Source organism: Pseudochaenichthys georgianus, chromosome 4, assembly GCF_902827115.2.
Source record: "Pseudochaenichthys georgianus chromosome 4, fPseGeo1.2, whole genome shotgun sequence".
NCBI lineage: Eukaryota > Metazoa > Chordata > Actinopteri > Perciformes > Channichthyidae > Pseudochaenichthys > Pseudochaenichthys georgianus.
Window position 1 is genome coordinate 13,425,518 of NC_047506.1, and position 288,358 is coordinate 13,713,875.

General features: G+C 41.5%; 1 protein-coding gene across 2 annotated transcripts; it reads left to right on the forward strand.

Annotated features, from left to right (window-relative positions):
* The first annotated feature begins 45,069 nt into the window (after positions 1-45,069).
* negr1 (neuronal growth regulator 1) lies at positions 45,070-224,004 on the forward strand. 2 transcript variants are annotated; one of them, XM_034080995.2, is made up of 8 exons: positions 45,070-45,546; positions 95,889-96,127; positions 133,037-133,162; positions 152,037-152,168; positions 182,324-182,444; positions 184,889-185,037; positions 193,538-193,579; positions 220,887-224,004. In XM_034080995.2, the coding sequence occupies exons 1-8, from the start codon at positions 45,374-45,376 to the stop codon at positions 220,985-220,987; spliced, it is 1,083 nt and encodes a 360-aa protein (XP_033936886.1). In that variant the 5' UTR covers positions 45,070-45,373; the 3' UTR covers positions 220,988-224,004. The 2 variants fall into 2 exon arrangements, with proteins under 2 accessions (XP_033936886.1, XP_033936887.1); XM_034080996.2 differs by lacking the exon at positions 193,538-193,579 and having other exon boundaries at positions 45,072-45,546.
* The last annotated feature ends 64,354 nt before the right edge of the window (positions 224,005-288,358 follow it).

Genomic DNA, 288,358 nt, shown 5'->3' on the forward strand with positions numbered 1-288,358 from the left:
TTTTTTGGGGGTAGAACTAAAAAAAGTATGTCACGAGCAGATATGACATTAATCACGAGTACCATCCACACTGATTTGAAAAGGTGAGAGGACAAACTATTGTCCTGCCTGTATAACAGGATCGCTGTGCAGAATACAAATGGTGCTTTTCATTTCATGTGTCGGGGTCTCGCAGTCAGGAGAGAGAGCGCTGTAATGTAAGAGTTTTTAGGAGCTCTATCATTATGCTCAGCCCTTTTATTGATTTCCTCTGGCCTCACGTTGTCTTGAATGCCTCCAGTACAAATTGCCTTCATATTATTGGGATATAGCCGCAGCACAGGCCACTCGACAATTGTTTATTAGATGCGTACTTGGTTCAGATTGCTTTTTGTAGAGAATGAACAATAAGTAGCTCTGATGAGAGAAAATCCTCTTGGATGTTTTAGCTGCAGCCTTTATGTACCTTGGGGTTTATGTAGAAATAGATACACTTATATCAAATTCTCTAAGATAATGTATAATCCTGTAGGAGCATATTGTGTGTTTTAGCTTCCTCCTGAATTGTCAATAAAAATTAGGATTTATACATTAAAAACATCAAAATCAGGTGCAGATATTTTTGTAGTTGTGTTTAACATTTGGATATGTAATGCCTTTTATATACAATTTTGGTCATACATTAGATTACAAAATGCACGTTGTATAAATGGGCTGCATTAATATAGTGCCTTTTCAACCCCTGAAAGCACCTTGCCTTAGCATTCATACACTCACACATTCACACACATTGACTCACCATTGACTTATGGCCATTGGGAACAACTTCGGGTTAAGTATCTTGCCAATAGACACACCAACATGTGGACTCCAAGGGCTTGGAGTTGAGCGTTAAGATTTTGGCTTGATATCATTAGGTAGCCATCACACTCAAGACTTATTTTCTAATGGCTCAGGACATGCAGCATTGGACCTAAATGCAGACAACAGGAGCAGACAGGAAGATTGAAGGAAAGTGAGCGGCTGTCAGGAAGGCAGGCAAAGGTCAAGGATCAGGTAACAGATGTTTAAAGGAATGGTCCACTCATTAGATAATTAATCAAAACTTCAGTATTTAGTGAAACATTATGTTTAAACCATACCCTGAAGAAATCAGCGATATTCCCCGGTAAATAATGATTTTATAGCTCTTTTTTATCAAAACCTGTATATTCCGTCTGGCCGTCGCCATTTTTGCCATTTTCAGTAGTCACGTGATGGTCGTGACGTCATCCATGCGTTCACATTGTCAACACACTGAAACATGGCGGAGTATTTGAGTTCGGACTCGTCAGCAGAGGAAGAAGTTTTGACCAATGTGAAGAGATTGGATGGGGGAATTCAGCCATACATATCAGTATGACAATACGACACCCTCTGTCCTTAGACCCTCACATCGTACAAGGAAAAACTTCCGAAGAAAACCCACAGTTTAAAGGGAACATGGGAGAAACCTCAGGGAGAGCAACAGAGGAGCGATCCCTCTCCCAGGACGGACGTGCGATAGATGCCGTGTGTAAATTGAAAAGATAATACATTTGCAACATAGGTAGTCCAAATGTTTGAAAATGCATGTGTGTATAATAGGAAGATGATATAAGATACTATATGTATGCATGTAGTACCACCCTTGCTAGCGATTCCCTCTATAGTTTAGCATACTCAGCTTCGTTGTCCCTGGCCATAGAATCACGATTTTATGGGGCTGGAAAAAACTGGGGGAAAATACACACTAGCCGGTACTACGCTATATGGAAAGGCCACCAAAAACTGTCCTGGACGCTAAAGGACGTTAAAACGGGGCTAGCCGCTGCAATGGAAATGCGCTATAACATACCTTATTCTTACTCCGAGCACTACTTCTGCTCCTCCGTCGCTTCACACTTGCAGAGGGCGATTTCTCAACTGGCCGAACTGGTGTCCTGGTCGGTGATGACACCAGAAAGACCGATGGTACTGCATCTCCATTAAGTAATGGTTGTTCCATAAATCCCATGTTATGTTTTATCATACTCTCAGAGTAGTCGTCCGGAAATTTGAAATGTTCGCTGCATACATGAGCCTGTGAATCTTTCGGTTCGGGCCGGCCACATTTCGCTAGCCACTGCCTCCGAATGTACTTCTTACGCTTACCTTTTGGCAACAGATGGAACCGAGCATTCTGTGGATTGTTCCTATCAGAATTGTGGCAATATTTCGCGATACAGTGAGGCATATTTGAAGAGAGAAACTACAGTAAATAACATAGAGATCAACGTGTCTTCGAAAACCAAACGCATGGTTTACGTCACGTCCGGAAAATGGCGGCGCCCAAAGTGTTGATGTTATTTCGGTATATAATTAGTTTAAAATCACTGATAATGTCATCGGATCAAAAAAAAGAAAAGAAAAGACTGGCAAAGACTGGCAAAGACTGGTCTGTTTTATCGGATGATAATTATTTAAAAATGAGTGTCATGAGCATACCATTCCTTTAAAAGCTATTGCACAAGGGGAGAAGGCAAACCACTTTACAAACCAGAGAGTACGGACAGAGAGTAAATACTTCTGTGCACATAAAGTTGTTGATTCATTGATGAAATGCATGAAACTTTTAAAATGACATTCACTAAAATGTGTCCTTCTTTCTCTATATTTTTCCCATTGCCACGACCGGATAGCCAACCTTTCATTATAGTTTGGAGTGAGTCAAGCAGCAGAAATCCACTGCGCTTTCAAGCAAACCTTCTATGCTCTAAGATAATGTATAATCCTAAAATAGCATATTGTGTGTTTTAGCTTCCTCCTGAGTTGTAAATTAAAATTAGGACTTCAGGTGCAGATATTTTTGTTGTTGTGTTTAACATTTGGATATTTAATGCCTTTTATATATAATTTTGGTCATACATTAGATAAAAAAAGGCATGCAGTGTAAATGGACTGCATTAATATAGTGCCCTTTCAACCCCTGAAAGCACCTTGCCTTAGCATTCATACACCCACACATTCACACACATTGACTCACCATTGGCCATTGGGAGCAAGGGTTAAGTATCTTGCCAATAGACCAACCCAGTCTCACGGCATTTCGTGTTATAGTCACAACATTTAATCTATTGATTCGTGTTCACCAACACCATTTTCGCCTTTTTTTCGTGTCACACAGAACGATTTTAAAAGCAATGTATTTCTATTTCTATTGGTAGTGTGTTTCGTGCCTGCAACACATTTTTTTGTCCGGTCAGGTCTTGGAAGACCGGAAGCTGTGTAGAGGAAAATAAATGGGGCTCAGAGGCTCAGAATTACGGTGGCCAGCAGGTGCAAACGCGGAACAACGGCCCAAAGCACATACATTTCCCAAAACACATACAAAAAAGAACATTCCGGAAGTGCTCCAGGCCTCTAGGGGGCGCGCTACGTGGAACAGATTGATGTATGACCAGACATAGAGAGAACCAGCGCTGGAGAGAACGAACAAGAGTGATGGCAATCGGAGGAAAGAAAGTTCAGAGAGAGTGGAGAAATATATAAGAAGGTACGTGTTGTTTTTATACATATAGCGTCATAGTTACGTCGTTTGATAAAAGAGCTTGCAAGAGACAGCATTGTGCACCTAAATGTAACTCCTGACATAATCTATAGTATAGAACAGGACCACCCCTCCCTACACGCAGATCACGCAGACTGGGTGGGGTCTCACGCCCTCACCTCGTGGAGGGGGCCTCACCTCACGGAGGAAGCTTCAACTGAGCCGCAAATGCGGCGCACCTATGCGAGAGGACCTCATCATATAACTGTGTGGGTTATGCGTTATTGCGTGTCAATATAGTGCTCATTGACACTTTACAGTGTTGATAAAAAGGAAATAAATTAAAATATAAAAAGTTGAATTAATTCAATTTTTTTTTCAGGAGCCAGTTGAGGTGGTTCGGCACCTAGTTAGGATGCCACCTGGGCGACTCCGGGAGGTGTTCCAGGCACGTCCAGCTGGGAAGAGACCAAGGGGTAGACCTAGGACCAGGTGGAGGGATTATATCTCTTCGCTGGCCTGGGAGCGCCTTGGGATCCCCCAGTCAGAGCTGGTTGATGTGGCCAGGGAAAAGAAAGTTTGGGGCTCTCTGCTGGAACTACTACCCCCGCGACCCGACCACGGATAAGCGGGAGAAGATGGATGGATGGAAGTTGAATTAAAATATTAAAACAGCAACACAACATTATTCACACATTAAAAGCCAGTCTGAAGAGGTGTGTTTTGAAGGTGGGGGGGTCAGTGCAGTCTCTGATGTTTAATGGGAGTGAGTTCCAGAGGGAGGGGGCAGCGATGGAGAAGGCTCTGTCCCCCCAGGTTCGGTGCTTGGTTTGTGTGGGGATAGACAGGAGGTTGGCTTCTGATGAGTTCATTAAAATACCCTTCTTTAATACTATTATAATATTTAGGTAGCCGAAAAATATCCACTCTTTTTGACTTAACCTAGCTGTCCTACATTTTATTTCTCCACGGATGTACTGTCCATTCTGTGGGTCCAGCGTAACAGCTTCCCATGGCTTTTGTGGTGTCTGTGGCAGAGACATCACGTTTCTAAAAGATGTGGCTAACAAAGTCCCTGAGGAAATGCCCACCACTAGTGCACATCTAAGTGCACAGCCTAGCACTAGTGCAGGTACATAGGTTGTTAGTTTTATTACTGAAAAATAAGTATTTAAAGAAAACTTGGTTTAAAAGTTCGAATTCTGTTATTATACAAATACATCTCCTTTAGAAACTTTATGTTTGCCCTTTGATTGTTTGTTTTGTTTGTCCACCATGTACAGCGACCTTGGGTCCCTTGAAAGGCACTATATAAATATAATTTATTATCATTATTATTATTAGGGCCTGAGCACGTAGTGCAAAGACCTATTGAAATCGTCAGTATTATTATTCTTCTGTTACCGGTTCTGCAATTTCGACCTGTTTTTGAGGGGGTTACGACACTATTCATGTAGCGACATTTGGCAACGCCGCCAGGACCGGTGAAAATGTTAACATTCTGGATTCGATGGGAGAAAATGTTTCAACTTGCTCTCTAGCGCCACCTGTGTAACTTCAGTGTTTAGAAAAATTTACAAAGTCGCAGCGTAAGTTTGACGGACCTGAAATTTTGCACACTTATCCGGGTGGAGCAGCTCTACATATTATCCTCTCATATCCCGAAGCTCCGCCTACTTTGATTTTTTTTAAATTAGCATAATGTGAAAAACATTGAAATATTAACTTAAATTCCAATTTCTTGATTTTCCAAACCAAACTTAGTGCACAGCATCAATGGAGGGGCAGACACATTACCGTACAAAATGAGCACGAGGTGTGGAAAAATGTGGCCGACATCAATCAAAACGTATTAGCAAAAGGGTGTGGCCTACACATAAATGCTCACAATTCATCCAAAATGTATCCAAATATCACAGATTTCGGTGGATAGGTTCAGTGTGTCTTGGGGAATAGGCACAACAAACAATGTTCATTTCGGACAATAGGGGGCGCCAAAAACACAACTAATTTATATCTCAAGAACCGATGGACTAAAAAAATATATATTGTCATAGACATACTGGCAGGGTGAGTATAAACTGAGTTTTAAAGGGTCGCAACCAATGAAAAATGTGGGCGTGTCCTATTCAGTTTTTTCTCGAAATCAAAGGGTTAAAAAATGTACCGAGCCATAAGTAGGGGAGAAAATGAGTTATGGCCTTTAAATTCGGAACGCATGTCACAGCCCACAACCTTTTACAGACTGTAGAAAAAAATCGGACGTTTTAGCAAATATGTCTCAGTAGCGCCCCCTATTGTGCGGTAGTCAAATATAGTTTCTTCGAACTACCCGAAACTTGGCACAGAGATTCCTCATGGAAATGCGGACATATTTCAAAATGGCTTCCATTATCTCCGCCCCCCATGAAGTCGGCCATTTTGAAATATGTCCATTTTAAGCGCATTTTCGCATACTTGTCCTAGGAAAATGATCGGGAAAATTTCAAACCAGGACAAGATCAGCCCATATCCAATGTGATGCTAAATTGCGAATGAATAGTCGACTGCTCAAACGGGGAGCTCGTAAGCTAACGGAACATGTACCAATTTTGACGATTTAAATGCCACAAAATCGTTAAAATGACTTTCGGACGCAAAACTTGGAACACACGTCACAACCCACGTCTTTTTCCAGACTGTACAAAAGAAATGTACATTTTTGTACACCAGCTCAGTAGCGCCCCCTATTGTGCGATAGTCACATATAGTTTCTCCAAACTACCCCAATCTTGCCACAGACATTACTGATGGAATTGCGGACATATTTCAAAATAGCTTCCATTAGCCCCGCCCCCCAGAAAGTCGGCCATTTTGAAAAATCTGTGTTATTCATGCATTTTAAGCGCTTTTTCGCAAACACCTCCTCGGGAAAAGATCGGGAAAATTCCAGTCCAGGACAAGTTAAGCCCATATCCAATATCATGTTAAATTGCGAATAAAATAGTTGCTAGCTCAATCGGGGTGAACGTAGGCTAACAGAGAATGTACCATTTCTGTACCAGTCTCAAATGACTTTTTTTTTTGATATTTTTCCAGATATTCACGAAACGCTGTATACACATTACTATTATGATGGCACACACATTTACCAGCAACAGCTCTGCGTATTAATTTCCCACATTAACCATAAACACCCAATACATATAAAACTCCTAAACAATGTATGGTGAAATGTTTTCCATCTTTGTTTTTCTATCTACGACTACAAACAGTATTTCCACTACAAGCAGAACAGTAACACATCTTTCTATGCAATACAATAGAACAGTATGTGTTCACAGCCAATCCATGATTTAATGAGTATTTCCTTTGTGCCAAGAGCTGATTTAGTATATTGCATCAACGACCTTTTCAATTAAATTGAATTCTTTTGTGTAATTAATAGTGTGTGAAACCAGGCAGAGTGAGTGACATGGTGTTCATTTCCACTATGCCAAAGCAGTTTACAGTTGCTGACGGTGTAAGGTAATATATATTGTCCTAAGTAATTGTAGCTGTGTTCAAAGGAGTACACGTTACAAGGCCGTGCGGGGGGAGCTGCCAGACCCAGATGTACTCAAAGTCAGCGAGGTATACAAGGACCTCTCAGCAGACATCTCACCATGAAAAAAAACGAATGGCTCACTACTCAACTCAATCTTGTGCACAGAGCCTATAGAACACATAATTTAAACCAGCAGGATGTAAACAGAGGAGAACAGCCGGTCTGATTTAGTGCCATGTAATTATCCTGTAATGAGTAACATACACAGTGTTGATCGACTATATAAACAGTTCATTTATTGTCTCGATACATGTGTTGTGTAAGACATTTTAATCAATTTGATACGTCAATATTAAATGTACCTTTATTTTGAAAAACTTTATTGTGAAGGACAAACCGGATGTCACATTTCCGGTATTGCCGGTTTAGGGAGAGACTTAATTCAGGTAGCTTGCCTTGGCTGTCTGTGTGCGCGGAGGTTTTGTCGTCAACAGACTCATTAAACTACCCACTTCTCGGTACATAGAAACCCTGCTCCACGGTGTCAAACGTGAGTAATATCGCAATTGGTGTGTTATACTGAAATGTGTTGACCTATACTTTATACTTTATTTATATATATGTATGCTTTTCATTGGAACACGCCGTGGGTGTGTGCAGTGCTAATGCTAATACCTAGCGCCACTTGTTTTGATGTACGTTTTTGTTGGTAACCTCGCTAGTTTGTATCTTTTAGTGTTGAGGTGGGCACCGTTAGATTCTGTGTCTCCTTGCGGTCATAAACAATGTGTTGGATGTTGAGCTAGGATAAGTAATAAGGGAGCTAGGAGTGATTTTCGGTGCAGTAATAGGTTAGCATTTTTCGCTCGGGGCTAATTCAGAGGCTCACTGTTAGCATTGTGTGTTTTTTGTGAAAAAATAAATGAAAAAGATCAGTTAAATTAGTTTTTTTCCCGTTCTATGGATATAAAATATTCATAGTTTATTAAATATTAAGCTTCCTTAGACGTTGTTTCCTGAAAATGACGCGATGTCGGGTCCGTGGGGCCTAAGAGGATAACAGAGTAGCCTCTGTTTTATTTTTATTTTATTTATTTTTTCACAACAGTTGTATTTGGATGGAATGAATACCTATAGTGATAATTCAAAGCAATAAAATGATTTTTACAGTGAAAACGTTCAAATGGAACTGATGGTTCCCAAATTACCCAGAGGTGAGGTGGACTTTATTTTTCTAAACCTCTCTAAAAAGGTCAAATTTCACTTGTTTTGCATCAATCTTGATACAGGGTACTTATTATATGTTATAGTTTGGATTCCTAAAGCTTTTAGTCTACTAAACTCATCATTCAAGGGTGGTTTTCACTATAAGTAATGTTTTTTTGTTTAGGCGGACATTAGAATTTACATGTTTTTACTATGTTCCATCTGAATTTACTTTAAAATAAAAACATCTCTATAGTACGGTGGCCCTGAAGTGCAAGAAACCACAGCATTTCACAAAACACAACAGCATTTCACAAAACACAACAGCATTTCACAAAACGCCACAGCATTTCACAAAACGGCGCAGCATTTCACAAAACACAACAGCATTTCACAAAACGCCACAGCATTTCAGAAAACACAACAGCATTTCACAAAACGGCGCAGCATTTCACAAAACGCCACAGCATTTCACAAAACACCGCAGCATTTCACAAAACACTGCAGCATTTCACATTGGACGGAAAGGGTATTCCTTAGGGAGAACACTTATTGTTTGTGATATTGTTTGTGGACAGAGCCAGCCAGAGAAGCACTGCTGTGATTGGTTGTTTTTGCTGCCAATCAAGAAATGACTTCGTGATTGGACCAACACATCAGCCGTTAGCTGTTAGCACACACTCAGAGCTCACAGCTCCTCATATCTGTTCAGAAACTGGACAAAAGTTAAAGATATGCAAAACACAGACTGTCTATGTCATGGCGAATACAGTCGCTGCTTTATTTATGTCTGTATGATGTTGTTGTGAGTGTGGATGGAGCAGCTACAGGTTAGTTTAGCCTGATCGATTCGATTCCGATAGGATTTACATGGAGATCCAGCCCGCCCCCTCTCCAGCGTCTTTTTTGAATCACAGGAGTAAACACAGAATTAATGCTTTATTAATTCATGGTTTTTAAGGGGCTTATCTCCATGTAAATACTATGGTAGACTACCCAGTTACTAAATCAGCCTACTATCACCTAAAGAACATATCTAGGATTAAAAGACTAATGTCACAGCAGGATTTGGAAAAACTTGTCCATGCCTTTATCTTCAGTAGACTCGACTACTGCAATGGTGTCTTCACAGGTCTCACTAAAAAATCTATTAGAAAGCTGCAGCTGATTCAGAACGCCGCTGCTCGAGTCCTCACTAACACTAAGAAAGTGGATCACATCACTCCTGTTCTGAAGTCTTTACACTGGCTTCCTGTGTGTCAAAGAATAGATTTCAAAATACTGCTGCTGGTTTATAAAGCACTGAATGGTTTAGGCCCAAAATACATTACTGACCTCCTGCTAAACTATGAACCATCCAGGTCTTCAGGGACTGGTTAGCTTTCTGTCCCCAGAGTCAGAACTAAACATGGTAAAGCAGCGTTCAGTTATTATTAGGGTTGGGTATCGTTTGAATTTCCACGATTCCGATTCCGATTCTACTTTTCGATTCCGGTTCTTAACGGTTCTCGATTCCGGTTCTTTGAGGGGCAGGGTAAAACAAATGTTACATGCTTCTTCCACCAAAAAAATTACATTTATTCGAGAAACTTTTACACAGGTTAGTTTACAGTACTATTCACATTAATCAGTCTGTTTATATTCACTGCTATGTAACTGTAACCTGAGAACCACTGAAGCTACAACAGTGCAACAGTCCAACTTTTAAAGAACAGTTCTTGTTGAGAAAAACCAGCATATCTGCCTTCTCAGGCATACCGGGAAGAAATGTTTGAACATTTTGAAGTAAAATGCTTCAATCTGGTACACTTTAAGCAGAATTACTAGAGACTAGATCTAGGGGGTACAACTCTAAACACCCATATGAAAAAGATCGGTTCACATTTGAATAATTAAATAAGTATGTGAGCATAACCAGTAACCTACCATAGCCAATAACAAATACATGTAACGTATTTTATTTTTGTTGTTCATTCATATCTTATTTTACTATTTTATTTATGCATATTTTTTGTATCTCTCCAGTTTAAAACGATATGTCTGGTTTACTGTCCTATAGTATACATTGGAATGATTTCAAACCTGTTTTATCCCAATAATTATAAAGGAGAGCCTTGGAAATATGTGTTTACGTAAATTGTGATCAAAACGTTTGAGACCCACTGAGATAACTTAGACTAAAGTGAACTATCTCAACCCTCAGAGTCCTTTACCTCCTTTAGTCTGACTGGAGAGGACTCTCTTCCACATCATTGTAGAAACATCTTCTTCTTCCGTTAGAGCAGCTAGCACAAGATGCTAATAACAACAGCGCCCTCCCTTTCTCCCTCGCCCACTCGCACTTTGGCTGTGAGCTGCGGTTGCCAGATAAGCCAACATCCCCCATTTTCATCACTTACAGCGCCCATCGTACAGGGGAAATGAAAATTGTAACCGGGATGAAAAGGGTATTACATTTACTTAATTATGAATGTTGTTACATCAAAGCCAACAATTAGGATGAGCACCAACGGTCAAAACAAATTGTTTTCCTCCCAGAGCTGCCAGCGCAGCGCCTCCACAGATCTGGCGCCCTAGGCGAACATCTATAACGCCAGTGCGATGGGCCGGCCCTGGTCTCAGGTTACACTGTAGAAAGTGTAGGTACAATGCTACATCTCCCGCCCCGCTGCAGGCATATAGTAGGCTACGGAGAGCGGCGAGAAACATTTCCTCAGGCATCGAAAAGCGGAACCGAAATTCACATTTCTAAATGATGCCGTTGGAATCGAAATGTTGGAACCGGTTCTCGGTACCCAACCCTAGTTATTATGCTCCAAATATCTGGAACAAACTCCCAGAAACCTGCAGGTCCGCTGCAACTCTGACTACTTTTAAATCCAGGCTGAAGACTTTTCTTTTTGTCGCTGCTTTTAATTGAACTATTCATATCTTAAACTGCACTGTAACTTTTATCCATGTACTTTTTCTTGTAATGTTTAATTGAACTATTTATATTTTAGACTGCACTGTAACTTTTATCCATGTATTTTTCCTTAATGTTTATTTGATTAGCTTTTCTTTTTTAATGCTTAATGTCTTTCATTTTTCTTTTTTGTAAAGCACTTTGAATTGCCTTGAGTTGAAAAGTGCTCTATAAATAAACTTGCCTTGCCTTGCCTTACCCAATATTCGCATCGCTCTAATCGCTTGAGTTTCACCGCGGCTGTCAGCTGTGTTTGCTCCTGTCATTCAAACAAGACGCGCTGGAGAGGGGGCGGGAAGTATCTCCATGTAAATCCTATAGGAGATACCAACTACAACAAAATGAACATATTTGACAGTGATTTAATTGTAATACACGTTTCAAAGTGATGCCGAAGTAACTAATACTGATAACGGTTAGTAAAAACCATGAATTAATGCTTTGACAAGTCTGCAGACAAGACAGCAGGCGAAAAGCTTTTAAAATGCGTGTTTTCAGAATGGAATCGGATCCATCAGGCTAAGCTAACCTGTAGCTGTTCCGTCCACACTCACAACAACGTCATACAGACATAAATAAAGCAGCGACTGTATTCGCCATGACATAGACCAGTGGTTCCCAAACTTTTTGTGCCCAAGGCACATCAAAGGACAAGTAAAAATCTCAAGGCACACCTATTGTGCAAAATAGCCCTTATAACACGTGTTATCACTCATATCATGTAAAATATCTGTAAATGTGCATAATTATTTACTAATGCCAAATAAAATGTGACAAAGACAACTATATTACTCATGAAATATTTATTAACGAAATATTTCAGAAATTAATTTGAAACGTTATCAAATTAGGCTTCATCAAAGCAGCAACACACTCATTTAAACCAGACAGGTCACAACATTAAAAATGAGGCAAAGGAAACTCAGCACAGAGAACTGTCAATGCAAGGAAGCTGCACTGCATGGTCCTGAACTACACATTATAAATGTAACATTTCAGCAATCAGCATTGAAACATGTGCTATTGTAAATATTTTGCCGATTTACAAATTAGTGAGATACATGTGCCTGTCGGGGCGCGCAGATTTTTTGAATCCTTGGTGGCCAATCGCAAGTCCTGTTCAACAGAGAGCCGTGACCTCCTGTTGTTCTTCATGTAAATCAGAGTAGAGAACGCCAACTCCAGAGATGGGGTCGTTACTAATTGTTTTAATATATTACATATTACTTTAAAAAAAAGTAATATATTACACTACTTTGTTACTATCTACATAAAGTAACTCGATACTTTACTTGCCGAGCACGTACGAACTGCGCATGCGTGAGTGGCAATAACTCTCCTTACCAGCAGGCGGCGGTAGTGTGTATTTGTCATTCAAAACAGGCAACAACCGGAAGACAGAGAAGAAGAACAGACCACTACGTGATATAAACAAACAACAAATAGCGTGTGCGGTAGCTTCACCTTAGCATGTGTTCTTTGCAGGTGTGTGTTGAGGTTTGACGTGGTGTTCACAGCAGTGGATAACAGCTTCTGGCCTGGACACAGTTTGCACCTCACCGTCACATTCCTGTCTATTCTTCAGACGAACTCAAAAATAATGGGCATACCTCCACCCCTCGAAAGTTATCGCTGACTCAGCCATGAGATGTGGACGCGCAAATCGCGCAGATTACGTACATATAAACCTACAAAGTACTGATATAGTAAATTAAATAATTATTTCTGTGTAGTTGTATATTGCAATAATAACGTATAGTTGTCACAAAATCCCACGGCACACCCGGACTTGACTCACGGCACACCAGTGTGCCGCGACACACCGTTTGGGAACCACTGACATAGACAGTCTGTGGTTTGTACATATTTATCTTTTGTCCAGTTTCTGATAGGGATGGGAACGATTAATCGAATATTCGAATATTCGAAATGATTCAGGTATTCGAATAATTATTCATGTATTCGAATATGAGTTATGAATATTTTATGAATTTTTATTTTTTTTTATGAATTTTTTTTTTGGGAGTGATGCCTAAGTTGATTACATATTATCAAATTGAATAATTCAATGTATATATATACGACTATGCCATAGCTAAATGTGTTAGGTGACGTCTAAAGGTGTGTTTTGCTCCGCTCACCGGTCCCTCACAGCGGGCAGAGCTGCAGGTGCTGATCTCTCTCTCGTGTCCGGTTATACTTCACTCGCGTTTATGTCCAAATTCATCAGATCTAGCTAGTTCTAGCCAATGATATGGCTGCTGCCCCTCCCTACACGCAGATCACGCAGACTCAAACCTCATCTTAGGCCCAAATGTGGCGCAAATGAGCTCCGCAGCCGTTGCGAGGTTCCGGCGCTAACAGTTAATGAGCGTGCTCCCCCGCCCCCTGTCAACACTCGCGACACATGAGTGGCCAGCCTAAACAACAATAAGCGCTGCTTGGCAACCGTGTGTGGTGGCAAAGTACATAGACATTTTGACTGGAGAGATTTAGTTTTGCCGGTATTCAACATTTTACCAGTCATAGTCCGGTAATTATTTACACTCTAAGAAGAGTCCTACACAACAGACATGGCGTCAAAAAGGAGTAATGTGTGGAAATATTTCGACCAGGTAAGTGAGTGCGGTGTAGAGGTCAACCTATGCCAAATTAAACTTTTATACATGCTATACCTTGCTATACCCGCAACCTCTGTTCCAGCTGAGAGGGTCTTCTCTACAGCTGGCCTGATTGTGAATCGCCTCCACACATGAAAGCTGTAGGCCTATAGCTGTCAAACTGTGATCACCAGTTCAATACATTAGACAAATTCGACTTGGTTTCTACACTTATTTGAACATGTATGTATTTGTAAAAAATTATTGGAAAAAAAATGGGTAAAAAAAAAAATGTAAAAAAATAATGTTACCCAATTTTTTTTTTATAGGATATGTACATTTCGGTTAACCGGTTAACCGTTTTTTGGGGGGTCGAATATTAGAATATACATTTGCTTTCAAATTCCCACCCCTAGTTTCTGAACAGATATGAGGAGCTGTGAGCTCTGAGTGTGTGCTAACGGCTGATGTGTTGGGAGGGACCGGTTGGGACATATTGCGCTGTCGGACGTTGACCAATCACGAAGCGTCATTTCTTCACTGGCAGCAAAAACAACCAATCACAGCAGTGCTGTCTGGCTGGCTCTGTCCAATCATAAACAAGAAGTGTTCTCCCTAAGGAATACCCTTTCCGTCCAATGTGAAATGCTGTGGTGTTTTCTGAAATGCTGCGGCGTTTTGTGAAATGCTGTAGCGTTTTGTGAAATGCTGTTGTGTTTTCATTTTAAGTCATACGCTAATATTAACCAATACACAGCTTCAATTATTACTTTACTTACCTTGACCACATAACAGCTGTATTGAAGGTTTGCTTTTTGATCAATAAACACAACAACAAAAAGCAAACTCCACTGGTATGGAACATACATGGCCTAATATCAAGAGGAGATGCGTTTATTGAGTAAACAAACAGTCAAGGGCAGAACGTCTGCACAACCCACTGCACCGCACGCCACGGTTAACCTGTTAAGCCGGCGGGGACCATGTTTTTTTTTTCCACGACACTGTGTCTCAGAGCATCTTAATATTTAAAAACCTATTAATGTGTTATACCAGATTAACGAGAAGAATCTCAGCTAACTGACAATAAGAACTATTTTTACCGAAACAAAACAAAAGTCTCACAAGAAGCGTTAGCATTAGCCCTTAGCTAAAACGGGCAGATGCTACTTCCGGTGCTAACTAGCAAAAACGACCTTTAAAACTTAATGTTTTCTGCACACACTACATATCATCTGAAAGCTGATACTCCACAGATTATTTTTGTTATAAATATCATCACTGTAGGACACAAACTCACTGAGCTATCAGCCAGAACAGAGAAGAAAAAAAACAACAGTTTTCAAAACCATAACAATAAGTATGTCTTACCGTTGCTGTTTTGTGATCAAAGCTCTTGTTCAAGGGAATAAAAACGCTGCTTAAGGTTAATCCAATGTCTCTTAGTCACTTTAGAATTGTTCCTGATAATCTATCATTACATTCATGGCAGCAGAGTAGGTATAACGTTTTGCAGTCCCGAGCTAATGCTGTCTCACGTGCTGTTTACGCAAACCTCTCTCTACTTGACGTAAGTGTTTAGCGGGACTTACTAACTGTCACTCGATTCTATTGGCTCTAACGGTTCAGAAAAGGTGTCAATCACCCAAATCGACCAATGGGTTCCAAAGATATGATCCTGCGTAGTATAAACTACGCCCGCTCCGGCTCCATTACGCATTACGCTGCCAGAAGGGAGAGCTTCACCACCGAGGCGAGCAGGTGCTAGAGATGCTAGCTGACAATAGCGGGGCTATGATCATACCAGATGACTCTTCGTCGGATGATGAAGATCTCCTCCAGCCAGACCTGGATCCGGCCAGTAGTGACTCGGATGTTGAACTTCCACCACGGGAAAGGTATGTAATCTCTCTGTTTTTATATATTACTTATGTGTTTGGTGGAACTGCGTCACAGTGCTAGCTTAGCCAAGAAGCTACAGGAATGATTAGGCAAAATGCTAAATAGTTTTACTTGTCTTTTTGGAGTTACATTTTCTAAATGAATGGCCAGTGAATGAATATATACATGTGTTTACTTATTTATTTGGTGTAATATTATTTATTTATAGTCCAATATTATCCTCTTTATATATTACTTTTGTGTTTGGTGGAACTGCATCACAGTGTTAGCTTAGCCAACAGGAATGATTAGCCAAAATGCTAAATAGTTTTACTTGTCTTTTTGGAGTTACATTTTCTAAATGAATGGCCAGTGAATGGATATACATGTGTTTACTTATTTATTTGGTGTAATATTATTCATTTATAGTCCAATATTATCCTATAAGTATAAGCCAGTGAATTAATCTAATCTCTTTGTTTTTCCACATTTGTTAGATGCAGCAGGACAAAGCCACACACCCAGAAGACTGTCAGGGAGCAGCTTGCTGCAGAATTGTTGGAGTTTGCTGAAGGCCCTGCTGAAGGCCCTGCATCTCCACCACCCCCTCCTCCACCACTCACATGCATGCCCGAGTATTATGGGGAAGATGCAGTCCGGGACACGAACGTTTGAGAAATTACGAACGGCTCATTTCGGAGGACACGCGCGCATCTGCTTGACGCTGGGACGACCAGCGACCCTCCCCTACAGGCGCTCGGACGCGAAGGCCCGCCCACAACTGCGTGCACGTCTGTGACCGCAGTTTTAATTATTATTATTATTATAACGGCTTATTACAGCTGATATAAAAGGACTTTTAAAGATATTACTGATTTTCTTTGAATATAAGAATGCAAATACTGAGTTGAAAGAATAGTCAGGGGTTTTGGGTGATAGGAGACACATCTATGGATTCAGAATTTCAATAGCTTACCATTAAATGACGGATATACCTTTCTGTCTGTGATGTTTTACAAATGTGATATCAATGTGTAGAAGTAAAACATGTGAAATAATATAGCAATATCCTGTAAAAATAAAACTACACATCTTCAGATGTTATACATACATAAGTGTCCTAGACTAATAATAAACAGTTATTATGACATTGTATGCTGTGTGTACCTTGTGTGCACCGCCTAGTGGTTAAAGCACGTTATTGATTTTTTTAAATTATGTTATATTTGAGTACATATAAAGGGAAAGTAGAAGGTCAATATAATGATAGAAATATAAGGTCAATGATAGAAATATAGAATATAAAAAATCAAGAAGATACTGTTAGTGATCTCTACAATAAAACAGTTTAGTTCCCGGATGTACAAAGATATTAATAGGAGGATGTGCAAAACAGAAAAACGAATCAACCTTTATTTAAACATTAAAGAATACTTTGGGTTAAGGTCTTCTTTTGAATAAGAAAAAAGCTTTGGGGGTATCTATCTACAGATAAATATTAAGCCTGACAAAGTACTTAATGTCTAATATATTGCTTTCATGCAATGTTAACTATGTTGAAGCATTTATTTTAACTGATATTATACATATCAATTATACTCTTATAAGATGTATGTAGATAGAATAAGAAATGTGCAGAATATGACGTTTAATGGTAGAGGTACACACATATTGATAGATGTCTTGTAATGCACTGTTGAGGAACCTGCAACCCAAGCTTTTTATTAATTGCATAACTTCAACGTAGTTTTGTATATGATATGTCAATAAACCTTTGAAAATCTTGAAAGAGATGTGCAAAATAGCAATTATATACAGTTTTTAATTAACTATTAGTAGAGAATAACGAGTAATGAATATACTATACTTTATTGGGATCTGCAGATAAGTGTTTAGTCTTCTCAAGCACCAACTATCAAATATCTCTCCTGATTGTTGGCACTTGACAATCACCTTCCCTGCATTTTACTCAGGTGTAACTAAAGTCTGATTTAAGGGTTGTTTATATTTCACATCATTAATCAGAATCTGCAAAATAACTAAAATAAATGTAGTTCCTGACGGACGCCAAAAAAGCCAGAGATTATATAATTAAACAAATAAAAACAAGGATAATGGTGTGGTATTGTTGAGTAAATAACAGTGTGTTATTTAGAAAAGAATAACAAATTAGAGGGAAAAAAAGATTTAAAAAATACAGATTTTAGTATTCTGAGGCTCTGAGCCCCATTTATTTTCCTCGCGGACGGCAAAAAAAGTCCGACATTATACGATTTAAAATAAAAACAATAATCGTGGCTTGATATTTTTATGAACCACACAGCTTCCGGTCTTCCAAGACCCGGCGACCGGACAAAAAGACGTGTTGCAGGCACGAAACATACTACCAATACATACCATACATTGTTTTAAAAATCGTTCTGTGTGACACGAAAAAAAGGGCAAAATCGTGTTGGTGAACACGAATCAATAGATTAAATGTCGTGACTATAACACGAAATACCGTGAGACTGGGTTGAATCAACATGTGGACTCCAAGGGCTTGGAGTTGAACGTCTAACCTTACAATTGATAGACGACCGCTCTACCCAGTGGCCATAATGTGTGGTTAATGGTTCTTATGGGTATGGTGGTGTAAGTCTAAATGCTCAACAGGAAGTAATGCAACCTAATGGCTCCTTTAAGTATCACATGAAATAACCTTTGACTTCTTCGAACCAGGAAGTAGGAGCACACGGCATGGAAAGTTGCTTTTTTCAGGTCATCTGTGTAATAAAGCATCTCAACACATCTTACACCTTGTTGTTCATCCTAGGTATGTACTGTCGTTTTGTATATTTTGTTGTACTCAACATGTAGCTCACTGTTTCACTCAAGGTGTCCCATTTGTAGATATAACCATATTTAAAAGGTAGTTTGTAATAAGGCTTTTTGGTTTGTCTCATTTGAACCATAGAAATGTATTTTGCTGTTTTTGGTACAGATGCAATTGTATATACAGTATTAGTAGAAGGTTGGAACAATCAATGTAAGGCAACACCCTCTATCTACCTATCTGCAATAGAGATGTAGACATTTTATGACGGGCTACTTTGAATTCATAAACTGTCAATGCCCAAGCCTGGCTCACTGAAAGCTTTTCCTTTAGAAGATATCTTTGCATTATTCATCATGTACAACTATGTTTGGCTTGTATTGAGAGGATAATTATCTTGTTTTTATATGGAGTTTATAAATGTTCAATTTGGAACATATACAGAGGTTGACCAGAAGGACATACTGACATGTAGACATACTGGAAGATATATGCAGTGTTCAATCTCTGCTGGTGTTGGAAGTCTATTTTTCATTAATTATGTATTTTTCTCTCTATTGAATCTCTGTAATTTAATGTTGTTTGGTCATTAATATTTACAGACAATCAAATTAACTCTTTTGTTGTTGCTTTAAAGAAAGCTGCCACTGCTTTGCTTTTTTGTTTTGATCATTAAAGTTAATGAACTAAACTCCAATGTGGGTAGCAGCATCAATGTAATGAAAATATAACTATCTACTTCCGTGCGCCCACAGTTACAGTACTAGCCAATCATTTGCTCTTTTCACTTATTGATACAATAGTCAGCAGAAAAAGCAAGCTTAAATTCAGACATGAAACTGTGGAGAGTTTTATTTTTCTTCAAAAAAAGAAAAATTATGTTATTTATGTCAGGATTTAGCAGAGAAAAGATAGTGGGTACTTGACAAAGGCCAAATTGGGATATTAGCTCACAATTTCAGTAGTAAATGGCACATACTTCGAGGTTGAATACAGTGAGTGTTGTGTCTCGTCAGATCTGTTAGTATTATTTCTCTGTGAGTCTATATTGTCAAGTCTGTGTCTGCCATTTCCTGTTTTACTTTGTCATTTCTCATTTCAGGTAGTTCGATTCCTACCTTGCCTGTTTGTCCACGGACCTGATTACCTGCCCCGCCCTTATTGTTTGCACCTGTGGAGTCCCGTGCTTCTGTATATATTCTGTGTGTTCCCTGTGCCAAGTGCCAGATCGTTTTGAACCTTGTGAATGGATTACCTTGTTTTATCATCACAGTAAAACCTTTTTTTGAATCATCTTTTGTCTAGAGTCGTGCATTTGGGTCCTATCAGTTTTTGTGTGCTCCAGTCGTAACATTACGATCTGGCCAACAAATGGACTCAGCCGACTCTCAAACCCTGAGGGCAGCGCTCTGCTCTCAGGCTCAACGTCTGCGGCAGCAGGAGGAAGAAATGAAGGACATAAACCAGGGAGTAATGACCCTGACTAGCAGCCAGAGTGAGTTTCGAGGCGTAGTTACAACACAAATTAATCACCTGGCTGAACAGCTCCATAATGTACTCACACGGTTGGATAGTGTGCCTGCCGCTCCTTCCAACGTGGCTGCCCCAGCCCCGGAGCCTACAGCTGTTTTTTCCATGCCAGCTTCCATGATTCGTCTTGCTCCTCCAGCGAAGTTTTCGGGCGAGTCCGGTAACTGCAGTCCATTCCTAACGCAGTGTGACCTACATTTTACCTGCCAGCCTGCTGCTTTCCCCAGTGATCTAGCCAAGGTGGCGTTTGTTGTGTCCCACCTCACGGGAAGAGCGGAAGCCTGGGCTACGGCGGAGTGGGCACTGGAGTCTCCGGTGTGTAAATCTCTCCAACTATTCACTGAGACTATAAAAAAAAATCTTTGACCGAACCACACCGGGGAGAGAAGCTGCCAGAGCCCTGACACAGATCTCCCAGCAGAATCAGAGTGTTTCTGACTACGCCATTGATTTTCGTACTTTGGCCACGGACAGTGGTTGGAATGAAGACGCACTATACGATATGTTTTTGAGCAGACTCAGTGACTCTGTGCGGGATCTTCTTGTTCCTCTTGATCTTCCGCAGGATTTGGACAGTATGATCGCCTTGGCTATACGCACAGACACTCGGCTGCAAGAGCGACGGAGGGAGAAAGCCAGGAAAGCGCCACCTCCTGCACGATCTCCACTACGACCCGGATTTCGGACCCACAATTCCTCTACTACCGTGAAACCTGCTTCGGGGAACACAGAAGAGGAACCCATGCAGCTCGGAAGGGCCAGGCTGTCTCCAGAGGAAAAGCAGCGGCGCCTCCGGGAGCGTTTATGTTTCTACTGTGGGAAGCAGGGACATTTCCTGGGAGCCTGCCCGTTAAAAGACGGGGCTTACCAGTAAGACGGAGGGTGCTGGTGAGCCGATTGACAACCGCAGATTTCCCTTCACGATCCATGACCCAGGTTGAGGTTAGTAATAATGAGCACAGCATAGCTTTGAAAGTACTTGTAGATTCAGGGGCTGACGCTAATCTTATGGACTGGGGGTTAGCTAAACGTTTGAAAATTGCCTCCGTGCCATTGACTCAGACACTTGAAGCTAGCGCTCTGGACGGTACTCTCATGTGCAAAGTGACTCATAGAACCATGCCTCTTAAACTAACTATTGAACATGAACACTCAGAGTATATGACTTTTCATCTGTTTAATTCTGCACAGCATGCAGTAATTCTGGGCTATCCCTGGTTGTGCAAACATAACCCTCACATTGATTGGCGGACTGGTAAGGTTTTGGGGTGGGGAAGCGAATGCTCTCATTCGTGTTTCAGGGGCAAGACTGCTGAAATTGTCAGAGATCCCATAATAGACAATGACAGGGAACATGAAAATAATCAAGACTCAGACTTCCCTGACCTTTCGAACGTACCCAGCTGCTACCGAGATCTCAAGGAGGTGTTCAATAAAACTAAAGCGACATCCCTTCCTCCTCATCGCACCTATGACTGCGCCATCGATCTCCTGCCTGGGTCCCCCTTGCCCAAGGGAAGACTGTACTCTCTCTCAGCTCCAGAGAGAGAGAGTCTATGAGAGAGTACATAGACGGCTCTCTCAAAACGGGTCTTATCCGTCCCTTGTCATCTCCCGCCGGAGCTGGTTTTTTCTTCGTTGAGAAGAAAGATGGATCCCTAAGACCTTGCATCGACTACAGCCCCCTAAACGACATAACCATCAAGAACAGGTACCCCCTCCCGCTTATGACCTCAGCGTTTGAACTGTTGAAAGGAGCTAGAGTTTTTTCAAAACTTGACCTGCGTAACGCTTACCACTTGGTGAGGATACGGGAGGGGCACGAGTGGAAGACTGGTTTCAACACTCCAAGCGGACATTATGAGTATCTGGTAATGCCTTTTGGTCTAACAAATGCACCTTCCGTTTTTCAGGCTCTCATAAATGATGTGTTGAGGGAATTTTTGAATCATTTTGTTTTTGTCTATCTTGATGATATCCTGATTTTTTTTTTTTCCCGTGATGAAGGTTCACACGTTTTGCATGTTCGTCAGGTATTAAGAAAGTTGTTGGACAATCAACTTTATGTTAAGGCTGAAAAATGTGAGTTCCACGTCAGTTCCACTTCATTTCTGGGTTTCATCCTGGGTCCTGACCAGATAATGATGGATCCTGCTAAAGTGAGCGCTGTGGCTGAATGGCCCACACCCTCTTCCAGGAAAAAAGTTCAACAATTCCTTGGATTTGCAAACTTCTACAGGAAGTTTGTTAGGAATTTTAGTTCTATTGCCGCTCCTATGCATGTACTCACCTCTCCTTCTGTTCAGTTTGTGTGGACCCCACAGGCAGACCAGGCCTTCCAGAAGTTGAAAAAAGTTTTCACTACAGCTCCAATACTTACCATCCCGGATTCCCAACGGCAGTTCACGGTGGAGGTGGATGCCTCCAACGAGGGCATCGGGGCGGTCCTCTCACAGAGGGCAGAGAAAGACAGTAAGCTCCATCCATGTGCCTACCTTTCCCGTAAGTTGACTGCGGCTGAACGGAACTATGATGTAGGCAATAGAGTTATTAGCCGTGAAGGTAGCACTGGATGAGTGGAGGCACTGGCTAGAAGGGGCAAAACAGCCATTTATTGTGTGGACAGACCACAAAAATTTGGAGTACATACGCAAGGCTAAGAGGTTAAACTCCAGACAGGCACGATGGACCTTATTTTTCAATAGGTTTAACTTCACTCTCTCCTACCGTCCTGGCTCACAGAACGCCAAACCAGACGCGTTATCCAGGCTTTTTGACCCAGAGGCTCTTTCCAAGGAGACAGAGTCCATTTTACCGCCCACTCAGGTGATAGGAGGGGTGACATGGCCAATTGAGGCTAAGGTAAATCAAGCTTTAGAGGGAAAAACCGTACCCAGTGGTGGCCCCCCTAACCGTCTCTTTGTTCCCCCATCTGTCCGCTCTGATGTGATTCACTGGGCTCACACATCTGTATTAACATGTCATCCAGGTATCAGACGAACTATGTACATGATAAAGCAAAGGTTTTGGTGGCCTAAAATGGAGAAGGAGGTTACTGAGTATGTGGCAGCCTGCACTACCTGTGCTCGGAATAAGACCTCTACCTAGTCTCCTATGGGTCTACTGCAACCTTTGTCCATTCCAAGCCGCCCATGGTCTGACATCTCGCTGGATTTTGTCACTGGACTGCCGCCCTCTGCAGGTAACACCACGATTTGCACTGTTGTTGACAGATTCACCAAAATGACTCACTTTATCCCCATGCCCAAATCTCCCTCTGCTAAAGAGACAGCAGAAGCGCTCTTATCTCATGTTTTCAGGCTGCATGGATTTCCTCGAGATGTGGTGTCAGACCGTGGGCCGCAGTTCGTTTCCCAGTTTTGGAAGGAGTTCTGCAGCCTGATAGGAGCCACTCCCAGCCTCACATCTGGTTACCACCCACAGGCTAATGGTCAATCAGAGAGGATCAACCAGGAACTGGAGATGTGTTTACGGTGTCTGGTGTCCCAGAATCCCACAACTTGGAGCAAGCAGCTGATATGGGTGGAGTATGCCCACAACACCCAACCTACATCTGCCACGGGTCTCTCCCCTTTTCACTGCGCCTATGGTTACCAACCTCCTCTGTTTCCAGAAGTAGAGAAGGAAGTGACTGTACCGTCAGCACATGCCCTGGTGAGGCGGTGTCACAGAGTCTGGGCAGGAGCTCGCCAGGTTCTCCTGAAGAGTGCTGCTCGCATGAAAAAGACAGCAGATCGACATCGTCGTCCGGCACCTGCCTACAAGGTTTGGCTATCTACAAGAGATCTGCCCCTGTGTGTGGCCTCCAGGAAGCTGGCTCCGAGGTTTGTGGGTCCGTTTCCCATAACGAAAGTTGTTAACCCGGTGGCTGGTCGCCTGCGCCTGCCCAGGTTCTTGAGAGTCCATCCGACCTTTCATGTTGCCAAAGTCAAACCGGTTCGGGAGAGTCGTTTGGTTCCTCCATCCAAGCCTCCTCCTCCCCCCCGGATGTTAGACGGCGGTCTGATATATGACGTCAAGAAACTGCTAGCAGTCAGAAAGAGAGGACGCGGCCGACAGTTCCTTGTAGACTGGAAAGGATACGGTCCAGAACATCGGTCGTGGGTACCAGCAAGTTTTGTTGTGGATCAGAAACTGATAAAGGACTTTTTCAGACTTAATCCACAGGACTCTGGGCCGTCCGGAGTCGGCCGTAGAGGAGGGGATACTGTTGTGTCTCGTCAGATCTGTTAGTATTATTTCTCTGTGAGTCTATATTGTCAAGTCTGTGTCTGCCATTTCCTGTTTTACTTTGTCATTTCAGGTAGTTCGATTCCTACCTTGCCTGTTTGTCCACGGACCTGATTACCTGCCCCGCCCTTATTGTTTGCACCTGTGGAGTCCCGTGCTTCTGTATATATTCTGTGTGTTCCCTGTGCCAAGTGCCAGATCGTTTTGAACCTTGTGAATGGATTACCTTGTTTTATCATCACAGTAAAACCTTTTTTTGAATCATCTTTTGTCTAGAGTCGTGCATTTGGGTCCTATCAGTTTTTGTGTGCTCCAGTCGTAACAGTGAGGTGAGAAGAGCTCAAAGGAGCTACATCCTTAGCACCTCCATATTGTGTGGCAAAGCTGATCTATGACCTTCCAGAGAAAAGAACATTATAGTATAGAGAAATCCATAATATTTATTCTATTAATAGTTATTTACCAGATTGTACCAGATTATTGCTGCACAGTCAATGATTCTGAATCCACTTAAAATACTTTATTTAAGTGCTTTTCTGTCTTTTTTTAAAGAGAAAGAACTGGCTCCAATTGATGGACATTGAATGTCACAACCTTAGAATTTGTCCTCATTAAAACTGGCAACACCAGATACTTCCATAAAAAAAAAAAAACCTTATTTCAATCCCAGCAGAACAGTTTGATTATGCTCCTGCCACATTTCCAGGCAGGTGGTCGAGTCATTTTAAGGGTGTCTTTATGTGCCTGAAAGAGTTCAAAAATATTTATTAAATTGCGAATAATGTTATATGATGAGGAAAAGGTGTCCAATTAAACACTGAACAGGTTCAATTAAAGATATAATTGCCTACGGCTACAAAAAAGGCTGACGGTAAAGAGAGAGAGAGAGACTTGGATAACTGGAAGCAGCATAAGTGTTCAGATAAGAAAGCTCCTAATTTCTGCAGTAATGTGTGTAGGCAGACTGCAAAACTCTATCGGTTCAGTAAAGAATAAGAATTGGGCCTTTGTTTTTCAGAATACAACACAACTTCAATGTTAACCTATCAAATGTTTAACACAATTGTTACTGTACGTTATAAAATGTGATATCAGAAAAAGTAGCATCTATTACTTACTGATAGCTCAAATTAAAAGCATGAATTAATTAAAGGTAAGCAGTAAGTATTGGTACTGATGGAATTGTTGCATTTCAGATTTATCTGCCAATTGATTTTTTTTGTTTTACTCACAGATGCTCTCTTTAAAAGATGTGTGAAAGTGCAAATGTATGCCTCATCTGTGATGGATGCGCATTTGAATACTGATGGCCTAAGATGAATGTGATTGTATAATTATTGTGGCATTTTCACAATATCATAATCAACAGGTCTTTATATCATTACGATTTAGGGAATGAGTCAGACTTTAGTCATTTAATGGATGCTTTCATCCCAAATAAGACAAAGCACAGTCTATTTGAACATGGCAGGGGGCTGGTAGAGAATATACTGTTCGATAAATGTCTCTCTCTCAGGGATTTCCGACAAATACGTAGCTCTCGTAACTAAAAACAATGACGTTTCTGTATTTTTGTGCCTTTCATATGGATCATAGCCTGGGAAGTGGAGCGTTAAGCCTTTGGCTTGATATCATTAGGTAGCCATCACACTCGAGACTTGTTTTCTAACGGCTCAGGAAATGCTGAATCGGACCTAAATGCAGACAACAGGAGCAGACAGGAAGATTGAATGAAAGTGATCGGCTGTCAGGTAGGCAGGCAAATGTCAAGGATCAGGTAACAGAAGTTAAAAAGCAATGGCACAAGGGGATAAGGCAACACACTTTACAAACCAGAGAGCAAGGGCATAGAGTAAAATGTGTCCTTCTTTCTCTGTATTTTTCCCATTGCCACAACCGGATAGCCAACCTTCCATTTTAGTTTGGAGTGAGTCAAGCGACAGAAATCCATTGCGCTTTCAAGCAAACCTTCTATGGAAACTGTTAAAGAAAATCCTATTAGGACCTCCTGGCTGATATCAAGTATTCAACATGACCTATTGCATATATGATATGTAATACGGTGCTTTTTGGAAGCCTATATAACAGCATGACAAATACTTGTTGTAATGCAAGTCTTTATTTCGCCTTTTCAGTTTCTCCAAGAACCGCTACTGTAACAGCATTCAAATTCAAGCTCCAGTTGGCCTGTCCACAGTATGTTATGCTGCTCTTGTTGCAATGTGCCTCTCTTGTCTCTCAAAGCGCTGTCAGTGTTCTCTCTTTGGGATGCCGCTGGGATGTTATCAGTTACCATTTTCTTCACTGTGCTGGAAAATGCATGTGGATGTGTGACTTGAGAGCGTTTGAAAAGTGTCCATTTCATGACGTCCAAATTTGTGAGAGATGGCAGCCGATGCATGTAGAGCTGAGAATTATGTCCACATCTCAAAAGTTGAGTTCCATGTATATGCACAAGGTATTTTGAGCCCTTCAGACTTTGACATATTTTGGGTAGGCCTACTTGGTTTTTAAATCAAGTCAAACATGGGGAACTTTCAAAAGTCAGCTGGAGATGATGATTTCAACCAATTTATGGACCTAACACTGGCTTAATTGGCCGGTAAAATTGATTGTTTTTGGCTAGAAATAGTAACTTGCTTTCATGTGCCTCTGTGTGAAATCAAGGATCCATTGTTTGTTTAAGTGATTATGCATTTTGAGTGGCATTTGACACCGTAATCATTTCAATCTGCAAAAGTGGTGTGCCAGAATGCAACATTTGAAGGACAGAGTAAGTATCATGGAAGTAAAGCTTTGGTATATAAGGTGAAAAATAAAATCTATCATAGTTTGTTTTACCAGGAGCGATGATTTATATAAATCGACAACCCGGTGATTCCATCCGTCTTTTCTCATGTAGCCTGCGGAGCATTTTATGCAGCAAATATAATCACATGGGATGCCTCAATTCCATTCTTCATGGATTAGGCCTACTATCAGTGTTCAGGGATTAGCAATCTAATCTAGCTTTCAATCACACACAAAAACAGATGGAATGATTAGTTAACTACACTGGAAAAGCTGTATTTCATTCCTCAGTGCACTGACACGATTACGCTTCACAGTCAAACGTCCATGTTTTCTCACAGGTTGCCTCACAAACCTGTGTACAGCGAAATGTTATTTCTCCTTGAGTGGCGGGCCACATAGAGCATGGACCTCCCTCAGGAGATAGAGAGCATTTCATTTCACACTGACACGTTCAACTCTATCCTCCCCATAGCGCTGTGGGTTGCCGGGGTTGTCAACCGTGGGGAAATGAAAAAGGAACTCAAGCTTTTGCCAGAATCAAAACAACGTGAAAACTACATTTGTGACCACAGAGCAAAGATGTTAACAAAATCTCTTGGATCTCTCCAATTGGGAAACTTTTTCATGTTGGTTAATAGCAATGTCCCTGTTCAATCTCTCTCTCGCTCTCTCTGTTTTTCTGCAAAATAGCCTGAGGAATTATATCACCCTCAAAAGGGTAAACACAGGGGGTATAAAAGACCCATTTTGATATATAGATGGAATAAAACTGTAATGCTTTGTTCCATTCCCTTTTGTATTTACATGCAAGAGGTGAACGATACGCTGTAGCTTTGTTTGTCGTTGGTCAAGTCAGGGTCAGCCTTCCAATAAAGCACACATGGGGGTTGGTAGCGGTCCAATAAATTGGATTTTATATGCTTGCCATGAAAATAAGGCTCATCCAATCTACAGACTACTCTGCACTTTTTAGAGCATTCATGATACCCTCAGGCTTTTCATCTCGGGGAAAGCTTTGACATATCACTTCTCATTATTTCTTGCTGAATCTTTCAATCTAGCCAATTTGAGGTACAAAAATAAGACACACCCGTTGTTCTTCTGAGGTTGAATTTGCGAGGTACACTGAGGCTGCGGCCCCACGAGGACGAATTCGGTCGTTTGCGTTACTGTTTAGTGTCATATAGACCGTTCGGCAGTGTTGGGAAAGTTCACTTTCTACATGAACTAGTTCAGTTCACAGTTCACACATTTTAAAATGAACTAGTTCAGTTCATAGTTCATAATTCAAAATGTTGAACTAAAGTTCATGGTTTCAAAAATGAACTAATTTATAGTTTATAGTTCTTTTTTCAATACGTTGCTGCGAGCTATTATTTGTCTCCTGTACGATGTTAATGGGCCATTTCAATTTTTACAATATCCTCAGAGGGCCGTACAAGTTATTGACCTCTGCTTAAAAAAACTAAAATCACAGCCCATTCATTTCATTCTGTGCAAAGAAAAAGCAACCTCCTAATCCAGATATCTCACCATGACTCGCGTATGCATGCACGTGCAGGGTGTGGCGTGACCACCAACACAGAAAGATATGGACACAAGATGTGTGCAAATGTATTTAGTTTCCTATCCATGTGAACATGGTTTAAGTGGGGGGGACCTAACCTCCTCTAGATGGGTCCGGGGGGCATGCTCCCCTGGGAAGATTTGTTGCACTTTGAGAGCAACATTAGGAGATCTATGGACACATCTCTCAACACCCAAACACAACTGTAAACAGATTTTCTTTTAATTTATGGATATTTGACAAATCACTCCCCTTTCAAACTGTATTCTTCTTTATTAATAACTGTCATATAGTATTTTATACCTGTTTACTTTATTCTCTTATTTTTTTTATAACTATAATGATCATATAAAGATGTGCCTTTACCTCACTGGTTGTAGACAAAGCTTCTTATATTCGTTAGCATAGCTAGCTAACCAGATGCTAATGATAACAACACAGTTATTGACTGTCTGATCAGTATGACAGATGAGCAGATCGCCACTGGGCTTTCAACTAAAGACACAGACACGCAGAAACTGCGGCATGTGTATGGATTTATCGGTACTGCAATTTCTGAAGTGCTGGAGTGGCGTTCTGGTGCTCTCCGTCAGAACTGCACCCCTGTCAATCGAGACATATACCACGTGATGACACGTTAGGCTCGTGTTGTGTTCAAGGACCCTGACCTTGGCCAGGAAAAACAGGCACTCGCTTGTTTAATTTTTTTGCGGTCTAGATTTCTTTAATTTTTTAATTTTTTGCGTGTGTTTATAAATTACCTCGAGGGCCGTACCAAATTGTCTCGCGGGCCGTATACGGACGGAGGCCGGAGGTTCCCCACCCCTGCCGTAGAGTCTCACTCTGAGCGAGTGCTGCTGCAGCTGCTCTCGGCTTCGTCCATACTAATTCATTCATGCATTCAATGCTCGCCGGTTCCGCGGTTCCACATTGTTTGTTGTGAGGAGTCTGATATATTTAGTATATTTATATTTTAGTGCGACAGCCAGGGGTGACAGGCGCGTACGCGTCACAGGCAGCTTGCTGTTGCCAGATTGGGTGGTTTTCCGCATTATTTTGAAGCCTGCTTACGGTGTGTTTTAACTGGGTTTTCGGCTGAAAGGCATGAAATCTGGCACACTTTTGAACGCCGTTATAATACAGTGCTGAGAATGAACGCACTTTTGAACGCCGTTATACAGCGCTGAGAATGAACGCGTTCTCAATTACGTTCATCTAGCGGAAATACAGTACGTTCAGTTCACGTTCGCCCAAAATATGAACGCGTTCATGAACGATCGTTCATTGAACGCGTTCAGGTACATCACTGCCGTTCGGCCCCACGAGGACGACCGAATACGGCACTAAACGACTGAGGAAACGACAACGGGTCCCAAGGTGGATAGAAATGCATACGCCACTCTCTGGGGGGTCAAACAGCTCCGTGTGTGCGCCCTATACATTTCAGATCACTGATAGTGATTGCGCAATAGCCCCGCCTCTCCCCACCTCTTCTGCTCACCTCCGCTTACCCCGCGCCAGTGCTGAAGTGTTTCGCCACCAACAACAACAACAATGGGGGATCGCAGAGTTGCTATCGTGCTCCGGACGCTATTGACCATGCTACAGTTGTTTGTGCAACATCTACAGCAATAATGATGAGGCAATAGCCCCGCCTCTCCCCACCTCTGCTGCTCACCCCCACGTCAAAGTAAACTGCACCCTGAATTCAGATTATTTATCTTTCTGTCGCGAGTGAACTCTAATCTGACAGGACGGAGACACGCAGCTCTGCTCACCTGCAGCTCCTCCCGCTGCAGAAAAACACACACTTCAAGTCAGATCATCACCCTTAGCTATTTTAATTACCTCTCAAACTCCCTAAACTAGTTATACATATGTTTATTTTTACAGTCGGCCGGGTCACTGATTACTGGATGAGCTGCTGCATGAGACGGACACTGGCGCTGTCCGAAGAGAGGGAGGAAAAAGAGAGGCTCCGTGTATTTTATCATTATATTATATAGAGTCGTTATTCATTTGTTTTAAAGCTCAATAAATAACAAAGAAGACCTTTGACCGGCACTTTTATAATTTTGTCCCGAAGATTTCAACTTTAATACACGCTGACTGGCGAAAAACTCTGCCCGGTCCCCTCGGCCCCCACCGCGGAGAATAAACAGAAGGGCAACCATGACAACCATGCTTCTTCGCTGCTTTTGTGGAGGAAGTTACAGCGCCACGTAGAGGCTCCTGCATGTACTGCAGCTTCTCCAGCGGTTGGAGCTAAACGGAGCGGTCTCGTGTGGGCAGACACTATCCGGATAATTATTGCAATCCTATGCGTTTAGCCGTTTTCGTCCTCGTGGGGCCTTTCCTGAGCTACTCATCCACATCATTTGTTCTTTCTCTACTCTCCTAAATGTTCATTCATCTGTTAATGAGCAGAAGGCTGAGAGTCCATTCTCATTCAGGGTACACAAGGTGATACATTGATTTAATTATAGGCTTGTTTTTTTATTGCATTAAATGACATATTTGTTGTTTTTCCACATCAATTTTTAGAAGCTGTCGGTTATAATCCGTTAAATAATTTGTGATGTGTGATACATTATTCATACATTTACATTATTGAGAGGAAAAGTCTATTGTTCTGTTAATAAAATAATAATAAAAGAAGATAAACCAACAAAATAAACAACTATTCACTTTGTGTACTCATACCCCTTTTCCATAAGAACAATTTGGGGAGTTCCTCTGCTTATTGTGATATGATTAGCAATTGTTCAGGCGCACAAAAGCTCATCCAATAATCAAATGGACTTGTTTTGGAGAACACAGATGGACCTTTTTGTTTTTTCATATTGATAAAATACAAAATGCCTCTAATAATGCATGCAAAGCTAATGAGCAGCCAGTCTGATGTCCTTTTAGTATGTGTAATGCAATGCAGGTAGTTAGAGCAGAGGCTCTGAGGTGTGGTAGGTAATCTATTTCCCCGTGCCAGAAGGTCAGGCAGATTAAATCCTGCTATGAAAATCCCAGTTTTCCATGACAGCTGTCTGCAGGGGAGCCGCGCAGCTCTAAAACTGAACTCGCAATGAGAAGTAAAATGAACTTCCTATTTTTGGTGTGAAGGTCATTCTTTTGTACCAAAAAGATTGCTCACTGCGCAGTGTCAACAATGTATTTCCAAGGTCTAGAATAAAAGGAGTGAGACTGACACAAAGAGTCTGAATTAGTTGTCACTGTTCATTTCAATGTGAAGATCATCAAAGTTTAGTTCAAAATTAAGAAATGTGGTAAACATTCAAACCGACATAATATTATGATCTCTTTAAAAGTATACATTTCAATCCTATTCATGCAACAAAACCAAATTCATCCTCTGCTCTTCAATGCAAGAGATACATCTTGCATTGAATGAGAAAAGTCCCTTTGGTGATAATATTTTCTCTGCTTCATTTCACTCTCTGTACTCTTATCATTGTCTGTTTTCATGTCAGTTCCATGGAAATTATTATCACTAAAGTTATTTTGTTCTGATGGTTTTAAAAGAAATACTCGGCCCTTTTCATCGCGATAACATTATCCGCCAAATACAAAGGCATTCAACAGCTTAAGACAACTGCTTTGACCTTAGCTGGCCAGTGATTCCAAATTAAGTGATTATCTTTACTGAGCTGATAGTTGTTTGGAATACCTTTTTAAAGGTCACACATCTATCCGGTCGTTATGATTAATTCCCAACAAATTAAACGTGCTGGTGACATTTAAGGTCTTTTATTGCACAAGATGTTATTTACAACCATCACACTCATACATGTTTTGAAATGTTTAAATTTAATAGAAAAACAGCATTGTTTTTAATTCATGGTATTTACAAGTTAAGGTGCATGACAAAGATTACGGCATCTCAAGCCAGTGTTACGCAGACAACCCACAAATGTATCTGCCTCTGAAACGGAATGATGCAAACTCGTCCAAACCATTGTTAGACTAACTTAAGGACATCAAAGCTTGGATGGCCTTTATTTTTTTCTTCAAGTCTTGATATTACCAACCCTAACCCATCATATGGAACAGTTTTACCTTAACTCAAAATGCAAATCTAAGGTTAAGATGTCCCTTTTCAAAGTGATTTTAAAAGTGCTGTACATGCTTTTATCTAGACTGGTTTTATCATTTTGCCCTTTTTTTGTTTTTGTTATTGGCGTCCCTCTCCTCGTCTCTACACAGGAACACGCAGGCAAGTGCACATTTCCCCCATGCTGCCTTCCCTTCACTGGCTGGTATACTGTAAGGATCGATTTTAAGATTTCATTTTATAACACCGACAAATCATTGAATGGGCTAGCTCCAACCTCTCACCAACCTTTTACAACCGTACATTCAATCAAGGTCACTCAGGTCAGCTGACGGTTGCTCCTTGTTGTCCCAAGGTCGCGGTCCTGGTTTTTTACTCACTGTGATAGTAGCCTTTCTACATTTGTTCCTTTTTATTTTGAACTGGTCATCAATGATTTGTAATATGTAAATGCTTTATTTGGATTTGGATTACAATAGTTATTGTGATGGTACTCACATCTATTTTAAAGTAACCTTCAAAAATAATTTCTTATTATATTGACGGATACTAAAGATTGATATGTTCTCTCTTGATACTAGGAGAGCAAGTCTGTCTCTATTTAGCGATGTATGGGGATATTCTCATGTTGTTCACCATTGAGCAGTCAACACATAGGAACTACCCATATAGCCTTCCTTTTAAAATCTTGTAACATGTACACATATATATTAATCTGTACACATGTACCGCCTACATACCTAAGTGTACTTCTACTACATTCTGTCAGCAGTTTTTGATGTTTTAACTATCTAACATACTTGTGCAGTTCAGGGTGTGCTTGTGCAGCCAATTTTAAGGTTTTTAAAGTGAGTCCATGACACCAAACATAAGGTAGTTCAGGCGTTGGCCAGATAATCAACACAGAATAAGTAAACTTTTCCATTTTAAATATTTCCCAAATTATCCCACATCAGTTTCCAAACGTAGGTGCTACTAGATTTAGCCACTCTCTAGTGATTGATTTTCCCCCCAACATGCTGCCAAAAGGGAAGTCAAAAGATTAAAGTAGAACCATCGAGGTAGCAATAAAGAGAGGAAAACTGTTCTCATAAAGACTTCCATAAAAGAATCAACTACTGCTCCGTTTGCTACGTGCAATATTAACACTGCCTCAAGGCTCAACAGGCTCGAGCCAAAGAAAGCTTAGCTGGAGCCGAAAGCATCCAAGAAGCTGATTGTGATGGTGCTTATATGCTAAATGACAAGTGCAGAAATATAGAGGATCATGAAGATTAACGTTTCGTGAGTGACAATCAAATCAGCTCTGGTGCAAACCCCCAGACCAACATCACCCTTTTTTTTGGGACTATTTCTAAGCTGCAATTTAAGACATTTCTTTAACAAATACGCATACAGTATAAAGCTTTGCAATAAATGTGGCTCATGCTCACTTTTGTTCACCCCTGATTTTCACGATTAAACAGACAGAATTTGGCCTCATAATGTTACTTTTTATAAACATTGAACTTCTCGCAACAACACATTGGTGCCATTGTCACCCACCAACAACACACTCAAAAGTTATATTTGAAAGTGACTACAGAACAAGTGATACAGTCAGGGATTATATAACCCTCTCCCTGTTTATGCATAAGATGCATCATGCTTCCAGCCTTGATGCTTAATAGGGATAGTACCTGAAAGGACCCTCAGTCCTGAGATTATGATTACGATGGTAGTACAAAAGGCACAATACAGCGTTGAGTAGCTCAGCAGCATATTAACAGTAAATTATGAAACATTTTATGTAAAAGTCCTCACAATATCTCTTTAAAGTAATATCATAGAAAGTTTAAGGACATCCTTACAGAGAAACCGCAGAGCAGCAACTAATAAAACACAACTGAGGAGTACTTTCGGGAAGGTTGATAAGAAAAAACGTCCTTCTGTCTGAGAGTATTTTCTCTCATATTAATTTGCTAAAAGCCAGTTTACACATGACAAGTCTTTTAAAAATAAATAAAAAAGAATCAAACAGCAAAACATTATCTAAATTGTATCACCTTACGAAATGCTTTAAGAAATGTATCATTTTAAATCATCCTTGAATCAACTTTTGTCAATACCTTTTGTTCAATATTGCAAACATATTGTATTATGACTTGCACAAGGTGGTTTCTTTGCAAAAACAGCAGTTCAAAGCATTACATCTTGGGAAATACTAGGCATTTACCCCGATGTAACAAAAAACATTTAGCTACAAACAGAAGGGGGCTTTGCCATGCTAGCTCACACAATCAAAGAAAAACAAACAGGAACTGCTGCTCTGCCTGTGGCTGGTGTTTGAGCTCAGCACAAAAAAAGAAACCTTGCAAGCAGGAAGGCAGCATTACCTTCATTGGCACACTGTGAGGTTCTTAGATTGTTTGCACTGCTATGCAAACAAATAACTTTGTTCATTACAATAAATTCAGTAACGCTGCATGAATAAAATATAAAGATGTTTGTCTCCTGAGTATTAAAGGTGATACTCTTATGAATTTATAAAAAACAACTAAAATAGTTTTTTCATAAGAACTCCGCTTGTCAGTCAACATGTTAAGCTCTAAGTTTAAGCTTCACTAATCAATATTTAAAATAGCAACATTGGATCAAATTACTGCTGAATTATTAATGTACTGTAAAAGCCCAATTGTTCAGAGCACATCAGCTCTCAGGAGGGTTTCTGTCTTTTTTGGATCAAAGTCTACTGTCGACAGGCATGTTTCCAGCTGTAGCAGGCAGCTGTTTGCAGCAAAGAAATCTGATTAACTCACTGTACACTACATGCTCAGCAGCACCAACGGGCAGATGGTCAAAGTTCAGGACTGGCTTTTGGACAGGAAAGAGAATAACAACATAAGTTTAGATTTAGTTGGATGAGACCACAAAGAGAGAGAATATTGGACTTTGGAGATGTCAGACATTCACAAAGTGGCTTAAAATGTTTCCCTATGTTCGCTAGATGAATAGCAAGTTAAGTTTGACCTACTTTGTAAAGACATTACAAAATGTTGCTCCCAATATACCAGCGGGATGTGTACCATTAATCTCATGGCTGTGAAAAGGCAGTAAGCAGCGAAATCGGCAAAGAGATATGCATTGCATTGAGACCACAGGATCAGAACCTTCACTACTCGCTGTGAGAGCAAACAACTTGTTCACTCTATAGGTGTGCTGAAGACGGAGGAAAGGCATTTTTCCAATCCGGGCTACATGCCAATAATTCAGAAATAATGATTAAGTAAAATTCCCTCCGAGTTCTCTTACCAGTCTGTAATGCATTTTACAACACTACATGTGTCTTTTTTTCATCTCCCCTCAAAATACAATTGAATACTAGTATTTCAATATAATGATTAATCAAATATATTATTGTGATTAACATGATCAAATCTTTTAATCGTGATCTGTTAAACGTACAATAAGGGTGATAATAGGTCAGTATTATATTTTCAACTTGTTTTATTGCCCTCCATAATTGGCTAAAAATGACATTATTACATTTCAGGGTTTTGTCTCAACCAGGAAAAAGGGGCACTGCCCCCCTCACTTTCGGCGTGCGCCCTAAAACCAAAATGCCGATTTCCCCTGTAAAATGTTAAAGTGATGCCAGAAAACAATATTTCTGTTTGTCAAAAACGGAATAATGTCTCCAAAAATATGAAAATCGTGTCAAATAGACCACCAGACAGCATAGAGAGTAGGGCTGCTCGATTATGGCAAAAATCATAATCTCGATTATTTGGGTCAATAATTGATATCACGACGTCGATTATTAAAATTATCCATTTACTTTGAAAACATAATTTTACTGAAAAAAATTATTTGAACAGTATGTTTTTAACAGTTGATTACCCTGAACTTTAAACATAATTCAACTGAAAAACCAATTAAAAAAATAACTAAAAAAATAATAATAAAAGAAAATAAAGAAAACAATCGTTTTATTTCGATTATGTTGTTTTCATAATCGTAATTGCGATTAAAATATGATTAATTGAGCTGGCCTAATAGAGAGATTTGTTTTTACGGAGCTCCGAAGTCGCGTTGTTGTTTACGTCCGCGGCGCCATCTTACATACGGGCGAGAATTTATATATCTTATATTTAAGATCAGCGCCACAGTATTGCTCTCATACTATATTTTTCTAGAAAAACCCCTGCATTTATAATAAAAATGTATCTAACTACACAACAGGCAATGATTTAACATTCAGTCTTTGTTCTGACTTGATGGCTTTAGTCTGTAGAACAATCAATCAACATGGTGTACCTGACCCTTAAAGAGCCTGTGACAGCATCCCAACAACTGTTGTGCAATGAAATATTGGGCTACTAGTAATCTCGAACCGTCAGTTTAAAAAAGAAAAAGCGATACCGTTCCGTTAAATATCAATAATTTCGAACATCGCGGGGAAATTCCATCGACTCATTAGGAAGTTTTGGGGGAAGCCGGAAGTGACCTCAATGCGGGAACGCTTCGAGAGCCAAACACGGACAAAGTGTGTTGTCATGCGTAGAAATGGTGAATTACTCAGATTAGGCACGTTAATAACGTTTTAATTAAGTTGACTACAGTATATTCATATTTGTCAGTGCTTTCATGTCAATTCGGCGACATAAACATAAATGATCGTGGTGAAGATGATGATTACATTAGGATTAAAAATCGGGAGTGAGAGCTGCTGAATTTCCTCCCGTCAGATGTGATATAAAAACAAATCGATTATTTTTGTAGTTGTAAACTCAAGTGGATGAAACTACATTTATTAGTGCTTTCATGTCAATTCGGCGAACATATGAACACATTAAATGATCGTGAGGATGATGATTAAAAATCGTTTGTTTGAGCTGGTCTGCATTTCCTGATGAGAAAACAAACCGATGCTTTTTGTAGTTGTAGTACACCAACAACATGGATTAAACGTGTGTTTTTTTTTACCACAATGTTGGGGAAATGAATGGATAAAATGCACGGATTATTATTATTATTCCCACTCCGATCGGGACACTAGGTCCACCGTTTCCCCGCAGCGAGGCTCCCCCCGTTGACAGTTTACGTGGGCTGGGTGCAGTGGCGGACTGGCCATCGGATGGGCCGGTACCGAAGTGGGCCGGTCGGATAAGTAACTAGCACATCCCCCATAGGCGGCGCGTGAGGCTCAGGTTTGAGAAGGCTAAATAACTTATTTTACCTGACGCTGCCCGCCTCCGGCGTCTATAGAAAAGAGATCAACTCAGTGTGCGGAGTTTAAATCTCTCAAGTCATATTACAGGATAAAGGAAATACAGTTTAAACTGCCGTATGTAGAGAAGTCGTGTCGCACTTATCATTCATATTACATCATCAATCAGATCATCGATCATAATATCATAATATATCATATATTTCCTTATCTGAGTCAGCTTCTCCAGCCGTATCTGGCCGTGCAACACTCACAGTGTCACAGACTGTATGCAGAAGTATTATTTTAAGCAACACATTATGTTGACGAAACACTCGAGACAAATGTAATTAAAGTCAGATCCACTCGTGTCTTAGACGTGAACGCGCTCTCAGCTGGAGAGAGAAACCCTGGCTTGATTTACCGAGTTGATAACCAGCGTCGTAGGACCGCTTAGCGAGATCTCGTTTGTTAGTTTGTTGTTGTTAGTTTGTTTGTTACTCAAACATATCCAGGGTCTGTTGAACTGGCTTCGTAAACTGTCATCGCTGTCTGAGCTTGCTGCTGTGTGCACCATCGTGCGTTTACATGCAGAAGCTGGGATCTTGAACGGTGCAGCTGGAGCGCTGTGCCCGCAATGACGTCACCGATCATTTGGCGGGACTTGAAGAATCCGCGAGAAGATCCAGAAAATTGTCAACATTGAAGGGCAGATTAATGGTTATCAAAGTACAAATATCCAAAATCAGTTCAGTAACGGTTTTCAAGGGGACAATATTTACTCAAATTGATGGGTTTGGATGATGGGGGAAAACAGTGTCACAGGCTCTTTAAGGATGCTTGTATGTGCCATTTTGAAATGAATTATGAAATAGCTCTTTGGTAATGTTTCACACAGGGCACTTTTTACACTTTTTATTGTACTGCCTATCAATCAATACAAGTTATTTAGTCGGATCAATCACATGGGGTCTTTGTTTTTTGTCTTCCTCACAGTTATAGGGGAATTTTGTTAATTAAAGGTGGGGTAGGTAAGTTTCAGAAACCGGCTCGAGATACACTTTTTGTTATATTCCATGGAATGCTCTTAACATCCCGATAGCAATGAATATCTTAAGTGCTTTGACAAAAAATCCCAAAAATCCATAAAGAAATGTTTTTGGCCTACCTGCCTGTCAGCCTTCCATCGGGGCACAAACTTCTCTCGTGCCCTCATTGGTCATGTGCGCGTTCGTGTGTGTTGGAGGAGGGGCTCTATAAGGAAGCGGCAGACTTTCTCCGGTTGTGTATTTTCAAATTCAAGCGATCTCGAGCCGGTTTCTCAAACTTACCTACCCCACCTTTAAAGGATCCATGACATGGCCATTTCTACTGAAAAGTCACAAACCCTCAAAGTACACCCGAGTGTACTTGTTGAGGTCTACTAGAATAGATTTACATTGTTCAATGTTCCAAAATCACATTGTTTTCTCATACAGCATCTCTTAGTATGTGTATCCACTCTCTGTCCTACACGCCTTGTAGGAGCTCCTGCCCCCCCTCCCTCACTATGAGCCCACTGTGCTCTGATTGGTCAGCTCGCCCACTCTGTTCTGATGAGTCCACCACCGTTACAGCTGGACATCAGGGTTTATATGTTACAATGGCGTTTGTTAGCAACCAGAAAATGACACCAGTAATGACAAACAGATGAGAATGCTGCGTAGGGTCTGGGTGCCGTGTTGGCGGTGTGACGTTTAGATACTACTGGGACCCCAAAGCAGAGACTGACAAAAATAAAGTTTCAAAAAGTTTAATAGACAAGGTAATCCAAGGCAGGTACTGACGACAGGGAGCTTGGCTGGCCGTAGTAAACCAAAAACAAAGCTGCGGGAAAACGTTTCCGACCAAAACTCAAAAAGAACTCCTTAAACAACTACAACAGACTCCAGGCTGCAGAAAGGCACTCCGGACCGCGGGACAGCATGAAAAATACTCTGGCAGAGAAGTGAGGTGAGGGCCAGGCTCTTAAAGAGCAGGTAATCAAGTGAGTGGGGACAGGTGTGCCTCATCTGCAGCCAGGAGTAACCAGCCACGCCCCCCTGTCACACACCAGCCCTGCAGAGACAGAAAGACAGAGTAGTGAGGGGTAAAAGGAGCACACAACAAGTTAAACACAAAAACAACAAAAGCCCCATGCAAAACATAACAGGCGGGACGTTGCGGGGCTCGCTGCTCCGCCCTTTGAGGCTCGAGGAGCGGACAGTGCGAGCTGTATTACTGCTGTCGTTTCCTGGTTGCTGCGTGGGGTCTGCGAGACAGCGAGACACCGCGGAACTCAGCCTGAGCACACACACACACACTCACATCCTGAGTGTGTATGGAGCTCCGTGCAGCACCGCGGCTGAGAAAAGATAAGGCTGAGTGAGTGTCTACGGAGCTCCGCAGTGTTACGTCACTATGACCAGGAAGAAAAAAATGGAAAAAGAGACATCTCCAACGAGGCGTTCTGGGGCAGCATAGACAGGTCTTTTCTGTGTTAGAGTTTTACTCGCTACAGGGTGTACTTTGAGGGTTTGTGACTTTGCAGATCGTTTACATTACATTGCATTTAGCTGACGCTTTTATCCAAAGCGACTTACAATAAGTGCATTCGACCAAGAAGATACAAACTTGAAGAAAACAGAATCATATAAGTACATTAAGTTTCATAGAGCCAAACCATTTTAAGTGCTACACAACTGGCTTTAGATAGCCAGTGCTTTGTTGGTATAAAAGTGCTTTGTTAGTAATTTTATTGCTCGAAGTGGAGTCGAAAGAGATGAGTTTTTAGTCTGCGCCGGAAGATGTGTAAGCTATCTGCTGTCCTGATGTCAATGGGGAGCTCATTCCATCATTTTGGAGCCAGGATAGCAAACCAACGTGTTTTTGCTGATGGGAACTTGGGTCCCCCTCGCAGTGCGGGTGCAGCGAGCCGTTTGGCTGATGCAGAGTGCCCGACACGTGCTGGGGTGTATGGTTTAACCATGTCCTGGATGTAGGAAGGGCCAGGACCATTCACAGCATGGTACACTAGTACCAGTGTCTTGAAGTGGATTCTAGCAGTTACTGGTTTACATGCATCAAAAGCTACATAACACACAAGGGGACGGTTAATAACCGGAAAAGCATGTAATGGGACCTTTAAAACAATTAGAATGCAAGTGTAAGTACAAATTGGTGTAACATTTTATTATAACATACTTTTCTTGTCAGTAAATTATCTGTTTAGTGTTTTGATGTTTCAAATGTGGCTTAATCTACTTTTGGTTCCCAGAGTCTCATTATTATGTAGCCTTGAGCATTCTTTATACACAACGGACCACCCTGCATCCAGCCAACTGGGCACTCAACTGTTCCCAACAGCTGTTCCACATTTAAGGGCTGAGAGTTAACAAGAAACGACACTATGTTCTGAAAGAAGTCAGTTATTTCTCAGTGCTATATTTCATGACAAGATGAACTTTTCACTACCTCTATCTTTTAATTTCACTAGTCTGACTGATTCACATCCTGGAGAAGCTTCAAAGTAAACTCCAATCGCAGGGTTAACAGATCCTGATATATTTGATGACTGAAGAACTTTTTGAACAGTCCACCATGCATGAAATGTGTAGGTGCTGCTGTCTTAGAGTACAAATGTAGTTGTGACTCATGAGTGTCGTAGGCTTTCTTCTCCTGTACCACCCCACATGGGCAGCAAAGAAAGTGGAGGCTCAAAATAAATCACTGCTGGAGGGCTACATATATCAAACTCTACAGTTCATTCAAAATGAGTTTTTGTCCACTATATCTATGTAGTGCATTTGGACTTTGACAGTAAGGTACAGTTTGAGAAATGTAACACATTACTTTTTACTCAGACAAGAAGAAGTTGTTGAACTATATAACATAATGGAATTTTGTGTGTGAAAAACTCAGGGCAAAACAAAGTCATTGAGGTTGCCTTGTTTTTTTTTATTTCCCGGAAAGTCAGGTAAGTCTCTTTTGAAACCTGAATGTCACAGCAGAGTTGGTGTGTTTTCAGGTCACTTTAGTTTGTTAATATTGTGTCATTAGTTAAAGATTAACAATAGGGATAACAGCTGTCAACTCCTATACTTTGGAATATTGGATTCTCCTTTATTGAAATGAGAGCAACATACAATATTTAATCATCCTTCTGTGAATGACAATGTCAAGTGGGTGTTATTTATTATTTTAAGCTAATTTAGCCCCACTGGAGTCATTTTACTATAATTTTCAGAGGCATCACTGCAGGAAGGGATTCACTGCGCTGCAACCTCATGAAAAGGGGATTTCAATTCACTGGATTTTTCTTCTGTACATTTTTTTTTATATCAATCGATACAAATATTTGGTTGAAGAGCAAAAAAAAATCACGAGTTGTCCTATTAATAATGCTGATTTTAATCAGATTGTCATAGCAACCAGTAATGCCCTTTTGTTATAATAACATTTAAATAATTCAGAACTGTAGATGGAAGGCTGTTCAACATCCAGGGTTATACTTTTACATTAATTAAAATACAGTCTTGGATATTAGCAACTACACATTGATCCTTTTAATAGGGGATCAGTTATTCTTACTTTTTGTCCCCATGGATCTTTCGTTGTGTCCTGTAAACCTCAGGCTACAGGGTGCATTTAATAGAACTGCTCAGCATTAATATTTTGGCGTTTGGTCTGATCGATTGGCACACTTCCCTGCAGGATGTCAGCCATTATCATAATAGCCAACCAAATCGCTATTACAGAAAAATGACCATGCATTTACGTTCTTCAGGAAACAATAGCTTTCATTATGCTGCATTACTCAGGTTTATAAATTAGTCCCATAAACTAAGGTTGGTATTTTGTGTGAAGCATATAAGACAGCTATAAAAGCCATAAAGGATATTTGCTGAGGCATTATGCTCAGTAGAGTCAAAATAAGGCAGCATATGCTTCTGTGGTTTTTGTGACATCATTAGCATAAATAATTAAGAAAATAACTGTGCTATTAATGCTGCCTATCGTCTTAAAGACCAATATATCCAAAACACAAAACGCTAATTTTCTTAGGTTTATGCTTCACCTGATACAAATTACACTGTGTAGTAGTTTATATTTAAATCTACCAGTTGTCAAGGGATAACTGGTGTATGTGTTATTTCATTCAATCACTTTTAATGCAAATTGCATGCATTGATTTCACTGTTGTTTGAAAAGACCGCTGGTTGTGAAAACAGTGAAGAAATGTCTGAGGTATCCATTACTCAGAACAGCTCAGGCATTGTGATAGTCGAGCACCTGATCTCTTTCATCTTGTTCATAATTCCTTAGGTTATTATGAGTCGAATATTATAGGCTGCCAGTCTTCTCTCCCATCTGCACAGTGCACTAACACAAAATAGAGTTATTGTAGCTTTCATGCATGGGAAGGTTCATTTTAGGAGGTAACTTGAAGGGCTCAGAAAAAAAATAAATCAATGTTGTGACTGACAAGTGAAGGATGGAAAATATCTCACTGTCTAAGCCCAAAACTCCTCTGTCACAAAACCAGAGTGTAAGGGTCGGTATTGACGGTATTATCACAGCTATTAACAGTAGAGGGAGCTTCAGTTATGCAATTACGACAAGATGAACTTTTCAGGACCCCTGTATAATGCATGCTTGTCATGGAACATTGGATGTTGACTTGTTTTTAACAGTGAATTGTCCCCTCTGTATCCCAACACTTACTCTCTCATTCCACTGCAATACACGATTTCCTCAGATAAATAAAAACTGAAGAAGGAAAGCTCTCCCAGCACCCAGAAGGAATTTATGGGAGATCAAGACTCCTTTTCCGGTGTGAAACCAAAGGCAAGGCAATAGCCTAAAGCTTGTTTCAGTGTAAACAGTTCACAGGCGCTCACCCTGTTAAATTTCCATGGAGCAGGTCCAGAGAGTGCATCTTGATAACATCACTGACGGCAATATTCTCTGTGGTCTGTGATATAGGATTTTAAGATAATATACCGTAAAACTATATTGATCCTTTTGGGGAAATTATTAACAACAAAATATGAGAATAAAGTGGGACGGAGTGTTTTATAGAATCTGGAGGAAAATAATAGGATACTAGCATATAAACCAAAAACTGATCAATAAAATCAGGAATAAAACAACAAAAATAACGATAAAACAACTCCATGGAATTGTTGCAGGAGATAATATGTTACTTACTGGTTGTAGCACCAATATACAATATCCCTACATTTCAATTTGTATGATAACTTGTTGTGTACAATCTTTAACTGCGTACATTTTAAGCACATGCTCTCTGAAGTAGTGACAAAAGCTAACTGCTTTTATCTAGTCTTTTCTGTTACTATTCTGTGAAAGATCCACAGGGAAGTTGTGTAATGTGCATAACCAGTCATGTGTCATGTGCAATAATTAAGAAGAGCAATGCCAACATGTCACCTCTGACAAATGTATGTCATTTCCATGGCTACGGCTGTACAGTCTGTTAAGTATTATGTAGGCTAAGTCAAAAGGCTTAGAGCAGCATGATACACAGGGCTACTGCTCTAAAACACATTTTGTATGTCCCCTGTGTCTCTCTCTGTGTGTGAATACAGTCACAGTTGCAGTTTTCCCAGCTAAATGAAATATCACTCTAATATTCTCAACATCTCCCAAAAGGGGCTTGTAATATTGTTTTAATTGTATTGCAGGATATTTTATTTAATTAAATTGTATTTAAAATTGCTCTTAGCCTACTCTTGTGGGCCACAAATGATGACATAACATGATGCACATTTCACTATATATTTTCTGTGATATAATGTATTTTCCTGTTGTATTCTTATTGTATGCACCACATTTAAATTTAAATTGCACTTTTACACTCGTGGGTTATATATGATGACATCAAATGATGCACATTTGAGTATACTTTCTGTGATATAATGTATTTCCCATAGTATTCCTATGGGATGCACAGCGTCACCATCAGTTAGCTCCATTTCCAGCAAATGCTCAGATTGTTAATTTTCTTATGGGGAATACATAGGGGGTGTTTCTCCAGTCGATATCTTTAATTGCTCCTGGGTTGTATCAATACCTACTCGTTTTAACTGCTCCATCACCAAGCCACTGGGAACGGGTTGCCCGGGAAACGGCCGCATGGCAACAGGATCAGAGCCTGGGGGTTGTCTGCTTCTAGGTCTGCTCCCATTTTACATCGCGTTTCCTCACTAGATGGTGTGCAAGCCACTGGAGAGTACACTTCCCCGCACAGTGGGCTCCACATCCAGCAAAACAAACCTGGGAAACTGTACTGCGGACCATTTCTTTACGGGGCTCCGAGGAGGAAAAGTGTGGAAATAAAAACGACGTTTCTTTTTTTGAACTCCTTGCTTAATCGAGACAAGAAGACTTGGGGGAAAAGCGGCAACACAACACAGCTGTCATGGACATAATGTTTGCGGTGCAGGATGCTTGTGTCTCTGGTCAGTGGCTAACTGCGATAATACTCAGCTTGTGCTGCTTTCTGCCGTCCTGTTTGCCCGCTGGACAAACTGTGGACTATCCCTACTCGGTGGAAAGTGTGGTCAGCAGACAAGGCGACACGGCTCTTCTGAGGTAAAACAAGCGATCACAACTTCACTTTCTCCCGCTCACATTCACTCTGTCGGGGGCTCTCTAAAGCTCTCACCCGCACACGCTCCTTAACACCAGTTAATCGTTTTAAACATGTCTCTTAACTACTTTTAAACGGGGTGTTCGCACAGCGCCTGCGATAAACACACAATAGGCAATTTCCCTCCATTCCGTCCTTGTTTTCGCTTGACTGGGGGTCGGTCAGTGCTACGCAGGACACCGCTCCTGTGCAGAGGCAGGTGCAACAGCAAAGTTTTCTAACATACTTTCCCTCTGTGCACATGAGCTACCAGCGTTGTTGTGTTATTAGGTGTGCGTTTGATTCTATAACCAAACGCAGGTGGGAACATGTCGCCTGAATTAACCAAACAGCCCAACATAGCATATCGCTTCTTACATGATAGTCGTTCCCACATTTTCAGGAGCTGAAGATCGAAAACAGAACTATGTATTTAGTGCCGTCCTGACAGTTTTGCAGAATGTAGTGTAGAGTGTGATGTCGCAGTTTAAAAAGAGGCAGCAGAGTGTGTTTGTGGTGGCTGTTTATCAGAATCGAGTTATGGCAATGACGCGCTCTCTCCCCCATCCTCCCCCATCTTCCCTCCATCACGTATGCTACGTTGCCAGATTGAGCTGCCTCTTAATACACACACTGACTGGGCATGGGCGTGGACTAGTGCACTTTGGGAGTTTTTGCACATTTTATTCTTAGCACATCACCAACAATGTCAAAATAGTTTACAGTACTTTCAATGCGAATCAGTCATACCATTAATACTAGGAAAACACATCAGTGTAGTATATTTCAGTTATTCAGAGAAATCATAACTCTATACTAAACACAGGAAGAAAAAAAAGGAAATCTTGGAAAAGCTATGTGATAATATCTTGTTCTACCAATATCAAATATCCGCTGTGATGGCTCTCAGAAAAGGCTGAGGGGGCAGGCCTGCCCCATTTCAATATGAATTGTGTGGATGTTGACTGAGAGATGCTCAGTGTGGCCCTGAATACAGAGCAGCTAACCGTCTAAAGTTCCACTCAGCTTGGCTTTTAGTCATTGTTGTCTCATACTTGATTACTCTGAAGAGCTGAATTGGTTCTGTGGCATAAGGTCATCATAAGTGGCTGTATAGAGATAAGTGTCTTACTATGAGGGTGGTTTAAATGTGTTGCTACTTATCATCACAGAATTACCTTGGCAACAGCTAAGGGGCGCTCACTATTTTTAACATGTTTCTAACCATGCCTAAAGGGCTGTCGCATCAAAGAGACTTACACCTCTGCTCTGACTGTCTCTTAAGAGAGGGCGTCTAATTCCCTGGTGTCAATCTGTGTCGGCTGTGATCAGTGGCAGAAGCTTTGCCTGAATCCCTATGGTTTATTGGACCAGAGATTATCCCTGGGCTATGAATCAGCTCAATAAACAAGTTGCCTTCCACCCCTTGAATAAGGCAACACTCCACAAGCGGGTCATCGCCTCAGTTCATGCCTTCTTGGAAATGGATAGGGAAAACATGTTCAAGATGCATCCATTACCAGGTTCTTACGGTTAATTAATGGTTATTCAGCAACACTCGCTATAACCAGTCATTTTCTCATTCACATGAACGTGTCCACTGTGAAGTTATCACTTTGCTGAGCACGCACCTGTTGACTTTATAGAGATTGCAAATCTCTTAAACTGTTCTCCTTGCCTATTGAGATTGCATCCAGTTGCAAAACACTGTCATCACCAAAGTGATAATAAAGGCCTACTGTGTCTTGTTTCAGTCATGTTCTTATACCACGAGGAATCATGGCTTAGTCTTTTCTTCCTTCTTTCTCCCCCCCCCCCTGGTCTTTAGAGACGGGCATCAAAGCATGAATCATTTCTTTTAACAATGTTGTGCAGAAAACAGTGCTTGTTTTTTGCGTTTTGAGACCTCGGACTATTAGAAGGCAATTTTACTGTGGCCCTTTGCTGATTTCTGGCTAAAAAATGTGAGCACTTTCAAATACTGACAAACCCAGAAGCATGCAATTAGTCACTGCCTCTGGATTATGGAGTAGCTCCCGTGAGGTGCGTCCGCTGTCATATGTTCATTTCCCCCACCTCTTTAATTCTTAGCGCCGCATTACTGCTGCCCTGATTCACGTTGGACAGTGGGTCCACATCAATTAAATTATTTGAACTTCTTGAAAATGAGTAATGGTACGCATGTACATCCTAACCCTTTTTTTTTTTAATCTTTTTTGATTAGTTTAAAGCTAAGTCATTCAGCCTCTAACGATGGACCTTGTATTTGAAATGAATCCGGCTGCTGCTTCTACAATGTTTTACATCAGTGCATTCATGTTATGCACGCATGCTGCATTCTTTTACATGTATGCAAGCTATGAGCTTCCATAGAGACCCCATTGTTTAAGATGAGCCACACATTCCTTTCTCCCCACATCCTTCTGCTGTTTTCATGTCATTTGGATTCAGTTGAACAAACCTCGACTCTTCCCAGTAAATGTCTCATCTGGCTATGAATTTTAGGGGGACAGCCAGATAAAAGACAGTTCCCCATGCTGTCAGGAAACACACGGTATCAGTGGCAGCCTCTTCCACATGAATAAACAGCTGTAATCAACAGCAAAGAGCCAGTGTCTAGAAATGTAGTCCGGGCAGATTGAAATCTTAAGCATTTGCTGCTATCATACAGATGCCATTTGCAGTATTATTTTGAAAGTATGCTTGTCTTTTTATCCTGGTATTCTATGTTTTCCAAATGAATTATGTGTGGTGCGAGAGCTAGACAAAAGGTAAACTGATTCTTCTTTAAAAGTGACATTTTATATTTTTCAAAGGCAGAAAATAGGAACCAGGGAAATAAATAGGAGCAAAGCTGTACACGGCAAGAATAAAACAATGATCCAAGCTTATTTTCGTCATTTAGTTTGACAGTTGGCCCACAGCCACAGAATAAGGCCTGCACCACGGGCCCTAGTCTCTGTAATGGTGCAAAATTGACCTGTCACTAGTTTGAAAGTCTGGTATTCGTATAAATCTAAAATTATTGCTCATGTCAACAGACCAGTTGATGAAAATCGTTTCTGGCTGTCCATGATTGTACTCGAGCTGCGTTTTTTTGCCTTATCCAGCACATAAAAAACACTGCCATTTATCATTTTGCTCAACTGTTTCACTATTATGGCTTTGAAAGGTCTTGACATTTTCTATAAGCACTTGAGCCAGAGACAACATCCAGTTTAAATGGCTTGGTGTGTGTGTGTGTGTCCCCAGAAATATATCAAGTGTTAAAACTCCACAGGACACAATATGAAGAAATAATTGTTGACTATATCCTTAACACAGACCATAACCATGGCTGCCAGGCTCCCTCTGCATTTTTTGCATTTCATCATTTTTTTTTAATTAGGCCACAGCCAGCCAGTTCTAAAAAGAATAGGCTTCTTCATCTCCAACTGCCTGGTTAGCTGCTAGATATGCATGCATTCATTTGGGGAAAGCTACCTCTTCTGACATATTTGTAGGCACACCTGAGTCTGTCAATGTTAATTAAGGCGAGAGACGGCAGGCAAAAACATCGTTTTTCAAGTACTGGTCAATTTTGAGATTTTGTGCTATTTTGATTCTATAACATGTTTTCTTTCAGGCTTTTGGAAGGAAAACGTACAAAATACACATTTAAGTGTTTATTTTACTATAGTTTGTCTATTTGCGTCTGTACATTTCTCCTAAATTCACCAAAAGTTAGCATTCTAACGTAACATAAAGTACCGCGACCGCTGTGTGCACCATGTCATCAGAGGTATCGCTGGAAAGCTCCGTCTCTCCTGCACAATCTCATCGGATCCAAATATGGTCATTTCCTTTGTATCAGCAACCAATCGTGAAAGCACAAAGGGGTCTTAAACCAAGAAACGAAATCTCATTGGCTGGTGTCAATTTCTGACAACGTGATTCGTTCAGATGCGTCACGTGGTGTGCTAAAACACTTCCTGGTTAGCTTTCGGCTAGAAATTGAAATCTCAAAATGGCAAAAGAACAGCGAAAAAAAACGTTCACAGAGAAGACGACAACAATTGTCACTTGCACGAAGCAAGGTTATACAAAAAACAAATGACCCAGAACATGAAATACCTTCACTAAGTGCGTTGATGCGCAAGCTGTCATCCAAAGAACAGGAGGGTTTAGCTATAGTGCCTCACTGCAATCTTTAAAGGTCGTTTTCTCAAAATGAGTTTTTTCTCCTACTCTGAGTTCGAAATTTCAACTTCAGTAGCATGTAGATACACCAAACCTTCCAGTTATATTCCTATCAATATTATGAAGGCTTTTACTGAAGGGTTTGTTCATATATCATTCATAGCCTGAATTATACAACATTGTATACCTAAAAACTTGGCGACAGGGCTGTTGACAGTATTGGCGACAGGGCTGTTGATAGTATTTTCTGATTTATGGAGTGATAAAGAGATATCCAATATCCCTTCTGTAAAAGCCTTAGATACTAATATGACTACAAAATTAAACACGAATTTTGAACCTAGCTTTATCCAAAGTTCAGATTTCGATTCCTGAAATGTGTTAAAATATGTGCATATTTAATGAGATAATGGATAATTTGCATATTTAAACATGCTATTTCAGAAAACTTGTAATACAAAAAACAATTGCCTTATTGTAAATAATTAACTGGAGAAATTTCTAGTTGATACTTTTAAGTTAAGAAAATTACCCTATTCACCCGGGGTGTCTTGCCTTAAATGCCAAAATTCCCTCGCCTGTTTGCTGTTAAATGTTAAATGCGATCAATGGTGCTGTCAGCACTAGTGTTAATTTCGTCAGCTATTTTTTAATTTAGTTTTAGTCGTAGTCCTGTGTTAAATTTCCTTTTTAGTTTTAGTCATATTTAGTCACCTTCAGCCTGTTTTTATTTAGTCAAGTTTTAGTCGACTAAAAGTCTGAGCATTTTAGTTTTATTTTAGGCGACTAAAACAGTCAACATTTTAGTCAAGATTTAGTCGACTAAAAGTCTGAGCATTTTAGTCTTATTTTAGTCAAAGAAAATTAATTATTTTAGTCTACTTTTTGTCAATGAAAACTGTTGAGTCTTTTTTAGTCATCAGATTATATAGAACATTTCAGTCAAACTAGTCTAGCCAAAACCAATAATTTGTCATTTTAGTATATAAATAAATAAGATTATCTTGTCCTTATTTGATGAAAAACACAGGTTGAATGATTAAGAAGCTTGGTCTGGTCAGGTGTGTGGTGTTTTTACCTGTGTTATGGCCACATTGCTTCCCTTCTGATAAAACAATGCATTCGCTTTTTTTCTCCGCCTCATTGTAGCGAAAATGGGCCCAAATATCGCATTGTTTCTTTCTGCCAAGCAGTGGTGGCTTTAGACTTTTTCGTTGTCAGTCATTTTGACGGACAGGATCGTAACATTTCCGTCATAATCCATTATTATCCGTCGAGTGCACAATGTATCACTCACTCGCGCTGACGGGGGGGTATTCGGTTAACGCGACCACTAAGCCCTGTTGTTGCCATTTTATTTTCTGTTAAATAAGGTTAGTTAGACCATGAGTTAGACCCGAGTCTTCCTGACAGTTCATATTGTGCCGCTGCCCGGTGTAATTCAAATGTACCGCCGCACGCAGCACAGACACACAGCTGCTGCTCTGCCGCAGCACCGGAAATGGAACTGCTGGGAGAACAACTGACTATCAGAAATGTAACGTTATCTTTGATAATATTTCGTCTCCTCATTTTTCGTCAACGAAAGTAAAGAGAGATTTTGTCATAGTTTTTATTTAGTAAACTACATTTTCGTCTCGTCACTTTTCGTCAACGATATTGCATGATGATTTCGTTACAGTTATTGTTTACTGCCGTCGGTGCCGTCTTGTCATCGTCTAGTTTTCGTCATGGAAAAAAAGGTCGTTGACGAACATATTTCGTCATAGTTTTAGTCAACGAAATTAACACTAGTCAGCACCATGTTGCTTTGTTTCTTTGCTTTGTTGCACAGTCTTATGCTCATCGGGGTCCGGACATCTCAACGATCAAGTGCCGGGCAAATATGACCTCATTTCTGGAGAGTGAATAGATGGTATCATGATGCAAAACAATGGGCATGGGGGAGGGGCTCCCAGGTGAAGTCACTCAGGCACAGATACAATAAACATTGAGAAACTCATGCTTTTTTATGTAAAATAAATCTGACCTTTTCTTTGAAACACAAGAAAGCAGGCGTATTGCTACCGCTGTGGGTCTGTGCCCTGTTGCCCAAGGGAAGCTGGATATACTAAAGTATTAATCAGATTCATTACTAGATCCCATCCATCTTCAATTGATGTTCTTCAGTACAGCTGGAAATAAGCCAGTAAGGTGACGAGCCAGATCAGCGGCTGAGAAGTCTTTCATAGCGGCTGCCTCCTCCTTAAGACCTCCAGTTAACCTCCGCAGCAGCATCCACTTGAAAGTCAGAGCCTGCTGAATTGTTTGTTTCTGAAATGAGCCTTATCCCTCAAATAAGACCAGAATTAATCTCAAATATGTGTGGCATTTTTTCTTTTTTTGTCAAGAAACAGAAGGACACTTTCATGACGTAAATCAAATGCTCTTTGGATGAAAATGAGCCATATGGTGGGGTTCACTCATCTCATTTAAACCTATACACTGTATACATAAAATCCAAACCAATTCTCTTTGTTCTTGCTTCCTAATTAACACATTTTAGGAAGATGATAGAGTTTTTTAAGATAACCCCCATTATATACCGCCACGTGTTGTAACTATGTTTGGGTGCCAACTAGGGGTGTAACGGTACACGTACCCGTACCGAAATTATTCGGTACGGGCCCTTCGGTTCGGTACACGTGTGTACCGAAGTGTACCGAACGCATATAACTTTAAACGTAAAAAATTGAGAACGTGAACAACTTCTTGGAAGTAATCTCAGGTGCTGCGTCGCAGCATTCAGAGTAATTTCCTCACATTGTGATCAACGCGTCATAGAGCGAGCAAGTCATTTCATTGGATGAGAGGGCATGCTATGAGAGCTGGTCAGAGGGATGCGTTCAAATTTAGTCAGTAATTTGAGGAACTGTCGAAATGGCGAACGCAGATAAAGTTGAGCTTGAAAATCCTCCAGCATCATTGAAGTCTCCGGTTTGGGAACATTTTGGTTTCGCAGTTACGAACAAGGATGACGGACAAAGACAGGTGGACCGAACCAAAGCTGTTTGTCGGCATTGTTCAACTAACATTGGTTACGCGGCTGGCAATACATCAAACTTGCACACTCATTTGAAAAGGCATCACCCGAACGTGAATATCACGGGTACCAAAAGACTGAAGTGCAAACCCAACTCCCGCTAGCATTTAAGCCTCCACCACTCACAGAGAGTTCAGACCGAGCCAAAGCTATTACAAACGGCAAATATCCTTATGTTGCCATGTTAGCAAAGCGCTACCTGGCTGTATCCGCTACCTCTGTCCCTAGCGAGAGGGTGTGTTCTCCACAGCAGGAGACATTGCTAGTGCCACTGCCAGCAGATCTGCCCTTTCGGCAAGCAATGTGGACAAGTACATCTTTCTTTAAAACATGAAAATACAATGACAAGCAAGTCCTAATGTCAAACTGGCTGCTTAGGTGCTAGTACAGTACAGTTCAAATACAGATTATTTCAGTTCATCGAAAAGCTGCACCTTAATGTTTATTTTATTATATTTTATATTTATTTGAGTGAATATTCATAGTTTAATAATAATTAAAAACCCTAAACTAATAGTTTATGTTTTGTGAGTACTAGTACAGTAAAGTTCAAATACAGATTATTTCAGTTTATCGAAATGCTGCACCTTAATGTTTATTTTATTATATTTTGTATTTATTTGAATGAATACATTATTCACAGTTTAATAATAATTAAAAAAAAATATGTTATGTTTTGTGATAATTTTTTCTGCTGTACCGAAAACGTACCGAACCGAACCGTGACCTAAAAACCGAGGTACGTACCGAACCGAAATGTTTGTGAACCGTTACACCCCTAGTGCCAACATATGATGAAAGCCAAATTCTAAACTCTAAAACCCTCTGTAAACCATCTCAATGAGTTTGATTTATATTCAAGTCAATCTATTGTACTTTTCAAAAATATAGCATTTCTATTTCTAGTATATTTCAATTAGGACTAACGTGATTGAGTGCCCCGGTGAATTATAGCCTAAAAGGAAATGCTTTCCTAAGGAAAATATTTCAAGTGCAATAGATGCTATGCTAGGTTTTAAAGCGTCTTTCTAATATTCTTATAATCACTACAATTACAGGGGACAGGGAAAATTGAGCTTTTACCCGTATCCAGCTGTGAGCTTCTACGTAATTACAATAATTCTGTGTTTTTGTGTGTTGTGAGAAAGCTATAAGCCTCACAATTAAACTTGACAGAGAATGACTTGAGAGGCAATAACAGGTTATCTTTTGGCCAATTTTAAAGTGAGGTTGAAACAGAATTTTTTCTATCAAACATGTCTGTTGGTGAGATGTGTACTTATTATACATCAAAATCATTTTGTCTTGGAAACAAGTTGCTATTTAAATGCTGCATTTGGCTGTGATTTGGTCGCGTATTAATTGTGCATCAGTGTGAAAGTCAAGCGCTTTAAGTGTTTGGAGTTTTTAACAGACTACTTAGGCAGATTGTCGACTGCATTGATTTTCAATATGGTAAATTAGAAATAAACCTGTTTCTGTGTTGAACAGTGTACAGCCTTTTCTGTTCTAAATCATATGCCAACACTTCCTGTCTCTCATCACAGAGATCTGCAACGATTCCTCAGAGCCCCTTCAATTACAATCCTTAATCAATCAGTTAGCATCTCCTTGTGTTTCATGATAATTAGTTGTGCTACTCTGACAACATTGCATAATCTCATATGGGCCTCCTAAATTGAGCCTGCTTATATACCAGCAAGTCTTATTATGCCTCTCGTGTCAGCAGGTTATAATCAAAACCTGCTGACATCACTGTATGAAGCCTGTGTGATGTTGAAACTTTGAAACAAAGAGTGGAGGCGTACTTGGTATGCTGAGCATGAGAAACACCTTAACCTTTAGTAAGCAACTGGGAAACGTGAAACCACTGCAGGAGGCATCATCATATCTTCAGCTCTGTTTAGTCCAATGTAGAAAGTGAATATGTCATGCAGTCTTGATTGACCAAGAACGCCATACTGTACATATCTCACCAAGACGATGTGTTTCTGAATGTTATACGCCTATTTCCAATGAGTGTTGGTTTTGGAAGTGAGACTGAATCATCATCATGGGAGTTTTCCCCCTAGGATGGAGTGATTGATGTCATTATCTTCAATGTAAGATCTTTATGTGTGAGCATGGTCTGAAGCTGGAGGGACAAAAGGTAAACATTAGTTTGATCCCACAGGAGTAATAAATCAGAAGTGTTGACACGCGGTTGTTTTAGCGATGCCCTTCATTGAGTTAAAACAGTCCAGAGGGATTTCAGCTCTTGTAGAGGGTATTCTCTCGTCCTTTAATGGAATTCAACATTAGCGTTGTATCTTAGGTTAACAGTAGAAACAAGCATCTCCCTCTGGAACCACCATTTCAGAGTTGGAACAGTAAAGGCGGAACGCATGCTATTATACTGAAATACATTCTTAAAGACTAGAAGAATTTCCATAACTTCTGGTTTCTGTAGTTCCTCTGATTAAAATGTATCAGTTTCTCCAATGAGTGTCACATGTTTCAATACAAATAATTAATCTTTATAATTACATTTCAACAGTCACTTAAGGAAATTATCCAAAATTAAGAAAGAAGTATTGACAGTATTTTTCGTAACACTTCAGTTCATTGTCACCTTCCACGATGGCTGGAAACTCCAGCAGCCAAAGTAGATACATAGTGTCATAATTCATTGGCTCGATGTTGGCATGGCTAAAGAATTTTAATTGGAGTCGCCCTGAGCAGGCTTTGGGTTTTGTTTTCTCTCTCTCTCTCTCTCTCTCTCTCTCTCTCTCTCTCTCTCTCTCTCTCTCTCTCTCTCTCTCTCTCTCTCTCTCTCTCATCTGCATAATGGGTGTGTGGATTTCAGACTGCTGTAAATGTTTGTTGGAGCCGAGTCATTGGACAGTGTGCATCTGTAATTATTAGTAAATGGAGAAAGAAGCATTGGAGCAAATTAGGGATGTCCCGATCACCTTTTTTTGCTCCCGTTTCGATTCCGATCATTTGATTTTGACAATCTGCCGATACCGATTTTTGCCGATTCGATCTTTATGCAATGCATTAAGACAAAAAAAAGGTAACAGATAACGGCTGGTCATCCAACGCGATGAATTCAGCTATCTTGGCTGTTATTGTGTTGGCCTTTTCACTGTTCTGGGGCAGTTTCTCTTTCCTTTTAAAAGTCTCTGAAAGTGTTGGTTGTTTCAGTGCCGTTACCTGAGTGGCCGCTGTGTACTCGCCGTGTTGTTGTTGGTGTTTGTTTCTCAGGTAGCGTATTAGATTGGTCGTGTTGAACGTAGCTCTGTTCTTTCCACCACGCGGAACCTCTGCCTTGCAAACATTGCATCTGGCTGTTACACTGCCTTCGCTTTCAATTTTATAATACTTCCAAACTCCTGACATTTTCTCTGTCCCGACTCCCGAGTCACCAGCTGAACGTAGCCTCTCGTTAGCTTACTGCTACTATTAGACACTGCGCCCTGCCCACTCCAGGTCTATGAAAACAAGCCCAAAGAAAGCAACACATACATGATGTTGTGTAATTTTAAACCAAAACTAAGTCCTCAGGATGACTTTAAGACGTGAACATGGTCATTTTTGTTTTGTAACATTAAATAAAAAAAAAAAATCCCGATCCCCGATTTTTTTCTCCCGATCCCCGATCACGTGATCGGATCGGGACATCTCTAGAGCAAATCAATATCCATGAGAATACGGCTACCATTGTTCCCAGTGGGGTCAGGAGGTAAGGTAGCCGACGTGTCTTGCTCATTTCTGAAATACATCATTAATACTGTAAGGAATGTATGCCCAGTAAGTATTGGCCTAATTTGTTTACATGATGTTGCAGTACTGCTGGATTACTAAATGTTTTCATTTCAAACCTTTATTTAACCAGATTGGTCCCATTGAGATCATAGATCTCTTTTTCAAACTGAAAAGTTTTTTATTTAATGTTGTTGTTGAGAAGGGGGGGCCATGACAAATGGAACTATTGAATGCCTCCTGTTACAAATGCCATGATTGATCATCAGCCAATTGGACCTGGCTAAATTCAGTATAAACATTGAATTGAGAGATTGTGGGCCATTTTCCTTGTGGCGCTTTTACAAAGTGTATGACACAGATGTAACCTACGCCATCTTAAATAATAATAATAATATAATAATACATTATATTTCTATAGCGCTTTTCTTGAACCCAAAGACGCTTAAATGTTAACAGGATAAAAATACCCGGCCAGAGAATCAAGTTACAAACTCAATAAGACACTAGAAGAAGCATCATAGCAACGCAGGGTAAGTTTGATAAGCTGGCAGAAAAGAAAAAGACGGTAAACCACTAAAGCAACCAGTCGATCACGATCGGTCGATCGCGGGGAGATTCCCAGTCGATCGCGAGATGTGTCTAAAAATAGAACAACAATATTCTGTTTTATCGTTAATGTCCTATAACATAATCTTCCTGTGCCAGAATAATGTACTTGAATGCATCAAAGCTTTGTGATTGGCCGTCGTGACCCCATGTGTCGGGGCGTGGCTGGTGGGCAGTGGGCACTATTTCGCTGACGTTGTCCGCGTCAACAGGAGTGACAGTCCGCACACACACAAGACCGCAATTATGGCAGAAGCAAAAAAGCCCAAAATATATAATTTTCACTCCGAGTGGGAGGATGATTATTTTTGTATCTATTCCTATTCCAAGTCCATCTGTCTCATCTGCAATGCGAGCGTGGCTTTATCGAAGAAGGGTAATTTAGGAGCGGCATTTCAAAACAGTGCACAAACGCTACGAGTCGGAATTCCCTCCTGATTCTGCCCTACGCTCCAAAAGGGGAGGGGCCTGAAAGGACAGCTAAATGCACAGCAGTCCATTTTCACCAGGCCCAACAACAAGAGCAAGGCTGCTACCAGAGCATCTTATCGTGTCAGTCACGTTCTTGCGAAACACATGAAGTCTTTCAAAGACGGCAAAGTTGTGAAAGAAGCATTCCTGGAGGCTGCCGACGCGCTTTTGGGGGACAGTAAAAATAACAGTAGCATTTCAACAGGTTTTTGATATAATAGAAACTCAAGTTAGATACCGTTATTAATCAGCTGTAAGTTTTAGTTTGTTTGAATTTATTCATTATAATTATTGTACAAAATGGTATAAGAATGCAAACTTAAATTGATTATAGTCTATTATCAATTCAGGTTAAGAAACTAGTGTTGCTTGCATCCTATTTTAAAGCCATTTATTTTTATACTCTACTAAAATGCAACAAAACAAGGGTTAGATTCTATTAATTTTGTCTTTTTTATTGCACTTTGGCAGCAGATCCCTGTCTAGCTTCAGATCTGAGTTGTCTTATTAGTAAGCTTAATTTATACTTTTGTAGCAACACTATTTTTATAATGGCAAAGAAAGGGTTCGGAGTCTTTTCTTTTTTTCCTGTGTCATATGTGGCAGCACTGTTCAATGTTTCTTGAAAACATTACCCACTGTAGTATGTGACGTGTGAATAAACTCCAACTCTGTATCAACAACACTGTTGTGTAACTTCAGTTAAATACTATGTGTGTAGATTAGAAAGAGGTAAGATAAACGATCTGCAGTATTTTATGAAGTATTCATTGTACAAAGGTCTGTTTTATACAAGTAGACGTGTGTATTTACTTGGTAGGCTGTCAGTAATGGCTACGCCTCTCTATTTGGACCTTTGGACTGGTAGATCTCGGCAGACTGGCAACTTTAAAAGTAGCTCTCGGTTCAAAAAAGGTTGGGCACCCCTGCACTAGAGTATGACCATGATTTTATGAAGGCTAACAATATTTGTCTTTTTCAATGCTTCTAAGCTTCTCTATTCAGATTATAAAATGAAGCCTTGAATGTAGCGTGTGTCCCTTTGAATATGACAGATAGCATCAGAGGTCGCGTTAACCGAATATTTTCCGTCTATGACGGATTTTTTTAACAATGACGGACAAATCTGAAAGCAGTCCGTCATTTTGACAGATTAGAACAAACTCGGAACAGCGCCTAAGTTTCCCCGCAGCGAGGCTCCGGTGTTATGCCGTGTTATGCATGCCCTCCAAAAAGGAAATCATACAGTTTCCAAACCTAACTGTGCCGTACAAATCATTGAAATGAGTTTTGGCTTTACGCTGTGCACGCTCCCGCGAGGTGCAGCAGCTATGCATAACACGGCGCATGTGAACTGTCTCCACCCCCGTTGACAGTTCACGAGCATGCTTCCCCCCCCCCAGAGTTGTGTAAAGGCCGACGGGTAATTCTGGATTTTGACAGAAGTTTTAGGATCCTGTCCGTCAAAATGACGGGCAGTGAAAAAGTCTAGCGCAACCTCTGGATAGCATGAAAGTATTTTTTAAATTCAGTACATGTATGAGTTGATTAAACTAAATGGACTTTTGACCAAAGACAGAGTGAGATGAGTGGGTGAGCCATGCCGCCCTAGCTCTGTGTGTATCTGGTGTATCTGAGAGAGATAGGGTGGAAGATTGCACGCTATGTGTCTGTAAGTTATTAATAATAATAATTTGAATCTTAACATTATGAATGAAGCCTTGGCTATTAGGTAAAGCACTGGCAAAACACGTGATGTGGGCTTCTCCGGTAGATTCATGCAAAGGTTTTTCCCCTATGGCATGGAAAAGGTCCCAAACATTCATTTTTTAATAGCATGTTTGGTTATAAGTACTTAAAATGGGGTTAAACAGACCCCTCTGAAAGTTTTCCGTTATTTTTGAGTGAAACATATTTTATTTTCTGGCTACAATAGACTGTAAAGCTCTTGAAAAAAGATTGACGAAATACATTTGCATTAATAGGCTGTCAGGCTTTGTCCCAACCACACCATGGCAGGAGGATTGACTACATCTGTGCTAATGTTAAACAGTGAATTCATCGAATGATCTGTGAGACTGCCACTCATTAAGATTCTAATTTTAGATGCGGGGGGGGGGGTTCGCTCTTCATAATGGGACTTTGATCTCTCAACTTCCCTCGCTGCGTCTCTTCCTTTCCCTCCTTCTGTTTCACCTTCTTTTTACCTTGCTAACTCTTTCTCTCTGTTATTGTATTACATATACAGGAAAGTACTGCAGCCAAGCAAATGTAGGTGTGATCAGTTACTACCTTTTAATTTAATGAGCTTTCCGATATCCTCTGTAAATACCTAGAGACTTGGTCGTGGCTTTGGTCTGTATAAAGCATGTTAGCTTAGCCATGTTCTGTTCTGTTATATCAAGCAGTCAACGGTGCTTCAACAAAGGGGTCCCAATAAATCAGAGATATGAAAATCAAGTGAAGTCAAATATTAGTCCATAAAGGGGACCTATTATGCAAAATCCACTTTTTCATGTCTTTTATACATAACATGTGTCCCCTCTGTGTAAAGAGATTCAAGTTTCAGGAAAAAATATTCCCTCACTTTTCTCAACAGACAGAGAATCAGCACTGTTGAAACAGGGCTGAAAGAGAGGGGATTATGGGATGCTACAAATACAATGCAGGATGTGTTTGGTATTTCGAGCCAAACACTTCAGAGACATGTTTTGTATATATCTGAGACTTATAATATATTGATGAAAAACAGTATAATAGGGGACCTTTAACTGATCAACTATCTAATTGGTACTTTAGGTCTTTCTCATTATTTCATACAGTCCACATTCAGTGCCTGTTTAAAAGAGTATCTGTTTACCCTGGTCTATTTCGTTTAAGTATGAACAAGGACTGCAGTAAACCTTACTATGATCAAATTCCATGATATTGGCACAGCAAACTGCCCAGTAAAAGGTACTACCATCATGCTCGAGGTTGGATGTTTGTCCACAGTGAAGTATTCTTGTATTGCTCGCACCTTTCGATGATATGAGCTCACTGTGTCAGCCTCAAAGGCTGGAGGTATTTGTAGCTGCTTCACAATAAAACCCTCACATTGTTGACCTGTAAAAAGCTTTCATTGTGAAGCACTTGCAGAAAAGGTCAAGTTTGCATTACCAGAAATGTGCAAAAGGCTTTGGCTAGTACTGTAGTGTTTCCCCCATTGATAAGGGTAAGTGGGGGCTTAGTTTAGACAAATAAATAATACTTTTTGAGGAAATAAAGTATGATACAAAAAATCCTACAGCTTTTCATATACTTGATGTCCAATTATCTATATTTAAATATGACAGGAACCTAATTAATTAAATAATGATTTTTCTGCTACAATGACTTTGGGTATCACTATTTGTATCTCTCCACTGAACCATCCAACCCTGGGGTAATGCAATATTTATACTCCAAAACAAGTACGTGCCTACATCATAATGTATTGTCTGATGAGATAAAACAGTTATAGTCAATTATAAGTATTGATTGGTGGATTAACAGAAATGTATATATTTGATTTAATGACTAATCTGTAATGATTTATTCTCCAAGAAACCATGACAAACATTAATTTGTCCCCATTTTTTTTTTTTTCCAGTTTTACCTTAGTGGACATTTAATATCTCTGGGTTGTGAACTGTTTGTCAGACAGATTGGACATATTTGTTCTTTAATTTGTATTTATTGTTAATAACAAACACTTTTCAAAACATTTTCTGGACATTTTGTACATTAAACATTACATTGATTATTCAGGAAAATAATCCTCTGAAAATCAATAATGATTATGATCTTGCATGTGCATAGAGACCCAGCCAGCTACTCAGGGCTGTAGACAAGTTTCTTAGCAGCAGAATGCTCCTCTACTGGAGTTTCATACCTTGGTATGAGCTTGGCAGCATTAAAATCTATGCTAATAATTCAAAAGCTTTTGGACCAAGAAGAAAGATAGCAATTCTCTCAAGAGATATTTTACATTTTCTTTTTTACTCCATTAAACTTACTTGCAAGCTTTACAGAACAACATGTAATTACCTTAACTAGGTTCTCTGTATTGATGTTGAGCTGTGTTTTTCTTCCTAAATTATACCTAGTCAGCATATTGAAAAGAGAGATTACAGCTCCGATTTAATTAGCATCCAGGCAAAGGAAATGCATTTGTTGATAATACAGTCAGTGTATGCGGCTACGTTACCTCTGTCATGTTAAAATATGCATGCCAATTGTTGGATTTTCCACACACTGTTTCATCTCCCTGTTTTTGCAGAGACACAGTAAGGTGGCACAATAAAACTCCCCTCAGGCATTCAATCAGTTTCCAGCTCCAACAGTACATTTTTCAACCTTTAAAACAGCCAGTTGTCTTCAGTGAAGTGTGTGGGTCATGTCTTTCTTCCACAAACCTCAATTCAGGCACTTTCTTTGATTCCAACACAAAACCCCTGCTGCCTTCCTCTCAGCACATTGTGAGTGTCACTTCGATTTCAGAATATTCACCCTCGTTTTTGCCGGTGCAGTCACTAATGGGTACTGTTTTCAAAGCCCACGGAGGATAATCCTGTCATCTTTGTTTTCATGATATAACTTTCATATCATTTGACAAGGTTCAATTTTGACCTAACCCTGACTTGGGGTTGACAGTAGGGATGCTCCGATCACCAATTTTGGGGCCGATCGCCAGAATTAGTATCGGCCGATACCAATCGCCGATCCGATCGAGTGGGCGGGGCCTATGGGGATCTTCCATTTAAAGTGATGTTTAAAACTCAGTTAATGGGGCTCATTCACTACCAACATAAATATTACATTCAAATTAAGTACATTATTCAAGTTTACATTAACTTTGGATAATAACACGAGAAAAATTAGCCGAAGCGCTCTCTTTTCCTCTCTCCCCCTCTCTCTCCCTCTCCCCCTCTCCTGACAGCCCGTCAGTATCTCATGCAGCTCACTGATCCAGCAATGAGTGACCCTACAGTGAAGAATACATATATTTATAACTAGTTTAGCTTGTTCCAGATGTAGATAAAATAGCTAAGTGTGTTAAGTCTAACTCTTGTGTGTTTTGCTCCGCTCACCGGGCCGTCATAGCGGGCGGAGCTGCAGGATTTCTGCTTCACACACGTTGCATACCGATATTTTATTGTCATTTTCGGACACTGCTTAAAATACTGCCAGTCTGGTGAAGCCATTTTAGCAAGCTTGTTTTGGCGCGCACAGAGAAAAGTGATATCGGCAGCCGATCGATATCGGCCGATACTCACTCTCTGCCGATCGATCGGTGCTCTCTAAAAATGCCGATCGCGAGAGCCGATCGCATGATGTAAAATGATGACGTAAAATACATGACACTTTTCTCTGTGCACGCCAAAACAAGCTCGCTAAAATGGCTTCACCAGTCTGGGAGTATTTTAAGCACTCTCACCTAAATTGGTGTCACTCTCTGATGCAGTGTCAATTGGTATTTACAGCTGCCATGGCAATGAACAAAAACATGGAAAATGTTTACAAAAATATCCAAAGTATTGCCCGACTGTATGAAACAGTCTGGACTGACTGACAAACATGTTGTTTTCAAGGTGAATGTGTTTGTGTGCAAAAGACGAATACTGTTGCTGGTGGTATGCACTGGTGTGTTTTTGTTATACAGTATAGTTGTAGTACTTTTACGCATTATAGAGATATAGTAAGTTGCTGCTGAGCACAGCTGAAGCAGACATTTCACCGTACTCCATCCGACAGCAAGGAGACATTCACTGTGAGGGAATGTTCAGAGCACTTCAGACGGACACTTGCCAGTTCCTCCAAATAGATTTTTACTTTCTGCGATCAGCTCAAATATGCACTTCCATGTTTTTCAACTCCGCTGCTGCCTTTCTGACTAAATTATTACACAGATAGATATATTTTTTATCTCACAGTTAATAAATAAGGTGGATACTGTTTACAGCAGGGGTGGGGAACCTTTTTCCTCTCAAGGGCCATTTCAATTTTTACAATATCCTCAGAGGGCCGTACAAATTATTGACCTCTGCTTAAAAAAACTAAAATCACAGCCCATTCATTTCATTCTGTGCAAAGAAAAAGCAACCTCTTAATCCAGATATCTCACCATGACTTGCGTATGCAGGCACGTGCACTGTGGCGTGACCACCAACACAGAAAGATATGGACACAAGATGTGAACACAATGTATTTAGTTTCCTATCCATGTGAACATGATTTAAGGGGGGGAGGGAAGCATCAATCTGGTGCACTTTGAGAGCAAAATTAGGAGATCTATGGATACATCTCTCAACACCCATATGAAACAGAACTGGAAGCAGATTTATTTTTCTTTATGAATATTTGACAAATCACTCCCCTTTCAAACTGTATTCTTCTTTATTAATAACAACTTTTTTTACTGTCATATAGTATTTTATACCTGTTTACTTTATTCTCTTATTTTTTTATAACTATAATGATCATATAAAGATGTGCCTTTACCTCACTGGTTGTAGAAAAAAAATCTTCTTATATTCGTTAGCATAGCTAGCTAACCAGATGCTAATAACAACAACGTTATTGACTGTATGATCAGTATGACAGATGAACAGATCGCCACTGGGCTTTCAGCTAAAGACACAGCCACGCAGAAACTGTGGCATGTGTACAGCTCCTTATGGGTACTGTCTGCAATTTCTGAAGTGCTTGAGTGGCGTTCTGGTGCTCTCCGTCAGAACTGCACCCCTGTCAGTCGAGACATATACCACGTGATGACACGTTAGGCTCGTGTTGTGTTCAAGGACCCTGACCTTCGCCAGGAAAAACAGGTACTCGCTTGTTTAATTTGTTTGCCGTCTAGATTTCTTACATTTTTTTCTTTTTTGCGTGTGTTTATAAATTACCTCGAGGGCCGTACCAAATTGTCTTGCGGGCCGTATACGGCCCGGAGGCCGGAGGTTCCCCACCCCTGGTTTACAGCCTCATTAATAATTCATGCAGACATTCCTTTGTAGAGATTAAAAGCACAATACGATTTTTTCACGCTGTAAGCTTACATAAATGGTTTTAGAAACAGCTAATCAACTAGCAAGTCTGTCTAACGGCCCCTACACACGGCGGCGTGCGTTTCCGCTTGGCGGTGGGCGTGTCTTGAGCTTGGGGAGTCAACGCGAGCAACCTGACCAACAACCAATCACATGAATGTCCCGCCCCGGAAATACAAAGCAAAGCATTCATGCTACATCCATGCTGGCTAAATATACTGTCTATGCTTGCTTGCTGTCCATTCAAACGAAGTACACTGGATATAAACTCCCCAAACAAGCGAAAACCTACCAGTTTCACCCACTGTCTCTGCCACCTCCCCCCATGCCTGGCTCCTCCGGTTTGTATTCCTGTATGTAAAGAGGGACTGGTCATAGAGTACCGGGTGATTCCCTACCGCCACGATCATTTTCTCCTCCTTTTGTTGACATATGGGAAATAACTGCGGTCTGGCTCTCCCAACATACACCCGGTTTGGTTGGCTAGTGCTTGTACTGTCAGATTTACATACGAGGGATTTGATTGGCTGACGCCTCGGTCGAGGCGGCAAAAGTAGAACATTGCTCTACTTTTGCAGCGAGCACTGCGAGAGAAGCTACGCTTTGCTCCCACAATGCAGTTCGGCGAATCGTGACGTCACCCCATTCAAAGTGAATGGGCAGAAGCGTTGAAGCGGCAACGCACGCCGCCGTGTGTAGGGGCCGTAAGGCGAGGCAGCTACCTTAAGTTGTGAGTTTGTCCTCAGTAGTGCCTCTTTAAGCTCAGCCGAAAGCCAGCCGCAGAATACATTCAAAAGCTTCAGTCCATATCATCTCCACCTCCTCCTCAATAGAGAGTCTTCTGATATTCTCTTGGACGCGATAGGCGGAAGCCTTTTTTCTTCGTTTAGCTTACTCCACCACTGAGGGAGTGACAGGTTCTTATTATACAGTCTGGGGGCTGAGAGACACTTAAACATTAACAATTACGTAGGGATAAAAGCAGCAGATAAAAGGAAGAGAATTATGGGAAGAAAGAAAAGGGCAAGAGAGAAAATGAGACGGAAAATGGATTTAAAAACTGAAAACAACAACATTTTGCTGATAAAGCAGGCAAGAGATTGAGTTTGTTGAGAGCAGCATGACAGTAATGGCTCTCCCCACTTGTTTCGATATTGTAATCAGATTTAGAGGCACATCATGTATATTTATTCAGGAAGGTTTTTTACATAATACCCTTTGTGCTCTCCAATTGCACAGATAAGTCATGCCTCAGTGCGCACCGACAATTTCTCCAAACATAAGCTGAACCTTTGTCCTTCATTGAAAACCCGTGAACATACAGCGCACTGTCATTAGATGTCTTCCCTGCCATATGGTTTGCAAGCTTAATAATTGCCTGGGCCGGCATTACAGAACATTCTGGATGAATTCATGATCTGAGCATGCCGTGCTGTTTAGCAAACACTCTGAAAGGACACTGGCCGTCTGTTTACTCTGCTGAAACCCTCCAAGCTCTAAATGGATTAATGATACTGAGGTTGTCAGTTTAAACGCAGGCGCCGAGGATACTGCTGATGTGTCCTTGAGCGGGGCCACTTAATCTAAGTTGTGTCAGTTAATATCCATCTTCATAAATGCATTATACACATCCCATAGGTTATGTAAGTCACCCTCGATGAAGTGAGGAGAAACAAACAATGTGAGCCCCAGAAAGAACCTTGGCCCCAAAACACAGTCATGGGGGAAATCAAGTGGCTATTGTCTGGATAGCAATGCTTTGTCATTGTTTGGAGTCCCTATCATAATGTATTCTGTTAGTGCAAAAGGGCCTCTTTTCCTGCAGGTAGATATACATAGGTAGAAAAAGGATACTCATAGGTTCTTATCTTCTGTCAGATTTTATGGCTCGTGTATGGCAAATGTGCACTACACTGTAAACAGGGCCACGGTGTGTTGCTGTCACTGGAGGCTTGTGGGCAGTGCTTTATCAGAGCGGCATAGGCCAGACACTTCTCTGAGTGGGTGGTTTGCTCAGACCCGGGCCCTATACTCTGGGAGGAGAGTTTGCAGGGTTGCCCAATTAGTGCTGAAAAGTGTAGCAGTGCGTCAGCAGGGAAGTGTGCACCAGAGGAGGCGTGTCATCAATCATCACTCCAGCTTCAGGCTCGATCCAACCCTTTTCCCTATCTGGCAGAAGGAGAAAGCGGGAGAGAGTGACAGTGGCCAGCCAAATCCAGGAATGACAACAGACAGCACTGAAACTGACTGCTTTGAAGACTAGCTCCAGGCATCACTAAAGGGCAATTATTTCTTTTGATCATTGTTTTATATTTTCAGAAGTAGATACAGAGAGGAGATTCATCACATTTGCATCTAAAGGATACATCAGGTTTTGTTCTATAATTCATCCTTATGCATAGAGCAAAGCCAACTGTATGACTGAGCTCACTAGCTAATACAGCCTGTATAGTCAAAGCCTAATATTACTTATTCATGTGTATTGTTCTACTTTACAATTATGTTTATTATCAATTTATCTGCTGATTATTTTCGAGATTAAAGTCAATACATCGTGAGAAATTAATTTGAAAAAAACCAAAAACAATCAAGTTTCTTAAACGTCCAAAGAGATGTCTTTCAATGTCTAGTTTTGTCATTCCAAACTCGATTTTAACACTTTGAATAAAAGTTATTTTAAAAGTGAACCAATCATCCAGTTGCAGATTACTTTTCTGACAGCAGACACATTATTTGTCAGCTCATCGTTGCAGCTCTACTTATCCAATTATCTCCATTCAGAAACACATCAGTGAGTCGCAGCATTATAATATGTGATACTCTATCCCGAATCCATTGTTTTAAATACTCACTAGCTAACTAAATCCTTGGCTAGAATAAGACCACAACAAATGCGGTATTTCTTCTGTTTAAGTATAGTTTACCTAAAACTGCCCCCACCTATATTATATGAAATGATTAAGTCGTGGGATTGTTCTGTTCAGCAGGTAGTCAGGTGACCCCCGAAACCTATGGTTGGCGGATTGATTCTCTGCTGCTGTTGTCTGTTTGCTTTATCAGTACACAAAACGCCAAATTGTTCCCATGGTTGGTGTCATCAGTGTTTATGTGAATAGGTTTTAAAGATTTATGTTTAATAGGAATTAAAAGGCTTGGGTGTTAGGAACAAGCTGGGGAAGTTCATAAACATGAATAAGAAATAAGCTGGTTTAAAAAAAATAAACCTATTTATCAATATCAATTGTGCAACACATTAGTTACAGTATTGATGATTTATATAACCACCAAAGCTGTTAAACTGGATCTGTTAAGGAGTTACATTATGGAAGATCGTGGAACACGCAATCATTGGCCCCTAAAGCACATAAGTGTGCTTTAGGGGCCAATGATTGCCATTCATCAAACGCTGCAATTATGCCAGATAATGCATCATGACCTCTGACAAATACTGTGCTTTGATCCTGTCCAATGTTTACACCACCTCCCCTTCCTCTTGTGTAAGCCAATGCGCAAACCAACTGTTCCTCCTTGGCTTTTACACGGAACCATAGTGTGACACTGGCTTTGAGATTTGAAACGTTTCCAAAAAAGGGTACTTAGCTCTGAACGGAGGGTATAATGATAATGCTAGTTCATCATCATATTAAATGCCTCTCATTTAGTGAGTCTTCGCACTGCTTTGTCGAAGTCTTGACAGTGTCAGGACTAATGAGAGTTTAAAACATATTCTCTGAATATTATCTTTGAGGTATTTTATGATGTATGAAACTTCTAAAACTTCACATTTAAATGATGGTCAGATTTCCTGGCATGATTGCTTTCTTTCTTTTTATGCCTTCTGTTCTATTTCAGAAAAAGTCCATGTTGAAAATGCTATGAGATAATCTGTCCTTTGGGAGGTGTACAGTAATATAATACACAGTATAACAGGAGCTGCCCTCCCATGGAGCAGGGAGACAAGGTGATAAAGACACGTTGGCCAAATGATAATGTATTTGCAGTTATGGCTTTATTCAACCTTTCACAATATCTGCATGACTAAATTGGTCATTCTGGACTGTAATAACACAACCAAGTTAGCATACATGATATGGCCTAAGCTGTACCATCCAACTGTCTGACATCCACCCTTCATAAAAGTCATCAACATTAGCTAAATTGGGTAATTAAGTTTTCGTCCCACCATTAAAGCAGTCATCACTTGCAAATCATCCTAAAAAACATTATCTTGATGTTAATGTCCATATGGCATCTGTGATGACTGTACCACAGTCATGAGCAGGGGTATAACATGTTATTATGCCAATGGAGATTTCTCCTGATTAGGGAAAAGCAAATTATATGACTCCACAAAATCCCTGAGGCTAGCCAGGTTTTTTATGCGTTTCAGGGTCAGAGTTCAATGACTTTGGCTGTGTTTCAGAGCATGGCTTCACAGAATGGCAGCATGTGCTCTTCATAAAACATCACACTGAGGTGGGAGAAGCATGTTGTTTTAGACCAAAAGTGTCCGTGGGAGGGTAGGATCTACTAATAACCTCTTCTTTAAACCCACAGTCATGAAAGGCAGGGCTGACCTACATGCTGTAAGGAGGATTCTCGCTCTCTTGTTAGTGTGTACTGGTGGGGAATTGAGGTCTTTTCTGTCAGGAGGTGATACGTTGAAGCTGCACACTATCTCAGCTAAGCCCAGGGAAAATAAATAGGAGCGGGAGAGAAATGGATAGATCAAGCTCTGTGAGAAGGAGCCAAACACTATCCAGCTCATGTGTGTGTAGTTGTGCACATGTATGGGCGTGTACCAGCTTTGTAGGCAAGTGTGTACATGGATGTACATTTTGCCTGTGTGTGTGGGTAGAGAGAGCGACATTAGGAGGAGGGTTTGACTGACATCCCTATCTCCCACAACACTATGGCGCTCCATACATCATTAATCGCTGACAAAAATGAACATTCTGCTGTATGCTTTGAGGGCTAAAAGACTATACTGCCAGCTTTTCCTATTGTTAGAGTGTGTGTGTGTGTGTGTCCACGATACATGATGTGTAGGTGAGAATTCACTACTATCCTGAGGTTCCTGACCTGTGTGATGGTTCAGTGCCAGTATGATGGATGACATTGTTATCAGAATCTCGCCTTCAGAATGGGGGCCGTCCTATCTTGCTGTCAAGGTCAGTGGTTACTAGGTTTATAACAGAGTGGCAACCTAGTGAGCTTTCTGAAATGCACCCTGTTTTCCAGTGAACATATATCGTATCAAATGTCAGATTCAGTCAGGCCACTGTCTTACAACAGAGCTTCTAGAAAGCCGCCGATTGGAAATATGACCTTTAGCAGGGGGGAGAAATTATCATAAGATGAAGAATTTTTAGGATTACAAGTATGGGATCATTAATGATGACCAATTATATGAATGTCTTGATGATGATTAGTTTTGTTTATTTATTCAGAAATAATGCAGCCCTGTGTGTGTGGATGCAGTCCAAAAGAAAAGGCGTGTGTGTGTGTGTGTGTGCCAATCAAATGGTAGCTTGGTTACAGTTTGATTGGGACTAGTGTTGAGCCAGGGAATTAGCCTCACCCATTAGTCCGCAGGGAGTTGATAACAGATTGCAGGCTTTCATACTAAAATAGCCCCACCAGAAATGAGTATATACCATAGCTCTGATTGCAAATCCACTTACTGAGCACTCAGTTTTCAGATCAAAAGCAGAATCACAGCATTGCCCTGCATTTAGTTAAGAACTAAAACAAAATATAAAACATTGTTTCCTTTGAACTTGCTTAGGGTTTAACAAGACAAAATATGTCTGTGATATATTTACGGCTACACAAAAACAACCATTAGCAGTTAGCAAAATGGTTTGGACTTGTGAAAAGGCCATACAAGTATTATTGCCTTAGTTTTCTTTTGTAATACCTCTGTGGGCCTGTCCTCACAGACCAAGCTCAGGCTTCTTTTCGTTTTTTAAAACTATTCTGCAAAGTTAGAATTTTCTCAGCTAACCTGCTGATCACATTTTTGGTTGATTGCCTTCCGATTCAGCTGCTACAGCTACTTTGAATGTCATGGGCCAGTGAGATCGCTGTCCATAATTCAGCAGTTTCTATTGTTTTCACTTCAGGCTCTCCTACGAGGGAAAGCCCTGCATGCTGTGCCCGGAGCAATCTCACTCAGGTGCATTGTTTTGTTTCAGGCGTTGTTTTGCATTGCCAGAAAATTCTAAGATTATATGAAATAGAAATAGGTAGCTCACTTTTCCTATCTGTTTGTCAGCCCTCCATTGCAACACTTTCACCGTCACCCTTTGTGTTTCTCTCCCTGGCTACACCTGCTTCACTCTTACTCACTGGACTCTTCTTAGCTCTAAGAAAGTTTCTACAATGTAAAACCTAATTGTTAAAACTTGTATTCTACAAAGATTCGTGATTTACCTTATTTGCAATTTGAGATGTTCTGACTTCCATCCACAAGGGATTTTATTCTTCTTCTTGTTCTCCACAACCTTGAACAACTTATGTGACAAAACAAAAAAAACAAATAAGTTAGTGGACAGCTTGAATTAATTAGGCAGAGGCAGGGAATGTAATGTTTGCATTGCAACAACTTACTCTAATTGCAGCTCCAACTGGAGAAGATAAACCGTTTTTCACACATTAAACACATTTTCTACCATTAATGTGGCCTTATTTTTCAAGAAAATTGTATTTGCTTGCTTGAGATCAGAGTAAAAAGCAGTAATGATTTCAACCACACAGTAGGTGTGTATAATATGCATTGCAGCAATGGGATAACCTTCCCCACATGTATTTATTGTATTTTTTTAATGGGGAATTCGTGCCTAAAAGCAGGGGCTCATTCAGAGCTACAATAGAATGTCATCAATACGTTTATCTTTGAAGATGAGCAAGCTATTCTTGGAATTCCTCTACAGGGTGAGATGCATTTGCTTTTGTAAACTCAGAAGTGGAGGATAAAAAAAAACCTAATAAGACTGGACATCTTTCAGAATTCATATAATACATCTTTTGCGTTGTTTGAACTGTGTCAACCTGTTAACACAGTCACTTGAAAGACATCTGTGCTGTGATGGACTTCACCAAACCAAACCCCCGGATGTTGGAAGCAAAAAGCACGCAGAGCTCTGTTCAGCCATGCTATGCTAGGCTGTGTGTAAAAATAGATTCTATTAAGCCCTGATTTTCTCAGTGTTGATATGATTTGCTTCCAAATGTATAGGGCCAGTGTTTGTAATAACTCTGGCTAAATATTTACTTCAATCACCCTAAAAAGCAGACTAGCCAGATTGCTTCCAGGCTCTCAAGACACACTTCCTGCAAGATGTTTAGAGTTAAAGGAATAACACACAGTAGTTGGATTGGGTTTTAGCATTTATGTTGTGAGTATTATAATTCATAAATGATGGAAGACATACCTTCCATCCTTCTCAAGGTGTCCAAGGCTTGAATTTAGAGCAAGGGAAGCATTCTCTTCCGTCTAATAGAAAGCGTGTCAATGGAAAAACCCATTACATTTGCCTTTAGGCGCTTTCCTATTTAACACTGTTCTCTTTAATGGGGTTATTCGGTAAACCTTGCGGCCATCTTCAACTAATTGCGTTGTTTCATAAACTGATAAGGAAAACTCACACAGGTTACAGGCTGCAGCCCATACCTTTTATTTAGATTCCTTCACTCCTGTAATCATCCAATTTAGGAGCTTAGCCGCCTCTACTTCTTATCAGCCATTTTACCTTCAGCCGAAATTACATACTCTATAAACCGGGTTTGGGAATAGGTGTATACGAGACTGCTGTGATATCTCAGTCATATGCACGATGAACGGGAATTAGTTTGACAAGAAACACACTACAGAACCGATTTTGTGATTCGGTGCTTGATGAGAGGAGCTTGTATCTTGTGCAAAATCATCAGCCCCCATCTAAAAACCCTGAGATCAGAATTGTGTATATGCTCATTTGCCATAGGCTCATTTGAATAGGTACAATGTCGGTAATGAGCAGCCAGAGCTGGTGAGACATTTTATGCCCAAGGAAGAGATGGATTCTCTGCTGGGTGTTTCTCTTTTACCATTATTATCCTTGTTGCCAATATGCTAAAGTCCCAAATGCTGCATGGATTTAATGAACCTGTTAGCTTACAGACATTCATTCTCCTACTATTCCCCTTCACTACTCTGGCATCAGTAGAGAAGAATCAGGCACAAATCACAAGATTTATACTACAACATCATGACAGTTAATATGTTTTTGAGCCAATTTGTTGCTGCTTTTGGTGCTGTGCTGTTCTCCCTGCCCGTTGCAATGACTTTATGCAATTGGTTGGATGTGCTAGGCAAGAGAAGGAATTTTCTCCAGGATTTCTGATTGGTTTTGTCATTATGGAGATTTAAGGGGAAGAATAGCAACTGATCAGGACTCTGGTACGTTATTGAATTAAACCGAAATGTGATGTGTTTGCTGCTGCTCTTTGATGTTTTTTGTGTTTTTAATAAGTTGGAAGAATATTGCAAAAGTTATCATATCATTCTCACTGGCAATTATTTTTTTCTTAATCCAGAAACTGTAAGCTTGTCTGGAGAACATTTCTAGACAATGAGAGCAATTTCTTGTCCCACACAACAGTACGCTCATTAAGCCCAAACTAATTATGCTTAAAGGAATGCTCCACTCATTAGATAATTAATCAAAACTTCAGTATTTAGTGAAACATTATGTTTAAACCATACCCTGAAGAAATCAGCGATATTCCCCGGTAAATAATGATTTTATAGCTCTTTTTTATTAAAACCTGTATATTCCGTCAGGCAGCTGCCATTTTGGCCATTTTAAATAGTCACGTGATGGTCGTGACGTCATCCATGCGTTCACTTTGTAAACACACGAAAACATGGCGGAGTATTTGAGTTCGGACTCGTCTAAATGATGGCAATACTGACATTCCTGTCTGCTAATGTATTGTCAGGGCCCCAGCAAACATTTTAGAACATTTACTGATTTAAGCTAGAGAATTAAAGCAGTCTGGACAGTCTGAGAAACGTCGCCGGACAATTACAAAGACTAGATCATTCCAAAAGATCCCTATCTACAAAACTTCAAATTCAAATATTTTATTAATTAAAAGGCCAACTACAGGCAAACAATACAATTGTGTATATCATGTACTGCCCAAATAATATAAAATAAAGTTTTCTAAAAAGGCAAACAATACAACCCCAATGTAGGCCTACTTAGTAGATACAATGATTTTGATTACTAGATAAGTATGCATGTAGTACCACCCTTGCTAGCGATTCCCTCTCTAGTTTAGCATACTCAGCCTCGTTGTCCCTGGCCCTAGAACCACGATTTTATGGGGCCGGAAAAACTGGGGAAAAGTACCCGCTAGCCGGTACTACGCTATATGGAAAGGCCACCAAAAACTGGCCTGGCCTGGACGCTAAAGGACGTTTACATGGGGCTACCCGCGGCAATGGAAATGCGCCATAACATACCTTATTCTTACTCCTAGCACTACTTCTGGTCCTCCGTCGCTTCACACTTGCAGAGGGCGATTTCTCAACTGGCTGAACTGGTGTCCTGGTCGGTGATGACACCAGAAAGACCGATGGCACTGCATCTCGTTTAATAAATCCCATTTTATGTTTCATCATACTCTCAGAGTAGTCGTCCGGAAACTTGAAATGTTCGCTGCATACATGCGCCTGTGGATCTTTCGGTTCGGGCCGAGCACATTTCGCTAGCCACTGCCTCCGAACGTACTTCCTACGCTTACCCGTTGGCAATAGATGGAACCGAGCATTCCGTGGATTGTTCCTATCCGAATTGTGGCAATGTTTCGCGATACAATGAGGCATATTTCTATAGAATTGAGAGAGTAACTAGAGTAAATAACATGAACATCAATTTGTCCTCGACACCAAACGCATAGTTTACGTCACTTCCGGTAAAATGGCGCCGCCCACAGGGTTGATGTTATTTTGGTAATTAATCAGTTTAAAATCGCTGATAACGTCATCGGATAAAAACACATCATTTATCGGATGATAATTATTTAAAAATGCGTGTCATGAGCATTCCCTCCCTTTAACAAGGTTATTTTGTAACAGGCAACTGTCACAAAAAACGACAATGGAGGTTTTGGGTAAGCCTCTGCCCTCCTGCAAAACACAATTATGTAATTTAGTCTCCATAATTTTGTTTTCCTCCAATATTCTTTCAACTATCCATCAATCATTTGTAAACGTTACCTTCACGTCTCAAATTTAAGAGAATGCTGCTTCAATCCAGTAAGTTTATGCAGAAACCAAACACTGAACTAAAGACTTGTAGCTGTTAATGCCCTATATGTTAGAAATTATGGTGTATCTGTATAATCACAATCCTTCTACTCCGAGGAAGAGCCAGTGTAAAAGCAACACATACAGTAAGCTGTTAATGTTATCATGTGATTGTCTGGTTATTATGCTGCAGGAGGGAGTTTTCAAAGTGAAATGGTTTCAATCGTTTCCCCCGACATGCATCCATTCAGCTGATTTTGGTAATGTAACATAGACGATTGTGAACAGCCTTTCTAAAGCAGTTAAGGAACTCCTATTGTAGTATTTGGATGACCAACTTCATAATTTTGCACTCACAAAAATGAACTACTCCTTATAAAACGAGGTATTCCTTAACCAGAATTGAATGGTTAAAACGCAACTGTATTTTTGAAATTCGTCAGCTACCAAACAAGAAGGAAACCTCCAGAAGGGCACAGTGAATTTAAAAGCGTTTCTCTGTTTATCAATAAACTCAAATAGTTTGGTCCAGCTTAACGTGCACGCTCAGGCCAGAACTTTGAATTGTTTGACTGCCTCTTCAAAATGTATACCAGTGTTAACAATCCTGGAAGAATTGGATTGTTTTTCACCCTGCTGACCACCACTTCAGTGAGTTAGAGTGAATGCAACAGACTCTGAGTGTAGGTGATTTGAGGTAAACAAGTGCCTCTCTAACACATGTTGTGCCCCCAGTTGGCTGCCATCAGGAAGTGAGGACTCTTGCTGGCTCCTTTTCAGCGTTTCCACCAGGGGGGGGCGTTTTGCCGTAATTTGAGGCCCTTATTCAGCTCAGAACGCCCTGAACTCGAGCCGAGGGCGTCCAAAAAAATAAATAATTCGAGAGAAGATTGAGTTTTTATCGCTTGAAATGACAAAAAGGAAAAAGGACTAGGACATCCCTCTGTTGGAGGGGCAAAGGAGTCTGGTGGGATTATTTTCGCCACCAGCAAAGCGTGTTCCTGTGACGGAAAGTGTACTGCCGGCGAGCCTTGACGGGGGGTGCTAGTGGAGCACGCGCGCCGGAGCCTCGCAGCGGCAAAACTGAGGCTCTGTGGTAAACTGTGGCAAAATGAAGAGCCGTTAAGGAGCCGTTTAGGAGCGGAAAGAGCCGGCTCTTCTTAGTGAGCCGAGACAAATTATTCATTATAATTCCCATCACTAATACGTAAAGAGATGCGTTTCACTTCTGTTATTTTTCATTTCCTCGGTCTCGGTCTCACCGGAAGTTGATTTGTCTGCGCCATCTTGAGTAGCGTCCCAATAGAGTGGCGAAGTCCCTCCCCTTCCGGGGGAGCTCCATGGGACCTTATTTCTGAAAAGTTATGCATTGAAGTCAATGGAGAGAGAAAGATTATCTTTCGATCTCGTTTGAATTGTGCCACGAATTACACATGATGTTTGTCAATTTAAAAGAATGTTGCAAGTCAAAAAAAATAATGTGTCGTAAAACTGTGAAGTAACACATTTGTTTGTGTGAAACGCTGAATGAACTACATCTCCGGTCTAGCAGAATAACACACGTCACCAAGATGGCCGTCACGGTCTTGTCAACAAAAGGATTGACTACCCTCACTATCACCACAATGAAACACGTCCAGAAGAATGTCATGCAAAGCTGCCTGCCTGCCTTCCTTTGATTCTCTCTGAACTGCCTGGTCTTTTTAATGTTTAATGTCAACCATTTGTGCAGATACATTAGATCGCAGATGCTAATGTAGCGTTAGCATTTCTCCCCCGGGCTTAAGTTGTGTATTATAGAATGATCACACCGGTGTGACAGTACTCTTCAAAGGGTTCACGAAATATGACTACTACTCTTACTGTTTAACATGTTGGGTTACTTGATGTTACTTCATATTAAGGCTAATAAAAATAACAAGGCTGTAATGCTAACTAACTTGCTAGCTACTAGCTAGGTAGCTAACTTGATCCAGCCACTCCTGGTCCTTTCATCAGACGGGAAGCGAAAGAACGAGCAAGACCCATTGCTGGTATGATAACAACCTGGTACTAAGCACACAGGCATCTTGTTAAAGTTATCTTATCTTAGACAGCGCCATATAGATAGATTATATCAATATGGAGGAAAACAGTTATGACATCACTTACGCGACTCTGGGATTTGTAGTCTTTCTAGTTGCGTCTTATATTTCAACAGTTTTACGACAAACTGTGACTTTATGGACATGATTTTTTAAGATTGAAAAACATCATATGTGTAATTCATGGCACAATTCAAACGGGATCGAAAGATACGTTTTCTCTCTTCATTGACTTCAATGCATATTTTTTCCGAAATAAGGTCCCATGGACCGGAAGTAGGCGTGACTTCGCCACTCTATGGCCTTATTTTTGCCGGAGACCATCCTTCGATGAAATCCTCAGACACTCGCCCCGCCCCCTTACTGTGTATCGCTCACTGAATGGACGATGTAGTGCATGCACTGATCTGATGCTTCTTGATATGAGAGCAGTTTCCCAGCGGAGTGAAGAAAATACATGAACCTCACGGGAGTCACTCCTCAGTTTATACTGTGTTTTGTTTCAATTCATGTATCATTTAGTTACAAATATGTGATATATCTGAACAACAAAGTGGTCAAAAATCATTTTATTCATTTTTTGGAAACATTTTCAAGATCGCTTTTTTCGTTTTACATTTTCATTTATTGTCATTTCAGTCAGTCATTAAGTGCTATTTAAAATGTTAATTTTTACATATCCAAACAAACAAACAAAGTGGGGAATCAAATGAATGTTAATCTAACTGGGTTTTGATAGATAACATATCTCTTTTTCTTCTCTCAATTATTTTATTTATATTGTGCACTCTAATCAATATTAATCAAACTAATGTTCGTTTATACATTTTAAGAATGGCGTTTATCTTTTTTGAGAATGAGTTCTTATTTGATTTTATTTATTTGGGTCTACAACAGATGATACAAATGTTTGTGTCAGTAAATGTGTAGGCGGGGGTGTTTGTGAAAATAACGGGGACAGAGCTGCTGTCAGACGATCAGCTGTGCGGCGTCATCACAAACGAACGTCGCTTCACGTGACGCTCCGGAGGAAAGGACGTCCCATTGCTCTTAAAACTCAATAATAATCGATTATTCGACCGACCCCCCAACCCCCCCCCCCCCCCCCCCCCGCGGGAGAAAAAGAAAAACTCAGACAAAAAGAATTCCGTTGTTTTCTTTACTGGAACATGTTTAACAGTACAAACAACAAACATGCACGCATGTCATCACAACGACGTGGCCTTGAAGTGAAGTTGGTAATGGCCGGCTGTGCTGCGTCTTTCTCTGTAACCTCTTTGGTGTGCTTCGCACTCAAATGCGAACGCATTGTTGAGGTTGAGCTGTGATAGACCAACGTCTTTTCGCAGAGCTTGCATTTAACTTCCTTTGGACTTGTAAGTTCGAAGTAGTTCCACGAGGAGGAACTCTTTTTACCTGCCGCTTTGTTCAACTTTAGTCGCACGTGTGAGGGAGAGGGGGGGTGAGGGCGGGGTCGGTGTGTAGCGTGCTGCAGCAGCAGTCTGCTCTGCACGCAGGCTTCCTCCAAGTTTACAGTAAAACAAACTGGTGGTGTGACCAATGGCCATTTACAATTATTAATATATTAATATTATTAGCATTAGTCTATATTTTCGTTGAAACTAAGCCAGAAAAAAAAAAAAAAACATAAATAATAATAAAAAAATATATAAATAAAATCGATTTTTAAAAATAATATTCGATTATGGAGACTAACGAATATTCGAATAATCGAATAATCACTGGCATCCCTAGACGTGACACGACGTGACATCATCCCCCCCCCCCCTTCTCTCGGGGTGGACACCCTCTCAGCCCTGGCGGAAACACTGCTCCTTTTTGATTCATGCCTTTCATGTTGTCCTTATGTCAACCCAGCTAGATGTCACACACTCTAGAGGCATATTGATATCTGTAATTACAGTAATAGTGTTTTACTCCTACTCTTACTGTATTCTTATAAAGCCCTTAAAGTGATTAAGGCAATCTTGGAGTGGACTATTTGCTCTATCAATACAATTACTTACTCAAATTACTGTTATGAATCAGAGACCTTGTTCGTGGGACGAACCCTAAGCTGAGTATAATCCTTGCCAAATGGACTAACGATTAGCTTAACTAAGGACTTTTTGGTCCCTGCCAACTCACAAGCTCTGCATTTTAAGCAGAGGAGCATTCATTGAATTTCTGTATTCATCTAACATGCTGCCGCCCCTGCACATACAAACAGGCTAACGTGGAAGCATATACATACTGAAAGAAGAATATGAATGCTGACAAATGCTTAACATATTTCAATATTCACAACATTTCTTATGAACAATATATAGGGAGGTTCAGCACAATGCATTCTTGGCTGCCATTAAAAAATCTGCCTAACTCAGTCATGACAATTGAAAAAGTACAAATTGATGTGCAGATATTTCGTCAAACACCTGTTATGCCTATGCTCCATAGCTCTGATATAAGTTGTTGTTTGGGATGAAGTGTTCACTACTGTTAAAGCAGGATGCCGAAATGTTGTGCCGTACAAACCAGTTCTTTCACTCTAACCTAAGAAAGGGAACTGCGCGTGTACTGCATCAATGTGTGAAACACCACGAGACTGAGAGAAAAAGGACTGTCCCTAAATCAAGCAAGCACAAATAGGGCATGTAAAATATGACTGTGCCCAGGGGGACCTCTTCTCTGTGCAATGTATTTATTCCAATATTTGCAGATGACTGAAAGCAGTTAAGTGCTGTGGCAATTGCTTATTTCCCTTTGTCAGGATGATGAATGTGGTCGTACCTATCTGACTGTGCAGGGGTTCCAATGTCCTCTGACAATGAAGGATTGTCCATTTGTGCCATGGACAGAGCACATCAAAAAGGGTGGATAAAGCCCTGCAGGAAAGCAATAACAAACAGTCCTTTGTTACTGTTATTGTTGATGACAGAGACTTTTAAAGCATCGAATTGTCCATGTTGTCGGCAAACATTGAAGAGCTTACATCACCTGCAATTTTCCCTGATAGAATTAAGCAATAGCTCACGACAGGCCGTGGTATATGGTCATTATATCACAGTTAAGGGGCGTGGTTCGGCCCGACGCTAAGCCGTGATATCATGACCATATATCACGGCCTGACGTGAGCTATTGCTTAATTCTATCAGGGATTGCTTTTATAAAACGGTTACCAAGTGTGGCAATATGAAAGATAAATACACACTCTAATTTAAATAGTTTTTATTTGTAAATAATGACGTTCAATATAAAATAGTCCCTCCGTTGCCTTCTGCACAAAACATAGTGCGAGGTGGTTGCTATGCAACAACACTAACAGCTAGCAAACATATTAGACAGAGAGCGTTGATCCATTATTTGGCTATTTATTTACATTCATTTGTACGTTGCCGTTTATTGTGCACCCACTGAAAAACTGTCCAACATCAGTAGCATGGCTTACGTGGTTACTTGTTGAGGTTGTTCTAGGCTGTTGCTTGGCGTGGCGAGAATATTGCTCCACTTTCTCCGGTCCCCGAGATTCGGCTTCCAGTAGCTCTGGAGAGAGCTTTCGCACCTGTGGCCACTAACGGTCATCATTTCTCTGCTTTGTTTCAAGACCCGCATCAGAAAGCTATTGAATGGTGGTACTTTTCCAGTTGGTGGTCTGCTTTTCACGCAGCTCTGCATGTCGTCGTTTATGTGCTTTTCTCTCTGGAGATAGGCACTGCTCAATCCACTTCTCCATAGTAAGACCACCCCGGAGGTCGAAGTTAAATATTTCCATCTTAAAGGGATAGTGGAAATCCGAGAATTTTGGGTTTAACTTATGTATTTATATTAAAAATAAGCATAATAAACACTTTTATTTATTTTATTTCATGCGCCTCGTTTCATTTTATTTTCAATTGTACTGCTCCCGACCACGCCCTCTCAATGAAACGAAATACTTCGGGAACAAACATTGGACGAGGCACGAGTATTTTATTATGTTTTCTGGCTGATGTAATGCATCATTAGCCTGTACCATTGTGTACAACGCCATTTATTGCCTGTCGATTAGGCGACCGGAGGCCTCGTCATCCGATAATCCGGTACACAGTGTCGAATGTGTACACTACAGTCATCATATAGACATGATAGACTAACAGTACTGTGAGTACAGCCTACACTTGACAGGCAGCCTGGCTAGCCTAGGATTAGGACCATACTACGTCAAAAGACCGATTGGCTCTAGCTGTATATCATGCTAGTATACAATTAATTTAAATGTATTCATGTAATTAATGCCCATAAGGCTGTTACATATACAATAATAAATGTGACAAGATAATGTATGTGAACCTGACCCTGGTATGTTATGAAATGTACCCTACATGCAGTCATCCTCGGGCATAGCCATAGGCCTACAGTGCATGCATGCCAACTTTTGCAATATATAATATAGCGCCTAGCGTGAGCTGTGCTTAGGGACCTACCAGTCAAGATTATTTGTGCGTAGGGGTGCATCATCTGGCGCCTGGTCCTGGTCATCCTCGCCATTGCCCATGCCATGAACTCACTCCATCACCTCGGGCTCGAACAAATAAGGACGTAATGGTCCATCGTCTGGCTCAATATTCTCACCATCGTCGCTTACTGAACCGGATTCAGATTCAGTTCCTAAAACTACATTTTCGCAGGAAAGCCGAGAGGATGTTTCTGACTCGCTATCATCACTGGATACCTCGTACAATCCTTCTTCTTTGTCTGGTATATGTGCCCTTCCACGTTCATTCTGCATAGACGCCATGGTTTGTTATCGTTTCGTCTTCCTGAGTTTTCCTCACTTCCGGTTTGGCTGAATCGATCATTTCGTTTCTAAAAAAGTTCGGGGAAGCTGCAATAAAGTGCTTCTAACATGCGTAAGGCAATTATTATATTTTTTTAATCAGGTGTGATTGTTTTTGTACGTAATTATGCTTGTATATAAGTTAAAACGAAACTATTTGTGGTTCAATTTGCACTATCCCTTTAAGCTTTGTTAGTTAGTTAGTTAGTTTCGTAACAGATGTAATGTAAGAGTTGTAACGGTTGTAGCTTTTCTCAGACGCAGAGGGATACATGACTTGTGAAAAGTAACTACAATTCTACCCGTGAAATACGCTCATTATATCACGGCTAAGAACCAATCAGATTGATTTGACGTGTCCGTTTTATAAATCCAAATCGACAACGAATGTAAGCCAATACTTGATGACAATGTAAATACAAACTTTTCGTGACCAAATGCATCTCTGAAACGTTGGCATATAAAGTATGTTTATTTTTGTTGTTACAGAGTCGGTTTCTAATAAGACTAAATTACACTGTTTGTATGGTCAAGAAATAGTTAGCAGAGATGAAACCTGGAATTGTTGGCAGTTCTGGAATGAGAATGAACATGATACAATTCAACATAGAAATATAGCATCCAAAGATGTATTTACCAATAATATATGATTTGAATGGAGACATCAGAATTTCCACTGGTGCACAACTTTATATTTTACCCCATAATGGAGCGTTTTCACTAGTATCTAAATATGTTATATATGCCACTAACTTAATAACCTCATATGGCTCTACATTCAAGACAATCTGTAATCGTTACAACATGGCACCAACATTAGTTAAGCTTTCTGTCAGTTGTAGGCTGTTTGGCATCCATTCTATGGCAAATGTTGTCTGTGTGTTAAAAAGGCTTAGACACTGTTACACCTCAGCTGTTATTGTTTGTAGAGATGCCAATGTTGGCTTGGTGACTGCACCAGTGACTGTATGCAGTGCCATCAATCTGCTTTCTTGAAAACTGCTATTTCTCTTCCAAACAGTGCCAGATTGACCAAACAATGTTCCCTATGCAACTAACCGTACAATGTAGACACAGAATGGGAACACTTTTCACAGGATATCATGTTGTCTTTAATAGTGAGAAGGCGGGTCTTACTGAGGAAAGAAGTTGGTACAATACATCTTTAAACACTGAACAGACGATACAAATTATTTCAAACAGGTAACATTCAGATGAAATGATCAAACATGAGGAGTGCAATTGTAGTGAAAGTCCGATGGAAATATAGACTTAGAGTATGCCATGACTTGACTTTTGCCATAGTAGGTAATACCATGGAAGCATTATGGTCCTGTATGGAAACCACAATGCTTCAGTTTTTAGCAGGAAGAGATTGTAATTTTAGATCTATGGCCGCTTTTAGAAAAAATAGACATTTGTTTTTTCGGATAGCACGTTTTAGGACAAATGGGCTTAGTCCGATTTCGCTTTTTTGGACATTGGGCTTTCGAAAAATGGCCTTTCAGACTAATGTTCAGTCCCCATTCAATTGCCATGCGCTTACATTATTGATTAGAAATACTTGAATGTACATACAGGATGAACTGTACAGCTGTATTATCTCGTAAAATAGAAGTATTGGACCAGGTCAGTGTCTGATTTATATTGCAGTTTAAGATCTGTTGGAGAGCACTGTAACATCATCTGTAAACCCCAGGCACACAGGAGGAAAAGTGACTCCACCCCACACCCAGCATTGACCTATCCCTCCGACTTCACTTCCCTCGCTCTCCCTGGCGCACTGCAAAGCCTGACCTGCCACAGTGAGTGGTGAAGGTAAACTGTTCGGCAGCAGAATACCCAACTAGGCACATACTGATGAAAGGAATCACCTCACACACACATTTCAAAGCACAAACACATGAGGTAGAGGAGTGGACCTGAATAACAATCAGTCAATTTAGAAGAAAAAAAAAAACCTTTATAGTGAGACATTAATCAATCACAAAATCATTTTGGCTCTTTTTGTTTCTTGTCTCTGGTAACTTTTTCTACACTCACCATAGATCACATCTTCTTCTCACCTCAATAAAACATCGTGCTCTTGAGAAGCCACGGAATGTCGACCCACTTTTTGTGCTATGAAATACAGCTGTCATTTATAAGTGATGGGAAACTCTTCAGCTGTCTTCATAGACATGGATCTTTCCGCTGTGTGATACATGCTTGAAGTTAGAGAGCAAGAGTGAGAAAGCAGAGAGAAGAAGGTTGACAGAGAGAGAGGGATTAGGAGGACCTGGGCGCAGATGGTGGTGGGAGGCAGATGTCCCTGCTGGGCTGTTCAGGGGAGTCCCTGCCAGCTCAGAAACGGTCACAGAAGTACGCAGAGCAAATAGTCTACCTCAGAACGGGTGGCAAGATTTGGGAAAGCAGATGCTAAAAAATGCGTTCCGTGTTCAGATGAAATGTCACTAGAACCACTACATCACACGAAAACAGCAATCCTCCGAAGGATTGTGTGAACATTTTAAATCCTCTAAAACATGTCCTAAAAAGCTAAACAAATATATTTTGGAGGGAATTCTTTGACCGAATTATTGCGTTTGTCTTTCAAACTATTTATCATATCAGTTAAAAACATAGCAATCATGTTTTTTTTTAAAAACAGGCCATATTATTCTTTTTGGGGTTTTCCCTTGTAGTCTGGAATAAAGTTTGTTTTGCATAGGCTAAAATCCCAAAGATCATGCCAGAGAGAGTTTCTCCACTGGACTCCTTTGTTTACTTCCGTAACATATTGACATCACTCTGTATACTTTATCGGTGGCCTGTGGATACAGATGCTTCCGCCAGAGATTGATAACATATTTCCTGGAGACTGGAGAGATATCCTGAATGTGTTTCCCCTTTATGAATGTTAGGATGTGGGTTACCATGGTGCCGCTAAAGGGTTTTACTCTGCTTTCTTGCTCATTGATTAATTTAGAACTGACATTATTAGTTAATTATTTGATTACTGTAAATTACAGTAATCAAATAATTAACTAATAATTACAGTCTGTAATTGATGGATAAAATATTATTTGGCAATTATCATAACTGACTTTTTCTCTGGTTCTAGCTTAATTGTTGACAACATTGTTTTGGACAGTTGGCCAGGCCAAAGGTTAAAGATAACAGCTACATCATTAGAAACATTTTTTAAAAACTTTTTTCTAGCCTTTTATGGCTCTTATTCGAATATTCTTTTGCCCACACATTATACCATATTTTAAATGAAATGCAGCATAATTAAAAGCCTCCCATGGCCCAGGCAATATTTTAGAACTCCAAACTCCATGTGTGCTCGTCTCAAGATGTCAACCACCCACTGCTTGTCTCAGTTCGCTCTCTTGAGTCTTTAATACACAGCAGAAATGCAGTAATATGTCATATTCTCCTCTCCATCCCAGTTATTGCGTATAATATCCCGTCACTGCTTTACATATGGAAACAGTTACACAGACTCTCATTCATTCATGGTCAATGTCAAATGCCAGTAAGTCATTACAAGCATTGATAGGAAAAATACAAAAGCGTGTTGCTGTGAATGCCTCTCACTGTTTTATTGGCGGACAGCAGTTGAGTGTCATGGATGTGCCTCTTTGGGAACTTATAGGAAAGTTATAAATCATGTCCCCCAAGTGTTTGCTAAGTTTTCAGTCCCTCTTTCTGCTACAACAATACATCAACTGAACGATCAGTTTTGATGGACAAAATAATTTAAATGGAAGATACATTGTCCTTACCTGACAGACACATTAGGGTACACATCAGTGTAGTTTTTAGTTAGCAGATGAATAAGCCCCATTCAAGTTAGTGATGCATACAGGCTTAACCCACAGAGCTTTTTAACAAGAGTCCTTAATGCTGTGGTAACAACTTAACACAAGGTTAAAGTCCCTTAATTGCACGAGTAAGTGCATGTTACCTGTAGTTTCAATAGCAGCTCTTTTTTCACACTTCAGGGACGCGTTAGCCTCAGTTAATGATTCAAGTCGATTACTACTGAAAGAAGAATGATCTTAAAGCTCAATGTTAACACACCCTCCTAACTTTACCTGGACGATGAGTGGTTTGTTGACTACATTGTTTAGCCAGCTGTCACTCGGGTGCCGAAAGACTCTTCAGATAACTTTTGAAGCATTTCTAAATGCCTTTCTGAAATGTGAAAAGCTTGGTACACAAGAGTATAATATGCAAGAAGTCATACTGTGCCTGCTTTGCACTGCGGAATGCCAGGAGGTAACTAAAATGAATTTAAAATATGTCTTAAGCCTGCAGCATATTTCTATTTCATGAAAGAAATACAGTCATTCATCTCCTCAGTGTTTATCAATGTGAGTCATTGCTACAGCAAGTTCAAATGAGAACTGTTCACCAGTAAATCTGTTCAGGCTGTGTTCTCCTTACCTTTGTTTGGATCCTTTTAAGACGTGTGCATTTATAAAAAATAAACGTTTGGCATAGCTGTTTGAGTACACTTTGTGAAATAATATTCATATTTATCTTTATTTAATATATTGTGATTCAATTGTACTTATTCTGTGGTTCAATAGCCCATTGTGCCTCAGCAACGTCTTCTCTTTATCCTCTCAGAATTCCAGTTCTCAACTATTTATTCAACAATAATTTTTGAGACAAAATTATTCTTCTTCACTGAAATTTGAATTAATTTAGTAAATGTCGATCCATGGACAAAATTCAATAATGTGAATTAATCCAAAGATTACTCGTCTGCAGCAACATTAATTAGTTCTGCTGTAAAACTGGTTTTGATTTTTGCTTACATTTGAAATAAACATCTTGTGCGAACTTGCAGATGTGAGGGGTGGAACAAAAGAATATCTATTTGTAATTGTTCACACAGGAGATATCATTTTTAACAAGTTACATTGCTTTGACTAAGCTGCTTTTAGACAACAGGCCATTTAATATGTGTGCGCTAGAAGGGAAGAGGGCAAGTGCACCTTGAGGGGAGCCAAAGGGGGGACAAGGTGAGGCTGTACAGAGTTTGTTATAGTATCCAGTCCATTGGTTTGAGATGTAGTCTGGTTATCTGACAATATCTCGCTGCTCCCTCAGTCAAAGGCGCCATCTCAGTTGAATGAAAAAAAAGAAAAACTTTAGAGTCTCCACACTTCAAGTTGTATTTTGTAGTTTTGTATCAGCTACAGTATGAGGCAGTTGTTATACTGTTTGCTGTGCCTGTGATGTTAGGTGTTAGTTTCAACATTGGGTCAGCGTGGATTATAGGCTTCAGATGTGTCCCTCCGGCCACAGTCGACAGGATTATATTAGGGATTAAGAGCCTGGTGCTCTGTACCTTTGTTGCAAAGCACTACAGTATGTCCTCATTCTCTGCAACAATTCAACACCCCACCCCTAAACACACCGCTTCCAGCAACTAGACACAAACCTGCATGTATGCTTAAGGCAAGAAGGGAGACACAAAAGCTACACCTAATAAATAATAAAATTACCAATGTATTGGACATTCTTGGAACAAAGACAAAAAGATAGTTTTCGATTTTTACTTTCCCTAAAAAAATGAATTTATTTGAATCCTGCAAGTGCAATGACAGAGTGGTAGGTCTAGGTCTGCTCACCTGCTCTTTGGTTCATGTATGTGCATCAACGTGCAGAGTGCAAAAGGGCATGGTGAATACAAATCACATCACTCTTCTCATTGCTGATAGGAAAACTGAGCCAATGGCAGGGACAGATGATCACAGCTCAATAAATTAAGAATCGGCTTCTCTGGGAACTCATGTCGTCTGTGTAGTGGACGTCATGCGTAATGGCAGAGTGCTCTAGTAGGGCACATCTCAAACCTGCAGATTTTCAACATTTCAGTTCTGCTGCCTTCAGATAGCTGCACGGATGACATGAACTGGATTAGAAGTTTCCCATACAGTATGAAGGAGCTGAATGTGCCATTTTCTGCAACCAGAATAACAAGCTTAATGTGTTGCAAAAAGTATTATTTTCTGACTGTCTGGTCATTTATTTGTATTCATTATCAGTTGATTAATCGATTGAATAAAATAAAATGAATGTGCAACAATTCTTCTAAAAACAGTATTGCTCCAGTCAATGTTATAACATATCAGTGCCTCTCGTGGAGAAGCCCCATGCCGTGTTTTGATTCAACAGATGTTGTCTAGTCTAGACTTAACGTTTAAAAGCTTTACATATCCACGATAAAAAGGCATGTAATAAAGATTGGTCTTGGGATTTCATGAATCATTCAAATAATAATCGATTTATTTATTGAGAATATAATTAAAGAAGAAAATGTGTTAGTTGCAGCCCTGTATACTGCCTTTTGATCAGTCTTAGTTCCATAATTCTTGATATTCTTTATTGTAACTATACAGCATAATACCGTAGCAATCTAAAAAAAGACACGATTTATCTGACTTCACAGCTGAAGAGACTTTTTTTTTCACACACGGATCACACCTAGCCTCCTTTCACTAGTGCTTCAACATCCAGTCAGTCAGTGTGAAATGCATTTTCTCATTTGAGGATTCATTGAACAGTTGAGCTCTGCTGAGGGCACTGAGTCGTTGTAAAGGTTTCCGAGCTTACATTGCAGGTACAGTCATCACCTCCTCTCTCTCTTATGTGTGAAACTGCTAAAATGGATTCAAACATCCCTCCCCGACTTGACTATTAAAAAGCCTTTGCTCTGAGATTTTAATGGCAGTGTATCTCTCTCATTATACCCTTCAAAACACTTTTCTTTATTCAAGCCGGTAGGGTAGTTTCTGCTATTAACAGAAACACAAAAGCATTGTCTTTAAGCAGATGTTCCACCACAATGAAACTGTGCACCACTTATTTTCTGACGCACTTGAGTTCAACACTGACTGAAATATTCCAGGTGGTCTTCTCGCTGGCTAAAGCTTCATTTATACTGCAGTGATTAAGTGTCATTGAAAATGCGGTAGGACAGATACGATACAGGGCTGACTGTTTTGATAGATTTGAGTGTCGAGTGTGGCTCTTTTTGATTCAGACAAGATGTGATTGGAAGTGGGATTTTTTCAGTTTTGTTCCTCCTGTATCTCGCTTGTAATGAGCCATCAACACTGTTGTTCTCCTTAGGGATGCACAATATTTTTTTTTTTAAACCGATACCGATAACTTCCTGCTTCTCAAGACCGATACCGATAAAAAAAAATAAAAATTATGCCACTAATTATTTTAACGCGATTAACGCATGTGTATTTTTTAGAGATGTCCCGATCCGATCACGTGATCGGGGATCGGAGCCGATCACGTGATTTAAAAAAAATCGGGGATCGGGAGAAAAAAATCAGGGATCGGGATTTTTTTTTTTTTTTTTTTTTATAATTTTTTTTTTATTTATTTAATGTTACAAAACAAAAATGACCATGTTCACGTCCTAAAGTCATCCTGAGGACTTAGTTTTGGTTTAAAATTACACAACATCATGTATGTGTTGCTTTCTTTGGGCTTGTTTTCATAGACCTGGTTGCTTATTTCTCTGAAATCTGGCAACAGAGTGGGTGCAGTGTCTAATAGTAGCAGTAAGCTAACGAGAGGCTACGTTCAGCTGGTGACTCGGGAGTCGGGACAGAGAAAATGTCAGGAGTTTGGAAGTATTATAAAATTGAAAGCGAAGGCAGTGTAACAGCCAGATGCAATGTTTGCAAGGCGGAGGTTCCGCGTGGTGGAAATAACAGAGCTACGTTCAACACGACCAATATAATACACTACCTGAGAAACAAACACCAACAACAACACGGCGAGTACACAGCGGCCACTCAGGTAACGGCACTGAAACAACCAACACTTTCAGAGGCTTTTAAAAGGAAAGAGAAACTGCCCCAGAACAGTGAAAAGGCCAACACAATAACTGCCAAGATAGCTGAATTCATCACGTTGGATGACCAGCCGTTATCTGTTACCTTTTTTTTCTCTTAATGCATTGCATAAAGATCGGATCGGGAAAAATCGGTATCGGCAGATTGTCAAAATCAAATGATCGGAATCGGATCGGGAGCAAAAAAAGGTGATCGCGACATCCCTAGTATTTTTTTACCTTGGCCGCCCCGTAGTTTCAGAGCGCATCGAGTTTAAAATACCATCTACAAGCTGATGCTGACAGCCCCGCTCCTGCCGCCCGCTTGTGGCAGACCACACTTCCACACTCACCGGCAGGCACCGACTGGCCATCTGGAGGACCGGGAGGGTGTGTGTATGTGTGGTCCGAGCGAGCGAGACAGAGACCTTACGTGCATTGTTGTTGTTAGCATCTGGTGCTAGCTAGCTGCGCTAACGGATATAAGGAGCTGTTTAAATGAAAACAGAGGAGCGACATTTCGCCACAACTGCGCCGAGCACTTGACTTTATGCAGGAAGCCAGACAGTGGGACATTGTACGAAAAGTCAGCACACTCAGCAACATGATTGCAGCGTCCAGGCAGCTCCGGTTCGAGCATATGCCTTGAGTTGCACATAGCTCCAATGCCCGCGCGCAGACACACACACACACACACACACACACACACACACACACACACACACACACACACACACACACACACACACACACACACACACACACACACACACACACACACTTTGTATTGTATTATTGTCTTCGTACGCTTTTAACACACCATCGTAGCGATGGCGATGTTTCAGGTGACTGATCAGGTTCGAAGTATTAGGGAGCGCTGGATTTGTGAAGAACTCCCCTCTTCCTAAACCACTAATACCACAGTACTGGCAAAACGGGAGGAGCCGAGTGAAAAACAAGCGCCCCTCATCCAAATCCACCCACACCGCAGTATTTTTTTTACCCAAAAAATATATTGTATATTATCGGGGCTATTAATACTGTTATCGGGTTTATCGGGATGACGTCATAATTCCTAATATCGGACCGATAATTATCAGGCATTCCTAGTTCTCCTGTTTAATTAACTTTTCCCTTTATTCAAATCATCCAACGTTTCGGATTATTGTAACTTCTTTGCCAGATAGATGTAGCTTTAGGTGGGGCTCCCACAAGAAAAAAAGAACAAAGAATATACATATATACATTTTGTAGAGTTTCGATAGTACATCATTTAAACACACGTGTAAATACAAATATTTTTTAAGTTCTATTTATTCACAAAGAAAATGTGTCCCAAAGAACAGTTGACCAATTATTTGATATCAAGGATCTGCTAATGATAATAATAATGATGTATTGATAATAATAGCCTTTAGCTTAGACATCCCGCACACCCATCATGTTTGGGCGCCCATCATTTCCCAACCTACCACCACCAGCCCAATGCCCGGTTAATGTGTGTGTGTGTGTGTGTGTGTGTGTGTGTGTGTGTGTGTGTGTGTGTGAGACGTGGTGGTACCTGCCACAACCAACCGCCTACGTAGTTTTATATGGGAAAAGTGCTTTAGTGGCAGAGCATCCTAAATATCACAGCAAGATATATTGAAAATATTTTAAAACAAAATCAAAATAACAAATGATCATTCCACCTAATGTTATGAATATATGCTAACCACATTGTTTTTAAGTTCATACTGCCTAGGTGGGGCCTAAAGAAGCGGAAACTATCAATACTTATCAAGTGTATTTTTTGTAACAAAGGTACAGCTTGGAGGCCAACATGCTGTTTCCCTTTTGACTTGAGTCAGGAAAAACAGTGATAATAGGGAGCTTACATTAAGGTCTGCATGGCTTGCAGTATAAACGTCTTGTTTGTTTATTATATAACTCTTACATAATAACACATCTCAGAATACAGAGGGACTCATCCAGAACTGTAGTCGTTGCTTCTGCCAAATGTAGAGGAAAAAATCTGCTGAATGCGAACTACTAGACTGTGAAACATTGGAATATGTTTGCAAGGCGGAATCTATGGAGCTGGTGCCAGGAAGGATGTTTACAATTGAGGAATCTAGTAAACAATTCTATAGAGCAAATAAGAATCTGGGTCAGAATGATGCCCCAGTGTTAATTATGGCATGTGATCAAAAAGCTTGAATGAGTTTGGCTAAACGGATTACAATCTGCTTCTCTTACCAGCTGCCATACTGTAATTAATGATTTGTCACCATGTTCCATTCATGTGAGGTGCTCAAACAGCGGCTTATCAGTTTCCTTTTTCTGCACGTTGTGCGTAATCACTGGGGTTTGAATTGAACTCTGTTATTTGTGAGCCAAAATCCCCATAAAAAATTGCATGTAATGAGCCTGTTTGCAGTCGCTCGTCAGAAGCAGGGATAAGAAAAGTATCAATTAGTGCATGTTTTAGATGTCAAAGCTGCTTCAGACTAGATGCTCAGAGTCAGAGGTCTGGAATAATTACCTCAGCTTTGTTTTAAACCATGGGAAGTCTGTATCCTGGTGGCTCTGAAAGAAAAGGGGCTTGATGAAAGCAAAGCCCATATTATGTGTTTGCAGTTTTTTGCTGCTATGCCTATCTGAGGGGATGAACAAGGGAAATTATGCAGAATTGAGACCTGGCTGATAACATGAATTTCCTTTTTATTCCCAAGCTTTTACTACAGGATTAATCATGTTTGTTACGCTTAAGTTAATTAGTTGTTAAGATTTTTTCCTCTTAAAGATATTGAAGACAGAAGCCCACTATTTGAAAAGTCTTAAAAAACAAACATTTGAATCACTAGAATCCTTGCCGGCAGCCACAGCGCGCCTGGCTAAAATGCTGGTCACATCCTTATGTAAACAAACACGCATGTAAACTGCAATTTATCGAGTTCATTTGTATTTGTCGTACGATAAGTCAATTAATTGATTATCGCGACAGGCCTAAGTCCAGTGACAATAACAACTGCAATTCAATTACAAAACTGCTGAATATAAATGTCTTCTGTAGCCATCGTTTTTTGCCTTTATCCACCAATAAGGGTTGTCAAATTCATTCTGATGGGTTCCAATGTAGTCCCTAAGATATCTAGAAATAAAGATCTGCTTTAGTAAACAACACATCTTAAAGAATATGCTCTTATTAAAATGGTCTGTTTTGTCACAACACTTTGTATGGGGGTGTATAGATACAGGCATATGTAAGACATGGTGTGAGATTACAAGGACCACGAGATAACAATAATAATTTTCGGAGGGAGAGTGCAAAGACACTCAGCAGTGATAAGCAAACTGCAAAACAGGGAAAGAAAATAAAGGACAGAATCATCAAGAGTCCGAGAGAAGATGCTGGCAGGCTGAAATGTCCTCTTGCCATACGGCTTTGTTAATCTCACATCTATCCTTGGAAGGTGGCTGCTAAAGGAGTGTCCTTCTTCACAGACCGCAGCTGTTGTCGGCTTCTATTATAACAATATATGCTGCAGGACAATGGCTTGAGACATTTTGATACTTTTATCAGCCGTAAATACCCTTTTAAAAGGAGTTCACATTTGTAACAGCGGCCTTTCAAGCCTATATGTAGTGACAGTTGATTATGAAATGGAATTTTAAGGTGACAAAACAGAGGAATCAACACCAAATAAAAAGCGTTTTATAAAGTTACCCTGTTTTACAAGGATCTAATGATGAGAGCCCAAGTTGTTCCCATCAGTGGTTGAGGGCTGAGCAGGTGCATTGTGCATTAGTGTTCAGGCCTTTAGTAATTCTCAGCGGTCCCACTGGAGTGTGTTTAATTATAAACCACTGGAGGGCTTTGATTGTTGAGGTAGATAGGTTGCAAGCCTCGCTACAATTCAAAGCTGTGTCTCTAATAGGTAGAAAATGCATCTTAAATTATTTGGATTTTTGGTATTTTAATACATTTTAACATAGGTCAAGTTTCAAATAGTATTAGAGCTACATTTGCACTTTGCTGCTTAAGGGCTAGGTAAAACTTGGCTCAGGGGGTCAATCGACAAAGCGAGGCCCAATTAGACTTTCCAGATGACCTGGACTTCCCTCTTGTGTGGTTTTTATTACCATCCATTCTCCATAGTGTGCCACTTGGTTTTCACAATTCCTCTCGGGCAGTGCTTTTTCTTAGAGAGCCTGGACTAAACCATTGTCCTCCACTCGCTTTCCTGACAGACATTTTCTTGGCATGGCGGGCAAAAAGCTTTGTGGTTGGTGCCAAACTGATTTCCTCGGTGGCTTTATTTCTGGAGCTGGCGTACTGCATGGCATGTTGACTACAGCTAAAGAGACAAACTTCATTGCGTCTTTTCCTATTCATTATTACAGTTTGTCACAGACTACGATGTGATTTTCTAAGGCCAAACAGGTTTTTGGAATGATGAGTAAAACTACTATCTTCATAAAAACATGACCAAAGCAAAAACATGTTGTACAATTGACTGAACTTTTGTCTGTGCAATAAGCTTTCGAAATTAAACTGCATAAGGCATGGTAATGGTCACAGCGGAATCGCAGTCTGGTGCTAAAATACAGCCTATTGAGAGATGTTTGATTATCTGTGGCTAAACTGAAGGTTTGTACTTTCTATTGAGCAACATTGAAAAGCTTATGTGGAAAACTGCTCTACAATAAGTTGAATGAAGTAATTACTCAATGAAACCCAGTTGTCCATACTTGAGTATAAAACAGTCTGATACCAGAGAAGTTCATAAGCATGGACAAAGTCATAACATAAACTTTAACTAACTTTACATTGCAGACACATCAGCTTTATAAATAGTATATCCCACCTCAAACAGCATCAGTTATAACCAATAATAATAATAATAATAATACATTATATTTCTATAGCGCTTTTCTTGAACCCAAAGACGCTTTACCAAGCCACCTTGGAGGGGGCACACAGTGTTGTGTCTTTACCATGGGAGGTAAAAAACCTCCAAGCAGAGACCCAGAGCAAATATTCCCAACATGAAGCATGCAAAGGGTAAGGGACTTTACAATGCCTTTGTGGTTAATAACCATAAATCAATTGTATATAGCGAGGAATTGAAATTGTGTAGAAAAACCCATAGTTGTACCATGTAACCAATCGGTATTTTCATTACTTTGCACCTAGCAGTAGGTCCACCACTGTGTCCTCTTTTTTCTTCACCTTCTATACTGCATATTATTTTTGAGTGATCACTCTATTCCTGATGCATTGATGCCCTTTTAACAGTTACAGGTCAAAGATCATACTCACTTACTTCACTTAAGAACCAAGCTTTTCAAAGCTCGGAAAGGTGAACATCCCCATTACAGTGCTAGTGAGAGTGGAGTTAAACAGTTCCTTTCTAAGTGGTTTCTTACATTATATTTCACAGGGTTGGATGCAGGAAACGTTATTAATGGTTGAGATGAAAACATTTATAAAAAATATATATAAATCTCAAACATTTTGAAGCCATGAAGCACTAAATCAAGTTCTTGCATACAGATATCTATGTCTGCTGAACGAGACCTTTCAATGACCTGGACATAAAAGGAATTAAGGAAAAATAAGCCGACTATCACCACATTTATTTGCCCGTTTCAAAGGTCCACCAGCAACAAGAACCCATATTTATGCACAGCTATTAGTCATAGCTCTGGCTATTTTAGTCTGGAGTCAAAACGAATCTTAACGCAGCTTGGTTGAGTCACATTGAGGTGCTGAAATGTCTGTCTTTTATGACGCTCTGACTGGTCCATTACACATTTCTGCCTTTCACTAAAATGTGATACTTCCCTTGGTCCATATCCTGTTTTTGCATTACAAAATCAATATAAGGAATTGGAAAGCATCTTCAGGATTTGTTTGTAGTTCAAATCTCAGAACATACACAATTCTGTTTAACTGCGAAAATAGTCTGCTGAGGCCTGAGAGAATATTTACTATCGAGAGACATAACGTCTATAATGGATAAAAGTCTTTAGTTAGCAAGAAACACATCTTCTTTCCTCAGTGGTGTTTCAGAGCCTTTCTCCAGATCTAACTGAAGTGTCTCTTGTCCCTCTAGGTGCTACCTATTGGATGGGATCTCTAAAGGAGCCTGGCTGAACCGCTCAAGCATCATATTCGCAGGAAACGACAAGTGGTCTGTGGACCCACGTGTGTCCATCGTGTCCAGCGTTGGAGACAAACATGAGTACAGCCTTCAGATACAGAAAGTGGATGTTTCTGACGACGGCCAGTACACATGCTCCATTCAGAGTGAGCGCAACCCACGACCAAAGCTCCTCAACCTCATTGTAAAAGGTATGTATTTGTTGCTGAACAGGTGCTTGTCCAAGCATGAGTGTTGTTCTTGTTACGTGTGTATTAGGGGTGTAACGGTTCACAAACATTTCGGTTCGGTACGTACCTCGGTTTTTAGGTCACGGTTCGGTTCGGTACGTTTTCGGTACAGCAGAAAAAATTATCACAAAACATAAACTATTAGTTTTGGGTTTTTAATTATTATTAAACTGTGAATATTCACTCAAATAAATACAAAATATAATAAAATAAACATATAAGGTGCAGCATTTCGATGAACTGAAATAATCTGTATTTGAACTGTACTGTACTAGTACCTAAGCAGCCAGTTTGACATTATGACTGGCTTGTCATTGTATTTTCATGTTTTTTTTAAGAAACATTTACTTGTCCACATTGCTTGCCGAAAGGGCAGATCTGCTGGCACTAACAATGTCTCCTGCTGTGGAGAACACCCTCTCCCTAGGGACACAGGTAGCAGATACAGCCAGGTAGCGCTTTGCTAACATGGCAACATAAGGATATTTGGCGTTTGTAATAGCGTTGGCTCGGTCTGAACTTTTTGCGAGTGGTGGAGGCTTACATGCTAGTGGGAGTTGGGTTTGCACTTCAGTCTTTTTTCTTTTGGTACCGGTGATATTCACGTTCGGGTGATGCCTTTTCAAATGAGTGTGCAAGTTTGATGTATTGCCAGCCGCGTAACCAATGTTAGTTGAACAATGCCGACAAACAGCTTTGGTTCGGTCCACCTGTCTTTGTCCGTCATCCTTGTACGTAACTGCGAAACCAAAATGTTCCCAAACCGGAGACTTCAATGATGCTGGATTTTCGAGCTCAACTTTATCTGCGTTCGCCATTTCGACAGTTCCTCAAATTACTGACCACATTTGAACGTGACCAGCTCTCATAGCATGCCTCTCGTCCAATGAAATGACTTGCTCGCACTATGACGCGTTGAACCCAATGTGAGCAAATTATGACGCAGCACCTGAAATTACTTCCAAAAAGTTGTTCACGTTCTCAATATTTTACGTTTAACGTTATATTCGTCCGGTACACTTCGGTACACTTCTGTACACTTCGGTACACACGTGTACCGTTACACCCCTAGTGTATATTAATTGGTAATAAAAGATAATTTCAATTATTTTCAATCCTATTTTCCATTATCAATTAATGTTGGATTTCAGTTTTCTCCACCTACTGTACAGTATAAGTGCCATAGATAGATAGATAGAACTTTATTTGTCATTGTACAAGTACAACGAAATTACAACAGACTCAAGGTGCCAACACGCAACAACAAGACAATATAAAAACAACAAGACAATATAAAAACAACAAGACACTATAAAAACAATAAATGGGACTTAAAAAAAGGGAATATGTACATAAATAAATAATAGATTTCATTTCAAACCTTTATTTATACAGATAAATCCGATTGAGATCATTGATCTCTTTTTCAAGGGAGACCTGCTCAAGTAGTTCCACATGAAACATAAAAACATAAACAGAACAACAGAAGGACATCATACAGCATCATTTACATAATTATCCACATAAGCAGGTACCAATAGCTTCCGATTGACTAGCATCCAACCGAGCTTTAAAAACATTTAGTGGCACCAGATTGTTCAGTTTCAATTTAATTTGCAGACTATTCCAAGACAGAGGAGCTGCGCATCTAAAAGCTGTCTTCCCTAAGACAGTCCTAGCAGTTGGCACATTTAATAAAACCACTGCATTCGATCTCAGGCAGTAGCTACTTACAATTCTCCGAGAGATCAGGGAGCAGATATAAGATGGAAGTTTCCCTAACATGGCTTTGTATATACAAATGTACCAGTGACTGAGCCTCCGTACAGTTAGTGAAAGCAAACCAGCCCTTGCATACAGGGTACAGTGATGGGTTAATGCTTTACAGTTTGTCACAAAACTGTAAAGCAAAGCAGATAAATTAAATTGCACGATTCCCCTCGTATTGCACGGAAGGTTTATATAACTTAAATATTAGCAGCGTTTAGTGCACATATGGCCCTGGGAAAGAAACTGAATTTGAGTCTGTTTGTCCGGGAAGACATGGTACGGAAGCGCCTGCCTGAGCGCAGTCGTACGAAGTGCTCGTTACCCGGGTGGTGTGGGTCCTTGAGGATCTTGACTGCCTTCTTAAGGCAACGAGAGCTGTACAGTACCTCCAGGGAGGGGAGGGGGCAACCGATGATCTTCTGGGCCGAGTTGATGACCCTTTGGAGCGCACCCCTCTCTGCGGCTGTGCAGCTGAGGAACCACACGCAGATGCAGTAGGTGAGGATGCTTTCCACGGCGCAGCGGTAGAAGGACACAAGCAGATCCTGTCTGAGGTGGTAATTCCTGAGTATTCTCAGGAAGTAGAGTCTCTGCTGTGCCCTCTTGACGGTTGCCGTGGTGTTGGTCTTCCAGGACAGGTCCTCCGCCAGGTGAACGCCCAGGAATTTGATCACTGAGACTCTCTCCACACAGCCTCCATCAATGTACAGGGGCTGCATGACGGTCTTCTTCCTCCTAAAGTCAATGATCATTTCCTGGGTTTTCAGCTTGTTCAGCTGCAGGTTGTTTACTTTGTACACCGCTAGCAGTTGCTCCACCTCTTCCATGTACGCGGTCTCGTCACCCCCTGAGATACAGCCCACCACAGTGGTATCATCAGCGAACTTTATGATGGAGTTGCTGGTGTGGGCGGGGACGAGATCATAGGTGTAGAGGGCGTATAGTAGGGGGCTCAGCACGCAGCCCTGTGGTGATCCGGTGCTGAGACTGAGGGACGTGGAGGTGTGGGTGCCACTCCCTCACTCTCTGGGGGCGATCAGACAGGAAGTCGTTAATCCATAGACACAAGGAATGGGATACTCCCAGGACTGATAGCTTGGTCACCAGTCTGTCGGGGAGGATGGTATTAAATGCAGAGTTGAAGTCCACGAAGAGCATCCGTGCGTAGCTCCCCCTACTCTCCAGGTGAGACAGGGTAGAGTGGAGAGCTGTGGCGGTGGCGTCCTCCGTGGACCTGTTGGCCCTGTAGGCGAACTGGTGGGGGTCCAGACCGGGAAGGAGGGATGAGACGATGTGGGGACGGACCACCTTCTCAAAAACTTTAGCGGGGGTGGAGGTGAGTGCCACTGGACGGTAGTCATTTAGGCAGCCGATGTTGTTCTTTTTCGGCACCGGGATGATTGTGGATGTTTTCAGGCAGGATGGGACGATGGCCTGGGACAGGGACTGGTTGAAGATCTTGGTAAAGATCCCCGACCAGTCTCTTTGATGGGTGGGTGCAATATTTAAAGGTCACCTATTATACTGTTTTTTATCAATATATGATAGGTCTCAGATATATGCAAAACATGTCTCTGAAGTGTTACTTTAGATGAAAATAAGGAGCCCCTCCCCACGCCCCTCTGAGAGATACTTGGTTCAAAAGAACACAATGGTGCTCTAGGAGGAGATTCAGGTGATAAGGTGGGGGGGTTACCTTGGTGGTTGGTTATTGGCTAATGGTTACACAGAAAATCGTTATGACATCACAAAGTGGCCAAAATCTGATCAGCTCATTTTCAGACAGGTTTTTATATAAATGGATCAGGACAAAAAGTGAGCGAGTCTTTTTTCCTGAAACTTTCAGAATCCCTTTACACAGAGGGGACACATGTTGATGTATACAAAGTGGATTTTGCACAATAGGTGACCTTTAAAACTAAAATTGCTTTTATTTCAGATTTCTATCTGACTTTACCATATTACAGTATTATCCAATAACTTGTTGTGTCACTTATTTCCCTGATCATTAAGCCATCCATATAGCAAATCCGACAATGTCTTTTGTTGTGCATTTGTTGTACCTATTGGTCACAGGTGTATCCCATACCATCTGTGCAGCACACATATCTGTCACTCTCTTATACTCTTAGTAAGAACAAGAGCCCAAGCTATTCTTTTTATGAAAAAATAAGAACATTTTTCAAGGAGACATTTCTTCTTTAGAGGCAATCTGACATCTTAGGGTACATTTTGTGCCCGTGGGCTATGACACACACAGTAAAAGTGTTTGTTTAATGACTGGAGGCAGACTATGTAACTTTAATCAAGCCTCCCTGGGTTTTGTCCCAGCAGGTTACAAATAGGATCTAAATCTTTCGACTCTTGAATGCATTTTATATAGTTATTGATAGGGATGCTCCAATCGATGCTCTCTATAAAGGCCGATCAGGAGAGCCGATCACATGACGTAAAATACATGACACTTTTCTCTGTGCGCGGCAAAACAAGCTCACCAAAATGGCTTCACCTGTCTGGCAGTATTTTAAGGTGTCCGAATAAGACAATGAAATAGCGGTATGTAACGTGTGTGTGAAGCAGAAATCCTGCAGCTCCACCCGCCGTGACGGACCGGTGAGCGGAGCAAACACACACTAAGAGGTAGACCTAACACACTTAGTTTATCTACCTCTGGAACAAGCTAAACTAGTTATAAATATATTTATTCTTCACTGGGTCACTCATTACTGGGTCAGTGAGCTGCATGAGATACTGACGGGCTGTCAGGGGAGGGAAAGAGGGAGAGAGAGGGAGAGAGAGAGAGAGGGAGAGAGGAAAAGAGAAAAAGAGAGCGCTTCTGCTAATTTCTCCCGTGTTATTATCCAAAGTTAATGTAAACTTGAATAATGTACTTCATTTGATGTAATAATTATGTTGGTTGTTGTTTGTGGAAGCGCATCATGTATTGAAAAATTAATCTGAACTTTTTGATCCGTTACGATTATAAACTGAAGCGATATAAAAATGAGCCCCATCAACTGAGTTTTAAACATCACTTTAAATGGAAGATCCCCATAGCCCCCGCCACCCTATGATCGGATCAGCGATCGGTATCGGTCGATACTGATTCCGGGATCGGCCCCAAAAACCATGATCGGAGCATCCCTAGTTATTGATATGCTCTGTGTCATTGGATTGGTAAGCAGGTGTTAAAGCTTTGCATTTCAGCCTTTAACATAATAAAAGTCCCATTAAGCTCTTTAGAGGCTGTCCAAATTGGGCTTCATCTTCTGGATGTCTGCTTCTAACAAGGTCAATAGGTGTGTTTGTGTTTTATGGGACATTAAGAAGGCTGTTGTGGGCACAAGGAGCTAATTGACGACAACATCCTAATTGTTACTTGGCGGAGTAATAGGGTGGTGGCTTAGTTTGTGTGCTGATACCTCAGACTGTGGATTATCTGCGAGAAAACAGCCTCACTTCAAATCCATCTTCCCAGGGCCATGTTGTGTTCCTTTGGTAAGCTGAATCAAAGATGTACAGTGTGCACCGTCCACTTGGCTCTGCCTCGGTTAAATAGAAATGTTGTCATCAGAAAACATGTCAAAAGGAGGTTTCTTTTTTTAACTTAAACATTTCTTCCACAAAATAATGTGCATTGATTCATTGTACACAGTTAACACCTTAGTTGTATCCCTAAGTACATATCAGATGTATAACAAGTGCATAGCAAATATGTCTTACTCTACTTAAGCCATGGTTAGAATTTCAAGGGAACATAATGTTAAAATATGCATACTCTCACACCGGCAGCATCGTATTAATAGAAGAGTTAAGGGTCATACACACTGTTTGTAGTGTGAGCTCTGATATGTGAAATGTGTAAGAGGAAGCGCTCTCCAGCTGGTATTGCTGTAACGGCATATGGAGTAAGATTAGTAAAGTGCCCGAGTACAAACACTCTATGTTGTGAAAAAGAAGAAGAAAAGTCACATACGTTCACAAACAACATGCTTGGCAATGTTTTGGTAAACTGTCATCCTGTGAGAATTCAGATTTCACCGGGGATGAACAGAAGAGTCAACGAATGTATCATTTACCTTGTCAAGTGTTCATTAGGAAAACATCAACAAATAGCACATATGAGCAATAACCCAGAAAGCAGTGTACCCTCTGCTCATTTTATTATTCCATATTTTATAACTTGATAGCTTTCATATGTCAACATCCATCTTCTTGCACTATAACCGTGAGTGGGTTAGGGTAGTGCTGTGGTTTAGTGGATGGTTTAAATGCCCTATGTGTCTCTGGGATCACTGTGTTTGTTTATGTGGTTGGCTATTAAACTGGCAGCAATGTGCCTGATAATAAGATTGCAACAAACCTCACTCGCCTTACTTACAGTACTTTTGTTGATAGACACACATTAACTGGTTGCCTAAAACATATATGCATGCTCTTTCAGCCCCTTGTCAACTTGTCAGAGCACCAAGGCCTTTGCAGTAACAGTGAATGTCTTATAGCTGAAAGGTCACAGGGGCAATGGCTTCCACTGCCAATGTGTCCATCAACAGTCTTATGTCTTGTTAGGGTTTCCTCAAGCAAGCTAACCTCCTTGCATACAAAGGCCCTCCATCCAACTTTAACTGATCCATCAAGCTCATTTAGATGTGTTAGTAACCGCTGTCACATCCCTCTCTATCTCTACATGTGCTTTGCAATACATGCATTTGAATGTGAAGGCAATGGCACAGTTTTACTTTGAATTAGTGTCATTTGAGGTTAGCCAAGGTAAACTGTAGTTTTTCTTGTTGTTGTTGTTGTTGTTGTTGGGAAGCTTTTATCACATAAGAACAAGGACAAAAGAAAACATCTACCAAGGAGAATGTCTTTTGAATAACAGATCACTGGTATCATATCTGCACTTGGCAACACAAGATACTATTAGTATAGTGTCTAAGGATCAGGAGAAATACAGTCATATCAGTGCAGGGCCAGATGTTAGTTGCTGGTGGAGTGTTTATTATGAATTGCCCTAAGATGATAAAACCAAGTTGAGTTGTTATGATGAGAAACTACAATGATTGGTTAGTCTATAAGCTTTTTTATTCTCCATCATTTCAAGTTGCTTGTTTCCTGTACCCTATTGTGTCAATTGTAACTGATTGTTCATCCCTCTAAACAGTGGATTGTTCATCCCTCCAAACAGTGGAATTATTTCCCCATGTATAGTCCAGAGTTAATGGACCTGGAGTGGCGGAGTAACAATTAATGCCATTCACACCGAAGGTTAGCAGAGCTGCCTTGGCTAACACAAACAGTCACTTTACCTCTTCTTCAGACCACACTGTGCTTCTAAATATACATGTGATGAACCATAGTCAGCTGCTTGGCATGCAGTAATGGTCACTACAGGACCATCATGTTTTGTAGATGTTTCCTTTCTGAAGTACATTCTGTAATGGGAATCTTACCAGGGGTGTTTTGGGTCATGGCAGCTCCTCACCACTGGCCATATGGCCACAATCAAACCGATGCTAATGTGCCAGCTGTCGGCTTTATAATACGTTTTGCAGTGCCCAGAATTCCTGATGGATGTGACCTAGTGGCTAAGATTTGGCAACGGCTTGACCTCAAAATACCAATTGGTGCCCTACAGTTCACAATTTTAAAATGTTGCTAATTTCAGTCATTTATATTAATTCTTCCACAAAAAACAAATGTTGTTAATTAAAGCTTAGAAATGGCAGTTTGTTTTCTAAAACCTGACCAACAGCTTTTTGTATAGCTTCATAACACATTTGCAACATAGAGTCTTGAAACAAATCAACAATAACACAAACATGTTTAAACAGTTGACAACACAAAAATAGATGTTTTCACTGAGATGCTGATTGGACAACACACAGAAAAAATACTTTAAACATAGAGTTCCACAAATATGCTTTGTACTTGTTACTTTTACTGTTAGCAGCTTTTAACAAAGCTTGATGGTGTTATGATTGTGTTATCCAAAGCTGTTACTGTGAAGTTATCAAGCTAATCAGTGGCCCGCCATTACAGAGCTGTGTATCAGACTGAGAGCTGCAGGCAGGAAGTATGTGGAAAAACAGATGACTCACTCCAGCTGATCAAGGCCTATGGTCACGTCTCCAACAGGCTCTCAAGGTAGTACAAACTGGTTAATTACATTGCCAGGCACTCTGCAATTTCTCTATTCATGCAAGCGGCATACAAACGTACAATGGTACTTTTGTTTATTTGCTTTGTCAAACTCCATGTGTTGTGAATCATTACCTGTCACTGTGCAACACTTGTGTACACTTTCCAAAGCCCACTCATGGAGGACAGAGAGATTTCTTTACAGATGAGATGTAACAGGGGAGCAGCTCTGTCATGTTGCAGATGCTTCTGAGTGCATGCTGTTTTTTATCTGCCGAAGGGGAAGCGAAGAGAACAAGCCATACACTTTAATCTGGGCTTCTCAGTCCAAGCATACAGCATGTATTAATGCTGCAACACGAATGTTACAGTTGAAGTGAAAGGATTTTATGGCTCTGGATTTTTTGTCACTTTTTGCTTTGCTTGGCAGTGCACCATGCAGAGTAACCCGGAAACGGGAGCATGCGGGGATTACAGTATATTCAGGGAAATATGCAATGGTCTCAACCCATTTCCGTTGCATGGTAGGGTCCTTGACCAGCTCATCCCCCGAACAATTATGCTTATCTGGAATGTATATCTATGTCAGCACAGTGCTGGTTAGCTTTCTTGAGTTTGGTCATGTTATTGCAGCTCTGCTAACGCTTTTATTTTCCAGTTTTTGGGGCAAGGTCGAAATCGAAGAATGCTAAAGTACAAGTGTGGAAGCTGGAGAAATATAATGTTTCGCTTCATGAATCCTTTAAATCATACATTACATTGATGATCAGTGATTATGATGAGTTAGTGATGTTGGGAACCCACTAAACGTTATAATTGTTAAAGTCACAATTGTTGAAGTGTCTTTCCAACATTTTTTTCATTCACTGTCAGCAACATCTCTTGTCAATATAAATTACCCATTCAATTTTCCATTGGAGCCAGAAAAATATTTCTTTACAATAACATCCCATGGGGTTTCCCCCTACTTGAACATTACAACAGTTTAACAGCAACAGGGATTTCTCGTTATTGTCACACTTCTTAACACATGAATCACATGCTGCTGCATTCTAGTAGGAGGTTAGATATGGCAGTGCCTGCTCACTCATCTAGAAGAAACATTTGATCTCTGCATTACATGTATGCCCTCAGAGACCTTGTGTCACCTCCACAAATGTAACGTTTGCCTCATGCTTCCCACTCACATTGCTTCATTGCCATTAAACAGCACCCATGAGAAGTGAGGAAATGTTGGAGTTCCGACAAATCAGAAGCTCTACTGTATATGGTGGTGGTGAAAAATAAATCAATATAGTACAGGTGAGAGTAATGACACACCAGTGGATACAGTGAAACATATGAGAATAGTAATGTTCTGTACAGTGATGAAAAAACAGGGTTGGAAAGTGTGGCTGCAGCATCACACCAATCATCCGGGGAGTGAAAATATTACACACCTTGAGATCCTCCAGTGCCTAAATGGGTCTCTCACATAATCTCAGCCAAAAGCAATAACCATCATGTAATCATCAGGGCCATCGGTGTCCGCTGTATTACTAAAAGGGTCCATGTTTTCCGCCAGGTACATTTGGCAAAGGTAACTGCTGAGCAGTTAAATCCTTCCTTTAAATACTTGACTTAACAAGATTAAACTAAGTGGGCTCTGCCTTGTGGCCGTGCACTGATTACGGAGTAAAACTGCGATATCAGTGACATCACCGACAGCCCTCTGAACTATGATCATCGTCAACCCTTGGTCCTAACCAGCTATTTCCTTCTTGTTTTACTGCTCTACTCTACTGCCGGTCTTCATCTGCATATCCTCATCTCCACCATAGATGCGCTGACCTATTTACAGTCTACCCTGACCACTATCTGATGTAGGATACAGAGGAATGAGAGATTGCTATCAGGCCCAACCCGCCCTTCTACACATCACATGACTTTCTCCATCTCAGCCGGTATTCTTCTTCCCCCCTCTCTGTTAATTAAGATTGTAGATGTGATAATGTGTTAAATATGCACAGCACCTCTCATCTAAGAATATCTTGTCACAGTGAGGGGGGAGCACACTTCCCTTCAGCAGTTACTGCTTACATGGGCAGAGGTAATGCGTATCAAGCTTCCATCTCGGAAAGCTTAAAACTATAGGCAGAGGTTTGAACTTAAAATGTAACTCTCTGTGAAACTGTAGTCTGAATCGTCTTTTTATAATAACAAAGTGCCTGTGCCCCGCATGCATCTGCTACCAAACTACTACAGGATCATGCTCTATTGAAATGAAGTGCTGTTTATCTTAAAATGATTTTATGTAAGGCTTTACAGATGCCACTGTGTGATGAAGTACTTTGTACGGTTAATATTTTCAAAAATGTCAGGAATAATCCTGTATGTGATGAAAATGCTTTAGACATTAATATGGATCACGGATCCACTGTAAAAACTCATCGCCCACGCCCATTGAGTGAGTCGGTGCGGGAGTGTTTCTCAGCAAGTAGTACGACATGGAGGGTTAAACCTCCAGGTCGTCGCTCCTCTCTTTGATGTCAGGATGGAGATAGAGTATAATTACACAGCACGGTATAATAAGGCCCAGCAAATTGCAGTTTATTCTTAATATGTCATGATTCTGCCACTCTCATTAATTGCTGGGTGCATTTTTTAATATTCATTTTCTCATGACCTCAGTCCAAAAATACAGTCCTGTCAACTACACTTAACACATCCCTCTGAATTAATCCAGAGAATGAACACATTCTCCATGACATTTCTACCTAATTTAATACCGCTTTGCTGCGGATTCCTCCTGAGTATTAGCTATATCAATACTATAAAGTTAAGCATAATTGCAACCTAGCTCTACCTTCCTCTTTATTCAATTAAAAATAGAGTGCACCTTGTGAACATATCGGTTAAACTATTTCCCATTTAAACCCAATGTCAAGCAGTTTCAACAGTTTAATGTTAAACTCATATTTTATGAAAACTACATTTTGTCAATACTCTGCTATTCATCCAAATATGAAATTGAATGCTATTAGACTTGCAATTTTCTATAATAGCCTATAAGTGTTCTAAAAAATGAACACCTGAAGAATTCATTCTCATGCAGCCATTTCAGGAAACGAGGGCCACCCACAGGTCTTAACAAAGACGTTAATGTAGCTCACTGAGTAATAGCTTTTTCCAAAAGGCTTACATGTACATTAAAATGTCTCTCATAGAATAATGAGCAGTTGGGAGAGGATTACATATGTGTCAAAGTCCTTTGATAAAACTTTCATTTTCCAGGGTGTCAAAACGTAGTCTTTTGTCCATCAACCAAAAACTAAATGTTCGACCTTTATTAGACACTCAATAGATGTGTGGCTACGTACAGTTAATTATTGGCTTGTTTTCATTTATGAAACCCTAGCAGCACGTGAATGCAGCAGGTCTGATCAGTTTCATCAAATTATCGATTAAAAAAAATGGTTTTCTAATGTTATCATAGGAACTACCCAATGGGAGATTTTACTCCCTCAGTTTTTGGGTGCAGTTTTGTGGAAATGTGTTAATTTTGTGACGCAGGACCATCCAGAGGGCTTTCTGTTTGCTGAGCTGTCGTTGTCACGTTTGACTGTGATTGGCACAGCTGTTTCACTGCTATTTAATAATCTGCACACCTGCTGATCTTTATTCTCCGTCACCATATTGGCTCTCTCGCATGACATATGCTTTAGTGATGATTGGATCTTCAAGGCTTACATTTTTTTAATGAATTTCAACCGGATTACGCAAACGAAATATTCTATTTCTCATTTGGAAAATAAAAAAAGCTTGAGCATCCCGCCAGTTCACTCCAGCAGCAACACCTTTGCTCATTAGATAAAACCTGTCACAAACGAGCTGAGGACCAAAATGCAGAACACGGGAAACCAGGGATAGTCGGTAACCAGCTTTATTGAAGGCAATAGGCTGGTAGGAGACAAAACGGCAGATAGTAGGCAAAGGGCTGGTCGGGGACAGGCGAGGGTTCCAGGAGAAAGCAGGACGGGAGTCGCAGGTAGAGAACGGGTCAGGGAGCAGGCGAGGCAGGCTGGTCAGGGACAGGCAGGGTCGAAACCGGGAGAGCAATCTGAAGGGTAATGCGGGAAAGACTGGCATGCTGCAAAGTACGATCTGGCACTGAGGTGAAAGTGAAGTGGGCCTAAATACTAATGGAGCTGATGGGTGTAACAGAGTGGGAGAGAGACAGGGTGTGACTAAGGAATGTTAATGCAGAAAATAGGTGAGTGAGAAAGCAGACTGTGACAGAACCCCCCCCTTAATGGACGGCTCCTGACGTCTAAGAAAATTCTAGGAGAGAGAGAGAGAAAAAAAAAAGAATTAAAGAAGAATCAACAAAAAACCCTACAGACACAGGGTGGAAGGTGGAGGTATGGGGAAAGGTTAGTACTCATCTGAGAATGCTCTCTCGGCTTCTCCCTCCTGGAAAAACTCCCGGGTGTCAGCCTCCAGCGTGGCCCACCAGAACCGTTGTAGGACCATCCCTCTGATACGTTGAATTCCAGGGTGGCAGGAAAGTCTGGAGCTGTGAGCTCACTGAAGCCCCTCAGCCCTCAAAACCTGAGGCACAAACAAACGGTTGAGAGGACAAGAACTAGGACCGGGTTGGTCCACCAAAGCGGTCTTAACCCTCTCCTCAATCTCCCAAGCGAGGACGCCGATCACTCGAGGAGCAGGAAGAATAGTGTCCGGAATACCCCAGGTGTCTCCTTCCCTCCCGAACTGCCGGGACAAAGCGTCGGCCTTCACGTTGCGGGAGCCCGGGTGGTAGGAGAGGAAACAATTAAACCGGGTAAAAAATAACGACCACCTGGCTTGCCGGGAATTCAGTCTTTGTGCCGACCTGATGTATTCCAGGTTCTTATGGTCGGTCCAAACCTGAAATGGTTGTTCTGTCCCCTCAAGCCAGTGTTGCCACTCCTCCAACGCCAACTTGACTGCTAGAAGCTCCCGATTCCCCACGTCATAGTTTCTCTCCGCCGGACTCAATCTCCTCAAAAAGAAAGCACAGGGGTGGAGCTTCTGGTTCTCACCAGAACGTTGCGACAGGATGGCCCCCACCCCTACGTCAGAAGCATCCACCTCCACCACCAACTGACCAGCGGGATCTGGTACTTGCAGGTAGGGCTGCAACAAACGACTAATTTGATAATCGATTAATCTATCGATTAATGAAACGATTAATCGATTATTCGGATCACTAAGGTTTTAACTGTACTACTACTTATATCAATACTGCTTATCGATCCGGTCCTTTTAACGATAGTATTAACGGTTCTTTTGACAAGAAATAAGGTAAACTAACTAAACAAATTGTGAACAAAACTAACTGAACAAAACTAACTTTTTATTTTAATTAAATGCATAATATTTCACATCAAAAGAAAGAACAATGTTTTAACAAATCATATTAAATAATGTGATGACAGAACTGTAAACAGAATAGCTGAAACGTTAACAAAATAAATAACTCAGTTACCTCTAATCATTAACCTATGTTTTTATAACTGTGTTGCTGCTAGCATACATAACACCTGACGTGGAAACGTTACTCGTGGACGGGGCTACAGAGCTGCTAGAAAGACAGTGGAACCCGGTGCATTTCTCCGTCTGGATCTGGAGCACTTTTGCTAAATGTTTAGACAAACTGCTCGTGTTACCGCCCTTACATGATAAACTGTTATTGCACTTTTGGTAACGAGCATTGTCCACATCGAGACGGCTAAAGTTTAACCACACCTCGGAGCGCGTTCTCTCCGCCATCTCCTCCGTGTGTGTGTGTTTCATGCATGTAGCAGCTGCGTGTGTGTGTAAATTGACCCGCCCCCTCGCAAGCAGGCGGGGGAGAGATCTCTCGTCTGAATTGGGAAGATCGAAAATACATTATAGACGCATTTTGTAGTAATATTGCATATTAGAAACAGAGTTGGCGACACTAAGACTGCGATATAATGTTTATGTAGCAATAATACATATGACATATGTTTTAAATGTCTCCTGTACCGATAAAAAAGAGCGATAACGTTGGAGCTTAACGGGGTGTAGAACACATGTGATGATGTCACCAACGAATCGACGACTGAATTAGTTGCCAACTAATTTGGTAATCGATTAAGTCGATTAGTTGTTGCACCCCTACTTGCAGGATAGGAGCCGATGTAAACCGGCCCTTGAGGTCCTGAAAAGCCTCCTCGGCTGCAGGGGACCATCGCCACGGTGCTGTAGCCACAGATGAACCGTCTGTAAAAGTTGGCGAATCCCAGGAAACGCTGCAGCTCCTTCTGGGAATCAGGGACCCGCCACGAGGTAACTGCTGAAACCTTAGAAGGATCCATCTCCACACTTCCTTGACCCACGATGTAGCCAAGAAAGGCGACCGAAGAAGTGTGAAACTCGCACTTCTCCGTATTGACGAACAGCGAGTTCTCCAGAAGTCTCTGGAGGACTGTCTGGACATGATGGACGTGTTCTTTGAGGTTCTTTGAAAAAAATCTAAATGTCGTCCAGATAAACAAAACCATAACGATCCAACATGTCCCGGAGTACGTCGTTCACCAACGCTTGGAAAACTGCAGGGGCGTCGGTAAGTCCAAATGGCATCACCAGGTACGCGTAATGTCCCGAAGAGGTGTTGAAGGCGGTCTTCCATTCGTCCCCCTCACGGATTCGTACCAGGTGATAAGCGTTTCGTAGATCCAGCTTAGTGAATATTGTAGCCCCCTGTAGTAACTCGAATGCTGACGAGATCAGTGGCAAGGGATAACGATTCTTCACCGTGACGTCGTTCAGGCCCCGATAGTCAATGCAGTGTCTCAGGGTCTTGTCCTTCATCGCCACAAAAAAAAACCCTGCTCCTGCGGGTGATGTGGAAGGACGAATAATTCCTGCAGCCAGAGACTCATTGACGTAAGTCTCCATGGACTTCCTCTCCGGTGCCGAAAGCGAGTACAACCGGGCCTTGGGTGGGACTGCGCCTGGATGTAGCTCAATGGCGCAGTCATAGGGCCCATGAGGTGGGAGAGATGTCGCCTTAGCCTTGCTAAATACCTCCTTAAAGGAATGGTATGCTCATGACACTCATTTTTTAAAAATTATCATCCGATAAAACAGACCAGTCTCTCTCTTTTTTTTTTTTTAATCCGATGACATTATCAGTGATTTTAAACTGATTATATACCGAAATAACATCAACACTGTGGGCGCCGCCATTTCCCGGACGTGACGTAATCCATGCGTTTGGTTTTCGAAGACACGTTGATCTCCATGTTATTTACTGTAGTTTCTCTATTCAAATATGCCTCACTGTATCGCGAAATATTGCCATAATTCGGATAGGAACAATCCACGGAATGCTCGGTTCCATCTGTTGCCAAAAGGTAAGCATAAGAAGTACATTCGGAGGCAGTGGCTAGCGAAATGTGGCCGGCCCGAACCGAGAGATTTACAGGCTCATGTATGCAGCGAACATTTCACATTTCCGGACGACTACTCTGAGAGTATGATCAAACATAACATGGGATTTAAAGAACAACCATTACTCAATGGAGATGCAGTACCATCGGTCTTTCTGGTGTCATCACCGACCAGGACACCAGTTCGGCCAGTTGAGAAATCGCCCTCTGCAAGTGTGAAGCGACGGAGGAGCAGAAGTAGTGCTCGGAGTAAGAATAAGGTATGTTATAGCGCATTTCCATTGCAGCGGCTAGCCCCGTTTTAACGTCCAGGCCAGGACAGTTTTTGGTGGCCTTTCCATATAGTGTAGTACCGGCTAATGTGTATTTCCCCCCAGTTTTTCCGGCCCCATAAAATCGTGATTCTATGGCCAGGGACAACGAAGCTGAGTATGCTAAACTAGAGAGGGAATCGCTAGCAAGGGTGGTACTACATGCATACATATAGTATCTTATATCATCTTCCCATTATACACACATGCATTTCCAAACATTTGGACTACCTATGTTGCAAATGTATTATCTTTTCAATTTACACACGGCATCTACGTCTGTCCGTCCGGGGAGAGGGATCCCTCCTCTGTTGCTCTCCCTGAGGTTTCTCCCATGTTCCCTTTAAGCTGTGGGTTTTCTTCGGAAGTGTTTCCTTGTACAATGTGAGGGTCTAAGGACAGTGGGTGTCGTATTGTCATACTGATATGTATGGATGAATTCCCCCATCCAATCTCTTCACATTGGTCAAAACTTGTTCCTCTGCTGACGAGTCCGAACTGAAATACTCCACCATATTTCCGTGTGTTGACAAAGTGAACGCATGGATGACGTCACGACCATCACGTGACTACTGAAAATGGCAAACATGGCGGCGGCCAGACGGAATATACAGGTCTTGATAAAAAAGAGCTATAAAATCATTATTTACCGGGGAATATCGCTGATTTCTTCAGGGTATGGTTTAAACATAACGTTTCACTAAATACTGAAGTTTTGATTAATTATCTAATGAGTGGACCATTCCTTTAAAGTCCAAATATTCTGCCGGAACCCCTGTCACATCCGGAACCAGGTTCATATCCACAGATAGTTGAGGTGCGGAAGCCTGCTTGAGGCAAACCTGATGACAGGAGGAACTCCAACCTAGGATGGACCCAGTTGCCCAGTCAATGTTCGGGTTGTGGTGGCGGAGCCACGGATAACCCAACATCAGAGGGATTTGGGGGGACCGTAGCACATGAAACTGGAATGTCTCATGGTGGTTCCCCGACATGAGCATATGGACCGGTGTCGTCTGGTGTGTCACCGTTCCCAGCAGGTGACCATCCAAAGCATTAGCCGGTACCGGCTGGAGCAGCCGAACCTGTTGGATGCCCAGCTGTGGTGCGAGCTCCTCGTCAATGATGATAACATCTGATCCGGAGTCGATAAAAACAGCCAGAGCCTGAGATTTGCCTGTCAGGAGGAGTCGAGCATGGCACAAGGGTCTTAGATTGGGATCAGCTCAGAGGTTTGGCCCACCAGTATACTCCCCATTACTGATGAGCTCTGCCTTTTACCGGACAACGGGAAACCATATGTCCAGCCTGACCACAGTAAAGGCAAAGATTACCTCTTCGACGTAATTCCCTCTCCTCAGAGGTAAGAGTGGTACGACCCACTTGCATGGGCTCGACCTCCCCGTACCGTGAGTCAGAGTAGGAATGGGAATTCTCCACCGAAACCGGAAGTCGAAATCTCCCGGAAACCCGGAAGTTGTTGTTGTCTGTTGCTCTCCTCTCCGGGTCTGGATTCTTCTGTCAATCTGAGAGGTAAGCTCAATCAACCCATCCAAGGAAGCAGGGAGATCATAGGAAACCAGCTCATCTCTCATATAATCCGCTAATCCTCTCAGATATGCGTCACACTGCGCCGGCTCGTTCCAGCTGCTGCGGCGGCTGCTGGTGCGGAAGTCAATAGCGTAATCCACCACCGTGCCGGAACCCTGGCTCAAACTCAGCAGACCTCCGGCAGCGTCGGGACCCAGACGAACGGAACCGAACACCTTCCGCATCTCCGCGGAAAATGCAGCAAAAGAGGCGCAGGCTGGAGTCTGCTGCTCCCACTCTGCAGTTCCCCATAAACGGGCTCTCCCCATCAGATGATTAACGGTGAAAGCTACACGAGCCGCCTCGGAGGCGAAGGTGTGTGGCTGCAGTGAAAACAATATGGAACAGTTTGTGAGAAAAGGACTGCATCCCTCCGGCTCACCAGCTTAGCGTTCCGACGTTCCCACACGAGGCTCCAGAGCGTATCCCGTCGGGCCAGGGGCTGGAGCGAGCATCGGAGCTGCGGGCGGAGGGACGGTAGCAGCCATGGTAGCAGCTAGCTGTTGTACGGTGACGGCCATCTGTTGCATCTGGGAGGTAAGGTAAGCCAGCGTTTGTCCCTGGATTGAGGTTGCCTGGTGGGTCTTGGTAGCTAAGGTAGCTATCGTGACCTCCTGTCTTTGGATGGCATCCTCAACCCTCTCAAAGCGGTCTCTAGGAGACCCGGTGTTTGCTTGATCCATTTCTGGCCAGATCGTTCTGTCACAAACGAGCTGAGGACCAAAATGCAGAACACGGGAAACCAGGGATAGTCGGTAACCAGCTTAATTGAAGGCAATAGGCTGGTAGGAGACAAAACGGCAAAGGGCTGGTCGGGGACAGGCGAGGGTTCCAGGAGAAAGCAGGACGGGAGTCGCAGGTACATAACGGGTCAGGGAGCAGGCGAGGCAGGCTGGTCAGGGACAGGCAGGGTCGAAACCGGGAGAGCAATCTGAAGGGTAATGCGGGAAAGACTGGCATGCTGCAAAGTACGATCTGGCACTGAGGTGAAAGTGAAGTGGGCCTAAATACTAATGGAGCTGATGGGTGTAACAGAGTGAGAGAGAGAGACAGGGTGTGACTACCAGGTGACTAAGGAATAGGGGTGTAACGGTTCACAAACATTTCGGTTCGGTACGTACCTCGGTTTTTAGGTCACGGTTCGGTTCGGTACGTTTTCGGTACAGCAGAAAAAATTATCACAAAACATAACATATTTTTTTTAAATTATTATTAAACTGTGAATAATGTATTCACTCAAATAAATACAAAATATAATAAAATAAACATTAAGGTGCAGCATTTCGATAAACTGAAATAATCTGTATTTAAACTTTACTGTACTAGTACTCACAAAACATAAACTATTAGTTTAGGGTTTTTAATTATTATTAAACTATGAATATTCACTCAAATAAATATAAAATATAATAAAATAAACATTAAGGTGCAGCTTTTCGATGAACTGAAATAATCTGTATTTGAACTGTACTGTACTAGTACCTAAGCAGCCAGTTTGACATTATGACTTGCTTGTCATTGTATTTTCATGTTTTTTTAAAGAAAGATGAACTTGTCCACATTGCTTGCCGAAAGGGCAGATCTGCTGGCTCTAGCAATGTCTCCTGCTGTGGAGAACACCCTCTCGCTAGGGACAGAGGTAGCAGATACAGCCAGGTAGCGCTTTGCTAACATGGCAACCATAGACTGTATATATAAATGGACGTAGGGTCCGTGACGTCACCCATAGGATTCTGCAGAGTTGCCGTGAAGCCCTTAGTAGGCGGAGTCGGCCACTAACGGCTCAACAGTGACGTCAGAGTTCAACTCCCGCCTTCTCCAGCCTGCTCCAAATAAGGGCAAAGAGGCGGAGCCGAGGCGGGACCTGCTGCCACCGAGCTGGAAGTTTCAGAGCTAGCTGAAGCTACCAAGCTAAGCTAACATGCTCCCCATCTGCACACTGCCGTCGCATTTTACGTTTCTAAGGTAAGCGGCCATGAAACTATTCAGCAAAACTATAAATAATAATCTAAGTTATTGAGTTTTTAGCATAATACTTCAGAATCTTAAAACCCCTTAACGTTTGTATGCAATTGTGCTAAATTCAACTCTGGAATCAAGCAAATATTAATATGTTTGCATGACATTAGTTATTTATATTTTGATATCACTTAACCATACGTTTAATACATTTAAGTCAAGCTAAGATACATGTGATGGTAGCTAGTTAGTGCTCTTACCTGTGAGGCCAACAGCATAATAACCAGACTATCATTAAAACTAAGTACCAGTTCTAGATCCTTGACTTTAGACAAACAATTCAAAAGACAAAATGTATTTAAAGACCAATCTTTATTTCAATGTGCCTCTTAACCTGAGATATTAGTTATACAGTAATAGTATTGACAATCTAAAAAAACTGAGCAACTCAACAGTCAACTTTATGTTTCTTATTGTCTAAAGCATTTATTATTTTCATTTCCCCCCTCTCATATTCAGAGTGGACGGGTTGAGACAGCGTGGTGTCCAGAGGGCTGCAGAGACTTCAGGGAGAAACCTCCGTGTGATGGACGTCCAGTCTGTTGGTTTGGAGAGGACTGAGGGTCTTTCCTCTGCGAGAAAGACCAGGGCTGATGAAGGAGCCCATGCTGGGCACAGCTGATACCAACTGCACAGGCCTAGTCTGTCACTTTATTTGACTAAATGTGTTTACTTATACATTTAATAGGTTTACACCTTCTGTCCATATGTGCTTTTTATTTAAAACATTTGATTAACTTTTGGTTCACATTTCAATAAATTGTATTTGTATTTGTATCCTTTTGTCCATTATTCTTACTGAAAATGTTAGATTACACATTCACATCTGACTGAAGATTGGCCCCATTTATTTGTGACGTTGCAAACTCTGCGGTACAAGGCACAAGTGATGTGAAGCTCATAAAGTGAGGCAAATAGAAATAATAAGCTGATGGAGTGTAGATGTGGAAATAGCTGCATTCGATCAGCTGACTGTTTTTACAATAAAAGTTGTTTATAGTGAATGTCCTGTACTGGTCTTAACATCTCATAGCATCAGCTTTTAATGATCCTCTTGGATGTTCTTCTTGACCCTCAGAGAAGGAGAACATGTCGTGTCTTTCAGGCATGTCCTTTCCTAACAAAAATGACAGGAAACATAAAACATATTATTGCAGAACAAGTGTGTTATTTATGAAAGTGGTATGTTTGTGTGTTTAGGGGCTGTAGATATCATTATTTTGTAATTGTAATGTTTTTTTTTTATTTAAACAATGAGCTACAAAGACAATCAGATTATGAATGAACAGTATGAAGTTCATCAACATTGAAATATATGTTATTATCAAAATAATATTTAACTGTTATCAAAACGTAGTGCAACTGTAGAAGCTTGCTCTGTTGTCTCACTGAAAGAATAACTTTTACCACGTTTTTTACAGACAATATTGAGAGATAAATAGTAGCAGTTCTCACTATGTGTTAAATATCTTTGCCTTCAATACATTACATTAGAAAGCTGACAAAGTCATATTGCTAAATATCTAAATGTAACTTTTTGCATGGAAAAACCCCTCAACTTAACTGATGTGTAGGTGAACTAGTATTTAGTATTGTTTATTGGAATGTATATCAGTGTATTCAAGTCAATACTTCATTCATTTAAACCAATATCTTTCTTGATTCTTTGTACAGTATGAAAAAAGAGTCTTTGTACCTGAGCTGAAGTTCACTGCTGTGAGGAGTCCAGTTCTGTCTCTCACTCTCTGGTCCAGCCTGTCTGCATCACCTGGACACCTTAAACAAACAGATATACATATATATATGTAAAGTACCATGTGTACAAACAATATAACTGATTCTCTTCTGTTGAACATGTTGGATTGTGTATTGTCCGAGTCAGGGTCCTTTTTAAGTTTACTGTAACTTTGGAAGTTGTGTTACAAATGCTTACTGTTTATTTGATACCCATTTGGTAATGCAATTAATAAAAACAACAAGGTTTGGGTTCGTTCTTCAGATGACTGTGACGTTAACGTGTAAGCTCGATAATGAACTCCAGCTCAACCAACCATATTACTTAATATCTAAGTAATCATCTTGAAATATGACATTAATAATTGTAATATACACATATCTTATTGTGAGGTTGATTTCACATAACTACTTCGACATTAACTTGTCTACATACTTGAGCATAGCCAATTTAAATTAACCTTAGCGATGCATACAGTTCCTCCTACATAATAAAATATCTCTAAGTTACAAGGATGTAACCTTATTTTATCAACCTCAAACAGAAGCCGTTTGTTCAACAGTATTATCCCACTTAACACTTGTCTATTTCGTTTTAACCTTTATATATACAGTCTATGATTTTAACTTGGAGGGTACGATTACAATCGTTAGCACCGATGTAGCTACCACTAGCTTACATGCTAACCCAAGCCTTACCATTCATTACGTAGCTGATTAAAATCATTAACACATAAATAAAGCACTCGAATTGTACTTACCGCATTCATGCACCGTCTGTTTTAACCGCAGAGCGAGTCACAATAGTCCGATATATAAGCATGAAGAACAAACAACCACGGCCGGCTACAAGTTGTGTTTCCTGGATGAACTGAGCAGGCAGAGTCCCTGTAGCTAGCTTCACGGAGCAGCTAGCAGAGAGACAAGAAGCTAACAGCGGCAGGCACTTGACAGAGCCGTCACTCAATGTGACCACGCCCTAATTAATGCAAAAACTTTAAGACCTAATATAAATAAAAGGGTCGCGTTAGAAAACAATTCACTCTCAGATCCATAATCATGAAGGTGGAATCTAACTATATCGATAATAAAATGTATGGAGCCAGGGAGAGAAACATGTTTTTTTTCTGCTGTAAAGTTGGGCATTTTAACATGGGGGTCTATGGAAATTGCTCCTTTCTGCAGCCATCGCCTATCGGCCAATATATGAACTGCAGTGTGTGGCACTTCCGTATTGGCTTCACGGCTCTACCCCACAGTTTGCCGCTTGATGGCAACATAAGGATATTTGCCGTTTGTAATAGCTTTGGCTCGGTCTGAAGTTTTTGCGAGTGGTGGAGGCTTAAATGCTAGTGGGAGTTGGGTTTGCACTTCAGTCTTTTGGTACCGGTGATATTCACGTTCGGGTGATGCCTTTTCAAATGAGTGTGCAAGTTTGATGTATTGCCAGCCGCGTAACCAATGTTAGTTGAACAATGCCGACAAACAGCTTTGGTTCGGTCCACCTGTCTTTGTCCGTCATCCTTGTACGTAACTGCGAAACCAAAATGTTCCCAAACCGGAGACTTCAATGATGCTGGAGGATTTTCGAGCTCAACTTTATCTGCGTTCGCCATTTCGACAGTTTCTCAAATTACTGATTACATGTGAACGCATCCCTCTGACCAGCTCGTCCAATGAAATGACTTGCTCGCTCTATGACGCGTTGATCACAATGGGTGCAAATTACTCTGAATGCTGCGACGCAGCACCTGAGATTACTTCCAAAAAGTTGTTCACGTTCTCAATTTTTTACGTTTAAAGTTATATGCGTTCGGTACACTTCGGTACACACGTGTACCGAACCGAAGGGCCCGTACCGAATAATTTCGGTACGGGTACGTGTACCGTTACACCCCTACTAAGGAATGTTAATGCAGAAAATAGGTGAGTGAGAAAGCAGACTGTGACAAAACCAGGGATATGTTAAAATGGTTGTACGTGACAATTACATGCAGTTGAATGTTTGCCCAAATGTTATTGTATGGTCTTGTCTTATTTAATGAGATATGTATAATAACCCCTTGATTTATAAAGATGTACTGTTTTATTTGTAAACATTTGATTTTTGTTATCGAAATAGAAACACCCTCACTGTGACATCCCTGTATTTATCTTATGCACTATGAGTTATAAGTGCTATGAGGAGAGGATAGTGAATTGGTGTTGCTATTCCCAGCTTGAATAATTGTGTATCAAGAGTCTTGGGGGAATAATACTGCATTAAAACAATGCAGCCTGCCATTAATATTGCAGGGAAGGTGTAGAGAGAATATGACTGTGTCTAAAGGAACAGATTTGCCATTATGGCCCCTGACATTTAGTTAGCCACTAATCATTGTCATTTGGGTGTGTGTGTCTGTGATTGTGTGTGTGTGTCTGGTTGTGAATCCCTATCTTAGCCCCTGTAAATCTCTTTCCACTATAATGTGTTTGCATATGCATGTGTGCTTCTTCATGCACGTGTGGGTCGGTGAATGTGTGTTTGTGCACTCGCACTAATGTGAGTCCTCATCACGGAAATGGCTGATATTAGCCACGGTTAATTAAAATGAGTAAGGACAAAGGTCAGCCACTCAGCTCTCACGTCTCTCTTCTCTAGAGAGGGAATAGATACAACACGAGTGGAGAGTAACTAAGGCATTTTTGGGGCACTTGGAATGGTCTATATGGGTAACACAGCTTAACACAAAGGTAGAAAGTTGCAGTGTCACCGCTGCACATTTAAAACTACCTTTCCTTGAACCAGCATCGCTAAAAAGGACCGTTTCTCTTCCTTTTTCAATTCAGAGTTTCCCATTATGAAAACCTTGATTGCTCTCTGTGTGATGGTTTTGGACCTACTTTACTCACAGTGAATAGCAGGCTGATTTCTTTTTTGTTGTGCTTTTCACTTTGAAATGCAGGTTTACAATTATACAAAAACATGAGCTTCAGATTATTTTAAATGGGGTTGTACCAAAGCAAAAACATATAATAGTTCCCTGAGTATTGTTCTTGCACTCAGTAAAGTATATCAAGGCTAAATGTACCTCTTTTGTCACTCACTGTTTCTAATAGTTCATTGGAAACTAGATTGGACTTTTTGACTATTTTTTGTCCTTTATTTTTATTTAAACAATTAAAGGTGGGGTAGGTAAGTTTGAGAAACCGGCTCGAGATTCCATTATATTCCATGGAATGCTCTTAACATCCCGATAGCAATGAATATCTTAAGTGCTTTGACAAAAAATCCATAAAGAAATGTCATCTGTGGAAGCCGTAGCACTGTAAAAAGCACGACCAATAATTTTAGCCGGCCCGGCTAAAATAACTGGATGGCCTACCTGCCTGTCAGCCTTCCATCTGTGCACATACTTATCTCGTGCCCTCATTGGTCATGTGCGCGTTTGTGTGTGTTGGAGGAGGGGCTCTGTGAGGAAGTGGCAGATTTTTCCCGGCTGTGTATTTTCAAATTCTAATGCACTCGAGCTGGTTTCTCCAAAAGTACCCACCCCACCTTTAAGCAGTCAGTCAATCAAAGATTAACATTAAACCAATGCTTAGTTGGACATGGACAAAAGCTCTCCCTTGCCCTTCTTCTTTTGTAAATGGCAATGTGTTATGTTAAGAAATTGTAATAAACTGTATTTACTTTCTGAGACTATTTTTTATTAAATTCTGTGAGATGTGAGCCTCTCTGGAAATGCCAGAAAACCCCAACAGGTGTGAGAGCAATCTTAAACTTTCTTGTGCTTAACAGTTGGTTCTCAGTAAATCACAACAGAAACATGAGTTCTCTAACTTCGATGTGGATCCGTTCTCAGTCCTCTGGTGCTTATCAACCTTCATCAATATTGGGGTAGCTGTGGAAGGGATTTGCTGGAGATGATACATTGGCAGGCATCTCAGGGATACACTGGCCTTAATTGGCCAGATAAATATCACAGGCTGTGCTCCCTGGCCCTTCAGCACTGTTGCATACATCACCCTGAATGTGGACTGGCCACCAGCAGTGGGGTGCCGTCTGCCTGTCTCATCCCTGAAATTCATCTGGTGTCCAAAGTGCAATTACAGAGCAGCGAGAGGTCTCTTCCATTAGTCTGCTTCCTTTACTCGGAGCCGTATTAGGGTCCAGTTGCAGAAGAGCTCCCACTTTACTCCAGAATCCAGTGGTCAGCTTTAATTATAGGCCGATGTATTATCAAACACAGGCTAATCAGAGACACTTTCCTATTTACAGTGATCACTGATGTGCTCTATAAACATTATCATTATTCGAACAATCAGTGCTCTAGAGTTACACAGTAAAAGAACAGCAATAACTGACATCTGTATTCCACATTGTACAAGCTCAGGGTTTTTCATAATGAGCAATTTATTGAATAGTCATGACTTTGGCCTTCCCAACGCCCTCAGTGGGTACACATCACCTACAGTACGTGTTGTTTAGTCCAAATATTCTGCTAGCAGCCCCACGGGGCGGATTGTAAAGAAAATCAGTCGATACCGGGTACCATCTGAGAATGTGGCAGCTGACACACACACACACATACACAACAAAGCACACACTATATGCACACACCTTCAGTGTTTGTGGATGTGCACAAACCACACACATGCACCTAGACTCACACACACACTGAGAATAATCACTAATCCTTTCCAGCACTTGAACCTTAAATTGTTTGGCAGCCACTGCTATTTATCATGGACTTATATGACTCACCAATGAGGGAAATATATCAGGACAGAGAGAGGAAGAAAGTTAGAAAAACAAATGAGTGAATCTGTTTATATCCTTTTACCATTAAACTTTGCCCACCGACTATTCACTGAAAGATTCAGGCTTCCTATCACTTCCTATCACCTATGACAAAACCATAAATAGTCATTAATATTTCAAGGTAATAACATCATGTTATTGAAAATTGGATTAAAAAAAAAAGGACAGGGTAGAGAGTTTAATCCAGATCCAGATCCAGGACATTGCAGATTGCTCCGATGATAATAAGTCCTCGAGAAAAGCCCAAACGTGCATATTTTAAAAGACCATTACGTAACTATCATAGGCACTTTGAGATATATGACAGTTGTTGTTTTTTTGCGCACATTTTTTTTCCACATCTCTAAGAATACATTTCCCAAAAGCACCAAGAGAGTTTCAATGAAACGGCATTCAAAAATATGCTTGATCTGATGGGTTTGGATCGACAGTGTTTTTTCAATCTTGAATCCGGACCCTGAATATTGATGAAAATTGTGACTGCAGAGTGGCACTAAAAGCCTTTTGTCTGTCATAACTTTTCACATAGTCGAAGTATGACAAACTGATGAGCGGAGAGCCAGTAAAGAACGGATCCAACCGCCCGCTGAGCCACACTCCGTCCCTTTAAGCCCCTGTCACACTGTCCCGAAATTGACACCCGATGGACACACGAATATGGAATTATGAATTTCGCACGAAGATGGCCGCGAACCACACACGAAGGCAACACAAACAATTATGTTAAAGTACTGTGATACAGTACTGATATTTTCAGACTTTGTTCTTTACTTTATCCGTCTTTATATGTAGAAGATATTAAAGGAATGGTATGCTCATGACACTCATTTTTTAAAAATTATCATCCGATAAAACAGACCAGTCTCTGCCAGTCTCTCTTTTTTTTTTTTAATCCGATGACATTATCAGTGATTTTAAACTGATTATATACCGAAATAACATCAACACTGTGGGCGCCGCCATTTCCCGGACGTGACGTAATCCATGCGTTTGGTTTTCGAAGACACGTTGATCTCCATGTTATTTACTGTAGTTTCTCTCTTCAAATATGCCTCACTGTATCGCGAAATATTGCCATAATTCGGATAGGAACAATCCACGGAATGCTCGGTTCCATCTGTTGCCAAAAGGTAAGCATAAGAAGTACATTCGGAGGCAGTGGCTAGCGAAATGTGGCCGGCCCGAACCGAGAGATTTACAGGCTCATGTATGCAGCGAACATTTCACATTTCCGGACGACTACTCTGAGAGTATGATCAAACATAACATGGGATTTAAAGAACAACCATTACTCAATGGAGATGCAGTACCATCGGTCTTTCTGGTGTCATCACCGACCAGGACACCAGTTCGGCCAGTTGAGAAATCGCCCTCTGCAAGTGTGAAGCGACGGAGGAGCAGAAGTAGTGCTCGGAGTAAGAATAAGGTATGTTATAGCGCATTTCCATTGCAGCGGCTAGCCCCGTTTTAACGTCCAGGCCAGGACAGTTTTTGGTGGCCTTTCCATATAGCGTAGTACCGGCTAGTGTGTATTTTACCCCAGTTTTTTCCGGCCCCATAAAATCGTGATTCTATGGCCAGGGACAACGAAGCTGAGTATGCTAAACTAGAGAGGGAATCGCTAGCAAGGGTGGTACTACATGCATACATATAGTATCTTATATCATCTTCCCATTATACACACATGCATTTCCAAACATTTGGACTACCTATGTTGCAAATGTATTATCTTTTCAATTTACACACGGCATCTATTGCACGTCTGTCCGTCCTGGGAGAGGGATCCCTCCTCTGTTGCTCTCCCTGAGGTTTCTCCCATGTTCCCTTTAAACTGTGGGTTTTCTTCGGAAGTTTTTCCTTGTACGATGTGAGGGTCTTAGGACAGAGGGTGTCGTATTGTCATACTGATATGTATGGATGAATTCCCCCATCCAATCTCTTCACATTGGTCAAAACTTGTTCCTCTGCTGACGAGTCCGAACTGAAATACTCCACCATATTTCCGTGTGTTGACAAAGTGAACGCATGGATGACGTCACGACCATCACGTGACTACTGAAAATGGCAAACATGGCGGCGGCCAGACGGAATATACAGGTCTTGATAAAAAAGAGCTATAAAATCATTATTTACCGGGGAATATCGCTGATTTCTTCAGGGTATGGTTTAAACCGTTTCACTAAATACTGAAGTTTTGATTAATTATCTAATGAGTGGACCATTCCTTTAAGTTTTCTCCGTCATGTTGTTTCCATAGCAACAACAACTTTCTGTCAACTCGCCTTCAAAATAATATATTATATCCTTTTTAGTTTCACAGAACACAAATTGGGTTGTTTACATGATTTTGTTGTGTAATAAAACAACCCGATGGACACACGATAAAGGAAATGTTCAAATTCGGCTCTGATCGTAGCAACATCTGGCCATTCGTGAGGGCATCTTAAGCCATCGTATGACCGCTGGTGGAGTTTCTCAGGCTCCGGCAGCAACTTCGTGAGTGGTGGCAAAATCTTTGGCATGCCAACAAATTGCCTTAGGACCTTGCGAAGGTTCATTTTCGTGTTGAAGTTGTGTGTCCATTTTGCCCTTCGTAAGGCCATCGTGAGGGCATCTTGTTATCATCTGTGCCATCGGGCATTCGCCCCGATCAGAGTGAGGGTGAATGCACCGATGATAACACGAAGATGACACGATTTGACAAGATGCCCTCACAAGTGCCTTACGAAGTTGCCGCTCACGAAGTTGCTGCCGGAGCCTGAGAAACTCCACCGGCGGTCATACGATGGCTTAGATGCCCTCACGAATGGCCCGATGTTGCTACGATCACAGCCGAATTTGAACATTTCCTTTATCGTGTGTCCATCGGGTGTCAATTTCGGGACAGTGTGACAGGGGCTTTAACGGGATGAAGTGTGCGTCTGTTCGCTGCCAACTGCTCTCCCCATTAATCATGACCCAGGTTCTAAAGTTTGAACTTTGACCTTTAGCGCTGCATCAAGGCTCGACAGATGGAGACAGAGCTTTGTGCCCTCACATCAGATCATCCATTTCAAACACACACTCACACACTCACACAAAAACATGGGCTGAGAGTTGAGATGCACAGAGCATCACCCATAGCAACGGTCGCTTGGTCACTAACTGATATTTCGTTGTTGGAAAGCAGCTTGCCCTCTGACAGGCTCAGTGTTTCATTTCGACAATAAAGCATTTCAAATGATGCGTGTGCGGGGCTGCGCCTATAAAAACACTTTGTAGCAACGCAGCTAATTGAGAAACCAGTGATCATCCTTGAAAGTGAAAACAAAGTGGCCCATGCTGCGGAATTTTGTTTATCATAAGCAAGATGCTGAGGCTGAAAGACACTGATTAGCATGAATAAATTAGAAACTATTTCAATAAGCGGGTGATATCTTATCTTTGAATTACATGCCCAGTGCAGCTCTCCCATTGAAGATTAATTGCCTCTCACAAGGTATTTCCAAAAGTTCATTTTCACCAATTGATTTCCCCCTAATTCATGAATTCCCCAGAAGTGCATGAAATTGGTAACAAGCTCTCCGCTTTCTGCATCGTTAACTGCATTGGCAATTACTCATCATATGTATCGGATGTGACATTTGCGGAAGCATGTTATTTTTGCACCATTAGGTCATGACAGGAATATTATCATAAACTAATGGTTAATTACAAGTTGAACAAAAATGGTCTTCATAGTTTTCTCAGATTGTTCTCGTAAAGAGAAAAAGCATGTTTCTAGCATGTTTAACTGTGAACATAATCTGATTGGTCCAGAAACATTCCATTAGAATATTGTACTATCAGTTCAACGGCATCACAACTTTTAAATAGGTGTCCATTTGCTCAACAGGTGTACTTATCACTGTTGTCATTTTTCTTAGATTCTAACAAAGTTTACAATGCACATATTAACACAGAAAACGTTTGAATTAAACATGATTTGATATCAGAAAATGAAGTGGGGAAGAAAGGAATAATTTAGTACAAACTTCCAGGCCGATTTAAAGAGACAGTTTTAAATAAAACTTGAAGAACCCTGTAATACTATAGACTATAATTCTAACCAATATATACACAAAAACAATGAAGACAACTGAAAACAATGACTGTTCAAACAAATAACCATGGACTTGAACATAGCAAAAACGTTCTCTGTCTCTGTCAATTTGAAGACTTGAGGTGGAATTGTCTAAAGTTTTTTTAGTTTTTTTTGTTTTAAACCTATCATCGGGGTCATTTATTTCATTTTCATCTTAGAAATGCTGTCTTGAAGCAAAAGAATAGGGCCACTATAATAAACCAAGAGCAGAATATAACTTCAGGGTTACTAAAGTAATGGGCCAAGATTATACCGTAAGAATGTGTGCCAGGTACATTAATAGTGATAGTGATATATGGGCTTAGGAAGGGCAGCAATAAAAATAACAAATAGGTCACACCTACAAATGTAAAGCTACTCGGAGGAATCCCATGTTAAAAAAATTGTTTTGCACTTGCTATATACAAGACACAATTGTATATCAAATACACACATCTCTGGAAGTACAAGCTAATACACAGTATATCATCGTACTGTACTGCACTATAAAACACTATCAACAGAGCCTCAGGCTGATTCCTGCAGTACATTAATAAGGTAAATCACTTGATTCATCATACATAATGATACTATTATGGAATAATGTTCATCAGCTAATGTGCACTTGCTGCAAATCTATTTGTGTCTTTAGACGTATGCTGTCTGCTACAACTTTCCACATCTCCATTTTTAACCTACCCAACATCTTAGCCACAAGCAGATCTTAGAATATGAACAGATGCCAAAACTAGACAAGCAATAAGGGCTAATGAGGTTTTATGTCTTGGCCCAGCTATTCCAGCACTTAGTCCTCCTCCTCTATTGCTTCTGGGCTCAAATAAATGGAAAGAAAAATAAAAACATCCTTTTTCTGAGAACATTTTTATTGCTTTTTATTATTGGCGTACGGTTGTGTGTGTTGTTCTGTGGAAATGATAGAGATTGATATGTTTAATAACAACACGAGAGAGCAGCAGGCGATATTGGAGGTAAAGAGAGAATGACTTTCAAAGTTTACAGGCTGGAAGTCAAGTATTGTATGTTTTTTATTTTAATGCAGACACAGCAGGCACATAGGAATGAGTCCATGCATTTACTTACACAAAACACACACCAAGTCAACCTTTTTCTTCAGGATCACATATTTATACATACATTGTAAATCAACTAGCTGAGGGTTATGGCTATAACATTATGACGCCTGCCATCTTTATTATGAAAAATACGAATTGATAAATTGGAGGGAGAAGATTTTCCCAGTCACTGAGGTTATGTGTGTTGTCATGTGCAGTGATAAAACTTGCCAAAAGTAAGAGATTTCTCTTTGTACTCGGATAAACTTTTTCCAAAGTTAAGTACTACAAATGATCAGTGCCTGATGTATGACACTGTAAATGGAGGTAATCCCTTTGAGTAATATAATCTGTCACTGTTTATGTTTAGTTTCCGTGTCTGACACCTAATTACCGGGCTGGAAGTCTGTTCTCTCTTGCTGCCTGCAGTGAGGAAAGGGAATTGAAAACCTTTAGGAATAGCTGTGTGCAAACTGTCTCATTACTGAGGTGTATATTACGCCCTGCAAACACACATATATTTTACAGGTATATTATTATGCATCTGTATCAATGTCATCTCAAACAACCGGCGGTTTGTGGAAGCCTTGGTGTTAGTAGGCTTAGAATTGCAAGGAGCTTTTCAAAGATCCCCTCAGGATTTGTTCAGTGTATCAAGCAAAGCGGTAAAGAAAAACTCAAATCTGCCCCTAATCCAATTTTAAAGTGCCGCATGTCGTTGATTAAGGATGATCAGGCCTCAGATCAGTAAGCATCTGCATTTTAATGAGACCATTCCATCGTATTGTGTTTGGACAAGAAATATGCCCAGGGCAGTTACAGCACCTTTTCCATATCCACCACTTCTGCGGTGTGTGTGTGGGATGATGGTGGACAAATGAAGCATTTGAATTACAGAAAATGAAGCAGGAATTTCTCTTCTCCTTTTATCTCTCCCTCCCTATCAGCTCTCCCTGACTCTACCTCCCCAAAGCCAATACTACCATCCATTACCACAAGTGGCCTGGCTTCCCCTCTGTGCTCTAATTGGAAAGCTGGATGGCAGTAGGTTTACCCAGTAATGGGGTCCTGCAATTTGGTAGCAGAAGTCATCCTGGAGAGACCTGTCTCAATTCATAGAAGAACACAGTTGTGTGCATCCCACTTTGCAGCTCAAGAAGAAAAACCCCTGCATTTCAATACTGCAGCTCTAAGCCTTTCCGTAATTCAAGGTGGCGTCATTAGAGGCTTATTTATTCACCGGAGGCGTCTGCCAGGAGGGAGATGATGCCGCCCAGATCAGCTGTGGCAGTTCACTCTCAGCACCTCCCGCAGAGCTGGAGAAGGGGAAATTACAGAGGAATACGAAAACATGACAATCAATAGCATAGTTACTGAATTAGCACCAAAAGAAAACAACCAGCCGTGTGTAGGTATTGAGGGATGAGTTATAATGCGTTGTTCAGAGGGCAGCACAGTCACGACAGTCTGTGATGTTCCAAGATGAGGAGGAGGTGTACAAGGGATAATATAGGGCACTCAGTGAGATGCACACTAGGTAAAAAATGATGGTAATGGACTTTGTAGGCTTTCAGGGTAATGTGGTAACCAAGAAATGTTCTAAAAGGCTTTTTACTGCAAGGATGAACATCCATGTAAATAATTTGCACCTCAGACATACCCGCAATCTTTCTCTAGCCTACTCTAACCAGAGGTTGTCTTTAGTCACAAACGGCAACTAAAGACGGAACTGTTTGGCAAAACACTCAACCTGATTATTAGAAAAAAATCTGGATTTGGGACATTTTTGAAAATGTGCTTATTTGCTTTCTGGCAAAGATAAATACCAATACCATATATTTCCTATGAATAATTTATTTGGTGCAAAAAAATCTAAAACTGACGTAATACGAACAGGATATGTACCCAACATTTTTCTTTTTTTGCTGGAGGCAATCATTTTCTGGAGTCTTCGATGGTTGCATAGCAACTGTTCAGAAAAAATACATAGCCCAGCTTATAACTCCTCGTAAAGCAGTTAATTAACATTTTAGTTTGTTTTTTAATGGTGAGATACGACGCGTTTTTTGATGAGTTTAAGCGGCGCTGGTAGGCAAATGTTGTATGTGATAAAAAGAGCTAAATAAGTAAATAGCTGTCTTTCCCTGGTATTTTTAATATTAATTTGTAGCTTTGCTTCCTTAGCTTTAGTCGGTGTCATTGTAACATCATTGCAGTGCTTTTACGGCAATGATACTTGTACTTTGAGGTCCATGACTTAAATTACGTTTTTTTGTACTTGCTCCACTTAAACTGTATTATATTATAGTATGTCAAGGTAAGGTAGGTTTCACTATGCTGCTTTCTAAGGAACTACACTGGCCTTCACTAAATTATTCCACGGTATAATTTCAGCTCAAAGAGGAACATTGTAATTATTGACACTACCTGTAGACTCGGTTCAATTCATGAAATGCAGGTGGATTTGTTTCTCTTTTTCTGTGTGAAATGCAAAGAAAGGGCAGGAAATGATCTGAGTCAGTGTGACCAAAGGTTGAATTATGTAATGTTGTATGCACATGTTATGCATACTTGCTCTGAGTTTCTGCATCACACTCTTGTTAAACAGCTATAGTGCTGTCAAGTGAGGTAAAGGTGAAGCTACCTCAAGTCCCATTCACTGTCATAGTCCTACAATGTTAAGACTGATTCCTGATAGACTTTTAACATGGCAATTGATGATATTATGTAAACTGTTCTGATCACCACTCACACAAACGTATGCACATTCATATGAATAAGCCAAGTGTGTCATCAACAATCGTAAATCAATCTTAAAATTGCCAAATAATAAGTTTCACCATTAAGAACCAACACTTAAAAGTTGACAAACCATTTTATTTCTGCAGTCACTCGGTAACCAAATGTTGTCCTTAGTCAGTGTGGTTTTTTAAATACATTTAGGTTGCTAATGTGCAATGTGTATATATATATATATATATATATATATCTATATATATTCTGTGAATAACTGTGCAATAGGGCTACTACATCTTCAGAACTGTTACAGGCTGTGTATTTTTGTATTTTGTAAATTGTGTAATTATTTTTTTTAATTTCAAAACATTTTTTTATCTTTAATATTTATTTCTGTTTTTTATGCATACTTCTTGTTAAACTTTAAGCTGTCTTTGGCTCTTTTTCTGCTGGAACAAATGTACATTTCCCCTCTGTGGGACGAATAAAGGTATTCTGATTCTGATTCTAACTGGAAACCCACTTTTAGCCCTCAATATCAATTGTCCATCCTTTGGCCCCTCAGCAATAGTGCTTGCATTGTCTCAGCACTGTTACCTAGCAACGAGACTCACTATACGATCGTGTTTAGGATGGGGTTTATTTAATGAGGGACAACAGATGGCAGAATCATATTTTGTTTATGCATTAACTGTGTCCGAAGTCCCTCTATCACTCATTCACTGTTCTCTAGATAATACAACATGTTTAATTGAGATTAAGGACACTGGCAAAAAGAAAATAACCTGTAATTGATTTTGTTTCCATTTTTGTATTTTCTAAAAGTTCACGCAAACATAAACATACAGTATGTTTGCGGTTACTAAAATAAAAATGCAAATAGTCAATCTTTTTAAAACTGTTGTCTTGCTTCATACTTAAAGATACTCAAGTACAATAGTTTTTGGAAGACATAAAACAAAATCTTGGATTAGTGTCTGGGGAAGTATATGCTGTTCTTCACAGATATTCCCATTTGTCTATAGTTTGACTGATTTCTATTGATCTTGTATTCTCTTTATTACTTTGTGTTATGTTCTGCTGCAGCAAACATTATTATGCAGTAAAGCACTTCTACAGTAGCTTTGAGATGAAAGACTGAGGGCTCCTCATCCTAACCTTAGAAAACCTCTCGGTCCCCTGCCAGGGAGAGATAGGATCAGTAGACAACCCCAACATTTTCAATTTTGTGCTATCAGACACTGAGGAGATGTGTCAACAGTGGGGTCCTACAGCAAGTAAACACAGGAGTCTGACAAGCAATAACCTAGATTCAACATCACCTCCGGTCCTCCCATTGAAGGTCCGCTTTCATCTCATTTAGATCGAGATCTGTGGATCAGAGATGACGCCTATCCCCGAAACACAAAAAACTCCAGTGATGAGAATGTTCTCATGGGCAGTCCCTCATAACTTTGAGCATTTTGCCGGTTTGCGGCTCGGTCAACACTCGCTGGGGTGGTACCATCTGTAAATCAGAGATGTCTTTTTCCTTGCACCATATAACTTCCAGTTATATGAGTAATGATTGTTTTAATGAGGCACCATCTTGTGTTTGACAGTTATCTTACTATTATCTCTTAATATATCATTAGTGCTGCTCATACAGTCAATGTATTCAGAGTCTTTATGGGCTTTATGTTGAGTAGCAGTGGTAAGGTAGGGGCCACAAATCAGTATTTTTCGTACAGTTAAAATGTTAATTTATTCACTCAGCCACATCCTCTGTATTGTTGCCCATACTAGAGTGAAGAGGAGGGTTGCTGCAGCTAAACTGGACAGAGCTCAATGACAAAAGAATACTGTGACATCAAAAAGTGTTGGCAGGTCGAAAGAAGAACTCGTGAATTTGTTGAATCAACTTTTCTTTTGTTAGTTTTTTTTAGCATCAGGGGGGATCAGAGGGTTGAATAGTTTGAAGCCCCAGGCGACTGAGAAGCCATTACTGTATGGCACAGTCCACTGCAGAAAAGCTCCCTCTGAGATTCAAATCTTGCAGATTAAAATAGAGTCTCATAAGCCTGTGTATATGTGTGTGTGCAACTCTGCATGCGTGTTTGTGTGTGTGTGTGTGTGTGTGCATGCGTGTGTGTGTGTGTGTGTGTGTGTGTGTGTGTCAGGATTTGTTCTCAGTTGGTTGTGTTGAAATGCCTTTGTGGGTGGCTGCATGTGTTTTCAGCGGCCTAAATACCGAAGCTTTTAACATCAAAGCACCGTTAAGATTTAAGTGCAAAGAACTTTGCCAATTATGACTTTAAGTGATGTCGAAAGACTGTTGATGAGCTGCACTCACTCAAAAAAGACAAAGCTTCCAAACCACCTTAACTGTATTCTAGTTCCAGACCAATGAATCACTGCCCTCGTCTCATTTTCTTTCACTCAATTAAAAAGGTCTGCTTTTTGTTCTTGTGAATAGCTGTTTGGAAAATGACAGAGCCAAACGAAGGATTTGTGGGCGGACCAACTGTCTGCCAAGCTCCGTCAGGAAATATTATACATAGTTACAGTCGACGGCTTAATCTCTGCTTACGGTTTACTGTGAAATATTACAAATAATAATGCCCACGATGATATCACTGTTTTAAATGAAGGTTAAGTTTATCATGCTCTGTTAGCAGACACAGCTGAAAGCAGCCCTTCATTACTGCCTAACAAATACATCTCAAGTTTGGTAGTATGAGAACAAATGTACTCAGTGTGGAATAAAGACAGTGACGTTAGTTGATAAGTTTGCTAATTTAGTTCTAGTTCACCAGGCATGTTACTATCTTTCTTTTGAAAATGCAAAAAGTATTGTAATTATAATCTTTTTTATTATCCTTGTCATTACAGTATGACTTCTAGCTCCTAAAAAATATAATGTTTTGGTTTGACAAGGGAAAATCCAATCCTCCTCCCCTTTAGAGACGGTTAACATAATGGCAATGTCCAACTGAACCATAGAGACTGAGTATAAGGTACCTGGTATGATTTTACCAAAAGTGAGAGATAAATCCAATTTCAACCTTTACTCTCTAATGTAATATACAATATGTATAAATGATGTTGGTGAGCATGTTGGTGGTTGCATTTTTGAAAATGCTAATCTTGTTTTTTTCTTTTTGTCTAGTTCCACCCAAGATATACGACATTTCCTCTGACATCACGGTAAACGAGGGCATCAATGTGTCGCTCATCTGCACAGCCAGTGGGAAACCTGAGCCAAGCATTTCCTGGAGACACATAACCCCATCAGGTGAGTTCACTTCATTTCTCACACACCTATGCTAATGAATGGGCAAGCGGATGAATGGATGGACAGACGTATGGGAGGATGAATTGCTAGAGGAAATGAGGAGGTGTGGACAGGATCAATAGGTGATAGACAGAGGACGAGAGAGGACTGGTAGTTATGATGAAGGGGGGAAGGGATGAAGAAAGACATTGGTGTGGTGGATCCATGACAGAACAGGGGAGGTGTAATGGATAGATGTAATACATATTTAAATAAACATACAATATCTGTGAGACCTGACTATTGAGCTTCTTCAATACCAATGCCATCTAGTGCAGTGTAACTAATGCTAGAGGCAAAAGTCAATTAGTGGTTTTCTGTAAATCAGTTCAATCAAATGGTTCCTCCTACTGGCCAACGTTTAAGAGATACAACGATTAGATAAGGGACTAACTTATTCAAATGTCTTAAAATTGCATGTATGCCCTCTCAACCTCAGCCTAACTTTGGGGATGGCTAGATAAAGATTTACAATACAATTACACTAACAAGGAGGGCACTCGGAGAGCATAAACCTAGGCCAATGGTGCATTCACATGCTTCTAGGATGCTCCCATTGCTTGAGTTGGGAAGTCGTTCTTCCATCTTCTATGTTTTCAGGAGCTCTAAGTCATAATGTTGAAACAACATGGATTCCGCTAAGATGTGTTGTATTCGTTTTTAAGTTGTTGTTCAGACCTGAGGGGATTATTTTTTCCAAATATTCTGACTCAAGATGAATAAAGCACAAAAAGTGCCTGGCATAATAAAACATTTTCTTTTAGATGACCATATCACATGAAACTAGCCACTTCAGCAGTATATGTGCGTATTGATTTATTAAAATCATATTAACATATCCTTCGAGCTAGCTGATGACCTCTATAGGGTTTTACTTTAAGTAATGCAATCAGTTGAAGACATACCATGTTCTTTTTAAAATATAATTAATCTATGCTGAATTTGTTCATATGCTGTAGAGCAGTTAGAGCATTAACATGAATGTTCCTACTTCTAACTTCTATGTTCATTCCAATATGATATGCCACTCTTTAAACCGCTAAGAAACAACAACACCAGATAAACCAAGCCATGAATTGTGTTGCTCGTTTAAGCCAGTGTGTAACCATAGTACATCCTGCTCATGTGTATTAAGGATTTAAAGTATAAAAAACGCAGCTCTCTTCACTGCAGGGGACCAGTGATTTGCTTTGGCAATTTGCACATCATCATTTAAGGTGAATTAACAAAGATTTTATTTTAATTATCATAATAATGTATTTAGTTGGCTGCTAGTCAGAGCACACATACACCATTAAGTGCTTTGTATACCGAATCCTGCCTTTGATAAACTCATTCCAAAGCGTTTAACTGTTGCTGCAAAGCCCCCACCAGCCAATGCTAGTCCTCCCTCATTTTCATATTAATGGATTAGAGCGTGTGCTTATCTGATAGCTGTGAGGATGACTGCATTTATCTTATGGCTGTCAAATCCTCCTCTCTGGTGTGCTTGCCCTGATTGCGTTAGGGTAGTTTTCAGAAGATGATCAAAAGAGCCATCCTTAGAGTCCGAGTGGCAGTCACTCATTCTACTTTGAAGTCTCCACACTTTGAAGTATGCCGGAAAATAAATGATATGCTGGTCAAATAAAAGGGCCCGGGACTAAATTTAATCACAGACTGTCTCACTTCACATCAGAAAGGAAGCCATTCGCCATGGGATCTTTGAGTCGGGTTTTGTAGTGAGGGCCATTTGTCTAAAGGACGTTGTACAACTGAAAGGTTGTAATAGGCTAATTACCTATCGATGGAAATCCATTCAATCTCTTGCATATGAAGAACAGTCTGCTCCAGCCACTGCACAGGCAACCTGAATGTGCAGCCACATTTATATAAATATTTGTCTTAGTTATGAATTACCCGTCAGAAAGCAGCAGATCTGCAGCCAAACTACTTGAATACTATTTATATACACATACTTAAAAACTAAATAAATAATTGTCCCCCATTACTGAAGTTATATAATCCAGCAATTTATTTTTGTTTTTAATTGGGACAATATTTCTTTATTACGATTTAACTCCTACAATGATATTTTAAAGATTAAATAGTATTGTCATTCTCACCAAATTAGAAATGTGGATGGTGTTTTTGACAACAATAAAGCTTGGATACTGTTCCAATTATTATTTTTTATAAAATACAGGTTTATGGGGACAAACTTAGTTTATTAACTCAAACTCTTTTAATATGTGCAAGTGTATTGGATTAAGTTAATCTATAGAAGTATCTAATTGTTAAAAAAAAAATGGGAAGGAAGGGGATAACACATTTCAACTTCAACATGTGATGTATTAATGTGACGAACCATACGTTTTGAATCATGAATTGCTTTAACATCTGAGCATATTGTTACACCCCATCATAAAACCTTTGCTGTTTGTATCTGGTGGAAGAAATAGCTTTCAGTGACGTGAGGCCAAGCAGGTGAAATGGCTATAAAGTGACAAACGTGTCTACATGGCAGGTTTTATTTGTGGACCTTACTCTCTTCATCACTCCCCATTTTGGGGTGAGGTTCGTGATTTCTTTTGCACTGTGGAAGGTTCTGCTGCAGCAGTCAGTGAAGTTTGACAGGATGATAAATTGCCCTGACTGACTGTCAAGTTCCTATTCCCACTCCGACTGTTTTGTGTTTGCATTTTTCACTTCCTGCCAACCAGCAAACTGCCAGCTAATAATACACTTTCTGCATCCAGTGAAGTGTGGCCACAAACTGTTTATTGATACGATAATTTGGCTCAGTAAGTGTGCATATAAAGTCTTTCTTTATATTCTTTATTCAGAGAAAATCTAACTTTAGGAAGTACTTGTGACATACAGATCATCTTAGTTGACATGCTGCTGGGAGAAAAAACTGTGGCAGCATATGTGTGGAGCTTAATGTGCTTAAATCATCATTGGTGTTTTGTGTAACAGTTTAATTACCCGTGTACAAAATGTGCTTGGCAGTCAAGACCTCGGGAGTTTAGGATGATTGCTACATGATAAGTGCGCTCATGACTGGAAAGCCCGCCCGAGTCCCTTTATCAGCTGGTGAAATCTGGATGTGCAAAGTGACTGTTTCATGCTCGCCCTAACCTTATTAACAGCTGTTGATGTGCCCTTGAGCAAGGATTGTACCCCCGACTGTTACAGTGCTGCATTCAATCACCAGCTGAAAATAATGAATGGGAAGCTGCCAAGTTTATGAGTATCAATGAGCTAATTTTAGACCCTTCAGCTCCTCCTCTAGGATTCTGATCTTCTCCAACAATGTTTATGGTAAACTGAAAGCTTAATTTAAAGAAGAAATACTCTTAGTCATAGAGTGGTAATACTGCTAGAAGCCACTCCGTTATATTTTATTTAGCTCTCGACATCTCTACTTACATTACTCCTATAGTTCACAATATCTGGGTGACATGTCAGCCTTCCAGGGTATTGCTTACGCATGGAGTCCTGTGCTGTGGTTCCTTGACACTCTTCCATAGGTCATAGGGAGGGGGGTGAAGTAGCCTTTAACAGAGTCTGTTTCTGTCGGGTTTGGTTGGGTGGATAACACAGCACGGCAAAATTGCTTTGATAAGCTCTTTCAATTGAGATTTGAATCCATGGGATAGAAGTGTGACCTGACTAGAAGGCTGACTAGAATACTAGAATACATATTTGATAGTTTCCTATGATAGGACTCAGCTGGGACACATTTTTCTCTTGTTTGTCATTAAGTAGCTGCTGTAGTGTACATATATCATATACACACCATTTTTGTTTGCCTTTGCATTTTAGATTGCAAGGCACATCTTCCCCAAACGTCCCTCCAAGAAACAGACAGTATCATCCTTTACATCAGGGGTGTCCAAACTACGGCCCGGGGGCCAAATGCCCATTTTGAAACGGCCCTCAGCTAATTCAAATAGTATAATGAAATATGGCACACAAATTAAACTTGTGCGTGTTACATATATATGTACAAATATATATCACAGTATTCATGTGTGCCCACTCTTCAAATAAATGCAATCAATTCAAGTTGGAAACATTTTCAATCTGATCTTAGTTGATATAAAAAGCCTTATTTGCATAACAAATCTTTTTATAAGCAATCTGAAGCTTCTGTTTTAAGGCATGAGCTGCAAACTAAATAACTGAAACCCTATGGAGAGCTGTGACGTAGGCTGTTGTGTTTCTTACAGCATTTTCATTGCATTTGATTGATTGTGCTAACTTATAACTTAGCATATGAGGCAATATACCTCACCTCTAGTGATGGGCCCAGACCTTCATATATTATTCTGTATGTGGCCCTCTGAAAAAAAAGGTGGGTGGGGGGGACAACTTCTCACTTCAAAAAAGAAGAAGAAATCTAGTTCGCAAAAATAATTAAACAAGCGAGTGCCTGTTTTTCCTGGCCAAGGACAGGTTCCTTGAACACAACACGAGCGTGAAAAAAAAGAAGAGATATTACGTCACAGTTTATACTTCAGCGGAATATCAAAACCGCGGACCGGGGTGCAAAACGCATCAATGACAGCGACCCTCCTCTACCACACAAAACAACACCATTTATATAAACACCTATCATGACAGGGCAGCCAAGTAACAATTACAAATGAATTAAGTCGGCAAGGCGGCCCACATTGAAAATGACTTAGGCCTACCTTTGATGATAGATCACTGAAACACAAAGTTCATCCTCCTGTCCTTTTGGATGAAGCACTTGCGGGTCATTCAACTGATCCTTTGCCACTCCAGTTTATCATTGTAACTCAATCTTGAAAATGACTCGGTTAATAATTTCGCAACGATGTCATCACTATCACTGAAGTGAGCCATCATGAACGAACTTATGCTAATTATAAATCTATCGATCATAAATCTATCATTTAGATTTATGATTCGAAAATAATAAAAGTAGGGTAGACATAGACATGTGGATATAATCCGGCTGAACAAAACATGCATTTATCTAACAGGTTCGTTTTCTACAGACCTTATTAGAAATTAGAAATCCCGTTGCTTTCTGTCGAGGGAATCCGAGCGAAGCTTACTTCCGGGTTTTACGACGCGTCACTGCACCACTTGCATAGACCTCACAGCGGGCGGAACTTGTCATAAAGTCCGCGAAAAATAATGCCCGCCCATTTAGAGGGAAGATATGATTGGTCAATTGTACTGTCATTTGACATTACTCTCTCATTGAGTTACTATAGCTGGCCCTCTGTGAATGTAGAGAGGGACCAACAAGCTCTCCCGTCTTCACATAACTCGCAGAGACGGCATTTAACCCTTCACATTCCAACACAAACTGAACAGGCAGATTCGAAGGATTTATTTCTTTGGAAATATTATTTTAAATACAATTAAATCAAGTTATTTTGGTAAAACTAATGAAAAATGTAACAACAACAAAATATTAAAATAAATATTTTTTAAAAAAACATTTTTTTTCAATGTTTTCAAATATTATTTTGTTGAATATCTTAGGCCCTCACAGAGGGCCTAGAGGGCCCTGACGGCTTGCCACTGTATATGACAGTAACAAAAAAGTTGTTAAAAATAACAAGAATAGAGTTTGAAAGGGGAGTGATTTGTAAAATATCCAAAAAGAAGAATCTGCTTACAGTTCTGTTTCAAATGGGTGTTGAGAGATTTATCCATAGATCTCCTCATCTTGCTCTCAAAGTGCACCAGATTGATGCTTTTAATCTTCCCGGGGGAACATGTCCCCGGACCCCCCTAGAGGAGGTTAGGTCCCCCCCACTTAAATCATGTTCACATGGATACTAAATACATTTGCACACATCTTGTGTCCATATATTTCTGTTTTGGTGGTCATGCCACAACTGTGCACATGCATGCATGCGCGAGTCATGGATTAAGAGGTTGCTTTTTTTTGGAACAACATGAACGAAAGGCCAAATGAATGGGCTGTGATTTTAATTTTTTTAAGCAGAGGTTGAGTTCAATCATTTCTACGGCCCTCGGAGGATGTTGTAAACATTTAAAGGAAAAAGGTTCCCCACCCCTGCTGTAAATAATAATAAAAACCCTTGATTTATAACTTAACATCTCCTGTCTCCTATTGATCTGAGTATATTATAAAGAATAACCAGTTAATTTAAGCATTATAGCACAGGCCTTTGTCAGATGGTATATTACGCTGTTTTTTTTCTGCTTCGAATAGTTCTCTCTTGTTTCACCATACCTGTGTTTGCATCACTGTACATTGAAGAGTCACTACAGTATAGCTGCTGCAGCTTACTTAAAGCTGGATCCGACAGAACTTGGGTGGTCCTGAACTTAGTCGCAACAGCAAGTGAAGAGTACAGTACCTCAGTCGCTTTCAAGTTGAACGACGCAATGAATTATTCAAACTTGGCTTTATATCCCTGCTACTTACCTTGAATTGTGCCTGGCATGTCATATTGAAATTGGCATCTCTTTAAGAGATGCTAAACAAGTTTCTGGTGGTCTGTTCACCAGGGATCTCTCATTCAGCATTGGGTTCCTTTCCTCATAGTTTGCAATGAACACTTGAGCACGCTTTACACATCATGGGAGGTGAAAGATAAAGAGTTAGACGCTGCATTTTACATTTCCGATATCAACAGCGGGAGCCATGTCTAACACTTCCCCATTCAGCTGTTGAGCTAAGTATTGCAAACTAAAGAGGTGCTCAATGGGCACATGCTTTATTGAAGTATAGTGACATGATGAATAGTAGACCCTTCTTTTAAAACTAAAATGTGATATTGAGTTACTGCCACTCTACACATATTTAATAGGTGCTGGCAGCCATAGTTGAGTTCATGAGTACAGGCAGTAACCTTTTTTTTTTGTAACTCTTTAATGCCCACCCCCAAAATCCTCTAAATTAGAGTGAATTAAGTGTTTTTGATGTAGAGAGACCCATCGAAAACAGAGGGCTTCAGAACTACGACTGATTATTTACACGTGAAAATAATTATTCTTGGTGGCTATGTCTAAAATAGATCTCAAAACATTACATTGTTCGGCTGCCGGAACCCTAGTTAGTGTTTTAGTTGTATTATTTTTTCTCTGCATTGTTCCTGTAATATTTTATAAATGTAGGGACAAGATGAGAGTCTTAGTACTAGCAGTCTGCCAAAGTTATACTTCCTTGCAACAGACTGAAAGGTGTGTGGCACAAGGTTAGTGGTAGTGTTTGGTTTACAATATGATTGATTTGACTCTTCTGAATGATTCCTGTAGCACATACTAACCTTGTAGATAAACAAACACTTGTTCAGGTGTTTCTGTTACATTCTTGTTAAAGCCACAAACTCTGAATACATACAAAGGGATATGGCTAAATATTGCACTGTGTTAAGTATTCAATCGTTGGCTAATCTGGACAGATTGATTCAATTCCACACATTGTTGCAGCCGAGACAGTTAATTCAATGAAAATAAGCACAGTTGAGCTGGATGTGGAGTAACATTTCAGCTAATTTGTTACACACTACAGTATACTCCACAGAACAAGGTTTTTCTTACTTTGAACTTAAATCCTTTGCGATCCCACAGTCACATAGATCTTTCAAATCACCAAGTCCGGCGCCTAGAATTTTCTTTCCCTGCCTGCAGTTTATCTGGCTAAATATGTAAGCACAGAAAGTTAAGTGATGTCGTTGTGGTGGCAGCACATGCGATCAGACAAGACTTAAGACCCATTTTCACTCTGGATGTTTACCTCAGATTGACTTCCAGGGAGCAGTGTAGGGGTTATGTATCAAGTCAGACTAACAGCCTGTTTTTCAGGCAGGCCCCACACATAGTGTGATTCTACCCCTAATTCTGGCCCACACCTTGAGTTAGGGCCAGAAGGCAGAAGCACACAATGTAGCAGTGTGGGTTGTTCTTCGTTTTCAAGAGTTAAAAGGATAAATTGATGTAGAAAATGCTGCTCTATGCTATAATGGATTCTTCAGCGATGCCTGCCCTATCTGCGTATTGCAGCCCTGAAGGAAGTGTACTCAAAGCTTTCCTACACAATGTGGGAAATTGCTTACTGCAACGGGACTTACCAAGCATTGGCGCTGAATGTCAAATTAACCTCTCTATGATTTCTTTAATTTGCTTGGAGTGACATGTCCCTCAGGTGAGAAGGGCCTCTGCAAGTCTCTCAAATATATCTCAGTATGCACTCACACAAAACTCCTTTTTGGACTCTTTGTGGTTTTGCATTACTTACATCAACAGCAGAGTCTTTTCCTTACATCTTTTATTGTTCCTATTATTTCAGGATACATAATGATACGTCTGTTTTGGTTTCCTTCTATGTCTAGGTTGAGCATTCAACATATACTGAAATGTTCTTCAAAGTATATATCAAGGAGTCCATTCTTGTTTAATGGCTTCTTTGACCTTTGCAAAGCCGGCTGCCTGCTATAATCAATGGGAGTACCATTTGCAGCCAGGGCAGGATGATGTATCTAAATATACTGGATTCCATTTATCAAGAGAGACTGCCACCTAATTAGATTTTTTTTCAAATATAAATGTGTCTATTTGATTCGGAACTATCTATATTAGTTTAAACAGGAGACCAATGGCCATATATACTTAGGAAACAAGTCAATCATCAGATATGTTACAGTATAATAAACACAATTTGTTGTGCATTATATCTTAAACTTTGAACCGCTCTTGGTACATCATTTTATTTATTGATGATATTGGCAAACAAACTTCAGATCATCATTAATTCAATAAAAAATAAATAAACCCAAAAAGATTCAAATTGCAAATGCAGGACAGTATTACATATATTGTTGTCCTTGTCATAAACGTTTATGGCAGCATACCATTGCTTTTATTTATTACATTTATTTTAAATACATGAATCCTTTCAAAAAACACATTTATTAAGCACCACATTGGTCAAAATGTAAACTCATAGTTAGTACAAATCTTTCATGAACCAGCAAACCTGACCCCCCCCCCCCCCCCCCCCCCCCCCCCCCCCCCCCCTTTGAGTTCCCCAAGCATGCACACTGTTGTATGATTCATTGTTTTTTGCGGTTTTGTGAAAACTTAATTTTACCAATCACAAAATGCATTTGATCATCATTTTGTGCAATGGGACCATCTTTCTGACCTTTTTATCAAGGCTTAGCAACAGAATTTGTCTGTGATGTGAAAATGAATTTGGCAGCAAAGACACAGAAACATGGAGTAAGCCTTCCGATCATATTCAAATGAGCTTAGTGGAAAGACTACTGATGGTAATGGTTAATCATTTACTTCTTCAACCTTACTGCACATGACTGTGACTATAGGTTGGATACACGTCATGAGTGTAGAAATAAGCAGCACCATTTCTGCTGTATAGTTATTATTTTTTAGCTATATCAACCCTATTTTGCATTTTACAGGCCTTAATCTGTTTCACAGAAAAAACTGCAGAACTGCAGTTACCAACAGACTTCTTAGATTTAATTAAAGTGTTTTTTTCAAGCAGCCAGAAACATTTGAAAAGACAAACATACTTCTGCACAGCGTAGGGAAAGGGAGTGCATCAAGAACAACTATAAAGAAACAGTTATAACAGGGATGTGAGATTCAAGAGCACAATAACAAATGCTGTCATTTGCGATTGTGGCATTTTGTGGGCTTTGCAAAATTGATACAATCATTGTAATGATGTTATATCCTCCACCATACTTCATTTGTTTTAACTCATCTTGGAAGCTTGACAAATGTTTTATAACATCAAAGATGTACTGTAATAAAAAATACTGTAGCTCCATCAGTTTAATTGGGAGCCTACATACCACCTGTTGATATGACTAAAGGGTGCTGTTGAATGTGGGAGTCATTATTACTCACACCTGCTCCTTACGTTGTGCCAATTACATTGAGATTTACATTTATGTATTCCTAGAAGAACCACAGGAAGGACTTTTAATATTAAAATGACTGCAATTTATTGATTAATGCAAATTCTATAGCACTGGTATTGTGTAACCTGGATTACTGACATGGCTTATTTTGACGCCTCAAAAGAATGGAGCCATCAATTATTTCATCAATAACACCTGAGCTTGACCTGCTATGTTAGGTGACCTTGTTTGGCATTCAAACTGTATTTTCTGTATTTAAAAAAGTTTATCTTAATATTTATATGGTTTGAGTCCTTGTTATAAATTACCATAATTAAGGCACAGATGGCAATACTGTCCCGCTGATTCAGCTTGATGTAGAGTGACATTAAGCATCATTCCTGCTGTGAATGATCTCATTCATTTTCATCGCCCTACTCTACAGTGTGTATTTGACCTGTTCTGCATCCTCAATCTTAAGTGATACAGAACGGACTTTGTCAATTGTATTTGTATTGAATCAAAGTATAGGCTCTGATTTTCAAAGCACTTAGCTGGAGGCCTCAAAGAGTCAACGAGAGATGCTGTTTTGTATCATAATGTATGGTCAACCAAGCACAGGCGGCCCATTTCTTACCCACTCTCTTATCATGAAATCTACACTTGTAAGTGGCATCTGAGGACTTACTTTAATTGTCTTCTATTGATCTTTCTTGAGCCTTTTTTTGGCATGTGTTGTTACTTTGCAAAATCATTAGAATACATATTTTTTGTAATAAATAATAATTTAGGTCGTAGACTTCTAAGAGATTTCATTTATCTAAAAGTCTTAAAGCTACAGGAAAAAGATATCGTCTGGTGGGTCAGCATCAGAGTCATTGAAGTTTTTGAAGAAAAACACACAAATGTAATCAGGCAGCAGTATGAGATGAAAATGATATGTCCAGTAGAGTGAAGTTCTATTCTGCTGAATAGAACAACATTGACAGTTTGGGTTTTTTCAACAAAAAAGAAAACATCAGGAGATTAAAAAGGAAATAACTTGCAAAACATTTACATCTGCTGTAATCCACAAAATGCACCATACAAATCCTTCAAACTGGAGTGGTTTTTAACACAGTGCTGAGTCTTAACTGCATTACAAATGTTAGTCTGTTCATTTAGATGTGTACTTTATAAACATTTACGTCAAAGTGAAGTGCTCAAAATCAGATATACCACTCTCAACATGAGAGGAGTTTGAGATTTTGCACAGGTCTGTCTTGCGTGCACTTCTGTAAACTAAAGCCAAGCAAATCGCATTTCTCCTGAGCAAGTGCAACCCTCTCCCTGATTTTAGATGCACTGAGTGCAAAAATAGAGGCTTAGAAATAATATTGATGTTTATCATAATGGTTTGTCAATGGCATCCAAGTTCCTGTTGCATAATTATACAAATATTTATAGCTGGAGGGGCTGTGCACAGAATGGAAAAAGTCTGTCTCTGTTCTCATCCTGCTGGTAGTGACTTGGCTCAACACATGAGTATTGTTTCTATAAACGTTCATTCTTTTCGGACATTGATTGCTCTTACTTGCCCTATGCATCAACCAATCGAATGCATCACCCAGTGGCAAATAAGTCATTAATTGTGTTTCCCAGGATGAGACAAAAAGTCTGCTTCCTGTGGAACAATAGATTTGATTCGGCCATTTAGTAAATTGCATTGGAAGCATCAGGCATACTTTCCCTCATGGGTCACTGTTTCTAATTTCATTGCCCTAGTAAAAGACCCTAAGTGCGCACAGTGGATTACCACATCCTGCGTATCATAATTCCCCATTACAGTGGAATACACTGGAACTGTGCATTTAGGGCAGTGTATAGGTCAACCATGGTATCTACTTGGTGTAAGAGAGTGAGGGGGCTGAGGGGCTGGTATAGGGCACTGAGACACAAGCCTGTTAAAGTCTGTAGTTCTTTTTATAATCCATAATATAGTGCATTTATATAGCAGCTGTCTAAGCGGAAGTCACAAAGTGCTTCACAATAGTAGACAAAAGCAGCAACGGTTGGGAGGCTTCTGTGATTTAGATAAAACATTTGGTTATTTTTCATAGTAAAGAAGCTTGACACAGTGGAACCAATAATGTTTCACAAAAATGCATTAAAGGCTGTATTTGCAATATGGAGACTATGACAATGTACTTTGTTTTTTTATGTTTTACCCTTTGACACACTATATATACACATCCTGACCCCTTTTTAGGAATCAGTGGTGCATAATTAAACAAACAGTATGTGTCACATTTTACCAATACAAACAGTATGAGTCCATGGCATCAGTCATGAGTAATTGTCGCTTGATTTTCCCAGAAATAATTTGCCCCTTCCTGATGTAAACTTAACTAAACACCCATCAGCTTTCATAATAATGTTCAGTATTGTGTTGATACTGATAATGTTGTGTGTCTCAGAGTTCCCGTTAGCCGGTAATTACCGGACTATGACCGGTAAAATATGCTGAAGACCGGCAAATCTAAATCTCTCCGGTCAAAATGTCCGGTCAAAATAATTTCCCCTTAACGCAATAACGCATCAGTTGCGCCACTTATGTGACAGACAAGAATAGTATGTGACAGACAAGAATAGTCAATTCTAATGTCTAACACTTAATGTGGAGAAAGAGATGTCCTGTACAGTATGGGTTGATTGTGCGTTGATCTGTTGGTAATGCCTCGGGGTTCCGGTGGGCATGTAAACAAATGCATAATGCTGCGCTATACTTTGTGGCCTCGCCCGGTTGCATAGCAACTCTTATTGTTTAGGTGTCTTTTAATAAGCAGGTACTCATATCATTAGCTAGAACCAGCTGGATCTGATCGATATGGACATAAACGCGAGTAAAGTATAATCTGACGGGAGAGAGAGATCAGCTGCTGCTGACGAGTCGACGCGCAGCTCTGCATGATCACATGCAGCGGTGAGCGGACAAAACACACACTTCAGGTTAGAATATCACACGTAGCTATTTTAATTACCTCTCAAACTACCTAAACTAGTTATAGATATGTTTAGTTCTACTGTCAGGTCACTCATTACTGGATCCGGGAGCTGCATGATACTGACGGGCTGTCAGGAGAGAGAGAGCGCTCCGTTTATTATTACCGTGTAAGTTACTGTTCACTTTTGAATAATGTAGTTAATCTACTATAATTAGTTTGTTTAATATCGAATCATATACATTTGTTTTAAAGCTCAATAAATAATAACAATACCTTTGACCTGCACTTTTCTAATTTGTCCGGAAGATTTAAACTGTAACGGACATTTTGACCGGCAAAATAATATTCTAATGGGAACTCTGAAGAGATGTACATATATGAACAATTTAAAGCTCTATGAAAACTACATCAGTAATCAATACCATGTGGAGAGCAAACAAATGCCACTTCTCAAGGCTTTTTAACACAGTTGGTCATAATGTGGACTGTGCTGTGTGCTGAAATCAGGTCTATTAAGTGTGGTCCAGTGTGTAGAATGCAACCAACGGATCACTCCTGCTCTCAACCTTGCCTTTCCAAAAGTGTCGGAGAACCTTGGGCAGGGATTGCCACATCAGTCGACAGAGCTTTACATCCAGACTGCAGAACTGTAATGCATTCAGTAAATGTAACCCGCAGCTATCCTCAGCTCTCTGGATATTCTATTAATGTCTACTACTCAAATGAACTCACTTACATTTTAAGCTCATGAAAAACTTCAACTTTGATTTAGCATTAAAGGTCCACTATTATACTGTTTCTCATCAATATATTATAGGTCTCAGATATATACAAAACATGTCTCTGAAGTGTTTGGCTCGAAACACCAAACAGATCATTGCAGCATCCCATAATACCCTCTGTTTCAGCCCTGTTTCAAAAGTGCTGATTCTCTGTCTGTTACTTTAGATGAAAATAAGGAGCCATCCCCCACACCCCTCTGAGAGATATTTGGTTAAAAAGAACACAAAGGTGCTCTAGGAGGAGATTCAGGTGATAAGGTGGGGGGGGGGGGGGTTACCTTGGTTGGTTATTGGCTAATGGTTACACAAGCCAAAAAAACGTTATGACATCATAAAGTGGCCAAAATCTGATCTGCTCATTTTCAGACAGGTTTTTATATAAATGGATCAGGACGAAAAGAGAGAGAATCTTTTTTCCTGAAACTTTCAGAATCTCTTAATACAGAGGGGACACATGTTTATGTATAACAGACATTAAAAAGTGGATTTTGCATAGGTGACCTTTAACTCTATGCATATTATTGAGGACATGGGTCTGCGCAGGGCTACCGCACAGGCAATGACCTCCACTGAAACTACAGGAAATACAATTCACACATCAACCAAACTGTTTCATTTTAATCAAATTGTAATGTGTAGTGTTAATCAAATGTAAATCTGATTTAGTTCTGAAAAACACTTGATGACCGATCTCTGTTTGTCTGTAGAGATCCTAGATGTTGCTAGACACATTTTGACAAAAACATTCAGAATCTTTCAATCCAGTCCTCTCTTACTTATTGCCTGCTTGAAAAAAACATTATTTTCACTGGTGCAATGAGCTCTCAGCCATACTCGTTCACAACAATATAGCTCTTTTAGTTGTTTCTCCCTCCCTGTGCTCTCTTGGCATATTAACACAGTTCTGTTTTTCAGACACATCCGGTGCTTGTTTATGGATCAACATTTTTCTTTTGGTTACCAATATCTTTGCCAAGACTCTGGGACTCCATCGTTGTGTGAGAAGAGACAGGAAAGCTCATTATCCACAATGCCTTCGGTTTCAAGTTTTTGACATAGGATCTAGTAGATAAAAGCCACCATGGTTGCAGAATAACGAAGTGGCAATACATAAGAATTCAGCTCACTTGCAGAGGAGATTGGCAGCACAAAATGACAGTATATCCACTCCTGAAGAATGGAGTGTCTTCATTCTTGATCCTCTTGTGTGAGCTATTGCTGAGTCAGTGTCGGGTCTCTGCTGCTTTGTGAGCGGTATTTTGGGCTCAGTTTTCTAGATTGTGCACTCTGTTTGTACCCCATGCCTTCCAAACACATCCACACACCTTCAATCCCCAACCACCATTACCACCCTGCGTAGTTGTATATAAATAGATTTCACACTGAGAACCACTGGCTTGGAAATTAATTCTGGTCATGCGAGAATCTGCCACAGTCTATCTCAGGGGTCTGCAACCTTTTTGACCAAAAGAGCCATTTTGCTCCTTTTTCCAAAAACATATTTCATAGTTTTTTTATTGTTATATCAGACAAAAACTACAGTTTTTTTGCATTTATTAGGCTATTTATTACATGATATAAAACTGTTAACCTCTAATAAGAAACAAAGAACTCTTATAAGGAGAATTAAAAATAATACACAGGCCTACTTTAAAATAAATTAAACACAGCACTTGGGGAGTCCTCTGCACATTTGAAGGAAAACAAATATTATTAAAATGGGCCCACTTTGAAATAAATAAAACATATAGCTGCACCCTAAATAGAGTTCAAGGTAGGGTAGGTAAGAATGGAGAAACCAGCTTGAGTGTGCTAGAATTTGAAAGTGCACAACCGGAAAAAATATGACTCTTCCTTCAGACTTTCTTACAGAGCCCCTCCTCCAACACACACGAACGCGCACATGACCAATGAGGGCACGAGATAAGTTTGTGCACAGATGGAAAGGCTGACAGGCAGGTAGTCCATCCAGTTACTCTAGCCGGGCCGGCTCAGATGATTGGTCGTGCTTTTTACAGCGCTACGGCTTCCAGAGATACATTTTTGTATGTATTTATTGTCAAAGCATTTAATATATTCATTGCTATCGGGACGTTAAGAGCATTCCATGGAATATAACAACAAGTGTTTTCTGAAATAAATTACATACCCCATTGAATTATGACTGAAGATCGTCAGCTGTCTTCCTCTCCCTTGTTGTTCCTCGATACGTAAAGGCTGCACCACCGTTGACAACTTCTCTCTACATATCAAACATACCGGTAAACCAGCATCGTTTGCTGTGAAAGCATATAACTGTCCACGCAGAATTAAATCCTGTGTTCCTCCGGTACTTTTCCTTGATTTATCCATAGTTCGCTCATCGAGCCGGGGGTCAGTTTATTCGCCTCCAAGAAAAGGCACTCGCGCGGGACCGTAGCAGGATGTGACGCATATTTTAGTTGACCTAATTAAAACAGTTTTGTTTTTTATTTATGTGTCACAGTATCACCTCAAAATACAAGATACGAAACATTTTCAACCATGCAACACAATATAAATAGTCCTACAAATACTTTTATTTTATTTCCTTCTTATTTTTGTCTAAGCTCAAGGGGGCCAGAGCAGAGGGCTTAAAGGGCCGCGGGTTGCCGACCCCTGGTCTATCTAATAAACATACACAGTGCTGCATGCTGAGATTCTATATCCATTTATTATACAAGCACACCCCGTCAAATTGGTTTCATTATGAGTATTCCATTTCCATAGCCATCCATCTATCTATCCATCCATTCATCTATCTATATGTCTATCCATCTATCCATCCATCCATCCATCTATCTGTCTATCCATCTATCTATCTGCCTATCCATCTATCCATCTGCCTATCCATCTAGCCATCTATCTATCTGCCTATCCATCTATCCATCTATCCATCTGCCTATCCATCTATCCATCTATATATATGTCTATCCATCTATCCATCAGGGGTGTAACGGTTCACAAACATTTCGGTTCGGTACGTACCTCGGTTTTTAGGTCACGGTTCGGTTCGGTACGTTTTCGGTACAGCAGAAAAAATTATCACAAAACATAACATATTTTTTTTTAATTATTATTAAACTGTGAATAATGTATTCACTCAAATAAATACAAAATATAATAAAATAAACATTAAGGTGCAGCATTTCGATAAACTGAAATAATCTGTATTTGAACTTTACTGTACTAGTACTCACAAAACATAAACTGTTAGTTTAGGGTTTTTAATTATTATTAAACTATGAATATTCACTCAAATAAATATAAAATATAATAAAATAAACATTAAGGTGCAGCTTTTCGATGAACTGAAATAATCTGTATTTAAAGTGTACTGTACTAGTACCTAAGCAGCCAGTTTGACATTATGACTTGCTTGTCATTGTATTTTCATGTTTTTTTAAAGAAAGATGAACTTGTCCACATTGCTTGCTGAAAGGGCAGATCTGCTGGCACTAGCAATGTCTCCTGCCGTGGAGAACACCCTCTCGCTAGGGACAGAGGTAGCAGATACAGCCAGGTAGCGCTTTGCTAACATGGCAACATAAGGATATTTGCCGTTTGTAATAGCTTTGGCTCGGTCTGAAGTGTTTGCGAGTGGTGGAGGCTTAAATGCTAGTGGGAGTTGGGTTTGCACTTCAGTCTTTTGGTACCGGTGATATTCACGTTCGGGTGATGCCTTTTCAAATGAGTGTGCAAGTTTGATGTATTGCCAGCCGCGTAACCAATGTTAGTTGAACAATGCCGACAAACAGCTTTGGTTCGGTCCACCTGTCTTTGTCCGTCATCCTTGTACGTAACTGCGAAACCAAAATGTTCCCAAACCGGAGACTTCAATGATGCTGGAGGATTTTCGAGCTCAACTTTATCTGCGTTCGCCATTTCGACAGTTCCTCAAATTACTGATTACATTTGAACGCATCCCTCTGACCAGCTCGTCCAATGAAATGACTTACTTGCTCTATGACGCGTTGATCACAATGGGTGCAAATTACTCTGAATGCTGCGACGCAGCAACTGAGATTACTTCCAAAAAGTTGTTCACGTTCTCAATTTTTTACGTTTAAAGTTATATGCGTTCGGTACACTTCGGTACACACGTGTACCGAACCGAAGGGCCCGTACCGAATCATTTCGGTATGGGTACGTGTACCGTTACACCCCTACTATCCATCCATCCATCTATCTGTCTATCCATCTATCTATATGTCTATCCATCTATCCATCCATCAATCTATCCATCTATATATATGTCTATCCATATATCCATCCATCCATCTATCTGTCTATCCATCTATCTATCTGTCTATCCATCTATCTATATGTCTATCCATCCATCGATCTATCCGTCTATCCATCTATCTGTCTGTCTATCCATCTATCTATCTGTCTATCCATCTATCTATCTATCTATCTGTCTATCCCTCTATCCATCTATCCATCTATCCATCTATCCATCCATACAACTATCTTACCTTTATGCAATTATCCATGGCTTGTTGGCTCATTACCAATCTTTAGTTTAAACAACTTTACTTAATGTCCGACAGAATACCGTATCTCATTATAACTTATTTGCAATTACAATTTGTTCACGTCTTACCAAGAATACATTTCCAACAATGTATTTATTTACTACAATATTAGAGTACAGCATACAGGTATTTCAATGTTTCTTTGTTGATCGGAGTGGACATGTTTGTCGGATTCACTCCCTCCAGCTAATATGCCAGTCATGGTGTTTTGCTGCTTCTGCCTTTGGCACTGTTGGCTAACTACAAAGCACTGACATGTGCATTGAGCCAACAAATCTGTCTGTCTTCCAGGAAGTAGCTCTAACTGCGTTGGTGTGGTGCAAATGATGAATGGATGACTGGGAATAGACCAATATTTAATTTCCTGCTACCATGTCAGTATAAATGGATCAATGAGCTGTGCATTCTTCTATTTTAGAATGCAGGGAAGGTAACCAGGAGTTCAGTAGAAAAGCTAATGGCATTACATCTTCTACTCAGGGTTAAACTTGAAAGATATTATTCTAAATAAACCACTATCTTATCTTACCATAGGCTGCAAAAAGCCTTCAGCTATATACAGTGTATTAATATGTACAGTGTGTGTGCTCTGTTTGTATTCTTTGTGGACACAGTGTAAGTACTTCCCTCCATTTGTCTATTTCCAGCCAGGAAGTATGACAGCGGTGAATATCTTAACATCACCGGCATCACACGGGACCAGGCTGGAGACTACGAATGCAGCGCTTTAAATGACATCGCCTCTCCTGACACCAAAACAATGAAAGTCACAGTCAACTGTAAGTGTATCTCTTTCTTCTTCCTTACTCTGTTTTGTCCACGCTGGCCTTGCAGACACATGAAAGACAGCAGGGTACCAGTTTTTTTACCAATGATACCAGTGTCATGTACCTGGCGGTGCACTTCAAGAGAGTACACCTTCTAGAAGTTTGAAAAAGTAGAAAGCTAGGGCTTGAGGTTTCTCAATATTTAATGTGAGAATTCCCTTTTTGTCCGCGCATGTCGGTGATTAATTCACACTGAAGAAAGGTCTGACTGTTCTAAGCACTATTCTATTATGCAGGTAATGAGTCTTTCAAAAGAGTGAGGAGACAGTAATGAGGAGCCGGGGCATTAATGAATGATACTGGACTTTAGCTGTGGTGGTCATATGGAAAACACTGCTCGTAAGTATTGAGCAGGAATGGGTGCTTGACAATTATTGCCAGTTCTTCTCCTTTTAAAAGTGCTCATATACTTAACTCATATAACTGTTATTCATGGAGGTTTCTGCATAGATGCCCAGTGCTAAATCTCACTTTTGGCTGAGCTTAACAGGCAGTCGGCTACAGGGACAGGGTGGAGATGAAGAGTGAGTGAAAAAAAGCACTCTCCCTGGCCCAGTTACTGAGTCATATCCTGAAAGCTAATCATGCAAGTTTAAGGAAATAAAGATGGTTTATTTCATACACAGTATTTACATGAATGAACTCTTCTTTTAAAAAAAAAATACAATAATGGCTTAACTTTATTTCCACCTCTGTGAGTTAAGAAGTTATTCTGGCTTCGTTATAAAAACCAAGCCATTGTGGCCATTATTTCTCTGTAATGTCTGGCTCTAATGAGCTGGGTCTGAGAGTGGTGGATTTTTCGATGCCAGTTATTTATAGACCTTCTGAGACATGGGTTCAAGGATGAAAAGTGCTTTGACAACTGGGAGTGTCTTTATGCTGCAGAACAAAGGAGATATTCACAGTGATTGATAAGGCTTGTCATAGCTGGACGCCGTATTTTAAAGCGAGACAGCAGGGTTATGTGGGTTTAGCTTCCAAACTGAGGGAATTGATTAGGAAGACTTTCCTTGCTGTCAGACAAAGTCACCACAGAGTGAGCACCGGAGCGATACTCTGGATGGGAGTGGGCTGTAGTCAAGTGTTAAGCGCTCTGCCGGAGTTATCTGAGGCTGACAGAGCTACAGAGCTGTTCCTGTCGCTGACCTGCTCCTCGTCCTTTATGATTGAGCAGAATTGTCCAGATATATTTTTACTCCTTCAATAAGTCCAAAAGGTACTATGTTATATATTGGCTTCAAAAGAGGTTATAATGTCTGTTTAATATGATTTGTATATAACCCTGTTGCTATAGCAGTGATTTGGTAGTTGAAAAATGTCTAAAGGTGTCACGATCTGTCCGTGTTGTGTCTTGTCTTTTTCTGTCTTTGGTTTCCTGTTTTATTTTGTAAAGTGTTCACCCCCCGTTCCTGCCTGTTGCTTTCTGTCTGTTTTCCCTCCCTGATTACCCGATTGTGTTCACCTGGTGCCCCTGTGTTTTCTCCTCCCTCCTCACCTGTCTCTTGTTTGTTTGATTAGTCCTGTGTGTATTTAGGTTCTGTGTTTTCTGTTAGTCTTTGTGAGTTCCTTGTTGTAGTTTGACGTTGTTCACGGGGAAGAGTTCTGTTTTGCTCTGTCTGTAGCCTTGAAATAAAAGTAGTTTCAGTTCATCTGCATTTGGGTCCTGCTTGCCTCTCTCAACCCTGACAAAAGGAGGTCACTGTATGGGGTAACTCTAACATGACTACTGCCTTCTGGACTGAAGAATGGTTCCGTATCTCACCCAGTCTTTTGAAACACTTCACGTGCCTTTCTTTGAAATGCTATGTGGTATAATAAATACAATTTGGACAGTTGAATTGGATAAAAAAAAGGAGCAGCGGGATTTCAAGGACATTATATAAATAATGGGTTTTAAAAGGCAGAAGATGTAATCTTAAACCATAATGTAGCATTGTACTTATCATAAAAGATGGAAAACCTTTACACGTTTAAGTACATATACAATGTCTTTATGACACCTTTTTATTCTAATTAGATCTATAGTCATTAGATTATCAGCCTAAGTGTAAAAGCCAGAGCTCCCTCCTACTAAATTGATAAATGTTTCATAATTCTAGACGTCCTGTTTGAGCTATAGCCAACATGTAACTCGATAGTCAGACTTTTCTGTCCTCACAAGCACCTCACACATGAAAGGTCCCGTGTTTTATTGCTGCTGTTTAGCATTCCAAGTGCTGCGCACCTATGAGACCTGCATAAACAAAACACATCGCTGACATTAAGCTGCACAAAGCACCTTTAGTTGTTAAGACCTTCAAATGGCTCCGAGAGGTAGCTGTTTAAAAAATCTTAACTTTAATATGTCATAGCTTTAAATAGTGTTTAATATTTCTTTTTAATGGCTTTGCTTGTATTGTTATGAAAGTTTACTCACATCTCCCACTTGGAGACGTGCGACAATTGCTCATTTACAAAGAAAAGGGGCAGAATAGATAAATTAAAGTTGTCCACTGGAGCGGCTGATATGGCCACAGCAGGCGGAGCTGGATCCAGCTGGTGGCCACTCTTCACTGCCTCCTCTCCACCGGTGCAGTCCTCCCTCTGTGAAGAAAAGGGAGAAGCATTTGGACCATATCCCAATCCACTGTATCATTCATGCTTTACTGTCACACATTAAGCTATATTCACCCAGTGCCCAGGAGCGGGGGGTATTGATGAGGGCTCAATATGCCAAAAACGGAATTAAGATAAAGATGTGAGCTGACACAGAAACTCAAACAAGAGAGGATAATTACATAGCAAGAAGCAAGTAATGAACGTTATTAAAAGCAAACTACACTGTATGAGCACATGTTCATACAGATGTTTTACTCAGCTGACAACATCAGCCACTGAACTTCATAAAGGTTCTCCTGGGAGAATCTGCAGGTGTCAGTTTTAATGTCTTGTCAATCAACTACTGGAATTGTGCCAGTTGGAATATTTTTAAATACTCTTTGTTGGAAATAACCAAACAGAATGATGACTGAAAAAATGACTTTAGGTCTCTTCTTGTCATACAGTTCTTCCAGTTTCATTGGAGGTTGCCTAATTATGTAAGAGGCTTTAGTAGTGTACTGTCACTGTATCAGTATCAGCTTTGGTCCTCTCAGAGTATCATTCTTGCTAATTAAATCAAGTCATAAACATCAATCAGCCATGCCTGCACTATTTCTCTTTTATCGTTCTAATGAGCAAGCATGTGACACCAACATTTCATGGGTTAACAGTCTAATTAAATACATGTCCACACAATTTCTCTCTGCTTTCAAAACAAATTGTTTTTTTTAAGCTAAGAGTATAGTTGACCTCTGCAGGCTAATTACAGATTAAGGCCACTAATTAAAATAAGCAAACCAAAGTAATGAAAACAAAATTAAGCTCTAGCATTTTAAGAGTTGTACTGTAATAACACCAGGCAGTCCATAACACTAAGCCTGCCATTTGGCTTTCTATGATACGATGATTTGGAGGCAGAAGGTTTCAGGCATTGTCATTGTGCAGCCTTTTCTACAGTACGTGCTAAGTCCAGCACATGTAACCTTTGCTGGAATTATACAAAGGCTTAAAAGACTGGCATGCCTTTGTCTCTTGTCTTTATACTTCTGGTGATGAATGGATGACGCCTGCATACTAAAACAGCGGTCATCCAGAGAGTGATATTAGAATCAGATTGGCTCAAAAGCCCTGCTTGACTAAAGGATATTTCAGGAGTGATTTTACCTGAATAAATCTGATCTCTGACCTACTTTTTCAAATGTACATATTCATCTTCGCTGCAGGTGGGTGCCATTATTGGCTGGAACTCTCACTGCACAGTGTGACACAAAGGCATACATATCACATCTAGGTGTCTAAGTCAGAGGGATAAATGAGAAGGAAATAACCGTGGAAAACCTCCACCTGAGATAAAAAGCCACTGTTTGATGAATTAATGAAGCCACCTTGTTGTAGAATGAAGGTGTCCATTACCAACTACATACACATAGAACAGTAATGAAAACCTGTTTCTTTTTCAAGCTGGGAAATCAAAGATGTCTGACCTTGCTTTGTAGTTGAGGCGGAGAGAGCTGTCGGCTCTCACTTCTTGTTAGATGAGTGACACTACAGAGGTTGAGCATCATGTTGCAAGATGGGTTTTGGCAGTTAGCACAAACTTTAGTTACACATGGAAGGTACGTAGACAACCAACTGTCTTGTTTTGCTACATTTCATTTGCTCGTCACTGTTTTAGGTGCTTCATCTAAAGCCGTCTGGAACCATGGCAGATGTTCAGATCGTCTCTCCATCTCTCCAAGTAATAATCACAAAGCTGCCGCAAGTCAATTTGCAGGAAATAAATGTGTAAAGAAGACGGTCGATGCCATGTTAGCACCACAGATGTTTGAATTATTGATGCAGAGCAGGAAGATCCTGGCTTTTACTAGATATTTGTCTCTCTTCTAATTTATGTTTATGCAAATTGTTATTATTATTATGTAACCGCCACATTTCTGAGAAAGTTAGAGCAGAATATTTACGGCATTGTCTTTGCACCCATTTTGAAATGGGTACCTCTTGACACACTATTTTTTACTTTTTTTCTGTGTGCTTTCATGCTGTTTGCTGAGAGAATCTGTATGATCTCATCCATTCCTTTCTCGGTGTAAAGCTCAGGTCTAGTACTGCGCTGGCGTCTCTCCCTCTTCAACATCACTTGTTTCTCTTCACGGCAAGGTTGTACTTGCTTTTCCGAGTGAAGCGATGCCCTGTATGCTTTTAAGTTTGCCAGCCATTTATACGCCTCCTTCCTCTTCCAGCAGCCTGCAGCTGTGAATCCAGCTCACATATTGACCATAGCGTGTTTATAAAAAGAAGAGCACCTCACCTTCTCTTCCGCTAGCAGTAATTGGCCAAACAAAACTGTGATCATTTTTTATTAATTATGAGCATGCACATTAGACATACTTTAAGCAATTACAGCCAGTGCTGATGGAGTTCTGGACATAATTGAAATGCAGAGTCATACTGTGAATACTTCAAATTCTTTACATCACCTTGTCTTTTGTTTGCTCCAACCGTGCCTTTCCCGGGAAAGCACCCGGGCCTGTTTTGAATTCAATCCCTGCCCGGTTAGATACTCCCCCTACATGCCCCTCGCACGCCCCTGACAGAGTTGTTCAGGGGAGTCACGGCCATCTCTGATAAATAAGAGGTGTACTCGTGGCCAGGAGATACATCTTCATGACCCCCTGTATTAGAATTATTACAGTATGTCAAGTCATGATAAGAAAGTAAACAACTATTAGTGGGGTGTGAGAATGTGTGTACAACATTAGCATTTCTTATTGAGAATCATTGTGCAATATAACATTTGCATAGCTGTACACAGCATTTACATTTATGTCCTTCATATTGTGTGTGTTTGCGTGAGTGTGTGTGCGTCTTCTTCAGTGCTGGGTGGATTGCACTGGTGGATCAAAGGTACGATAAATGTTCATTGTAGTTACATAAAAACTAGTATTGGAGTATTTAAACATTAGAGAGTCTCGGTTGAACATTTGTCGACAGTTTGCGGTATCCATTGAAATACTGTGGCTTACAATTCAAAAGAGAAGGCTTCCTAGAATTAGATTCTGATCCAACCTAAGTAGAGTTAAAGCCAGTACCCTCGAGCTGTTTGGATGTAAATCCATCCCTCTTCATCTCTCCAAAGCTCTCGTCTTGATTGCTATTTGGATTCCTTGCTGTGTGCAGGGCATGAATAAGTGAGCATAATCTTGATCTTCTGCAGAATAAATGTTCTTGCTAGTACTGTTTAAAACAGATTGACACACAGAAACTTCATATTTTAGCTTGGTCTGCAATTTTTTTGTTACTAGTCTGAATAACTTCATAACAAACAACCAACCTGATCTCACCAGAATGCGTGACTCCACCACGACTCCTTAACACCGCATTGCGTGGTGGAGTCACGAACTTCGCTACATTTACGTGTATGCACCACGCAAATAACCCCAATGTAAAGTGAACGAGGCTCCTTTGTCGTGGGGCACACATGCATTTCTACAACGTCCAGCAGTGAGCTTTTATTCTATAAAACGTTTTTAAAATCTACTTTATAGCTTGTAGTAACTCACGGGAGGCTTCTTTTATTTTTATTTTTATTCATAATAATTTGTATTTTTCATCAGAATGTATTATGCCAACCCTGTCTCGTAAAAATTACGTTCCCACAGAACTAAACTGCATTCTCAATTACCTTTAGCGAGAAACATATTTTCTCCCACGTTACGTTCGTTATGAACGTATCTCAAATACGTTTATTTTCTGTATATCTTCTAGAAACATATTTTCTCCCACGTTACGTTTCTTATGAACGTATCTTAAATAAGTTTATTTTCTACATATCTTTGCCATTTATTGTCTTGCTTATAATAATGATAATAGTCATTTATAAATATCATTTTAGAGCACACATTTGAAAGGCTGTAATTTTGCCAGCTGTTACTCTCATGAGCGAGGCAGAAAATAATAGTTTTAACATGCCAAAAAGCTGCTGTATCGTTTATTGCACCTCAAATATTAAAACAAATCCAGAGTTACGTGTTTCTGTACTTCCTATAAGAAGAAAGGACAGTAACAGAAGATCTCTGTGACGCCAGATGTGGTGTTGTTAATGTGATATGATATCCGAAAAACATTTCAGTTTAGGATGGCCGAAGACACTACACTACCCATAATCCCCAGCTATCGTTTGGGACTACAGTCCCGTTGACAAACCCCGTGATTAATCGTCAAGCTCTGGGATTGGATGTTGGAGTGGCAGTGCGCCAAGGTTACGCCGAAACCACGGCAGACTATTCAAAACTGGACTTGAACGCCCCCCCAGAACTACACATGCTGGTTTGTGTTTTGCAAAATGTTCTCTATGGCACGTCTCTACTGAGAATTGTAGTTTTAAAAGACGTTTTCGTTTTTCCCAAAATTAGAAGTTGACAGTATTAAACTGTGTACAGCCCTGGAGGTTAGACGATAGGAAACACATTGGTGTGTACACATTTAAAACATGTAATTACTAAATGGTTGAAAATCGCTTGTATCCATAATGGGCAGCATTAATATATACCCACATGACAGCTCATTGTTATTTTGTAATTCTACTCCACTACAATTCAGAGGTTAACCTGGTATTTTTACTCCACTACATTTATTTTAGTTACTTTGCAGATTCTGATAAATGATGTGAAACATAAACAACCCTTAAAACTGAGTAAAATTCAGGAAAGGTGATTGTCAAGTGCCAACAATCAGGAGAGATATTTGATAGTTGGTGCTTGAGAAGACTAAACATTTATCTGCAGATCTCTATAAAGTATATTAATTACTCGTTATTCTCTACTAATAGTTAATTAAAAACTGTATATAATTGCTATTTTGCACATCCCTTTCAAGATTTCAAGATTTTCTAAGGTTTATTGACATATAATATACACAACTACAGTGTAGTTATGCAATGAATGAAACACTTGGGTCACAGGTTCCTCAACAGTGCATTACAAGACATCTATCAATATGTGTGAATACCTCCACCATTAAACTGTCAAATTCTGCACATTTCTTATACTATCTACATACATAAGAGTATAATTCATATGTATAATATCAGTTAAAATAAGTGCTTCAACATAGTTAACATTGCAGGAAAGCAATATATTAGACGTTAAGTACTTTGTCAGGCTTAATATTTATCTGTAGATAGATACCCCCAAAGCTTTTTTCTTATTTGAAAGAAGACCTTGACCTAAAGTATTATTTAATGTTTAAATAAAGGTTAATTTGTTTGTCTGTTTTGCACATCCTCATATTAATATCTTTGTACATCCAGCACAACTGTTTTATTGTAGAGATCACTTACAGTATCTTCTTGATTTTTTATATTCTATATTTCTATCATTGACCTTCTACTTTCCCCCAATGAAAGTATGTACTCTTAATATTTTTTTCATCAAATAACATTATTCAACAAAAATAATTCAATAACGTGCTTTAACCACTAGGTGGTGCACACAAGGTACACACAGCATACTAATAATAACTTTGTATTATTAGTGTAGGACACTTATGTATGTATAACATCTGAAGATGTGCAGTTTTCTTCATGTTTTTACATAATTGTACAGGATATTGCTATACTATTTCTCATGTTTTACTTCTACACATTAATATCTGATTTGTAAAACATCACAGACAGAAAGGCATATCCGTCATTTAATGGTCAGTTATTGAAATGGTGATTCCCTAGATGTCACCCAAATCCCCTGACTATTCTCTCAACTCAGTATTTACATTCTTATATTCAAAGAAAAGCATTCCTTTTCTATCAGCTGTGCACCGTTATGGTGTAAATATAACCTATTTACCAATTGGATCAAATATAAAAGTCAGCCAAATACTATTGATACTGCAAGGAGATGTATTTTGTGAAAAGAAATGCAAGATGTTGTTTAATTGTTGATATATTTATGATCCACGTCACATATTCAGTTTTGGCGGCAGTTCTTCAAGTTTGTCCAGAAGTCTTCTCATCAGGGCTCTATAAATAAAGAACTACGGCAGATGTGTAATAAGTAATGCAGCCGAACCGTGTATTACAATGCCGTTATGTGATGACTTCCAAAGAGAAAAGCAAGAACACTCGGAATAAAGTATTTTTTTTTTTTTTTTTAAATGTTTTCGGATATTATATCGCATTAACATCATATCCCAACATGCATCGCGGCTAAAACATCCAATCAATGAGCTTCAAGCTGAGGATCGTGGGTAATATGTTCAGTGGGTTTGTGGTGTGTATCGCTCGAAATGTCCCGTATAGGCCTACATCTGTTTCCGGTGACTTTATTTATGGCTAAAAAGCATGCTACAAAGCATGCTAAAAAGCCCAATATTATAGAATTAAACGAATAAATAAAAACAAGGATAATTGTGTGTTATTAATGAGTAAATAACAGTGTGTTATTTAGAAAAGAATAACAAATTAGAAGGAAAAAAAAGATTTTCTTTTCCTCACAGACGGGAAAAAAAGTCCGACATTATACGATTTAAAATAAAACAAATAAATAAAAAGATAAAACACTGGCCTGTAATTACGTTAGAATACATAGAATGGTTTTGAATAATAGATGAGAGTAAAATCTACGTCACTTTACAGCCCTGCCCACTTTTGGGGAAACCAACACTGTCATTTCAACCGCGATCAAGCCTGAAGCCACAGAGATCTTCTGTTCTCATTAATAACACTCCGTTCGATGTCTCACTATGGGATGCGCCTCAACGCGTATGCAAACAGAAGCATCAATCTCATTACGCCAATCCTGATTGGCTGGGGATCTTGACGTCTACGTCAGGGAATCCACCCACCCTTTAAGTAGCTTGCGCTACGTCGCAGCGTCATTCAAACACCTCTTCTCGCTTCAGAGCACATCTCGAATATCAGTAGCCGGGCTAGCTTAACGGTCCACAGACTGAACCCAAGCTAACATTCGGTCGACGGGCGCTTGCCGGTTACTTTTTTGCTTTGCAGAAGAATTTAACAAATATTAACACACCAGTTAATATTGTAATCTGCCCTGCCATTTTTTCTTTCGAAATAACGGTAAGGTTTGATTTTTTTCTTCAAACAGTAACATACCTGTTGCTAGTTTATCCCTCCGCGCCGACACCACGGCAAACGGAGACGGACTCTTCTCTCCCTCACACCAGAGGAGACGGAGATAAGAAAGATATTAACACACCAGTTAATATTTTTTAAAGAAAAATCTACCCCGTCGTTTTTTCCTTTCGGAATAACGATAAGGTTGGATTTTTTCCGGTAACATACCTGTTACTAGCTTGTCCCTCCGCGCCGACACCCCGGCAAATGAGGATGGACCCTTCTCTCCCTCACACCAGAGGAGTTGGAGGCTCGGCTCTGCGGCTGCGGGTTTAGGATCTCGGGCACGGACTCACACCAGGTCTGCTCGTCCTGCCTTGGGCTGGAACACGCCCAGGAAGCTATCGATACCCCCGGTTCGTGCGGGCATTGTGCCCGCTTCACCATCAAGAGCCTCCGCTGACTGCTAGCGCGCCAAGCTAGCCGACTCGGATGAGCACGGAGATGACATCTTCGTTTCATCTGCCCAGGCTGCCAAGCCGGAGGCGATGTCCGCTCCCCTGGGCGAAAGCACACCAGCTTCGCCCTGCCTCTGTATGGACTTGCAGACCGTGTGCCAACGTGCTGCCGTCCAGGCTGGACATCCCCTGGCCTGAAGTGGCCAAGGAGACCTCCAGATCTCGCTATGAGGGGAAGAACTTGCCCCAAGCAGCGAGGATGAGGAAGCAGCTTCTCCCAGTCTTTCCAGAGATGCTGGACGAGGTGTCGGTCTCGTGGAGAGACCACCCTTTCAGCAACAAGGCCCCAATCCAGGGTGCCTCCTCTTTGGACTGTGTCGGCATGGAGAAGCTCGGCCTGCTCCGCATGCCGCCCATGGAACCGCTGGTGGCAGCCCACCTCCAACCGCGGCTGGCTTCGGCACCGAGCAGGAACCCCACGCTACCGGCAAAGGCAGACCGCTTCCAGTCAGCAATGACCGAACGAGCCTATAAAGCCGCAGCTTTGTCCGCCAGGGCGCTCAACGTCTCTTCGCTGCTGACCAGGCGGAGCTCTGCGAGGACATGACGATCAAACCTGAGCCTGCCGTGTGGGACGAAATCGCAGCGATCACGGACATTTGCCTCTGTGTGCAGCGCTGTGCAGTCCAAGCCACGGGCAAAGCACTGGGGATAATGGTGGTACAGGAGAGAGCCAGGTGGCTTACCCTGACGAACCTTCCAGACCGGGAAAAAGAGGACGTCTTGGACATGCCTATTGTTCCCGAGGGCATATTTGGCTCCGCTCTAGCTTCGATGCAGCAGCGGTGTGAATCCAAAAAGAAGGAGGATGAGGCTATCCAGCTTTGTCTTCCCCGAAGGGTCCAGCCGCCGCCTTCAACGGCCCTGCGGCAGTCCTTCGCTCAGGCTGCCTAACGTCCTGCCCGTTTCAAGATCCAGAAACAGCAGAGGCCACAGCCCGCCCCGGGTCTCCAGCCCAGTCACGAGTCGAGGACGAGCTGGCCAAGAAAGTCTCCCGTTCCGGCAGCAGCCGCTCAGGCACAGCCGGCCCAGACTTTCAGCCACCAGACGAGGAAGAAGAAGAGGGCGGCCTGACAGCCTCCTCTCCTCTCCTCGATAAAGGAGCTGGAAGTTCCCTGTTCTCCAGCTCCAGAACACGTTTCAGTGTTAGATGCTCATGTGTTTCTGGGGTGCAACCATGCCCCCATCTTCCCGCCGCCTCGAGTGATGTCAGAACGTCATCCTCAAGTTCGCGCCATGAGGGAAATGTACTTAACATCAACGACAGCAAGCTCCATTGCTCGTTTAAGTCACACAAACACATGTCATCACTATTGTCTTATAATAAATCATTTTCCACTGTCGTTTCAAGGCTTAAAGCCAAGGGCGCAGTCAATACAAATGAAAAGAAAGACAATACAAACAATAAACAGTCTGACGTCTACCCCCCTTCTAAGAGTGGCTGCTACCCCTCTCAGAAGGCGGACGATGGACAGGGCTGTGAAGGCATCACCGCCACGCGCATGTGCAGTGTCGACCGGGGTTGTCAACCTGGGGTAGCACCGTGTTCAGACACTAGAGGGCCCCATAACACAACAAATAGAGACACTGAGGGCAGACGACGGCTTTGAGAAGCGAAAAGTGGAGGATGCTCACAGATTCTGCTTGGGTTTTCAAGACAATAACACAGGGTTACATACTCCAATTCGCTGTCACCCCCCCTCACTTTTCGGGCATTCTGCATTCGCAAGCCCGGGGAGAGTCGGGCCATATTCTAGAGCAAGAGATCCTCTCGCTACTAGACAAGAAGGCTATATCTAATACCCTCCGAACAGAGTCAGAGCGGCTTTTATTCCAAGTATTTCCTCGTTCCCAAACGGGGAGGGAATGGGATTTGGCCTATACTAGATTTGAGGGCTCTGAACAAATATCTCAAAAGATACAAATTCAGAATGCTCACTCACACATCTCTGTTGCGTCTCGTGCGCCAAAATGATTGGTTCACATCAGTCGACCTGAAAGACGCGTATTTCCACATCCCAGTATATTTTCCACATGAGCGGATATATTTTCTGTTACGAGTACAGAGTACTTCCCTTCGGTCTGTCTCTCAGGCCACGAGTGTTTGTACGGTGTACGGAAGCCCCGTTAAGACAACAGGGTATTCGCCTGGCAACTTATCTGGACGATTGGCTCCTTCTCGCACAGTCGGAGCAAGAGGCTATTACGCAGACGAATGTCCTCGTAAAACACCTGCTCGACCTGGGTTTCGTAATAAACACAGAAAAAAGCATGTTGTTCCCAGCCCAGACTGTACTACGCCTGAATTCGGTGCCCTTTACAGCCCGCCTGTCAACAGAGAGAGTGAAAGCCTTCAGGGCTTGCCTCGCTCATTTCCAGCCACACAAATATGTTCTCTTCAGATCATGTCTGCGGTTACTGGGGCTCATGGCATCAGCCATCCTGGTGGTACAACTGGGACGCTTACACATGAGGGAGTTTCAGCGCTGGGTAGCTGCCCTCAGACTGGACCCCGTGCGTCATGGCGCACGGGGTCAGAGTGATGGTCACTATGAAAGGCATAATGGCACTGCGCCACTGGCTGCACCCGACTTTTCTAGTACGGGGTGTGCCTATGGGTGCTGTCCTATCGCGGAAGGTGGTCACCACAGACGCATGTCTGACGGGCTGGGGGGGTATATACGAAGGTCGACCTGTGAGGGGTCTCTGGAGCAGGGACCTCCAACGGTCACACATACATTATCTGGAGCTTTTAGCGGTGTTCCTCACCCTGAAACGCTTTCTGCCTTTTCTCAGAGGACATCATGTCCTTGTGAGGACAGACAACACGACCACAATATCGTATATATAAACCGCCAAGGGGGTTTGCGTTCTCTCCAGTTACACACGCTGGCACGCAAACTGATCTTATGGAGCTGTGGACGTCTCCTCTCTCTGAGAGCGACGCACGTACCAGGAGTGATGAACCTCGGGGCAGATCTGCTGTCCAGAGGTGCACCACTATATGCAGACTGGACTCTACATCCAATAATTGTGAGTCAGTTGTGGGTGCGTTACGGCCGGGCCGCGGTGGATCTGTTCTCATCAAAAGAAAACGCTCAATGTCAGCTGATCTTTTCAATGCGCGATTTAAACGCACCGTTAGGCGTGGACGCGCTCGCGCACGTTTGGCCTCCGGTCCTTCTGTACGCGTTCCCACCCCTGGCTCTGATACCCCCAACTCTGGCCAGAGTGAGAGAACAACGCCACACACTGATCCTAATAGCTCCACACTGGCCTGCAATGTACTGGCTGGCGGAGATATATCAGCTGCTGTGCAGGCAGCCGTGGCAGCTCCCGCTATGCAGGGACATACTGTCTCAGGCGGGGGGGACGATTTTTCACCCACACCCAGAGCGCTTGGCACTATGGGCCTGGCCCGTGAGTGGTATAACCTGAATACAGTGGGACTCCCTCAGAAGGTGATAAACACTATTCAGAGTGCAAGAGCTTCCTCCACCAGGTCCCTCTATGACTGTAAGTGGAGGGTGTTTGAGGAGTGGTGCCTTAAAAAAGGACACATCTCTTTTCAATGTCCTGTCGGGGTGATTCTATCATTTCTACAGGACCTGATTGATAAACACAGAGCTTTCTCTACGATCAAAGTGTACCTGGCTGCTATTGCTGCATGCCATGTGGGCTTTGAGGGAAAGACGGCTAGCCAACATTCCTTGTTCTGCCGTTTTATGAAAGGGGCTCGCTGTCTCCTCCCTGTTTCCAGGTCACTGGTGCCCTTATGGGACTTGGCAGTGGTTTTAGATGGGCTCACTCGACCTCCATTTGAACCCCTGGAAGAAGCTGACATGAAACACCTGTCACTGAAGACAGTGTTGTTACTGGCTCTGGCATCTGCCAAGCGAGTCAGTGACATTCATGCGCTCTCTGTACATCCTTCATGCACTCAGTTTGCCCCGGGGCAAACAAGATTGTTGCTGAAGCCCAACCCTGCCTTTGTACCTAAGGTGGTTGGCTCATGTACCCCCATTGACATTGAGGCATTTCATCCACCACTGTGTTCCTCTGAGGAACAGCGGCCGAATTTGCTGTGCCCAGTCTGTGCTTTACGCATCTATATGGACAGGTCAAAAGAGTTTCGATGCAATGACCAACTCTTTGTATCCTGGGCTAACCCTCATAAGGACAAGCCCGTTACCAGGCAACGGCTCTCCCACTGGATTGTGGAAGTGATTGCTCTGGCTTATACGAGTCAGGGTTTGCAGGCACCAACGGGCCTGCGTGCTCATTCTACTCGTGGACTGGCTACATCCTGGGCTTTGTTCAAGGGTGTTTCCATCCAAGACATTTGTGCATTAGCGAGCTGGTCCTCACCGCTCACTTTTGTCCGCTTTTACAGGCTAGATGTCTCTGCTCCAAGTGTGGCCCGCGCAGTGCTGGGCCCGTGTTGAGACAGGGTTCTACCTGTTCTGGTTGTTTTGGTGATTTTCGAGATAAGCATGTCTAGCAATACGGGAGTTTCAATATCCCATAGTGAGACATCAAACGGAGTGTTATGAATGAGAACTATAGGTTACTTACGTAACCCCAGCCCTCAGAATAACATGAAGTGAGATGTCTCACCAGACGGCCCTTCTTGCTAAGGCGAAGCGAGAAGAGGTGCTTATTTTGAATGACGCTGCGATGTAGCGCAAGCTACTTAAAGGGTGGGTGGATTCCCTGACATAGACGTCAAGATCACCAGCCAATCAGGATTGGCGTAATGAGATTGATGCTTCTGTTTGCATACGCGTTGAGGCGCATCCCATAGTGAGACATCTCACTTCATGTTACTCTGAGTACTGGGGTTACGTAAGTAACCTATAGTTACTGTCCTTTCTTCTTAGAGGAAGTACAGAAACACGTAACTCTGGATTTGTTTTAATGTTTGAGGTGCAATAAACGACACAGCAGCTTTTTGGCATGTTAAAACTATTATTTTCTGCCTCGCTCATGAGAGTAACAGCTGGCGAAATTACAGCCTTTCAAATGTGTGCTCTAAAATTATATTTATAAATGACTATTATCATTATTATAAGCAAGACAATAAATGACAAAGATATGTAGAAAATAAACGTATTTAAGATACGTTCATAAGAAACGTAACGTGGGAGAAAATATGTTTCAACAAGATATGTAGAAAATAAACGTATTTGAGATACGAACGTAACGTTGGAGAAAATACGTTTCTTGCTAAACGTAATTGAGAATTCAGTTTAGTTCTGTGGGAACATAATTTTTAGGAGACAGGGTTGCCATAATACATTCTGACGAAAAATACAAATTAGTATGAATACAAATAAAATAAAAGAAGCCTCCCGTGAGTTACTACAAGCTATAAAGTAGATTTTAAAAACGTTTTATAGAATAAATGCTCACTGCTGGACGTTGTAGAAATGCGTGTGTGCACCATGACAAAGGAGCCTCATTCACTTTACATTAGGGTTGTTTGCGTGGTGCATACACGTAAATGTATACAACGTTTTTGTGACTCCACCACGCAATGCGGTGTTAAGGAGTCGTGGTGGAGTCACGCATTCTGGTGAGATCAGGTTGCAAACAACATACTTTTCGCATCACAGTCACAAATGTTATGTGTTTTTACTCAGGTTGGGGTGACTGACTAAAAGTTCCTGTAGTGGGAATAATAATTCCATTTGCCCTGGTTGGGTGGGGTCCTCCACCAGCAACCCCATCATTTGATATGTTAATGAAGTAAAATAGGTGGGGATTTGGGCAGACCCGGCGGCAGACATACGTCTCTGGGCGGGCATTTGATTTACCAGGGCGGGCCCACCCCGAAACTTACATTTCTCTGGAAATCTGAATTGCTCGAGGGGATTGTCCCACAGGAGATTTTTTGAAATACTAACATAAAATACACATTCTGGTACTCTCTTGAGAAGAAAAATAAATAAATCTATTACTACACGACATATTCAAAAAAATGAATGCCATTTTAGTTTTCTGTTACTTTGTTCTGAAAGCTGAACCTGCTGCTCCTCACTGAAGAGGGAAGAGGCTGTGTGAATTACTTTACTTTGTGGATAAGGGTGGATAGCCCCCATTGTTCTGTGTGTCAAAATGAAAGACAGCCCACACACCTATCAATCATCAAACCGTGGGGTCTTATTTCATTACGTGTTTTCTATCAACACGTAATGTTGTATCGATGTATATAGAGATGTACTACAGCAAAAGTATTCTCCGTCGGGACTTCCTGCAACAACACCACGCCGTTATTCTGATTGGCCAGAAGACATTATCAAAGATGTTCTATTGAGAAGACGATCACTACGTAACAAAAGTTTTCAAAACCGTTTCTAGTCTTCGGTATTTCCAGACAAGTGACTACTGAAATCAATCTTACTAACTGCTGTCTGTGCAATTTACTCCGCGAGTTGGCGGGCTTTATTTTGCTTACTTTAACATCATTTTTAATGGTGGGCTAAGCCATTTCTTGGTATGGCTGTACCCAGTATACCCTGGCGCCGCCACTGAACATAATAATAAAACATTTTAAATGTTGTATTCAGCCCTGATTTAAACAGCGGGCCCAAATCCTGGATGGGCGGGCCCAAATCTTGGATGGGCGGGCCATGACACCGGGTCTGGATTTGGGTACCTTGAACCATTTAGAGTTTGAGACAGACAATATATTGAATCCCTGGTGCTGTCAAACCTCACAGTCCTGCACACTAAGCCGGTTATTTATATGCCTTGCATTGTTTAAAAAGAAGGAACACAATGTTCCCTAGCTTTCCTGAATAGAAATCTTAATTAATTAATAAATCTTGGCAGCAAAACCATTCCTTACTGACAAAAAACAGGACAATGAAGCCCACAGATGGCAGTGTGGAACAGTGTCTCTGTGTGTAAGCTGATAAGTCATGCACTGATGAGTCCATTTCTTAATTGCAATGAAAACTCATTTTCAAATCTGGCTGAAGAGGTAGGGTTATTAATTGATCTTTTAATTAAAAAGCCTGCGTTCTCTGGGTTCTCTTGGCAAACAATAGTTTCTAGCTAAATAAATCATGTTCAGTCTTGAATCGCAGCAATTAATCATTAATAGTCACAGGAGGATTACTTAATGCAGGCGACCTGGTGAGGCCCTGTACATTAAGGTGCGATGCTCTCTGAACAAACCCTGTCCATTAATATTAGATGGAGAAAAGGTTAACCCTTGTATTCAACATTAACATGCTTGTGTTCATGCTCGTCATAGAGATGTACAACTGGAGACATCGTCTTTGTTTTTGATGTCAAGCCCATCATTATACAAATGTAATAGAAGTCTGTTTGTGATCGACTCACAACCGGCCATTTGTCACCCGGGAGGCCCTTACAGCACCCATTTTTCCAACATGCCTGTGCTATTTCTAGAGCAAACCCTTTACCCATCTGGTGGAGTTGCCATGACTCCAGGCATGATTTACAGCACCACCACAGCATGCTGTAGACACTAAATTACCGGGATTATTGGGCCCTCATGATTTTTAGTGCACTACTTTGCATTACCCCCTCCAAATTCTGATAGTATATTGTACGGTATATGATGATATAGGACATGCCAGCATTTTGAAATTGGAATGATTGGATTGGACCGGATTTTATGGCTGTGATCTGTCTTAACAGACCCCGGCCAGGATTTAAATTGGAAAGACTTGATATTATTGATATGTATATAAAAGCACAGCTTTTTGGACCACCTACAACATTATGGGTAGGTACTTTTCTCAATTTCATTGTCTTGCAAAAGTTATAGACTTAAGTTATGAGACGAACAATTACTAAACAATTGTAGTCATTTGAAGCATAGAAGCTATCTTCCTGTCAACTTGTATAAGATGTGCCGAGACGATTATACATGAACCGTAAACTAGTACCGACATTGGTCTATTTTGGTCAAGAAACCAGGGTTTATATTCAAAGTTACTTCTCCTTATTCACACCACTAGGAAATATGGCATATACTGTTTATACTGTTTGTGCTATTTTAAGATATTTATAACAAATTATTTCTTAATTACTCTGTTGTTTAAATGTGTGATGCTTGCCAGGATTTTAGCCAACTTTTAATGAAGGACGGTAATCCATATTTTTTTTGGCAAATAGCTGATCCAGTTGGTAATAAATAAAGGGAAAACATAAAAATGCACCAAGTTCGAAAAAAGAAATACAACTATTCAAATATATCAAAGGAACACATTTGGACAGTTTCCCAGTGTTGTATTCAGTCCTCAATTTTAATATAAAATACACTGGCTCCCTGAGTGAGGTTTCAAGTATTGACACACCTGCCTGGCCAACATGTCCGCTGTCCTAGCTACTGTTCGGCCGACAGCCAGGTCACCCTGGTGCTTTCAGAGATTCAACATAATTAATGGCCCCGCACAATGACACCAATGGAGGATTACAGGGATTCGTTAAGCCTGTCTGTCGGCATACTGCATTGATTTTGTCATACTTTTTATTGGCTTATATTTCTGTGCTGTAGAGTTCTGTTACAATTGTCTACCCTTGTTCCTTTCCTTTAAATATTGTACATCTCTTCTTAGTGCTCTTTTAATGCAAACATTGTGAGTTTGTCACATGCATTAGACACCATTTTGCTCTAGCTTGTTGTTGCTCTTCTGCAAAGATGCTGATGGGACTAGTCATTTTTAAGTTGGTTGTCTTTATGGTGTGCGTAACATTAATACTGATTGTGATAAACAAAATAGCTGCAGTTTTATAGCAATCTGTAACATGTGCGAGATAGTTGATGCTTTGAGATCAAGCCCCCAGGAAGTGCGCCGGAGTCTGATGAGAATATTCGTGCTGGTCAAACGGCGGTACTACACTTCCTTTAGGTTGCTGGGCCCGGAAACACTTTTTCCCATTGACTTACATAGGGAAAGAGTGGTCTGTAACTCGTTGGATAATTTTTTTTAAACTAAATAAACTACCTAGTATGAACGTTTGTATAGCCCTTATTAAAAACATTCATTCCTCAAGTTATAACAAATGTGCTAATAACGTTATTCTGGGAGTTATTTCCCTCGGCATTATGAACGCGCATCTAACCCACGGGACCGCGCCCCCCTGCACGTTCATGTTACGTGTTCAGTAGGGGAGACCAGGGACAGTTGTAACACGGGTCGGTTGTAACCCTAGACTGTATATATAAATGGACGTAGTGTCCGTGACGTCACCCATAGGATTCTGCAGAGTTGCCGTGAAGCCCTTAGTAGGCGGAGTCGGCCACTAACGGCTCGACTGTGACGTCAGAGTCTAATCCCGCCTGCTCCAAATAAGGGCAAAGAGGCGGAGCCGAGGCGGGACCTGCTGCCTCCGAACTGGAAGTAAACAGAGCTAGCTCAGGCTAAGAAGCTAAGCTAACATGAAATACATGCATACCAAGTTACTGCTAACAGTGTCGTTCCCCTATATAAACGTTACATTCATAATCAAATGAGACAATCTGCAAGAGAATTAGCTATATTTTGTTATTCTTAATGCTTGTCATTCACACGTTGAGAAAAGACGGACTCCACCGCCCGGACCTAACGGGCTAGCTCCGGGACGCGGGCTGGAGCTAGCCCCCTGCGGCTCCGTTAGCTCCGGCGGCCACCACTGGGATAATTGGGTCCCCTATTAACATTTGCTCCCGTTTAGCATTATGGGCGTCATAGCCATAGACTATAAAAGTCTTACCCAAGGCTGAATCATAAACTAAAATGTATATGTATGCATAAAGGGTACGTCCTTAGCTGGCTAATAAGTAACTGTGGTGGTTGTATTCTCCAGCCACCTCCCTTGTGTGTGTTTTCCCTTCCCCTGTCTGTGTGGGCGTGGTGGCTATCACTCCTGGCTCCCGGCTCAACCTCCACCTGCTGCAATCAGTTGGGCACCCTCCTCTGCTACACACCTGATTTCCATCAGCCATTACTAATGGCATATCAGCGGAGGCTCCACAACCTGTCAGCGCCAGATCGTTGTTTAAACCCCAGTGGTAAAACTCTCTGCCTTCTCAGCCTTCTTAGAATTAGTTAGCTATTTCCGCTACACTTGAATGTTCTTCTTACCTGTTCTTCTTATGCTCCAGGATTACTCTCCAGCCGGATTACTCTCCACGCTCCTCCACCTCAACAGCCGCTAGCAACCGGATTACTCTCCACGCTCCTCCACCTCAACAGCCGCCAGCAACTGGATTACTCTCCACGCTCCTTCTTCTCAAAATAAAATCTTTGTAACACTCTGCCGTGTCCTGCGTTTGGGTCCTCTCAGATAACCGTAACAGAACGATCTGGCCAGTATGGACCCAGCGGACACCGGCTACCAGCCCAAGACTACGGACGAACTCTGCCAAGCCCTGGCCAATCAAGGCGCTCTCGTGGGGCATCACGATACAGTTCTCCGTGAGGCAGTGGAGACTCTCCGGAACCTCTCCGCTAATGTGCAAAGGATCGGCACGCAGGTAGAACTGCTCACCTCACAGGCTTTTCCCCCGCAGCCCGCTGCACAGCCGACAGCCCCTCCCCCTCCTCCTGCCGCACCCCTCCATCAGCTACGAGAGGCTGTCATTCCCACACCGGAGTGATACGCTGGAGATTTGGTATTTGTAGAGCCTTTTTGTTCCAGTCTACTCCTCAATTGATCCCCAAATTGGCACTGCCACTACCCCAATCCCCAGATATTTCCAGATTCCTTACTCAGTCTCATCCCCTGGAGATGAGCCCATGCAAGTGGGAAGGGCCCGCCTCTCACCATCTGAGCGTGCTAGAAGGATCCAGGCTGGGGAATGTGTTTATTGCAGCCAAACCAGTCATCTCGTTTCCTCCTGTCCTAATCTGCCAAAAGGTCAGGCTCATCAGTAGCTGTGGGGATTCTGGCGAGCCCTTCCTCCTCTCTCAACCCCCGACCCAGAACGCAGCTAGAAGCCATGCTTTGCTGCGACCAACAGTCCCTACCCCTGCTCGCCTTAGTGGACTCGGGGGCGGATGAGAACTTTTTGGACATTTACATTGCAGCTCAGGCAGGAATCTCCTGCGAAGTGTTAGATTCACCTCTTAGTGCTAATGCTCTAAATGGAAAATTCCTGGCCCAAATCACTCACCGCACCAAGCCAACCATCGTGAGTTTATTCAGTTTCACCTAATTTCCTCACCTCATACCCCCATAGTGTTGGGCCATCCCTGGTTAAGAACACACAACCCCCAGATTGATTGGGTAACTGGCAAAATCATTAGTTGGAGTTATTTGTGCTTATCCTCATGCCTGCAGTCTGCCCTACCGCCAGCAGAGGCCGCCTCTCCACCACCCAAGATCGAGCCGCTTGACCTGTCATCTGTTCCCACTGAATATCATAACCTAGGAGAGGTGTTCAGTAAACAGCGAGCTCTTTCTCTTCCTCCTCATCGACCCTACGACTGTCCCATTGACCTCCTTCCCGGGGCCCCTCTGCCTTCCTCACGTCTGTTCAACCTGTCTCGACCTGAGAAAAAATCCATGGAGAATTACATCCATGACTCCCTGGCTGCCGGTGTCATTCGGCCATCCTCCTCCCCGGTCGGTGCTGGTTTTTTCTTCGTCTCCAAGAAGGACCGCTCACTGCGGCCCTGCATTGATTACAGGGGTCTCAATGCCATTACTGTAAAGAACAAATACCCACTACCCCTCATTAACTCCGCCTTTGAACCCCTCCAGGAAGCCACAATTGTTTCCAAACTGGACCTCCGCAATGCCTACCACCTCGTCAGAATCCGAGAAGGGGACGAGTGGAAGACGGCCTTTAACACACCACTCGGTCACTTCGAGTATCTGGTGATGCCTTTTGGACTGACGAATTCCCCAGCAGTCTTTCAGTCGATGGTGAACGATGTGCTCCGTGACCTCCTCAACCGGACAGTCTTTGTCTACCTGGATAGGTAGACAAATATTCTACCTACCATATTCTCTCGTAACAAGGAAGAGCACATTATCTATGTCAGGTAGGTGCTGCAGAGACTCCTGGAAAACAGACTCTTTGTGAAGGCGGAGAAATGCGAATTCCATGTCAACATAATCTCATTCCTGGACTACATCATTGAGGAGGGAAAGCTTAGGACCGACCCTGAGAAGATCCAAGCGGTGGCGGGGTGGCCCAAACCAACCTCAGTTAAACAGCTTCAACGGTTTCTTGGTTTCGCCAATTTCTATCGGCGCTTCATCAGGGACTACAGCAGAGTGGTGGGTCCTTTAACCAGACTCACTTCCCCTACAACTGTTTTTTCCTGGACCCCAGAGTGCGATGCAGCCTTCTCAGAGCTAAAGAGACTCTTCACTACTGCCCCTGTGCTCATCCACACTGATTCCTCTCGCCAGTTCGTTGTGGAGGTCGATGCCTTCAACACCGGGGTAGGGGCAGTTCTTTCCCAGCGCTCGGAACGAGACCAAAAATTGCATCCGTGTGCATTTTTCTCTCGCCGCCTCACCTCAGCTGAGAAGAACTATGACGTGGGTAACAGAGAGCTGCTGGCTGTCAAACTTGCCCTAGAGGAGTGGAGGCACTGGCTGGAGGGAGCTGAACTCCCTTTTATTGTATGGACGGACCACAAGAACCTGGCGTACATCCAATCTGCCAAGCGCCTTAACTCCCATCAGGCTCGATGGGCCCTGTATTTCGGCCGCTTCTCATTCACCCTCACCTACCGTCCAGGGTCACGGAACCTCAAGCCTGACGCTCTCTCTCGCCAGTTCGCTTCCGAAGGACCAGCTGCCAGTCCAGACACTATCCTGCCTGCCTCCTGCGTGATGGGGGCTGTTACCTGGGAGATTGAGTCATTGGTCAGGGAGGCTCAGCGAACGCAGCCTAACCCAGGTAACTGCCCAGCTAATAGTCTTTTTGTGCCTACCCCTGTTCGCTCCAAGGCCCTGCAGTGGGCACACGCCTCTCGTCTCATGTCATCCTGGTGTCCATCGCACACTGTTTATTCTCAGACAATGGTTCTGGTGGCCTTCCATGGCTCAAGACACCAGGGCCTTTGTTGCTGCCTGTACAGTATGTGCCCGCGCCAAGTCCTCCCACCAGTCTCCCTCTGGCCTGCTTCGCCCGCTGCCGGTACCTAGTCGCCCTTGGTCGCATGTGGCATTGGATTTTGTTACTGGACTTCCACTTTCACAAGGAAATACCATCATCCTAACTATTGTGGACAGATTTTCAAAGATGGTACACTTTGTGGCTCTTTCCAAGCTTCCCACTGCCCGAGAGACTGCAGATCTTCTGGTCAACCATGTAGTTCGACTTCATGGGATCCCCACCGACATCGTCTCTGACCGGGGTCCCCAGTTCATTTCCCACGTTTGGAAGGCCTTCTGTCAGGCTCTGGGAGCATCGGTGAGCCTGTCATCTGGCTGTCATCCTCAGACGAACGGGCAAACGGAACGGGCCAACCAGGATCTGGGGGCGGCCCTTCGTTGTGTGGCTTTCAGGAACCCTTCGTCATGGGTCCCACATCTGCCATGGATCGAATATGCCCACAACTCCCTGTCAAGTGCAGCCACAGGTATTTCACCCTTTCATTGTGCCATGGGTTTCCAACCACCTCTGTTTCCAGCCCAGGAAGAGGAAGTTGCTGGTCCCTCCGTTCAGGCCCACCTTCGTCGCTGTCGTAAGGTGTGGAGGGACACCCGAGCAGCCCTGCTCCGCTCCGCTCCGCGGCCCGCAACCGCCTCATCGCAGATCGCCACAGGACCCCGGCCCCCAACTACTTACCAGGTCAGAGTGTTTGGCTTTCTTCCAAAGATCTCTCACTCAAGACAGAGTCGAAGAAACTTACTCCACGGTATGTCGGTCCCTTCATCATCGACTCTATTATCAATCCATCTGCAGTCAAGCTCAAGCTTCCCTCACACATGAAGGTTCATCCGACATTTCATGTCTCTCTGTTGAAACCTGTTGCCAGCAGTCCTTTGTCTCCTCCAGTGAGTGTTCCCCCACCCCCCCGCATCATCAATAATCACCCAACCTACACCGTCAGGCGATTGTTGGACGTTCGTCGCCGTGGAAGAGGATTCCAATATCTTGTGGATTGGGAGGGCTATGGTCCAGAGGAGAGGTGTTGGGTTCCCCGGCGAGACATCGTGGGCGCATCTCTGGTACGGGACTTGCACCGGGATAACCCTGGAAGACCTGGTAGACCGCCTGGAGGCGTCCCTTAAGGGGGGGGTACTGTGGTGGTTGTATTCTCCAGCCACCTCCCTTGTGTGTGTTTTCCCTTCCCCTGTCTGTGTGGGCGTGGTGGCTGTCACTCCTGGCTCCCGGCTCAACCTCCACCTGCTGCAATCAGTTGGGCACCCTCCTCTGCTACACACCTGATTTCCATCAGCCATTACTAATGGCATATCAGCGGAGGCTCCACAACCTGTCAGCGCCAGATCGTTGTTTAAACCCCAGTGGTAAAACTCTCAGCCTTCTTAGAATTAGTTAGCTATTTCCGCTACACTTGAATGTTCTTCTTACCTGTTCTTCTTGTGCTCCAGGATTACTCTCCAGCCGGATTACTCTCCACGCTCCTCCACCTCAACAACCGCTAGCAACCGGATTACTCTCCACGCTTCTCCACCTCAACAGCCGCCAGCAACCGATTACTCTCCACGCTCCTTCTTCTCAAAATAAAACCTTTGTAACACTCTGCCGTGTCCTGCGTTTGGGTCCTCTCAGATAACCGTAACAGTAACAAGCTAAGCTACCAAGCACACAAACACCTGCGAACGGGTTAACATGTATAATATTATCATTTTAGACTTCTTGGAAGTTCTGTTAGTACATTCAAGCGCACAGCACGACATTTTAATTGTCTGGTATTTGTAACAATATTCCCTAAAAGGCACAATCACCATGAACACGGCTAAAGCTAAAGGGTCAAGTACAGTACTATGACTAACTAACGTTGTAGCCTCTATGGTTGTAGCCTAGCAGAGTGGACAAGTTGCTGTTAGCTGACAGTGAGGCATATATACATGTCCATCAAAGTGACCACGCCCTAATTTATGCAAACACTTTAAGACCTAATATAAATTAAAGGGTCGTGTTAGAAAACAATTCACTCACAGATTCATAATCATGAAGGTGGAATCTAACTATATCAATAATAATATTTATTGCATCCATGACCATGGGTAGAAACATGTTTTTTTCTGCTGTAAGGCATTTTAACATGGGGGTCTATGGAAATTGCTCCTTTCTGAAGCCAGTCCCTAGCGGCCCATGTATGAACTGCTGTGTGTGGCACTTCCGTATTGGCTTCCCGGCTGTTCTCCAGAGTTTGCCGCTTGGTTGTAACACCTTCAATATCTCCAATCACAAACAAGCTAGAGTGATGAATCTCACTCTGCACATGCGCAGTTAGATGGTAAGATCATTGAGAAAAAAAGGAGCCATGTTTGAATTTCTCGCGTAAGATATCAGTAAAAGTGTGTTTCTGAGGTAAAATATTAACTAAAATGATATGATGTATTTTTTGGATACTGTCTTGAGTTCAAATGTCTAGGAATCCAAACTAGTATTATTAGAATCACTGTTTTGTAAGCTACAAATATTACTAGCTAAATATGGGTCAAGCTAGCAACCAGGCAGGGTCACAGGGGGTGGAAGCAAGACTGGTGGTCCTGGGACGGTTGTAACATGGCACATTTACAATGATGGCTCATTTGCTTGAATGATCAATTGTTCATTCAAGCATACAGTTGTATTGTTGATTGGTGTGCATTGTCCCTGTAAAAATAAACAGAATATAATACTGTACAGTAGGCCTAAAGTGTGTGTGTGTGTGTGTGTGTGTGTGTGTGTGTGTGTGTGTGTGTGTGTGTGTGTGTGTGTGTGTGTGTGTGTGTGTGTGTGTGTGTGTGTGTGTGTGTGTGTGTGTGTGTGTGTGTGTGTGTGTGTGTGTGTGTGTGTGTGTGTGTGTGTGTGTGTGTGTGTGTGTGTGTTTCCAGTATGCCAAATGTCAGAAAGAGGAAGACAGACAGGGGAGTGCCACTTGCTCTGCTGCAGAGGGCCTCAAATGACATTGAGAAGGGCAAATCATTCAGGGAAGTGGCAAAGTCCCTGGATATTCGCCATGTTGTCACCCTGTACTGGTTCCATACAAAGAGGCTGAGGTTGGAGAGTCAGGGATCACAAACACCCCCAAGAGTAGGCTACTGGACAACAAAGAAGGTGTTCTCAACAGAGCAGGAGATGCTTTTGAGACTACCTGATGGAGGTAGCTGATTTATATTATGGTCTCAGCTCAAAGGAGGTAGGTCTACATAATTAAGGTCAAAGCACCTCTCAGAGAACAGTTTAATCCTTCACAGAGGATGATGCTGTGTGTGTTATCTGTTATCCTGTTCATTGTTTGTTGGAGGATGTGTGAAACCCCATTCAAATCTTGTTGCCTTAGAATTTGACAGCTTTCCCTATTTGTTGTCATGTAGTGTTAAAAAGGTAACCGTTATTAACATGTTACAACCGTGCCAGTTGAGTTTTTTTTAAAAATACATTTTCCAACCTGTACTGTACTGTGTATCTTAAACACATTGTTTCAGTAGCTGACATATTGATAATGTATAATATAGCAAAATGGCTATCCTATTGTAAATGGTTTTTTACTTATTGGGGAAAAACCCAAAAAGTGTTGCAACTGTCCCTGTTCTCCCCTACTACATGAGTTTCTCTTTACCCATGGATGCACAATAACAACGGACCATATCGCCTTACTGCCAGCCCACGGAGCTGTAATAATGGATATATTGCACATGTTTGCTGTAATTCATCATTTGTAAAATATTATACTACATGGGCTGTATGATGTAAATCTTGTACCGTAAATGTTGTATTAAATAAAGTTAATATTACCGACGTAGATTAACGTTCCTGTAGCTTCTTATTGCACTTGCAATTGTTTTAGTTACTTGTGGGCTACTTAACATGAATAATCACAGTTACTATCCTTTTACTCCATCACATTTCAAAAAGAAATAGGCTATTGTTATTTTAACTCCACCACAGTAATCCATCATCAGCTTTACTTTTTAGATAAAGTTTTAACTCACAATTGATCATAACAGGCTTCAACATATACATTTTTATATATTACCAAGTGGTTTCATGTACAACCCACACAAGTATCATGCTAAATGAAGCTCTGTTGCTTGGATATCACTAGATCCTGATGTCAGCGTAATATAAAAGTACATAACGATTGATGGGACGGGTGGCGCAGTGGTCTGTGCATCTGATCATCAGATCTGGGGAACTCCGGTTCGAAACCCGCTCCTGCCGCCACTGCGTCAGGCCGTTGTGTCCTTGGGCAAGACACTTCACCCGGATTTGCTCCTGTGGGTACATGTACCTGTACATGTATGATACTAATGTGTACTTGTAAAAGCGCCTCGATGACTTCGAGGCGTGAAGATGGACGGTGTGGCGCAGTGCGCTGTGAAACCCGCCGATGCTGCGTCTGTAAAGCCGTTGTGTCCTTGGGCAAGACACTTCACCTGAACTTGCTCCTGTGGGTATTGTCCACAGTGACCATTGCATGTATATAAAAAGAAATATGTGTAATGTGTATCTGTAAAGCGCTTTGAGCACTGGAAAAGCGCTATAATAAATGCAAGGAATTATTATTTTGATGTGTAATTTACTAGCTAGCCGCTAGCTGCTAACTGCCGCCTCGTTAATATAAATCCAGTACCATGCTGTCATGAACGCACGGTGCTGTTACGTGTACGCAAATTCACGTGCTTAATGTGAACGAGACTTTTGGGTGGCGTGGTTAAAGTTGCGCATGCTCTATGAGTGCACATACGGGTACTTCTCAGGCATGCCGGGTAATCTGTGACGTTTCGCTCTCTCAAAAGTTGGGCCATTTTGTCATCATGCGCCATTGAGCAACTCTCATAGGAATGAATGAGGCCCCGCCTCCCACGCTGTATCCAGTTCTTATTATACATCCATGTTTGAGATGGGTAGTTTGAAATAACAGGGGCACACACACACACACACACACACACACACACACACACACACACACACACACACACACACACAGACATCCCGTCAAGGTCTACTAATGCCCCCCAGCATGGCGCCATCCAACATTTCCTACAATGATATGAACAGGAAAAGCTCTAGCATAGCTCAGTGCCTGAATCACTGTCTAAATGCCTTCTGATTATTAAGCCCAGTCGCAGAAGAAAGGAAATAACTGTATACTTACTACACATAAGCAAGGACAGAAAATCAACATACACTAGTCATACGAATGTGCTCATTAGGATACAGGAGAAGGTTGGCAGTAAGTCATCCATCATCACAGAGTGCAATGTCGCCTCAGTGCGCCTCTCAGACATGATCATACGCCACATGTACAAATGCTCACATGTATCTGTTTCACCTCGCACAGATCTGTTGGATCCCACCTCATCTATCAATGCAGATTTTCTCCGGTTGGCACTATGTCTATCTCACAGCAATAAACATAGGCCATATATAAGCATGTGGCTACTGAAAACGGAATTGCACAATACTTTTTGTATTAAGTAGGAATAGACATTTATTATATTAATTTTTCACTGTATGCCGTTTTGGGAGTGTGTTGCCAGTTAGTACTTAAAGGTGTGTCCCAATGTGCTGCCCATATTGAGGTTGTCCAGAATATTTGCATATGCAATTGGAATGTTTGCAGGCAGGGGCCATGCTCCCACACGGGCAAAGCCACAGATCTCAGACTGACAGGTTACTCTTAGAAAGGCTCATTGTCAGGAATTTAAATAGTCCACATCTCACTCTCAGACATGGCTGGGCAATTTACTGCTAGCTGCAGAACTGACCCTGGAAGTTCCAGTTTTTTCCTGTATAATTGGCTTTTAATCAGAGTCTGTCTGAATGACACAAAGTCATTTAGCCTGTATTGTATGTCAAATGACTGTTCATCTGATTGTTTAGAGCAGTTTTATTATTTTTCAGGCTGGTGAGAGTCAAGCCAAGTTTACACAATAAACAATGTCAGATTGAAGCATGTGCATCATTATGATTGGTTCTCCTTTTGATTAATGGAGAAGCAGGAAGCCTTGTCATAACGTCTCCAGCGGGTATGGACCCCTGTATGCATTCAGTCAGTTCAGTGAGGAACAGTGCTACTGACTGCAAGCACAGCTTTCCTCCATCTTTCAAAGAGGGTCATTTTGTGTTTGTTTGGCCAGTTTATGAATCAAGAATCATACCAACAATGGCTAATTGTTATAATTATAACAAGTTTAACATTTGTATTCCTATTATGTGACGGGAAGGGAATGGAAAAAGTGCTTCTTTGTTGTTTTTTGTTCAAGCTCATGCAGCAGAATGCCATTGTTGTAAGTCTATATAACCTCAATTAATTAATATGATTTTTTTAAAGGTGTAACTATAAGCAGTAAATATTTGAAGTACAAAAGGACGGGTATGCGGTAGAAAAACGTCTATAAGCAAAGCTGCCTTCATGACACTGGCAAAGAGATTTACAACACATTTCAGCACATGAAAGGAGACTCGTTTTGTATTCACAGAACCTGCCTGTGCCATTGAGTCTTTGAACTTCCATTAAGCCATTTATCACCATGCAATGCAATTCATTTCTTTTTCTAACATTTTGGGATGGATGCCCTCTTCCCTCCCCAACTCCGCCTCTGTAGACTCTGAGTGTTGAATTTACACTTTATAATGTGTGTGCAGCAATCAAGAATTTGAAGGTTGTCTTTCTCAAGTTCAACAACCCTCCATCATCAGGGCTTCCTGTTTTATTAGGACCAATACCTTTCCCTTTAGATTGCATTCATGCTGGTGATACCACACATAGTTGTTTTGACTGGAACTGTATGTTTGACCCCGAAACTTCTCTGTTGGTCTCCTCCAGTTGCTCCTACTATCCATGAGATGAAAAGCCATGGAGTTGGTCTGGGACGCACAGCTCTGCTGAGGTGCGAGGCAGCTGCTGTCCCCCCTCCAACATTCGAGTGGTACAAGGGTGAAAAAAGGTGAGCCCAGTTTGATTGTATTAACTGTCTAAATAAAGTGTGTTGTTGACATCCCCAAATGTCCACTAGATGTGGCTGTGTCATTTTACTGTTGCATGACATCATACTGTAGCTCATCATGGCTGAAGAGTTTCTGAAGTGAGCGGGCGTATCAATTATTTTCTGAAAAAAGTACAGAAAACATTAATAACAGATGGTTATAACTATTGTGAAATATAAATCATAAAGTCAGCATTTATTTGCATTTAAAAGTGAACTACATTGGCAAGAGGTTGTCACTAGAAATGTGGGGCTATTACCCCTGTAGGACTATGGATACTATACAATTGGTTAATTATGTGATATGAAGTGTTTAAGGTCATTTTAGCTCAAGTATGAAATGGGTTTAGTAAGTGTGCCACACATGATCTAATATTTACAGTTAATCAATCCTTGAAAAGCCTAAAATGTAAATTGTACTTCTTGTGAACTTTTCCTACAGTAATTCAATAAAAACCACAAAGCCTCTTTCGGAAGTAAATGTAAAATAAACAAATACAAAATTAAAATGTATATTTACTGTTATTACTGAGGTTCTCAAGGTGTGTTATGATAAACCGTTTGAATACAAATCTGCTGATTTTAGACAGTATTAGGTCATACTTCTTTGTGGAAAAGTAAGCGTCGTAGTGCGATTAGAAAGTTTGGGTTTTCATTTGTTTGTTTTTTCCCAGAGACAATGCATTTGTTTGTTGTGCCATTTGTCCATCCTCCAGGGAGAGCCAAGAAAAATGTCCCTGCAAGAGTCATTTGTGCTTTGTCCTCACCTTGCATCTTAATAAAATGTTTGCTGGCAAGCGGCTTAAATCATTTGCAGCATATACATCAATCAGCCTAGAATCAATGTCAGTTCTTGAATTTGAAAACCAAATTACCCCCATTACCCATCATTTACCCACTCCTGGTGAGCACAATTTCAATCATCAGCTCACACTGTGCTAATTGTAATTATGGGTTGGATTCAATTTATTCAAATTGCTAAGGAGGCAAGTTGGCATGATTCTAGTCTTTACTTAATTCAAGGACTCGTTCTTTTTGTGACTTCTTATATGGCTAAATGGTGATTTCTTCATTCACTCCACAGCACAGAAAGGACTTTACTAGAAGGACTTCAGCGCAGAACATTTGTGGCATCTTTACGACATTACCACTGACTTTCAACACTTTGTTTCCCATTTACTGTGCATGGGAAAGGCCGTTTTATGCCATACTATCAGTATATTGCTGCTGCTAGCCTATCTCTGTCGGAAATAGAGTGACAGTTTTGACAACCAAGTCTTTTTCTTGATGTGTGACGGAAATCACTCTTGAATAGAAGTGGTTGAGTGTGTTATTGTGCGCGGGTAGGGGGTGTTTCGTTCACTTTGACAAAGGGGAGCATTGAGTAGTTTGATGTTAAAATAGTGGAAAGGCGAGACCCCCGCTAAGATTATCAGTGAACGTTCAGCTTACATTGGAGGAGATCACCGTGGGAGGGGAAACAACAGGTTCACAGATATTTACTGGACATAAGGTCACACACAGTGTTTCCAATCACAGTCCTCTCAGAGCAACTCCAGCCAAGCTAAAGATCCCAGGGGGCCACGGCAAGGCCAACAGAGAAAATATTTGACTCTGCAGGTTTTTATGATTTATCATTTCAAAGGTGATACTGTAGCTGTAAAACCAACCACACCAATGAAATCAAACCCGATCATCTTTGTTAATCTCACTATCAGGAACGACACCAAACAAAAAAATTGAACATTTGTCAATTTGAAGGCGCAGATGAATAGAAGACAATGAGATGGAGAGTGGAGAAAAAAATATTTGGGCGATAACTCTTATGTATGAGATACATTTTAGCCTTTGAGACCTGCGGGAATGCCGGCCAACATTACTGTCTTTGAGAAGCTGTCATTCATTTTTTTAATCTAAAGTTAAGATCATTATATCATTTGAGGCTAAAAACAACCTCAGTATCACATTGAGTCTCAGATGGTTAATTTAGTTTAAGCTTAAGTAATTCAATATCAAACCGATTAGACATCAAGCATTGCCCCTACATTTGTTTTCCCATCCTGCCTCTCAGGGCTTCCATCCTAATGCCAAGCACAACTGGAATAGGATTTATTGCACTCCTTCTGCACCTGCAACACAACAATGAACAACATGTCAAGTGGCACCCAGCTGGTTCAACTCTGGGTAATTTCTCTCCCCTCTCAGTCCTTCAAAGCGTCTCTCTAAGGCAGACGTGACAGTCCAAGGGATACATAGATCTGTTGAAGAGGATGATGAAGTACTGTACAATCTGAAGATCCACTAAAGGGCGACAAACATTTGTACCGTCCTTGACACAAGGCGCACCTCCAACTGACTCATTGTGTGTGACTTAATTTCTTGCGATTGTGTGATTTTGTTTTCAGGATTAACAAGGGTCAAGGCATCGACATCAAGAGCCTCAGCTCCAGATCAGTCCTCACAGTGACCAACATGACAGAGGATCGTTACGGGAACTACACATGTGTCGCCACCAACAAGCTAGGGACGGCTAATGCCAGTGTGCCTCTCATTCGTAAGTTGTCATTCTATCTGCTTGTAGCTAACTGGTGTGGTGGAGAGTGAGAGGGCTGACAGGTTGTGTGGATGTCAGCGGGGGTTTGTGTGCTCAGGAGTGTTTTCATTTTGCCACAGCATTCTTTATATAGGAAGAAAAGCTAACATTAAACCCAGTGCTGCAACTGGGGGCTCACATGTCACCAGTGGAAATGGTTTATTTGTCATCAGCTTTGTGAATGTTGATTGCCTATTATCGCTGCAAAGTCTGTGTGTGTGTGTGTGTGTGTGTGTGTGTGTGTGTGTGTGTGTGTGTGTGTGTGTGTGTGTGTGTGTGTGTGTGTGTGTGTGTGTGTGTGTGTGTGTGTGTGTGTGTGTGTGTGTGTGTGTGTGTGTGTGTGTGTGTGTGGTGTGTGTGTGTGTGTGTGTGTGTGGTGTGTGTGTGTGTGTGTGTGTGTGTGTGTGTGTGGGGGTGTGTGTGTGTGTGGGGGTGTGTGTGTGTGTGGGGGTGTTGTTGTGTGTCTGCTTTAAAGTCTACACCTGCATGTGTACTGGACAAAAACACCCCCTAAAAAAAGCAAATGTAGCTTTGAGGTAACAGCATCACAGCAATTACAAAGGAAGATACACGGGTCAGCCGTGATAAGTTGAATGCTATGTCGCGGTATGACTCAGACTTTTAAGAGGTCTGAGAGTCAGGCCTTTCACAGTTTTCAAGACGCCATGAGGCTCTAACTAATATCCGAAGAGGCCAAATAATCAGAGGCTAAACTGGTGGTGCATCAGCAATAGACTGTAGTTATTTAACACGATTTAGAGAAGGATTCTTTATAAATGCAGGTACTGAAAAATAGATGATTTGCTAAGCGACCTGAAGCATAGACAAAAGCTTTCCCAAAACAGGTGCAGACAAAAAACAGCTGCTTATCATGGCATGAACCCAGGTTCATTCTTCAGGCAGCAGCAACTACAACAACATTTTACCCTTCGGTTGAGGGCTTGTGGGCTTGATATGTATTGAGTCATGTGGCTGTCAACTCTCCACCCAGGCCAACATTAGAGGAGGCATTACAACTACAGTGCAATGGGTATTTGGGTCATTGTGGAAAAAAAAGGGGAGATAAACAAATAAATTGTATCAAATCATCTGTGACAAAGCTCTAGCAAAGAGTAGCAAAGGATATTAACAAAGTAGTAATTATAGGATCAATTATTCAGATAACCCTTATAGGAAAGCCAACACATACAGTAAAGGCAGATGCCATTGTATGACGATATCCTGATTGAGCACTGGGACAGGTGATGTGGTGTATTGAAACCTCCTTTCAATCGTTTTAGATAGCTTTGAGTTTGAAAAGCCTCTGAAAAGTAATACACTCTAGATTTGAATGAAAACAAGGCTATTAGTCTATTAAAAGACTAACTGGTTATTTTAATGTCTGAATGAAGTTCTTGGTTTCCCTAATAGGCCCGTTCTGAAATACAGATACAAAAAATCTAAAAAGATAAAAGGACCTTTGAAATTCCCCAAGCCTTATTCCCAATGTAGTGCTTAAAAGCTAGGGTCTGTCAACAGGTCAATCAACAGAGAAGACTACAAAGCTGTTTGGATTCCTGGTGCACAAACAGGGTTACATTTTCCTCTATTTCAAAAGAGGGAAATCCTCTTCACTCATTTTGAACACATTCTAAGGTCTGTAGTCCACAGCAACTCCCCTGTGCTCATCTTTGAATCTCTATGGGAAGTGGCTTTTAACTTAGTTCTCGAAGAATGTTACAAAATCCATCTTCACACATTCGCAAACTTGTACTTGCACTCAAGTATTTCTAGGACTACACTGTTTGGCATTTCAGCTATTTTGTCCACCTGCTTTATCTGCCAACCTGCAAAAGTGGAGGGTGAACATATTTTCTTCCTTAACGTTTGAGGGTTAGTATGGTTGAACAATTCCATTAAATGTAGTCAGTGATGAAATATGAACTGGTGAATTAAATTATTCACCAGTTTGCGCTGCACCCTCTGATGATAACATTGTCCCTAGCAGGCCAGCGATTCAGAATATGAAAAATATATTTCTCTAGAGTTGGCAATTGTCAAAGGAGCACTCCACTCTCCTGTTTGTGTATGCACAAAGAACATCAAAGGCTTGTCTGAGATCCTCAAATGGATGATCTTAATGTGACACTAGCAGGGCCTCAAAGGCAGAAGCGGCAAAGCAGCCCTCAGAATAGTCAGGAGCAGCTTCCTTTGCTGCCACCCCCAACTTCTCTCTCCTTCATTCCCTCTCTTTATCTCTTTGTCTGTCTCTCTATTGTGGCATCATCTCTCTGATTCTCTTATCTCACTCTCTTACTCTTTGTCCTCCCCCCCTTGTCTCTCATTCTTTCTCTCTATCATCCTCTTTCTTGCACACACACAGCATCTCTTCTGTTCTCTCTCATGATCTCCACTTATAGAAGACAAGCCAATTCTGCTGCCGCTCTTAATGAGAAATGGCATGCAATCGCCACAGCGCTCTCACCGGTACATTGACGCAAATAACAAAACCCAGAGGTTAGATTTCACCACCGGTGACTTTGGATTGCTATTTTAGAACCAGTCGATAGCTATTGATGAGCGAGATGGGAAAGGGGAAAAGGGAAAAGGGCATGCATATTTGATAGAGCATCATACATCGAGGTGAATGTTAAGTGCGAACACAATGTGGGTGGTTTGTGGTGAAGTAATTGAGTAGTTATGTATGCGCAATAGTTTATTTGGATGTTTTTATTATATAAAAAGGTTTGATTACTGTGCATGAATTGATAGGGTCTAGTGAGGTCAACCCAATTCAAATAGCCTTCTTAAAATACATCCACTAAGTACAAATATTAAATATAAACCGAAATACAAAGCACTAGGGTTATTTTCAAGATTCTGAAGTTTAAATGTGCTTATCCTTCAGCAGTGTAAATCATATTTTTTTCTAACCTGACATAGCCACTTTAAATGAGTCTGGGAAAAGGCTTGCCATTATCTCTGATGAGATTAACTGTTACCCTGGAAAGGCCTCTCTCAGGGAGAGAAAACTCCACTGCCTTCCGTCCAAAGCAGCCACTGGAAGACATCATGTTTGGTTTCTGTTTCATGGGAAACACAATTTGCATCCTGGCTTTGTGCATAGGTTGACATGGTAGGTTCTGGCTTATTTCTGCATTCTTGACGGCTATATCGTCACTGTGTGCGGATGTGCTGGTTTGGATTCTGCCAGTTGTGTTGAAACCAAGTGGGTTTCTGTGCTGCTTATCCATTAGTCAGGGATTGTGATCTCTTTCAGCTAAGTACCACTTTAAGCTGTGTATTTAAAGTGGTGGTAAAACACAAACTGAATTCTTCGGAGCAGAACGAAAGCATACATCCTCTTTGTCACTACTTGTTGAAGTACTCTGTGTTTGTGTTTGCAAAAAGGTTTTCATTTCTGATTGCTTTTTAAATAACACAATACACAATATAATCATTGAATGAACAAATAATAAAGCAGAAAAGAAAAGAGCACTTCTGAACAGCTGTTTAGTAACAAAGATGCAATTATCAGGAAAATAAGCTTGAATGATTGCATACCCATAATCAGAAATAACTTGGGAAGATGTTCTGCCTCTATATATTTTTGCAGATTATATATTGTATTTAATTCATCACAACTGAACCAGAGATTTCACAGGTCTGATTCCTGCTGTGATTTATTTTCAGTCAGTTAGATTCAATCACAAGACGCAGGTTTTCTTCTCTCAATAGCCTAACTGTAACAACAGAAAAGTAATTAATGAGGTTTCAGATTTCGGAGAAAATCATAGCTTAATAGTGTCGGTCTGTATTAGCAGTTGTACAAAACCAAAGCAGTAAAGTTAAACAAAACCTGCAGAGAGTGGTACTGGATCGTCAGTTTCTTACAAAATGAGGATAACCAGCTGCAGTATGATATGCTGATGTGTTTGTTAATTTACTTATTGAGTTGTTCGACACATTAAAGTTATTGCCATGAAGAAGCCACAGCTTGCCCAGATGAGTTAGTTTTGTGGGCAGATGTTATAGTCAGCATGTATTTGATTATGAACCATATCGTTTTGCTGAAATGTCCAGAAGTTTATGCTTTTAGCAGAGCAAACTGGCAATCCTTATTTCAACTTCCCATTTGATGTGCTACTGTAGATGGAAGTGAACTTCGATGAAAAGACTGAGGCCGTTCACTCCAATTTTCTGAGGAGTTCTCCAGCTTAATTGGTCAAGCTCTTATCCCCCAGCCCACCTCGGCTTAGTCCTGGAGGAGATTTTCTCCGCCTATACCTCTGCCTTCATTTCCTCCTTTCTCCTCTCCCCTCCTCCCCTCCCCAACCAGTAATCGGAAGAGACTGATAGGGGAGACAAATAGTTACTCTCTCTCTCTCTTTCTCTCTCCGACACTGCACAGCCTCCCTCAGGCAAGAGAGACAATGCTGGCTAGTTGGTTAATGAAGTTCATGTTGTTTGTCACGCTTATCAATCACCCCATGTGTACGTGTCATTTCAACATGTTTCCTCATCTGCCATTGTTGTTGATGATGTTGTTTGTTCTCGAACCGTGTGATTGTATCTGAGTCATGGAGCAGAGATGCAGGAAAATGGGAGCTAAAGGTGATACCTGAAATGTTGGTGTATGATTGCAGCCTATAATGCAGGGAAATAATACTGGAGCCATGTGGGGATTGGAAGGCATGTTTTTGCAAGTTGTTTTTATCTTTTGTAAAATACCTACCTCCTCTTCTCATTTGCCTAAATATCTCATAAAACCAGCTGGATCCTGGCAGTATTCATCTTTTTTTCTGATTGCATTTCAGTGTTTTATAATGAACACAATGGATTCTTTTGACATAGTTTTTAGGTGGTTTGATTTTCAAATAGTCACATATCAAAATGTGCTAAAAAAAATTAAGACGCTGGTGTTGCAGTGTCCTTTATTTCCCTCAAGAGCACCCTTACAGTGTTGTGCCATTCACCTATCATTTGAATGCCTGAATTTCCATATTTAGGCAATCAGAAAACCCATTAACATTTTCCCGTTTCACTGCGATGAGGAAATGTTTGGTGCTGAAACAGAGTGTTCATCCTGCAGCCCAGCGGGCAATGGACTTTATACCCAGCCGACCTCGCAGACTCATGTTGGAGGCCAGATGCACTGCTAAGAACGCTCATCCTTGGATGACTGAGCCCAGTTGATGCTCACAGGATGATACACTCTCTGCACAGCATTAAAAAGGACATAGGATGAATAAGTAATTTTCTGGCTCACTAATTAACACAGTCTTTAACACGGACCGTTCCATCATCACGAGGGCTCTGTGAGGAAAATGTGAAATAGTATAGCTAAAGAGTTTACACAAGGAATGTGTCCCTGCATGAAGAATAACTCGATAATGCACTCAAATGGAGCAGTGAAGATGAATTGGAATTTCTTTGGATCATCCTCTTCCTTCTTATTTAGCGAATAACTAAGACTTCTACTTCACTTTAGCACAAAATGTAGCCATTGGTCGGAGGAGGTTTGATAGTATTAGGATCAATATTATTGACTCAGCATGTAATTACTCAGGTGTTTGTTTTTGGCATAAATACTAAAAAATTAGCAACACATTCAGCCACTTTGCTGAATACTTCTTTTGGGTTTTTGTCTTGATCTGGTCTTATTAAATTGCTATCTTGTCTTTCTACTGAAAACTATACTTGAACCCATCTCATGTTAAGGACGAACCGCTTATATACTGTACTGTAGCTGTTTGAGTCGTCACATTGCAGCTTTAGCATTAACTCCTCATTATGCTTTTGATAAGATAACCGAGCGAGGCCCCACGTGAGCATTGATTCCTACAAATCATGTTCTTTAAATCTCTTGCATTATCCCATCTAAAGAGAACAAAGAGAATAGCAATCCATGAAATGAAATAGCTGTGAAAACTAATGTGTTTTATCTTGCAAGTGAGCAGGCAGTGCAAGGTCGACTGCCATATACACTGCGTGAAATGATGCGTTGCTCTGCTGAATTAGAGAAAGAGCCCTAGTCAGTGTGGTGCAGCTATGAGGGAGAGATTGCATGTCAAAAGATGTTCCACAGTAACGGACGAGTCTCTGAGAGCTCATGAAATGATTCACTGGTGAGTCCATGCTCAAGTATTAATCAGATAGCACCCGCCTGCCTGTATGAAAACAAACTCAAACGAAACTAGCTTCACATATGGGCTCCCACAGGAGTACTTAAAGTGGAAACATTTGTGGAAGAGAAGATACATTTGACCATTTCCCCACCGATATACTGGGGGAAAAGGCATATCATTTCAAGTGTGAATACTGATTCCTACACAGTTTCCCCATCAAAAAGAATGATGAAATCAAATGAAGGTAAATGTTTTTATTATTGTTGGCATATCAGTAGCATTTTAAAAGTCAACATAGTTATTATTCAGTTGTTAGATTGCTTCTAAAAAAAACTTACAACAGATTGAGAGCACGGTGAGGACGACAGCGCATCCCTTTGCCCCACAATTGAAATGGCCAATTCCCCTTTCCATGTAAATGGATTAAAAATGGAGGTTCTAAGTAGGCTTCTGATATATTGCATGGCCTATATACAGCAGCTAACTGCAACAGTATGGAGTATTATTCTTCTCTTTGTGAGGTGTTATCATGGGTGCTATGGTTTCCCTTGTGATGGATAAGCTCCTCCTCCACCATGAAGCCTTCTTGAAAAGGTGGTTTTCACATTTTTGAAGAGTAGAAAATAGTTTTTCAGCTGCAAGTGTAAGTCGCACTGTTGGTCTGCCACATACTCAAAGCTAAGAAAATCCCTATGAGTCCAACCACTGAATCACTTTGAGTTGAGCTCTGATGGTAAAGTACAGCTTTGCTTTGCCAGACATCCTAGAATCTGCTCCCGAATGAGTCACTGCACAAAGCTCGTCACAGCTTATCTTGAATTAAGAGCTTGTTTACCAAACAGAAAGCTATGCTATTTACTTATTTGTTTCAAGCTTCAGATCAAATAGGCTGCAATGTTTATATTACTGTGATCTCTTTATACCAAAATAGCAGTGAATAATTGATGCTGCACATCAGGGAATAGGTTGAGCTTTAAACTTTGGAAAGTCAGAAATCAAAGGAATTGGCCAAGTCATTTTTAAGTACCTCGTATCAGTAACCCCAGTTCTTTTTTGGCTATGTGTTAAAACAGTCATACATACCTCGTTTTTTTTATTCACAACCTTGCATCTATTATCATGTTTACCATACATATGAATAAGCATAGGATCTACTTGGTGTGACATTTTACTCTTGCACTTCTAAAGTAAGGAAGGTGTTCTCCTGCCATCCTTCCGTGGACACACTAAGCTATTATAGTTTGACACACTATAGTAAACATTTCAGGAAGTTATATTATTCCATTTCCTAAATGCCACCAGTAGCTCAGCCTATAAGAGTTCATAAGGTAATCAGATTGGGACTCTTGTAGTTACGTCCACAAAGCACTTCAACTGAAGGCTCAACTCTGCTTGGAACCCTTCTTCTTTGGGTTGCATTTACAGTAGCAAAATATGTTGATAATATCTGGTACTTTATTTGGTACCACCACTGTTGATGTTCAAAGCTCATACCAAAAAGTGGAGCTTCAACACTGCAGTCCACTGATAGGACAGAGAGAATCGTCACAAGCACAGCAGGGGACATCATTCAAGAAACCCTGCCATTTGTAGATAGCCAAGCTACAATCAAAAGCCACTGCATTTTTTTGCATTCATTTGATTAGTGTTGTCATGCAATTTAATATTAAAACCTCTAAACAATGCATATGGATGTAATAATAATAGACTACATCAAACTTTCAATTTGACAAAAATGTTATATTACAAAAGAAACCATCTACGTATTTAGAAAATGTCAATTCACAACAGTGAAGAATGTAAAAAGAAGCCGTTGAGCAATACGAGTGAATGATGATACATTTCACTATCCAAGCAGGATTAGAGATCTTGTAGAGATAAGTGTTAACTAGCAATGTTAACTATTTTGTTGAATTACCTCCCTTTCAAAATACAGGAAAAGACCCTTTCTTATTCCTTTAGTTCTCGGCCGGTCATACAACCAAAAAGAAGGACATGGAGAATGAGCCAGTTGTTTAGCATACCATTAGTGTGACAAAAGTTTTTCACCCAATCATAAAACCCTTCAGAGCCCAGAAGCTGCCCGAGCTCCCCAGGTGTCCCTCCTTTCCTTTTTCCTGGGCAGTGACCCGTACACATCCGAGGCGATTGGTGTGATAAAAGATGTTGTTTATGAGCATGTGGAGTGCATCTTGCCATATAGACACAGGTCCTTAATGCATGGAGAGGATTTGTCTCCATTCCCTGTCCCTTGTCCTTGCATGCATCTTTATTTTTACGTCTCCATTCTGTTAATAATACATGAATGTCCTCTTTCCCTCCCCCTCCCCCTTCCCCCCTCTCCTCCCCTGTAGCAATTATTGAACCCACGACCACTAGTGCTGTCTCAAGCCCAGGTCAGTATATGTCACCATGCTGTACACCGAATCAGCAAAGAGGTCCGCTGCCTCATACTAACCCCAGCTGAGATCCTCTCCTCCATCTTGAGTTATAACAATTGGCTGGCTGGAATGCCTGCTGGGTGTACTTTGTATGTCCTTTATTTGTTTTTTATTTGCTTTCCTTGTCTTTTCTGTTATTTTTTGGTTTGGCTTTTACAGCGTGGCTATATATACTTCCCGCAGCCTGTGTCATCAAAACACCCTTCTTTTCATTACCACGCCGGCACCCCCACCCCCACGCGGAGCAAACAGTAGCGTCATTAAAGTGGCTGTTCCGCAGACCTCTGGGTCTGATGCTTTTCATAATGCTAATGGCTTCTTCTGCTTCTTCTTCTTCTCTGTATGGCTTTTTCACCTCAAACACCACCAATCTCCCACTCCTCTAGTTCTAAATGCAGTGTATATTAAAGGAAGCTGTTGGTGGCTAAGGCCTTTAGTTTTTGTTGTTTTTTGTAAGATGGAATCTGGACTGTCTGTTCAGTGTTTAGTTGTATCACTCCCATTCTGTCTTAATATTCCTATATCCCTCTCTCTGCCTTCTGTCCTGTGCTTTCCTCTTTCAGTTGGCTTTCTGCCAGACTCTTTAACCTGATCTGCTGCCAGTGCTGTTGTCAGTGCTACACTGTCAATGTCGCCCTTGTGCCGTCCCCCCCTCCCTCACTATGTTCTGCCGCTTCCACATTCAAGCTCGGAGTAATCCCCTCTGCCTGGTCGTCTTTTCTCTCTCTCTAATGGTTTTAAGCAAGTCACAGAATGTAATCTTTCACTATGGTTACATTATTTCTTCTTAATACTGTTCATGCGCACAGGAACATGCTGGAATGCACTCTCACTGAAAAGCTTTCACTGGTAGGGACACCAAAGCCACTGAATTGAAAACATAATGAAATATGAAATATTCACACATGCTCATATGCACCTGCACTTACAGTACATGTGAGGATTCATACTGCATGGTGAATCCGCTCTGTGTTGTTGTAATGTTTCCAACCAGCTCTGTGGATGGATACCATTGTTTCATGTTGTGTTTCATGAACACACAGGCCTGGATTAGCACGTCTTGGCCTACCTGTCTATCTGAGCAAAATATAATTATCCATGGAGATTACCTCAGATAACATATTAAAATAAGCTTAGCAGCAACGAACAGTCCTGGCATGACCCTGAACTCTCATTTGATGTAACACTTGCAGAACAAATGACAATTTCATGGTCCAAAGGAACACCACTGGTTTCAATCGTGGAGATAAACTCACTCAGCATCCCACTGTTCTTGTTTTGTTCCAAGTTGTATTTGAAGTTCATTTTTTGATGGCGCCCTCACTAAGTGGCTTGGCAAAGGGAATTATTTTAGATCCCTTCAAATGGCCTTTTTTTCAATCAAGTTTAATAATGAATTTTACAGTATGTTATCTCCTTTTTTCCCCTGTGAATGAGTTTGGGAAGATGCGCTTCCAAAAACAAGTGTTAGGTAAGCAAATCTGTGAAGTGGGAAAAATTGTTCCGGTTTCAGGTGCATCCCTCACTGCACCTTGTTGTGCCAGTACAACATAAGCAAAACATAGATCTGGCAGGCCATTATGTAATTGTGAAAGTAATTAGGTCCTATTTACAGTACATGCTGCATATTTAATAGTTTTGACTCTGATATTTCAAAGTCATAACTGTTTGTCACAAAATTGCTGCTGCTGGAGCTACATTACAAACTGGACTGTATCCACATGATACAATCAACACAGTTTCATCACCGACTTCTCTGCAATGCTAATTACACTTTAATAGTAGTAGTTTATCTTGAGTTGTTGGAAACATTAAGCTTTTATCAACAAAACTCAAAAGGTTAATGGCTGAAAAAAAAAAGAAGCATGGCAAATATCACAACCCTGAAATCCTTCAGTATGCGCGGCAGGCTGCAGAAAGTCAGCCGTGGTCAGAGCACTGTTCTTGGATTTGTGTGTGGCATGAAGGCTAGTGATGCCAATTATAAGGAAGTCCAACTCTGTGGTCGGGCTGGAACTGCACAGTCTGCAGGCTGAGAGGAGGATGATGGACACGACCGTCCTGAACAACTCCTCCCACCCCTCCATGATGAAGTGTGGCAGATGGCCGGCACAGCTCTGCCCACCTAACAACAAGAAGCCAAGCTTCAGGCGTTCACTTGTGCCCACTGCCGTCACAGCAACTGTGACCACCGCCTCAGCCAGCTGTGACCCCCTCACACCAAGACTTAACCCACTCCCACTCAGCCGGACCTGACTCACTCGCTGCTCACGTCTCTCTGCTCCACACTCAGAGGTCACCATCGAACATTTCCTTTTTTCTAATTCTGATCAATAATAAACGTTATAATGGGAACTCTACATTCATATGTCAAAATAACAAGGTATTAAATTGGTGGTTCGTATACCATGTACATCTGCTTTTCCACGGTACTGAATACAATGTGTGATTGTTTGAGAGTTAAAGATACAAACATGAGCAGCATTATCTCAATAGATCAAAACTGATGTTTTTGTAACCCTTCTCTTGCTTAGGTCATACCCCCTTCCCATAGGTGTTTTGCACAGTGATAACCCCTTATCCAATTGTGATGGTTGACATCTCGTTTGAACAGTCAAAGCAAGTAGAATCAAGGGTTGACAGACAGAATGACACCAGGGGTGAATTTCATGTTATAATTTTGCAGTAAGTTCAAAGATAGTGCTTACTGTACATTATAAAAATGCTTGCCATGTAGGCTGTGTTTACTGGAGATGGAAATGCTTTAGTTGGTGTTGTAGCTGAGATTATTCCCGTTCCAATGATGTTTGGGATGTATTGATTTGATACAAGCAAGTCAGTGTTTCATTGTGTACTTTCAACTATATGTACTATATATGGTCCGGACCCACCGGTGGGCCCATCAAGTTCAGCATTCACTGTGATGAATATAAAATAAGACACTGATACTGTTTTCTTCAATGAACATTTAGAGAAAAATAAATCTATCTATCCTCTATCTCTGGTTCAAAACATTTGTCCAGAGCCTCTCTGACAGAAAATCGCTTAATCGGTCGCCTACTCATTGTGTCAATGAGTCAAATATGAGCAAGGCACAAATATAACTGCATGAGAGACAGTAAGGGAGGGGCATTTACTGCGAGAAAGTGAGAGGTTTTTCTTCTCGAGGGGCCCAGAGCTCGCACCTGTGAGCGCGAGAAAGTGAGAGGTTCCCGTAACTTGTTTTGTCTGGAAGGTGTGGGGGGACATAAGCACTCTGTGTGTGTGTGTGTGTGTGTGTGTGTGTGTGTGTGTGTGTGTGTGTGTGTGTGTGTGTGTGTGTGTGTGTGTGTGTGTGTGTGTGTGTGTGTGTGTGTGTGTGTGTGTGTGTGTGTGTGTGTGTGTGTGTGTGTGTGTGTGTGTGTGTGTGTGTGTGTGTGTGTGTGTGTGTGTGTGTGTGTGTGTGTGTGTGTGTGTGTGTGTGTGTGTGTGTGTGGATGTTTTCCATCTGCAGGATGAACATAATACACTCATATCCATTCAGTTCCTATGGCGGTCAAAACATCCGAAAACATCATAGGTGTTTCCTTGAATACATCACAAAAAAAAATCAATGCAAGCGGTGATCATCAATTGTATATGTTCAGAGGCCTAGTGTGGATGAAAAACACAATATCTATGATCAAAAACAAAGTCACTCGGTCACTTTTGACCCGAAACGCAAGAGAAGGGTTAAAGCACTAACATGCTTTAGTTAACAACATCTTAAAGTTGCATTCTCTTTATCACATTTATAACTCTGTTTATTATTAAGATGTCCTTCTCATTTCTTTAAGGTTATTGTAAAATCTAATAATAATAATCATATTAAAAATAGTGTGCCCTGACATTTCAGATATTATAGTATTACTTTTACAACCTGGCTTTTTAATAAATATAGCGCTGCCTACCTCTTTTTCATTATAACTGTTATACTATTATTATGAAAATGTATTTGAGGAATAGTTTGACATTTAAGGGTGCAGGTTTTCTTATGTTATTTTCAAAAGTTAGACTAAAGGACGAGAAGATTGATGCCAACTCATGTTTGTATATTATATATACATCTACAGCCATTAGTTAGCTTAGCAAAACGTTTTGAATCATTTGGAAAGAGCTAACCTGGCTCTCTATAAATAAAACAAATCAATATAACAACTTCTTTAAAGCTATTTTTTTGTATCGTTTGCTTTAATCACAGTCTGTATTTTGGATCTCTTGGGCGTCAGAAAAATCTTGTCTTATCTCATGTTATAAATGGCATACAATACTTTCACACTCGTCAGGGGGCCGTAGACATCAATAGAAAGCATCTGTCATTGCTCCTCTTTATTTCACCGCACACTGCCTATGTTTAAAATGGTAATATACAACATATTGTTCACAATAAAAGACTTAAGCTTGTTTAATCTTTAGCATATGGATTTGTTTTTGCTCCTAAACGTAAAGCACTGATCCTATAGTCAAAAGCATCTGGCTCGGTGCCACCCTGTCATCCCAATGAAAAGTAGATCTGTGATAATAGCATATGCTCCCTGAGGCTTTCACTCCGCAAATCACTTGACAGTTGGAAAACAATGTTCTTAACACTGTACTGAGCCCAATTGCTTGTGTTTGCGCCGCACAGTGCTACTGGTTCAAGGAATATTACATGCATTATACATAATGTGTGTGACTCTCTCATGCCCATGTGTCATGTTTACTCCCAAATAAACACAATTCAGGCAGCCTGAGTGTAGCTAAGTGAAACTGATCCACACTGTTTCGCTCCCCTATTAATCCTGTTCTTAGCCCTCATTCCTCACAGGGCATTATTTATTTATTTATTTCAAATATCTGGTATAATCTGAACTAATTACAGAGGAGGAGATGACTCTGATGCTGCCTGGCATGTGAAGCATTTGTTTAACCCTCCCCCAAGCCAGCATGAAGCTCTAGGAGATAGAAAGAAAAAGATTGATGAGTCCGTGAAGGTTTATGTGTCTTAGTAATATCGTGGAGTAGGTCATAAAACAGAACTTACTTTGAGAGGATCAGTGATGGAGCAACCTTTTAGGAATTGTTCACTTGTATCCAGAGTGGAGCCCTGCATGTTTGTGAAATCAATGTCTGTACATAGCTGTTTTAAAATTAAGTCTCAGAAGCTTAATGTGGACTATTTTCCGATTGATTTAAAATGTGAGTAGGTCATAGATCTTTCTTTATGTAAGGTCTGGAGGATAACTTGAAAGAGATAATCTAACTTATTTTATATTCTTCCAAAGTCCTCCAAAAGTCACTCACTCAGCTCCCCAAGGCTCAGTGAGCTGGGTTAATCAAATTATTTTAGGCAGTATGTAAAGCTTCCTATAATCAAAGGATAGCTGGCTAATTTATGTCTGAAATTCGGGTGATGTCTTCTTTGGATGACTTTAAACAAGATTACGTTTCCTTTTCCAATTCTTTATTCAGTTATCTGATGTTAGTACAAGTCGGAGCCCAAGGCACATTTTTTGATGTTACACTTTCCTGAATAAATAAACAACTTGGCCTGTTTCTCTTAAGTTCCTAATTCATATTCTCTCTTGGCCATCACTTTGTAAATATTAGACCAACTACTACTGGAAAAACTTCATACGCACATTCAACCTGTCTTTGAATCCATGTAATGCGTTACTTTCGCAATTAAATCTTCAGCTAACTGTTTTTCTAAATACTTTTGCAGCATTTTCTAACTTTGGAATACAACATAATGCATCTTTAGCTTCCTGAATTCAAAGTTAATAAAGTTGAGACATTTTATCATATTTTTTTTTCAGCCTTAGTGGGAATGGATAGTGATAAAAGGGCAACAGTTGGAAGTAATATTTTAAATGTTACGAAGTTCTCCCAGTTCAACTGAGGCACTGCATTGTGGATGAGGAACAGCGTCTCTGTCTGAATATTGGTGCTTATTGCCTGGTTGTGAGGGAAAAGTGACTTTAAGATTCCCTGTATTTATTTTTGTTTGAAACAGCACTTTGTCTGTGGGGCTATTGTCAATATGATGTCACATCAAACAGTCGTTCGCTTTCTACTCACGTTTCAACATGAAAGCTTTAACATCAGAGCCAGGGAAAAGAAGAAACTGCTTCTCTTATTCACTGAAAAATATTTAACATATTTAACTCAGAGTGCATTACTGTAAAAACCAAAAATAATGTTTATATTTTTGGTGAAAATACTACAAAGTTAGAGAGTGTTCCTGCTCTTGGGCCCTGCAGCAGTTACTAATTTATTGCAATATAATCAAACAAAACATATGCGCAAACATATGCTACATGTCCACATGGATACTTGGAGCTGGTAATCCTGAATTAACTAGTGATGACAAAAAAGTAAAATATTCATAACAGTCATAGATGAAGATACTAAAGTATTGTTAATGGTATCTTTGATTTAAGACACAGTGATATGCTTTTTCTGTCACAGCATGTCCTTAATTTCCATCCGGATTATTTCTGACATTGAGCAAGAGAACACTGATACTAAGAGATTGATATTGAATTCCCTGGATCCCATTGGATAAGCTGAATGGATCTGGCTGTCTTTTGTTTCACCGTCATCAGTACAAAACACTAGTTACATAACACTATCGTCTGTGTGTTCCTAAATTCTTTTCAAACCAAACTTGGTTCCCATTTGTTGTCTTTTCAGACTTTTTTAAGGCTAGCATGTAAGCACTCTGAAACTTGGAGAGTCAAAATTGAAACAGGCACCAGATTTTTAAGAGGCTTTATTCCAATATAAATTGTTTTGTAACTCTTCTGTATCCACAAGCACGAGCCAGAAGTGCTAAAGTTAAGTCGAGACAAGTGGCAATTACAATACAATAGTCATCAATGTGACGACTGAATACTCAGCTTTGTGAGTCACCCCCAGCTAATGAAATTATAAATATGCTGCATTTATGAAATATTCAATGGAATGAATCATCTCCCACTGATTAGTTGACGTCAGGGTCGTGTCTGAATAGACTGGTACTGTATATCCTAGAGTCTAGAGCAGTGGTTCTCAAACTTTTTTCAATAATGTACCCCTTTGAAAAAAAAAATTCAGCCCCAACCAGCCCTGATCAGCGCAAAAACAATGGTTAGGGAAAAAATGCCTATACAGTATAAAGAGGTACAGTACAGCGCTGCACCATCAGTGTCTGATTTATTAAAACAACAACCTTGTAACTGAGAAACACTTAAATGCTAAATTTCAAATGTTTACAATCCATCACTAAATTCATGGCAAACCAATTTTAACATCATGCAATAACACTAAGACGACATTAGCTGCATTGAACTGATCTTTTTAATAAGTTGTACTTACAATGTAGTGAGAAACATGGGCTTGTGCTTCACTGAGGATCTTTGTCATTCTGACAGGGAGGCAATTGCGGTTATTACAGTTCGAGTTTTGAAATATGTGTAACTCTGTTAATATAAAACCCACACTGCTCAAACTTCGTTACTTTTCCTAAAATTTGTATATTTATTTATTTTGGGGCGTGGGGAATGAAGAGAAAAAGATATATGAGCATTTTATGAGCATGGGATTTTGACCCCTCATATAAACATATGCTATACTTTGCGGCCACACGCCGTTGCCAAGCAACGCTTATTGTTTAGGTCCTTTGATAAGCAGGCAGTCATATCATTAGCTAGAACTAGCTAGATCTGATAGATTTGGACATAAACGCGAGTGAAGTATAACCGGACGCGCGCGAGAGAGAGAGATCAGTAATCAGATCAGCTTCTGCTGACGGAGAACACACAGCTCTGCATGATCACAGCTCAGTCCGCTGTGACGGACCGTTGAGCCGAGGAAAATACACTAAGAGTTAGATCTAACACACTTAGCTAGTTTATCTACTCTGGAACTAGCTAAACTAGTTATACATATATTTATTCTTTACTGTCGGGTCACTTATTACAGGTTCAGCGAGCTGCACGAGACTGACGGGCTGTCAGGAGAGGGAGAGGAAAAGAGAGCACCCCATTTATTTTTCCCATTTTATTATCCAGAATTACTGTACACTTTTGAAGAAAGTAGTTAATCTACTATTAGTAGTTTGTTTAAATGCATTAATTACGTTGTTTTTTTCATTAACATAAAATAAATTTCACGTACCCCCTGCAGTATTCCAACATACCCCTAGGGGTCTGCGTACCCCCATTTGAGAACCACTGAGGACTGGACTACAGTATTTAACTCCTCGACAAGACTCTAAAGTAAACAGCCTCTCTTTACCCAGCATGGTGTCAGACACGCTGAGCTACCCTCAGATAATCCTTCTTGGCTGTGCATTTTTTACCAGCCTTATCAGTTGTACGGTGATGAGATCAAGAGCCGTGCAAACCCCCCCCCCCTCTTTACCCGTCTCTGGCCACCGCACCGACACCCTGACTCCTGTCCCTTACAGTTTGTTTTGAGGTGATAGGCTGACCTTCATTTTTACCCGAGTGCTAACTCCCACAATCATCTCTGGAAGGGCATGATAAGCAGATGGCATGTCATCTATCATATTTGACCCCGAAAACCTTGGACAATGTGAAAAGACGATGGGTTTTAGTTCTGTGTAACTGGAGGCCTGTAGCTTCCTAAGTCAAAAATCTGTAGTGACGGTACACTGAAAATAAAACTGGTATTTCTTCCAATCCTCATATATATTTTATATATAATGAAAAGGAAATAGGAAGGCAAAATTATCCAGTGACCACATGTATAAACCTTCTCATAATGCACTAAATATTACAGGAAACATCCAGCACTAAGTAATACCACTAATTATCACTCTTTATAGCACTCCTGAGCTTTACGGCACTATCCTCGGAAATATCAAAGTATGGCAGTGTGTCCAGAGTTCATTGAGTTGATCATCAGTACCCATGCCTGGAAAATGAAAGCCTATTTTATATAATAACAGCGGACGCTATGATTGCCGTATGATCTTCTGTTTTCTCTCAGTAATTCATGTTAATGAGAATGAATCAAAGGAAGTGTTATTTTTGCTTTTTGGCTGATTGGTGCACAGTTGTTTGTGTGATTTGAGTCATTATGACTTAGGTTCTCTTAAGCTGTGACTGCCTGGGCTTTTTATTACAGTGCCCTAAAACACTTTCTAAAGTGCTAATACTGATTAGTTAAGTGTAGGAGAAACCAACGATGAAATTGATTTGGGATTTACTGTGCTGGGAGCATTACTTTAAAGACAACGTGATGTCTCTTTCTCTTTATTTGCTTTGGTTAATTAATTGTGAAACACTTAAGATATGCTTCAAAAATCAACATTCAGTGCCAGTGCAGGCAGCAGTAGTTAGTATGCACAGTGAACTGTCCACCTCCACTCAGAAAGACGCTGTAGTCAGGCAGCGTACAAGCTCCATGTTTTCCCCAATACAAATATTGGCCAGTATTAATTAGGGGTCGGCCGATTATCGAGGCCGATATTCCGCATTTTACAGATTATCTGTATCGGCATTTTCTTTATCCAATTGCCGATAAAACTTTGGCTCTGATGCGGCTTTGTTTTAAAACACATCTTAAAACACTTCTTGTTTTAGATGTTGAAAAGTTAATTAAACATATGCTTAAAGGCATTTCAACAAAGTTGTTATATTCTACATTTTGACACCAAGATTTTATGATTTTATTGCAAATGTATATCGGTTCCAAATATCGGTTATCGGTCTCCTTGATTACTAATAATCTGTATCGGTATCGGCCTTGAAAAAGCCATATCGGTTGATCCCTAGTATTAATAACAAGAATATGCTTACAATCCTCTGGGTGGATATTATATTTATTATCATACTGCTGAATCATTTAGAAAGAATAGCACTACTTAACAACTCATACAGTTAATAAATGATAGTAACATAAGGCAAATCATACAAAACATAGACCATCAAATGTACCCACAGGCAACGCTACCCTCATGGAGCATTAAGCACACATTTTGAACTCTAACAGAGTCCCACTTACCTATCTTTCCTCAAATCTTTTCTATCTAAACAGGTTTTTGTCTTGTTTTCAGGGTTGCTTTTCACCTGTTTGTCAGTCTCAGATATAAATTGCTGTGTCGCCCGTCTCTCCTCTCAGCAAATTATTCTGCTTACCCCACATCTCTCTGTGAGTCTCTGTTTCCATTTCTCTCATTCTCCTGCTCCCACATGTACCTCTCTCCTCTCTGCCTCTGATTATCTCTCCCACTTCGCATCTCCTCAGGAGTGTCGGCCATTAACTGCAAACCTGGTCATGCTTTGAGTCCCACGCACACACAGAAGAAACGCAGCGGCGCACACAGGAACCGTAATAACTGTCTTCAGAAGAACAAGTTAACTATTTCACACACTTCACTTTTTCTCTTCCGCATCTTCTATGGAATTTTCTCTGTATTTTTGTGGATAATATTTTTAGTGGGTATTAAAACTAAGACCTGTCAGAGCCATCCAAATTTAAAATTGTTCCAAAGAATCTCTTTTCTTTTATGTGTTTATTCCCACCTCTCATTTGAGCTCTTGTTGCAGGCGGTGCTTTTATCCCTGTCCCTGTCACTTATATTCCTTTTCTCTAGCATAACTTTTCAGAGTTTGCAGATCACCAAATCTCACACATCTGTACCCCGAAGATCAAAGCACATTATGCATTGTAGCGCTTTCAGGCCTGTGACACCCTTCCCCGGTTTTGATGTAGATGTTGTTGTTGCACACTGTTTTCCCTTCTCACTCTTCAATTGAAAGTTTGGCAAATAAGAAGAAAAGACCACACAAGGGAAGTCACCGTTAAAGGGACAAGAAGATTGTTTTTTTTGTCAATTCAAATCTTTTTCCCACTTTAATTGGCTTTTTTTGCCACAGCAGTCAGAGCGATTAATAAGACGGTTCAGTTGGAAAGATGAGTTTTGGTCCCAACAACAGACCTGACTCTGCAGATGCTGTGTGAGAGCTGGAGCAGAAAATGGATAGTAATTTCCTTTTATGACCAAGAAAGGCTTCTGTAGAGATTCAGTCTTGGTCTATAATTGAGACACAAGGGTATATTCTCTTTCTGGACAGACTCTAATAGTTAGTGCATTAAGAAGGATGATTGAAGAAAGCAACACACTAACAGTAGAGGATGCTGTAAATCACAAAGGATAGCTTTTTGGCCAGCTTGTGGGTTGCAGAGGGTTCACACTGTGCAGTGCTTCAGGTCTTTCCTCTCTCTTCTCTCTGGTGAGAGCACTTTTCTGCAATATTAAATGGATGTAATTTGAAACAAAAGAGAGAACACTTTTAGCGGTAATGGAGAGAAGGCCTTGGACGTGTTGTCAATGCCCTTCGAAATACAGTAAATGCACTTTTCAAGCCTCGCTCAGTTGTTAGCAGGCTCTTCTCTTTTATATTCAGCTCATGAGGAGCTGAGGCAGGAGCTTTCATTAAGACGTCAGCTAGACTACATATTCACACATCTGGAGCTTCAAGGTGCCAATCCTGCATTATCTTACAAAACGGGATGTTGTTATTTCAATCTTTTGTATTTCTTTCAACTACAATTCACATTCTTGTTATTTGTTTGTTGTTAATGTTAGTCATTTTAATTTAATAAATTGTTTAGCCTCATATTGATTGTGCATTTTTGCTGTTTTTGTCACCGCTGAGGCTAAGCCTGCTGTGTTTTATGTGTACAGTAACCATGGTTACATGTGTTATGTTATTACTACTTAAGCAGAAAGACACCAATTACTTGTTTTTAACAGAATGTAATGCACACGGTGCCTCTTTGCAATAGAACAGAGTCAGTGTCCTTGGTTGTTACTCCCAAACTCATGCTATTTTTTCCCTTTATTTGACCTTCCATCGTCACCTCATTTCTGTAAAAGTCAAACATCTCGCTGTCAGTCCTGTTCCCTTACAGCAGTGCTGCTACCTGAATTCTCCACTGCACGTATTTCACTGAACTCGCTCACAAACCTTGATTTAGTTTTAGAGTTGCAGCGGATGCATTGATTAGGAATAATGCCTTGATATTGATGTTGGACGCTAAAATAAATGCAATCATTCCTACAGATAGCTTGTAAAAAATAAAAATAGCCCATTGACAATTACACCCACATTGAAAAACCTTATAACGATTACTTACTTACTAAGTGATGACATTAGCTCTCTAGCTTAGATAAGTCAGCGCACTGGCCAGCATGGTTTTGTGGTTTGTCCCAGCTATTTAAATACTATTATCTTTCATTTTCAGTGCTAATACATCAAGACGATTGTATATGAATTTGGTTTATAAATCTGCAATTTTTAAAATGCTAAGAATGTGAAGGGTTAATTAGGGAATGTGTTTGCATTACAATTAAGTAAAATAATTTGATGACATGCTATTTTTTCATATTCTAGTTACGTTTATTGCAGAAGACATCTTAAAAAAAAATTTGTTTTCGTTTCTGTTGAAGGAATGAACACTGCCTCTCAATGCTTTGATATTCTTATGAACACATTTAATACTCAGCTTCTGTCCGACATCTAACGGTTTAACCATTTCCTGCGAGCAAGTGAATACGGGTGGCGGGCAGCTTGTTGTGTGGTTTCATTTCTATATTCATATATAACAGCTGCCTGCTGCCAACAGATTACTTGTCTTTCATGTGATTGTGCCAGGGGGCCAGAGTCTTTGTGGCTAACTATCGTGATAATACTTGAACCACAGGAATCCTAGCAACCCTTGACATGTCTTCTTCCATATATGTCACTCCATGATAAGTGTTGGGAATTACACAGTAATTAGTTTACCCATTCTAAACAAACCCTGACTGACCAGTAAAGATAGTATACATAATGACTCCTAAAGCCCCCGTCACACTGTCCAGAAATTGACACCCGATGGACACACGAATATGGAATTGTGAATTTTGCAAAATCTTTGGCATGCCAAAAAATTGCCGAAGGACCTTGCAAAGGTTCATTTTCGTGTTGAATTCGTGTGTCAATTTTGCCCTTCGTAAGGCCATCGTGAGGGCATCTTGTTATCATCGGTGCCATCGGGTATTCGCCCCGATCAGAGTGAGGGTGAATGCACCGATGATAACACGAAGATGACACGATTTGACAAGATGCCCTCACGAGTGCCTTACGAAGTTGCCGCTCACGAAGTTGCTGAGCCTGAGAAACTCCACCGGCGGTCATACGATGGTTTAGATGCCCTCACGAATGGCCCGATGTTGCTACGATCACAGCCGAATTTGAACATTTCCTTTATCGTGTGTCCATCGGGTGTCAATTTCGGGACAGTGTGATAGGGGCTTTAAGCAATCTCTGCTAAACCCATTCCTTCCTAATATGCGCAATATTGTAATATTCTAGGATTTGTCTCACTCATTTATATTAAACATACAGTACATACATAATACAATGAAGACTCTTTAAGCCACTGTTTTATTGATAATCTAGTCAATTGCGCAATCGTGTTCTTTTCTCTCTACCACCAGATTAGTGACATCTGTTTATTTGTTTTTTTGTTGCACTGTACATTTTCACAGTATTCAAAACAGTACATTAGCGTAAAGAAAAATAGCAAAAATCTGATAATCGACCCAGATCATTAAATATGTGCAGTATGAGCTGTAAGTGGAAAGTGATATAGTGGTAAGACCAGCGTTTGTGTCTGTTGTTGTTTTGGACCATTGTTAAATGCACAGTGAAAAAGAGTTGAGTCGGCATGATGAATTAGACACAAACAGCATAACTTTAACATTTGGTTTCCACTTTGTATTCAAGATCATACTGCAGGAAAAGTGATAGGAGGGCTCACTAGTGCTCCTTATGAAGGGTTTAATGCACTCCCATATCTTTGTCCACTGAGAGATTTTTAATTTAAGTCTGTCGACTTCTTACACTTAAGGCAAGGCAAGGCAAATTTATTTATATAGCACATTTCAACACAAGGCAATTCAAAGTGCTTTTCAAAAATGAAAGACATTAAGAGCATTAAGAAACATATTATGAAATTACATTTAAAAACGCTCATTTAAAAGCAATGTTATATTTAAAAACACTCATTTAAAAGCAAAGATACATTAATAAAAGTTACAGTGAAGTGTGAGATACACACATCTGAAATGTTTAGGTCTGACTCACAATCATTGCTAACTTTTTAGCAGAAATAGTTTTCTATCACCTCCCTTTCTTTCCTCTTTGTTGTTTAACTTGTCCTTTAGTTATTTCAAGTGTTTCATGCTAAACGAACCCCCCTTTGGAAAATTATAATCTGACCCCATGGTACCTTTTAGTTTTCGCCGTAACTATTCTTCTTTTTTATTTTCAAATGCACATAGTTAAGTTTACCTTGTCTTTCTAGGACTTGTTTGGTGTCCTCCGCAAACCAGGGTCTTGAAACCAAAACGGCACACATAGGGGACTTTAACCACGAGGGGACTTTAACCCCAATAATGACTTTAACCCCAATACACGTAGGGGACTTTAACCCTAAAAATAATAAGCCTGAATATATCAATTAAAACCAGTGACAAAATGGCATTTAAAAACAGTCATTAAAAAGCCAAGATATTAAAGGTGGGGTAGGTCATTTTAAAGAAACCAGCTCGAGTGTGCTAGAATTTGAAAATACACAGCCGGAAAAAATCTGCCACTTCCTTACAGACCCCCTCCTCCAACACACACGAACACGCACATGACCAATGAGGGCACAAGATAAGTTTGTGCACAGACGGAAGGCTGACAGGCAGGTAGGCCATCCAGTTATTTTAGCTGGGCCGGCTAAAATGATTGGCTAAAAAGTTACACTGCAGTTTAAGATATGAATAGTTCAATTAAAAGCAGCGGTAAAAAGAAAAGTCTTCAGTATGGATTTAAAATTAGTCAGAGTTGCAGCGGACCTGCCTGCAGGTTTCTGGGAGTTTGTTCCAGATATTTGGAGCATAATAACTGAACGCTGCTTCTCCATGTTTAGTTCTGACTCTGGGGACAGAAAGCTGACCAGTCCCAGAAGACCTGAGAGATCTGGATGGTTCATAATTTATCTGTAGGTCAGAAATGTATTTTGGGCCTAAACCATTCAATGCTTTATAAACCAGCAGCAGTATTTTGAAATCAAGTCTTTGACATACAGGAAGCCAGTGTAAAGACTTCAGAATTGGAGTGATGTGATCCACTTTCTTAGTCTTAGTGAGGACTCCAGCAGCGGCGTTCTGAATTAGCTGCAGCTTTCTAATAGATTTTTTAGTGAGACCTGTAAAGACACCATTACAGTAGTCGAGTCTACTGAAGATAAAAGCATGGACAAGTTTTTCCAAATCCTGCTGTGACATTAGTCTTTTAATCCTAGATATATTCTTTAGGTGATAGTAGGCTGATTTAGTAATTGTTTTAATGTGACTGTTGAAACTCAGGTCAGAGTCCATGACTACACCTAGATGTCTGGCTTTATCTGTTGTTTTGAGCATTGCAGACTGCAGCTCAGCGCTAACTTGTATACGTTGTGCCTTGGCTCCAAAAACCATTACCTCAGTTTTATCTTTGTTTAATTGGAGAAAGTTCTGACACATCCAGTCATTGATTTGTTCAATGCACTTACTCAGTGTTTGAATTGGAGCATAGTCTCCTGGTGAAATGGTTATGTAAATGTGTGTGTCATCCCCATAGCTATGGTAACTTATTTGGTTGTTTTTCATTATCTGAGCCAGTGGTAGCATGTAGATGTTAAAGAGAATAGGCCCCAAGATGGAGCCTTGAGGCACCCCACATGTCATATTTGTCAACTCAGATGTGTATTTACCTATAGAAACAACGTTTTTTCTGTCCTTTAAGTAGGATTCAAACCTATTTAGAAACCTTCAAAAACATTGTGTTATCGATAATGTAGTTTCATACGCCGTGTCTTTATGGCACAGCAACAAATTCAGTGCTTAAAATCACACTCCAGACACCTTCCTCTCATACTTCCTTTAATTATTTTCTCCCTTCTTTTTTCAAGTTGGATGTCTTCAGAGTCGCTCCCTCCCCCTCTCAGAGTGAACTCTGTTCTCAGAGCAGAAGTTCTGCTGCACAGTGTTGTTTTACTCTGGCAGACAATTATCTCTGAGACGCCTGGACAGAGAGAGCTGCACTTCACGACAATTTCTCCCAACCTTAAATCAGTCCACACTGCCTATCACAAACTAAGGTGCACAAACACATACACTAAATCACACTGACATACACACATTTCATTCAGCATTTTCTCTGTTTTTATTTATCACATATTTACGCTGTTAAAGCTGTTTGATCTTGCGCTAAAGTTCATCTTGCACACACCGCTTCAATCACTGTCACGAGCCTCAGGAAAAACCTCTCAATCAGCCAAACAACAGATGACAGCATCTATAATAAACCACCCAGTAAGCTCTAAACATATGCATCGCCTTTCTCTCTGTTTACCACCCCTCACGAGTCTTCAAAATATTTTTATTGACAGACCACACCTTGAAGACCTTGGAGATTTTTTAAACGCGGTTGGAAAAGGTCATGACATTCAGAAATGACATTCTCTTTGGGGAAATGGCTTGGATGCCTGGTCGTTAAATAAGGTTAGTTCTATTGGCTCGATTTCCGAGCTGTTGAACGTGCGAGAGAGTGGCCGGTTCTCTGCTTATACTAAAGGGTCTCGTGGAAGTTGGAGGGGTTTCACCACGTGTGATAACTCCCCTGGAGGCCAATAAAGATTGCAGAATGTGCTCTCTCTCACACACACACTATTAGCACTTACAAGCCGAGTGTGTTCCCATTTGGTGGTGGTGGTTTGCGTGTAAGGATGTGTGCATTAGTGGTGGATGGCTGGAGGGATGTTGCTGACAGTTAACGATACACTTCTGCGTGCACACACACAAACACTGTTATGCATCCTGCACAGCTCGCTGCTATCTCAGTTGCCCGCTCCCCTGCTCAGTTCTTCTCATGCAACACAGGAATTGAAATGCAAGTGCTTAAGGGTAAAGCCTTGAAGGCCCCCAAACAGAAACCATTAACCCTTTAGTATTCCCCTGGCCTCGCAGCTGATGAGTTATTCAAGGCTTTTGACAAGGATCCTCCCTCTTTACATCCATTAATGATGAAGTAAGGTCAATGAACACGTTGAAAGATGCCTTTGGCAAAATAATCTCGGGACTCAATACACCAAGGCTCAATGGTCCTCTGAAGTGATAAACGGTCCTTTTTTTTAATCCGAGTCCCCCCTTCCTGCTGAATTACTGTAATGTGTTTGAAACAATCAATGGGCTGAGCTACTCACAAGCCAGAGTCCTGTCACCATTGACACTGTTAATTAGCCCTGAAGAATCCCAGGCGCTTTTGTCTGAGCACATTTAAAAGGACACGAGCGGATTAGACCTTTTTGTTCTGCATTTGTTATTCCTAATGCCATCTAGCATGGGGAGATCTTAGTGATGGTGGGTGGCTCCCAGTAGGCATCCAGCCACAGATCTGCGCACCAACATGAAACAGCTAAAAAAGACTGGAAATGGGCCCATGTGCCTTTCACCAGAACAGCAAGCAATCACAGCACAGATCAGGATCACAGATATTCTTTCTTCCATGGTTGTTCATTTGTGTTGCTTTTATTTGTCTGCCACTGAATTTCAATTTGTCATCGTTTATTGACATTTAAATGATTTATTTGGGTGTGTGATGACTAGCAGCCCCCTTCTTTGTTCCAAATTAGCCGGACAAAAGGGATAGATAAATCGACCTCAAAAAACAATAAAATATGTACTTTATTTATTGTTGTATATCTTATGTATGTTATATATACAAAAGTGCATTTCCCTGATAAAAACACCTTAACTGTGTAACATGTTTCTTCATTGCGATGCATGTGTGCACTGCAGCTTATTTTGAGTATATCCCACGTACACATACTAGTGCTTAAATATTCACTCCAACATCATACTGTATGTACTCCCATATGAGTGGCATTGCTAAAAACTACATTAAGGACATTTTTACAACTTTTTTTACAATTCAATTATATTTTTGTGAGACACTGTTATAGATTTACATAATCATAAGGACTCATAGGCTAAGGGCTGCGTGCCACATACTAGGATGGGAAGGTCGTAAAGAATTGAGAGACTTGCTTGAGAGGATTTGGTCTTTTGATGGGATCAGTTGACAGTATCCATAATATAAAATATCACCAGCTGTGTCCCAGCCATGGGGAATTGACACCTGAGGACTTCTGGGGATGCTGTATGTGAGTCTTCAGATTGATTAATGCTGTACTCAAGGTGAAATATTATTCAATTACCATGTACATGTAGCTGAACACTGTTGGACTGAAGCGAGACATGTTGTCATGAATCATGCACGGAGAGCCTGTGGAAATGAATGATTATTTGTTACCTTACACAATCTGTGGTCAAACTCCTGTACGTTTAGCAAGCCTGTAACAAATATTAGGAAAGCTACTGAGTGTGGTAGTGTTATGTTCAAGGTTCTAGTTTATAGCATCCTTACTAGTATTTTAACAATGCAAATAATTTAAATAAGTATGTGTACTGTAGATGCAATTACTCATGGCTGACTCTTTTTCTCAAACATTATACAGGTACAATACAAGTTAACAAAAATAGAGTTGCTCAATGATCGGGTTCTGGGTCATATTTTCTAATAAAATTGCATCTTTGATTTTTTTTCCCTAGACAGATAGCATTAACCTCCTTTATATGGCTACTCAGTGACACTTTACATTCTGTGAAAATTGCATTTATGCGTATGAATGCAATGTAATTGAACTGACATTTCCCTTACTCACCTTCACTGTCACCAGAGCAATGAGTCACCTTAATGATGAATACAAATGTGATTTCATCGGATCTGTTTGTGGGAGGTGTGTGTGTGTGTGTGTGTGTGTGTGTGTGTGTGTGTGTGTGTGTGTGTGTGTGTGTGTGTGTGTGTGTGTGTGTGTGTGTGTGTGTGTGTGTGTGTGTGTGTGTGTGTGTGTGTGTGTGTGTGTGTGTGTGTGTGTGTGTGTGTGTGTGTGTGTGTGTGTGTGTGTGTGTGTTTTACCAGACGTATTGATATTTGCTGCTCCTGGTACCCGGCTGAGTTGAACTGGGGTCAGTCCACCGGTCCAATTTGTCGGTAAACGCAGTCTTATTCCCCTCAGTGATTCCAGTCGATAATGTTTGACCTCGTGTGAAATACAGGAACACAGAGGCAGAAGTGGTACTCACAGACTTCTGAGTTGCAGTCGCCAAGCGCAGTCCCACATCAAAGGGAAAGAGCATGTGTCACCATCATCAGTTCTGGTATTTATCCATGAAAGTTGCATATCGATAGTGTCAGTGTGGCGGGGAGGATAAGCCCGCAGAGGAAAGGCTAAGTGGATTTTAGAGTTGGGGGAGTGGCAGTTGTATATGGAGGAGCTGATAAGAGTTAAGAGCTTTTTTTAGGATCCGACACATTTCACTGTGAGGTGATGTTGTGTGCCTTTTATTCATACAACCCCAAAATGAAGCTGTTTATTGTCATTGTACAGAGTGCACACCATTCAGCACTTCCAGATAGTGGTCTTAAGCTTGGAGCGCACTCAAACTGTACGTGCGTCACACTTAATTTTCAAATGCACCCATTGTTTTGATTTGGCAGCGTTCTGTGGTGGTGACTTGTTTATCCTTAATCTGTTTTGATTTTCTGAAGCAGTTCAGGTGAGCTTAGACGGACACACCTAATGTAAAAGGGAATTGACCAAGATCGGAAGTTAGTTACCTAACTTTACAAAATGAGGTACCAAGGTACTTCTGAATAACATTTATACCAAAGCTATAGTTCCTACATAGTTACTTTAGAAGAAAATAGATCCATATCAACTATTCATCAATACAATGGTTATCATATGTTAATGCCTTAGTAATACTAATCCAAAATGTCCCATTATAGTAATATGACACTGATAATCTCTCTGCATGAGAACAATTGCCTTATACTCTGAGCAAATTATTTCCAAAATAAGTACCGGTACATCTTCCACCACTATCTAAGTACCGACACTACATTTCTTCATAGTCTATGTTTGTATGTGTGTGTGGAACGGTATAATGAAGGCCAACCCATCCATGATATAAATTCAGTAAGCTAAATCCTTCTTGTTTTATTCCTACTGTCAGCAGGGATTCCACAGAAATGTCAGCCAAAGAGAATCAATGTGACAGACGTCATATTCACTCTTCACTCCTGCCTTAAACACGTCCTACAGATTAACTGCATCTGACATTAGTAACTTAGATTTTAGGCTTTTCAGTGCAGCATATCTCCAGGACAGCAGACAGAAGCTATTAAGAATTAATCAGCAGCATAACAATTAGTTTTTCTAGTTTCAGTGCAAAAATAATTAATTCTCATTCCTGACAGCAATCTCCCACAGCTACATGCATCAAGAGTGTCATTTAAGAAGCATTGGACCATCATTTAGAGTTTAGTTTTCTTATTGTCCATGAAGCTACAGCATACACAAGTGTGCGCTTGTGTGTATGAGGCAGACTGCTATATAAAATGCCCTTCTCTGAAACAGTGGTGCTCACCTCAGGACTCTATAGTTTTTATCTGAACCTCCCGCAGGCAGGCAGGCAGGCAGCAACAAGGTGGGGAGTCGAGTCTGGAGTGCATTCACTGCCTCAGGTTCTGTCTTAGCGTAATAAAGGAATATTTCATGTATCACACAGCCTATGGGCGTACATTATCTAAAGCAGACTTTGAGCTAGCAATAATTAACGTAAACATATGGCGTGTGCCTCCTTGGATTGAGCCTTCCCTCCACACAGCCTCTAGTGTTATGCATCGCCTCAGCTAGAAATAATCCACTGCAAATGCTAATCACTTGGCAATTGATTTGGTCCTTTTTTGGTCCAACAAACTCTGTAAACCACTGAATTGATCTGAGAGAAATCAATTAACAGCTCAGGGTAGGTAAATATGAACAAAAATATGGATCGCTCTGATACAATATGACCATCTGAGCAAATTCTGTCTGCCGCTTGTGTGCTTGTGCAGAGATGCTCAGCGTGAGTACATTCCAGTCAGGTTGGACTAGCCCCAGGTGAACTGTGATAACCAGCCAGTCTGCAGTGATAAAGTTATCTTATATCCATCAAGAAGGAAATGCACTTAACCCCTCAACATTCAGGCCTGCTGTGTTATCAGCACCATAATGGAAATTGATAAAAGAGAGCTGTCTTATCATAATCCTACATACATAACAGTGTGGAATTGCTATTTTAAGATGCTACAGGTGAAGCTGGCGGGGGGGGGGGGGGAGAGGGCAGGAGGAGGGGGATGCCTCCTGGAGATGTTATCGGCCTGTATTGATGGAGCCGCTCATGGAGATGCAAGTAGCGTCGGTTTGTCGTAAGACATTTCTCATAACCACGGCCAGCCTGTAGCTGTCATCACGGGGGCGCAGTAGCTAAGCTGACTCAGCAACATCTTTGGGCCTGCAGCAGGACTTGAACAGAAATAAGACCCTGATAAGCATTACAATGAGAGAGAGATGGGGGGGGCTTTGGGAGTTATTAGAGACACAAATATGAGCGGAAGATTATTATAGAGACAGTGAACGGATGAGAGAGGGAGAAAAAAGAAAAGTAGAGCTTCATGCTGACTCCATTTGTTTGTGTCCCTGTGCATTTTATTAAGCCTCTAACATTAAACAGATTTAGCGGGAGCATCCAAAGTCATGCAGTAATTATGCTTTTTTGAAATGCTGTGATTAAAAAGGTTCGCTCAAAGTATCAATCCACTGTACTGCTTTTTTCTGTTTGTTTATTCCCAGAACGTGCTGATGTGGAATTACCCTCTAAATTTAGAAAAGAGAAAAAATAAACTACAAGGGAAAATTCATGAAACATTTGAAAAATGGAGATTTATCCATCAGGCGTGCATATAAAGTACATCATTTGCAAGCTCAGTGGTTTCCTGCATCAAGCATGTCCTTGAATTGATAGGTGCAATAAACATATGTGTAGGTCACTCTGAATTTTAGATGCCAGACTCATAACTTCACTATTTAATATATATACTTTCTGTTTAAGCTAGAGGAGGAGAGAGACAGTGTTTAACTGAGGAGTGGATCAATAATGAAAAAGAACAGTATCTGTGTGGAGAACGCTGCGGACGCCTTCTCTGTGGGGATATCTTCTTCCGGCTCACACTGTGCTGAGGTGGCTCTCTTATGTGTCCAGATACCCCGCAGAGACGTTGATTAAGTCAAGCCGAGGCCGGAGCCTGCCTGCAATCGAGAGCCCCGAGCGCACTCAGTAAGCTATCAGGTGACCCGTCTCTCTCACTCATTCACTCTCCAGTTAGATACTGATGCTGAGAGGAGCTATTAAAGGGTCCAGCCCCAAAAAGCATTCTGCTGGGTGTTGATAACCGGCAGGTACCTGGAGGAGGAGGAGGAGGAGGAGGAGGAGGAGGAGGAGGAGGAGGAGGAGGAGGAGGAGGAGGAGGAGGAGGAGAGCTGAGGTTATGGCAGCACTGGGAGGCGGAGGAGGGTAAATGATCTCTGAAGGCCATCTTATTAATGGAGGCTTTTCATTACTAGCACTAATGCAAACGATTGGTGGGGCTAATGAGCTTGAAGATCCGTGTGAATGAAGGCTCCATGGAGCTGCAGTGTGTGATGATCGCAGCGGGAGGTGAAGGTGATGAGTTCTGAACATCATATCTGGCCATGATGAACATTTAGCTTGTAAAGAGGAATAGAGAGAGAAAGGGATGAATGAGCTGATGGGTCGGCAACTCAGTATGGCAGGCCGCTACAGGCAAGAGCGTACAAGCCGAGCGTCAGAGGAGAGTATTTCACTGTCAGTGGATTGAAGTGACGTAAAGCGAGGAGAATGTCTCGATCGCCTTCTTTAAAAGTGCTTCACATTCTCGGTGTTTAAGCATTTAAAACACGTCGGAGCACAGCGTGTTCTTTCAAGGTGAGGCATCCCCCTCATCAAATGTCCTGAGCGTTGCATGATATCCCATTTAAACTCTTTACCAAACAGCAGCGCAGTTCCCCTGGGAAAAAACCCCTGCTTTTAGTTTGTACTGTCCTGCCAAAGACACCCTTGGTGGCGGCTGTGAACCTGCATGTAGAGGGATTTATCCCGATTTACAGCATGGTGTGTACAGGATCAGTTCTGGCTCAGGAGTGTCTCATGCGGGCTCTCGCAGGGGAGCAACGGGGGGAGGACCGAAGGCCACCGATAGATGGTCAAGGACACTGAAACCCTCCCCCACCCCCCTGCTCAGAAGAGCCCATCTCTGAAGCCGTGTCCTCGGGGGGATTGGGATGCTGCCTGGCTCGCTGCCGTCTGAGCGCCACTCATGACAGCCTGCTCCGAGGATACCAACTCAAGGGAGGAATTATCCGCTGAACTACAAAAGAATGAATCAAGAGACTTAATCCAACATAAAAACAGGGCAGATTCTGTCTTATTCTCCTTGATGTGTTGTCTTGTGGAATATGTATGAAACTGTACCCAAGATAAGACAAGACTGAGGCTTTCTGAATGGAGCTCAAACCCAGCATGTGTGACGGTTAAAGGGCCGACCAGAAGAAAGGGAAAGCAGCTCATGCTATCACTTCATGAATGATGATGTTCCAGAGAGTTAGTGCAGTGCATCACACTCGAGATGATACTCAAAACAAACCCCGCATTCAGTGTCACTGTTGCATATTTCAGCGTGATTCATTATCTGTGTCAACAGTGACTGAGGTTCAGGGCCTTAGCAGTTGTTGTGCATATGATATGTGGGTGACAAAACTGCTGTCGGTGGAGATTTTGGTGAGAAGGGGGAGGGAAGAGGAGCGAGGGAGAGAGTGGCTCATGCTCCCGGCACACTATTTAAAGCTGATGGCTTCAGTCCAGAATGAGAGGAGAAAACTAGGGATTGTTATTTTTATATGAATCTGGCTTGAGCTAGAGAGACTTACGTTTTTTCATTTCAGTTCGGTTGCGAAACAGTAATCGAAGCGCATCGCTTTCATCTCCACTTATCTCCCCCAGTCCTCTCCCTTTGGAGTGCCGCTTGTCTTCCCAGCATTTGCGCATCTTGACACTGTTGGTTTCTTTATGATATATTGTCTGGTATCCCGCTACTTCATTGTAGCTCGCTGCTGATGTACATGGCAATTAAATGCAAGCCCAAAAGAGGAAGAGCTCATTCCGAGAGACCCCCCCTCCTCTTCCTCTCTCTCCTGTCCGCTGCTGCTGCAGTCTTGCTCTCGCACTCCTTTCAATCACTGTCTCTTTTCCCTGCTCTCTCTTCCTTTGATTCCTCTGTGTTCTCCCCCGTATCTGTCTTTCTAATGTGCTTCCTGTCTGTCTCTGTCCCCTCTCTATTCCCTTCATGTTAATAAGCAGAGTAATGTTGTTGCAGGCAGTTCCTGGTTGGGGAGTTAATTAAAAGGTAAAATTGCAACCCACACAGTCAAAACAATGGAGGTCTCTGCTTTTTTCTCAGTGACAATGGGAGATATTAAACACCCTTAAAATCAAACGCTGTAAGGTAAGGAGGCAGGAAGCCAATAACACAGACTATCGCCCAACCTCACTTCCCCTCCTGAAGTACGGAGGGGTTTATGTTGCGCTCTCTAGACCAGTCAACATTAGTCGTAGCATTGCACCAGTGATTACCTGCCGAGCCCCCTGAACTGCTGCATGAGGAGCAGTTGTGTACAAGTTATTAATGTGATTACTGCAGCATTTACTGAGCCAGAAACTACTAGGAAACTGTAGGAAGGGAATAGTGGCATCTGCCTATTCCCCACCCACAACACACACACGACCCAAATGATTCTGCTAGCGTGGCTAGCACAATGCAGCGCACTCAGGCTCGGGCAACAGTGGGCCGGCTGAGCAGGACATGAGCAGTTGCTATGGTTACCATTTCTCGGCTCGCTCTCACAGCCAAGGAAAACTGTGTCATTATCCTGTACTTTGGATAGGAGAAGAGAGAGAGAGAGGAGGGAAACAAAGGGAGGGAAAGAGAGGGGTAGAAAGGGGAGACAAAGATAGAAAGGCAGAGACAAGGAGTGGCTGTGCATCCAACACACACATCATCAACATTTGCAAACATGTGTGCCGCTCTATTCTCCACTCTTTCCTTTTCCTCCCTCTGTCTGTCCGTCAGCTGAGCTGTAGGTTTTGCTCTAATTGGTAACCAACTTCAGTGCCGGCGAGTAATGCTTGAAAATATCAGGTAAAAGCAGTGCTGTGTCAGGTGGTAATGGGATGTGTGTGTGTGTCTGTGGAAATGGACTCCAACAAGCTTTTATGTTGGTAAAAAAAGGATCAATCATTGTATTTATTTTGACACACCAACAGCCGTATGCCACTCTAATGACATCCAGCTCTGGTTCTTATTGAATTAATACTTTAAAAAAAGCACAGTGGCAGAACAACTCTTATCCGCTACTTACCTGAGAAATGCACTGAGATATGGACGTTATACTGTATGTCCATGACAGCTTCTGTGAGTGTACAGTACAAGTACATTGGATCTTTTTGTTATTGGCTGTGCACGGTTTGTTTGTGCAACGTGAGGTCCACTTCAGAGGAGTTACATTGTGAACTAATTACATGGCTGTGTAAATAGAGGCACCCTGCTGATATGGGCTGTGCACCACATGATTTCCCCTGGTAGAGCAGAGCCTATTTGCAAAGCCTTAGTGTGTGTGTGTGTGTGTGTGTGTGTGTGTGTGTGTGTGTGTGTGTGTGTGTGTGTGTGTGTGTGTGTGTGTGTGTGTGTGTGTGTGTGTGTGTGTGTGTGTGTGTGTGTGTGTGTGTGTGTGTGTGTGTGTGTGTGTGTGTGTGTGTGTGTGTGTGTGTGTGTGTGTGTGTGTGTGTGTGTGTGTGTGTGTGTGTGTGTGTGTGTGTGTGTGTGGAGGGACAGCATGATTTGTGTAACCTGGGAGCTGTGCTTTATTGAGCTACAGACTAAAAGAGTGTGTCTGTTGTTGAGGAGGCAGAGCAGCCCCTCCAAATGAAAGGATGCCCTCTCCCTCCCGGTCCTCCTGACGCAGCTCTCCGGAGAGGCCTGGTCATATTACTGTGGCTGTCTGCTGGTCACAGAAACACAAGCAGCACAACACAAAGCCTTTGATAGGAATGTGAAAAAGAAGACCTTGTGCTGGCCTCATTTATTCTCCTCTCTCCGATGATGGCTTTTTTTACACTAATGTGAAAGAGGAGAAGTGTTTTGACACCCAACTAGAAAAATATGAAATGGAAGACAAGTGTTTTGGAATATATTAGTAGCGGTAGTTAGTTGGGTTTTTTCATTCTGTGCTGCCTAATACTTTAACGCTTCCACAGAGAGAGGGATAGTGCTTCCTGCTCCATTTCATTTGTGTTGCTGTTAAATTATGAATTTTAGATTAAAGGATCTGCAACCCACACAGGTGTTTTCAATTATTCAGGCTCATTAGACCTTGAGTCAGGTTAAATATATGGACCAATAGGAATAATTACAGGGTCAGTTGGCCGGCCATTACAGTACATGTGCAGCATAGTGGAGGAACTGTCTATCAAGCCTAGATTTGACACATCCTCATAAGATAAAACACCTGTATTATTGGTGTGTATGTGCTTAAAGATTTTACTTTTGAACTTGTGTAGACCCTAAAATGGTGTCTAGTTTGGGCCCCTTGTCACAATTCCCTTTCAACGCTGCATCTATTTAATAATGGCCCAAAAAACATATTTTGAAAATATATGTTAGAGCTGTTAGCTGTCGCACCAGGGAGTAATTTTGCCTCTGAACCTCTCACCAGATGTCATTTCAATAACTGTTGGTTGGTCAAAAATGTTAAACTATTATTACACAATTGGCTAAGAATATTTTTTTTAAGTATGTGTGGCTGATTTTAGATTAGGAAAAAGCGTGGCAACCAGTTTTTCCCCACATATTTTAATACATATTTAAACGAGAAACAAATCTTACTTCACCATGAAAACATTTCTCCTTAAGAATAATGATAAAAAGGAACTTTTACATAAGCAAATATCCAGACTTTCATTTTACAGTAGCAGCAGTCTTATAAAAGTATAAATGACACCTTTAAACGGAGAAACCAACTCTAAACAGCTAAAGTGGCGCAGTAATTGCAGGTTTAACCGTCCCATTTGGAAGCACCATGCGAGGCCCGCAGGTTTTCAAGTGTTGAAAGTGCAATCACAACTAATCAGAGCTTCTCTTGTTTTCGCCCACAGCGCCCAACACTGCGCCCTATGGGAGCACAGGAAGTGCAAACGTCCCGCTGGCCTGCTGGTGCCTGGTGCTGGCGCTCGCCTCCTTCATCAGCGTGTACTAGCAGGTGCCAGTCCGGACACAATGACTGTCGAGAGCATTTATGAGTCCTTTTTGACATTTCTGAAGGCTGGAATCCAATCTGGTACAGTTTGTTGAAAAGCCGTGATTGGGGGAAATAATCAGCGTTAATTGTGTGGGGATATTTACCTTTTTTTTCTATGCTTTTTGGTGAAATTTCTGTCATGTAAATACGATGATGTTTTTTTTATTATTATAATTATTATTATTTCCTCTCTTCTTTCACCTCACCTTCTGAATCAGTGCTCCCCAACCCCCACCCCCCACCTCCAATCATCTCAAAAAGGCCCCCAAACTTCCCAAAATGAGTTACTTTGATGCTCTGGGAGGCGATGGCGCAAAAACATTTTCATCCGTTTTTGTACATGGCTAGAAAAGAAGCAATTGTGCCAAGTCTCTCAGTACACAGAATTACCATACCAATGTTGTATTGAATGTATTATGGGTTGTTGAACAAAGGAAAGACATTTAGATTCCTCACAATACAAATTCAGATTATGGAGTGTGCTTAAAAAATACAAAAAAACTGAAAAAAGAAATTCAAAAGAACAAAAAGACAGGGCTTTTTTAGGACCTGTATTGTCATGATTACTCTCTAGATGGATGAACAGTGTTGAAGGTGTGCTTTGTTGTATTCTGAAATTGGTCCTTCAGTTATATGCCTGCCTCACAGATTTGATCAGGCAACCGTCAAAGTAGGAAAGTATACTGTATCGTATCTTTATATTTGAATATAGTGTAGGCTTTTGTTTTAAAGTGGGACCAGCTTTTCTCATTTCGACCAAGAACATTAACACAGTTCATGAATTTGTACAGTAAGAAGGGAGGAACATCGCGGCCCTATGTTTACATTTTTCTTGAAGATATCAATACGGCAGTATGAACTCAACACGTTTTCTTTCAGAGAGTCCACAAACATGAATGTCACAACAAACTGTTGCAGTTGAGAATAAAAAGCAGAGCCCAAGATCAACTGTTGAACGCTTCTCTCTTAGAGACTGGGCTCTTTGAAACAGGCCACCTCCAGTGGGCGTCTGAGCACAGCATTAGGCTATGAATTATTATTATAACCTATTGATCATCGTCTGGCTGAAATCCTGCAGCTGCCCACTGAAAGTCGCTGGAGGATTTTGCCTTCAACTTTTGGCAAGATATCTAAATAATGGACTCCGGGAACGCAGCATTCTGTATTCCTGTGTTTTATTCCTCTGTTTTTCTTTACAGATAAATCAATACTTTAATGTATCACAGTCTCTTACAGATAATATATGTAGAGCATTGCACCAGTTAACAAATAAAGGACATTCAGAGAGCCAGAAGTAATGCTACTTGAGATTTCTAAAAACGTACAATAATAAAACTTGCTTTGCCTCCAGTCCTTTTAATGTTAACGACGAGCAACAAAACACTAAATAAATCTTGCAAACATGCCCTAAGGTGCAATGTGCTCCTTTAGATGAGAGTCCATTTTATTTAAGCAGCCGATCAGCGCCACTGGGCCGGTGAATGTCCAGCATTAAAAATAAATAAACCATGAGGTTGTTTAATGACGAAAATGTGGCTTTTTTTTCACTGAAATCAAACATATCAAAGCTAGAAACAGTTTTATTTTCGACTCTCATGGCATAATCATCCTCCAGTATCTTCACTTCATGGTGTAAACAGATACTGTACTGTAATGCCTTAATAGAACCATCCACATTAAATGAACCTCCTTTAGAAGGACACTTCCAGAAACTCTCAATAAGATAAAGCTCATTAGTTTGAAACATAACTACTTATTGAATGTTCATGAACCAGAAGCTGATCTTATCTTTATGAACAGGCATTATATTTAGTCAATACTACATTTCTCGACTCATGGCTCTTGCAGGTATTTTCAAAACAAGCCAGTTGCATATTATAAAAATCAGTATTTGTCGTACAGGTTGAAATGTTTGGATTTGGGCTGTGTTATATTCTGCCCCACGATCGAGGGACTAGACAAATACTACTTCACGCAGTATTTTCACATGAACTTGTAACTGCAAACCTATAGAGAAATAGCCATCGCAGTTAAAAGACTTAAAGCACAAACACTGTTATTACCTTTACGTTTCGTGGTGATTTGTTTAAGAGTCTGCTAAACATTTGATTTTATTGTTTGTTAATGAAATTGTTATCAGCTTGTTTTACAAATTATAAAAATACTGCACCATATGATCTTGTTTAAATGTTAAGATATGAAAATGGGTCAGAAGTATATTTATTCTCTTCCTTTATGAAAACAATGTATAAAATAGTACATTTGAAACTTGTAAAACTGGATATGTGACATTTATTTGAAACGAGGCACAGTATGGCATAGTTTCTAATGTTGTCGGGTTCATTTAGATGCCATAGCTGTTGTGGATTTTATGTCAGACAAGTACATTAAAAAGAAAACGTTTGCAATCAAATTACCTACTTTTTGCCACAGAGAGGGTGTGAACCAATATAACAGTATTATAGAACAGAATCAATGTGTGTATATTTGGAGAAAATAGGATACCTTTTGATCTTTAGAGCCAGTGTGTAGTCATAGTTTTCACACACTCGCGTGTTTACCGATGTGCAGAGAGTATGGTTGTGCTGCATGTCAAAGTTAACCTGTGTTTTTGAGGTGGCCATTTTACAAATATTCATACTTTTTATTAATGGAAACAGTTTTTTTCCAAAACCGCTGGTTCTTAAACCTGGTCGAAAAATACAAACCTCGTACAGACCAGCCGGCTATGTTTGTTTGTGATTTATTTGAATCAACCTTTGCAGATTAACTGAAAAACACTGCTGTTCAGAGTCGTGATGATTATTGTGGCACATTGGTGACAGTCTGGAGTGTTGCTCGTCTAAGCAAACCATGCTAGTATTCATACATATGAAATGTACTGGATGTTAATTCTTTTTTCAATAATGGTATTAACAATCCCTTTTATTGATTCACTATAATTTGCAATAAAAGTCTTCATGTTACATTATAAACCCACATCTCGGGTTGTCATTATCACTGGGACAGGGTTTGAGCCAGAGAGCACCATTAAGAGAAAGTCCTCCTTAAAATGTAAACTATCTCCTCACTATGTTCTCCTCACACAGATATCTCCTCTTAAATCAGGGGCAGGGTCACCGTTGTTATTAGGCATCTCATGTTTAGACTTTATAAGCTGTTTCAACACTTTTCAAGTGGGTTAGGTCAATCACAACTTGGCTTTTACTAGAGAGGAAAACATGACTGTAATAATTAGCAAGAATGGTCCTTTTGGTGTTAAAACCAGCTACGTAATGAATATGTGGCTCAAAGGATAATCTTTGAGGGGTGGACTACATATCCAGACTGGTATGTTGTAGATAGACAGGAGTGGAGCACTGACCAACATCTAAAGCTAGCCGATATTATTTTAATAATACTCACAATCCCTCAGTTCTATTATTCACACATTAGTATTTGGATCACCTAAATCAAGATCTCTGAACATTTAGGATTGACTAGCTGCTTCTTCCAACTATTTCGATGGCACATGAAGTATCTGCAGCTTTTTTGTCAGAAGACTTTTGTCACTTTTACCAGAAATTGACCACTACTAGTCCCACCCAGATATAATTCCTTTTTTAAATAATGATAAGAATAATTTAAACTAACTTTAGGTGCTACAGTTATGCAGCTGCATATTATCGCCCGATATCAGTAACAGTACATTGGTCTGGTTTTGGAGACACAGATGAATTGTGAAGGTCTTTTAAGTTGACTTCGAGATAAATACAGATTTGCCGAGGGTACAGTTAAACCCTAATGAAACTGACACTGCTGGGACTGTGCAGTGTTAGCGAGGCATGAGGGAATATATCAGTTTGTTTGTACAGCGTAGCCTGAATTACTGAGTCATCTTAATTTTGCCGTATCATGCATTTGATCCCCTGCCCTCGAACGCTGCTTAAATCCTCCTGAGCCCAGATGGCGGGAAACCACAGCACATAGGATTAAACACCGTTAGCAAAGCGCCATCATTGACTGGAGTGTGCGGCTCAGAGTGTGTGATCTGGAGATGTTTATGAACGTAAATCACTGCGCATTCATCGTGCATCAGCGGCCAATTATGCCTCTTTTTTTCCACAACAGCACAAGGCTTCTCAGTATCCTCTGATCTGAATGCACTCTTAATAATCCACGGTTGTGTGACCTACCTCATACAAATTCCAGTTTAAAAAAGTCCTGTTGTTGTACGAGCTGAAAACAGCCTCCCCCCCCCCTCTTGCAGAGATCACTGCCTCACCTCCGTCCCCAGCTGACACCAGGGGGGGATCCCTTCATTTTTAAATTTAAGATAAGAGGATTTTAAATATTCATGCCAGTGCGTATTATTACGTCCCCCACATTTTAATTGTCCATTTAAAAATCTCCTCTCACCCGGTCGCTTCAGAATCATATTGTTCTGTTTGCATTTTAACAACGTTGGATTTATGATACAACAGCTGAGTCTTAAAGGGGGACAACTATTGTACTGAATGTGCCTTTAAAATATGTTATCAGTCATAACAAACCCTAATAGAAAGCTCTAATGCTCCACACTCTTTAAGCTGGTTGCTCATATTACATTGGCTGTTACATGTAACATAAACTGAGCATTCAATGTGTCAACATAGAAGCAAACTTCAGCACTAATTAAGTTTAACAGTTATTCTAACACATGTAACCCCAAAGTAGTATAGAAAACAAATGAATTAAACACAGTTAAATATGATAATTAAAATAATTAGGACTGATGCATACTTTAAGTTCAGTCATGTGTATTTAACAAAAACAGATCCACTCAGATTATCTTTCTCCTGCTTATTATCAGGTCATTACAGTTTGTTTTCCCTTCTTTATTATGGGAAGGGCATGCTTATTAATCTTTTGTGTAACTGACATACTGTACCTGACATGATCTAAAAATATTCCTGCTGCTGTAAAAAATATCACAGCTTGAGTTTAAAGAAACCTCAATAATGATTGTGCAGGTGATGTACGTGAGAAACTTGTGAGAAACACAATGACAAAATCACTGTTTTGTTTTGTCTGCTGCTGCAACAGGGGCGCATTTACTGTGCGATTAAATACAAAGTGGCATTTACAGTCTTCAAATACAGACATGAATAAATACAGACAACGAGTCATTTTATATTACAACTAATGCAAATGATCAGAGTGTATTTAAGTCCATAATGCTCGATGTGACCACTTAATGCTGGGTGTTTGCAGTTTTATTTTGCAAATATAAGTAAAAGTGCATTATTGTGCAGTAAAACTAAGGCATAGCTAATGGGGATGACTAGTGTTTGGCTCTTCACAAAGGCGTCAGTGGCTAGTATGAGCGCTGAGGAGGTGTTGAAAAGGGATTCCTCCTGACCCGCGGTTAATGAAACCCTTCCTGTGTCTTTGTCAGTTTAAACTGGGAGATTGTGTCACACGACACCCTGGAGCCGCCACCGTGCTCCTGCAGTCGCCACCGCTCGTCCCTGAGCAGCAGACTGAGATGTCACAATCAAAAACAACTCTGTTTCTTGAGTGCTCATATTCAGTTTGGAAGATATGATTGTTGCACAGCAGGAAATGCTTTCTTCCCTGACAAGCACAGGCAGAAAGAGTGAACATTATTTAAATTCTTCCTCGATCACCTGTCTCTGGGCAAGTTGGATTTATTCTGAAAGAAAACATTTTTCAATTGGTACAAAAAGAGAGTAATTTCTGACTGGTGTGACTTCCTTTGAAATCCCCCTGATCGTGTGGCAGCTGCCAATGAGGATTTGCATCAAGTATTTGTCAACCTGTCCCTCATTATTTCCACTGAAGTGGAAAATAAGTTGCCAGCCAATGAAGCAGAGCCTGAGATACTGCCGGGGTTTTAAAGCAAGCTATCTCAGGCAGGTCTCTCCCTCCATGACGCAGAGGACTGAATCACACGCAGCCAAGTGTTTTCACGTAAAGATCCGGGGTAATTGTCAGTGTTGGTGAAGGATTGAATGGGTTTGCCATAGAGAGAATGCCATTATTTGACTGATGGTAAATGTAATCTTGTTTCATTTGTTTTCATGCCCCGAAAAGCCGATTACACATGGTTTTATATACACAGTTCATCAAATGTGTCTCCTGTGCAGTGTTTGTTTAAATGGAGTGACCTCTGGCAGGGTTCAAGGTATCAAGGTGCAGCAATTCTTCTGGTTTCTTTCTGTAAATTGGATACCATATATGCCATTCTTTTTAGTTTTTTACAAAAACTGGGAATGAATATCACCAGAACAATCTTTCTACATGGACTTTTTTTTAATTTTTTTTATTTGCTTGTTTAATTTCAATGTTCAAATCATGCTGATAAACCATTTGAAGAGAAGTCTGGAAATGTTTACTTAAATGTGTCTGAAGGTCCTTTAGCCACCAGGGATATAGTTGTACATTTATAGGCTCTAGATCACTGGAATGATATATATGGCTTTAAGTGGAATTGATATATCTATATATAATATATATAAATATATATTGATATTTGTCCAGAAATTAAAAAAATCATGTACTTTAATTACTTTGAAGCTTACATTGTGTATAGCACGTATGCAAGTCCATTTTCATCATGTTTGATGTAATTTTGTAGCAGTGGTTTGATACTAATAAATGGCAGTTGATGATGGATTGTGATTGTGTTTGTGTTGAACTGAAGCGACCTTCACATCCACGATGCTTTCAGTGTTCAAGAGGAAAGGGTTGGACTGAACATACTCACTGGAGCCGCCGTGGAATAGAATAATTTATTCATAACAACATGTTACAGACAAAAAATATCCAAGTCTTCCATTAAATGAACAGAAACTCTGAGATGAGAGGTTCCTGTGTAGAAACAACCTTTGGTTCACTCTTTTTAATGGGATTTTATCATTTCTTAAATGCTTTTATGATTGTTTATTATTTGTATCCTATATATATATATACCCAAGTCCCTGACATTTAAAAAACAGTAAAACAAATATTATTGCACTACGTCTTTCATTTGCAGCTGAAAAAAATCCTTACTATAAATTATTGTTTAGTCAATTGCTTTAAACAAATAATGTTTACATGGTGTAAGGTCATACTCAACTATTGTTCTTATAGGTACTTGTACTTTACTTGAGTAAGATTTTATATGCTGGACTTTTACTTATAACTGAGTATTTTTACACTGGACTATTTATTTTAAGTAAAGGTACTTATGCACGTGGAATATGACGTCATACCACCATGATGTCACTGATTTTATCCATGAAAACAAACTGTCCTTTCCCTCAACTCAAGTTAATGTCATAGTGATGCCCAACTATAACCAAGTTTTCCCAAACAATCCTGAACTAGGATGGAGCATTCAGGTGTCAACAATGTGCCAATCAAACCAGAAAACTTGCATATGTGTCGTTTTTTTAATGAAGTTGAATTGTTGGAAAGTCAGCCTCAATATTCTAGTTTATTGGCCATCCTGGAGCCGCCGCTCCACCCTGACAGTCCCTCTCAAAGCCACAGAGCAGCAAAGTGATGACAAATGGTTAAATCCAGCGGCTGAATTATTGACTGGAACAGAAATGTGAGGACTGAATTCCTCCGGGACAAGCTGACAGTGGCAGAGCTGGGGGGGTGGCTGGGAGTGGCCACGGCCACCCCCAGCTGAATCCTGGCCACCCTATTGGCCACCCCAAACACCCTCACCACGGGGGCCCAAACTATTTTAGAACATTAAGAAAAAAATGTTTAGTAACCTCTCATCATTCATCAATAGTTAACATTAATAGGACGTTATATTGATAATGTACTCACTAAACTTACAATTCATTTAACTTATTTTCTTCCAAAAGTGAATTATCCAAGCCTCTGTACACCCCCTTCTATTTACATGTAATGTAAAAAAAAAAAAAGCCGATCGCCCCGCCTACAATGCGTTGCTACCCCAGGTCCTAAACTGTAATGGCAATGCGCCACGGCCTCGGACGGCCAGCGAGGCAGCCCGAGGCCTGAGCGAGGACGCTTAGGGATGCTTAAATGGGGCTACCCCGCTGCAGTGGAAATGTGCCTTAGATATACTGAATATTATTTGATCTATTCCACCACTGAATCCCAAATAATGTAGAGGTGTGTTGTAGGTGCCTTAAATAACCCCTTATTTCTAGTGAGATGTATTTTTATGTTCATATAATAGTGATTTAAATGCCACCCCAAAATGATCACTCGTTCCATCCTGGCTCCGCCACTGCAAGCTGAAGCCCCCCCCCCCCCACATTTATTTCTCGGCAGCCCTGAGTTGAGTGTTACAGGGCACTGATGAACTCCGCAACACACTTTAAGTGGTCCAATAATTAAAGCCCACTGAGATTGTCAAGATAACGCAGCGCACAACAATAGACTTCAGGAGTTCAAGAGACCAAGACAACAGGTCTGGGCTCATTGCTTAATCGCAGAGTTCCTGCAATCGGCAAAGCCTGAAACGTTTTTTCTTTTTAATGAAAAAACGTTTCCACCCCCCCCCCCTCTCACCTGAGAAGACGGTCGAGGCGAGTGCAGACTTTGGGGCTCTGGAGAGAATATGCTAATGTGAGGAGATGGAGTTTGTGATCCAGAACTACTCTGCTCTGAGATGGGACAATAAGTGCCGGCAGCTGAAGTCGGGAAGAAAGAATTTGCAAGTATTTGTGAAATAAAAGTGAGAATAATGAGACCTGTGTCTCAGGCGGATCCGGCTCTAACATGGCAATTAGGACCACTGTGACAAGCTGGACGGCCATTTGGACGCTACGCCTTCAGACTTTGATGAAGCATAGGAACAAAACTTTGTTTGAACGCTTTTATTTAAAATATCTCTGGTGACTTAATTCAAGTACTTTAAAGAGCCTGTCGCCTAGAGATTATGGGTGTATAATACTAATTCGCAACAGCAAATACGTTCGATAAGTGTAATGCGGCCCGGATAGGTTTTTATCACATAATGAGGAAACATTGCTACTGTAATTAACTAAATGTTAATAACCTCAATTCAAACTCTTCTCCTGTGTGGTTCCTCTGTCACTGAACTCACCTCGGTCTGCAGAACCACCAACCACTCTCTGTCAAAAATACAATATTTTATCACCGCAGTGACAGTGCCGTACACATTCATCAAAGGCCCCGCACCATTGAGCTGGAGAGGCTGAGACCACCGTGTCTATTGTTATTATTCATAATGATCAAAGTAGTAGGACGGTCTTCATGCTGAGCTCAAAACCAGATTAAACACTGATGTGCTGCTGATACTATGAGATGAACCAGGTGCTGTTCCTTCTGGAAACAATGAAGATATTTTAGGATGTTTTTTGGGGGTGAAATTAATTAGTGCTCTGATTTCAAAACCAACCAACAACAATCCAACAGGAAGCCCAGACAAACAAGTACTGTCTGTATCTATATCTATATATATATATAATATGCATATAATGGAACAAAATTAAGGTTGGCCTTTTTGTCCATAAATAGACTCCAATCATCACATAGTTTGTTAAGGAAAGACATCTGTCCCAGTAAACAATCCCAGATTAATATACTGTGTTTGACCAGCAAATCCACTGGTTTGTCCTTGTGCGTGTGCGCGTGTGCGTGCGTGCGTGCGTGCGTGCGTGTGTGTGTGTGTGTGTGTGTGTGTTTGTGTTGTTGATAGATGTGTTTCTATGGAGCCGCTGCCGCTATCTTCAAAAGAGGATACACCTCAGTTCACAGGATGAGTTTCTTTAACATGCATGTCTTGAATCCCAACCCTGCTCCTTGTGTCCTCCTAGACTCGTGTTTAAAGACGTCTTATACCTTTCAAAACATTTTGAACAAAATAAAATGGCTGCATTATAAATTTGTATGTCCATTATTTGTCCACCACAGCCAATCTGACGCCATGCACTCACAAACCCTACAATAAAGACGCAATCAGTACACATATTTGCAGTTTCTTCAAGATGATGTAAAATTAAAATGCCAGGAGTCAGGGTGCCTTACATAACCATAAAAGTAAGCCTGGTGGGGTTGTGCCTGCAGTCGCCTTCCTGAGATGAAAAACAAATGAACACACTTGGAGTCTGAGCTGATTCCCTCCCGTTCTGCGTCTCCATCTGTCACTCCCAGCGACTTATTCTGAGCGAGAGCGCCTTCCTGCATGACCTCCATCACAGCGTGCAAGATGAACGAGGTGGGTCTGCTCTCTGTCCTCTGTCTTCTCTGTGCCAAGGCAGCAGGGGTACCGAAGCATCGAGAACACCTGCAAACTGAGAGTAATGAGGCGGGGGGGCGCGCGGCCGCCCATCCTCCCCACACTAATCAATCCAGCATAGCCATTAAGGAACCAGGGAGAACTGCAGCTAGTTAGAGAAAGTTGCAGCTTCATTTCTTCATGGTCCTTTGTCTTCTTTCTGAAAGTGGTCATCTGTATGGGATGGTCATTAGTTTTATCCTTTTGTATCACACATCCCACTGACCACATCTGTGGCTTATAGATTTCATGTTGATGGGAATTGAGTTTGTGCCATCATTTCTGCTTATAACCGCACATTTAAACATCCAATTTCTTCAGAAGCATAAAACAGAAATCCTCCTGATGCTCGTGTTTCAGAACCTGAATGATTTCCTTATACAACTGTCCAGCATTTATCAAGAGTCTAAGGCAAGTCAATGTATGACTTTAGGCTAAATACATGCATCTAACGGAACTGAACCATTGACATGTACAGTATTTATATGAAAATCCAAATGCATTTAATGTTCATGTTTAATGCAGATGCAGGGCTTACACGCTTCCTGAGAGATTATTTTTTTCCCGAACACCCTCAAGCAGTGGTTGTCATCGAAAGCAGTATGCAAAAATATGTTTTATTTTAGCTTGAAACGTCAATTTTCTCTGTATTAAACCTCTTCAATCTGCTTCTTTGCTTTTTCATTCACCCCCTGCCAGCCTCCGAGACAGAAGCCAGAGATGCAGTGGAAAAGGCACGCTGTCACACGGTGCATATCCCAAAACAAATAATCATGCCACCGTGTCATTACCCAACCTCCACTCTCTCGGAGAAATCACATTCAAAGAGCATTTTTCAGGAGCACCCTCCTCAGCACAACTAGTAAGCATGGCTAATGGAAATGTAATCAGCAGCAAGAGAGGACAGCGGGCATAATGCAACAGATGATAAATAGGAGAAAGATGCAAATGGTATTTATTTTGGACAGGCCGTGCTGACAAGCCTGATAATGCCTCCTCATGCAGCTTCTCCCTGAAGCTGCCTTTTGCTGGCCCAGAGTGGTGTGCATCGTATTTCACAGCCTATCATTCACCGAATAAATTGTGTTATTCATAGAAATGTTTTCACCTTATTTCCTGAATGTCTCTTGCCTGTGGTGCTCGAGCAACAAAGCAGCAGGCCTAAATTAATAAAGAGACATTTCAATTCCTGCAGTCATTACAAACCGACACTACTTCAAAATTCCAATCTTGTCAACATTTAACCACAAAATTGTTCCTTTTGTGTTCTCCTCTAGTAGTAACAGGTTTGTACTTTGAGTCAAAAGTAGAGCTAAATACTCTTTAAACCGTGCCTCCAAAGAAATTGATTTATCCATTTTTATTTCTTTGAAAAAGTCCAAAGAGTGGCATTTCTTACGATAACTCATACATACTGAGTGACTCATGCGTATGCTGCCTAAACATAACGCAGGTCTGTTATTTTTATCTCAACATGATCCTACTTTGGACTTCACCAAGTACAAAAATGTTTCATGAGTCTCCTGAGAATCGTCCCAAATATCTTTCACTGGTGCATATACACAGCATCCTCTGTTGGCGATATGGAGTCTACACTCAGGTAAAGTGGCACCAATTCAGATTTGTGTGTGATTCAGTTAAAGGTAGGGTAAGAATGGAGAAACCAGCTCGAGTGCGCTAGAATTTGAAAGTACGCAGCCGAAAAAAATCTGCCCCTTCCTTCAGACTTCCTTTCAGAGCCCCTCCTCCAACACACAAGAACGCGCACATGACCAATGAGGGCACGAGATAAGTTTGTGCACAGATGGAAGGCTGACAGGCAGGTAGGCCATCCAGTTATTTTAGCCGGGCCGGCTAAAATGATTGGTTGTGCTTTTTACAGCGCTACGGCTTCCACAGATGACAGTATTGTCAAAGCACTTCATGTATTCATTGCTATCGGGATGTTAAGAGCATTCCATGGAATATAACAAAAAGTGTTTCTGAACTGAATTACCTACCCCACCTTTAAGTTTTTATGTTTTGCATGATGTTTTGGGATTGTCTGTATAATATACATATCTCAGGAGAGTCTTATTAGAATGTCTTCAAATGTGCCACAAACATCTGTGCATGGATGACCTGATTAGATGTAGGTGAAAGGGGTTACTGTGAAATCAGAAAACAAGATTATTGCTATCTCAAGAATGTGTGCGACGTCTTTGTTGTCGGTATTTTGGCTGCAGGGCAGTTCACGATCGTGACCAGTTCAGACTGGAATCTGATATCGACCACATTTAAAAAATAATGTGAACAGCCAAACAAAGAATCACATCAGAGCTATGAATCTGAATTGAGCACCAAGGCTTGCAGACTTGTGAATAAAGCCTTAAATTATACATACATTTACATGTCACATCTAGATGCGAAAATACTAAATACTTGTTTTTTGTGTAAATGTCTTCTACAGATGCAGGATGTTGTTGAAAGATGTTTCAATACATCAGGGTAATTTATGTAAGCTCCAGAAAAAGTCAATTTCAAATGACTGGAGATCAAACACTTTTAACCCAGCCAGGTTTTATTCTGTAGGCTTAAATATTTACTATATAATTTACCTCTCAAAGGGCTTCTTTCCACCCCTGAATCGTTGTTCAGTGTTTTCACTCTGATCCAGCAGTCATTCTGTCCTGCTGCCCAGGTGCCACAAAGTAACACAGCATGTGGTTAGCCCTAATACAGCTGTCAGGAGAGAGACAGCAGCAAAGAACTGTTTCCTGCTCAAGAGTGCAGCTGAGCTACTTCACGCCCCTCTCTTAAGTTTCTTGTTTTTCCTCGACAGCTTGAATCCACCTGAGCTGTCGGTACAACTGTACAGCTGTACGGAGCAGCATCCCTGCAGAGGCATCGCTAATCAACTCTTGTTTAGGAGCTCAAAAGCAAGCGGTTGGACTTCTCTGAAACTGTCATCGCTGTGACATATTTCCGTGAACTGCAGCCCATGAGCGGGAGTAATTAGATGGATCCTGGCAGGGCATGCACACTGCCTCTAAGCTTCATATAGTATGATCCCAAAGTGTAAAAGCACAGCTAGAGCCTCATGTAATCTCAAACGTGTTGAATATATAAAATGGTTAAGTCTGTTGTGCACCTTCATCCCTCCATAGAGTGGAGAAAATGTAGGCATTCAGTAAGCAGCCGCCTCTTCCAGCTTCATGCTGCTGCAGATTACTGTTTTGACATTGATGTACAATCTCCCATAAACACCTAAGAATTAAAAATAATAAAACAACACCCTCTCCCTGGCTCAGAGACACACTGTGTGTTTAGCAAGCATCCCAATTTTTAAATGAAGATGAACTGAGTGGAGTCTTTGAGCATATTGGTCTGGGAACAAATGTGGCAGAGAGGGAGCGTGCTGCTCGACGTCCTGTTGGGATAACACAAGTTTCCCTGTCATGATCTTTTTCTCTTCTTTCATAACAGCAATGTGGCAGAAACAAAGGACTGCATTTCAGTAAAATGCTAGTAAACATAAGAGACAACCTCACCATTGATCAAACCATGCTGCTACACATCCTGAAAGCTTTCTGTTTAAACCTATCCTTTCAGTGTCCTACTTTTAAAAGAATCCTACAAAGTTTGTAAAAACTTGACTTCAGATGTCAGAGAACACAGGCCAACTCAGCACACGAGGAAGAGATGGCGGTAATTGTGTTTGTTGGATGATTAGGACAGTTTAAGAGAACAATGCGTGCCTTGGTGGCTTCCTGTTGATTAGAAAGCCATCCATTTTAATGGCTTTTCTTCTCTCTTTTCTAACTAGGCACGGTAAAATGGTAGCCATAATAGATGGCATGCTATTAAAAGGGTAATACAATCTCAAAGAAGCAAAACAAAGAAAGCAAATTAAGGTTTGAGGAATGAAGACTCGTCTACTCATGCTGCTCACAGTAAGTTTATTTTTAAAAATGTTGTTGGTTTATTTTATGTTGTTAAATGTTAGAACATGCTGCTCCAGTAAAACAGACATTGTGTGATGAGTTGTCCTTCAGAGATAAACACACCTGCTGTGCCATGAAGCTACTATGTATGTACAGATTATTCCACAAAGCTTTCGAGGTCATGACTTTTGGCAGTTATATTACTGTTTCAAAAGAGACAGGAATATATCCCATCAATCTGCAGGTAGACTGGCCTTCAAAACTTGTGTGTGGTCGGCTCCTTTTTGTGATGCATTAAAACGGCCGTCACTTTCTGGACAAATCCATTATCTGCTTTCATCAGATAAAGAGCACAAAAGGCTGTCTCAACATAAGAGCTGTCCTTGTGACATCTCAACAACTCAGCAAAAACTTTTCACAAAAGCTACTAGAGGACATCCAAATGCCTTGTTTGACCTTGGTGATCGGAAACCAGTGTTCTCCAGGTTTGAGATGATGGGTAAGAAACCCTGAGAACCAGATATAAATACTCAACCAGAGCATTCAAAAACAGTCAATGTAATGTTTTAAAGACATGATGGGAAGCTATGATGGATTGACCTATAGATAAAATACCATTCATATACAAAACGATATACTCGCTACACAGATATCAAAGGATGGGACACAACACTTAAAGATCATGCTTTGTGGTTGCCAGTTATGTTGCAGAATTGGCCCCATGGACAGGGAATAGGATATATAGGTAGTAAATGTGTCTTACTAATCACGCACTTTTTTTTAAATGTTTTAATATGTGGGGGAGAGCATGGCATTCCCTCAGTCTGTAGTACCTGTTGTCATTTGTCCTTTCTTAGCGTAATGTCACAATTCCCCTGAGTTGATTGAGGGTAATTTAGATCACCTGTTGCACAGGGTTTCGGGGACCGGCTACTAATTAAGAATTGAGAGCAGCTTGATGCGTTTACCCTCATTGGCTGGATGTGACGACACCCTGTCTCTAGGGCTTAAGAGAGGACATTCTGATACTTTGTTCGAATTAATGCACACCTAATTTCAGACGATGCTGCGAGCCAGAAACTCTGATCTTTATGCCGTTTTGAATCTTCTCTGTTTTTACTTTTCTGAAAGAGGATCATTTTAAGTACCCTAAAAGCTAACGTATATCATTAATATTGCAATCAATCAAGGGAGTGTTCCCAATCAATGGAAGCCTGCTCTTGTGGTCCCGTTATTCAAAGGTGGGGACCCTCTCATGACATCCAACTATAGGCCCATCAGTATCTTGCCCATAGTATCCAAGGTATTTGAAAAACTGATTGCCAAACAAATCATCAATCATCTCAACAACAGCTCCTTTCCACTGCATCCAATGCAATTTGGATTCAGGGCTAACCACTCAACAGAAACAGCGACATGCTTCTTCGTAGAGAAAGTTAAGGCATCAATGGACAGGGGTGGGATTGTGGGAGCCGTGTTCCTTGATTTACGGAAAGCTTTTGACAATGTTAATCATAACATCTTATTACAAAAACATTTCAACTTACATTTTTCTATAGAATTCACCAACCTGTTTAATTCATATCTTTCATCCCGCTCCCAATGTGTTAACATTGGGAACCATAAGTCTAGTGCGCTATGTTTGTCAACTGGAGTACCGCAGGGCTCTGTATTGGGCCCAATCCTGTTTAGCATGTACATAAATGATCTGCCTTCCGTGTGTGGAGAATGTGATGTATTAATTAGGGCTGTCAAGTTAACGCGTTAATAACGCGTTAATGCAAAAAAAAAATAATGCCACTAATTATTTTAACGCATGTGTATTTGTTGTCCTCGGCCGCCCTGTAGTTTCAGAGAGCATCAAGTTTAAAATACATTCTACAAGCTGATGCTGACCACACTTCCACGCTCACCGGCAGGCACCGTCTGGCCATCGGGAGGACCGGGAGGGTGTGTGTATGTGTGGCCCGAGCGAGCGAGGCATACCTTACGTGTATTGCTGTTGTTAGCATCTGGTGCTAGCTAGCTGCGCTAACGGATATAAGGCGCTGTTTCAATGAAAACAGAGGAGCGACATTTCGCCGAGTACTTGACATTATGCAGGTAGCCAGACAGTGGGACATTGTACGAAAAGTCAGCACACTCAACAATAATAGTGTGCAACATGATTGCAGCGTCCAGGCAGATCCCGTTCGAGCATATGCCTTGAGTTGCACATAGCTCCAACGATCCATCACAGTGTCTCCACACACACACACACACACACACACACACACACACACACACACACACACACACACACACACACACACACACACACACACACACACACACACACACACACACACACACACACACACACACACACACACACACACACACACACACACACACACACACACACACACACTAGGGATGCCAGTGATTATTCGATTATTCGAATATTCGTTACAGTCTCCATAATCGAATATTATTTTTAAAAATCGATTTTATTTATATATTTTTTTATTATTATTTATGTTTTTTTTTTTTTTTCTGGCTTAGTTTCAACCAAAATATAGACAATAATAGTAATAGTATTAATAATTGTAAATGGCCATTGGTCACACCACCAGTTTTTTTTACTGTAAACTTGGAGGAAGCCTGCGTGCAGAGCAGACTGCTGCTGCAGCACGCCACACACCGCCCCCACCCCCCCTCTCCCTCACACGTGTGACTAAAGATGAACAAAGCCGGTCGAATAATCGATTATTATTCGCCAGGGCTGCCGAATAATCGATTTTGATCATGGTCAGTTTCTGGCAACCCTAACACACACACACAGTATTGTATTATTGTATGAGAGGTTCCAGGTTGAATTGAGGCGAATATTTGTAATGTTCAGAGGTTGTTGTGTTTAATATTCATGAGAATATTTGTCATTGTTCAAATGATAATAAACACACATATAAAGCATATTTGTCCACTCATATGTTGATAAGAGTATTAAAAACTTGAAAAATATCCCTCTAAGGTACATTTAGAGCAGATCAAAAATGTGCGATTAATTTGCGATTAATCGCGATTAACTATTTTAATCGACTGACAGCCCTAGTATTAATGTATGCTGATGATACAGTTGTTTTTACTCATGGCAAAACTGCAGAAGAGGCTGCTACCAAGGTCACTGATGTGTTGGAGAATATTACATCCTGGCTTAACAATAATTGTTTGCTTGTTTGTTTGTTTGTAGCCTTTATTTAACCAGGTGAAAGCCCCTTGAGATCAAAAGATCTCTTTTTCAAGGGTGACTGTCAAATATTTCAAAGACAGTGTGTATGTTCTTCTCCACGGGCCACAGCATTATAACAGAACAAGATGTTTTATTTTCTGGAAGGACACTACAGGTTGTCTCAGAGTACAAGTATTTAGGAGTACACATTGACACAAATATTCATATCAAAAAGGTCTGCAATAAAGTGAAGTTCAATCTGTCAAATTACAGATACATTCGAAACTTCCTATCATCTGCAGCAGCTAAACTATACCTTCACTCAATGGTCCTCTCCCACATCAACTACTGTCTGATAAGCTGGTCTAATGCACACTCTACAGCTCTAAAACCACTGGAATCACTGTATAAACAAGCACTAAAAACACTAGACAAAAAGCCACTACGGTATCATCATTGTCACATTGTTAAAAAGTATAATCTGTTCAGCTGTCTGCTTAGTTTATAAGATCACTCGTGGGTTGGCTCCTCCTCCTCTGGCTGGCTTCATCAGCCTAAAGCCCACCTCAACCAGGGTTACTAGAGGTGCAGCTAGGGGAGACTGCACCATCCCATTTAGGAAAAGTGCATTCAGCCAGGCTGTCTTTTCATTCCACGCATCCCATCAATGGAATTCAATACCACAACCAATAAGAGAATCCTCATCCTACTACACATTCATGCACAGTATTAAATAGTGGCTCATTAATAATCAACAGTGTCAGCACTGATGTGTGGGTGTAGGTGTTAGTATGAGTGCGTATTGTGAATGTTTTATTTATTATCATGACTTGCTCTTATCTGTATTCAGTGATGCCATCTATTGTAAATATGTACATTTAAAAAAAATAAAAATGGTATTGCTTTTAGGATGTCTATTACCATCTGGCAAAGGGATCGGTGAAAACTAGCCTTTTGGCTAAGTCGAGTACTTTTACATGTTTTTAATAAGTTGATTAATGTACACTGTCCCTTGTTTTAAATAAATCAATTCAATTCAACTGGAGTCAATATAAAAGGAAACTTTTGAAAGACTTGTTTCTTTATGTATGTATCAATTTTTTTCTTTGATTATTATTATTTTGTTTTGTATGTAGTAAGGAACTGGTTCTCAGGTTTCTTTCCGATCAGCTGACATCTGGGAAATCGTAGCATCATAGTATCTATTTTTCTTAAAATAAACACATTGTTGGTTTATTGCCGTTTAGAGCTGCACCGCGGTCCTGAGAGTATAGTAGGGGTGTAACGGTACACGTACCCGTACCCCTTCGGTTCGGTACACGTGTGTACCGAAGTGTACCGAACGAATATAACGTTAAACGTAAAAAATTGAGAACGTGAACAATAGCCGCGTTCACACCGCAGGACTTTCCCTGGTACTTTAGTTCTTTAGTTCCGTTAGTACCAATAATGTCGCGTTCACACCGCCGGGACTACTCAGTGCCGGGAACTCTTTTGGAACTCTTTTGGTACTTTTAGTCCCTGCTAGAGAGGTGGTACGAACCTGGTGACAAAAGAGTGCCAATTTCTATTCTATTTCTATTGGCTGGGCGAATTGCAAACCACGCCCCGTTAGACTCTGAATTTGTTTTGTTAGGCAGCCATTTTTTTCCTCGCTACAAAACCACATCCACACCTGAGCGAGTGGTTTTTTTGTACTTTAAAGCAGTTATGACCACACGTACTACAACACCGGAGTGGTGGAATGATGAGGAAGTGTCGGCGCTTCTGGCAATTTATTCAAAGGACGGGATGCAGCATCTTCTACAGAAAGCAGTTCCCAACTCCAAATGTTTTGAGCGATGTTCGCTACTTGAGCTGGGAATCGTGCACAGTGCACACGGATGCCGGGTAAAAATACTGACACCTAACTTGCACTAAGGCGTGTCTGCTGCTATATATATTGCCACTGTTACATTGTTTTGAAACTACTTACACTTTATTTTACATTTCACACTGTTATTTAACTTCAATTTACATGCATACGACACACCTGGAACAGCATGATGCCGTTATTGTTATGTCGTGACTGTGCAATAAAACAAACAAACTGGCGAAGCTTTATTTATTGTGTCCCACCCCAAATTTGCAGAATCGAAGAATGTGAGAGCAGACAGGTGTCGGTGCTTGAATTTATCAGAAACACAAGTCTTACACACATAAACACAAGTAATTTATCATGTCATTTGTTTTAGATAAATAAGGGAAAAACACCAAACAAGGGTTGATGTCCTTTTCCAAAATCAGCCTGAGGGGGTAATATATAATAATGTTGCGGCCTGCCAGTAAACCCAGAGAAGAAGAAGACGAAGTGACGTCAGCGTAATCGTGCCTCAGGGAAAGTACTGCGGTGTGAATGCGATTGGCACTAGCCCCCTGGCGGATTTAGTGCCGTGGTACTTTAGTGCCGGCACTAGTGCCGGCACTAAAGTACCGCAAGTCCTGCGGTGTGAAAGCGGCTAATTTCTTGGAAGTAATCTGAGGTGCTGCGTCGCAGCATTCAGAGTAATTTGCTCCCATTGGGCTCATCGCGTCATAGAGCGAGCAAGTCATTTCATTGGATGAGAGGGCATGCTATGAGAGCTGGTCAGAGGGATGCGTTCAAATGTAGTCGGTAATTTGAGGAACTGTCGAAAATGAATGGCAAACGCAGATAAAGTTGAGCTCGAAAATCCTCCAGCATCATTGAAGTCTCCGGTTTGGGAACATTTTGGTTTCGCAGTTACCTACAAGGATGACGGACAAAGACAGGTGGACCAAACCAAAGCTGTTTGTCGGCATTGTTCAACTAAAATTGGTTACACGTCTGGCAATACATCAAACTTGCACACTCTTGAAAAGGCATCACCCGAACGTGAATATCACCGGGGCTGAAGTCGAATAGTCCATTTAGCTTAGGAACCTTCCTAAAGGAGTGAAATGACCCGGAAGTCCCTCAGTGGCAGCCGTGATAAGTGCCGTTCGAATTCTCTAGAATGATGAGAATGAAAGGAAAGGAGGTTTCAAACTTCCTTTATAACCTCCTTTAGCTTAGGAACCACTGGACCTCCCTAACCGACAGGAGAAGCGAAAATGCTGCCCCACAATGCCTTGCAGCCGCAGCATTTGCCGTCACTCAACAGTCGGCCGTTCACGGAAACAACCGATTATGACCGAGAAATGATATCATGAAAGTTACGGTGCTTATTAAGCATTTTAAAACATAGGTGGTAAATTGCCAAAGTGCTTTGTTTTGAACGTTCATCAGTATTATAATCAAAAAGAGAAATATGAACGTTAGTTTTCACTGAAGTTATCAAATAAAGTCAACATTTCAGTCTTTACTGAGCTGTATCGGGTTTGTTCAACTTCTAAAAGATGTTTGAATGGTGATATACACATGATAGATGTTAAGGACTAACGTTTATAATAAATACATCTGTATTGATTTTAAGATCTTTAGTTCATACAATCATACGTATTGGGATCATTTGTATTAATGTGGACCGGAGGGAGAGGGTGACGAGCATAAGTTTCACTTTCCTTTTTTATTTCAATTCCAACTTTGGTCATGAAGAATATGTTTCTCTGTTGTCCACGTTCATAAAGCAAAGCAACAGCATCAGAGCACGGTGCAGAGTCTCCAGATGAGTTTACAGTAGTCCGTCGTTCTTATTAAACATCCATGTTGTAGTCCGCTGTATAGAAAACTGTGGTTTCCATAGTTTCCCCACAGCAGCAGACGCACACAATGACGTCCGCTGGCGCATCATAAACACCTCGGATAGTGAAAGTGCATTCGGATTCTCTAAAGTACCGCAGTCTCTTCTCCTAAGTCCTTTTGAATTCTCCTATCCACTCCTATCCACTATCCCTTAACCCCGTGACGTTTCACTCAGAGGTCAAGGAATAGACAATAGGGTTAGAATTTAGGAGCTGATTTTTAAACTATCCGACTGCAGCCCGGTACCAAAAGAAAAAAGACTGAAGTGCAAACCCAACTCCCGCTAGCATTTAGCCTCCACCACTCGCAAAAACTTCAGACCGAGCCAAAGCTATTATAAACGCCAAATATCCTTATGTTGCCATGTTAGCAAAGCGCTACCTGGCTGTATCTGCTACCTCTGTCCCCAGCGAGAGGGTTTTCTCCACAGCAGGAGACATTGCTAGTGCCAGCAGATCTGCCCTTTCAGCAGCCATGTGGACAAGTTCATCTTTCTTTAAACAACATGAAAATACAATGACAAGCAAGTCCTAATGTCAAGCTGGCTGCTTAGGTACTAGTACAGTACAGTTCAGATACAGATTATTTCAGTTCATCGAAATGCTGCACCTTAATGTTCATTTGATTATATTTTGTATTTATTTCAGTGAATACATTATTCACAGTTTAATAATAATAAAAAAATATATCTATATATATGTTTTGTTTTGTGAAAAAAAATTCTGCTGTACCGAAAACGTACCGAACCGAACCGTGACCAAAAAACCGAGGTACGTACCAAACCGAAATGTTTGTGAACCGTTACACCCCTAGAGTATAGGCTTCTCTCTTAGCCGAAAAAGATGCAAGAAGATGTTGATCATTATAAGGAGAAGATCTAGTTGGTTGGAAAGGTTGGTTCAACCGAGCATCTGCTTACCAACACCTCTAAAACACACTTATTAACATGTTTAATTATATCTCAATGGTTTCTTAAGAGAATGCGTTGCCAGGCAGCCAGCTGAGAATCTAGCAAGTTACTGCTTCCTGCCAATAAATAGTCACACATAAACACCCTTAAAAGATATCATTTATGCGAAGGTACTGGTGGACAGATTTTGTTACATTTGGGGGAAACCAGAAAAGTTATTTGACCCTGTTTCCAGTACGCTAAGCTAAGCTAGGACAGCTTCTGACTGCAGTCTTTTATATCTGCTGTACAAACACAAGAGTGCTATCACCCTTCTCCAGACAGACAGTTTGTATCCCGTCTTACAATCAATAAAAACTGGTGTCTTTTAACCAGGGCGACAATGGTTTCCTTACAAGATCAGTGGTTGAAGATCCAAAGTAATGTTAGGTAAAGGTCATTTGGAAGACTTTTAACATTTAACAGATGTTATATGTTCTCGCAAATGTTGTCCCATTCATTATAAATATCAGTTTCTTAACAGACCCCACATGAAGTCAGTTGTTAAAACAGACTAGTTTCCTCAGAGTGGCATTTTGTGGGCAGCATAGTGAGGAAACGTGGGCTTAAAGGTTGTTTGGTACCGCTACAGAGACAGAACAATCCCAGGTGGGAATAGTGTGTCCTCCCTCGCTGTTGTTTCCATCTCAGAACTCGGCCAGTTCTCCCTCAGGAGAAACTTCAATAGAGAAACAAGGCGATTAAAGAAGCAACCTGCAATACAAATGACTCACCAAGCAGATTACCTCCAGACATGAGCTCTAATACCAGATGTAACTCTCCGCCGTCTCCAACACATGCGCTCGCTCTGTCACAGAACTTGACATTTCCAAGTAATTACAGGTGTTTCTCATTACTGCCCGTCTGAATTGAGGCTATTTTCTCTTGACACTGGCATATGTTTAAAGATAAAGCATCGTTTAATTACTTTGTGACTTTCATGTGAAACCTGCGTGGATATGCTTGTGATTTAACTTTCAACCTGAACATATGGGTAGCTGCAAGTGTGTTATGTTACCAGCACACACAACACCGAGAGCTGTTTTCAACAAACGCATCTCGCCTGGCGCAGATTAGGCGCGGTGAATTACAAATCAACCTATCCTAGCTCTGATCTTGCTCAGGCATCATACTGCCACTGTTTTCATGTTTTGATCTTTCTTCTTAAGATATACTGATAACAGCGAGGGACCCCTGAAATGGAAGACGTTAGCATGGAGTGCAAAACTCCCCTTTAGCGCCCCCCCCAAAGTTTGTATCTCCAGCATCACCACATCAAGTGTCTGAAATGTCACTGATGACAGGTGATAATTTACAATGTCAGCTGCAAGGCAGAGGACAGACTGCTGGCACAATCTCCATCTTTTACATCTGTGTGTGTGCATCACTTTATGGCACGCACGAGGGTGTTGGTTTTAGCACTGCCTTGGTACGCGGCGTCCATCTCATCTCTGCCTGACAGCCTGTTATGAGTTCCTCTCTCTCCAAACACGTCATTGACAAGTGTCTTAAACTGCCCGTGTCTCCTTGAACTGAGGATAAATGACTGTGTCCTCTTGAAAGCTTAACAATATAAATGATTTATACCACCCAAAAGTCCTCTGGGTGATTCATGGCTTGCGGCATGTATCGCTGTGGCTGGCATTAAATGCATAAACAGCTGAGCTAATGCAGTTAGGCTGGGGTACGACTCAGTGTGAGACCATGCGTGTATGCACCTGCTTGCTTCAGATGAAGAACTCTCTCTGGCATTAAAGGGGGTGACGTTTCTTGAACGATGGTGATAAACCAACCCTTCAAGCCGCTCGTGCATTAGCAAATCTGCTGTCAACTCATATAACACACACACTACTTGAAATCTGTGTTGTACAAACTAGCATTTGCATACAGAAATTGTTCAGGTTGATATTTTACTGTATTAGGATGGTGCTGTAAGACACAAACAAAAACTGACAAGGCAACAAATATTATGTCAGTTGTAGTCTACCGCTGTGGTTTATTTGCCATGAAATGAAAAAGAAAGTGCTCAGGCTATATTGCAGAGCTGTGAAGTATAGCTGTGTATTCAACACACACTTTCACTAATTCACATTCAGCTGTTAATTTTAAATAAAACACAATTTGAAGGTCAACTCAATTAGCCTACCTCCATTTTCCGAATTAAAAAATCCATTTGTATTGGCTCTTCAATTCTCTGAAATCAGTCAGCTGTGGATAATTTGTAATGTGGTAGTAGGTGCCAAAGCTTAGATATTTCTTAATTACACCATAATTCATGGATAATGTTTCGTTGCAGGCAGGAGAGTTGTTGTTAGCAGCGCAGAGGCATGAAAAGGCAGAAGTAAAACTTGACTACGCTTCAGCAGCTGAAGTTATTATTTCATTAAACGCTGGGATACACGTGTGGAGTTCTGATTTAGGCACACAGCTATCAACCTGGAAAATCACACAGAGATTGTGTTTACACGGTAATCGGCATTCAAAGTGCACGGGTCATGATCAGGAGAATTAATCTAATTAACATTATTTTATTATCTGATAAATTGGCTGTCTTGACAAATGCTCCCTCAGGATAGACACGTGGAAATGACAAAGTGTGGAAAGTCTCAAAGTGAAAGTGGTTCTGCTGGGGTGATCTAATTAAAACTACTTTTTCAGTCATGCCTGGACGTACACACGGGGGCAAGGACGGTGTGATATTAAGCTTACAGTTTCAATTGAGAAGATTATGAAGAAACTGTTCTGGGCAAAACAGTCTTGACAGCAGAGAGACAGACAGAGGCAGGTAAGGAGTCAAGGCTAAACAAATGCCTTGGCTCAACAAAGAAAATCAACGCAACAGTTTGCATCGATGTTTATTGAGTTAAGACAACTTCTAATGAAATTGTCTTAAAGCAACAAAGTTATTTGAGTTAGGGGAGAAGGCTTTTCCTCTACAATCAGAGGTGTTTTTAATTCAATCCGGTATCACGGCAAGACGTGAACATGTGACGATTTACCATGCTGGGAGACGTGAAGATGTCACGATTTCAAACGTGACAGTTACACGGTATTGTTAACCCATGTCAACCAGTGGAGAAATAACTGGAAATACCAACCAAATGCTACTCCGACGTAATGATTTATTTTGTAATAGTCACACTCGATTACGCTGATTTTCTTGTTGCCCCAGCTGGTCGACACCTCTTTTAGCAGAAACAAAGGCTACATTAATGTATTAAGTCGATGTTAATCCGTGTGTGTGAATGTGGAATTAACGGACGTGACGTTGTGCGATTGAGTTGCCAGGCAACAGCTTCGGTTCATGTTAATTTACAAACTCTTCAACTACAACTGTAGTTATATTTAAAAACATGTTAGAAGGCCTCACAAAATACTTTAATGCAAATTAAAATGTAAATGGGAAGGAATGTGTGTATAACAAAATACATCGGTCATAAACTAAACCGGAAACAGACGTAGGCAAGATCCTCAGCTCGATGATTGGATGGTTTAGCCGCAATGCATGCTGGGATTTGGTGTTTATGTGATGTGAAATCTGAAAACGTTTTTTAAAAATACAATAATACTTTATTCCGAGTGTGCTTGCTTTTCTCTTTGAAAGTCATCACATAACGACATTGTAATACACGGTTCGGCTGCATTAAATATTACATATCTGCCGTAATTCTCTATTTATAGAGCCCTGCTGAGAAGACTTCTAGACAAACAGGAGAACTGCCGCCAAAACTGAAGATGTGACGTGGATCATAAATATATAAGCAATTAAACAACATCTTACATTTATTTTCACACAATACGTCTCCTTGCAGTATCAACACTAATTCGGCTGACTTTTATATTTGATCCAATTGGCAGATAGGCTGTATTTACACCATAAAGGTGCACAGCTGATATAAAGGGACACCTGGTGGTTAAAGCATGTTATTATTTTATTATTAGATATTAATAGGATCCCTATAAAGTATATTCATTATTCGTTATTCTCTACTAATAGTTCATTAAATACTGTATATAATGACTAGTTTGCACATCCCTTTTAAGATGTTCTAAGCTAAGGTTTATTGACATATCATATTATACACAACTACTGTATGCAATGAATGAAGAGCTTGGGTCACAGGTTCCTCAACAGTGCATTACAAGACATCTATCAATATGTGTGTGTACTCCACCATTAAACTGTCATTCTGCACATTTCTTATACTTTCTACATACATCTTATAAGAGTATAATACATATGTATAATATCAGTTTAATAATAAACAAATAATAAACAAATAAGTGCTGAAACATAGTTAACATTGCAGGAAAGCAATATATTAGACGTTAAGTAGCCTACTTTGTCAGGCTTAATATTAATCTGTAGATACAAATGTCACTGTGTGTGCTGTGTGCTCTGCATGTGTGACCATTCAAGAATCAGAATACCTTTATTAGTTCCACAGAGGGGAAATGTGCAGCGTTACAGCAGGAAAGAGCCACAGACAGCTTAGTGTTGCATATCTTACATGCGTTAAAAAGTACTAAGTTATAATATAATAAACAATATGCTAAAAAAAGATAAAAAGTTACATAATTTTCAAAAATACAGATAAAAAACAAAACGGCATATATATATTGATTTAGTGGCCAGGTATAAATGACACAGTTATTAATGGCATATATATATTGCACATATAGCACATATTGCACAAAGTTGGTTTGTATTTAGCAGCAAGGGGTGTTATAGTCTGTGTTGTGGTGTGTGTAAGAGGGTCTACTTGGGGCAGTGCTGGTTGTAAAGTCTGACCGCTGCAGGAAGGAAGACCTGCGGTTTCAAGAGGGTTTCATCCCTCCATATTCTTCTTAAAGCTTTTTTCTTATTCAAAAGAAGACCTTAACCTAAAGTACTCTTTAATGTTTAAATTAAGCCTTATTAGTTTGTCTGTTTTGCACATCCTCCTATTAATATCTAATAATAAAATAAGACAATTCAATAACGTGCTTTAACCACCAGGTGTCCCTTTCTATCAGCTGTGCACCGTTATGGTGTAAATACAGCCTATCTACCAATTGGATCAAATATAAAAGTCAGCCGAATTAGTGTTGATACTGCAAGGAGTCGTTTTGTGTGAAAATAAATGTAAGATGTTGTTTAATTGCTTATATATTTATGATCCACGTCACATCTTCAGTTTTGGCGGCAGTTCTCCTGTTTGTCTAGAGGTCTTCTCAGCAGGGCTCTATAAATAGAGAATTACGGCAGATATGTAATATTTAATGCAGCCGAACCATGTATTACAATGCCGTTATGTGATGACTTTCAAAGAGAAAAGCAAGCACACTCGGAATAAAGTATTTTATTTTTAAAAAACGTTTTCAGATTTCACATCACATAAACACCAAATCCCAGCATGCATTGCGGCTAAACCATCCAATCATCGAGCTGAGGATCTTGCCTACGTCTGTTTCCGGTTTCGTTTATGACCGATGTATTTTGTTATACACACATTCCTTCCCATTTACATTTTAATTTGCATTAAAGTATTTTGTGAGGCCTTCTAACATGTTTTTAAATATAACTACGGTTGTAGTTGAAGAGTTTGTAAATTAACATGAACCGAAGCTGTTGCCTGGCAACTCAATCGCACAACGTCACGTCCGTTAATTCCACATTCACACACACGGATTAACATCGATTTAATACATTAATGTGGCCTTTGTTTCTGCTAAAAGAGGTGTCGACCAGCTGGGGCAACAAGAAAATCGGCGTAATCGAGTGTGACAATTACAAAATAAATCATGACGTCGGAGTAGCATTTGGTTGGTATTTACGGTTATTTCTCCACTGGTTAACATGGATTAACAATACCGTGTAACTGTCACGTTTGGAATCGTGACATCTTCACGTCTCCCAGCATGGTAAATCGTCACATGTTCACGTCTTGCCGTGATACCGGGTTGTTTTAATTACCACTTACTTAATAATTGGTATTATAAACACAAGTTTTGAAGTTGATTACTCAAAAGATTAAAACTGCGGTCACAGACGTGCACGCAGTTGTGGGCGGGCCTTCGCGTCCGAGCGCTTGTCAAGCAGATGCGCGCGTGTCCTCCGAAATGAGCCGTTCGTCATTTCTCGAACGTGCGTGTCCCGGACTCCCAGGTCTTCCGGCAGCGACCGGGAAACGTATGTGGGCTCGCCGCCTCGAAGGAAAACACATTTCTGTAAAGGCTCGTCGACGATCGATTATCGCGGAGGCTGTCTGGAGGAGCCGTAACCTGTTAAACCCCGAGCCTGTTTTTCAGGTTTCAGGCTCGAAAATGACATTCCCAGAACAAATGACCATAACTTCACTTCTAAAAGGTTTATATGAATTTTATCAAATCAAGGTTACATCTGTCAGTTGGATGTTGAAGTGTCAGAATCAATATAGATTGTTCTGTGTCAGAGTAAATTCAGATGGAACATAGCAAAAAAATGTAAATTCCTGTCTCCGCCTAAAGAAAACCCATTACTTATAGTGAAGACCAACCTTGAATGATGGGTTAGTAGCCTAAAAGCTTTAGGAATCCAAAGTATAACATAATAAGTACCCTGTATCAAGATTTAGGCAAAACAAGTGACATTTGACCTTTTTAAGAGAGGTTTATGAAAATAAAGTCCAGGCGGAATAAGCTTTGGGCACATTTGACCTTTTTCAGGTACCAGACTATACAAATCATTGTATTACATTGAATCATCACTATAGGTATCAGAGATGTTCACAAGTCTTTTTTTGCAAGTCCAAGTCAAGTCTCAAGTCTTTGGTCACGAGTCCAAGTCAAGTCTCAAGTCTTTGTGGGGTGAGACTTGATCAAGTCTCAAGTCTTTGGTCACGAGTCCAAGTCAAGTCTCAAGTCTCTAAAAAATAAAAGTCTCATGTCTCTTCTGGTTGTAATAAGCCTTCTATTGTCTGCTGCTATCCAGTCTGTTAAGAATACTGCACAGCTATATCTAAGAAATTCAAAGCATTTACTGTGTTATTATCACTCCTATATCTATTAGCATACAGTATCAGTACTGATTAGTTGTTTGTTATATGATCACTTTAAACAGGCTATTGCAATGCAATATGAGGAAAAACATCACACTTTAGCTAAATGCAAACAACTTATAAGCAAAACACTTCAGAATCAGAAATCAGTATCACAAATACTTTATTAATCCCCCGCAGGGAAACTGTTAAAAGTACTTAAAAGCGGGTAATGATTAACGTTACCGACCTTTTTTATGTCATGTCAAGAGTTGGATGTCAACGCCACTCAACTCAAACAAGTGTGACAAGCAATTCACTAATCTTTTCAAATATTCAGTTACAAAGCTAGCAGCAAGCTAAGTTAACATTACATAGCTGATGCTGAGCTAAACATGTTTGCTAACCGTCCATGCGTTAATGTGACTGACCTCTCCGGGTGACTTTTCAAGTGCCTGATGAAATTGGACGTTGTTGCGCCAGCATCCTTGATTTTGATATAGCAGACTTTGCAGTGTGCGCTCCTTTTGTTGGTGCCGCCGGCGTTTTGTTCGAAGTTGTTGTAGTTGAACCTAATTACAAGCGGTACAGCCGCAGGTGTGCCGCCGGTCGCTATTGTGTTACTACGAGGTAGTAACAGAGGCGCGCACGTCTGCGTAATGAGCCCGGCTAAAGTAACTGGATGGCCTACCTGCCTGTCAGCCTTCCATCTGGGCACACATTTCTCTCGTGCCCTCATTGGTCATGTGCGCGTTCGTGTGTGTTGGAGGAGGCGGGCTCTATAAGGAAGTAGCAGCCTCTAGCAGATTATCTCCGGTTGTGTATTTTCAAATTCTAGCGATCTCGAGCCGGTTTCTCTCAAATGTACCTACCCCACCTTTAATACGCCAAAAATAGAAAACACAATGATTGTTCACGAGTCCCAACACACGAGTCCAAGTCGAGTCTGAAGTCTTTTGGTCACGAGTCCAAGTCAAGTCTGAAGTCTCTGTGTGTGCGACTTAAGTGCGACTCGAGTCCGAGTCACAGACTCGAGTCCCCATCTCTGATAGGTATTCATTCCACCCAAAACAACAACAAAAAATATTTAAAAAAAAATATATATATATATATATTGTTGTATGTGTGAGTGTGTGTACTAGGTGTAGCTGTGTGGGTATGTGTAGGTGTAGCTGTGTGGGTATGTGTAGGTGTAGCTGTAGCTGTGTGGGTATGTGTAGGTGTGTGTAGCTGTGTGGGGATGTGTGTGTATGTACCAACGCACTATACAATAAACTACACTGTAGGTCATTGTGTGTAAGTGTACTTGCACAATAAAAAAAACGGAAACATAAGTGACATTTGACTCCAACTGGGGCAGATTTATTTCAAACATTTTACCAACACACTATAGGCATGTAAAAACAATTCTTTTACCAATGTACTATACAATAAAATCACACTAGGTAGATAAAAACAACAAGTAATTTTTTTTAAATAAACACTCGCAAAACGTTATACCTACCTGAACTTTATACCTACCTGAATGTTCCAGTATTTAGGTCGTGCCACTCCCTGAAACAGTTCTTGTTGACAGTGAAGCACAGAGGGACCTGGCACTTCCTGCAGTACACCGGTGTCTTCACCCTTTTGAGTCCAGCATCTAGGCACCTCCTGCAGTTCTTCCTGACCTTGGTGGCATCTTCCCATAATACTCGGGCATGCATGCGAGTGGTGGAGGAGGGGGTGGTGGAGGTGCAGGGCCTTCAGCAAACTCCAACAATTCTGCAGCAAGCTGCTCCCTGAAAGTCTTCTGGGTGTGAGGCTTTGTCCTGCTGGGGTCACACCCCATCTAACAAATGTGGAAAAACAAAGAGATTCGATTAATTCACTGGCTTATACTTATAGGATAATATTGGACTATAAATTAATAATATGACACCAAATAAATAAGTAAACACATGTATATATTCATTCACTGGCCATTCATTTAGAAAATGTAACTCAAAAAGACAAGTAACACTATTTAGCATTTTGGCTAATCATTCCTGTTGGCTAAGCTAACACTAGGCGCATTCACACTGCAGTACTTTTCCCACAAAGGTTCATGCGAACTCTTTAGTTCGCATGAACTAAGTACAGATCGCGTTCACACCGGAAAAAGTCCCTGGGGAGGATTAGGCAAATGAAGCCGCTGACGTCACTTCTTCTTCTTCTGCTTTGGGTTTACTGGCAGGCCGCAAACCACTTCACGGCGTATAGCTGCCGCCCAAAGTCCCCGGCCGGAAGTCCCCGGAGTTGGGGAAGGCTTCAGTAGAAGCTGCTGGGACTCCCAGCAGCTTCTACTGAAGCCTTCCGAGTAAATCGCCAGAACGCCGACACCTCCTCATCTCCACCGCTCCCATGTTTTATTTTGTGTTGCCATAAGTTAGTCTCTCTGCGTTTCTGCGATGGGCTAATGCTAATGCTAATGCGAGGATAATAAAATGGCGGCTTCACAAAACTTTTTGGGAGTTTTACGGGCCGTGGTTTACAATCCGCCCAGCCAATCAGACATATAGCTCTTTTCTCACAAAAGAGCCACTCGAAAGTCCCTGCTCTCTAGCAGGGACTTTCGAGGGGGTAAAAAGGTTCGCATGAACTAATTTTAGTACCGGCTCTTTTTAGTGTGAACACGATCATGAACTAAGTTCGCATGAACCTTTGTGGGAAAAGTACCTCATTGTGAATGCGCCTAATGTGATGCAGTTCCACCAAACACAAAAGTAATATATAAAAAGGATAATATTGGACTCTAAATGAATAATATTACACCAAATAAATAAGTAAACAGATGTATATATTCATTCACTGGCCATTCATTTAGAAAATGTAACTCCAAAAAGACAAGTAACACTATTTAGCATTTTGCCTAATCATTCCTGTATCTTTGTGACGTTTAGATACTACTGGGACCCCAAAGCAGAGACTGACAAAAAATAAAGTTTCAAAAAAGTTTAATAAACAAGGTAATCCAAGGCAGGTACTGACGACAGGGAGCTTGGCTGGCCGTAGTAACCAAAAACAAAGCTGCGGAAAAACGTTTCCGACCAAAACTCAAAAAGAACTCCTTAACTAACTACAACAGACTCCAGGCTGCAGAAAGGCACTCCGGACCGCGGGACAGCATGAAAAATACTCTGGCAGAGAAGTGAGGTGAGGGCCAGGCTCTTAAAGAGCAGGTAATCAAGTGAGTGGGGACAGGTGTGCCTCATCTGCAGCCAGGAGTAACCAGCCACGCCCCCCTGTCACACACCAGCCCTGCAGAGACAGAAAGACAGAGTAGTGAGGGGTAAAAGGAGCACACAACAAGTTAAACACAAAAACAACAAAAGCCCCATGCAAAACATAACAGTACCCCCCCCTCAAAGGACGCCTCCTGGCGGCCTACCAGGACTATCCGGGAAACGGACATAAAAGTCTCTCAAGAGTTTTGGGTCCAAAATCAGCGAGCGAGAAACCCATTGTCGCTCCTCTGGCCCATACCCCACCCAATCCACTAAATACTGGTATCCACGGCCCCACCTTCGAACCTTCAGCAACCTCCGTACAGTGAAGGCCGGGTGGTTGTCGATGAGCCGGGGGGGTGGAGGGGGTTTGGTTGGAGGGCAAAGAGGGCTGCAGGAAACTCTCTTAAGGAGTGACACATGAAAAGTGGGGTGCACCTTCAAGGCAAGAGGTAACTTAAGCCTAACCACGCTAGGATTGATGACCTGTTCAATCTCATAAGGTCCAATGTACCTGGGAGTGAGTTTCCGAGAATCCGTTTGAAGAGGGATGTCACGGGAGGAAAGCCAAACCTTCTGGCCCGGTTGGTAATCCGGAGCTGGTCGTCGATGTCGATCCGCCATCCTCTGGTTCCGGGCGGAGGTGCGGGTAAGAGCTGCCCGGGCTTCACGCCAGACTCTGCGGGCTCGCCGAAGATGCCCCTGTACTGAGGGAACTGCCACCTCTCTCTCTTGAACCGGAAAAAGGGGAGGTTGGAAGCCGTTGGAAGCCATAAAGGGTGACATACCTGTGGCAGAGCACACCAGGGAGTTGTGGGCGTACTCAACCCATGGCAGATGAAGAGACCATGAGGCTGGGTTTCGAGAGGCAACACAACGAAGAGCCGTTCCCAGGTCCTGATTTGCCCGCTCCGTCTGGCCATTGGTTTGGGGATGGTACCCAGAGGACAAACTGGCCGACGCCCCCAATGCCCGACAAAAGGCCTTCCAAACTTGGGAGGAAAACTGCGGACCCCTGTCTGAAACAATATCCTGAGGGATACCATGCAGCCTAAAAACATGCTGGGTGAGAAGAGTGGCAGTCTCGAGGGCAGAAGGTAGTTTAGGCAGGGGGACAAAGTGCACAGCCTTAGAGAAACGGTCAACGATGGTCAGAATAGTGTCGTTCCCGTCTGATGGTGGGAGACCAGTCACAAAATCCACCGCAATGTGGGACCAGGGCCGGTGGGGAATGGGAAGTGGGCGAAGAAGGCCAGCGGGGGCCTGATGTGAGGCCTTGCTGCGGGCACAGACGGAACAAGCTGAGACATACTCCTTCGTGTCTGCGGACATAGTGGGCCACCAGAAGCGTTGTCGAATTAGAGCCAGGGTCCGATGAAAACCTGCATGGCAGGCAACCTTGGACGTGTGGCCCCACTGGAGAACTGGAGATCTAACATTGGGGGAAACGAACAGCCGGTCTGGTGGACAATCCTGAGCCACTGGATGGTCCTCCTGGGCCTCCTGGACCACCCTTTCAATCTCCCATCTAGCTGCTCCCACGACACAGGAAGATGGCAGAATGGTTGCATCTCTTGAGTCCTCCACTGGGGAAGCGAACTGCCGGGACAAGGCGTCGGCCTTCACATTCCTGGAGCCAGGCCGGTAGGTCAAGGTGAAGTTGAACCGTCCCAGGAAGAGAGCCCACCGAGCCTGGCGTGAGTTGAGCCTGCGTGCAGAGCGAAGGTAAGACAAATTCTTATGGTCCGTCCATACTATAAAAGGATGGTTGGCTCCCTCCAGCCAGTGCCTCCATTCTTGAAGGGCCAGAACCACTGCCAGCAACTCCCGATTACCAACGTCGTAATTCCTCTCAGCAGGGGTCAGCCGACGAGAGAAGAACGCACAAGGGTGGAGCTTCTGGTCTGCGGGGGAACGCTGGGATAAAACTGCCCCTACTCCAGAATCAGAGGCATCCACCTCCACCACAAACTGGACCCCTGGATCAGAATGAGAGAGCACAGGAGCAGTGGCAAACAGACATTTCAGTTTTACAAAAGCTGCCTCAGCTGCAGGAGACCACTCAAAAGGCAACTTGACAGAGGTGAGTTTAGTCAGAGGTACTGCTACCCTACTATAGTCCCGAATAAACCTTCTATAAAAGTTGGCAAAGCCCAGAAACCTTTGCAACTGCTTCCTGTTAGAGGGAGTGGGCCACTCGGTCACTGCTTGGACCTTGGCGGGGTCAGTCCTTAATTGTCCCTTGTCGACGATAAAACCCAGGAAACTCACAGAAGAGGCATGAAACTCGCACTTCTCAGCCTTAACGTACAGTCTGTTTTCAAGAAGTCTCTGCAGTACCAGCCTAACATGCTGGACATGCTCCTGAAGAGTGCGAGAGAAGATTAGGATGTCATCAAGGTACACAAAAACAAACCTGTTTAACATGTCACGCAATACATCATTAATCATGGCTTGAAAAACCCCAGGTGCGTTCGTTAACCCAAAAGGCATTACTAAGTACTCAAAATGTCCCCTGGGAGTATTGAATGCAGTCTTCCACTCATCCCCCTCCCTTATTCTCACCAAGTGGTACGCATTGCGAAGATCCAACTTAGTGAAGATGGTGGCTTCATGAAGGGGAACAAAGGCTGAGTCTATGAGTGGAAGGGGGTACTTGTTCTTGACTGTGATCTCATTAAGCCCTCTGTAGTCTATGCAAGGGCGTAGGGTCTTATCCTTCTTGTCCACAAAAAAGAAACCTGCGCCCATAGGCGATGAAGAGGGGCGAATAAGCCCAGCAGCGAGTGAGTCAGAGATGTAACTCTCCATGGCCTCCTTCTCTGGCCTAGAGATATTGTACAGTTTACTTGACGGAAAGGGGGTGCCAGGGAGCAAATCTATGGCACAGTCGTAGGGCCGGTGAGGCGGCAAGGATAGGGCGTGGTCCTTGCTGGAAACCTCCTTGACACTATGATATTCAGGGGGTACAGAGGTGAGATCAATGGGTTTGAGGGGGTCTGGTGCTCTAGTAACTGTGGGGGGTACAGCAGAGTGTAAGCAATGAGAGTGGCAGAATAAACTCCAGTTAATGATAGACGAGTTGGCCCAATCTATGTGGGGGTTATGGAGCTTCAACCACGGAAAACCTAAAACGAGTGGCGACATGGGTGAGGGGATAAGGTACAGGGAGATTATCTCGTGATGGTTGCCAGAGATCTTGAGGGAAACTGGAGCAGTACGGTGAGTAACTTGGGCTAGGAGTCTCCCATCTAAGGCAAACACATCCTTAGGTTCTGGAAGAGGCTCAAAAGGAAGTTTAGACTGCATCACAAAGTCAGAGTCAATGAAATTGTCATCCGCACCAGAATCAATCAAGACCTGCAGCGGAACAGAGTTCTGAGACCAGGAAATAGTACCTTTGACTGGGATGCGGTTGGAGGAGGCTGAGTTGATAGAAGTGTGGCTCATCAGTGCTCCCCCTGTCGCTGATGAGCCATGTCTTTTGGCAGAGAGGGACAACCGGCGCTGACGTGACCAGCCTGGCCACAGTAGAAGCAGAGTCTCTGACGAAGCCGGCGTTGACGTTCTGATGGAGTAAGCGTCATCCTTCCCAGCTGCATGGGCTCCTCCATAAAGAAGAGAGAGACCTGGGTATCTGGAGAAGGTCTGGGAGGCCCGGAGTCAGGAGGATGGCGAGAAGGTCCAGAGAATGCCGGCCGACTAGGAAACTTGGACGGAGGGGGAAAGGAGGTGGAGCTATGTTTTCCTGATCTCTCCCTACGCCTCTCGCGGAGGCGGTTATCTAGTCGTATCGCTAGAGAAATCAACTCCTCTAAGGAGGAGGTTTCATCCCTAACAGCTAGTTCATCCTTTAACTCATCATTAAGCCCCTTATAAAAAATTCCCAGCAAAGCCATGTCTCCCCAACCGCTCTCAGCTGCAAGAATGCGGAAATCAATAGCAAAATCAGCAACAGAGCCTGAACCCTGGTGGAGTGAAAGGAGTCTTTTACCAGCCTCCTTCCCCCTCACTGGATGATCAAACACTCTACGCATCTCTGCAGTAAAAGACGACAGAGACTGACTAATAGGCGAGTTGCTGTTAGATATGGCAAGGGCCCATGCTGCTGCTTTATCACTCAGTAGGCTCATGATGAAAGCAACCCTAGTTCTATCAGTGGAATAAGTGAAAGGCTGTTGCTCAAACACAAGACTACACTGGTGTAAGAACTGACTACAAGACCCTAAATCTCCTGAATACCTGACGGGTGTGGGGATAAAGGGCTCACGAGGATTGCAGGGCTGTCGTTCTGGATCAGCTTGAGGTGGAGGAGCAGGGTCTGTAGCTTGAGCATCGGCAGTCGGCGGGAGTGTGGAGAGATGTGCTGCAACCTGTTCCATACGGCCTCCGATGTTGGTCACACCGGCGGTTAAATCCCGAATCGCTTCCATAACTCTCTGCAGAGCGCTGTCATGTTGCCCTATCATTACCCCTTGAGCAGCAAGCGCTTCCCTGAGTCTCTCATTCTCTGCGGGGTCCATATTGGCCAGAGTATTCTGTGACGTTTAGATACTACTGGGACCCCAAAGCAGAGACTGACAAAAAATAAAGTTTCAAAAAAGTTTAATAAACAAGGTAATCCAAGGCAGGTACTGACGACAGGGAGCTTGGCTGGCCGTAGTAACCAAAAACAAAGCTGCGGAAAAACGTTTCCGACCAAAACTCAAAAAGAACTCCTTAACTAACTACAACAGACTCCAGGCTGCAGAAAGGCACTCTGGACCGCGGGACAGCATGAAAAATACTCTGGCAGAGAAGTGAGGTGAGGGCCAGGCTCTTAAAGAGCAGGTAATCAAGTGAGTGGGGACAGGTGTGCCTCATCTGCAGCCAGGAGTAACCAGCCACGCCCCCCTGTCACACACCAGCCCTGCAGAGACAGAAAGACAGAGTAGTGAGGGGTAAAAGGAGCACACAACAAGTTAAACACAAAAACAACAAAAGCCCCATGCAAAACATAACAATCTTCTTGGCTAAGCTAGCACTGTGACGCAGTTCCACCAAACACATAAGTAATATATAAAAACAGAGAGATTACATACCTTTCCCGTGGTGGAAGATCAACATCCGAGTCACTACTGTCCGGATCCAGGTCTGGCTGGAGGAGATCTTCATCATCCGACGAAGAGTCATCTGGTAGGATCATAGCCCCGCTATCGTCAGCTAGTATCTCTAGCACCTGCTCTGTGGTGAAGCTCTCCCTTCTGGCTGCGTAATGGAGCCGGAGCGGGCGTAGTTTATACTACGAAGGATCATATCTTTGGAACCCATTGGTCGATTTGGGTGATTGACACCTTTTATGAACCGTTAGAGCCAATAGAATCGAGTGACAGTTAGTAACTTTCAGATGATATGTAGTTTGTGCAGAAAATATTAAGTTTTAAAGATCATTTTTGCTAGTTAGCACCGGAAGTAGCATCTGCCCGTTTTAGCTAAGGGCTAATGCTAACGCTTCTTGTGACACTTTTGTTTTGTTTCGGTAAAAATGGTTCTTATCGTCAGTTAGCTGAGATTCTTCTCGTTAATCTGGTATAACACATTGATAGGTTTTTAAATATTAAGATGCCCTGAGACAGTGTCGAGAAAAAAAACCAGGGTCCCCGGGGACCTTCGGGTTTAACAGGTTAACCGTGGCGTGCGGTGCAGTGGGTTGTGCAGACGTTCTGCCCTTGGCTGTTTGTTTACTCAATAAACACATCTCCTCTGGATATTAGGCCATGTATGTTCCATACCAGTAGAGTTTGCTTTTTGTTGTTGTGTTTATTGATCAAAAAGCAAACCTTCAATACAGCTGTTATGTGGTCAAGGTAAGTAAAGTAATATTTGAAGCTGTGTATTGGTTAATATTAGCATATGACTTAAAATGAAAACACAACAGCATTTCACAAAACGCCACAGCATTTCACAAAACGCCACAGCATTTTACAAAACGCCACAGCATTTCACAAAACGCCACAGCATTTCACAAAACGCTACAGCATTTCAGAAAACACCACAGCATTTCACATTGGACGGAAAGGGTATTCCTTTAGGGAGAACACTTCTTGTTTATGATTGGACAGAGCCAGCCAGACAGCACTGCTGTGATTGGTTGTTTTTGCTGCCAGTGAAGAAATTATGCTTCGTGATTGGTCAACGTCCGACAGCGCAATATGTCCCAACCGGTCCCTCCCAACACATCAGCCGTTAGCACACACTCAGAGCTCACAGCTCCTCATATCTCTTCAGAAACTGGACAAAAGTTAAATATGTACAAACCACAGACTGTCTATGTCATGGTGAATACAGTCGCTGCTTTATTTATGTCTGTATGACGTTGTTGTGAGTGTGGACGGAGCAGCTACATGTTAGTTTAGCCTGATGGATCCGATTCCATTCTGAAAACACGCATTTTAAAAGCTTTTCGCCTGCCGTTTTGTCTGCAGACTTGTCAAAGCATTAATTCATGGTTTTTACTAACCGTTATCAGTATGTAGTTACTTCGGCATCACTTTGAAACGTGTATTACAATTAAATCACTGTCAAATATGTTCATTTTGTTGTAGTTGGTATCTCCTATAGGATTTACATGGAGATACTTCCCGCCCCCTCTCCAGCGCGTCTTGTTTGAATGACAGGAGCAAACACAGCCGACAGCCGCGGTGAAACTCAAGCGATTAGAGCGATGCGAATATTGGGTAGTCTACCATAGTATTTACATGGAGATAAGCCCCTTAAAAACCATGAATTAATAAAGCATTAATTCTGTGTTTACTCCTGTGATTCAAAAAAGACGCTGGAGAGGGGGCGGGCCGGATCGGAATCGGATCGATCAGGCTAAACTAACCTGTAGCCATGACATAGACAGTCTGTGTTTTGCATATCTTTAATTTTTCCAGTTTCTGAACAGATATGAGGAGCTGTGAGCTCTGAGTGTGTGCTAACAGCTAACGGCTGATGTGTTGGGCCAATCACGAAGTCATTTCTTGATTGGCAGCAAAAACAACCAATCACAGCAGTGCTTCTCTGGCTGGCTCTGTCCAATCACAAACAATAAGTGTTCTCCCTAAGGAATACCCTTTCCGTCCAATGTGAAATGCTGCAGTGTTTTGTGAAATGCTGCGGTGTTTTGTGAAATGCTGTGGCGTTTTGTGAAATGCTGTGGTATTTTCTGAAATGCTGCGGCGATTTGTGAAATGCTGTTGTGTTTTGTGAAATTCTGTTGTGTTTTGTGAAATGCTGTGGTTTCTTGCACTTCAGGGCCACCGTACCATAGAGATGTTTTTATTTGAAAGTAAATTCAGATGGAACATAGTAAAAACATGTAAATTCTAATGTCTGCCTAAAAAAAAACATTACTTATAGTGAAAACCACCCTTGAATGATGAGTTTAGTAGACTAAAAGCTTTAGGAATCCAAACTATAACATATAATAAGTACGCTGTATCAAGATTGATGAAAAACAAGTGAAATGTGACCTTTTTAGAGAGGTTTAGAAAAATAAAGTCCACCTCACCTCTGGGTAATTTGGGAACCATCAGTTCCATTTGAACATTTTCACCGTAAAAATCATTTTATTACTTTGAATTATCACTATAGGTATTCATTCCATCCAAATACAACTGTTGTGAAAAAATAAATAAAATAAAACATACTCTGTTATCCTCTTAGGCCCCACCGACCCGAAATCGCGTCATTTTCAGGAAACAACGTCTAAGGAAGCTTAATATTTAATAAACTATGAATATTTTATATCCATAGAACGGGAAAAAAACTAATTTAACTGATCTTTTTCATTTATTTTTTCACAAAAAACACACAATGCTAACAGTGAGCCTCTGAATTAGCCCCGAGCGAAAAATGCTAACCTATTACTGCACCGAAAATCACTCCTAGCTCCGTTATTACTTATCCTAGCTCTACATCCAACACATTGTTTATGACCGCAAGGAGACACAGAATCTAACGGTGCCCACCTCAACACTAAAAGATACAAACTAGCGAGGTTACCAACAAAAACGTACATCAAAACAAGTGGCGCTAGGTATTAGCATTTACACTGCACACACCCACGGCCTGTTCCAATGAAAAGCATACATATATATAAATAAAGTATAAAGTATAGGTCAACACATTTCAGTATAACACACCAATTGCAATATTACTCACGTTTGACACCGTGGAGCAGGGTTTCTATGTAGGCCTACCGAGAAGTGGGTAGTTTAATGAGTCTGTTGACGACAAAACCTCCGCGCACACAGACAGCCAAGGCAAGCTACCTGAATTAAGTCTCTCCCTAAACCGGCAATACCGGAAATGTGACATCCGGTTTGTCCTTCACAATAAAGTTTTTCAAAATAAAGGTACATTTAATATTGACGTATCAAATTGATTCAAATGTCTTACACAACATATGTATCGAGACAATAAATGAACTGTTTATATAGTCGATCAACACTGTGTATGTTACTCATTACAGGATAATCACATGGCACTAAATCAGACCGGCTGTTCTCCTCTGTTTACATCCTGCTGGTTTAAATTATGTGTTCTATAGGCTCTGTGCACAAGATTGAGTTGAGTAGTGAGCCATTCGTTTTTTTTCATGGTGAGATGTCTGCTGAGAGGTCCTTGTCTATACCTCGCTGACTTTGAGGACATCTGGGTCTGGCAGCTCCCCCGGGTGTTTATGGTTAATGTGGGAAATTAATAAGCAGAGCTGTTGCTGGTACATTTCTGTGCCATCATAATAGTAATGTGTATACAGCGTTTCGTGAATATCTGGAAAAATATGCGAGTAGTTTGGAGTCATTTGAGACTGGTACAGAAATGGTACATTCTCTGTTAGCCTACGTTCGCCCCGATTGAGCTAGCAACTATTTTATTCGCAATTTAACATCATATTGGATATGGGCTTAACTTGTCCTGGACTGGAATTTTTCCGATCTTTTCCCGAGGAGGTGTTTGCGAAAAAGCGCTTAAAACGCATGAATAACACTGATATTTCAAAATGGCCGACTTTCTGGGGGGCGGGGCTAATGGAAGCTATTTTGAAATATGTCCGCAATTCCATCAGTAATGTCTGTGGCAAGATTGGGGTAGTTCGAAGAAACTATATTTGACTACCGCACAATAGGGGGCGCTACTGAGCCATATTTGCTAAAACATCTGATTTTTTTCTACAGTCTGGAGAAGGTTGTGGGCTGTGACATGCGTTCCGAATTTAAAGGCCGTAACTCATTTTGTCCCCTACTTATGGCTCGGTACATTTTTTAACCCTTCGATTTCGAGAAAAAACTGAATAGGACACGCCCACATTTTTCATTGGTTGCGACCCTTTAAATCTAAGTTTATACTCACCCTGCCAGTATGTCTATGACAATATATATTTTTTTAGTCCATCGGTTCTTGAGATATAAATTAGTTGTGTTTTTGGCGCCCCCTATTGTTCGAAATGAACATTGTTTGTTGTGCCTATTCCCCAAGACACACTGAACCTATCCACCGAAATCTGTGATATTTGGATACATTTTTGATGAATTGTGAGCATTTATGTGTAGGCCACACCCTTTTGCTAATACGTTTTGATTGATGTCGGCCACATTTTTCCACACCTCGTGCTCATTTTGTACGGTAATGTGTCTGCCCCTCCATTGATACTGTGCACTAAGTTTGGTTTGGAAAATCAAGAAATTGGAATTTAAGTTAATATTTCAATGTTTTTCACATTATGCTAATTTAAAAAAAATCAAAGTAGGCGGAGCTTCGGGATATGAGAGGATAATATGTAGAGCTGCTCCACCCGGATAAGTGTGTAAAATTTCAGGTCCGTCAGACTTACGCTGCGACTTTGTAAATTTTTCGAATCACTGAATTTACACAGGTGGCGCTAGAGAGCAAGTTGAAAAATGTTCTCCCATCGAATCCAGAATGTTAACATTTTCACCGGTCCTGGCGGCGTTGCCAAATGTCGCTACATGAATAGTGTCGTAACCCCCTCAAAAACAGGTCGAAAGTGCAGAACCGGTAACAGAAGAATAATAATACTGACGATTTCAATAGGTCTTTGCACTACGTGCTCAGGCAACACACTCTCACTCCCTAAGCGTCTAATAGCGACGTTTGGTCAGTGTCCGTGGCGTCCAATTTTGACGCTCCTAGTCTCCTTCAGCGTCATAAAGGGACGCAAATAGCTTTCAACTGATTGCAATGTATTCCCATCTGCGTCGGGATTTGACGCTCATGGAAGCACGGCATTCGTTTATGCCGGCTGCCCTTAAAGGCAATGTGAGCATCCATTCCCATTGGATAACGGAGAATTTTACACCCGGAAGTAAGTACTCCTCTTACTGTCGATTGATTTTACAGTGATATCTGCACTACTCATCGACTAAAAAACACCAGATTATCCTTGTTAATTACACAACATTGATTGGTTTAAATTGTGTGCAATGCTTTTGTATTTTTCCCCTTCGATTCGGAGAAACAAATATGTTTTCTGAGTAAAGGATGGCAGAAGACACTACACTACCCAGAATCCCCAGCTATCGTTTGGCCTACACCATGTGCTCTGTTTGACAAACCCCGTTTTTTTCACCATTCATTCCGATGGCTGGCGTCTATGTCACGTGATCTTCAAATTTCTCCCTGCAGAAAAAGAAAACATGGCCGAAATTCGTTTTATTCTGGGTGTAAAATGCCTATTTTAAAGTTAGTTTGGCCATTAAAATGCGTTTTGATGTCATTTGATGCGAGAAATATGAGTTGTTATTTCAGATTATGTGTGCAGTGGATGTACATGATCTTTAGTTTGCTAGTTATTACGAAGATTACTTCAGGAAATCGCGACGTTTTCATTGTTACCAAGGTGGTTGCTAGGGACGCTGCTATCGATATTATTTCTGTTATGTTGTGTAACTGTTTAATGGTGTTATCTTTATTGCTACCCCCTTCCCCGTCAATGTATAGTGTTGGTCCACAGCCTAAACATATTAGTTTAACAAAATCCGCATCTAAAGATAGCCTACGTTATTTCCCCCCTGTGCAATTCCAGTCTCACATCTCAGAGCACATCGTCATTAACAAATACCGGAAACAGACCAAAATAATAATAATACCTTATTCCGAGTGTGCTTGCTTTTCTCTTTGAAAGTCATCACATAACGGCATTGTAATACACGGTTCGGCTGCATTACATATTACATATCTGCCGTAGTTCTGTATTTATAGAGCCCTGATGAGAAGACAAACATGAGAAACTGAAAACGTGACGTGGATCATAAATATATCAGCCATTAAACAACATCTTACATTTCTTTTCACACAATACGTCTCCTTGCAGTATCAACACTAATTCGGCTCACTTTTATATTTGATCCAATTGGTAGATAGGCTGTATTTACACCATAAAGGTGCACAGCTGATATCAAGGGACACCTGGTGGTTAAAGCATGTTATTGAATTTCAATATTTTTATTATTAGATATTAATACGATCCCTATAAAGTATATTCATTACTCGTTATTCTCTACTAATTGTTAATTAAAGACTGTATGTAATGACTATTTTGCACATCCCGTTCAAGATTTCAAGATTTTCTAAGGTTTATTGACATATCATATAGGCCTACACAACTGTGGTGTAGTTCTGCACTGAATGAAAAACTTGGGTTGCAGGTTCCTCAATAGTGCATTACAAGACATCTATCAATATGTGTGCATACCTCCAGCAATGTTAATTATGTTGAAGCACTTATTTTAACTGATATTATACATAATGTATTACTCTTATAAGATGTATGTAGATATTTCATCTCCGGCCTTGTCAGGTATTGAACAATCAATAAATAAAGAACACAGAATTGTTGAATATAAAACACAGAATTTATGTGATTATACTAAATGATTTTCAAATAAACACAACTGCATATTTAACTGTTACACATGCTGATGTAACGCAAATGTTCCAACTTGGGATCAATAAAGTATATCTTATCTTAAGCTGATCGATGGCTACTGCCATATTTGCAAAATGTGCCTCTGAACCTTGACAAGTGCATGTTTCAGGCTTATCAATTAATGTAATGTAATGTTATCACAGGGGTCACACACATAAGACCAGCTGTTAAATAAAGCTCTTCTGACCTTAGCTGGCATGTGGGTATATATATTAATACTGCCCATATTGGGCACAAGCAATTTTCACCCATTTATTAATTATATGTTTTAAATGTGAGTGTTTCCTGTCCCCTAAACCTCCAGGGATGTACACAGTTTAATACTGGCAACTTCTTATTATGGGAAATACGAAAACGTCTTTTAAAACTACAACTCCTAGTAGAGACGTGCCATAGAGAACATGTTGCGAAACAGAATAGCCAGCATGTGTAGTTCTGGGGACGGGGTGGGGGAGGGGGGACGCGGTGGACCCGTTCAAATCCAGTTTTGGACAGTCTGCCGTGGTTCCATCCCATTTCAAGTGCTGTTCGAGGCTGGCTTAACCCTCGGAGCACACTCTCCAATCACAGAGCTTGAGGACTATCACGGGGTTTGTCAAGAGCACATGGTGTAGTTCAAACCATAGCTGGGGATTCTGGGTAGTGTAGTGTCTTCTGCCATCCTTTACTCCTGGGAATGGACGCTCACATTACCTTTAAGGGCAGCCGACATAAACGAATGCCGTGCTTCCATGAGCGTCAAATCCCGACGCAGATGGGAATACATTGCAATCAGTTGAAAGCTATTTGCGTCCCTTTATGACGCTGAAGGAGCCTAGGAGCGTCACAATTGGACGCCACGGACACTGACCAAACGTCGCTATTGGACGCTTAGGGAGTGAGAGTGTGTTGGCTCAGGCCCTAATTACACAAAAGAATTGTCAATTTAATTGAAAAGGTCGTTGATGCAATATACTAAATCAGCTCTTGGCACAAAGGAAATACTCATTAAATCATGGATTGGCTGTGAACACATACTGTTCTATTGTATTGCATAGAAAGATGTGTTACTGTTGTGCTTGTAGTGGAAATACTGTTTGTAGTCGTAGATAGAAAAACAAAGATGGAAAACATTTCACCATACATTGTTTAGGAGTTTTATATGTATTGGGTGTTTATGGTTAATGTGGGAAATTAATAAGCAGAGCTGTTGCTGGTAAATTTGTGTGCCATCATAATAGTAATGTGTATACAGCGTTTCGTGAATATCTGGAAAACTATATGCGAGTAGTTTGGAGTCATTTGAGACATGTAAATCGTCAAAAATGGTACATTCTCTGTTAGCTTACGTTCGCCCCGATTGAGCTAGCAACTATTTTATTCGCAATTTAACATGATATTGGATATGGGCTTAACTTGTCCTGGACTGGAATTTTCCCGATCTTTTCCCGAGGAGGTGTTTGCGAAAAAGCGCTTAAAACGCATGAATAACACAGATTTTTCAAAATGGCCGACTTTCTGGGGGGCGGGGCTAATGGAAGCTATTTTGAAATATGTCCGCAATTCCATCAGTAATGTCTGTGGCAAGATTGGGGTAGTTTGGAGAAACTATATGTGACTATCACACAATAGGGGGCGCTACTGAGCTGGTGTACAAAAATGTACATTTTTTTTGTACAGTCTGGAAAAAGACGTGGGTTGTGACGTGTGTTCCAAGTTTTGCATCCGAAAGTCATTTTAGCGATTTTGTGGCATTTAAATCGTCAAAATTGGTACATGTTCCGTTAGCTTACGAGCTCGCCGTTTGAGCAGTCGACTATTCATTCGCAATTTAGCATCACATTGGATATGGGCTGATCTTGTCCTGGTTTGAAATTTTTCCGATTATTTTCCTAGGAGAAGTATGCGAAAATTCGCTTAAAATGGACATATTTCAAAATGGCCAACTTCATGGGGGGCGGAGATAATGGAAGCCATTCTGAAATATGTCCGCATTTCCATGAGGAATCTCTGTGCCAAGTTTTGGGTAGTTCGAAGAAACTATATTTGACTACCGCACAATAGGGGGCGCTACTGAGACATATTTGCTAAAACGTCCGATTTTTTTTTACAGTCTGGAAAAGGTTGTGGGCTGTGACATGCGTTCCGAATTTCAAGGCCGTAACTCATTTTCTCCCCTACTTATGGCTCGGTACATTTTTTAACCCTTCGATTTCGAGAAAAAACTGAATAGGACACGCCCACATTTTTCATTGGTTGCGACCCTTTAAATCTCAGTTTATACTCACCCTGCCAGTATGTCTATGATAATATATATTTTTTTAGTCCATCGGTTCTTGAGATATAAATTAGTTGTGTTTTTGGCGCCCCCTATTGTTCGAAATGAACATTGTTTGTTGTGCCTATTCCCCAAGACACACTGAACCTATCCACCGAAATCTGTGATATTTGGATATATTTTGGATGAATTGTGAGCATTTATGTGTAGGCCACACCCTTTTGCTAATACGTTTTGATTGATTTCGGCCACATTTTTCCACACCTCGTGCTCATTTTGTACGGTAATGTGTCTGCCCCTCCATTGATGCTGTGCACTAAGTTTGGTTTGGAAAATCAAGAAATTGGAATTTAAGTTAATATTTCAATGTTTTTCACATTGTGCTAATTTAAAAAAAATCAAAGTAGGCGGAGCTTCGGAATATGAGAGGATAATATGTAGAGCTGCTCCACCCGGATAAGTGTGCAAAATGTCAGGTCCGTCAGACTTACGCTGCGACTTTGTACATTTTTTGAAACACTGAATTTACACTCTCTGAAGAACCAGCACCTTACCGTGGTAGAGAGGTTTGTGTGCCCTGATGAACCTGGGGGCTGTGTTGTCTGGAACCTTGTGTTCCTGGTAGGATCTCCCATGGCAAATTGGTCTCAGGCAAGGGGCCAGACTAAGATTGGTTCAAAAGACCTCATGAAAGACGACACAGGAAGTGAGGATACCCGGCCCGGAGGAAGCCCGGGGTCCCCTTCTGGAGCCAGGCCCAGAAGGAGGACTCGTCGGCGAGCGTCTGGTGGCCGGGCCGGGCCACCAGACGAAAAGGCAACGTGGGCAACACCTCCGCTTCTCCGTCCCGCGGGCCCACCACCTACGGGAAACATCGATGGGGTCGGGTGCGCTGCCAGAAGGGTGGCAGTGAAAGCGGAGGGTCTCGACAGACCAGACCCGGGCGGCAGAAGCTGGCTTTGGGGACGTGGAACGTCACCTCTCTGGGGGGGAAGGAGCCGGAGCTTGTGCGGGAGGTGGAGCGGTACCAGTTGGATCTGGTTGGGCTCACCTCTACGCACAGCGTCGGCTCTGGAACCTTACTTCTGGATAGGGGTTGGACTCTATTCTTCTCCGGAGTTGCTCAAGGTGTGAGGCGCCGGGCGGGTGTGGGGATACTCACAAGTCCCCGGTTAGGTGCTTCGTTGTTGGAGTTTACCCCAGTGGACGAGAGGGTCGCCTCCCTACGCCTGCGGGTTATGGGGGGGAAAACTCTGACTGTTGTGTGTGCTTATGCACCCAACAGCAGTTAAGAGTATTCGGCCTTCTTGGAGACCCTGGAAAGAGTTCTGTATGGGGCTCCTGAAGGGGACTCCTTAGTCTTGCTGGGAGACTTCAACGCACATGTGGGCAATGATGGAGACACTTGGAGGGGCGTGATTGGGAGGAACGGCCCCCCTGATCTGAACCGGAGTGGTGGTTTGTTACTGGACTTCTGTGCTAGTCATGGATTGGCCATAACAAACACCATGTTCGAACATAAGGATGCTCATAAGTGTACGTGGTACCAGAGCACCCTAGGCAGAAGGTCCATAATCGATTTCGTTATCGTATCATCGGACCTGAGGCCGTATGTTTTGGACACTCGGGTAAAGAGAGGGGCGGAGTTGTCAACTGATCACCATCTGGTGGTGAGTCGGGTCGAGTGGCGGGGGAAGCCTCTGGATAGACCTGGTAAGCCCAAACGTGTAGTTCGGGTGAACTGGGAACGTCTGGAGGAGGCCCAAGTTCAGGAGGCCTTCAACTCGCACCTCCGGCGGAGCTTTTCGGGCATTCCTGTGGAGGTTGGGGACATTGAACCAGAGTGGTCGGTGTTCAAAGCCTCTATTGCCGAAGCCACGGTGGGGAGCTGTGGTCTCAAGGTCCTAGGTGCCTCAAGGGGCGGTAACCCTCGAACCTCCTGGTGGACACCGGTGGTCAGGGAAGCCGTCCGACTGAAGAAGGAGGCCTTCAGGGATTTGTTATCCCGGGGGACTCCCGAGGCAGTTGCAAGGTACCGACAGGCCCGAAGGGCAGCAGCCTCATCCGTGGCCGAGGCAAAGCAGCGGGTGTGGGAGAAGTTTGGAGAAGACATGGAGAAGGACTTTCGGGCGGCACCAAAGTTGTTCTGGAAAACTGTCCGACACCTCAGGAGGGGGAAGCAGGGAACCATCCAAGCTGTGTACAGTAAGGATGGGACATTGTTGACCTCAACTGATGGAGTGTTGGGGCGTTGGAAGGAACACTTTGAGGAACTCCTGAACCCGACAACTCCGCCCTCTATGTTAGAGGCAGAGCTGGAGTATGACGGGGGATCAACACCAATCTCCCGGTGGGAGGTCACTGAGGTCGTTAAACAACTCCACAGTGGCAAAGCCCCGGGGGTGGATGAGATCCGCCCGGAAATGCTGAAGGCTCTGGGTGTTGAGGGACTGTCATGGTTGACACGTCTCATCAACGTTGCGTGGAAGTCGGAAACAGTACCGAAGGAGTGGCAGACCGGGGTGGTGGTCCCCCTTTTCAAAAAGGGGGATCAGAGGGTGTGTGCCAATTACAGAGGCATCACACTACTCAGCCTCCCCGGGAAAGTTTACTCCAAGGTACTTGAAAGGAGGGTCAGGCCGATTGTCGAACCTCAGATTGAGGAGGAACAATGCGGATTCCGTCCTGGTCGTGGAACGACGGATCAGCTTTTTACTCTCGCAAGGATCCTGGAGGGGGCCTGGGAGTACGCTGATCCGGTCTACATGTGTTTTGTAGACTTGGAGAAGGCGTATGACCGGGTTCCCAGGGAGTTACTGTGGGAGGTGCTGCGGGAGTATGGGGTGAGGGGGTCTCTACTCAGGGCCATCCAATCTCTGTACTCCCAAAGCGAGAGCTGTGTCCGGGTCCTCGGCAGTAAGTCGGACCCATTTCCGGTGAGGGTTGGCCTCCGCCAGGGCTGCGCTTTGTCACCAATCCTGTTTGTAATATACATGGATCGGATTTCGAGGCGTAGTCGTGGGGGGGGGGGTCTGCAGTTCGGTGGACTAAGGATTGCACCACTGCTTTTTGCAGATGATGTGGTTCTGATGGCTTCATCGGTATGCGACCTTCAGCACTCACTGGATCGGTTCGCAACCGAGTGTGAAGCGGCTGGGATGAGGATCAGCACCTCCAAATCTGAGGCCATGGTTCTCAGCAGGAAACCGATGGACTGTTCACTCCAAGTAGGGAATGAGTCCTTACCCCAAGTGAAGGAGTTCAAGTATCTCGGGGTCTTGTTCTCGAGTGAGGGAACAATGGAGCGTGAGATGGGCCGGAGAATCGGAGCAGCGGGAGCGGTACTGCAGTCGCTTTACCGCACCGTTGTGACGAAAAGGGAGCTGAGCCAGAAGGCAAAGCTCTCTGTCTACCGGGCCATTTTCGTTCCTACCCTCACCTATGGTCATGAAGGATGGGTCATGACCGAAAGAACGAGATCGCGGATACAAGCGGCCGAGATGGGTTTCCTCCGCCGGGTGGCTGGTGTCTCCCTTAGAGATAAGGTGAGAAGTTCGGTCATCAGGGAGGGACTCGGAGTTGAGCCGCTCCTCCTTCGCGTCGAAAGAAGCCAGTTGAGGTGGTTCGGGCACCTAGTTAGGATGCCACCTGGGCGCCTCCCTAGGGAGGTGTTCCAGGCACGTCCAGCTGGGAAGAGACCAAGGGGTAGACCTAGGACCAGGTGGAGGGATTATATCTCTTCGCTGGCCTGGGAGCGCCTTGGGATCCCCCAGTCAGAGCTGGTTGATGTCGCCAGGGAAAAGAAAGTTTGGGGCTCTCTGCTGGAACTGCTACCCCCGCGACCCGACCACAGATAAGCGGGAGAAGATGGATGGATGGATGAATTTACACAGGTAGCGCTAGAGAGCAAGTTCGAAAATTTTCTCCCATCGAATCCAGAATGTTAACATTTTCACCGGTCCTGGCGGCGTTGCCAAATGTCGCTACATGAATAGTGTCGTAACCCCCTCAAAAACAGGTCGAAAGTGCAGAACCGGTAACAGAAGAATAATAATACTGACGATTTCTATAGGTCTTTGCACTACGTGCTCAGGCCCTAATTAAGTTGTTCCAACTATAGTTTTACCACATGATTTAAAAGGAATTTTAAGTTGTATGTACTTAATTACCCTCATTCGGGATACAAGTTTTTAAGTTGATTACTCCAAAAATTAAGTTGCTCCAACTTGTTTTACCGTATGATTTAAAAGGAATTGTAAGTTGTACTTAATTACCAGCATTGTGAACACACGTTTTTAAGTTGACAACCATTTATAAATTAAGTTGCTCCAAATATATTTTATTGTATATATTGTATTCAATAGTTTTTTTTCTTAGCTTTTTCATGTTTTTGCCTTTAAAGAAATAAATTAATTGATTCCACAACAAAAATATTAGGCAATTCACTTTTTATTTTTAACTGCTGTTGTTTATTTCAACACATGATGTTTCAATCAGGAGAGAATTCATTTAGTTTGAACATTTATTGACACATGCCATATGATAAGGTGCATGAACACCTGAAATCACAGCTGACTGCAGGAGAGAGGAGAACCATTTTATAGTTTGGCTGCAGCACGTTGATTGGCTGCTGGAGAATGAGGTGAAATGTAATAGGTTAAAGAGAACGCCTATGATGAGCTGATTATATGCAGCTGCGGAGTGAATGTATATACACCCAGTCTTCCTGAAAGAACTTGCACTGAGCTTCATTTCAATCTTGAAAAAAAAGATAAATAACACATTTCAATTGCCCAACAAATAATAAATAAACACATTAGCCATATTACCATGGGAAATGGGGACACAGCAAATAAATGTTGCCATCACAACGAAGTTAGAGGCCTTTGCATATTTAAAACCAGTGCCAAATATGTAACATCTGTAAAGTTTTTGTAGAACTACAGAAACAAACTCTCAATAGCCACCAATCTGCAGATCACACACATCAATTTTACAAAAGATGTAACAAAGATGTGTGCACTGCCGACAGTCATTATTTCAACGAGTGTGAACACATTTAACGCAGAATGCTTGCTCATTCATTTGTTTCCCTCAACCACGATGGTTGCCATCGTGTGGTCAGATCCTGGGTGGACCGGTCACTTTTGAAGCACATTAAATAATAGGTTAGCGCATAAGAGATAATGAATTAGGTAATGCATACTTTTTAAACTGTCACTCTTAGTGAATTCAGAGCCATTATTACCAGCTGCTAAAGCAACGCTGGTATTGTTTTCACCTATTGAGTCTGCATGTGTGTGTCATCATGACAATGTGGTCCTGAAGACACACAGAGGTGGTTTTGAGTACTTTGCCTAGTGTTTAAATGCATGTGAACAGATTTTGTCAATCACAACCGTGCAAGTTTTAGTGTATCTTCTCATCTTTTTTGCAGGATCCATACAATACTTGAACTGGTTAAGTGAAGAGCAGAAGCCACTTTTCAAATGTTACAGAATCTTTTTCCAATGCCATTACCTACAGTATTCATGCTGAACATTGCTAAGATATTATTGATTGGGGTGTGTCCAAAAGTGCAATATGCTTCAAAATGTAGCTGACAGAGAGCAGTGCTTTTGTCCTGTGTCCACTGTGCCCGTGGATTTTATTTTATTTCAAGATTTTTTATTACGTCGCTAAACTCCTTGAAAAGGTCCTCTTCCTTTTCTCCAAGGTACACGACAAGGCAGCGGATGGCTATAGTTCTCTGCGTACTTCAATTGTATTGTGCTATTTTTGAAAAAGGAAATAAAGAGAAATTACCTAAATGAATATATTCTGAATGGGTGACTGCCAACAACTTGCATTTCAATGACAACTCTAAATAACGATCCTACAGTACCTCAAGAAGCATCCTTGATCTGCTCCACGAGATTCATTTTTGAATAAAAAGTGATATCACAATAGTAACCAAAGTATTTTTACTCTCACAGTAGCCTCTATACTTTGTATCCTCTCACAGAACTATTCACAGTTCAAAGGCTGCTAATTTTGCATACAGTGCAACTACAAGGCTATCTACTGTATTTGAATGACAGAAGATGACACTCACCTTAAAATGTCCTTTGTATATTTCTATTTGTCTTAACTGGAACTTTTCCAGGCATGTTAAGTGGGAGTGGACTTGAAATCCTTAACTCAAGGTGTAGAACAATTAAGTTATCAAGCCAATTGCATTACTTACTACAACTTGAATTTTGTTTTAAGTCAATTAACGCAGAAATCAAATTACACACAATATTAAGTTGATGTAATTACCAACATTATTACGTCAACACAACTTATAAATTAATGTTTGCAACTTAAAATGTTTATCTAAATCAATTAACTCACATTTTTATCTTGCAACCATGCATTTAATTAAGTGGAGGTGAAAGGTCGCCTGAATTCGTTTTTAGAGTGTACATCTCAAACTGCTTTTCGTCTTTACATTTTGTGCATAATGCAGCTGCCCTTGGAAAGTATGTACGGTTGCATGCAGTATGTATGCAATTGAGACATACAACTGCTTTGAAACATGAAGCCCTCTTGCTCATAAATCTGGTTTGCAAAGGATCAGAATGAATGGAAAAGCATAATGGCTGGCTGGCACACAGCCAAATGCAACCAGATGACATAAGACAGACATAAGACATAAGACAACACATTCTGCGCTCGACACACTATGTATTAGGACACACTAAATATTTTCTGGCATACTAAATACTGCAATAGTATGCCAATTGTAACACAGGCAGAGTATTTGCTTAAAAAGGTCATACACAGGAAAGCAGTTTGAACCGAACAACAAATACAAACAGGGAGCAGGCAATAGTCCAAAACTGGGGAATAAAGCTGAGTCAAAAACCATGGAAGCTAAACACGCTGGAAAGCTGTGCACTCACAAGGACAAACAATAGCAGTCTGGCAGGCGGACAAGGGAAACAAAGGAGTGTATAAATGGAGAAAACGAATGGCTAAATCAGAGGCGGGTGAGTAAGTGAGTGCAGGTCAGGGAGGCAGGACACACACGAGGGCAGGAACTGAAACCACATGAGAATTAAGGATTTCTAAATAAAAGCAGGACAAATAAAATGATCCAACATCGGGATGAGTAATGTGGAGGTTTCTCTGTTGGTATTTAACACTTGTGTGGTGTTCATATTTTTTTTATTCAGCCAGTGTTTGTGGGTCTGGTGGACCGGGCCTTTTTGGGTTTCAATTCAACTCAATCAAACTATTTTATGTTAAAATACTCAACAGATGTGTACTTCGTCCCAATTACAAGCAATATAAACAGCATATATGTTTAATATTTGCCCTTTTACATTTGTTAGATCACATTAAAGTGATTTCATGAATAGGAAATGCGTTATAACCATGAGGAAAAGAGTCTTTTGGTGCCACTCACAGCAGGGTGAGGGTTTACTTCTTGTCAGCCGTTATTGAGAAATAAACTTGAACCCATTTTCAGTATTATGTGTTAACGTGAACAGAGCTGAGACTGGTTGTATCTGCTGGTATCAACTAAAGTAGATCAAAGTGAGCTTATTGTTTTTGATGCACTCTGTTAGCCTATAGTTAAGATTGGATTTCTTCCTCAAAGATATGAATTTGTTTTATCACATCTTTTGACACAGCGGGGAGCCACATTTATGTCCACAGGAAATAAAAAATTGATATACAGAACAGTAAGGTTAAGTTTGGTCTAATTGCAACGGGTCATTTGTGATCACCGCTAAGATGCCCTCAGTCTGCTCAGAAAGCTCAAAGAAAGAGGAGGGACTTTTCCTTTCCTTAATTAAGATTAGCAGAGATAAGATAAGCCTTCATCTTGTCTTCCATAAACTAAAATAGAAAAAGAAGTAAAAATAGAAACTATACAAGCATAATTAATTACCAGGCAAATTGACAGCTGGCAGCATCCCTCTGAAACCTCCTTGCCCATCATCCCCTGGGGTCTCATGTGTACTGTGCATTATCATCTATATAATGCATATCTTCTGTCTCTGGGTTTTATTTATTTGTATTGAACAATCATACATTTTCCTTTCATTCACAGACCTCATTGAGTCAAAGCAAAGTGCATTTGTGTTGTAAGGCCTTTCCTATCAATTGTACTTTAACTATATTCTAAACAAAAATGAATCACCTGAAGCGCTCTCTTACAGAAATCGTTGTTTATGTACTGGCATGTGACACTGCTTTAACCATATTACAGTCCAACCTATATTTTAGTTTTAAGCAATAATTGTTGACAAAGACGTAGCTGTAGCTCGTGACGCAGTTCAGGATGAATAAAGTCATGGTTTGGGTTTCTCCAAGGAAGACTTTGTCCCACGGATCAAAGTCCTATTCAAAGTTTTGAGCACTGATCTGTAATAGCAGGTCCTTCTGTTGCCTAACGACTGGACTGTATCTTTGACTATGGGCATTTAAAATAATTTCCATATTTGAGTAATCGTTGTTCTTTTTTTATAGAGCAGTAAAATAATCTAATGTAGAAATAATGTTTGAAATGAATGGATAATTATCAAAATATTTGTTTTATGAAAGTTTAACGTTACAAATAAAATAAATAAAAAACAATAAACAAAATGGTGCCTCCTCCCTGGACTGTGACGGTATGGAGAGGCTCGGCCTGCTCCGCATGCCGCCCAAGGAACCGCTGGTGGCAGCCCACCTCCAACCGAGGCTGGCTTCGACACCGAGCAGGAACCCCATGCTATCGGCAAAGGCAGACCGGTTCCAGTCAGCGATGACCGAACGGGCCTATAAAGCCGCAGCTTTGTCCGCCAGGGCACTCAACGTCTCCTCGCTGCTGACCGCCTACCAGGCGGAGCTCTGCGAAGACATGTCGAGCAGACCTGAGCCTGCCGTGTGGGACGAGATCGCAGCGATCACGGACATTTGCCTCCGTGTGCAGCGCTGTGCAGTCCAAGCCACGGGCAAAGCACTGGGAATGATGGTGGTACAGGAGAGAGCCAGGTGGCTCAACCTGACCAACCTTCAGACCGGGAAAAAGAGGATGTTCTGGACATGCCTATTGTTCCCGAGGGCATATTTGGCTCCGCTCTAGCTTCAATGCAGCTGAGGTGCGAGTCAAAAAGGAAGGGAGACGAGGCTCTCCAGCTCTGTCTCCCTCGAAGGGTCCAGCCGCCACCTCCAATGGTCCCGCGGCAGGCCTTCACCCAAGCTGTCTCACATCCTGCCCGGTACAAAATACCGAAGCAGCAGAGACCGTAGCCGGTCCCGGGTCCCCAGCCCAGGCACGAGGTAAGAGGGAGCTGGCCAAGAACATCTCCGGTTCCGGCAGCTGCCGCTCAGGCGCAGCCGACCCAGGTTTTCAGCCACCAGGCGAGGAAGAAGAAGCGGGCGGCCTGACAGCCTCCTCTCCTCTCCTTGATGAAGGAGCTGGAAGTTCCCTGTTCCCCAGCTCCAGAGCACGTTCCAGTGTTGGATGCTCATGTGTTTTCGGGTGCCACCATGCCCCCATCTTCCCGCCGCCTCGAGTGATGCCAGAACGTCATCCTCAAGTTCGCACCATCACGGAAATGGACTTAACATCAAAGACAGCAAGTTCCGCTGCCTGTTGTTTAAGTCACACAAACACATGTCATCATTGTTGTTTCAAAATAAATCATTTTCCACTGTCGTTTCCAGGCTTGAAGCCAAGGGCGCAGTCAATAAAAATGAAAAGAAAGACAATAAAAACAATAAACAGTCTGTCGTCTGCCCCTCTTTTGAGAGCGGCTACGGCCTCTCTCAAAAGGCGGACAATAGACGGGATTGTGAAGGCACCACCGCCACGCGCATGCGTAGTGTCGGCCGGGGTTGTCAACTTGGGGTACCACCGTGTTCAGACACTAGAGGGCCCCATAACATAACAAATAGAGACACTCAGGGCAGACGACAGAGCTGTGACATCTCCGCTCGCTTTGAGAAGCGAAAAGTGGAGGATGCTCACAGTTTCTGCTTGGGTTTTCAAGACAGTAACGCCGGGCTACAGGCTCCAATTCGCTGTCACCCCCCCTCACTTCTCGGGCATTCTGTATTCACAGGCCCGGGGAGAGCCGGCCCATATTCTAGAGCAAGAGATTTTCTCGCTACTAGAAAAGAAGGCTATATCAATAATACCCGCCGAACAGAGTCAGAGCGGCTTTTATTCCAAGTATTTCTTCGTTCCCTAACGGGGAGGGAACGGAATTCGGCCTATACTAGATTTGAGAGCTCTGAACAAATATCTCAAAAGATACAAATTCAGAATGCTCACTCACACATCTCTGTTGCGTCTCGTGCGCCAAAACAACTGGTTCACATCAGTCGACCTGAAAGATGCGTATTTCCACATCCCAGTATATTAACCACACAGGAAATATCTGAGGTTCGCCTTTCAGGGTGTCTGTTACGAGTACAGAGTACTTCCCTTCGGTCTGTCTCTCAGCCCGCGAGTGTTTGTACGATGTACCAACACACTCCCTAAGCGTCCAATAGCGACGTTTGGTCAGTGTCCGTGGCGTCCAATTGCAATAGAGTCTGTCTGCAGACCGCAGCAAGGAGGCGTTTCCTATAGGGGCGTTTCCTATAGTGAACGACGGGAGCCGGCTCTCGCCAGCGAACGAGACGTTTTTTGTTTTGTTTTTGCGGAGGGATCTAGATCGGCATGAAGGCACATTATGCAATGTGCAATGTGGACATTATCCCGCTTATTACACATGGCCACATTCTCAACAAAGTAACGACATGACTCCCAATAATAATTGAAATGCTTTTATGGATTTAGAAAAAGATTTTATTGATTTAAAAAATAGTTTTTTGTATTGATTTAAATTGACATGCATCCGCTAAGAAAAGTAGTCCGTTGTTACTGTTTGAACTAACGTAACAACGGCAGGAACTGCTTCTATAGTGTTTTTGAGGAGCTTTTTGATTACAGATTTGAAAACATCGTTGCTTGCTTTAAAAGTAGCACAATTCATTATGTCAAACCTTGAAAGATATCCCTGCCCTAATGCCAAAAGTAACTGGCAACTATGTCGCCGTAGCTATGATGTCTATGTCTGGACCGCTGCGTAAAAAGGAGGGTTTCTGACCCATTACTTCTCTTCCTACTTTTTGTCCCCCTCTTCTCCCCGCTGCAGCCTAGCAGCTGATCTCAAAGCACGCTCCCCTCTCCTGCAGGGAGAAAAACTATATTTATATACTTTATATAGGTTGATACAGTAGCCCCTTTTTTTAAATAGTTTTTATAGGTGTTGCCATCTGTTTTGTGTAGCGTGGTTCTACAAGCAAGTCAATGCATTAATTGGGTGGTATCAGAGAGTTACACGGGTCTGTAAATGCAATGAAAACAATTGGCCACAGCAAATAATTTATATTAAACATGTAATTTTTACTTTTGAATACTTTAGTACAAAGGATGTCTTGAATAATTTAAGTGATATATGTGTACACATATAAATAATTAGTCAAAACAGCGCTACATTTGATTTAATTAAAAGGTATAATATGTGGTAAACTGAAGAGCCCTTTGGGAGCCGAAAGAGCCGGCTCTTCTTGGTGAGCCAAATGATCCGGCTCAGCAAGAAGAGCCGGAATTCCCATCACTAGAACAATGACTTCTTCTGCGAGGATTTATAAAAGCAGCTGGATAAAAAAAGTTAGGAAACGCCCCTATAGGAAACGCCTCCTTGCTGCGGTCTGCAGACAGACCCATCTCTCCAATTGTGACGCTCCTAGGCTCCTTCAGCGTCATAAAGGGACGCAAATAGCTTTCAACTGATTGCAATGTATTCCCATCTGCGTCGGGATTTGACGCTCATGGAAGCACGGCATTCGTTTATGCCGGCTGCCCTTAAAGGCAATGTGAGCATCCATTCCCATTGGATAACGGAGAATTTTACACCCGGAAGTTAAGTACTCCTCTTACTGTCGATTGATTTTACAGTGATATCCAGTGTTGGGAAAGTTCACTTTCTACATGAACTAGTTCAGTTCACAGTTCACACATTTTAAAATGAACTAGTTCAGTTCATAGTTCATAATTCAAAATGTTGAACTAAAGTTCATGGTTTCAAAAATGAACTAATTTATAGTTCATAGTTCTTTTTTCAATAAGTTGCTGCGAGCTATTATTTGTCTCCTGTACGATGTTAATGGGCCATTTCAATGTTTTCAATATCCTCAGAGGGCCGTACAAGTTATTGACCTCTGCTTAAAAAAACTAAAATCACAACTCATTCATTTCATTCTGTGCAAAGAAAAAGCAACCTCTTAATCCAGATATCTCACCATGACTCGCGTATGCATGCACGTGCAGAGTGTGGCGTGACCACCAAAACAGAAAGATATGGACACAAGATGTGTGCAAATGTATTTAGTTTCCTATCCATGTGAACATGATTTAAGTGGGGGGGGACCTAACCTCCTCTAGGGGGGTCCGGAGGGCATGCTCCCCTGGGAAGATTTTTTTTTAAATGTTGAAGTTAAAAGCATCAATCTGGTGCACTTTGAGAGCAACATTAGGAGATCTATGGACACATCTCTCAACACCCAAACACAACTGTAAACAGATTTTCTTTTAGTTTATGGATATTTGACAAATCACTCCCCTTTCAAACTGTATTCTTCTTTATTAATAACTGTCATATAGTATTTTATACCTGTTTACTTTATTCTCTTATTTTTTTGATAACTATAATGATCATATAAAGATGTGCCTTTACCTCACTGGTTGTAGACAAAGCTTCTTATATTCGTTAGCATAGCTAGCTAACCAGATGCTAATTATAACAACACAGTTATTGACTGTCTGATCAGTATGACAGATGAGCAGATCGCAACTGGGCTTTCAACTAAAGACACAGACACGCAGAAACTGCGGCATGTGTATGGACTTATCGGTACTGCAATTTCTGAAGTGCTGGAGTGGCGTTCTGGTGCTCTCCGTCAGAACTGCACCCCTGTCAGTCGAGACATATACCACGTGATGACACGTTAGGCTCGTGTTGTGTTCAAGGACCCTAACCTTGGCCAGGAAAAACAGGCACTCGCTTGTTTAATTTTTTTGCGGTCTAGATTGCTTTCATTTTTTTTTTTTGCGTGTGTTTATAAATTACCTCGAGAGCCGTACAAAATTGTCTCGCGGGCCGTATACGACCCGGAGGCCGGAGGTTCCCCACCCCTGCCGTAGAGTCTCACTCTGAGCGAGTGCTGCTGCAGCTGCTCTCTGCTTCGTCCATACTTCATTCAATGCTCGCCGGTTCCGCGGTTCCACATTGTTTCTTGTGAGGAGTCTGATATATTTAGTATATTTATATTTTAGTGCGACAGCCAGGGGTGACTGACGTGTACGCGTCACATGCAGCTTGCTGTTGCCAGATTGGGTGGTTTTCCGCATTATTTTGAAGCCTGTTTACGGTGTGTTTTAACTGGGTTTTCGGCTGAAAGGCATATGAAATCTGGCACACTTTTGAACGCCGTTATAATACAGTGCTGAGAATGAACGCACTTTTGAACGCCGTTATACAGTGCTGATAATGAACGCGTTCTCAATTACGTTCATCTAGCGGAAATACAGTACGTTCAGTTCACGTTCGCCCAAAATATGAACGCGTTCATGAACGATCGTTCATGAACGATCGTTCATTGAACGCGTTCAGGTACATCACTGGTGATATCTGCACTACTCATCGACTAAAAAACACCAGATTATCCTTGTTAATTACACAACATTGATTGGTTTAAATTGTGTACAATGCTTTTGTATTTTTCCCCTTCGATTCGGAGAAACAAATATGTTTTCTGAGTAAAGGATGGCAGAAGACACTACACTACCCAGAATCCCCAGCTATCGTTTGGCCTACACCATGTGCTCTGTTTGACAAACCCCGTTTTTTTCACCATTCATTCCGATGGCTGGCGTCTATGTCACGTGATCTTCAAATGTCTCCCTGCAGAAAAAGAAAACATGGCCGAACTTCGTTTTATTCTAGGTGTAAAATGCCTATTTTAAAGTTAGTTTGGCCATTAAAATGCGTTTTGATGTGAGAAATATGAGTTGTTATTTCAGATTATGTGTGCAGTGGATGTACATGATCTTTAGTTTGCTAGTTATTACGAAGATTACTTCAGGAAATCGCGACGTTTTCATTGTTACCAAGGTGGTTGCTAGGGACGCTGCTATCGATATTATTTCTGTTATGTTGTGTAACTGTTTAATGGTGTTATCTTTATTGCTACCCCCTTCCCCGTCAATGTATAGTGTTGGTCCACAGCCTAAACATATTAGTTTAACAAAATCCGCATCTAAATGTGGGAATCTGACGTCATTGTCACCTGATGCGGTCACATGACCGGTGACCAGGTAAACAGGAAGCCATAAAAAGTTTGCCGTCAGTTCAAAAAAAGTCTCTCTTGGCTGCCTGTCACTGGTCTTCTCACAAAGGTAGGAATAACAGTTTTAAGGTGGTTTTATGGTCTTTTAAATTAACTTATGCAAGTGGCTCATTTAGTTTGGTTTTATTAGGGCGAGTGCAAGACGAGAGTTTACTATTGACGGAGGGAAACTCTCCCGACAGGCACAAGACCGGGTCTGTTATGAGTCATTTGCTTTTAAATGGCGTTTTTAAACCGACGTTTTTAATTGTGTTTTAAGCAACTTATTTATGTGTTTTACAGAGCTTAATGTACACAACCGGCCCAGCTACCCGGGATATTAAGCGACCATTTCCCTGGCAGGATTAAGCTGAGTTGGAAATATACTCTCTTGGAAGTATGCCTTGTTTTTAACTCTTTCATTTTATATTGAGTTGGTGAATGAGGCTGGCAACTGACTAAATGTTATGTTTCCTTTTCAAAAGGACCAGGCCAGCCACTGTCCTATAGTGTTTCTTGTGTATTTTCTTGTGTATTTTCTTTCATGTGTAGGTGTATGGCAGTATAATCATTTTATTATTTGTGTCGTAGGTTGCGCTCCTCTGCGGCGTAGGCCTGGGCCCGGGTGGAACGCTGCCTGCCTTCAGTGTAGGGACTGCACGGTGTGACACTTTCTTTTCTATATGCTAAATATCTCACTGTTATTATTTCATAGAGTTTGTTGTTTAAATATTGCATGCATATGTTGTTTTGGTGTGTGGCTTTTCTTGTTTTTGTCCCTCACGATTAGCAGGCACTGCAACCCAGCGGACCGGGCCTGCCCAGCGGAGGAGGGTAACTTATATATGTATTGAATTATATTTGCCATTTTTATACTTTACATGAATTGATATTTTAAATAGTTTCCAAACACTTGTTAAATAAAGCTGTATTATGTTTTTGGAATTCATGCCTCCGTCATAATTGAACCGATTAAGGGAAGCTTTAAAATCGATCCACGACTTAGGGTCTACGGGTTCCTCCTGCCCCTTAGCAGGAGGTGGCGTTGTCAGTGACTAGCTTTACATGTGGCAACCTCAGTCACGGTTACCACATAAAGATAGCCTACGTTATTTCCCCCCTGTGCAATTCCAGTCTCACATCTCACATCTCAGAGCACACCGCCATTAACAAATACCGGAAACAGACCGATCCAGAAGTAAGGTTCCAGAGCCGACGCTGTGCGTAGAGGTGAGCCCAACCAGATCCAACTGGTACCGCTCCACCTCCCGCACAAGCTCCGGCTCCTTCCCCCCCAGAGAGGTGACGTTCCACGTCCCCAAAGCCAGCTTCTGCCGCCCGGGTCTGGTCCGTCGAGACCCTCCGCTTTCACTGCCACCCGTCTGGCAGCGCACCCGACCCCATCGATGTTTCCCGTAGGTGGTGGGCCCGCGGGACAGAGAAGCGGAGGTGTTGCCCACGTTGCCTTTTCGGGCTGGGCCCGGCCGGGCTCCGTGGCAAGCCCGGCCACCAGACGCTCGCCGACGAGTCCTCCTTCTGGGCCTGGCTCCAGAAGGGGACCCCGGGCTTCCTCCGGGCCGGGTATCCTCACTTCTTGTTTTTCCTTTCATGAGGTCTTTTGAACCAATCTTAGTCTGGCCCCTTGCCTGAGACCAATTTGCCATGGGAGACCCTACCAGGAACACAAGGTTCCAGACAACACAGCCCCCAGGTTCATCAGGGCACACAAACCTCTCTACCACGGTAAGGTGCTGGTTCTTCAGAGAGCTGGGAGACTTCAACGCACATGTGGGCAATGATGGAGACACTTGGAGGGGCGTGATTGGGAGGAACGGCCCCCCTGATCTGAACCGGAGTGGTGGTTTGTTACTGGACTTCTGTGCTAGTCATGGATTGGCCATAACAAACACCATGTTCGAACATAAGGATGCTCATAAGTGTACGTGGTACCAGAGCACCCTAGGCAGAAGGTCCATGATCGATTTCGTTATCGTATCATCGGACCTGAGGCCGTATGTTTTGGACACTCGGGTAAAGAGAGGGGCGGAGTTGTCAACTGATCACCATCTGGTGGTGAGTTGGGTCGAGTGGCGGGGGAAGCCTCTGGATAGACCTGGTAAGCCCAAACGTGTAGTTCGGGTGAACTGGGAACGTCTGGAGGAGGCCCAAGTTCAGGAGGCCTTCAACTCACACCTCCGGCGGAGCTTTTCGGGCATTCCTGTGGAGGTTGGGGACATTGAACCAGAGTGGTCGGTGTTCAAAGCCTCTATTGCCGAAGCCGCGGTGGGGAGCTGTGGTCTCAAGGTCTTAGGTGCCTCAAGGGGCGGTAACCCTCGAACCTCCTGGTGGACACCGGTGGTCAGGGAAGCCGTCCGACTGAAGAAGGAGGCCTTCAGGGATTTGTTATCCCGGGGGACTCCCGAAGCAGTTGCAAGGTACCGACAGGCCCGAAGGGCAGCAGCCTCATCCGTGGCCGAGGCAAAGCAGCGGGTGTGGGAGAAGTTCGGAGAAGACATGGAGAAGGACTTTCGGGCGGCACCAAAGTTGTTCTGGAAAACTGTCCGACACCTCAGGAGGGGGAAGCAGGGAACCATCCAAGCTGTGTACAGTAAGGATGGGACGTTGTTGACCTCAACTGATGGAGTGTTGGGACGTTGGAAGGAACACTTTGAGGAACTCCTGAACCCGACAACTCCGCCCTCTATGTTAGAGGCAGAGCTGGAGTATGACGGGGGATCAACGCCAATCTCCCGGGGGGAGGTCACTGAGGTCGTCAAACAACTCCACAGTGGCAAAGCCCCGGGGGTGGATGAGATCCGCCCGGAAATGCTGAAGGCTCTGGGTGTTGAGGGACTGTCATGGTTGACACGTCTCATCAACGTTGCGTGGAAGTCGGAAACGGTACCGAAGGAGTGGCAGACCGGGGTGGTGGTCCCCCTTTTCAAAAAGGGGGATCAGAGGGTGTGTGCCAATTACAGAGGCATCACACTACTCAGCCTCCCCGGGAAAGTTTACTCCAAGGTACTCGAAAGGAGGGTCAGGCCGATTGTCGAACCTCAGATTGAGGAGGAACAATGCGGATTCCGTCCTGGTCGTGGAACGACGGATCAGCTTTTTACTCTCGCAAGGATCCTGGAGGGGGCCTGGGAGTACGCTTATCTGGTCTACATGTGTTTTGTAGACTTGGAGAAGGCGTATGACCGGGTTCCCAGAGTTACTGTGGGAGGTGCTGCGGGAGTATGGGGTGAGGGGGTCTCTACTCAGGGCCATCCAATCTCTGTACTCCCAAAGCGAGAGCTGTGTCCGGGTCCTCGGCAGTAAGTCGGACCCATTTCCGGTGAGGGTTGGCCTCCGCCAGGGCTGCGCTTTGTCACCAATCCTGTTTGTAATATACATGGATCGGATTTCGAGGCGTAGTCGTGGGGGGGGGGGTCTGCAGTTCGGTGGACTAAGGATTGCACCACTGCTTTTTGCAGATGATGTGGTTCTGATGGCTTCATCGGTCTGCGACCTTCAGCACTCACTGGATCGGTTCGCAACCGAGTGTGAAGCGGCTGGGATGAGGATCAGCACCTCCAAATCTGAGGCCATGGTTCTCAGCAGGAAACCGATGGACTGTCCACTCCAAGTAGGGAATGAGTCCTTACCCCAAGTGAAGGAGTTCAAGTATCTCGGGGTCTTGTTCTCGAGTGAGGGATCAATGGAGCGTGAGATGGGCCGGAGAATCGGAGCAGCGGGAGCGGTATTGCAGTCGCTTTACCGCACCGTTGTGACGAAAAGGGAGCTGAGCCGGAAGGCAAAGCTCTCTGTCTACCGGGCCATTTTCGTTCCTACCCTCACCTATGGTCATGAAGGATGGGTCATGACCGAAAGAACGAGATCGCGGATACAAGCGGCCGAGATGGGTTTCCTCCGCCGGGTGGCTGATGTCTCCCTTAGAGATAAGGTGAGAAGTTCGGTCATCAGGGAGGGACTCGGAGTTGAGCCGCTCCTCCTTCGCGTCGAAAGAAGCCAGTTGAGGTGGTTCGGGCACCTAGTTAGGATGCCACCTGGGCGCCTCCCTAGGGAGGTGTTCCAGGCACGTCCAGCTGGGAAGAGACCAAGGGGTAGACCTAGGACCAGGTGGAGGGATTATATCTCTTCGCTGGCCTGGGAGCGCCTTGGGATCCCCCAGTCAGAGCTGGTTGATGTCGCCAGGGAAAAGAAAGTTTGGGGCTCTCTGCTGGAACTGCTACCCCCGCGACCCGACCACGGATAAGCGGGAGAAGATGGATGGATGAATGGATGGAAACAGACCGAAATAATAATACCTTATTCCGAGTGTGCTTGCTTTTCTCTTTGAAAGTCATCACATAACGGCATTGTAATACACGGTTCGGCTGCATTACATATTACATATCTGCCGTAGTTCTGTATTTATAGAGCCCTGATGAGAAGACAAACATGAGGAACTGAAAACGTGAGGTGGCTCATAAATATATCAGCCATTAAACAACATCTTACATTTCTTTTCACACAATGCGTCTCCTTGCAGTATCAACACTAATTCGGCTCACTTTTATATTTGATCCAATTGGTAGATAGGCTGTATTTACACCATAAAGGTGCACAGTTGATATAAAGGGACACCTGGTGGTTAAAGCATGTTATTGAATTTCAATATTTTTATTATTAGATATTAATACGATCCCTATAAAGTATATTCATTACTCGTTATTCTCTACTAATTGTTAATTAAAGACTGTATGTAATGACTATTTTGCACATCCCTTTCAAGATTTCAAGATTTTCTAAGGTTTATTGACATATCATATAGGCCTACACAACTGTGGTGTAGTTCTGCACTGAATGAAAAACTTGGGTTGCAGGTTCCTCAATAGTGCATTACAAGACATCTATCAATATTTGTGCATACCTCCAGCAATGTTAACTATGTTGAAGCACTTATTTTAACTGATATTATACATAATGTATTATACTCTTATAGATGTATGTAGATATTTCATCTCCGGCCTTGTCAGGTATTGAACAATCAATAAATAAAGAACACAGAATTGTTGAATATAAAACACAGAATGTATGTGATTATACTAAATGATTTTCAAATAAACACAACTGCATATTTAACTGTTACACATGCTGATGTAACGCAAATGTTCCAACTTGGGATCAATAAAGTATATCTTATCTTAAGCTGATCGATGGCTATGCCATATTTGCACAATGTGCCTCTGAACCTTGACAAGTGTATGTTTCAGGCTTATCAATTAATGTAATGTAATGTTATCACAGGGGTCACACACATAAGACCAGCTGTTAAATAAAGCTCTTCTGACCTTAGCTGGCATGTGGGTATATATAGTAATACTGCCCATAATGGGCACAAGCAATTTTCACCCATTTATTAATTATATGTTTTAAATGTGAGTGTTTCCTTTCCCCTAAACCTCCAGGGATGTATACACAGTGTAATACTGGCAACTTCTTATTATGGGAAATACGAAAACGTCTTTTAAAACTACAACTCCCAGTAGAGACGTGCCATAGAGAACATGTTGCGAAACAGAATAGCCAGCATGTGTAGTTCTGGGGACGGGGTGGGGGAGGGGGGACGGGGTGGGGGAGGGGGGACGTGGTGGACCCGTTCAAATCCAGTTTTGGACAGTCTGCCGTGGTTCCATCCCATTTCAAGTGCTGTTCGAGAATCGGCTTAACCCTCGGAGCACACTCTCCAATCACAGAGCTTGAGGACTATCACGGGGTTTGTCAAGAGCACATGGTGTAGTCCAAACGATAGCTGGGGATTCTGGGTAGTGTAGTGTCTTCTGCCATCCTTTACTCCTGGGAATGGACGCTCACATTACCTTTAAGGGCATCCGACATAAACGAATGCCGTGCTTCCATGAGCGTCAAATCCCGACGCAGATGGGAATACATTGCAATCAGTTGAAAGCTATTTGCGTCTCTTTATGACGCTGAAGGAGCCTAGGAGCGTCACAATTGGACGCCACAGACACTGACCAAACGTCGCTATTGGACGCTTAGGGAGTGAGAGTGTGTTGGATGTACGGAAGCCGCGATAGCCCCGTTAAGACAACAGGGTATTCGCCTGGCAACTTATCTGGACCATTGGCTCCTTCTCGCACAGTCGGAGCAAGAGGCTGTTACACAGACGAATGTCCTCGTAAAACACCTGCTCGACCTGGGTTTCGTAATAAACACAGAAAAGAGCATGTTGTCTCCAGCCCAGACTGTACTCTTCCTGGGCCTACGCCTGAATTCGGTGTCCTTTACAGCTCGCTTGTCAGCAGAGAGAGTGAAAGCCTTCAGGGCTTGCCTCGCTCATTTCCAGCCACGCAAATATGTTCTCTTCAGGTC

Excerpts from the sequence above, each read along its gene's own strand:
- negr1 (XM_034080995.2), top strand. The coding sequence starts at position 45,374 with ATGGACATAATGTTTGCGGTGCAGGATGCTTGTGTCTCTGGTCAGTGG. Across the intron at positions 133,163-152,036 it reads GAGACACATAACCCCATCAG|CCAGGAAGTATGACAGCGGT; the intron begins GTGAGTTCACTT and ends GTCTATTTCCAG. Across the intron at positions 185,038-193,537 it reads TGCCAGTGTGCCTCTCATTC|CAATTATTGAACCCACGACC; the intron begins GTAAGTTGTCAT and ends CCTCCCCTGTAG.